Source organism: Alternaria alternata (assembly GCF_001642055.1).
Source record: "Alternaria alternata strain SRC1lrK2f unplaced genomic scaffold CC77scaffold_29, whole genome shotgun sequence".
Taxonomy (NCBI): domain Eukaryota; kingdom Fungi; phylum Ascomycota; class Dothideomycetes; order Pleosporales; family Pleosporaceae; genus Alternaria; species Alternaria alternata.
The window spans coordinates 1-250,679 of record NW_017306218.1 but is presented as its reverse complement, the minus strand read 5'-3'; the positions used below and the strand labels follow the sequence as shown (position 1 = coordinate 250,679).

The 250,679-nt window shown below is 51.2% G+C and overlaps 97 protein-coding genes across 97 annotated transcripts in view; 49 read left to right on the top strand and 48 right to left on the bottom strand.

Annotated features, from left to right (window-relative positions):
• The window catches only part of CC77DRAFT_501047 (hypothetical protein), a 934-nt gene extending 503 nt beyond the window's left edge, over positions 1–431 (bottom strand). Inside the window, exon 1 of the mRNA XM_018531933.1 lies at positions 1–431. This exon is cut by the window's left edge and continues 503 nt beyond it. Within this exon, the coding sequence (XP_018380295.1) occupies positions 1–102 (102 nt within the window). The 5' untranslated portion in view covers positions 103–431.
• Positions 432–4,303: 3,872 nt separating this feature from the next.
• Positions 4,304–8,045, bottom strand: CC77DRAFT_500907 (hypothetical protein). Its single transcript, XM_018531932.1, has 4 exons — positions 6,986–8,045; positions 6,595–6,936; positions 4,612–6,546; positions 4,304–4,555 (listed from the first exon to the last, which is right to left on the bottom strand). The coding sequence occupies exons 1-4, from the start codon at positions 7,825–7,827 to the stop codon at positions 4,345–4,347; spliced, it is 3,330 nt and encodes a 1,109-aa protein (XP_018380294.1). The 5' UTR covers positions 7,828–8,045; the 3' UTR covers positions 4,304–4,344.
• Positions 8,046–8,832, bottom strand: CC77DRAFT_500906 (hypothetical protein). The gene has a single exon (XM_018531931.1). It carries the CDS (start codon positions 8,750–8,752, stop codon positions 8,264–8,266), a length of 489 nt encoding a protein of 162 aa, XP_018380293.1. The 5' UTR covers positions 8,753–8,832; the 3' UTR covers positions 8,046–8,263.
• Positions 8,833–10,742: 1,910 nt separating this feature from the next.
• On the top strand, positions 10,743–13,146 carry CC77DRAFT_974524 (cytochrome P450 monooxygenase-like protein). Its single transcript, XM_018535898.1, has 3 exons — positions 10,743–11,305; positions 11,356–11,960; positions 12,029–13,146. The coding sequence occupies exons 1-3, from the start codon at positions 11,079–11,081 to the stop codon at positions 13,099–13,101; spliced, it is 1,905 nt and encodes a 634-aa protein (XP_018380292.1). The 5' UTR covers positions 10,743–11,078; the 3' UTR covers positions 13,102–13,146.
• A 211-nt stretch (positions 13,147–13,357) lies between these two features.
• On the top strand, positions 13,358–13,945 carry CC77DRAFT_1013684 (hypothetical protein; the record flags this gene model as incomplete). The annotated part of the gene is made up of 2 exons (XM_018523853.1): positions 13,358–13,459; positions 13,517–13,945. The coding sequence occupies 2 exons, from the start codon at positions 13,358–13,360 to the stop codon at positions 13,943–13,945; spliced, it is 531 nt and encodes a 176-aa protein (XP_018380291.1).
• Positions 13,946–15,186: 1,241 nt separating this feature from the next.
• On the top strand, positions 15,187–15,952 carry CC77DRAFT_1013683 (hypothetical protein; the record flags this gene model as incomplete). The annotated part of the gene is made up of 3 exons (XM_018523852.1): positions 15,187–15,194; positions 15,262–15,678; positions 15,757–15,952. 3 exons carry the CDS (start codon positions 15,187–15,189, stop codon positions 15,950–15,952), a joined length of 621 nt encoding a protein of 206 aa, XP_018380290.1.
• Positions 15,953–17,866: 1,914 nt separating this feature from the next.
• CC77DRAFT_1081013 (PP2C-domain-containing protein) lies at positions 17,867–24,726 on the bottom strand (the record flags this gene model as incomplete). The annotated part of the gene is made up of 4 exons (XM_018529329.1): positions 17,867–18,167; positions 18,224–23,572; positions 23,697–24,366; positions 24,578–24,726. 4 exons carry the CDS (start codon positions 24,724–24,726, stop codon positions 18,000–18,002), a joined length of 6,336 nt encoding a protein of 2,111 aa, XP_018380289.1. The 3' UTR covers positions 17,867–17,999.
• A 1,255-nt stretch (positions 24,727–25,981) lies between these two features.
• Positions 25,982–29,009, bottom strand: CC77DRAFT_500766 (NAF1-domain-containing protein). The gene has a single exon (XM_018531930.1). It carries the CDS (start codon positions 28,820–28,822, stop codon positions 26,228–26,230), a length of 2,595 nt encoding a protein of 864 aa, XP_018380288.1. The 5' UTR covers positions 28,823–29,009; the 3' UTR covers positions 25,982–26,227.
• Positions 29,010–29,043: 34 nt separating this feature from the next.
• CC77DRAFT_1025479 (mannosyl transferase) lies at positions 29,044–31,509 on the top strand. The gene is made up of 4 exons (XM_018526073.1): positions 29,044–29,167; positions 29,228–30,426; positions 30,514–30,797; positions 30,851–31,509. The coding sequence occupies exons 1-4, from the start codon at positions 29,127–29,129 to the stop codon at positions 31,103–31,105; spliced, it is 1,779 nt and encodes a 592-aa protein (XP_018380287.1). The 5' UTR covers positions 29,044–29,126; the 3' UTR covers positions 31,106–31,509.
• On the top strand, positions 31,319–33,590 carry CC77DRAFT_500632 (hypothetical protein). The gene is made up of 4 exons (XM_018531929.1): positions 31,319–31,934; positions 32,024–32,612; positions 32,682–32,912; positions 32,988–33,590. The coding sequence occupies exons 1-4, from the start codon at positions 31,643–31,645 to the stop codon at positions 33,244–33,246; spliced, it is 1,371 nt and encodes a 456-aa protein (XP_018380286.1). The 5' UTR covers positions 31,319–31,642; the 3' UTR covers positions 33,247–33,590.
• CC77DRAFT_500472 (hypothetical protein) lies at positions 33,364–33,924 on the bottom strand. The gene has a single exon (XM_018531928.1). It carries the CDS (start codon positions 33,810–33,812, stop codon positions 33,420–33,422), a length of 393 nt encoding a protein of 130 aa, XP_018380285.1. The 5' UTR covers positions 33,813–33,924; the 3' UTR covers positions 33,364–33,419.
• A 593-nt stretch (positions 33,925–34,517) lies between these two features.
• Positions 34,518–40,590, top strand: CC77DRAFT_1000554 (hypothetical protein). The gene is made up of 4 exons (XM_018523124.1): positions 34,518–35,133; positions 35,340–39,874; positions 39,923–40,288; positions 40,338–40,590. The coding sequence occupies exons 1-3, from the start codon at positions 34,847–34,849 to the stop codon at positions 40,174–40,176; spliced, it is 5,076 nt and encodes a 1,691-aa protein (XP_018380284.1). The 5' UTR covers positions 34,518–34,846; the 3' UTR covers positions 40,177–40,288; positions 40,338–40,590.
• A 340-nt stretch (positions 40,591–40,930) lies between these two features.
• On the top strand, positions 40,931–44,069 carry CC77DRAFT_1054586 (hypothetical protein). Its single transcript, XM_018527805.1, has 4 exons — positions 40,931–41,320; positions 41,507–42,580; positions 42,641–42,986; positions 43,040–44,069. Exons 1-4 carry the CDS (start codon positions 41,212–41,214, stop codon positions 43,857–43,859), a joined length of 2,349 nt encoding a protein of 782 aa, XP_018380283.1. The 5' UTR covers positions 40,931–41,211; the 3' UTR covers positions 43,860–44,069.
• Positions 44,070–45,652: 1,583 nt separating this feature from the next.
• On the top strand, positions 45,653–46,831 carry CC77DRAFT_1025475 (hypothetical protein). Its single transcript, XM_018526072.1, has 2 exons — positions 45,653–46,286; positions 46,347–46,831. The coding sequence occupies exons 1-2, from the start codon at positions 45,904–45,906 to the stop codon at positions 46,450–46,452; spliced, it is 489 nt and encodes a 162-aa protein (XP_018380282.1). The 5' UTR covers positions 45,653–45,903; the 3' UTR covers positions 46,453–46,831.
• Positions 46,832–50,677: 3,846 nt separating this feature from the next.
• On the bottom strand, positions 50,678–52,563 carry CC77DRAFT_500005 (hypothetical protein). The gene is made up of 5 exons (XM_018531926.1): positions 52,549–52,563; positions 52,171–52,487; positions 52,031–52,121; positions 51,050–51,977; positions 50,678–51,001 (listed from the first exon to the last, which is right to left on the bottom strand). Exons 2-5 carry the CDS (start codon positions 52,280–52,282, stop codon positions 50,762–50,764), a joined length of 1,371 nt encoding a protein of 456 aa, XP_018380281.1. The 5' UTR covers positions 52,283–52,487; positions 52,549–52,563; the 3' UTR covers positions 50,678–50,761.
• Positions 52,564–53,402: 839 nt separating this feature from the next.
• On the top strand, positions 53,403–54,045 carry CC77DRAFT_500230 (hypothetical protein). Its single transcript, XM_018531927.1, has 4 exons — positions 53,403–53,621; positions 53,677–53,704; positions 53,781–53,910; positions 53,954–54,045. Exons 1-4 carry the CDS (start codon positions 53,542–53,544, stop codon positions 53,959–53,961), a joined length of 246 nt encoding a protein of 81 aa, XP_018380280.1. The 5' UTR covers positions 53,403–53,541; the 3' UTR covers positions 53,962–54,045.
• A 453-nt stretch (positions 54,046–54,498) lies between these two features.
• CC77DRAFT_947905 (hypothetical protein) lies at positions 54,499–55,811 on the top strand (the record flags this gene model as incomplete). Its single annotated transcript, XM_018535169.1, has 4 exons — positions 54,499–54,557; positions 54,612–55,161; positions 55,209–55,301; positions 55,353–55,811. Coding segments are annotated over 4 exons (1,161 nt in total), but the record flags the coding sequence as incomplete, so codon positions are not given.
• Positions 55,812–56,317: 506 nt separating this feature from the next.
• On the bottom strand, positions 56,318–58,785 carry CC77DRAFT_1054581 (HET-domain-containing protein). The gene is made up of 2 exons (XM_018527804.1): positions 58,151–58,785; positions 56,318–58,100 (listed from the first exon to the last, which is right to left on the bottom strand). Exons 1-2 carry the CDS (start codon positions 58,446–58,448, stop codon positions 56,473–56,475), a joined length of 1,926 nt encoding a protein of 641 aa, XP_018380278.1. The 5' UTR covers positions 58,449–58,785; the 3' UTR covers positions 56,318–56,472.
• Positions 58,786–58,915: 130 nt separating this feature from the next.
• On the bottom strand, positions 58,916–61,600 carry CC77DRAFT_1025469 (hypothetical protein). The gene is made up of 2 exons (XM_018526071.1): positions 60,866–61,600; positions 58,916–60,637 (listed from the first exon to the last, which is right to left on the bottom strand). The coding sequence occupies exons 1-2, from the start codon at positions 61,185–61,187 to the stop codon at positions 59,202–59,204; spliced, it is 1,758 nt and encodes a 585-aa protein (XP_018380277.1). The 5' UTR covers positions 61,188–61,600; the 3' UTR covers positions 58,916–59,201.
• Positions 61,601–62,104: 504 nt separating this feature from the next.
• Positions 62,105–64,342, top strand: CC77DRAFT_1013670 (hypothetical protein; the record flags this gene model as incomplete). Its single annotated transcript, XM_018523851.1, has 4 exons — positions 62,105–62,120; positions 62,162–62,331; positions 62,410–64,017; positions 64,073–64,342. The coding sequence occupies 4 exons, from the start codon at positions 62,105–62,107 to the stop codon at positions 64,340–64,342; spliced, it is 2,064 nt and encodes a 687-aa protein (XP_018380276.1).
• Positions 64,343–66,354: 2,012 nt separating this feature from the next.
• On the top strand, positions 66,355–67,108 carry CC77DRAFT_901842 (RmlC-like cupin; the record flags this gene model as incomplete). Its single annotated transcript, XM_018533591.1, has 2 exons — positions 66,355–66,754; positions 66,894–67,108. Coding segments are annotated over 2 exons (615 nt in total), but the record flags the coding sequence as incomplete, so codon positions are not given.
• An 850-nt stretch (positions 67,109–67,958) lies between these two features.
• CC77DRAFT_1035373 (hypothetical protein) lies at positions 67,959–70,011 on the bottom strand (the record flags this gene model as incomplete). Its single annotated transcript, XM_018526930.1, has 6 exons — positions 67,959–68,888; positions 68,975–69,112; positions 69,159–69,646; positions 69,695–69,841; positions 69,900–69,905; positions 69,957–70,011. 6 exons carry the CDS (start codon positions 70,009–70,011, stop codon positions 67,959–67,961), a joined length of 1,764 nt encoding a protein of 587 aa, XP_018380274.1.
• A 1,621-nt stretch (positions 70,012–71,632) lies between these two features.
• Positions 71,633–73,022, bottom strand: CC77DRAFT_948012 (AP endonuclease; the record flags this gene model as incomplete). The annotated part of the gene is made up of 3 exons (XM_018535178.1): positions 71,633–72,623; positions 72,678–72,714; positions 72,791–73,022. The coding sequence occupies 3 exons, from the start codon at positions 73,020–73,022 to the stop codon at positions 71,633–71,635; spliced, it is 1,260 nt and encodes a 419-aa protein (XP_018380273.1).
• Positions 73,023–74,026: 1,004 nt separating this feature from the next.
• On the top strand, positions 74,027–75,505 carry CC77DRAFT_499652 (rRNA adenine dimethylase). The gene has a single exon (XM_018531923.1). It carries the CDS (start codon positions 74,193–74,195, stop codon positions 75,339–75,341), a length of 1,149 nt encoding a protein of 382 aa, XP_018380272.1. The 5' UTR covers positions 74,027–74,192; the 3' UTR covers positions 75,342–75,505.
• Positions 75,506–75,602: 97 nt separating this feature from the next.
• On the bottom strand, positions 75,603–76,982 carry CC77DRAFT_947756 (WD40 repeat-like protein; the record flags this gene model as incomplete). Its single annotated transcript, XM_018535160.1, has 2 exons — positions 75,603–75,695; positions 75,738–76,982. The coding sequence occupies 2 exons, from the start codon at positions 76,980–76,982 to the stop codon at positions 75,603–75,605; spliced, it is 1,338 nt and encodes a 445-aa protein (XP_018380271.1).
• Positions 76,983–77,115: 133 nt separating this feature from the next.
• CC77DRAFT_1025461 (DNase I-like protein) lies at positions 77,116–78,661 on the top strand. The gene is made up of 2 exons (XM_018526070.1): positions 77,116–77,571; positions 77,619–78,661. The coding sequence occupies exons 1-2, from the start codon at positions 77,140–77,142 to the stop codon at positions 78,621–78,623; spliced, it is 1,437 nt and encodes a 478-aa protein (XP_018380270.1). The 5' UTR covers positions 77,116–77,139; the 3' UTR covers positions 78,624–78,661.
• Positions 78,662–78,970: 309 nt separating this feature from the next.
• CC77DRAFT_947854 (hypothetical protein) lies at positions 78,971–80,970 on the top strand (the record flags this gene model as incomplete). Its single annotated transcript, XM_018535168.1, has 2 exons — positions 78,971–80,650; positions 80,713–80,970. The coding sequence occupies 2 exons, from the start codon at positions 78,971–78,973 to the stop codon at positions 80,968–80,970; spliced, it is 1,938 nt and encodes a 645-aa protein (XP_018380269.1).
• Positions 80,971–81,834: 864 nt separating this feature from the next.
• On the bottom strand, positions 81,835–83,598 carry CC77DRAFT_974475 (Nucleotidylyl transferase). The gene is made up of 2 exons (XM_018535897.1): positions 83,147–83,598; positions 81,835–83,091 (listed from the first exon to the last, which is right to left on the bottom strand). The coding sequence occupies exons 1-2, from the start codon at positions 83,429–83,431 to the stop codon at positions 82,027–82,029; spliced, it is 1,350 nt and encodes a 449-aa protein (XP_018380268.1). The 5' UTR covers positions 83,432–83,598; the 3' UTR covers positions 81,835–82,026.
• A 115-nt stretch (positions 83,599–83,713) lies between these two features.
• On the bottom strand, positions 83,714–86,733 carry CC77DRAFT_1044467 (nucleotide sugar dehydrogenase; the record flags this gene model as incomplete). The annotated part of the gene is made up of 4 exons (XM_018527355.1): positions 83,714–85,229; positions 85,289–85,710; positions 85,775–85,895; positions 86,722–86,733. 4 exons carry the CDS (start codon positions 86,731–86,733, stop codon positions 84,057–84,059), a joined length of 1,728 nt encoding a protein of 575 aa, XP_018380267.1. The 3' UTR covers positions 83,714–84,056.
• Positions 86,734–86,808: 75 nt separating this feature from the next.
• Positions 86,809–90,509, top strand: CC77DRAFT_974467 (TPR-like protein). The gene is made up of 2 exons (XM_018535896.1): positions 86,809–87,879; positions 87,939–90,509. The coding sequence occupies exons 1-2, from the start codon at positions 87,129–87,131 to the stop codon at positions 90,374–90,376; spliced, it is 3,189 nt and encodes a 1,062-aa protein (XP_018380266.1). The 5' UTR covers positions 86,809–87,128; the 3' UTR covers positions 90,377–90,509.
• CC77DRAFT_498304 (hypothetical protein) lies at positions 90,441–91,767 on the bottom strand. Its single transcript, XM_018531920.1, has one exon. It carries the CDS (start codon positions 91,298–91,300, stop codon positions 90,731–90,733), a length of 570 nt encoding a protein of 189 aa, XP_018380265.1. The 5' UTR covers positions 91,301–91,767; the 3' UTR covers positions 90,441–90,730.
• Positions 91,768–91,916: 149 nt separating this feature from the next.
• Positions 91,917–94,109, top strand: CC77DRAFT_1000505 (GMC oxidoreductase; the record flags this gene model as incomplete). The annotated part of the gene is made up of 4 exons (XM_018523123.1): positions 91,917–92,004; positions 92,057–93,319; positions 93,403–93,839; positions 93,901–94,109. The coding sequence occupies exons 2-4, from the start codon at positions 92,259–92,261 to the stop codon at positions 94,107–94,109; spliced, it is 1,707 nt and encodes a 568-aa protein (XP_018380264.1). The 5' UTR covers positions 91,917–92,004; positions 92,057–92,258.
• Positions 94,110–94,429: 320 nt separating this feature from the next.
• Positions 94,430–96,079, bottom strand: CC77DRAFT_947953 (hypothetical protein; the record flags this gene model as incomplete). The annotated part of the gene is made up of 7 exons (XM_018535174.1): positions 94,430–94,563; positions 94,636–94,876; positions 94,937–95,029; positions 95,097–95,321; positions 95,374–95,448; positions 95,501–95,699; positions 95,769–96,079. 7 exons carry the CDS (start codon positions 96,077–96,079, stop codon positions 94,430–94,432), a joined length of 1,278 nt encoding a protein of 425 aa, XP_018380263.1.
• A 1,358-nt stretch (positions 96,080–97,437) lies between these two features.
• CC77DRAFT_1099632 (hypothetical protein) lies at positions 97,438–99,720 on the top strand (the record flags this gene model as incomplete). The annotated part of the gene is made up of 1 exon (XM_018530017.1): positions 97,438–99,720. The coding sequence occupies one exon, from the start codon at positions 97,438–97,440 to the stop codon at positions 99,718–99,720; it is 2,283 nt and encodes a 760-aa protein (XP_018380262.1).
• A 949-nt stretch (positions 99,721–100,669) lies between these two features.
• Positions 100,670–101,585, bottom strand: CC77DRAFT_1066617 (spherulin-1B precursor; the record flags this gene model as incomplete). Its single annotated transcript, XM_018528916.1, has 3 exons — positions 100,670–100,774; positions 100,826–101,209; positions 101,262–101,585. The coding sequence occupies 3 exons, from the start codon at positions 101,583–101,585 to the stop codon at positions 100,670–100,672; spliced, it is 813 nt and encodes a 270-aa protein (XP_018380261.1).
• Positions 101,586–102,574: 989 nt separating this feature from the next.
• On the bottom strand, positions 102,575–103,778 carry CC77DRAFT_495931 (hypothetical protein). Its single transcript, XM_018531916.1, has one exon. The coding sequence runs from the start codon at positions 103,577–103,579 to the stop codon at positions 102,644–102,646; it is 936 nt and encodes a 311-aa protein (XP_018380260.1). The 5' UTR covers positions 103,580–103,778; the 3' UTR covers positions 102,575–102,643.
• A 983-nt stretch (positions 103,779–104,761) lies between these two features.
• On the top strand, positions 104,762–108,777 carry CC77DRAFT_1054563 (Coatomer, alpha subunit; the record flags this gene model as incomplete). Its single annotated transcript, XM_018527803.1, has 6 exons — positions 104,762–104,817; positions 104,941–105,072; positions 105,127–105,275; positions 105,323–105,352; positions 105,460–108,185; positions 108,235–108,777. The coding sequence occupies 6 exons, from the start codon at positions 104,762–104,764 to the stop codon at positions 108,769–108,771; spliced, it is 3,630 nt and encodes a 1,209-aa protein (XP_018380259.1). The 3' UTR covers positions 108,772–108,777.
• Positions 108,778–109,302: 525 nt separating this feature from the next.
• Positions 109,303–109,800, bottom strand: CC77DRAFT_1066614 (hypothetical protein; the record flags this gene model as incomplete). Its single annotated transcript, XM_018528915.1, has 2 exons — positions 109,303–109,600; positions 109,670–109,800. The coding sequence occupies 2 exons, from the start codon at positions 109,798–109,800 to the stop codon at positions 109,303–109,305; spliced, it is 429 nt and encodes a 142-aa protein (XP_018380258.1).
• Positions 109,801–112,311: 2,511 nt separating this feature from the next.
• Positions 112,312–113,404, bottom strand: CC77DRAFT_947791 (ADP-ribosylation factor family protein; the record flags this gene model as incomplete). Its single annotated transcript, XM_018535164.1, has 6 exons — positions 112,312–112,585; positions 112,633–112,704; positions 112,827–112,889; positions 113,015–113,034; positions 113,119–113,191; positions 113,355–113,404. The coding sequence occupies 6 exons, from the start codon at positions 113,402–113,404 to the stop codon at positions 112,312–112,314; spliced, it is 552 nt and encodes a 183-aa protein (XP_018380257.1).
• Positions 113,405–113,914: 510 nt separating this feature from the next.
• Positions 113,915–117,725, top strand: CC77DRAFT_1066612 (DNA-directed RNA polymerase I polypeptide 2; the record flags this gene model as incomplete). Its single annotated transcript, XM_018528914.1, has 4 exons — positions 113,915–113,952; positions 114,032–116,135; positions 116,206–117,202; positions 117,253–117,725. 4 exons carry the CDS (start codon positions 113,915–113,917, stop codon positions 117,723–117,725), a joined length of 3,612 nt encoding a protein of 1,203 aa, XP_018380256.1.
• An 87-nt stretch (positions 117,726–117,812) lies between these two features.
• On the bottom strand, positions 117,813–118,879 carry CC77DRAFT_1025450 (acyl-CoA N-acyltransferase). The gene is made up of 2 exons (XM_018526069.1): positions 118,465–118,879; positions 117,813–118,408 (listed from the first exon to the last, which is right to left on the bottom strand). Exons 1-2 carry the CDS (start codon positions 118,687–118,689, stop codon positions 117,992–117,994), a joined length of 642 nt encoding a protein of 213 aa, XP_018380255.1. The 5' UTR covers positions 118,690–118,879; the 3' UTR covers positions 117,813–117,991.
• Positions 118,880–118,912: 33 nt separating this feature from the next.
• Positions 118,913–120,984, top strand: CC77DRAFT_947980 (Phospholipid:diacylglycerol acyltransferase; the record flags this gene model as incomplete). The annotated part of the gene is made up of 3 exons (XM_018535176.1): positions 118,913–119,266; positions 119,358–120,762; positions 120,836–120,984. The coding sequence occupies 3 exons, from the start codon at positions 118,913–118,915 to the stop codon at positions 120,982–120,984; spliced, it is 1,908 nt and encodes a 635-aa protein (XP_018380254.1).
• Positions 120,985–121,331: 347 nt separating this feature from the next.
• On the bottom strand, positions 121,332–123,216 carry CC77DRAFT_1035354 (alpha/beta-hydrolase; the record flags this gene model as incomplete). Its single annotated transcript, XM_018526929.1, has 3 exons — positions 121,332–122,589; positions 122,639–122,850; positions 122,908–123,216. The coding sequence occupies 3 exons, from the start codon at positions 123,214–123,216 to the stop codon at positions 121,332–121,334; spliced, it is 1,779 nt and encodes a 592-aa protein (XP_018380253.1).
• A 468-nt stretch (positions 123,217–123,684) lies between these two features.
• On the top strand, positions 123,685–124,820 carry CC77DRAFT_974436 (hypothetical protein; the record flags this gene model as incomplete). Its single annotated transcript, XM_018535895.1, has 3 exons — positions 123,685–123,974; positions 124,035–124,216; positions 124,275–124,820. The coding sequence occupies 3 exons, from the start codon at positions 123,685–123,687 to the stop codon at positions 124,784–124,786; spliced, it is 984 nt and encodes a 327-aa protein (XP_018380252.1). The 3' UTR covers positions 124,787–124,820.
• Positions 124,821–124,856: 36 nt separating this feature from the next.
• CC77DRAFT_947790 (hypothetical protein) lies at positions 124,857–126,962 on the bottom strand (the record flags this gene model as incomplete). The annotated part of the gene is made up of 2 exons (XM_018535163.1): positions 124,857–125,832; positions 125,896–126,962. The coding sequence occupies 2 exons, from the start codon at positions 126,960–126,962 to the stop codon at positions 124,857–124,859; spliced, it is 2,043 nt and encodes a 680-aa protein (XP_018380251.1).
• Positions 126,963–127,156: 194 nt separating this feature from the next.
• Positions 127,157–129,098, top strand: CC77DRAFT_499167 (MFS general substrate transporter). The gene is made up of 2 exons (XM_018531921.1): positions 127,157–127,458; positions 127,503–129,098. Exons 1-2 carry the CDS (start codon positions 127,308–127,310, stop codon positions 128,924–128,926), a joined length of 1,575 nt encoding a protein of 524 aa, XP_018380250.1. The 5' UTR covers positions 127,157–127,307; the 3' UTR covers positions 128,927–129,098.
• On the bottom strand, positions 129,029–130,742 carry CC77DRAFT_1025444 (kinase-like protein). Its single transcript, XM_018526068.1, has 2 exons — positions 130,468–130,742; positions 129,029–130,403 (listed from the first exon to the last, which is right to left on the bottom strand). The coding sequence occupies exons 1-2, from the start codon at positions 130,709–130,711 to the stop codon at positions 129,271–129,273; spliced, it is 1,377 nt and encodes a 458-aa protein (XP_018380249.1). The 5' UTR covers positions 130,712–130,742; the 3' UTR covers positions 129,029–129,270.
• A 140-nt stretch (positions 130,743–130,882) lies between these two features.
• Positions 130,883–135,100, top strand: CC77DRAFT_974422 (hypothetical protein). Its single transcript, XM_018535894.1, has 4 exons — positions 130,883–131,223; positions 131,299–131,810; positions 131,860–134,612; positions 134,665–135,100. The coding sequence occupies exons 1-4, from the start codon at positions 130,985–130,987 to the stop codon at positions 134,833–134,835; spliced, it is 3,675 nt and encodes a 1,224-aa protein (XP_018380248.1). The 5' UTR covers positions 130,883–130,984; the 3' UTR covers positions 134,836–135,100.
• Positions 134,665–135,803, bottom strand: CC77DRAFT_499603 (hypothetical protein). The gene is made up of 3 exons (XM_018531922.1): positions 135,495–135,803; positions 135,149–135,357; positions 134,665–135,097 (listed from the first exon to the last, which is right to left on the bottom strand). The coding sequence occupies exons 1-3, from the start codon at positions 135,746–135,748 to the stop codon at positions 135,012–135,014; spliced, it is 549 nt and encodes a 182-aa protein (XP_018380247.1). The 5' UTR covers positions 135,749–135,803; the 3' UTR covers positions 134,665–135,011.
• Positions 135,804–136,893: 1,090 nt separating this feature from the next.
• CC77DRAFT_1054553 (nucleic acid-binding protein) lies at positions 136,894–137,803 on the bottom strand (the record flags this gene model as incomplete). Its single annotated transcript, XM_018527802.1, has 2 exons — positions 137,438–137,803; positions 136,894–137,382 (listed from the first exon to the last, which is right to left on the bottom strand). The coding sequence occupies exons 1-2, from the start codon at positions 137,591–137,593 to the stop codon at positions 136,894–136,896; spliced, it is 645 nt and encodes a 214-aa protein (XP_018380246.1). The 5' UTR covers positions 137,594–137,803.
• An 80-nt stretch (positions 137,804–137,883) lies between these two features.
• On the top strand, positions 137,884–139,691 carry CC77DRAFT_494987 (DnaJ-domain-containing protein). Its single transcript, XM_018531913.1, has 3 exons — positions 137,884–138,157; positions 138,240–138,328; positions 138,378–139,691. The coding sequence occupies exons 1-3, from the start codon at positions 138,080–138,082 to the stop codon at positions 139,468–139,470; spliced, it is 1,260 nt and encodes a 419-aa protein (XP_018380245.1). The 5' UTR covers positions 137,884–138,079; the 3' UTR covers positions 139,471–139,691.
• Positions 139,692–141,041: 1,350 nt separating this feature from the next.
• On the top strand, positions 141,042–143,599 carry CC77DRAFT_947768 (potassium transporter; the record flags this gene model as incomplete). Its single annotated transcript, XM_018535161.1, has 5 exons — positions 141,042–141,239; positions 141,289–141,549; positions 141,598–141,640; positions 141,692–142,049; positions 142,096–143,599. 5 exons carry the CDS (start codon positions 141,042–141,044, stop codon positions 143,597–143,599), a joined length of 2,364 nt encoding a protein of 787 aa, XP_018380244.1.
• A 963-nt stretch (positions 143,600–144,562) lies between these two features.
• Positions 144,563–145,775, top strand: CC77DRAFT_947964 (hypothetical protein; the record flags this gene model as incomplete). Its single annotated transcript, XM_018535175.1, has 4 exons — positions 144,563–144,596; positions 144,757–144,907; positions 144,959–145,070; positions 145,152–145,775. Coding segments are annotated over 4 exons (921 nt in total), but the record flags the coding sequence as incomplete, so codon positions are not given.
• Positions 145,776–146,091: 316 nt separating this feature from the next.
• CC77DRAFT_1066598 (cytochrome P450) lies at positions 146,092–147,855 on the top strand (the record flags this gene model as incomplete). The annotated part of the gene is made up of 6 exons (XM_018528913.1): positions 146,092–146,281; positions 146,342–146,427; positions 146,480–147,228; positions 147,287–147,423; positions 147,488–147,597; positions 147,670–147,855. 6 exons carry the CDS (start codon positions 146,092–146,094, stop codon positions 147,853–147,855), a joined length of 1,458 nt encoding a protein of 485 aa, XP_018380242.1.
• A 49-nt stretch (positions 147,856–147,904) lies between these two features.
• On the bottom strand, positions 147,905–149,126 carry CC77DRAFT_495459 (hypothetical protein). Its single transcript, XM_018531915.1, has one exon. The coding sequence runs from the start codon at positions 148,677–148,679 to the stop codon at positions 147,987–147,989; it is 693 nt and encodes a 230-aa protein (XP_018380241.1). The 5' UTR covers positions 148,680–149,126; the 3' UTR covers positions 147,905–147,986.
• A 599-nt stretch (positions 149,127–149,725) lies between these two features.
• CC77DRAFT_974405 (proteasome-domain-containing protein) lies at positions 149,726–150,923 on the top strand. Its single transcript, XM_018535893.1, has 4 exons — positions 149,726–149,911; positions 149,967–150,188; positions 150,251–150,391; positions 150,453–150,923. The coding sequence occupies exons 1-4, from the start codon at positions 149,780–149,782 to the stop codon at positions 150,807–150,809; spliced, it is 852 nt and encodes a 283-aa protein (XP_018380240.1). The 5' UTR covers positions 149,726–149,779; the 3' UTR covers positions 150,810–150,923.
• Positions 150,924–151,092: 169 nt separating this feature from the next.
• Positions 151,093–156,624, bottom strand: CC77DRAFT_1025433 (hypothetical protein). The gene is made up of 2 exons (XM_018526067.1): positions 154,610–156,624; positions 151,093–154,562 (listed from the first exon to the last, which is right to left on the bottom strand). Exons 1-2 carry the CDS (start codon positions 156,231–156,233, stop codon positions 151,483–151,485), a joined length of 4,704 nt encoding a protein of 1,567 aa, XP_018380239.1. The 5' UTR covers positions 156,234–156,624; the 3' UTR covers positions 151,093–151,482.
• A 190-nt stretch (positions 156,625–156,814) lies between these two features.
• Positions 156,815–157,946, top strand: CC77DRAFT_495001 (RNA-binding domain-containing protein). The gene is made up of 5 exons (XM_018531914.1): positions 156,815–157,101; positions 157,191–157,214; positions 157,266–157,322; positions 157,395–157,522; positions 157,570–157,946. The coding sequence occupies exons 1-5, from the start codon at positions 156,950–156,952 to the stop codon at positions 157,668–157,670; spliced, it is 462 nt and encodes a 153-aa protein (XP_018380238.1). The 5' UTR covers positions 156,815–156,949; the 3' UTR covers positions 157,671–157,946.
• A 275-nt stretch (positions 157,947–158,221) lies between these two features.
• CC77DRAFT_1066594 (GroES-like protein) lies at positions 158,222–159,346 on the bottom strand (the record flags this gene model as incomplete). Its single annotated transcript, XM_018528912.1, has 1 exon — positions 158,222–159,346. One exon carries the CDS (start codon positions 159,344–159,346, stop codon positions 158,222–158,224), a length of 1,125 nt encoding a protein of 374 aa, XP_018380237.1.
• Positions 159,347–160,011: 665 nt separating this feature from the next.
• CC77DRAFT_947783 (hypothetical protein) lies at positions 160,012–161,636 on the top strand (the record flags this gene model as incomplete). The annotated part of the gene is made up of 5 exons (XM_018535162.1): positions 160,012–160,086; positions 160,167–160,254; positions 160,306–160,566; positions 160,620–160,672; positions 160,725–161,636. 5 exons carry the CDS (start codon positions 160,012–160,014, stop codon positions 161,634–161,636), a joined length of 1,389 nt encoding a protein of 462 aa, XP_018380236.1.
• A 1,096-nt stretch (positions 161,637–162,732) lies between these two features.
• Positions 162,733–164,017, top strand: CC77DRAFT_1080895 (NAD(P)-binding protein; the record flags this gene model as incomplete). Its single annotated transcript, XM_018529328.1, has 2 exons — positions 162,733–163,162; positions 163,346–164,017. The coding sequence occupies 2 exons, from the start codon at positions 162,733–162,735 to the stop codon at positions 163,855–163,857; spliced, it is 942 nt and encodes a 313-aa protein (XP_018380235.1). The 3' UTR covers positions 163,858–164,017.
• CC77DRAFT_494855 (membrane transporter) lies at positions 163,965–166,314 on the bottom strand. The gene is made up of 6 exons (XM_018531910.1): positions 165,753–166,314; positions 165,467–165,689; positions 164,859–165,392; positions 164,428–164,805; positions 164,183–164,363; positions 163,965–164,123 (listed from the first exon to the last, which is right to left on the bottom strand). The coding sequence occupies exons 1-6, from the start codon at positions 166,008–166,010 to the stop codon at positions 164,072–164,074; spliced, it is 1,626 nt and encodes a 541-aa protein (XP_018380234.1). The 5' UTR covers positions 166,011–166,314; the 3' UTR covers positions 163,965–164,071.
• A 611-nt stretch (positions 166,315–166,925) lies between these two features.
• CC77DRAFT_494862 (hypothetical protein) lies at positions 166,926–168,637 on the bottom strand. The gene has a single exon (XM_018531911.1). The coding sequence runs from the start codon at positions 168,374–168,376 to the stop codon at positions 167,027–167,029; it is 1,350 nt and encodes a 449-aa protein (XP_018380233.1). The 5' UTR covers positions 168,377–168,637; the 3' UTR covers positions 166,926–167,026.
• Positions 168,638–170,617: 1,980 nt separating this feature from the next.
• CC77DRAFT_494865 (hypothetical protein) lies at positions 170,618–171,552 on the top strand. Its single transcript, XM_018531912.1, has 2 exons — positions 170,618–171,009; positions 171,106–171,552. The coding sequence occupies exons 1-2, from the start codon at positions 170,771–170,773 to the stop codon at positions 171,428–171,430; spliced, it is 564 nt and encodes a 187-aa protein (XP_018380232.1). The 5' UTR covers positions 170,618–170,770; the 3' UTR covers positions 171,431–171,552.
• Positions 171,553–176,588: 5,036 nt separating this feature from the next.
• On the top strand, positions 176,589–178,706 carry CC77DRAFT_1044441 (maltose permease MAL61). Its single transcript, XM_018527354.1, has 4 exons — positions 176,589–176,996; positions 177,056–177,549; positions 177,600–178,326; positions 178,383–178,706. The coding sequence occupies exons 1-4, from the start codon at positions 176,769–176,771 to the stop codon at positions 178,569–178,571; spliced, it is 1,638 nt and encodes a 545-aa protein (XP_018380231.1). The 5' UTR covers positions 176,589–176,768; the 3' UTR covers positions 178,572–178,706.
• A 951-nt stretch (positions 178,707–179,657) lies between these two features.
• CC77DRAFT_947934 (hypothetical protein) lies at positions 179,658–180,346 on the bottom strand (the record flags this gene model as incomplete). The annotated part of the gene is made up of 2 exons (XM_018535172.1): positions 179,658–179,915; positions 179,969–180,346. 2 exons carry the CDS (start codon positions 180,344–180,346, stop codon positions 179,658–179,660), a joined length of 636 nt encoding a protein of 211 aa, XP_018380230.1.
• Positions 180,347–181,629: 1,283 nt separating this feature from the next.
• CC77DRAFT_1035335 (CwfJ domain-containing protein) lies at positions 181,630–183,300 on the bottom strand (the record flags this gene model as incomplete). Its single annotated transcript, XM_018526928.1, has 2 exons — positions 181,630–183,238; positions 183,287–183,300. The coding sequence occupies 2 exons, from the start codon at positions 183,298–183,300 to the stop codon at positions 181,630–181,632; spliced, it is 1,623 nt and encodes a 540-aa protein (XP_018380229.1).
• Positions 183,287–191,790, top strand: CC77DRAFT_494802 (hypothetical protein). Its single transcript, XM_018531909.1, has 2 exons — positions 183,287–189,072; positions 189,130–191,790. Exons 1-2 carry the CDS (start codon positions 183,616–183,618, stop codon positions 191,623–191,625), a joined length of 7,953 nt encoding a protein of 2,650 aa, XP_018380228.1. The 5' UTR covers positions 183,287–183,615; the 3' UTR covers positions 191,626–191,790.
• CC77DRAFT_1025423 (hypothetical protein) lies at positions 191,745–192,616 on the bottom strand. The gene has a single exon (XM_018526066.1). It carries the CDS (start codon positions 192,565–192,567, stop codon positions 191,959–191,961), a length of 609 nt encoding a protein of 202 aa, XP_018380227.1. The 5' UTR covers positions 192,568–192,616; the 3' UTR covers positions 191,745–191,958.
• A 685-nt stretch (positions 192,617–193,301) lies between these two features.
• On the bottom strand, positions 193,302–195,953 carry CC77DRAFT_1054537 (hypothetical protein; the record flags this gene model as incomplete). Its single annotated transcript, XM_018527801.1, has 1 exon — positions 193,302–195,953. The coding sequence occupies one exon, from the start codon at positions 195,951–195,953 to the stop codon at positions 193,302–193,304; it is 2,652 nt and encodes an 883-aa protein (XP_018380226.1).
• A 1,123-nt stretch (positions 195,954–197,076) lies between these two features.
• On the bottom strand, positions 197,077–199,426 carry CC77DRAFT_493631 (cytochrome P450 monooxygenase-like protein). The gene is made up of 5 exons (XM_018531906.1): positions 199,153–199,426; positions 198,711–199,003; positions 198,453–198,658; positions 197,575–198,394; positions 197,077–197,454 (listed from the first exon to the last, which is right to left on the bottom strand). Exons 1-5 carry the CDS (start codon positions 199,240–199,242, stop codon positions 197,295–197,297), a joined length of 1,569 nt encoding a protein of 522 aa, XP_018380225.1. The 5' UTR covers positions 199,243–199,426; the 3' UTR covers positions 197,077–197,294.
• Positions 199,427–200,333: 907 nt separating this feature from the next.
• On the bottom strand, positions 200,334–200,656 carry CC77DRAFT_947948 (hypothetical protein; the record flags this gene model as incomplete). Its single annotated transcript, XM_018535173.1, has 2 exons — positions 200,334–200,525; positions 200,582–200,656. The coding sequence occupies 2 exons, from the start codon at positions 200,654–200,656 to the stop codon at positions 200,334–200,336; spliced, it is 267 nt and encodes an 88-aa protein (XP_018380224.1).
• Positions 200,657–200,931: 275 nt separating this feature from the next.
• Positions 200,932–203,892, bottom strand: CC77DRAFT_493628 (hypothetical protein). Its single transcript, XM_018531905.1, has 6 exons — positions 203,422–203,892; positions 203,138–203,328; positions 202,416–202,962; positions 202,202–202,342; positions 201,548–202,151; positions 200,932–201,494 (listed from the first exon to the last, which is right to left on the bottom strand). Exons 1-6 carry the CDS (start codon positions 203,479–203,481, stop codon positions 201,298–201,300), a joined length of 1,740 nt encoding a protein of 579 aa, XP_018380223.1. The 5' UTR covers positions 203,482–203,892; the 3' UTR covers positions 200,932–201,297.
• Positions 203,893–207,129: 3,237 nt separating this feature from the next.
• On the top strand, positions 207,130–207,804 carry CC77DRAFT_1013617 (hypothetical protein; the record flags this gene model as incomplete). Its single annotated transcript, XM_018523850.1, has 2 exons — positions 207,130–207,313; positions 207,440–207,804. The coding sequence occupies 2 exons, from the start codon at positions 207,130–207,132 to the stop codon at positions 207,802–207,804; spliced, it is 549 nt and encodes a 182-aa protein (XP_018380222.1).
• A 358-nt stretch (positions 207,805–208,162) lies between these two features.
• Positions 208,163–208,927, top strand: CC77DRAFT_947914 (hypothetical protein; the record flags this gene model as incomplete). The annotated part of the gene is made up of 1 exon (XM_018535170.1): positions 208,163–208,927. One exon carries the CDS (start codon positions 208,163–208,165, stop codon positions 208,925–208,927), a length of 765 nt encoding a protein of 254 aa, XP_018380221.1.
• Positions 208,928–209,134: 207 nt separating this feature from the next.
• CC77DRAFT_1013615 (hypothetical protein) lies at positions 209,135–209,803 on the bottom strand (the record flags this gene model as incomplete). The annotated part of the gene is made up of 1 exon (XM_018523849.1): positions 209,135–209,803. One exon carries the CDS (start codon positions 209,801–209,803, stop codon positions 209,135–209,137), a length of 669 nt encoding a protein of 222 aa, XP_018380220.1.
• An 82-nt stretch (positions 209,804–209,885) lies between these two features.
• Positions 209,886–210,740, top strand: CC77DRAFT_1025417 (hypothetical protein). The gene is made up of 2 exons (XM_018526065.1): positions 209,886–210,451; positions 210,679–210,740. Exon 1 carries the CDS (start codon positions 210,160–210,162, stop codon positions 210,391–210,393), a length of 234 nt encoding a protein of 77 aa, XP_018380219.1. The 5' UTR covers positions 209,886–210,159; the 3' UTR covers positions 210,394–210,451; positions 210,679–210,740.
• Positions 210,484–211,018, top strand: CC77DRAFT_904169 (hypothetical protein; the record flags this gene model as incomplete). Its single annotated transcript, XM_018533609.1, has 3 exons — positions 210,484–210,555; positions 210,670–210,735; positions 210,782–211,018. Coding segments are annotated over 3 exons (375 nt in total), but the record flags the coding sequence as incomplete, so codon positions are not given.
• Positions 211,019–211,848: 830 nt separating this feature from the next.
• On the top strand, positions 211,849–215,449 carry CC77DRAFT_947916 (trypsin-like serine protease; the record flags this gene model as incomplete). The annotated part of the gene is made up of 2 exons (XM_018535171.1): positions 211,849–214,602; positions 215,147–215,449. The coding sequence occupies 2 exons, from the start codon at positions 211,849–211,851 to the stop codon at positions 215,447–215,449; spliced, it is 3,057 nt and encodes a 1,018-aa protein (XP_018380217.1).
• A 227-nt stretch (positions 215,450–215,676) lies between these two features.
• CC77DRAFT_493669 (DWNN-domain-containing protein) lies at positions 215,677–217,939 on the top strand. Its single transcript, XM_018531907.1, has one exon. It carries the CDS (start codon positions 215,904–215,906, stop codon positions 217,581–217,583), a length of 1,680 nt encoding a protein of 559 aa, XP_018380216.1. The 5' UTR covers positions 215,677–215,903; the 3' UTR covers positions 217,584–217,939.
• Positions 217,940–218,719: 780 nt separating this feature from the next.
• On the top strand, positions 218,720–219,939 carry CC77DRAFT_1080876 (hypothetical protein). The gene has a single exon (XM_018529327.1). It carries the CDS (start codon positions 218,928–218,930, stop codon positions 219,612–219,614), a length of 687 nt encoding a protein of 228 aa, XP_018380215.1. The 5' UTR covers positions 218,720–218,927; the 3' UTR covers positions 219,615–219,939.
• Positions 219,940–220,034: 95 nt separating this feature from the next.
• CC77DRAFT_1025412 (ankyrin) lies at positions 220,035–221,267 on the bottom strand. Its single transcript, XM_018526064.1, has 2 exons — positions 221,100–221,267; positions 220,035–221,020 (listed from the first exon to the last, which is right to left on the bottom strand). Coding segments are annotated over exons 1-2 (915 nt in total). The 5' UTR covers positions 221,102–221,267; the 3' UTR covers positions 220,035–220,107.
• CC77DRAFT_1025411 (hypothetical protein) lies at positions 221,109–223,302 on the bottom strand. Its single transcript, XM_018526063.1, has 3 exons — positions 223,135–223,302; positions 222,662–222,969; positions 221,109–222,615 (listed from the first exon to the last, which is right to left on the bottom strand). The coding sequence occupies exons 1-3, from the start codon at positions 223,211–223,213 to the stop codon at positions 221,485–221,487; spliced, it is 1,518 nt and encodes a 505-aa protein (XP_018380213.1). The 5' UTR covers positions 223,214–223,302; the 3' UTR covers positions 221,109–221,484.
• A 139-nt stretch (positions 223,303–223,441) lies between these two features.
• Positions 223,442–224,566, top strand: CC77DRAFT_974346 (DASH complex, subunit Spc34; the record flags this gene model as incomplete). Its single annotated transcript, XM_018535892.1, has 3 exons — positions 223,442–223,506; positions 223,559–223,969; positions 224,019–224,566. 3 exons carry the CDS (start codon positions 223,442–223,444, stop codon positions 224,329–224,331), a joined length of 789 nt encoding a protein of 262 aa, XP_018380212.1. The 3' UTR covers positions 224,332–224,566.
• Positions 224,567–224,577: 11 nt separating this feature from the next.
• On the bottom strand, positions 224,578–225,908 carry CC77DRAFT_1025409 (hypothetical protein). Its single transcript, XM_018526062.1, has one exon. It carries the CDS (start codon positions 225,602–225,604, stop codon positions 224,741–224,743), a length of 864 nt encoding a protein of 287 aa, XP_018380211.1. The 5' UTR covers positions 225,605–225,908; the 3' UTR covers positions 224,578–224,740.
• A 905-nt stretch (positions 225,909–226,813) lies between these two features.
• On the top strand, positions 226,814–230,348 carry CC77DRAFT_1025407 (hypothetical protein). The gene is made up of 4 exons (XM_018526061.1): positions 226,814–227,158; positions 227,332–227,514; positions 227,578–227,935; positions 227,995–230,348. Exons 1-4 carry the CDS (start codon positions 227,117–227,119, stop codon positions 230,232–230,234), a joined length of 2,823 nt encoding a protein of 940 aa, XP_018380210.1. The 5' UTR covers positions 226,814–227,116; the 3' UTR covers positions 230,235–230,348.
• A 45-nt stretch (positions 230,349–230,393) lies between these two features.
• CC77DRAFT_493309 (hypothetical protein) lies at positions 230,394–231,266 on the top strand. Its single transcript, XM_018531904.1, has one exon. The coding sequence runs from the start codon at positions 230,580–230,582 to the stop codon at positions 231,045–231,047; it is 468 nt and encodes a 155-aa protein (XP_018380209.1). The 5' UTR covers positions 230,394–230,579; the 3' UTR covers positions 231,048–231,266.
• A 248-nt stretch (positions 231,267–231,514) lies between these two features.
• On the top strand, positions 231,515–231,945 carry CC77DRAFT_1013606 (hypothetical protein; the record flags this gene model as incomplete). Its single annotated transcript, XM_018523848.1, has 2 exons — positions 231,515–231,770; positions 231,833–231,945. 2 exons carry the CDS (start codon positions 231,515–231,517, stop codon positions 231,943–231,945), a joined length of 369 nt encoding a protein of 122 aa, XP_018380208.1.
• Positions 231,946–232,735: 790 nt separating this feature from the next.
• CC77DRAFT_1066569 (hypothetical protein) lies at positions 232,736–234,193 on the top strand (the record flags this gene model as incomplete). The annotated part of the gene is made up of 2 exons (XM_018528911.1): positions 232,736–233,677; positions 233,750–234,193. 2 exons carry the CDS (start codon positions 232,736–232,738, stop codon positions 234,191–234,193), a joined length of 1,386 nt encoding a protein of 461 aa, XP_018380207.1.
• On the bottom strand, positions 233,869–235,935 carry CC77DRAFT_1099586 (alpha/beta-hydrolase). The gene is made up of 4 exons (XM_018530016.1): positions 235,372–235,935; positions 235,219–235,303; positions 234,694–235,166; positions 233,869–234,635 (listed from the first exon to the last, which is right to left on the bottom strand). The coding sequence occupies exons 1-4, from the start codon at positions 235,583–235,585 to the stop codon at positions 234,205–234,207; spliced, it is 1,203 nt and encodes a 400-aa protein (XP_018380206.1). The 5' UTR covers positions 235,586–235,935; the 3' UTR covers positions 233,869–234,204.
• Positions 235,936–236,290: 355 nt separating this feature from the next.
• Positions 236,291–238,218, top strand: CC77DRAFT_1013603 (hypothetical protein; the record flags this gene model as incomplete). Its single annotated transcript, XM_018523847.1, has 6 exons — positions 236,291–236,333; positions 236,392–236,509; positions 236,568–236,749; positions 236,800–236,977; positions 237,029–238,139; positions 238,186–238,218. 6 exons carry the CDS (start codon positions 236,291–236,293, stop codon positions 238,216–238,218), a joined length of 1,665 nt encoding a protein of 554 aa, XP_018380205.1.
• A 206-nt stretch (positions 238,219–238,424) lies between these two features.
• Positions 238,425–239,894, bottom strand: CC77DRAFT_493084 (hypothetical protein). Its single transcript, XM_018531903.1, has 2 exons — positions 238,892–239,894; positions 238,425–238,831 (listed from the first exon to the last, which is right to left on the bottom strand). Exons 1-2 carry the CDS (start codon positions 239,599–239,601, stop codon positions 238,600–238,602), a joined length of 942 nt encoding a protein of 313 aa, XP_018380204.1. The 5' UTR covers positions 239,602–239,894; the 3' UTR covers positions 238,425–238,599.
• Positions 239,895–240,124: 230 nt separating this feature from the next.
• CC77DRAFT_492889 (hypothetical protein) lies at positions 240,125–240,992 on the bottom strand. The gene has a single exon (XM_018531901.1). It carries the CDS (start codon positions 240,721–240,723, stop codon positions 240,280–240,282), a length of 444 nt encoding a protein of 147 aa, XP_018380203.1. The 5' UTR covers positions 240,724–240,992; the 3' UTR covers positions 240,125–240,279.
• Positions 240,993–243,826, bottom strand: CC77DRAFT_492888 (TRP-domain-containing protein). The gene is made up of 3 exons (XM_018531900.1): positions 243,276–243,826; positions 241,690–243,222; positions 240,993–241,638 (listed from the first exon to the last, which is right to left on the bottom strand). Exons 1-3 carry the CDS (start codon positions 243,595–243,597, stop codon positions 241,262–241,264), a joined length of 2,232 nt encoding a protein of 743 aa, XP_018380202.1. The 5' UTR covers positions 243,598–243,826; the 3' UTR covers positions 240,993–241,261.
• Positions 243,827–244,976: 1,150 nt separating this feature from the next.
• Positions 244,977–246,155, top strand: CC77DRAFT_493047 (hypothetical protein). Its single transcript, XM_018531902.1, has one exon. It carries the CDS (start codon positions 245,420–245,422, stop codon positions 245,930–245,932), a length of 513 nt encoding a protein of 170 aa, XP_018380201.1. The 5' UTR covers positions 244,977–245,419; the 3' UTR covers positions 245,933–246,155.
• Positions 246,156–247,053, bottom strand: CC77DRAFT_492884 (alpha/beta-hydrolase). The gene has a single exon (XM_018531899.1). The coding sequence runs from the start codon at positions 246,929–246,931 to the stop codon at positions 246,380–246,382; it is 552 nt and encodes a 183-aa protein (XP_018380200.1). The 5' UTR covers positions 246,932–247,053; the 3' UTR covers positions 246,156–246,379.
• CC77DRAFT_492883 (periplasmic binding protein-like II) lies at positions 247,054–248,313 on the bottom strand. The gene is made up of 2 exons (XM_018531898.1): positions 248,020–248,313; positions 247,054–247,968 (listed from the first exon to the last, which is right to left on the bottom strand). The coding sequence occupies exons 1-2, from the start codon at positions 248,121–248,123 to the stop codon at positions 247,176–247,178; spliced, it is 897 nt and encodes a 298-aa protein (XP_018380199.1). The 5' UTR covers positions 248,124–248,313; the 3' UTR covers positions 247,054–247,175.
• Positions 248,314–250,679: the final 2,366 nt, after the last annotated feature.

Here is a 250,679-nt window from a genome sequence, read left to right as displayed (position 1 = left end):
CCCTCCCCTCCTGCCAGGGATTCTGCAATGCACCCCAGACCCTAGCTGCTTACCGGCAATCGTGACCAGAACGGTATTCCGGAGAATGTCTCCTAGTTGCATGCGATAAACAGCCACCGATAAGTACCGGAGCCAAGGGCCCTATCTTGCATGCTCATCCTCTACGCACACCGATATGCTGCATACAAGCTGAGACAACGTTAATAATAATAGATGCATAAGGCGCATCTTGCGTTTGCAGAGGCATGTACCATTGCGGGGTATACCGTTACAATCTCGGCTACAGCTGCATTGCGGCTTTTCCTGTGGGAGGTGCCTCTAGCCGATGCGACGCCTGTCTAATCGGTGAGGGAGCATACGTTCGATTGGCGAAGATGGAAGCCAACGGTAAGCCCAGCACGATTTGTGTTACTTTTGCTGTCAACGTTTCGCGTGCGTGGGATGCGATTCGACGACCGGTGTCGTTGCTGCAGGCAGCATCTGGGGTGATGGCCCGAATGTGGACTCTGCTGTGAAAGGCGGGCTGTGAATTTGCTGACTATGACCTTTGTCATACTGCTAGTCGCAGCTTTGGAGAGTTTACCGCTCTGGGCGCCTCACTTTTTCAACTTTGGTTAATGTCGACCTCCATGGTGTGTCATGCATCTTCTCTTTCGCCCAACATGGTAGTCTAGTCGTCGTCGAACGTCAGAGAAAGTCGCTATCGATTCGCAACACGAATGCGACGTTAGCAGTGAACGAAGATCATGTTCCGGGGTCTATGAGATCTGCGGGGATGTCCTCCGCCCGTCCTTCCATAATGCTTACAGCATACGTACCTGGGCAACATCATGTGAACAACCATGTGAACTTTATGGGAAATTTTATCGATTGGTGTTGGCGTGCAGGAAATCCTTTGCTGTGTTCGCTCACGAGCGCGAAGCGAGCGCGATTTTGCAGCCTTACTCGCGAACATATATCAGGGTTACGAAGAAGCAAACACGAAAGCACGTGCTGAACCATCGAATCGAGCTATACAGCTATCGAGTCCGGCCTAGCGTTGGGTCGGAATCGACAACCGACACCATCATAGCATCGTGATCTCCAACAATAGACATCGGATTCGCGTTCAAATGCGATATCACATTCGCTCGAAGCTAGACCAAGTGACGAGTATGGCCCCAGGCATGATGTGATGATGTGCACCACGAACTTGAACAGGAACTTGCATTGCCGAAGGAAAGCGAGGTGTCGTAACCTTATCCCGAATGCCCAACGCCATCTTCACGCGTTCACGCGACGGAGTCCTCTCCGCAGCGTCTCAATAACGCCTTTTTTTCGCTAATTTCCCAGCATTCAGCACAAAAGATAGGCTCGCTGCTGCCCAACGCAACGCTTCACCGTATCAAACCTTACTCCGTTCCCGTGTCGTGTTGCAGTCCACCGTAATTTCATCAGATGATTGCAAAGTCAACGGCGAGGTGGAGAAAGGTCCGACGGGCAGCCTGGAAAGCATTTGGACACTGCTCCATAGTACGAATACGCCGAAGACAGGATCGACGCTGCATTTGCGTAATGCGCGAAGGAATTAATATCGGAGACAGGCAGGTAGACGTGCAGATTTTTTGGAGAACGCAGGTCCCTGCTTCATGCAGATACGCGAGAGCAAGAAACCCAATTGCAACGAGATTATGCCGACTATTCTTACCCCAAAATGATCGACGCAGCAATGCGCGACCCATTCTAATCTTTGGAGCTCTTCGGGATAATGGGTAATCCACGTATGATTCCTGAAGCTCGGAATCATCGATCTGCGCTGTCCAAGCAAAATTGTGGGAGCATGATCGCAAAACTCGTACGAGTTGCTTCACCGTACACACCTAATTTGTAGTAGTGTGTAACCACAGGCAAGCCCCATTTCGGTGGTATCGACGCGACGTCACGTTCCGGAGGGCTTGGTGGGCAGCATGTCAAGATACCTAGCACGTGGATAGTCATTAGCAAAAAAGCCAAGAAAGCCGTCATCGCAGTTCTTCAGAAACAGAAGTCAATTTCGAGGCCAGGGTCCAGGCTATCGACAAGCGGCTTCTTCACCGGAAGCCTCCGTTACGTTTTTTTCGACGAGCCGTCGGACGACCTCGGGAGGCGGCAATTAGCGCCGGGGCAGCGCAACCACCACCAGGAACAAGTGTTGCGCTCCTGTCAGACGTGCTAGTCAACCAAAGTTTTTGATTAAACTAGAGATATGATGCAAGATGAGCATGTTCCAAGGTTGCAGGATGCAAGACGCAGGTCGTGATTCTTTTGCGGAATTCGTACCCTGATTAGGATTACTTGGACGTTGGAGGCGTTTTAACCTGATTATGCGGGCGGGTTGTTTTGTTTTGGAGGTGGGACAGATTGAAGGGTTTGGAGATCGCTTAGTCAATTTACCGTCGCCGTCGCCGTTCTGTATCAAATTCGTTTTTGCGGTGTGGAAAAGGCACTAGCATGTCTGGAGACAGCATTGCCAGCCGGTCAGATATCCGGTGAGAATATGACAGATTCTAGTTTGCGCAGATGGAAGGTAGAAACGCGTAAGGTAACGCATACGGCAGGTGGTTTGGCTTTGGTTCCAAGGTCTTGATTTTCGTTTCTTATTTTGTGATGCGCGCGAGGCGGCGCGCCTTCATGCAGAGGGTTAGCACGTGGATGCGTAGTACAGACACACAATATCCACTCACTCACACCTTTTGAATATGTGGTTGATGCAGTGAAGAGGATGCGGATTGACGCGCATTGCATTGCAGGTAGGTTGGGCATTGACTGAAGATCGTGGTTGACCACTAGTATGCAGGTGTGATGTTGCGCATATGGATGCTTTAGAGTCCGTTTGAAGTAGCAAAATTAATGATGGAGAAGGGACCAGATGATCCTGTTTAACGCGCACGTAACGGCAACTATCATAACCCTCGAACATACGTGACTTTGTTTTTTGCCTCTGAAGGTACATACCGGTCGGGCGAACCAGCGATCTCATATGTGTCTCGGGAAGATCCAGCTGCATAATCGACAGTAAGGATTCATTCAAGATAGAGTTTACGATCTGTTCGAAACCGTCCCGCGGTGATGGAAGCACTCTGATCGGTGAGGGACAATCATAATGGTGAAAATTACAAAACAATTACTGCTGTTGTTCAATGTGAAGCTGTTCGCCTCCGCGGGTGGAAAATCGGCGAACAACAGCCGCACGAGCGAAACGGCTGAGGCGCTGCACCCGTGCGGACCAATCTTTCCACTCCAGGGCTGTTACCAAGACGGATCGAGGCGTGCGACGCCACAGTATTAGACCGAGAAAGGGCCGCTAGTCATCACACGAAACAAGGTCATCTTGCATGTGTATACGCATCCTGCGAAAAAAGCAAACGTCGAGATCCGTTGGATGAGAGCCACGGAAGGCGCTGCCGCGGACCTTTACATCGAGTCGACTGTTGCGCGAACGGTGTGTTCGAGGGTCCCGCAGCGAAAAGCAATACAGATGGATAATGGGAATGCGATGTTGATCCAATACAATGTATTTTCTGCGACCCGCGGCAGGGTTGTGTATGAGTGGCTTGGACCTAGAACCTCAAGATCTCCTACCAGCGAAAGCTAGCGAAAATCGAAGGAAGTCAACTCGATTCCGACTCCACACCACCCTCCACAACGTTGCATAGTCCCCTAGTCTGATCGGTGAACGATGAAGGGGAAGGGAGGGGAACAGACGGAAAAAACCCTGGGTATACCCATAACAGTGGTCGGCGAGCATCATGGAGGAAGAAACAATATAGGTGCAGTTGAGAAAACCTGTCCCCGCGATCCAAGCCTTGGATGTAACCGGGAATATGTTAATTCAGAGATACGCGAGAAGAGATCCGAGACCAGAAGGAAAGAGAGGAGGAAATAATGATTCCGAAATGCTTAGTTTCAGCGCTAGCCGCCCAATGATGATGATAAGTTAAAACTTCCGTTTCGTTGCGTGTGCGTTTGCCGCGTGCATTTGATAATGCAACTCTGTCTTCTACAATAGCTGTCCTGATCGATGGTGTGGAAATAAGAGGCAAGAAGGAAACCAAAAAGCAAATATAAATGTCCAGAAAGAAACTGACATGCAGCAGCGCCGGGGTCTACTCATGCAAGTCATCATGCACGTTCAGATCGGTATCGGGCCGGATCTGCCAGAGACAGTGGCGCATATCGGATGGCGATGGAGATCGGATGGCGGCCGCTGTGCAGGAGATACATCGTAGATACATCGTCGGATGAGAGCGCAGCATAGGCGTCGGCATGGGTGTCGGCATGCAAATGCGCGCGGCCGATATTAAGTATGTCGTCATGTTGATTGCTTCATTCGAGACCCTGTTGCCTCTGGACGTTCTTGAGAATCTCAAGATCCATGCGCAGAATGGGCGAGTTTTGCGCCACGTCGCTGATGACGGCGATGGTACGTTTGAAAAGGGCGGCGAGGTTGGCCTTGGTGAGCCAGGTGTCGCTTGGTAGGAGTGGGTATAATTTGGATTTGTACACCGAGGCTAGGACGAGCATGTTGCCAAATTGTCTACGTTGAGTGTTAGCGGGCGGTGCCAAGCTTGAATTTAGGTAGTAAAGACTTACGCGTGGAGTGTACCGAAAATGTTAGTCACGATAAGCCTCTTCTTGCGCGTAGGCTGGAAGTACTGGTATTGGCTACCAGGCTCTTCGCCTACACGATCAAACGCGATGGTACTCCGGATAGCGGCGTTAATACATTGGCAAGCGATCTTGATGATCTTGTGCTGGTCTTCGCTCAAGTCCACCATTTGTACGTTCCTGTTTGACGCCGCATTTCCATAAGGTGATGGCGAGTTGTTCTGTGTTGCGCCGGTTGTTCCTGGAGGTGGGGGCGGGAACTCCAGCGTATGACTCGCGAGCTTGAGGTAGGGTCGCAACATCATGTACAGACCACCATAGTATTTGGCGCGTACACGAGCAATGTTGAGATCTGTCGAGGGGTATTCGTCGTCCGACCATGCCAATTCCGGCGTAAGCAGCTTCCTCCAGCCCTCAAGAATCTCTTTGTGAGTAAGCGCGTGGTGAGCAACTTCCTTGAAGCTCGTAGGGTCAAAGCTCATGCGACCACTGGGACCGTACAGAGCATTATGCGCAACGTTGAGGACAACTCGTAGGAAAGTCTGCGTGGAGTATAGTTTCATCATCAAATCTTGTCTTGGGCCTGCACGTACTTCGACATCTTGTTGCACAAAGTTGCTGTCCTGGTCCTGAGACCAGTTTTCGTTGACGCCTTCAGGGTACATGATCTCGCTTTGATGCGCAGAGATGCCGGAGGGCGGAAGCGTACTCATCTCTGCTAGGATATCGGATTCCAGCTGCAGAGCTGTCCAGTAGACACACATGACGAGATTGAGTCTGTAGCGCTCCTTGGAACTCCAGGTATGTCTCCTGTCGCTGTTCACACGGAGTAGTTTAGTGTAGTCGGCTTTGATCAGGACCAGGGCAATCCGGCAAGCGTTGTTAATCCAGCTCCAACTTTCCAGTACTCGTGCATACTGACTGAGGAATAGCGCAGCCAGCAGCATAGCCTGCGCATGCGCAACAGTGTTACCGCCCTGTTGGTTTCCAAGAATATCGGTGGCGTAGGCATAGTAAGCCATACCAGGTAGCAGGTCAATGTTCTTCGGGCGGTTCTCATCGGAAGTCTCGCTGTTGACACTGTTGAAACTACCGTTAGGATGAGGAGAATTCCGAATGTAGCCCCATTCGCTGTGGACATAAGGGTGTCGGTCATTCTGTGGCGCAGGCAAAGGGTCTTTATGCGAGCATACTTTGCCCAGAGCAAGAACGAGCAGTACAATCGCGTTGCGCAATGATCGTTCAATCTCACCCCGACCTGAAGGGAGTCCCTCCAGATTACTCTCCGACCGCTTTCGCTTCACTCCGTGAACAGGAGCAGGCGAGTGGGCGTTCATAGGCTTCGCATCAGGACTGTATTGATCACTGAAGTCATTGAACATACGTCTTAGTCTGTTCTCGTTCATGAAAGGATGGAAAATGTGCATGGTCTCCATGTACGACCGGAGTAGGTCGAACATTACATGGCGTCGAAAGTCGGGCCGACCGTCTGCGCCAAGCCCGTTCTCCTGCCGCGGCTTGGGCGGGAAGTATTCTCGAGGGGTGCTACCCGGTGTTGTCGTTCCAGCCGGGACCTCGGAAAATGGATATCCCCATAGGCCTTCTTTGCCGGGTGCTGGTGAAGGCGCTTCTGAGTCGTTACTGCTCTCTGGGCTTCCAGGGCCTTGAGCTCCGTCGTTCAAGTCTTGGCCCTCGCCGACACCCCAGACGCGCAGCAGTCCGCGGTCTTGCTCAAGCTGCATCGGGTAGTCTGAAACTTCACGGCCGTTGTCTATTAGCCTTCTCAGGTACGGGATACCTGTATAGAAGATACTCATCTGCTGCCACTCGTCCAGCAATTTGTGCGCCGGCGTGGTGTGATCGCCCTGCAAGCCCGTTTGCTCTTTGGGGCTAGTCTCAGTAGCATGGCTGCGATCGGTCCTCACACTCTCAGCAGGGGTTGCCGGCTGTTGAGGAGGGGGCGCATACTGAGACTCTTGCTTGATAGAAGCCGATGCTTGCGCACCCAAAGGCGACATCATGTTCGAGTGGGGAGCAATAGGTGACTCCATTTTCAGGTTGCTGTTGACTCGACCCATATGTCCTCTTCCCTGTATGGGAGTAGGCCATCTGGATGTGCCATGCTCTCTTGGGGGTGCGGAGAAAGAGGCTTCAGGCGAAGCGTGGTTCGACATCATCTCGTGGTTCCGTGATGGTGGAAGCCTACTCTCAACAGTCGATTTCCAGCCGTTGAATTGGTCCACAAACTGCGCCAGAACGTCGGAGATGCTGTTCACACTTTCTTGAAGTTGCATCATGCTTCTGTCTTGCCTACGGTGGGGGTCAGCGATGAACCAAAGGGAGGGATCGGGTAACGCACTTGGGTGGCGGGACATCCTTGTACTGGCAGTCGAAGTTGTTCTCCCGGCAGAACTGGCACGGTCGAGCTTCATCACATTTCTGCTTTCGCGAACGACAGTGGTTACAGGCCTGGGTGGCGCGCACCTGCTTTCGTCGTATCTGCTGTGCGGTGCCATAGTCGTTCATGTACGGGGTCTGCGCGTAAGGTGTGACAGGAGGAGCGTATTGCTGGGCTGGTGGTGGCGGCTGTGCATGATATGGCGCTCCGTTGGGGTGTGCTCCAGGACTGATGGCGTGGTTGTATCCATTGGGTATGCTGCCATTGGGGCGATGCTCGTGGTTGATTGCCCACGGCTGGTGGTGGCCGCCATGCTCCATGGGAGTCTGACTTTGAGACTTCACGTCGACACTGATACTGACACTGGTGGACCGGGAACTCTGTGGCTCTGCTGGCGCAGTGGTCGTCTGAGGTGTGAGTGGGGGACGGTAGCTGGAAATTCGGTCCTGGGGGATCGTCACAGGAGATGCTCCAGTAACGCCATTGGGATGCTGACGAGGTGAGGGTATGTTCCGTGGGTCCGCAAGGGCACGAATATCAGATGGCGGAAGGGACGGTGAAGGAAGCGGTCCGGGATAGCCTGGGACGTGAGGAGGATACTGGTTAGACGGAACCGGTAAGCCGTGAGCACCGTAGGGCGGAGACGCCTGGACTAAAGTGGGATGAGACGGAGGTCGAGTGGGTTGGGTATGAGGCGGTGGAGGAGGGTGTGGAAATCCGTGGCCGTTATACTGCGGATGATCAAGATTGCCGGAGCCCAAACGAGCTCTCTTAGACTGGCCGGGCGCGTCAGGATCAGCCATCCTTAGATATGCCAGACGGAATCCGCTCAGGCCATGCGGCTATGTATGACAGACGACTACTGGGCAAAACGGATGGTCCCAGGACCACCAAACGGCAAAAGCCAGGAAGGTCGCGGGGGGTGGGCAGCCAGGTGGTGGAGAGGCGGCCTCGGCAGTCGCAGGGTCAGGAAAAGACCAATTCGCGGGAGTCAGCGAATAGCAGGTCAAAGATGATTTGCAGATGACAGCCCAACCCGCGTCATCGCCTGGAAGAGGGGAAGAGTTTGGAAAGCGTCGCAGGGCAAGTGCTCGGAGGCCAGAGTGGGATGCAGGACGGGAGCTTTCCTATGCCGCGTGCGCGAAGAAAGGACCTAGCCTTGGGCAAGACTCTCTTACCATGGAGCCGGAGACAACTATCCGAAGCAGGTAAGGCCCAGATGAATGAGTCGCGGACGGTCTATGCTGTCGACGTTTGCTGGCTTGGTCGGCGAAAAGTGGCGCTATTAAGACCGGGCCGTGCGAACGAAGGGGCCAGGGCGCAATCACAGAGGCGCGAAACTAAATCAGTCGCAAAAAGGAACAGCTCAAAGCGAGACGCGACGGGGGGCGGGAGACGGCACAGCGCTGGGTCAGGCACGCGGGTGGTGGTGGAGGGTAGTAGGTGATTAGTAGTGGTGGTGAGGGCTATGGCTATGGTGTGCGATGGGCTATGTCGGGAGGGGAGAACCTGATACCGATGCTTGGAGAGAGATGGACGAGGATTGCAGAAGCGGCGTATTAGCGTAAAGCGAAGGATGTGCAGCACACAGGTCGCTTGTGCCATTAACCCAGTCTGCAAGACAAGGGTTTCGGCGGGGCCACCAGACGCGCTGTGTGGCCATCGACAAGGACGACATGGCACCGTTGTATCAAACAGCGCGAGCTGCCAGAGCCCGTCATGTGCCATAGGATGATGCCGTTGCAGACAGCAAACGTTGCTCCCGCCCGACGCGACCGCGCATCCATTGCTAACTACTTGGACGCCGTTTCCAACCGACGGCAACACGTCTGCGTCTATCAGGAATGATAGACCACTGCTGCAATTTGAGCGCTGGTCGTGTGTCAGTCACGGAGCTCGTTGTTTCGTGCGGCGATGCGCGGTCCTCCGCTATGCAACAGTCATCGTTGACAACCCCCGTGCATCTTGGAGCAGGCCCGCCGTCAGCAGCTATAGTCGGATAATTTCTGCCCAATTGCTGGCCCTGAAAGATTCAGGAAGCTGATCCGAGCTCTGAGGCCGACTAGTCAAGATCCCTAGTCTGCCAGCCTCCACTTTGCAGCGGCACCGAGGTATTCGAGAAGGTTGATAGAAGTGATGCGCTGCTTGTGGCGTGCAGGCAATATCTTGCAACGCCTCGTCTTACGCCTGGTACTGTCTGCTTGCCTCGAGCACTCGGTCCCATCCTTTGTGCTGTGACGATTCATGCGCCGAGTCTTCGCGAACAGGACCCGTCACTCACAACTCTGCTGCCCAAAGATCAGCATTGCGTTTCCGGGCTGCAGATCCTGGCGAGACTCCTATAGGCAGTTTGGTGGCACATGGCGAAATAGTGTGTGTACTGCTGCCACTACCCTTTTGTCCGCCTCGTTTGCTAGGGAAATCGCGGCTGCTGCTCACTGGCAGATGCCGGAGAGGCGCCGGTCTTTTGCAAGTGACATTAATTTTATCATGTCCAAAGTCTGTCCTATAAACTAGCGCGGCCGCAACACGCGACCGCCATTATGGCGTCAGGAACATTTGCAAGCCCACATGGAGTAGGACCCCTCCATCGTGCACTTGGAGTAGATTGGTACTGTGCACGCCGCAGTGCCCTGGACACCCTTGCAAACGCGGCCATGCGCACATAACTCGGTCGTGAAGGGCCTGCCGCAAAGAAACGGTCAGCTGCCCGGCGACATCAATCCAAAACAGCAGCGTCTTTGATGCTAAGCTCTTCACAGAGATAGCCATCGAGCCAGTCAGTCAGATGACGAGCCGACTCTGCCCGGCCCTGTTCCTCACCGACGCTATGGCAAGTTGCGGTCTGCTTCAAACTAGATGACTGATGCGTGAGAGGACCTGTCCGATAGACGACTCCCCACAACCGAGATTGTCTAAGCAAAGCCGGTCTGCGAGCCTCGTGGGATTACCCTGGCTTTTCACATCCTGGCGGCTGTCGCTTTACCACGTGGAACGCATGAGGCGTCCAGTGAAAAAACGGGGAGTCCCTTGGACTACCTCTCCACGGAGCGATGGCGCAGTAACGAGTCAAACTCGTGTCGAGAAGTTGCCGTTGAGTCGGTGTAGTCGCTTCATTCTGCGACACGGCATCTCAAGGCTTGCCATCGATCGGAGCAACAACATTTCTAGAAATTTCAAGCCCTAGACGGCAGGCGATGTAGCAGCCGCTTGCCACATTTGGCATAAGAGCATGCAGAAGGGGCTGGAGAATCGGCAAAGCGGCGCGACACGGTGAACCGTGAGTCGCATCCATGGAACGCATTCGCCTTGTCGTCTAGTGATAGAAAGTGTTCGTGCTGACGCAGATGCATTCAACAATGACGAAAGGTATGATGTGACGTCGCAAGTGACGATATAGATGAACCTTCGTCTGGTCGCTGTCCACCAGGTGGTGCGCGCGGGTATTGCCTTGTAATTTTGCTCCTCGGAAATACGCCCTGCCGTGTCGTACCAAACGCAGAAATTTGCAACCAAGGGACACAGCTTCTAGGTCCCCATTACCAGGTGACACGGCCAGATCAGGTTCTTGTTTGTGTTTCGTAGATGCGTGTAAAGCGCAAGTGTCACACAACTGGTACATGTAAGGAAACAAGTAGACAGGCGCGATTCCGCTAAGCCTATTTCGGATCATGACTGCTTACGCGCATCCTATCTCACACTGCAACTCCACACGAGGGAACGATTTAGTGAGTAGAGCCTATCAGCCTACAGCTTCATTTGTGTAACCCTATGCATCGTCAGGTCTTGCATACTGCACACATATACAGTACGCGAGATGCATCTGCTAGCGATCTTTCGTAACCGAGGTGCTGAGACGCCAGTGAGACAAGTTCAATCGCGCACATGTATACGTCACAATTCCATTCGCGCCTGGAGAGGCGAATGCACATCATCGACAGACACCTCCAGCATCCTCACCACAGTGCCTTCGATAGCGCAAGATCGCGTGGACCACAATCTCTTGTACCAGTAAACTCCCCCCCTAGTCTGAAGTTCCGCCAGGAAGAACATCATGATCGCCACCCTGATCTTTAGCGTCATTGCGAGCTTCGCCATCTATCAGATAACCTGGAGATATCGTAGTCTACAGCGAAATGTCGCGCTCGCAAAGAGCTCGGGATTACCTGTGATTGTAGCGCCATGGCACATGTTCAGTATCTTCTGGCTGTCAACTTTCAAGTTATGGACGCCATTGCTGCAGAGATTTGTGCCAGAACCACTAAGAGGCATGTGGATGGAGTAAGTATGTCCAACTTGATCATAGTTGAGATGTTAATTTGATCCTGCAGCATCCTGCATCCGGAATGGGGTTATATGAGCGGTCATGAGCCCTTCAAAAAGATGGGGATGGACGTGTTTATTGTGGCTTCTCCTACCAGAAATACTGTCTACGTGGCCGATGCGGAGGCCGTCAACCAGATTACCAGCCGCCGCAATGATTTTCCCAAGCCTCTTGAGATGTACGGGTCACTGGACATTTACGGAAAGAATCTTGTGTCTACTGAGGGGTCAGATTGGCGTGCACACCGTAAACTTGTCGCACCGAGCTTCGGTGACAAGAACAATCAACTCGTGTTCAATGAGACTATTCACCACGCAACGTCGATGCTCGATCTGTGGGCTGGGCCTGATGGTAAAGGAAACTTGACCGTGGCTGACCCTTCTGTCGCGGCAATGAACTTTGCTCTCTATGTTATTAGTGGTGCAGGTTTCGACGTACGCGTAGTGTGGCCGCACGAAGAGGGCAAGAAACCAAAGACTAAGAAGGGTGGAGAAGACTCGATCTTCGTAGGATCCGAAGCACCTCCAGGCCACACCATGAACTATAGGGAAGCTCTTAGCGAACTGCTCCACAACATCATGTGGACTCAGATTATGCCTATCAAGTGGCTTTGTAAGTCACCTCCCTGTCATTTTCTGACTGCATTGAATTGAGAACGTTGTTCTAACGTGATCGGACAGCGCGATCACCAGTCAAAGTCCATCGTACAGTCGGAGAGGCTGTAGGCGAATGGGGAAAGTACATGAACGAGATTTACGAAAAGAAGAAGACCCAGGTTGAATCCGGCGATGATACAAAAGAAGGCATGGATCTCTTTGATGCTCTGATCCGAGGAAGCGGCATTACCAAGAAGGAGGGCTCGACGATTACGAAGAGCGATTTGCTGGGCAACGCTTTCGTAGTAATGCTGGCTGGTCACGAAACAACAGCCAACACACTACATTTCTCGATGATATTCCTCGCAATGAACTGGGCGTCCCAGAAGCGGCTACAGGAAGACATCGACAAGATATTTGCGGGTAAGCCGATGGACGAATGGAAATTTGAGGAGCATTTCCAACCCCTTTTCGGTGGTATGGCGGCAGCTGTCATGAACGAGACATTACGCATTCTACAACCCATCGTCAACATCCCAAAGTCTACTGCGCCGGGTCAGCCCCGGCCATTAAATGTTGGAGGCCAACAATACATGATACCTGGAGATACACATATCTTCCTTAGTGCGGCTATCCATCGCAATCCTAAATACTGGCCAGCACCATCTGATGGATCGAATAAGGACGGGATCCCGGACGTAGACTGTTTCCGACCTGAACGCTGGCTCGTCGACACTAAGCCTGACAACGACTTTGTCGACATCAATTACGATGATGAAGATTTACGTGGACCATCAGGAGAAGACACTTCAGCTCAACTCTTCAAGCCCGTCAAAGGTTCATACATCCCCTTCAGCGATGGCTTTCGATCATGCATTGGCCGACGTTTCGCTCAAGTTGAGATTCTTGCCGTGCTGGCTGCGATCTTCTCGCAGTATAGCGTTGAGCTTGCAGTAGATGACTTCGCAAGTGACGAAGAAGTAGAGAAGATGCCAAAAGGAGGCAAGGAGAGGAGGGAGCTATACCGAAAGGCTGAGGATAGAGCCAAGGACTTCCTCAAGAACAAAGTGGCGAGCATTGTCACGCTACAGTTGAGGGGCGTGTCTATACCCATCAGATTGATGAAGAGAGGAGAGGAAAGGTTCGCCTTCGACTAGATGGACACTGTATATTATGCGTTGAGACTTGCATGTACATAAGGGATGAAATGTATGGTTAGATGTGCCTGTAGTAGAAGCTACCCCGCATACGTCACTGCCTCGAAGCTACCCCACCGAGAGCCGCTACATCCGACATAAGTCCGCTACGATCATCAAGAAATTCTATTTGTAAAGGTAGTCCATACGTATATCGAAGTCTTCGTCCTCAAATACGCAAAAGTAACCCGGTACCACCAATTCTGCATATATCACAATGTCACCTCCAATCTTCCCGCCCGAGGAACTACGACAAATCGTCCAGGAAGTAGCCACTCTACTCAAGGAGCGCAAAGAAACAGTCTCAGTAGCCGAAACAGTGAAGTCTCTCCATTCTTCAAGAGCTAAACATCCTTACTGACGCGTACCCACAAAGGCAGCAGGCGGTCTGATTTCTGCAGCACTGCTTTCCTTTCCTGGTGCATCGAGCTATTACCGCGGAGGCCTTACCCTCTATACACTCGAATCACGCATCGCCTACTGCGGCTGGACCCAGGACACCATCAAGTCGTACAGCGGCCCAACCCCCACCATCGTCTCCGGCCTCGCCGAGCACACTCGAAAGACACTAGGCAGCACGTACACTGTCAGCGAGAGCGGAACGGCTGGACCAACGGGAGGCACAACCAAGAACAGGACGCCTGGTTATGTGGCGCTTGCTGTGGCACGGGAGGCAGGCGAGACCGTGACGAAGGAAGTGGAAACGGGAAGTAGTGAGCGCGAAGGTAACATGGTGGCATTTGCCGTGGAAGGGTTGAAGTTGCTACGCGATGTCCTTCAAGGGGGTAGTGAAGGCAAATTGTGAATCATGCAACGAGCTCTTGCATCGATTGACCGCTAGAGGGAGTAAGTAATGCGAAATTTCAGAATACCGAGTATCTGGTTTCAAAGTGTTTCGTTGAGCTTACCTCAGTCTTAATAGGGAAGGAAGGAAGATATACTTCTTATTGGTCTCATCCCATACTCGATACCCGAACTTGCAGTCCAGATCGTGCACGCGTAGCTTTCTGGCTATGTCTTCTTCCGGGAAGATTCAGCGATTTACCACTATTCCAGCCATGGACATCGTCCACTTCGCTGTTACCCAACAATGCACATCTTGTTAGATTAATGAGCAGGTGTTGGGAATATCGATACGATATGACGATCCTTCAAAGTACCCGGCAACTCGGTATCACGTCGACCACACCGCGTGTCGCCAGCCCCGAGCAAGGGATGTCACCCGCTGCACATCAAAAATTCGCTTACCCATCACTCATACTGCCGTGAGTGCATCTCATAATATTCTATTGGCGAGATAGCCGCCCAGATCCTGCCCAGTTCCCTATGCACGGGTGGGGCGTAAGTAGGATTTGCGGCGTGGTTAACTTCCTGGCCCACTTCGTAGACGTTGCCAAGTCCGTCTTCTCCTTGCATAGCAAGCGAAGAGCTCGTTATACCCGTGCCGCTACGATCCAGGCCGTAGGAAGAAGGAGAGTCAGTTACTTGCTTCTATGCAGGGTTGTAGAAGTAGATTGTGGAAGGTTGGCGTAGGATCAGACATGCGACCGGGGATCTGGGCGCCACGTGTGTGATGGTATGCAGCCCTATCTGGATGCAGGAGCTACAGGATTCAAGATAGAAAAGACGATTATGAGCAAATTTGGAAGGCAGTCCGGTGCAGTAAACTGACTACTAGGATAGGCGAGCATGCGGCGTAAGGGTTGATGTGGCGCAGTTGTTCGGAAGGGTGACGTACCCGTGGACGTATCGAAGGGTTGAGACAGATCGGGTGGTCTTCAGATTTCAGTTTGAGGCCTTTGCTAACGCTCATTCTAAACTGTATCAAAGGACTTCCTCGACGCTGGCAGACATGTACGCGATTTTCCATTTTGGTGCAGACGTGAAGTCTGAGAACTTGTGCATTTCGAATTCACAATAACCAGCTTCTGGTTCTATCTGTGATATGAAACCACGTAGTTACATACATATTGCTTCAAAAGTGGGCCTCAGGATTGAAGCTCATTGGAATTCATCACATCATCAGCATCTAAATATATTCACATAATGCTCGTGTGCGTAGAAGAGCCGCTTACCCGGCGTTCTATAGCCCGCATTTCTTCTATGAACATCATCTTCCAGGTTTTCAGTATATCCACATATGCAAATGTACCTGCTTCAGTCTGTCATTTACTCACTTCCGCAAATGCAAGTACCTTTGCAAGCAGGTCTATTCCCCGCACCTTTACCAAATATACTACCGCTCCAGCAGCATCTTCCGCAGGAGCAATTACTGCTTCCTCCAGGACCTCTTTTGCAACCACAAGTTCCATTAGTCCAGAAAACCCTATACGTGACCACCTACTCTTCCGAAGTCCTCGAACGCCAACCAGGCGCCGAAGCACAACTATTACAACACATATCACATGTACCAGCTCTTCTGACGATATACTGTCAGACATGGCGTGCACCACCACGAAAAATGTGTGAGATGTACTCTGGAGTGAGCCAGCAAATACAGCAGTTTATAATGGGGAGTCGAACAGCCGTACGAGAAATGTGAGTACCACATGTATATTACTTTACTATTTTGAAGAAGTCAGGTAAGACATGAAGCGCTGATTTGTGATATATTAGTAACAAAGCACTGGCTTCTATTGTCAACCATTTCAACGCTGGTCATCAGGTTGCCTCGATACAGACTACGTGTCATGCGGGTACGCATCGAAGTGTCGGTACAGCGGAAATTGTTGCCAAACAGATGAGACGATCGGGTGTGAACGTTGTGATCAAGCATTTGCATCGGAGAAAGGGACCTGGTGATCCTTGGTAGGTTTGAGATAGTTAGGTGGATAGACATGTGTTCTCATAACAAAAAGCTTCGATAATGATACATAGAGCAATTCATTGCGGTGTTGACATTATCGGAAAGCTTTTGGAGAATTTCTCCATGTCCAGCTCCCACGCTCGGGTTGGATTGCAAACCAGCCGTCTCAAATTCCCATCGCTTTTCTTGGACGTGTGTTTGTGGAGGAGACACTCAAACCATGTTAAACCTGAACTTGGCTTTTAGGAATAGGTGGGAGGTACTGCTATAGTAGAACAAGAATCGTCGTGATGTTGGATTTATATACCCGACGGTCGACGTTCCCACAGAAAGCCGAGGCAGCCGGAAACCATGACAGCCAGGTCGAATGTTTTGTATTTGTGAATGCGTTGAACACCTTCGTACTCCTATCTCATGAGCAGTCCAGTGTATGTTTTGAATCCCAAGACGAACATGAGCGGTACAGACGTAATGTTTCTTCAATAATGTTTCTTCAACTTCGAAAGCGGATATAGCGCATATTTCTCCAGTTTTGGGGTAGTGCCTAGAGCAGAAAGACGTTTGCTGTTGATTATGTCGTTCAAAAAAGCGAGAGAAGTTCCATGTCTGCTTTCGCAGTTGTTTTTGGAGGCAGAGAAGCAGCACAAACGGCCCCATGATAGAGTTTTCGTTCCAGTTTGGGTATAATGGACGAAGAAAGAGTAGAAGTGCACTCCATGTTGTTGGCATTTGTCGTTTTTGAGAAGAAGAGAAGAACAGCACACTCCATGAAGCGTTTGCTTTTTTTTTTTTGGTAAAACTCAAGAAGAGTGGATGTGATGAGCAAAGAAGAGAGCGGCGGAAAGAAGGCTTTATATACCCTCCTCCCTCGCTACTCTTTTCGTGGAGCCTAGCAAGAGGCAGCCGAATACCATGGCAGCGAAGTCAAATGTTTTGAAATTGCGGATGTATCAAAGGCCTCCGCACTGCCATATTATGACCCATCTCAGTGCCGATTTTGGTATCACATTTTCTAACCCGAGAGATGGATCAGAGAGCACTTGGCTTAAGATTACCTTAACAGTAACATAGGAGGAGTGCCATAGGCAGATTGTTACTGTGGTAATTGATTCTTTACTTCAAGAAACATGCCTCTTAGCAAGAAAGCCTGTCCTCTCCGCCATCTCACACCCCTTCCCCCAGGCACACATACACTCAGCAATAGCAAAGTCTTTGCACAGGTAAAAAGCGATAATCATTCACTAACCCCTTTCTTCCTCTGCTTCCCCACCTCACACCCCTCGCTTCGTCATCATGCTCCCATTCATACACACATCACCGCCCGCCAATCAGCTAAAAGCAGAGTACCGTCCCACCACCCCACCCACCCACCAACCAACCAAACCATCTCAAGGCCGTGAGAAAGAAAAGAAGGCCAATCGTTCGACTACCCAGCCGTCCAAGTCCAAGTCCATCACCCAACCCAGCATGATAACAATAAAGCTTACAGCTACAGTTCAATCCATACGTAGCAAAAAAACCCCCAAGGTAGCCGGCAAAACAAAAAGATACGCATAGAGCACAAGGCCCGAATCTGTCCAGGAGCGAGCTCCTCCCTATAACGCCATTGAAAAGACAACCCCTAATTGCAACCCGCTCAGGAGTCCTAGTTTGTGTGTTTGTGTGGCGGGTAAGATACATCTTGGTATCGAGGCCATGTGAGGTAAGGTATAGGTGACATAGAGGTATGTAGCCTCCAGGGCAGTTATGTCGCATGTGTGCGCATATGTTGTATAATACAGATCCATGTCCCATTCGCTCCCAAGCCAATGTGAAGTAAACGCCGAATCGATAATTGGGGGGAAGAGATGCGAGCGTTGCCATGCTCCCTCACTGAGGAAGAGACTGGTAGATTAGGATAAGATAGGGTGTTGTGTAAAAGAGGTATTGGAAGCGAGATTTTGTGGTCATTGGCTGTGAACCGCTTTCGACGGGCGACGCGTGATCATGTTCGGTCGTTGTACGATTGCGTAATTGCGGAAATGTATGGTCGTTTCGTATTCGATTGACCAGTTCATGATGGCGCCATGCCTTCGATAGCTCCACGTTCGAATTCCTCTAGTCGCTTGAGCTTCGCTTCTAGCTCTGAGAAGATGTCGCCCATATGGCAGGCTTGCTCAAGTAGAGGCGCAGCGCCGAACGGCCTTACCATGTGACGCAGGGCAAGGGTGCTGGCACAAGTCTGTCATCTTCATTAGCATTCGCTCTCTTCGTACTGGAAAGTGGTGTGAATCGTACCTCGATTCTGGAGATCTGATGCTCCACGAAATTGATCAAGAATCGGTCCGTTATCTCCCCGCCCCTACTCCTCATTCTCTCCAAGAGAGCCGTCTCCGGCGGCTTCAATTCTGAGCACCCTGGGTTCTCAAGTGAACTGCACAGCATCTCTAGACGCAGACTAATGTTCCAGAGATTCCATACGTCTTCGGTGTCGATGGTGAGCTGACTACCCGCCATCTTTTGACCCACAACAGCCTCTTTCTGCTGTTCCGCAGGCTTCTGTTCTGTCTGACGTTGAACAGCAAGACGACTAGCGAGCGAGTGGGGGTACATGAGGTATATGTATTCAGGATTCTCAAGACCCTTGAGGCGGCGTTCACCAAGGTCTTTAACCTCAAAACCTTGGGAGCTGAGCGACCGTAGTTCTCCACGAATCATCTGGCTGTTTATGTCGTCGCTGTATGCTTCTTCAGATCCAGCGGAGTTCTTACGATCGCCTTCAATGTGCGTCTCGAGTAGACGTTGAATTTCAGCAATGAAGTCAGACGAGACAGTGATTTGACCTCCGTCAGCAACGGAAGAAATACGCGAGGCGCGATTGACCATGGGTCCAAAGTAGTCCATGCGCTTGGTGACTGGGTCAACTTCGCACACTGGTGTGCCCCAGTGGATACCCATACGGACAGAGAGACCTCGGAAGATGACATTACCATCAGGGTCGACGACCTCTTGCCCGTTGACGCTGTTGAGAATCTCTTGTGGCCACTGCACGTCGAGTAACTGGCTCTGGATTGTGAAACACCACAGCAAAGCTGACGTCACAGTACGGAAAGCGACCATAAAGGCGTCACCTTCCGTCTTGACTTCGTAACCACCAATGATGCGCAGCTGTCGGCGCATGAGCTCGTTGTGCATCTTGATCGCGGAACGCATGGCAATCGGGTACGTCTCCCAGAGTATCGTCGAGTTCTTGATATCCGTAAATACCAAACTAACTTCTCCTGTTGGTGCGTCCACCTCGTTGTCGAGTCGAGCAAGCTTAGAATCGCCGACCAAGTTGCCCTTCTTTCCACGTCTTCGAGTTGCCGCAAAATCGGGATCTGCACCGGGAGCAGGTATGAGAGACATGCTTTGAGTGCGGTACCGAGCGCGTTGTTTGCTCTTGAGATCGCTGACGCCAAGCAACATCACCATAATCTTGTTAGTCGCGCCGAAAGCGATGGCCAGGTCGCGGAGTTTTTGAGCAGCAACCATCAAGTCGTCGCGCTCCGATCGTGCGACATCGACAGCGAAGTCTGGAGTGAGATAGTCCCAAAGCTCTCGAGAAGCTATCAGTACCATCTCATCTCTGTCACCAAGAGTGAGGTTGAGGATGTGTGGTGAAGCAATAACTGATGGGGACATTTGAACGTAACCAAATGCTCTCGAAACCTCCAGAACGTCGTTGAGTTTACCCTGTCGTGAGACAAATCCACCGGCTTCTCGTATCCTGGACCTCTCACCAGGCTCAGCGGGGTCGTGTTTCCTAGTAAGAATCTTGTGTCCTCCTTCTGAACGGATCAGAAGGGCTTGTGCATCACCAACGTTGGAGATGTAAAGTTCCATCTCTTTGAGAAACAGTACTGTTGCCACGCTTCCAGACGTCAGGTCATCATCGCTGAGATCGGGCATGGAGCTGCGTGATTGTGTCGATGGTGCAGTGAGGCCGTTTTTGTCCAGACCCTGGCTTGCGGCAGTAGCCAGTTCCTTATTGAGACCAAGGTAAGTTCGTCGCAAGGCATCCGATGGCGTTTCAGTTGGTTGTAAACGCTCGAGCTCGTTGGCGAATCGGTTCTTGAAGTGATCGTACAAGTACTTGGCGATTTTAGCTCCGCCACCAGCGAGCGGTTGTGCGTCAAACAGACCCAACAGCTGCTCATCGTCATGACTACGGAAGCGGGGTACAACCATATCCATAGTCGAGATGTGTTCGTTGCGACCCAGCGAATCAGCCATACCGTACGCCATTGTCCCGACAGCCGAGCCAGCAGTGCGCACTCGCCGGTCTTCTGACTGCTCAGGTACCGAGGGAACCATCATCGTGACATCCATAAGCCCAAGCACTCGAAGATTAATCAAAGAGCTGAAGTCGGTAAGGTCGCGGCCTTCTCGCATGCTCATGCCACTACCGCTATACGAGCCGCTAGGTTTGATCTCTAGACGCTTATTGCCCGACAAATTCAGGTAGCGGAGTTTGTGGTTCCAATTCCAATTCCAGTCATATGGCCAATTCGACACATTGTACTTCAGCGAGTTGCTGGCGACATCGAGAACGGCCAACTGCGCAACCTTGCCAAGTTCTGCTGGCAGGACCTGGAACTTGTTGTTGTTGATGTGAAGGACCTTGAGCGAACCAACTTCCTCCAGATCCTCTGCTGGGAGAGATGTCAAGTCGTTGCCCGATAAGTACAGCTCAGTGAGGTGTTGCCATCTTCGGATCGTACGAGGCGGTACGTCGTAGATGAGATTGTATGCCAGATTGACGATTCGCAACTCGGGAAGCAGACATAGTTCGTCAAACACGTCGTCGTTTAGCCGGTTGTCAGCCAGGAACACATGTCGAAGAGAGCCCGCGAAAGTAGTCACCAAGCGGCTACTAAGGCTGGAGTCTTTGCGGGACACGGGGGTCAGTGTCCCTTCAGTGGGCGCACGAGACGCTACTGATGGCTTGCGTGTGCTCGCAGTGTTGTATGATGCCTGGGATCCCTTCCGTTGTGAAGAAGCAGACGACGCACCAACACTAAGACCTCCTGATGCCTGGCTTGGACGGCGGTTTTGGAAATCTTCCAGCTTTCCCAGCTCTTCGTAACTGGGACTTGAGGCCAAGCCTGGTGTGGCAGTTGTAGAGGCTCCATCTACCTGAGACTGATCGCCGTTGGTTACCTGTGGAGGTGATGCACCAGGCTTGGGGAATGCTTCGAGGACGTTGGAGGAAACATTCAGTGTCTCGAGTCGCCGAGCATACCAGAGTTCCTGGGGAAGTTTGTTCAGGTTGTTCTCGCGTACATCTAGATAGCGAAGCTCAACCAAACGACCAATCTCGGCAGGCAATACATCCAACGAATTTCGGGCCACACTAAGATGTTCCAGCCTGTAGAGCTTTCCGATGTTGTTCGATATGGAGGTAAAATGGTTCTTATCGAGGATAAGCTTTGTGAGACCAGTCAATTTCCCGAACAGATCTTCGGGCAATTGTGCCAGTTTGGCTGATGCAAGGTTGAGAACGGATAGTGATGGTGTTGCCTGATTGAGCCCAAAGCGTGTGACTGGATTATGGTTCATGTGCAGCACACGGATCTTGGGAAAGTAGCCTTCGAAAGCGGAAATGGAGTTGTGTCCGATCATCAGGTATTCCAGTCGCGGTAATTGCGACATGACATCCATACTGTCAAGCGCGTTAAACCGCACATCGATCTCTCGGAGGTTGACCAAATTGCTTAGTGTTGAAGGGAAGCTACCAGTCAACTTGTTGTTAGTCGCCCAGAGCCTCTCTAGGCATGTCAGTTGGCCGATCTTGGGTAAGCTCGATATCGAGTTGAAGCTGATATCGAGATCTACTAGGGTCCGGACTTCGCATAGAAAGTCAGGGAATTCGCTCAAAGAATTCGAGCTTAGATTCAAACTGCGAAGCGCACGGTATTCTCCAAAGTATCTTGGTAATCGGGTTAGCCCGTTGTTGGAAAGTCGAAGACCTTGAAGACTTTGCAGCTTGTACAATTCGGCGCGGTCAAGAGATTGGAGACGGTTATTGGAGATGTCCAACATAGTCAAACGGCTGGCAAGACTTAGACTGGGAGGTAGTCGTCGGGCGTCGTTACTGGTGTATTTGATCTCCCTTAAGTTGGTGCATGCAAGAATGAAGTCTCTTGGAACGTCAAGTGACAGGTTGCGCGACAGGTTGAGTGATATTATCTCAGTCGCTTTCTGGTAGAGTGTAATGGGTATGGTGATTAGGTTTCGACCTTGGAGGTCAATGTGGCTGAACTTCTGCATCTTGCTGAATCCGGGATCCCGTTCCAGACTGGAGTATCCGCTCATCTTAGCAGGAAGGAAGGTGAACCTGCAGAGGTAACTGTTATCCTCACGTCCAACATCTTCGAGGCGATCCTGATCGGTGTATCCAGCGAGTTCTAGCAACCGCTTTTGGATCAACAGTGGGCGCTCATTACTTTCCAGTTGCCGTGCGGTATCATGTTTCCGCATCACAATGTGGTAATTGTCCAGTTCGTCCTGTAGCACGGTCTTTTTACCCAGTATCTGTATGATCTCTTGTACAGTTGTGTTCAAGGTGGCTGATAATGTTGCAAATGTCGAATCAACCCTGAAGATACGCAGGCAGTATGTCTTGTTGTCGCTCTCTTCTTTGGAAGGTGTTGTGGCCTCCTCAGCGTCTCCCAGCTTGTCCATCTCGTCTTTCATGCGCTTCACGGCCCAAGAGTCTGGCGCGTCCCAGGCTGCAGTACCGTCGTCATCGGGCCCTGGTATAGAGATATCTTCGCCGAGATTTGGTGGCTGTTTTGGAACTTCTCCCACAGGCGGCGTCATAGGCGGTTGTTGTGAAGCAGGGTTCACGATGCCTTCCATGTCGTCAAGATTCCTGTCTAGGAAGAAGACTGCATCGTTGCCTGCCGTACTAGCGATGGTATCATTGGGATCACGCCCGGTATTCTCACTCGCGGGTGGGCGCTTGTCTTTCCGGAAGGTAGGCAGGCGGTGGTGAGGAGCCCTCATCCTCTGCTCCTTACCTTGGGCTTCGACACCGTTGTTGGCCGGCTGCCGCTTTGCCATGTTGATCTGCGGAGACGCTTCTGGTCTTGCGAGCCGTGCGGTATTGATCGAGGGATTCAGAGAGGTAGCCGAGGCGGTTCCAGCGGCAACCAAGTTTTTGAGGTTGTCTTGTGGCAGTGTGCGATCCGACTTATCCTTATCTTTGCCTCGTAAACGAGCAAAGAAGCCGTGTGACGTCTTGCTGGTACTGGGTGATCGCTGCGCTATCCTCTCATCTCTTGTCATATCCGAGTATGAGCTTGGCGTCGGGCTCGAGGGTCGTCCCAGAAGGCTAGTCTTGGAGGCGAACGCGGAGCTGAGGGCTGAAGGCTGATTCGAGCGAACGCCGTACGAGGAATCGTCGCGGCTGGTGGTGGGGCGCAACTGGTACTGGCTTATGTCTGCGCGACCATCTGGCGCCTTGTTTTCCTCCTTGCTGCCCTTGTGCCGGTGGCCAGTGCCAGGCAACCTTACGTGCAGCTTGTGATGCGATCGACCCGATTTGGCTGAATGTTGCTCGGATGAGCGACGTCCTCCATTCTCACCTGGGGTAGGTATGTCCTATGAAAGGTTAGTGATACAGGTCCGAGGTCGGGAGGGTTGGAGTAATAGGGAAGGAGCAAGAGGAGGGAGAAGACAAGGTGCCTTCCTCGGCTGAGGGCCCGGAAACCAATTGAAAAGTTACCTTTGAGTCTTGAAATTCCCATGGCGTGACTTCCGAGGATGCCTGTGGCGTACGTGGCCGTGAACTGGTAGGTGAGGTCGGGCGCGACTGCTGCTTACTACCTATGGTGTTACTGAGGGAGTTGCCACGGTTCCGCTGCTGCGTGTTCAAGCTCGTGTCCGAGTTCTGACGGTCATCGGCGGGGAAGTCTTCTCCGAATACGTTCTGCAGGCGTTTGTGGAAGCCTCTGCCCATGCTCGACTTGGAGCCAGTGCTACTCACAGTAGTGGCGCTGGCCACAGAGGGCCGTCTGTCGTCTTTCATGGGAAAGCCCATGTTATCCTCCCTGGTACTGGTTGCCGGGCGAAATCCAGGCGACGATGACGAAACGTCCTCGTTTGAGTCATTGAAGAAGCTGCTCCAGACACTGTTGGCCATATTAACCCCGTTAGGCGGACTAGCCCAGGGCGCGACTTGGGAATTGGTGCTCGAAGCGGTGGGGGGGTTTCGCGATATCGACGGCACTCGGCCTCCCGAAGTCTCCAAGACAGCCAGCTGTTTTCGGTGATGTCCAAGGGCGTTGGTCGTGGGGTTGTCCCAATTGGCAGGCTTGCGCGGTTTGTGCGAGGGGTCCTTTGGCGGAGGAGCTGGGGGGACGGTGCCAGGCGATATCTCGGACTCCCTGTCGACACTACATGAGGGTGTTAGCAGCGCTTCGTGTGGTGCAAAGAGTCGATGCACGTCTGGCAGTGAGACACTGCGAGACAAGGCTGGCCATTGTGCTCGCCATATGTCTCGCGCGTCATTTGGGGACTACGCGAGGGCTCCAGTCGAGGCGCACAGCGCGCGCAACCTCCCCACCACGGCGTCCAGCTCCTGCAGCAGCAGATGGAACAACGTACCGCGAATTGAGATTCTTGTCCGTTTTGACGGTGACGGGGGTGCCCCTCAGCGAGCCCGCACGTCCATAGGGCCGTATCGTGTCGCCGGAGCGCGAACTCCACGAGCTCTCCACCGATCCATGGCGGCCGATGGTCTCATTCCGCGTCATGGTCGCGGGCGGCGGGGGGCGTGCAGTGGACGAGTCGCGACAGTGGCCCGCGCGTCTGCGGCGGCGATAACAGCGTTTGGGCGGCGGCGGGGGGCAGGGTTGATGGGGACTGCTTGCGCAGAAAGGGCTGGGACGGCTACTTCATCGAGGCGGGACAGCAGCTGGAGGTGTGCAACATGGGCGGCGGTCGGCAGAAGGGCAGCAATGGAGGCAGGCGAAGCGAAGCGAGGCGGGCGATAGGTAGCTATCTAGCGGCGGCGGGCGTAGGGTGGGGGAGACAGCAGCACGAAGCGTCACAGGCGGGCGGGCGATGGGTCGTGGTTGTGGTTGTGGTTGTGAAGAATGGCTGACTACTCTCGACGACTCTGTGCTCTTCCTCTCTGATGGTGCATGGGCATGGGGGCTCCACTTTGGTATGGAGAGCGGCATCAAGCCTGTGCATCGAGCAACAATGCGCCACCTGCACCCACACCACAACCCACACAAGACGGCTAACCCAACCAGCTACCTACACACTACGGGGTCCTACCGAGCATCCGTCCTAGCAATCCCCTCCCCGGCCTAGAACACGAGCCCGAACCCGGAACTACCTGGGACCGCATGCAGTAATCTCAAGAACGACACTTTGGATACTTGCATCTGTTTGCAGCATACGCCCATTTCAGTGCCTCTGACAAGTGTCTAGCCGTCGCACCTCTTTCCCCCGCTTTTCAAAGCCACGGTTTGCTGCAACATCATCGTCATCGTCGGCCGTCATCCCTTCATCCATTCTATTGTACACAACCGCATTCATTCATCATCGGTGTCCCCTTGATGGCAGAACTAATTATCGATAGCTTGAGCCAAAAGCGAATCCGACTTTGTGGCGCAATTTGACACCATTTCTTATCCTTTGGCCCAAAACACCCTGTTTCATTATCCTCCGACGTCTAGGGTGTCTGTTGGCTAGGGCTAAGCACATGCCCATTTGCCGTATTGTCCGAGGCAACTCTTTCGTACTGCCGAACATCTACATGACATGCGCTTGCGTGTATTCTTACGCTGCTGCGCTCAGCGCTGACGTGATGAGAATATTGCTTCGACGGGGGCCAATAGGGCTCGCGTCAAGCCTTTGTGTTCCTACATTGCGAACATGTGTATTGTAAATGATTATCAAGGTGCCAGCCTGGGCATAGTCATATTACGTCCTTCATACCCATCCGAACTGCTTCTTTCGGCGACCGGATCGGATCATTTCACAACAGACCACTCATCGCAATGCATCTAATAAAGCAATCATTAAAGCTTATACGTCGCCCTGTCTATCTCACATTCCTCTTTCTGTAGTGACGCAGTAGATCTGCATTTCCGCATTTAGAGGGAGACCTGTATCCAGTACCAGAGGCATGCCTCGTCAAGCTGCCATGGCATGGCATCAAAACAGCTTTCACGTACCATGCCTCATACTGAAACAGAATAATCTTACAAAACACCTATCCGAATTGATCAACTGTCCTCGAGCCTACTGAGGTGCTCCACCGCCTTGAAGAGCTCGTAAAATATCTTGGAGAGACTGCGCTCCAGCTTGAGCATTGCCCTGTTGCGGAGGATTTGCAGGGGCTGCTGGCTGCCCATATTGCTGGTAAGGGTAAGAGTATTGCGCTTGTGACTGAGGTGGGGGTGGCGCAGGTGCTTGCGCTGGCATTTGCGGTTGTGGTGCCTGCTGCTGTCCGCTCATGGCTCCTACGACTTGGAACCACTGCGCCCACGCTGCCAGGTTGGCCGCCTGGTTCTGCTGTTGAGGTGGCTGGACTGGAGCCACTGATTGAGGTTGAGGGGTATACGACTGCTGGTAGTTGTATGCTGCTGGTGCCGGAGGCGCGGGAGCGGCAGCATATGGGACCGCTGGCTGTGATGGTCCGGAGAAGGGCACTGGCCAACCTGCATTACTGTTGTTTGCATAAGCGTTAGCGTTTGACGGCCCAGAAGGTGCTGGAGAAGCATGTTGTTGTTGCTGTTTCTGAGGCTGTTGCGGCTGCTGCTGCTGCTGTTGTTGTTGTTGCTGTTGTTGTGCCTGGCGCTCCCGTTCCCTCTTTTCACGCTGTCGTTGCTTGCGGTTCTTGTTCTTGCCGCCGCCTCCTCCTCCTGATGGGGACTGTTGAGGTTGGGCTTGCTGAGACTGGCTGCGGTCCTGCTGAGAGTGAGACTGGCTACGATCTTGTTGCTGGCGGGCTGGCGATGCCGAGTATTGATTCCTTTGTTGGTTGTTCTGTTGGCGATCGTTGAACTGGTCCTGTTGCCTGCCACGGTCAGATTGGTTCTTGCCACCACGCCCGCCCTTGTCACCACCGCCTCTGTTGTTCTGGTTGTTGTTGCTGTTGTTGTTGTTATTGTTATTGCCGGCTCCTCGGTTGTTTTGCTGCCCTCCGCCACCACGGCCTGCTCCAAAATCGCCTCGCCCGCCGCCGTAGCCTCCTCTGTCGCCGCGTCCGCCGCCGAAGTCGCCGCGACCACCACCACCACCACCTCGTCCACGGAAGCCGCGACCTCGATCACCCCAAGGTCCTCTGCCTCGACCCATGCCCCTTCGAACGTGGCTTCGGTCTTCTAGTGGCGCACCTTGACCAACGATTTGCTCGAAGTGGTCTGGTCGGGCAAGCGGCTTGTACATGCCTAAATCCTCGTCTTCATCGTCGCTGTATTTCAGACCACCACCCTGGTACTCCATGGGTCGGTAGATGGGTGGTGCGGGTGCGTCTACGTGTAATCTAGGCCCGGTAGGGATGTTGACAGCTACCTGTTCGTCGTTGCCGTCCGCCCTAGCGCGCTTCTTAGCCTTCTGTTCACGCTTGTATTCGGCCTCCTTCTCGTCATCTGAGAACTCGACATCGTTGGTCTCTTCGTCGTGGAGGTTCGATGCATCGGTATGCTTCTGTTGGCGGATGGGTTCCGTTTCGGTGAAGGTCGAGTGCTCATCCACATAGTAGATGGGCGTGTCTTTCTGAATACCTAGATTCTCAAGTTCAGCTGCGTCGTTAAAGCCGAAAGAGTAGCGAGGCTCCTCCACGCGGCCAATCTGCTCGGAGACCTTGCCGCAAACGGTACGATTTCCTAGACACAGTGCAGAGCCAGACTCAAGCACTTGTTCATCGCCAGACATATTGGCTTTGACGACGACGAGGTTTCCAACAATAGATTCCACCTTGCCGAGTTCTGTGATCTTGGTGTTTTCGGTGACTGTAATGTCCGGCATCTCGAATTTCTCGTCCTGTTCGTTGAGCGTCTTGACCTTGACTGGGCCTGAAGCGCCTGGCTCATCGGCAGCTTCAGCCATCAGAAGGCGGACCTGCTCTTCAGGGTCGAGAAGCTCGCCCTCGTCTGATCCCTCATCTGAGCTGTCGTCAGAGCTGGAGGAGTCCGAAGACGAGTCCGAGTCAGACGCATCCGAATCTAGCTGCCATTCGGCGTTCTGATCATTCCTGTTGGCTTCGGCGGCGCGCAAGAATTCGGCCTTGCTATCGAAAGCCGCGCCATCGGGTGCAGAAGCATCTTTGGGGGTGTCTTCAATCTCGTTCTGGAGGTCTATGGCGGCAGTAAGAGCCGCGTCGAGCTCACCATCCGTGTCAGCGGCTGGTGTGTCGGCAGCAGCAACAGCATCTTGGACAGAGGAGAGATGCGGCTCAGAGTGCTGTGGAGCCTCATCCTGCGCCTGACCCTGATTGGCTACGGGCGGCGCGACTGGGATGTCGGCCTGCGGATTCGCATCATGGTAAAAGGCCTCCTCATCTGAGAGCTCGCCGTCTTCAGGGGCGTCGTCTTGGACGACCGCGCCGCTCTGTGGTTGCGACTGCGCGACCGGGGTCTCGCTCACAGAGCCGAGTCCAGGAAGGTGAAAGGCTGGCGCGGGTGCCGCCGTAGCAAACAACGACGTCGTCCCGTCCACCGCAGTAGGCAGCGCAGAGGGCTTGACGGGTGTAGTGTCGTAAAAGTCGTCGTCCATGTCATCGACAGGCGAGCCAGGCGCGTCGAGCGCAGATGCAGATGTAGATGTGCCATAAAAGGGTGCGTCCGCCTCCAACCGCGCCCTTTTGGCCGGTGGTTCCAGAGAGTCGGACATTTTCGTGTCTCTCTCTGCAGTCTTCTCTGAATCACGCGTGATCGCTGCGATATATCAACTGCGTTGTTTGTACCAGTTTGCTTAAGTGCGTGCGATGATAGTTCTGGTTGAGAAGAGCACGTCCTGGGAGAACGTCGCCTTTTTGGATGCGCGCTAATAGGCTTGGCGGGCAGGCGCGAGCTCAGCCCTATGAAGCGCGAACCCATTACGCATTCGCGTCGTGTCAGTGAAAGTGCATTCTGTGTGCTTTCGATGGAGATTCGCCAGCGCCTTGGATTCGCCCTTTGCATGCCCAACTGCTGAAATGTCTACTACCCGCCCGAAGACGGCGCATCAGACGGCTGAGTTGGTTCACTTCTGCCCTTCTTGCAATTAGCTAGGCTAACGTATGCACCATGTATGTAGTGCACCGCCTCAGCTCTCTACCTTTGCAGTTTTCTGCGTATTCTCCTTCGCCAATCTCGTCGCTGCCGCATTCTCTCCGATCCAAGACTGCGACGAAGTCTTCAATTACTGGGAACCAAGCCACTACCTCAACCATGGCTACGGTCTCCAGACTTGGGAGTACTCTCCCGACTACGCCATCCGAAGTTGGGCCTATACTGCCATACACTCGCTTGTGATTGGGCTCGCGATGCTACCTATGCAGTCGCTAGGCTTGCAAAGATCCAAAGTCTTCGAGTTCTATTTCCTGCGAGCCGTTCTGGCGGTAGTCTGTGCAGCATGCCAGACTCGCATGTACACTGCTATTAGAAAGACGTTCGAGGTGCGGGTCGCATCGTTCTTTGCGATGATCATGGTTATAAGTCCGGGCATGTACCATGCTGCCCCTGCATACCTCCCGTCGAGTTTCGCCATGAATTGTGCAATGCTTGGATTTGCGTCTTTCATGGACTGGTCTAAAAGCACCATGAGGACTGCCCAGGGTATTACATGGTTCGCTGTAGGCAGTGCCCTGGGTTGGCCTTTTGCAGGCGCTCTCGCTCTGCCATTCATTGCAGAAGACGTCATTGCGGGCCTATTCACTGGCACAATTCTAGAAAGTTTGCGGAGAGTACTACTCAATGGCGCGAGCAGAGCACTCGTCGTTGTACTCTTACAAACCGTCATCGACTCGCTCTTCTACAGGAAGCTCGTGTGCGTGCCACTGAACATTGTACTTTACAACGTCTTCAGTGGGGGTAGCAGAGGCCCTGATATCTATGGCGTGGAGCCATGGCACTTCTACGTTCGCAACCTGGCCCTGAACTTTAACATATGGTTCTTTCTTGCGTTGGCTGCTCTACCACTACTACTTATCCAGTATCTTGTCTTTGACCGGGCTGTTTATCGCAGCACGCTCACCAGATCTATCACTTTCGTCAGCCCATTTTACTTATGGTTAACGATATTCACGGTCCAGCCTCACAAAGAAGAGAGATTTATGTACCCTGCATACCCAGCCCTAGCCTGGAACGCAGCCCTCTCCTTGCACATCTTGCTAGCCAACTTTGGCTCGATGGACCCACGACGTCTAGTAAGCAAGATACCTCCGATGGTGAAGCTTGTCATTGTCTGTATACCTGTGCTTCTGTCTTTAAACCTGGGCATTCTAAGGATCAACGGTATGTTATAAGCACCTTTCTCTCCAACTACCGCCATGCATCAGAATATATCAAACACTTTGAGATGTAGTGTTGACCTATTTCTAGGCCACATGTCCGCATACTCAGCACCACTGAAAGTTTACAAGCCATTGTTCGACCCGGCAGTCGCCCATCCAGGAGACACTGTGTGTCTAGGGAAGGAGTGGTATCGCTTTCCGTCTTCGTTCAACTTACCTCAGGGAGTTCGTGCCAAATTTATCAAGAGCGAATTCTCCGGTCTTCTGCCAGGCGAGTTCAGCGAGGCTGACGCCGCTCTCGGAATGTTCCCTGGCACATGGTTGGTCCCGTCTGGAATGAACGACGAAAACTTGGAAGATCCTAGCAAATATGTAGGTGAAGCTGGCATGCACAAACATGATGTCTACTAACTGTGATAAAATAGACCAACATCGACCAGTGCGACTTTATTGTTGACTCGCGCTCTGCTGGAGCTCCTCCAACATCCCTCGAGCCTGATTATGTCTCCAATACAGAAGAATGGGAGGCCTTGAAATGTCTTCCTTTCCTGGACGCAAGCAAGACACATACTATTAGTCGCATGCTTTGGGTCCCAGATCTACCCGTGATCCCGGCTAAGTTCCGCCGCCAATGGGGCGATTACTGCCTGTTGCAACGCAGGGGTCAAAAGAGCGCATAGCATAGATGTGGTACTGCGGGTCGTCTGATATAATGTGTAGTCAATTAGGTCCTGTTAGATAGAGGAGCAAGGGACAAGAAGGCAACTCTTCTTGCCGAATGCCGACGCGCTCCAACTTGACCAGACGCACTCGACAGCCGTTACATTCCCTGATCACCTTACCCACAGGGTACGAGGAAGCTCGGTCCTGTTATCGAGGGTGACGACCAGCTCTGTTCGGTGCTTCGCGTCGATAGACACCAAGTCTAACCGAGTGGGGTATTGCTTTCCCCGCCTAGACTGGGAGATAACCACCACTGACGACACATGCGCGACAACCCCACACTGTCATGGGTCGTTATCGCAGGAATTCATTGGCTTGTATATATGCTGAAACAATAAAAGGAAGCTATTTTACACACCTCGCATGATGAACGCGACTGCGGGATATTGCTGCTTTGGTTTATTATCGATTCGCATGATCAGGCATTTACTCATATAGCCAACGTCTCGTCTTTCCTTTCTAGATGACCATGTCTCGGTAATATTGTTGCCCTGATGTCTGCAATGTCCGACCTTGTCACCAGATTCGAAGAGCACATAACACGTCTCGCACGTGATGCACAACACCACTGCACCACCATACAAACCCATTTCAACACTTTACTCAAGGATGTCAACATACAGCCGAAAGCAGCTCTCTACGCAGCTCTTTTCTTCGTAACATTTACATGGCTCGCCATAACCCTTAGCCGCCTCCTTCTTACCCGTCGACATCCTACCTCTCGACCCAGCACGCCGAATCTCGAGAAACGTTCCCCGTTCAAAGCTCCAGATAGGCCACCTGGAGGTATGTCCATTCCAATCAAGTCTATTTCTCAGTCCTTCTTCCCACCTCCCCTCGTTCTTACCCAAACTAATACTGCACCTCGAATCTAGTATGGCACCCATCCCCATTCACCCGCCCCACGGCATCCCCTTACCCAAATTGGTCCCTATCAACAACAAAACCTCTACCTTATCGTCCCTTCCGCTACGGCCCCAAATACAACATCACAATGGGCCTACGCAACATGTCGTGGGACGAATGGATTGAACTCGATAACGAATACACATCTTACCACTCCCTCAAAGCAGCCAGGATAGCCGAGAGAGGAGAAAAATGTATCAAGACGGCTCCTGAAGCGACGAGTGCGGCAAAGGAGTTGTTGGAGGAGTTGGTTGATTACTTGCCACAGCGGTATCCGAGATTGTTCCAAGAGATGAAGGTGGGGAAGGGGAAAGGAATGAAGAATCTAGAGACAGGTGAGGTTTTTGATGTGGAGGGGTGTGCGAGAAATGGGGAGAGGGAGGATCCGATGGAGATGTGTGCTAGGATGATTCAAGATGATCTTGCTATCATGGTTGAGAAGGAGGATGGGCAGTACTATTTGCTTGCTGGTGCTATCTTGCTGGCGGGATTTTGGAGGTTGGAGGATAAGTTTGGGATGCCGCTTTCTACCATTCATACGAGTGGGGACGTTCCGGGGTGAGCCTTCCCAGTCGATTTTCACCATTGCTCTCTTGATGAAGATACGTTTGCTAACAAATCTCGCAGGTTCAAAGACAAACTCGAGAAACCAATGTCCAATTTCTTCCGCAGAATACAACCACAGTCACCTGTTCTACGGAACAACTACTTCATTCAAGTCGATGACAAACTAGCCTGGAGCGAGAGTATAGGCAGTGAAGATGCGAAAGAAGATGGAGGCATTGGGTGGTTTACAGCAGAGAAGAACAAGGCCGTTGAGCATCATTGGTTCAGGAGTGAGAGGCAGAGTTTACGGAGGTATGTTACTGCTGCCCTACTACCCCTACCTGTTCCGGTGTCCATAGAGTAAAGCTTCTAACGTTGCTTCCTCAGGTTGCCTAAATCTGGTGGTGTGGTATTTACGATTCGAACTTACTTCCATCCCATCACGGATATCGCGCAGGAACCCTATGTGCCTGGCCGACTAGCCAGCGCGATTCGTTCTTGGGGTGAGGATGTGAGTCGCTATAAGGGGAAGGAGATGTATGGGGATGTATTGCTGGAGTATCTGGAAAAGAAACACGCAGAGCAGGTGGAAGGAGGGCTGGACGTTGATGGGGAGGAAGATGTTGCAAGGGGTTATCCGTTTTGATCAGGGCGTATTTCGGGATGAAGGTGTTCAGCAAAGGGAGTTTTCTCCATTGAATATGTGAAAAATTATTCTTGCTCAATCAGGAACTGTCACCGATCTCGTTACAAGGGCCGTGTATCGCTGATCCAATATCTAGGCGATTTGCATGCTTATATCGTACCTTCTCAGATCATTTAGTGCAGGCCCGACCCTTTTCTGACGCTAGTAGTCGGGCCGGATGCGTGAGGCGAAGTCGGGGTCTGCAAGTCGTGCCGAATATAGAAGTTGTGCTGTGCATCAGGCAGTTCTTCGGTCGGCGACGTACTAGGCCATCTCTGTACTTGTCGTTTAAGCACTCTGGCTGGTTTGCTCGGGATGGGTCGGCACGAGCTAGGTGTACCGGCGCAGGTTTTTATGTAGGCAGAATTAGTGTGTGAGCATTTCTGAATTCTTACAGGTGTCAAGCAGCGGTGGCCAGATGCAGAACGATGGGGTTGTACCATGGTTGATGTCGTGCAGTAGCTCGCGGTTTGATGGGCATCCGGGGTGTTGCGCTTGTGGAATTGCTGCCTGACGCAAAGGGCCATGATAATGTACGTGGTTATGCTGGTCGAGTCAGCTTGGACCGTTGACTGCTCGAACCAGTGGGCATTAAATTGCGGCAGCCGTTTGTATAATGGTAGGCCTGTTTCATAGTAGTGCTGTCATGACGTTGCGCAGGGTCGGAAATGAGCCGAGGTGGTGTTTGCGGGATGCTAGGGGATTGCGATAGAAGGGAAACACTTGTTTAGCGAGATGATGAGGGCGGCCAATGGTTGCTTTGGATCGCCAGGGAGCAAAAGTACCGATGCAATGGCAAATCGCGGCACTGAATGTATGTGTGTTCATCTGGAAACGGCAGTACCCTTGTACAGGATGCCGGATGGACGTGTGTTTATTGACTGTTGTATGCGTTGTTGTTGTTTTGCAATCTTGCGCTGTCACGCTCCTCGGGGGATTAGATGCCCGTTGCGAATACGACCAAGATAAGTGGGAGGCACCTTGACCTCGCGGATGCGTTAGTCGTCACGGGTGAACCTTAAACCTCACGTGGGCTGGGAGACTATAGCCCGGCTCCCGACGTAATAGCGCAGTAGTGCTTGCTAGATCTTAGAGGTGCAGCTGGCGAGTGGCCGACAGAAGCGTGTGGCTGTGAGGCGAAGGCGGGCAGTTCGCATGACGGGGAGTGGAAAAAGCAGTTCGCATCTGCACAGCAAAGCGGGTTCCTGTGCGTGCCAGTGCATGTCAGCATGTGTAAACCTGTAATGGCAATGCAATTCCCTGTAGAGCAGGCGGAGCACCGGAGTGAAGCGAGGACAGATTAGCCCGGCCAGGCCTGGGTCAATGCATAGCGGCGTTCAGCCCAAGCGACACGGGCGCTGACTGGTGAATTGCGTCGTCTGGCGCGCCGCTGGGCGATGTGACAGGGCTGCACATCAATCAACTCTAGTCGATTCCCTCTTGTCCTGTCTTGTAATTAAGAAGTCTGCACAGTCGAGTCGCTGCTGGCCATGCTTCGTTCACGTACTCGCTGACGCCGGCAAACCTCGTCGAATTGCTGCGCGCTGAACTATGGGGGAGGATGGCCTTATCGGCAATGCAACAGAATGTCTTCCCTGCGCCGGGCTCCCCTGCCGAAGGGAAACGCGATATTTTGCCCGGTGCAGGTGCAGGTGCAGTTACGGCAAAACGGCGCGCTGACGACACGCGCCGTCTGCGAAGAGTGAAGGACTCGAGGGAGCAACTCAAGAGCAGGACGAGGGCACGCGGCACCAGCAACGCCACCATCGACACGACGACGAGTAACTCGACCTCGGCCGGACGGAGCTATACCGTGGCCAATGTTCACAACGGCGTCATCTACCTGAGGTACGCACCAACTTGATATCTCGAGATTGCCATGGTGTTGGTGGTGGGACGAGTCTGTCCCAGCAAACATCATGGACGTATGAGGAAGGAGCGATACGTGAGCGACACCACAAGGAAGGCGCACGTCATGTCTCGCCTCTTGCCTCCTCCCTCCCTCCATCTTTCACATACTTAAATCCCTCGTGTATAGAATCTAACTCTCTCAGACCCGTAGCCCGTCCTGGTAACCAGCGCGGCCGTCAACCAGATCCCTTCGTCTTTCCGCCCCAGACGCCGCCCGACAGCGCAACCCTCGACAAGCTCCGCCCGACCAGCAATGAATGGGAGCAGAGTCTGTACGGCTCAAGGACACCCCACTCTGAACCTACGCCACCGCTGCCAGACCTGAACGAGGGCAATGCCTTCCAGCAGCAACCCCAGGCAGATCCCACCACTGGACGACTCGCACACGTGCGCTCGCATTCATTCTCTACCGTTGACGACCACACTGCCACGACGCTGAGCCACGAGCCAGGCACCTTCAAAGTTGTCATTGAAAGGCCCTCGCATATGCGCCCCAAGACCGCAGACACATCGTCATTCCCGCTGTTGCAGGTTCCCATCCCGCATTACCGCTTGGGCACTCCGCGTTTCAGCACACGAGGGACGGCAGACCTGCGCAGTTCAGTCTACACCCGAACCTCAGGCACCGAGGACTTTGCCAATTCGCTCCTGACCCCACAGCGAGGGGTGCGGCAGTCGTTTCTGTCGTCGCGCCCACGTTCAGACGCCTATTCGCCTGTCCCCCACCGCTTCCGCGCCACTATGGACCGCCCAGCTGTACCCCTCTCCGGTCCCTCTTCAGCTCGTGTCTCGCACATGCCTATTAGCCCCCGACTCTACGATGCCCTTACAATCAACCCCGACGACCGCGCTGTGGTGCGCTTCAACGCCGAGGGTGAGATTCTCGCAGCCACCCCTTCACGACTTGTAGCGCATATAACTTCTCCAAGCTTCCTGGATTACGAACTCCTATCCGACTTCTTTCTGACTTTCCGCGCCTTTCTGTGTACCCGAGACCTTGTCGCATACCTCATATCTCGACTACGATGGGCCGTCGATCGCCAAGACGACTTCGGGCGCATCGTCCGCGTGCGGACTTTTGTAGCCCTTCGCCATTGGATTCTAAACTACTTCGTCGACGATTTCATGCCGTATTACTCTTTACGAACTAATTTCTGCGACCTTGTCAACAGCCTGTACAGGGATCTCCGAGCTCGAGAGGATGGAGGTGGGGGCGACATCAAGATTGTCGGGGAATTGAAGAAGTGCTGGAGGCGGACGTGTGCGCTATACTGGGAGACCGAAGATATTATCGGCCAAAACTATGCCGACGACGAGCTGCTTCCGGGCGGATACGATGGCTCACAAGCAGCATATGAGGAGCCCCCTCCGGTTGTTCCAGTACCAAGCACGCCTCCACGAACCAATGTCCGGGACACCAAGGAAACTATCGGCTCAAACCCAAGTGACCATTTTGCTAGTCGGCATATGGATTGGGCGCAAAGAGCACGCCATACGCCTCAGAACTCCATGAGCTCACCCTACATACCATCACAAGAATTCGAAGCCGCGCCCACGCAAATACCCCTATCGCCCGCCAGCGAGCAGAGTATGCACGTCCTTTCCTGTTCTATACCCATGCGAGGTCTGAACAAACATGACCAGGCGGTCGAGCTTCCCTTGTATCCTCATCCAGTACCGGTCGCCAACCCAGTCCCCACTGGTACTGCTCGCTTGACAGCCAGTCCACAACAGCCAGCATCCATTAAGAGCGTCCACCGCCCGTCGCATGGTCACAAGCGTAGTGGGAGCTTTTCAGACGCTCTCAGAGACAGCAGAGCTCCGCTGTCCATCCCCAAGAACGCACCCGCGGACTATGCTATGTCAGCTGTCATGAATATGCCTGGCACTCTAGTACGCGGTGGACTCTTCCAACCCAGCTCACCATATTTCGAAGTCAGAGCTATACGTCCTTCGCGCTCTCAGTACCTTCAAGACATTGAGGATGCTGAAGTAAATGAGTTTCAAAGACCAGGACATGCCACCGCCCATTCCCCAGGCATGAAGAAGATCTTCGGCAGTGTACGTCGCGCACTAAGCACACGACAGCAATTGAGCCCAAGTCCCCAATTAGGTAGCGTTAGCCAACAGCGCCAGCCGTCATACATGCGAGCCTCCAACCCAGGTGCAGCATCAGCCGTCTCAGTTTCAGGCGGTGTACACAAACGACGTCCTGCTCGACCGAGACCGCAGGTGCGTATTGATGTTCTGGCTGCTACGGTTGCAGAGAGCTTTCGAGCTGCAGTTCAGGAGCAGCTCGAAAACGAAAGCCATGAATACCATGGTATCGACCCTCCTGATCTTGGGGGATTCGAGTTTGAGTTCGATAGCCGTGGTACACCAAACCCGAATGAGCACCAGAGGGCACCTGATGCCCGCGTACACAGCGCCATTACTAGTGGCAGCAAGTCGATTCTGATTATCGACGATACTGGTCCGCCACCTTTACCTGTCATGTCGGATACCCTACCACCCGATCTTGAGAAGGAGCCTACAAAGCTAGACAGCCATCAGCAAGAGGAAACACTTGACGAGAACCTAGCTGGCGAAGCCGCTCCATCAGTACACAACTCTGATCTCTACGACTACCCAGAGCCTCGCTCAGCGCCGCCAGAGTATCGCACCTCGCGCATGTCGACTCGACGGCCTCCGACGAGACAAAGAAGGTCCATCTCTGCAGGTCCAGCAAGGATGCATTCCTTCCGGCGCCGGGGCTCTACCAAGACCTCCCTTTCTCTCCGTCGACATGCATCCTATAACAGCGTGCTTAGCAGGCGTCAAGGACCTGCCAGCATTGCGACATTCCAAACGATGTCATCAGAAAACGATCCCTTCTTCCTCGAACGTCAGGCAGCACCTGAAGCTAGTGGGCCCGCCCGCCAGCTTCGTAGAAGACCAGGTGGTGACCTCCGCGCTGCAGGCAACGTTCACGATCTTGAGACTTTGCAGCGGCCACATTCCACCGGTTCTGTTTCCAATCGCACACACTCAGTGACAAACTCTGTCATCCTACGGTCTGATCGCTTTATCGATTCAGAGACAGAAGTCAATCGTGTTTTGGAAGGGCCAGCTGAAGCTGAAGTCCCAAAGAAGCCAATTTCGTTAGTAGATACACACTCCTCACAGCCCAACCTGAGACCTTCTTTCGAAGCTGAAGTAGCAAAGCTTGCTGCTCTGCCTGACGATACGGACGATGAAGGCGGTGTCGAATCGGCCCTAATGAAACTGGAAGGGCGTTATGAGAAGAAGTCGCCTAGCATCCCCTCCCAACGAACCACTGTTGATCTGGATTACTATCGCCCCACAGGAGCTTCTGAACAAAATACCCGACCTGATACCTATGAGCAGGATGTTGAGCAACATGAGCGTCCTGGAACTGACGACGTTTTCCACCGTCCACTGGCTCCTCCAGAAACAGACGGGCAAGGCATATATCGCCTGTCTGCCGAGAACTTCAATAGCCGCGCACCTGCGGTTCAGTCAGTGGGCGAGTCAACCGACTCTTATTCCTCGATACCACTTCTCGATCGGCGCTTGAGCGAAATCGCAACCTCTCAGCGAGGGCATACGCTCGACACCATGAGGTCTTCTGCCAAGCCATCACCTCTGCAATTTGCTAGCAACTCACCCGAGCCTGCTCGCGCCCCAGGGACATCTTCCTCGATGGATTCATCTGTTGATTACATCGTCGAGACGGACAGCATGAAGCGGATACCGCCTGGTGGGACCTTACCAATGACTTCGTACCCACGTGAGTCATTCTTACTTGATGAGGATGAGGATCTCAGCGAGATGGGCTCCGGAGATGGTGCAAAATCGGGTCGTGATAGTCATGGGGTAAGAAGCTTCTTCGACGATGAGCCAACAACGCCTGAGGCAGATCCTGATAATCTGCCAACGCATCCCATGCGCCACCCTCCAACACCGCCCCTTACCGCAAACCGCTTGAACGATGCTGTGCCCAGCTCAACAATCTTCGATAGAGGTCTGCCTACGCCAGGTCTCACCCCGACTGTCTCCCGAGCGAACCCACAGTCGGCTCCGCAACCTGGGCCTCTTGCTGACTCCCCCGCTGACCTCGAAGGTCCTCAGCAGGATGCGTTCCCAACCCAAACCGCGCATCTGCCCTTCGTCCTGGCTTATGACTCCGAAATCCTTGCTCAGCAACTTACCATAGTTGAAAAGGACGCACTGGACGAGATCGACTGGAAAGAACTCATCGAGTTGCGCTGGAAGCAATCTTCTCCACAAATCCGCGATTGGGTACAATATCTCAGAACAGAAGAGGCCAGGGGTGTAGACGTTGTCATCGCGCGATTCAATCTTGTCGTCAAATGGGTCGTTTCTGAGGTCCTGCTCACTGAGGACATCCATGAACGCGCGCGATGCATTACCAAGTTTATTCACATCGCAACACATGCGCGACGATACCGCAACTACGCCACTATGTACCAGATTGCGATAGCCTTGATATCGAACGATGTATCAAGTCTCAAGAAGACATGGGCTTTGGTTCCCGCTGCTGAAATGCTGGTCATGACAGAGTTGGAGGCACTTGTTCAGCCTTTGAAGAACTTCCACAACCTGCGGCTTGAAATGGAGACAGCAACTGTCGACGATGGCTGTATTCCATTTATTGGTGAGTGTTATTATGATATATATCCATACAGAAGCTAACAACTACTAGGCGTCTACACGCGCGATCTCATCTACAATGCTCAGAAGCCCGCCTTTATTGACGCCCCACCAGTCGGCGGCGAACGACTGGTAAACTTCGACCGACACCACACGGCCGCCACCATCGTCAAGAACCTACTCCGATTGCTCGAAGCCAGCTCCAAATACACCTTCAATGTCGAACCACACATCCTCAGCAAATGTCTTTGGCTAGCTGCGCTTAGTGACGAGGACATCACACGGCGCAGTCGCCAATGTGAATGATTAGATACCCCGGTACCCCTGTTTTCTCCCTCCTTTACGGCGTTTGAGCGAGCGAGCGAAACCTTCGTTATGGGCTTTTCTTTATCTCTTTGCTAATACCCATCATGGCGCACTGGTTCTGTCAGCGCTGCATCAACCCGACACGATATCACGACCCATACCATATCATACACTTGTTGTTTTGCATATATCGAATCTCCCTGCGACTTCTACATACAAGCCTCGTAGTTACTGTCTAAACACTAGACCTAATTAGCCGGTGCCTACGCAAAGCCATGACATGGTCTGAAGCGTTTAGTACTGCAGTAAGATATAGGAATCTGTACGGCAAGGCGTTCGACTTTTACGAAGCTGTTGTATGGGTCTGGAGTATACTAAGTCGTTAAAGACAATAGCGTAATAGATCTAAATGCTGTTCATGTGGTCTTATCCTATGCTGACCTTGTGATCGAACCTTGAATTTGGGCTGTGGTAATCGCTAATCTTCGGAATGTGAACATGGCTGTCGTTCACTGGTAAAAAGCGCCGTTGCGATGTTGTAAAAGACGTACCAGCAAAGTATCCATGCTGGACGAGTCTGCGAGAACTTGGAGGATATGGGACGCCTCGTAAATATCTAGGGTCCTGTCTCCCGTATCCGTAGGGCTGATTCCGCAGCTTAGCTTACTTTAGTGCAGGCGGCGACTGTTCACGCGACGCGAACCCCAGACTCGCGGCTCAGCCTCATGATCGTATCAGCCACAACAACTCCACCCACACATTACTTTGCTCTCGGCGCATCCACCATACCGGTCAGGCCTCCACCATGATTATATACTATCATCCTCGCCCACCGTGACCCTGTCATTGCGATCGCACTTATGTGCTCATCTTCTTAATATAACGAGCTGGACTGTTTGTTGGTCGCACCCGGTTGTCGTACTCTCGAATCTCGTTGGTGGTCCTTGACGAATGGTGATCCTTGAATGCCCTCGCTCCTAGCTCACGACATAGCTCCGGCAAGCTTCAGCTCCTTGGACGAATATCTGGTATATCATGGCTAGTATAAGGATGCGCAACTCGGACTCCCCGCCACCGATTACAGTTGAAGATACGGCGACGGGCGCAGGACCGCTGCCGAGTCCTGACATGGACGGTATGAATGGTGAGTGGCCCCGGGAGGAGAAGAAAAGAAGTACGAAAGACGTTCGGAAAGAATAGCAGACTGGCGTGGATCATAAACAGTGCCTAGGATTGCTTGTTGGTCCCTGAACATTGCCAGGCTGGGTGTTGCGCTGGCACATGCCACGAATGGCTGATTGAAAGGATCCCTTGCTAACGTCTAGAACAGCCCCGCGAGCATTTACCACGTCCACACATCCGTCCCTCGAACGCGAACAATCGCAGCCTCAACCGCATGAACACCAGAAAGGTCCATTTGGCCACCGTCGCAAGCACAGTCCAAATCTCGAATGGCGAGAACCTTGGACAAAGGAAAGCTGGTCGCAAGGACGCGTGCTGCTTATTGACTATGTCGCAAAAGAACATTCAACGAAGGGCAGGCGGAAGATCATGGCACAGGAGTTTTGCGACATTGACAGCTTGCGCCGTTTCTACCGGAAAGAAGACCTCTCAGCGCAAGCTGCGTTGCGCGTGATCCACGTGCAGAACGCGAGCTGGGCAACGCGCTACCTCCTCCGGAAGTTCAACATCGACGCTACAGACGATCTTATAGGCACGAACTTCGGCCGCTGGGCTAGCCACGACAAACCTCAACAACGTGGCGGCAAACCTGTTCTCAATGGTCGTACGTTCCGCGCTCAACACGATCCCTGGCGTGGCATTTCGCGCGCAGCCTTCGGCGCCGATTACCTCAAATCCTACGAAAGAGGCACCCATATCCCACGTCCAAATAGCAACAAATCAATAATGGAGTTAAATCACTACGACGAGTCGGACCAGCCACGATACGGACACGATGTCTATGTACAACGATTGAACGTATATGTGCAGCTTAGCGACGGTACACCCGGCCAAGCCGTCGATCCCGACATACCAAATCCGTACGACGAGGAAGCATGGGAAGAGTATATGCGGTTGAAGAAGAGTTACGGCAACGTAGATGCGAATGAACACCAAGAACGCTACATCCCTAAGCTTCGCTCTCTCGACAACGGAAACACGATCATTCTGTTTGAAAACTCAGTCACTGGCTCCGTCAAAGATACCCTTATTGGTGCCAGACAAGAACTCGAATCCCGTTGGAGACGTCTCTCCTTCTACCTTCCCATGGAGGAGAACGATGAAACGTTGACAGCGGAGTGTATGGATTTCATCCTCCAGGATATTTTCAAGGCGTTGAGCTATAATTGGCAGAAGTTCTTAGCCATCTGCGAGACACATGTTGGCATCCTTGAAGACAAGAGTGAGTAGGAGCCTACCTCCGGCCGTTCAAGTAGTCTGTTTCGCTAATTCCCAACTACAGTCTACGAAAACCCTGCTGACGAATCCCGCGCCCCCGAGCTCTGGAAGAACAGTGCGCAATGGCTCAAGATCGAACGCCTCATCTACATCCACGTCGACGTCATCAAAGAAATGGTCACACATCTTCATGACCTTGCCGGCGCCGACCCAAAGGAATCGTCAGACCAGCCTTGGTTAGGCTCCGTGCCAGACGAGCTAGATAAACTGACTGGGCAGTGGGAAAGAGATGTCATCCTGCCTACAACCGCTCTGTCAGACCTCATGTACAAGAGTGTGGGTATCAGAGATGCCCGACACTCCTTGCAATTAGGCTTGAGTATGTGGCGATTGAGTTGGATCACGTTCATGTACGTAACCCCTAACCACCTATCCCATCGGCTGTCCAAACTAACAAGACTAGTTTCCTGCCCTTGACCTTTACCGTCGGTTTCTTCGGCATGAACGTTTCCACGTTTTCTGAGAACCCACCGCTGAAATGGTGGTTCATCGTTTCCATTCCCGTCCTCGCCGTCGTCCTCATTCTCTGGTACGGCGTCAAACATAATCTCGCTAGCCAACGCCAGAATCCCATGCGTAGAGGTGTGTACGAATCGTTGTATCATGAACTTGCTACTGCGCAACCATCGCTATGGAGCAGAAGCGGTCCGCGCGACGATGTCATACCAGTAGGGCGGTGGGCAGGCATCAAATGGCGACTTATTACCCGCTGGTTTGGCGAGGACAAAGTCAAGCTAGGGAAGACTGTAGATGGAGGTGAAGATTTCGGCGTCGTCGGCAGAGTCCGCAGGGCGTTGGTTAGGAGGTGGCTGGGCGAGTTGGCTGTTATGCGTCTGCCCCAGCAACCTTCACCATTGTCACCAACTGAGAAACCGGGCGGTGATGAACGGTCGAGTAGCAGGAGTTCTATCCGGAGCGAAGTGGCATCTTGCATGATTCAGCCTTTTGAGCCAAAGGAAGGCGGTGCCGTGGCTGAGCTGGCGAGGGTTGCGACGCCGGTTGCGCTGGCGGATGCGGATCCTACGGCTGCTAGTCGGCTGCAAAGGAGTGGAAGGGGAGAGAGGATGAGCAGTCTGAGTCCGCAGGGGAGGAGGGGGAGTGCGGCGAGTAGTGATGGGGCTGGGGTGATGGTTGAAGAGAAGGGAGGGAGTGGGGATGAGCGCGAGCCCAGGATGCGTGATAGACGGGTTGGGAGGGAGAGGACATTAGATGTACCGAAATGAGATGGGTGACTTAGGGTAGACACGCTATCTTGTCATCATTAGAAACTGAGGAGACTCTGTTCTATGAGTGACATGGTGAGACTGTCACATCAATTTTGCAGATCCCATGCGCGCGAACCTCGAGGATTTGGTCCCGTCAAGATACATGCTACATGTGTGCCCTGTGGCCCAAGCTCTGGGCACGCTCGACGTATAAATACTCTCGTTGCGTTCTTTACTTTCTTCTATCACTTACAACGTCTATTACGGAATCAAAAATAATGCAGTACTACTTGATGGACTTGTGTCCTCTTTGTTCCAAAATTGAAACCCCATCCTTGATGTGCTGCGTCGTGTCTTCCTCCGAAAAGATACACCAAACCAGGAATGGCCGTCTCTCTCTGCTATGTCTGAATTTAAAAGTAAACTCGACACTAGCCATGGGCCAGCCTGAGTTGCTATCTCGTTTTCAAAAACATCGATGAAATGGGACATAGTGGCTCTGGTTTTCGGATGATATTTATACTTTCATTGTGGGAGGAAGAGGTGCACCGAATGAAAAATATCTGCGTTCTATCTTTACACCACCTCTGTCGGCCAAACTCAGCGCCTGCCGAGTATATAAAACCTACTGGATGCGCCTGGTGTCTTTCTTCTACAAACCCACATTATTCTTCATGACTTCAAAAATCCGCATCATACCGAATGGGTGCGCCGCCTCCTCGTTCCTCGAGAAATGAGCATGGCTGGCAATCATGTGCTGCCTCATCTTCTCAAAACTCTATCTGCTACAATGGATGTGATGTGTCCTCTTTTCTATCCTCGAAAACGAACATATCAGGAACATGAATGTTATTTCGCCTTCTTTGGATCTAAAGTCCCATAAACCAATGTATAAGCCGAACATGAGGGCAGCCGCATATTCAAAGGATTGACTGTGATATTCATAGTTCGCGATGGCTTTCTCTTGCTGCTTACGGTGATAGGAGGGAGCAGCGCACTGGCGCTACATCAAAGAGAGAAACTAAAAATCTCTTTAGAGCATGCATAGGTAGCTCTCTTCGTAAGTTCTCTTGTTGGGAGCTAATGTAAGCTGCAAAGTAAGGCTTGCCATGTCTATACATGTTTAGTTTTTCCCTTGTATGTGGTGTTGGGACTCAGGCCAAAGAATTAAATCAGTGTGTTGTACTCTCCATACTCTTCGAAAGCAACATTAATATCGACACATATCCTGTGTTCTAGTTTCTTTCTCTGAAAGGTGCAGTGGAGTAGTGGTTGTGAGCTCCACAAAAGCGTCGAAACACCAATCATGTTACCAATCCACCAGGTGTCTTTTGACGGGACCGAAACAATAAAGTTTGGAAGCCTCCACCACAGGACATTTGAATCAGGTGAGAAATGCCTAGGAGTGATGTTACTTCCGGCTAGTGGCGACTGTGACAGCAGAGACGGCTAAGGTGATGCTTGGTCTGGAAATGACGTTTATGGTCACCAACTCAAGGGAAATACGAGTCCCTTAGCGTCTCCACTATAGGCAAGTAGGCAAGTGACTTGTTAACGGAGTGGCGGTGCAACTTTCCTACACAGCGAGTTGACCGACGTACTGCCTGTATGTAAGATAGGCTCAATGCGCTGTGAAGGTCGTAAGACTACTCACTGTCCGCATCGTGGGAGAGGCGTAGACGTTATATCCAAATATAGCGACATGTGGACCGTGGTTGTTGATTTGCAGTTAGTGCCCGGGACAGCCTTGTCCTCATGTTATGTTGCTTGCTGCAAAGGGCAGTCTCGGCTGGCGATCTCGGCCTGTTTATGACGTGCAACTCCCCGAATCAGCAAACCTTCCCGCACCTACGGCTATTTACCGTATTGACGATTTAATTGATCGGCACGACTATGCATTGTTTAAGGGTGCAACTTCGTGTTGGCACAACTATTCATTATATATAAGGTATTCGTCTTTGCTGTCTGTTTTCTGCATCTTCACACGCCCACTCTACACGCTCACCAAATACACCTCTACATATCTATTCTCAATACGAACTACTAGAACCTCAACTTCACAATGGTTTCCTTCACCGCTCTCGCTCTTCTGGCAACTTCTGCCATGGCCGGCCCTGTCGCTCGCCAGATCGCAATCCCCGAAAACTGGGATTGGCAAGTTGAGAACTGGGAGGCTGGTTGCGGTCGATCCGGCTGCTACTACAACTTCAACGTTACCGTACCGACTATCAAGGGAGAGATCGCAGGTGTAAAGGCATACTGCCACGGCTACGAACAGGGATACGACAACAGCTTCACCGTCCCTTCAACATACGAGACTTGCCAGCTGCTCGAGGGTGTCAACAACGGTGTTGCTGCTAGGTTTTCTTTGAGGGAAAACGATGGCCAAGGATTTGGACCCAAGGAGATTGAGGTCAGCTTCCTGTACGCTGGATATGAGGACCGGTAAGTTACCATCACTATTGCGAACTATGATCAAGAACGTACGCTGACTTGACATGACAGCCCTGCCTACAACTTCTCCGGCAGCCACGAGGCCAGGTACAACCAGTTTGTTGCACCACAACTCAACTTCACCATCACCCCTACAAAGGTGTTCGGTATCGCATAAACGTGGTTGTGTGAATCGGAACGGCAGAGAGCTCCCTTAGCAACCTTATGTCGAGTATAGACCACAAAGAATAATGTTAATGATTATAAAACAAATCAACATGAAAAACCTCGCGGTATACGCGCGCATAATATGATGGTCGTGACTAGAGATGCCTACCTAGGTAGTCTTTGAGCCCGATGTTGTACTATGCTTGATATTTAGCAAGCATGCTGAGATGTATGTAGCTGACAAACGATGGGCAGCAGTTGCTCAACACCGGTTACGAGCCGTCACACTTTGACTGACAACGCCTCGACACTAAAATCCGGAGATTAGGAAATAGCGATACCCGCTGATGAACCACATTCACAGACGACGACGGCGAGATGTATGCGAACGTAATGCAAGTCATGTTCAATAAATGACAACATGCTTGAGTAACACTGTATTTTGTGCACTAGAAGGACAGCCTCGCGCATGCGTCGTACGGCAATTCGCGCACGTCGAGCGGTGCCAATCTACCTAGGTATGGAAGATTCATGAATGCGCCGGTTGTTCTACTAGCTTTCGCCGCTTGATACCCCCTTGACCTCTAACGGCGAGTTGTATGAATCCATACGGGACATGAGCGGGACTTATCCGGTTGAGTACAACAAAAGAACTTATGACGAGACACGTCTTCGCTAGTGTCATAGCCGAGGTAGATTGGTAGATAAACATCGCATGCGCCAGCGTCTTCGACTTCTACATTACATCCCTATGAAGGTGTCTATTGTCCAGAAGACTGATAACAAAAAAGTGGATAGCTATTCAATTAGAGGCGCATGCATCTTGTCCAGGGGTTCGTCCGGGGGAGATAATTCAGATTGGTCCTTTTTGGCCTAGCCTAATCTCTGCATCTCACCTGTCCACATCCACTAGTGGAGCTGACAGCGCTTCGCCTCAGCCTCGCGCCTCAGTTGCCTAGTCTTCGAAAGCGACACCCCCGACTGTTTCAATGACTTTTCTCCACTCCCGCAGACCAACCGCACCAAGCCGGCATGTCGCCGAGCATGCAAAGACGCCGGTCTCCAGAGACCACCCGGGATGTCCGGCACAAGATACGCGACAGTTTTCATCGTCACATTACGCGTCCTAGGCGCAAAGAATACGCTAACTACATCGGTTTTGAGCATATCAAATCCGCTTGGGCAGACCTTGAAACGATCGAACAAGCTCTTCCTTCGATCGATAAGGAACAAGCGATTCTCATACAGCAAAATCTCCCAAGATTCCTTTCTATCCTCATATATCTCAACGCCGCAGATTGCCTCGATAACTTCCATGATCGCTTCTTTGACCAGGGCGGAAGGCCTTTGTATTCAGATGCGGCTCTACCTCTTCCCGACGAAAGCATACCAAATATCGGGGATAACGTGCTCAAAGAAAGGTTCTTCGAGGATCAGCATATCTTCACGCCAGTCAGTATTTGATTCGTCATAGACTACAAACAGTATTATCTCTGACATACCACAGGTGATAATTGATACGACTGAGGATGTCATGCAGATAGAATTCAGGCGCCGCTTACCTTTTGAGAGCGAGAGTGATCATCCGACTAAAGGCGCCTATGGCGAAGTTAGCAGAGTCACGATATCGGCATCATGCTTCAAAAACAGAGAAGGTGACATTGTTGCTGCGGTAAGGTACAATGTTTCTCGATCACTATATCTTGCTGACAACAGTAGTCAAAGATCGTTGCCTGCAAGCGCTTCCCAATCGCCGACGACGCAGAGAAAGAAGCAAAGACACTAAGCATCTTGAAGAACAGCACCATGAAACATGACCACATTCGTTATCACTATGCTGTTCTTCTGCATAGAGATGAGCATATCATTCTGTTTCCATGGGCGGACAAATACGATCTGGATTTCTTTCTCCTTGAAGGAAACGACACTTATGTCTTTGATAAAGTGTTCCCCGATCTGTCACGTGGGTATGCTCTGTCTGCCATGTGTACGCAAATGGCAGAGATTGCATCTGCTCTAGACTGGCTCCATAAAAGCATTAAGGTCGAACAAAAGCATGTTCCGCTCGCGCATTTGGACTTGAAACCAGACAACATCCTTATCGAGACTGATACCAATTCGATTGTGGGCAGATGGGTTTTGACCGATTTCGGCATCTCTATAACCCAGGAAAAGGAGGGAAACGGCCAGTCCGACTTATTCTCTCTCGGAGATTTTGTGAATGAGAGGCTGACAAGGAGAACTACGTCATCCAAAAGTCCCACAACTAGCCACTACGTACCCGAAAAATGGACGATGAGAGTTGCTCCACCCCGCAAATTCGGAACATATCAACCCCCAGAAGTCAGTCACCTGATCTCAAGGTCTGCAGGAACAAGTGGTCGTACCATGAGCCGGTATGTTGGTCGCAGTGGTGATATCTGGTCATTTGGCTGCATACTCGCCGAAGTTTTTGCTTTCTCCATGGGCCGCCGTGCCGCTGTAGAGTCTTTCGGGAACGCACGCGTGGAAAATGGCAATGATGACTTTTGGTCGCTCATAGGAGAGAGACCGGAACCTCGAAGAAAGGTGCGAGACTGGCTGTTGGAATCACCGAAGATGTTTCCGAATTCAGATGTTACACCAGATACTGCTGCTAAATCGATTGAGGCTATCGATTTCATCCTCAAAGTCGACAGCAAAGATCGGCCAAGCGCATCGGCAGTTAACGATAAGATTTCGCGTCTTGCAGCTTTTGTGAAAAAAGAAACCCAAGCAGCAATGTCACGCTCTATTGAACCAGAAGGCACTGGACAAATGCGAGAACCGTATATGCAACCAACAAGAGTCAGCCCTACTGTGCCGCTCCTTGTCAACCAGGAAAATGTAGTCAGACCCTTGCACCCTCCGTTCGACTTTGAATCTGAGGAATTCTACGCTGTTTTTGATTCAAATCTAAAAACGCCTGGTTCTACTGGAAGACCAGTCGATAGACCTGCTCGAGCACCACACAATAAAATGCCTGAGACGATCACTACGCGAGACCCGGACGTCAATCCCCCCTTCTCAGATCGTCCAGAACCAACTCAAAAACCTCCAAGTCCGAAGGAAATTGCGACTCCGCAGAGCATACTTGATTTCAATGGGAAGTTGAGATCAGTTGCCACGACAAAACTGGACGCGAAAGCATCCGGAGAGACGGTTGTGTCCGCCGTAGCTTTATGTCCTTCGGGACGCCGTCTGGCCGTAATCACAAATGGTCAAGGTGACTACACTCTGAAGAACTACGAAATATCTTTAGAGTCAAGAAAAATAGGACATGAAGTCAACTCTACAGCTCTGCAACGAAAGGTGGAATGGAAAAATGTCTCAATATGCAATAATACACTTGTTGCGTGGGGTCATTCGCCACAAGGGTACAAACAGGTATGCTATTCAAGAGATCATATGTGCAAATAGCTTATGATCATCTCAGATCTTCCTCGCGGACACACAGACAATATTGAGCTCGAAAGACTATCCGTGCCTCGGAGAGCTACGCAAAGTTCTGATTTCAACAGATGGGTGCATCATCATCGTTTGCGAAAACTGGAGCATTTGGTATCTTCATCACACGTAAGGATCAAGTGAATGTTTTGAATTACACCTACCTGATTTTGTTAACATTGTCTAGAAGAAATCATGCTGTGCCACAACCGCTCGACACAAGTGACAACGAGAGAGCAGGATTCTACGTAAATGCGGCCATGGACAACAGCCTTAACTTACTCTATATCTGGTCAAGTGGAGGCGGGTACCACTACTTGCATTGGTGGCGCATAGAAACAGTCGACCAAAAAGTGAGGCTTGTACAGCATCATGAAAAACAGTTCCCAGCAGTAAGCGGGTCACCCTTTTGCAATATCACTGAACTGACATAAGTAAAGAGGCGTGGCGTTGATCCTAAAGCCGAGCTATATCCATTCCAAGGCCGTGAAGGCTGCCTAATCCACTTGGGCGCAGGCAGATATTTTTCTAGCCTCAAAGCTCCTTCCCTCGATTTTGCCCAAGTCGGTGACGCAACGACTAAGGTCTGTGTGTTCAGAGACCATTCGATGCTGTTTACAAAGAGTGGAACGTGGAATCGTAAACGTATCAGCATCATGGAAAGGCGAATCAATCAGACTAGTCATGAGATAGAGACCGAGCTGAATGATGAGCAGCGTCGGCTTAAAGTCAACTTAAAGATTGCGGCAAAGTCTGTCGTTGAGATGAAGACAGTCTCACCTGCAGGTAGTGAGGAGGATATCATTCTCGTTCTTCATACCGATGGAACGTTGTTCTTTGTGCCGATAGTTCAGTCACATGTTTCTGCTAATACTACCTAGCTCGTATTGAGACATTGTGCTACCGGACTCGAGACGTTTGTGGCCTCTCCTTTTTGCGGTGCGCCGCGTCGACTGCATTTTTATGCAGACATAGATACCCCCAGTAATTAATGTGAGAGGGAGCCATACCGCAACAAATATCCAGAAGTCTGGTGAAATTCTCAGTCGCCCCGTTTCTTCATTGAACATAAAGACATTCATGCCTAATAGAGTCTAGAACATACATGAGCGCTTGCGACTGATGGAGTGCAATAAACTTACAGCAATGAAGCTTCCGGGCAGGTAAACAGCAGACACGAAGGTAATGATCTTGACAGTTGCGCTATCGTCAACATTGTCTTGTGTTAGCCTATTCAGACCTTCTGTTAGATCTCGGAGCTCTTTTTCGACCTTCGCGGACTCGAGCTGGTTGTGTAATGACAACGTATAACCAACAAGGTCGATCAGATTCTGTATGCGCTCTGCCAGGACATCTGTGCTTGCGACATAGCCACTTAATTTTGTTTTATGTCCGTCTAGAACAAGTCTTGAGCCTGGCGGTTGTGCGAAACAGTGCGCAAGGTGGTCGACCAGATCCAAATTACCTGCGCAACAAGCACGCGCAAAGACGACGAGATCCTTAGCATTGCGCAGCTCTTGAACACACGCGAAGGCAGCATTCGGCTCTGCTTTCTCTGGTCTCACAACCATGGCTCGGTTGTTCTCCCCGTTGAAACGTTCGCCAATATCCCGCAGGTACCAGCGCCATTCGTCAACGTAACATATAAGTAAGGTATCATGGAGCTTGATCGGGTTCTCGCAGAAGCTTTCTCTTGCGACGTGGTCTTCTTGCAGTACGGCTATTGTACGTTGAAACTTGGGGTCTTCGATGGGGTGGAGCACAATCATCAAATCTGGTTCATTGGGCGTGTGTCGGTAAAAGATTCCTGTGTGACGAAGAGACCATTTGGCCGGCCCACGTCTGTTATTTTGTTCAACATACCGGAGTTGATACGAGACTTCAACGGTTCCAGATATGTTCGTATGCATATTGGCATAGTTGCTGTTTCCTTCCGTAAGATTGGGTTCTTGTCCGAAGGATGCGATTACATCATCGAAATAGCGTGGTATATTGTATTCGTTGATTAGGTACTCGAGCAAATCAGGAGTGATATTCAAGGGAGCGATCGTTCTTTCGGAAAATATTGAACTGCAGCAGTCAACGACTGGCATCCTTGCTACACACATATCCACGTGACTCACATTATCCTTAGTCGGTTGTTTTGGGGAGCTTTCTTGCTAAGCTCAGCTCGCGCAGCGCTCGGATGCGAGATGCGTGTCGACGAAACGTTCTCTGGCGAATGTTAGACTGCCTAATTCGAGAACAATTCTCAAACACTGACCTTTAGATATGTCGGTGATGCGAATGTTGATATGAACAGCATCATTTTCCAGCACCGGTCTTCGTTCAGGAACAGTCCAGGCTCGTGGAGTGAGATTTAGTTCGACCGACATCCCGCACGATGTAATGCACGGTTGACAATATAACTGAATACATGAATGAACCCGCTTGTTGACCTTGCAAGCTCATATGTACGGAAGCCGGTGAGAGCCTGCATAATCAGGCTCATATCATTGCCGCATCGGTAATCAAGTACTCACAAAACACACAGCCACATCGCGCAGCCCTTTCACTACCGTGCCGCACCAGGACATTGCGCTTTCAAAGCTGTGATTAGCGCTTGCCAGCGCGTTAGATCGCAGACCCTCGATTATCATACCTATGTACCTAATTATGCATATGAGCCAACCCAAAGTCCTATTGGCATCGTAACTTAGCATTTTCCTTCACTACGCAAAACATCGATCCATCTGCTATCGACAGGGGTTAGTCGTGAGAATACACATATATTGGATGACTGACTCGATCTCTTTCTGTGATATGTTAATCGCGATCGCGCGTCGTGCACCAGGGTACCTACCGAGCCAATCAGGTCTGGAGCTTCGAATGACCATCTATCTCGCTTCCTCTGGTGAGCAGTCAGCCTAGACACAGCCTGGCATCTCATCGAATGAATACCTCAACTTGAAAGCTAAAACCAGGATGAGTGCTGTCGTATTTTTCTTCCAAGAATCTTTCCACATACTCGCGTAAGTCGAAGTACCTTGCTTGCTGAGGTTCTATTGCGTTGAGGACCATAGTGCAAAGGGACGTGCTAAAGAGGCTGAGATGTTCCTACACGAGGGCTTGCTCCCTTGATTTATGTACGTGTCAGCCTTGGCAGGAACAAGTCACGCGAGGCACACACACCTACGGTATTGTCTGAGCATGAACAGCGTATCAGCTACGTTTGCGATTGGCGCTTCCACAAGGGAATAATGAACGATTGGCTTCACTGCGCACTCCATCCGAACAATCAACACCGACCGTTAATCAGCTGCACATACTGGAATCACCAGATCCGGTCGGCGGCTGCTGTCGATTGGACGCCAGGGGCGCAAGCCACCGGTGAAGATGGTCCCTTATCTTTGCGGTATTTCTCATTCGTGAATATATGATTGCATGCGGTTAGTATGCGTAGCAAAAGTTGTGAGTGGCTTGTCACTCTACGTCATCAGTGAAGATGGGTTGTACAACGAAGGCAACCGCCACCATGCGACCTGATCAGCCTCAGCTCGAATACGCGTCCCTCAGCCCCCACTGAACAGCAGACTATCTCAGCCTTGCCCGAATATCTCTGAACCACTTATATATCGGTACTGCTGTTCAATGGATGTTTCTAGGCAACCAAGATTCTGGAACTAATGCCATCATGTCCAATCGTCTAGTGCTACCTCAAGTAGCAGTACTAAAGTAAGTACCTCTGCGAAGTGATGCGAAACCTCGGCGCTGACTATGGCATCACTAGGCCGAACCTCCAAGGATGGATGATCTTCGTAAGTCCTAAGTTCCTCCACATGGAAGGAAGGTTTTGGCGGAACCACACTCGTCAGTCTTTTGATTGGATGTTAGATGCTCATCAACGCTTTACCACAGTTCATTGTTATTAGCTCAGTGATAGGAGCAGGTATATTCAACAATGGTGGATCAGCAATCAAGGTTGCAGGTCCTGCAGGTGCTCTTGTTGCCTTGCTAGTCATGTGTGAGTGACATGTTGTATTGTTATACACATGCTCAACTCATAGTATCGTAGGTGTTATCGCAATCTGCGTTGCAGAATGCATAAGTGAGTTGGTGCAGCTCTTCCCTGCGCCAAATGCTATCGTTGAATATATTCGACATCTGGTTGATGAGGATTTTGGCTGGGCTATCGGCGTTGCTTACTGGTATTTATTGTTGTTTTCGAGGTATAGACTCTTGCTAAATCCCAAAAGGCTCACCTACTCATCCATATTCGCTGCTCAGAATATGACAGCTGCAAGCTTAAGCGAGTACTGGGGAAAGCAGGAAAAACAGGTCTGGCGCCCTATATTCTTTTATTTTGCAGCGCCTTGCAGCATGCTCGTCATTAATATGCTTGGTGTCAAACTCTTTGGTTGGATCGAAGCTATTGGTGGTATTCTGAAAATTGCTCTCGTCTTCTTTACCACCATTGTCATGCTTGCCATGAAGTTCAAAGGTAAGCTCTCTGATAACTTCAGGAAATAGGCATTACTGACAAACTTGTTTTAGAGAGTAAAAACGGTACGCTGGGCTCTTATATGCGAGTGAGGATCTAATATGGGCAGAACTCCAAGACGGATTCCAACACAATCGCGATTACGCCGCCAATAATGCCGCTGCTATCTGGTGAGTTAATCGTCGATGTGCTGCGAGCATTTAGTATACTAAGAAATGTGACAGTTATGTCATTCCTATCGTTGCTTTCGGTTTCATCGGTATCGAGGCAGTTGCAGTCACGGCATTTGAAGCTGCGCCTCAATCTTTACGACGACCTTCTAAGAGTATCGCATACTTTGCGTCATTCTTGTACTTGATCTGTATGCTCAGCCAGACCTTCAATGTTGACTGGGAGGACGATTCCCTGCCTCCCATCTACAACGGCATTGGTGAGACCAAGAGGGCTGCAAACAATAACGAAGAAACTGCGACACATATGCTCGCAATCATAGCTCTGCAGCAGTGGAAGAAAAGCTTTCTCGACGATTTCTTGAATGGGGCTATCATCTTCAGCGTGCTTTCTGCGAGCAATACGGCTTTGTACATTGCATCACGTACGCTTTATGGAATGACACTTCGAATCGACGATGGAAGCTGGGTCGCTAAATGGCTTCATGATTTCTCAAAGGTCGACCGCACTACGGGAGTTCCACTCCCTGCTCTTGTCATGTCATGGATCGCATTTCTCTGGGTCCCCTTCCTGAGCCTAGTGAATCAAAGCTATGTTCCATATGTCAGTATTTAAATGCCCCTATGATTCTCCACTGACTGATTGTACAGATGATCGAGATTATACAAACAGCATCAAGCGTTGGCTGTTTGATTGTATGGGTCGCGCTGACCTTCGCATACCTTCGATATTGGAACTGGTGTGTTTCCATCTAGCGGGTGCCTCGTTCCAAAGCTAACCAAGATCGTAGGCAGAAGAGGTTCAACCACTTGTTAGGTCCTAGTGAATACTATCGGAAGTTCCAAAGAAACGACACGTACAGTCCACACACGATGTTGATCTCTCTCCAGCCATGGCCTGCCATAGTGGGTTTTGTGGGCTGTTTAGTGGTGTTTGTGTTTTGCAGCACCACGTGGTGGTATTCGAAAGTCACTGGACCAAAGGTGCTCATCGCATACGCAGCACAAGTCATTGTGCTCTCTATATTCCTCGTTCTGAAAGCAATTCGGTACCAGCGATTTCGCACTTTCAAGTCCCAACGGTCCGAGCAGGGTGGCTACGATGGTTTCACTGAGAGGCTGAAACAATTGGAGATGAAAGTCACAGAGTTCTCTACGGATGCGGCGAACCCAAGCGATCGGTCTTCAACGCATCCAACAACTGGAAGCCAGGCGATACAACTTGGGTCCGTTGTGAGCCATGGTGATCACTGACGGCAATAGGATCGTACGGCGGGTTCGGAGGGGTGGGCTCCACGTGTTTCTTTGTGGTAATACTTGAATGCACCGACAGAGCTGCCAAAAGACTTTTCTCGTCAGAAGGGTAATACGAGGGAGATAATGAGGTGTTGCTAGGTTAAGCTAGAATGATACAAAACTTACGAATCTCGTCTTATATGCATACATACCTTGATGATTGTAACTAAAAATCTCTAATCTTCTTTTAACATCAGGACAACAGTTGGTCTGATACTTATCAGGCATGTAGCAGAGGTTGAAGATATGAGCTCAAATGCTGAGTCTGGCGTTTGCGGGCAACATTTCTCGTAGGATTGAGGTACCGAACACCTTTCGACCGCTTACTACTGTTTTAAGGAGAAAGAAAAAGGTTCTCTTTTAAGAGTACTTCTTCCTACTATAAAGGTGTACATTAAGAGCTACATAGACATAGATACAAAACTTAGGAAACTACAATACTATTAACCTTTATAAGTTTTCTTGTCTTAAGATGACGTAGGCTGGAAGGTAGAGCTTGTTGTCTCTGTATCTACCTGTTTCTTCTCTTGTATAAGGTGCTTACATCTTTCTTGTTCCACGCTCTTACCTCCTGCAACCAAGATGAGTGGGCAACCATAGAATGCCCGCGACGGCTGTTTCATACTATTGTGATCGTGCATTTACCGTCATCACCCATTGACTCGTACTCTAGCCATGATTCGTTCGTGACGTGTGCGAGCTGATCGCAATCCTCTTGCCCGAATGTTCCAATACCCATTACAGCGATCCCCACCCTTTGGAATTGACCACGTGTGACTCCAGTAGGTATGAGAAGAAGAGTGTTCAATAACCCATGATCTTCGAGGGGTAAACAGTGTAGTTGGGACGACGCGAGAGGACGATCAAGATAAATATGCGCACCACCCAAGCTAGTCCACCTTCCATTCATATAAACGTCCCATCCCTTGGGGCTTGGACGTATCTCAATAGTTGCCAACCAACCGGATAGTTGCAAAGCAGCGCTAATGACCGCACCTGTCCGATCCGCTGTCGCGGTTCTGATATTGCAACAGACAATGTCGACTAAGAACTGCCCCCTCCACGCCATCCAATCTACTTCCCCGTCCATACATGCCCATGACCACGAAGGTGCACGATAAACGATAGTATCTGCTTCTGTTTTGGGTATGTATGGCTCGCGAATGTACCAACTCAACTCTGGAATGAGGTCAAAAGCCCAGAGTCCTGCCCAGTAGTCAATCTCGAGGAGCTGCTTCATATGTTTTGCAATACCGGATAGAGCAACTAGCTTGTCGCTCGGAAATGTCAAGTCACACGTGTTGTAGTCGCTCACGATGTGTTTCCATAGCTCTCCGAACGTATGCGTGTTGAATCTATCATTTTCATGTGTAGATATATGCACACTCTCACTATCGTCGGTCCGGTGGAAGCCAAAGACTTCGATGGAGGCAGGACGCGACCAAGATCTTCTGTGCTCCACCCACATGTTTGGTGGTTGTCCAGTAGGCCAGGTTTCACAGGCATCCAAGCCATGACACTCCCAAAATAACTGACTACCACAGAGATGAAGCACCCTAGGAGCCAAAGCGAGTTCCTGAACAACCCATGCGCGCTTTTTCAGGGGCATAGACGCGAAGTTGTCTACCCAGTAGAATTGATAGTAAAGGTAATACGTGTTGTTGGGATGATCGGTCCATGTAGTCTGAACGAGGGAGCGCTCAGCAGTAGAAACTCTTTCACGAAAGCAACCGGCATCACTATCGACCGCTATACTGGCTGCAATGTTGAGGAAGCTGTGGCGGTAGACTTGGCTCATGAGTGCTGCCTCCTGCTGCCAGTCTTCCTTGGAGTCCTGGAAGATGCAAAACGAGTCTATCCACAGCAACTTGATGCCAAGTGACTTCGCGGCAAATACAGCGTCCTGAAATGTCTTCGCCAGTTCAGAAACATCCACACCATCTCTGAAGCGTTGGAACGAATGTGATGTTAATCTCAGAGTTTTCGAGGTTCCCCAACAATGGCTGAGTGTTGCATACTGCGGAGGAGCATCATCTAGCTCAGAACACAGCCGCAACCGCAATTTGTTAGCCTCTGGCTGGTCAATCTCGAGAAGACGCGTCGGGCAGTATGTCATGGACTTGGAGCCAGATGCTCGACAATCTGTGTGAGTTTCCGTACATTTAGCTAACCACGTTCTCGCGCACGCCATACTGGCAGCCCAGTCTGATGCAGGTGGCTTATGTGCATCATAATTCTTATGATCTTCTGTCTCAAACGTCAGCAAACAGCCTCTGTCAATAGAGAAATGCGCATACCCATCGCAAGCTCACAGATGAAAACCCATTCACGTATGTATTCGTGCGAGTTGGCTTCGACATGCAACTGTCTAGTGCCTGTGCCGTCGTGAAATTCTTTCACTATAACTTCCGTCGATATTTGAACATGCTCTGAGCTCAGTTGCGATAAGTGAGAGATGGGGTCGTTCCACAGAACACGACAAATCTCACAATCTTCGAGAGCGGATCGTTGCAAGCTCTCGATAGAGTCATGGTGCTGAGTGTATTCCACTGGGCACGAGCCTCGGAAGATATTGAGGCAGATCTCACACAGCATCGTGGGTGTCTACCAGATATGGCGAAAGTAGCTTGATACTACCTAGATGAGATGGTTGAGATCATCGTATGTCGCTACAGTTTTCGTAGGAGAATTGTGTTGTTGTAGAGAAGAAGAAGCTCCGATGGGTGCCAAAGCGGGGTTAACGTGAGACAGCGTTGCTAGGCGTTCAACCTGCACAATCGACATCTGATATAGACTCTCTTTTATCCCAGCAAGTCTTGACGGACCCAAGCGGAATAACACGGACTATTTATTTTTGCAGCCTTACTTTCTTATGCGTTTTGGTACCTTTCTCTGAGTGTCAGTTTAACTTTACATCTAGCGCATCATTCCCGTGCCTCAGGCTGAAGCGATGGATTCATCTTGGCACAAAGCCACACGTCTCCATTATCGTACGATACGACTATACGAGCTGTCAGTCAATGCAACGTCAAATTACTGGGTTTTGCTTGCTAGGTTGATACTGGTATACGTATTCTTATTCATGGGGTATATTGTACGCTATGCTCCTACGCTACAAGAAATTTGTAGAGATATATGTTACAAAAAGGGGGTGATTTGCTCGCTGAGTGTTTATAAAACTGGAAAAAAGTGATTTGATGGATCCCGCGGAATACTTCCTGCCATCGATAGAAAAGATCGTGGGACAACGTCCATGTTTTGTTCATTAAGTCTTCTCGCGTCCTATGTGCTCTAGAGTAGCAATCTACGCGACAACATCCTTCGTGGTGACATTATCTGTCGTCATCGTCATCTCCTACCGTTCGGTCCCCATGGTGGCTGTTTTGTACTGTCTCTCGGAAACAATCCGTAGTTGTTGACGTCTGTCGCGGTATTGCCCCAATTGCCAACACTGCTTGTCCGTTTACTTCGTGTGGGTTGTCGGGTAATATTCCCATTCACATCTTTCCGGTTGAAGATACTATTAAAGCCAAGAACTTCTGGCCGGTCAAGGTCGAAAGGATCCGACTGTCGGACTGTTCGACCTGTCGGTGCGGGAGTGAAGAAGTTGGTAGAAGGTCTGCTCGGTCCCGGTTCTCCGAAGAAGATATCAGAGTCACGCGAAGCGAATGTTGATGTCGCATCCACGGTCGACAGCGCATTGAAGCCTGGTAATGCCATCGAGGAACGACGGGTGTGGCTCGGCAAGACAGCTTGGGTGGGAACAGGCGGTGCGTAAGGTGGGTCTCGGAAAGGGTTGTCTGCTGTGTAGAACGACGAAACAGGGTGTGAGCTTAACGCAGATATCGAACTCATCGTACGTTGATGATGGTGAGTAGGTGGTTGAGCCCATGCTGGCGCAGCTCCAGGTGGATCCATGACAGATGCGAATGGATCTCGTGGCGCGGCGTCTGCAGTTGCTGCAGGAACCTGGGGTGTGACAGGCGCGCTTCGGGGGTCGGGGTTGAGTACCAATAGCTTGCTTTGTGGTCCGGGATCAGCAAATGGATTTGGCGAACCCGTGTCTTCGATGATGCCTGGGAACCGGTAATTGGATGATATGCTGCTTGGCTTTTTGCGGAGCAGATTCCTCTCACTCTTCTTGCTTGATCTGCTGTTGTTGGAGCCTGCGCGCTTAACTCCGAAGAAACCTTGCGGCTCACTGCTCGATCGGCCTCTTCCATTAGAGTCTCTCGAGTACACTGATCCAACACTGGCTTGCGCAGCATGACGTTGGTAGGGGTTGCTCATCGGACCAGCCTCGCTTCCTTTTATCCTCGCAACGAATGCTCCCACCCCGCTAGGTATCGTCTTCAGCCTAGCTAGGAAGCTTGGGCCTGTCTCTTGCTTCTCGTTCCATCGTACTGGTCGCGACTTCCGTTTCCGTAGACAGAAGAAGAGCAATATGCTGATAAGAGCTAATGCAGCGACGCCACCAAAGACTCCTCCGATTATGCCTCCTATATTGCCACTATTCGCAAAGGTCAGGGGGCCGTCATCGCCACCAGTGGACCCCTCTGGAGCAATTATACCAGCCGACCCTCCAGTGGGTGTAGAGTCTACTAATGAAGTAGTTGGCTGTGGCCGTGCTTGGGCGGGCGAATCTGTCACGATCGATGGCTGTGCCCTCGTATCGGTCTCGATAGGCAATTGAGGGCTCGTGTCCTGAGTAGGACCGTTGGATATAGCCGGAGCTGTGAAGCGGGCCGGTACACGCGAAGATACAACGAGTGACGTTGGAACAGCTAATTGTTCTGTGTCAGAGCTTGTTGGTACAGAGGTCAGAGGCACAGCTGAAGACGCTGCAGCAACTTGTGACGACAGAGACAGAGTGACCACGGCGACTGGAGAAGATTCTTCCAGCGGCGCCTGAGTCTCTGGTGGCTGCTGGGCGGCTGCCGTTGCACGCTCTGAAGACGAGAGGGCCAGCGGTGTTACCCGCTCGGAAGATGTAGGGGCCGTGGTACTCGTACCTATCGCGGACGTTGCTGCTACTTCTGTTGTAGATGTCGTGGGCACTGCAGTCGGCTGCTGTGCTGGCTGGTCGGCTGGCGTAGTTGTTGAGGCCGGTGCCGTCGAAGAAGGCGGTGGCGGCGGCGGCGGAGGCGGAGACGATGTCTGGGCGGTGGTGGTCTGTATTTGCGATGTCTCCTCAGCGGCCGTGGATGTAGTGACCGCGGGAGGAGTGGCGGTTGATGTCTCTGTAGTTTTGGAGGTTGTAAGGGCCGTTCGGGCTCGTGAACGGGTACATCGTCTCCCGTTTACGATCGTAATCGACTGTTGAGGAGTGGCCATGCGAGCAATGGCTCATGGAAAGAAACGCCGACAAGGGCTCAGAAAGAGAGACGAAGAGAAAGGTTACAAAGCGCCGCGGACGCTTTGTGCATATTAACTTGGGAAATTGGAGTTTACCGCTACGTGATGCTGAATGAATGATTAACGACGAGAGATGTTAGTAGGCGTTCGAAGAACAGCCGGGTAGTAGTCAACCGTTGGCACAGTATGTTGCGCTTGTATCCGTCTGAAACGCGGGCGGCTTCACATCGCGCTTCGGACAATGCACATGAAGCGCGCTGAGCCTCGCACAGTTCAGCGGCAACGGTATGGCCGTCTCAGCCGAAAGCCGTGCCGCCCGACAAAGCATTCTGGTAGCCATTCTTGCGGACGCGATGACATATGTGACGATGCACGATGGGACAGAAAAGTAGTGTGATGTTGGAGGCTTCTGGTGTTGCGACAACTGGACGACGGGACGGGACGTCTGTGAGCACGTGATTGAACACCAAAAGCAACTTGAAGATGCAAAAATACTTCTATTCGACCTCTTGCACCTGGGGGGTTTCTTGGAAGCATCTTCCTGGTCCTCTTGCGATTCATTCAGTCCGAGTGACAACAATTGACAGTCGTATGCGCTTCAACGCATGAACAAGCTCCTAGCTTCTCGGCAGCTACGCTGGGTGTGACTAGTGGAGAGCAACTATCACAATCTTTTATATTAGCTTTTCGAGAGTTAGATGTCATGCATCGACATTGTGTGCTTGCGGAAGGCTTTGGAGGTAGAGCTGCTGGTGGGTGTGGAGACGTTGTTGTGCCGGGTGCGGTGCGCACGTCCAGTGTTTGAGGATCCGCTGGCCTCGCTCGACATTGACATCCCATCGCCGATTCCAACGCATCCCTAAGAATCACGGTCCCCGTACCACCATCCTGTGACCATGTTCAGCTTCGGTGGTAAGTACCTTGCTCGTTAATTCCTTACTTGGTTCATCAAGGCCACGTTGTCGGCGCATTCAAGCGCCGCATCTGCCCGCTCTTAGTGGGACTCACGTCAACAACAGCATTAACAGGCGCCGTTCATCATGGCAATTGGAGCGGCTCTCACTTTCGTGTATTTCTTTACTTTGTTAAGCTGCTTGTTGTAGACGCTACTTGGGATGCTTCTGTCTGTCAAGTGGATATATATCCCACACATGTTTCGTCTGAGACGTGCGCCGCACGTGCAGTATTGTTGCTGATATAGGACATCTTGTTCATAGGCAACCTACTGGCGGGGCAACATGATACAGAGAAACAGAGGTCGCCACCTTCGAAACCGACACCCGTCACGTTTCCTTCCCTTGACCCGCCCGAGCCCTCGACAAACGCGCCGCCAGCTTCCTGGACCCAACCGGGAGCCAAGATCTCAGGACACTTCCTGCGACTGAAGAAGCCGTCCGATGTCAGCGAAGACACCTTGGCCTTGCTGAACGTCACGTTTCAGCCCCAATGTAGTCTAGAAACATTATTATCATCCTTGTCAAACAACGCAGGGACGTTCTTACCCCCAAGTTCTTGGGTGCATTCGCCTGGAGAACAAGAGGCTGTACCAGATCCGGGATCTACAGCCAAACTTCTGAGCAATGGTAGAAGATTACCTGATCAAAGAGAGTTTCATATCCGGGCAAGAGAACTTCTCTTCAAGAATGCCGATGCTTTCTCGACACTCACGCGGAAGAGTAGTGGAGATCAAACACCGGTTCGATTGGCTCATTTTCGAAAGTTCTGGGAAGGTCTTGACAATCTAGCTTATTACTGGGACACATCTTTAGACGAATATCTTCCACCGGCCCAAGAAGCTAGCGATAGCAGTGGGGAAACCACAGTCTCAGGTTCCCTGCAAGAGTCCACAAAAGCCGATGGTCGGGAAACCAAACGCGAAACAGATTCAGACCGGGCGTTGACAGCGAGGCTCGGGTCTCGCACGCCTGAAGACAGGGAGCCTCGCAAGAAGGCCAAGGTAGAAGACGCTGAAAGCGAAACACGATCAACCGGGGCCCATAGCACTAATGGCACCATCAAAGCATCAGTGAGTGCACCGGTGTCTTCAGCTTCTCCAAATCGTGTACTCCCAGCTCGGGCTGCACCACCCAAGACCCCGTGGGCGGCAAACATGGAGTCTCAGAGCAAGACAGTTGACCTCTCGAACGGCTCTTACCGAGGATATCGTATTGGGAATGGTATCGAGATGCCTGATCAGTACCGCATTGATTGCGTGCGCAGCTTCTTGGAACCTATTGCATGGGCATTTGGTGTGACACTCTCACCACACCGCCGCCCTCCTGTTCTCGCGATCGAGCACATTCGGTTCCCTGTTCGCATGAGCTCTGTAGCTTGGCAGGCACCCCAGGATAGGGCCAAGGCCAGGCATGGATATATGGAAGGTCCAGTGTTGGGTCTACAGTGCAGGGCAGATACTGGCTTTGGTTTGACAGGCAACCTAAAGAAGCAGTCTACTCTTGATGCCGTGCGTGAGTTAGGTGGATTATTGTTGTTGGCACAGGAGAGAGCTAGAGAAGGAAAGTCTGAGCGCAGAGGTGGCGAGGGTAGATGGTGGACAACAAAAGAGCGCTGGGGCGGAGGACCTGGGGGCGAAGTTGGCGAGACAATCGGTACCACCGAGACACTTTCGACAGCCGCAGCTCCTAAACTTGAAGAGAAGCCCGTTGAACGGAACCGTGACGGGTCCAAAGCCCGTCGCAAGCCATCACCAGCAGAGATCTGGAAAACGCTACGACCTGGGAACCCACTGTGGGATCCTAAAGTGACCTACCAGGCCATTGGTAAAGACAAAAGTGTTGAGTGGGACGATGTAGGGCCCTGTACAACAGCTCTAGGAAGCTGCATCCGCTGATCCGCCACTCTAGGTTTTCATGATCTCGTCGTTGAATCACCACATCAGCGTCTTGAAACTACGCATACATCCGGCTTATCTTGACTACATCACCGAAGGTAAGCTCCCCGACCAGGCGCCATCGGATTCCGACTGGTGCTCGCCTAAACTGCAAAGAACGAGGTGGTTCGACCTATTCGATGTCGAAGATCGCACCGAAGCCATGAGAGGTATCTGGGGCGTCATGTCCTATCTCATGCGTGCGGACACGAATGATCACGATGGTACTGCTGCAAACCAATAATCACTGGCTGTCGTCGGCATGCCTCTTCTTGCGCGGTTGGAATGGCTAATGAGGGACGGTCTGGATTCGTGAACGTGGAACCCAAAAGTAAATACCGAAGCTTCATCATTCTGAAAGACCGGAGACGTTCGGGGCGCCAAAGATGGTGTACAATCTCTCGACTTATTCGCAGTCTCGGTCGTTTCCAAAAAGCACCCTAATCCGGTTTCCGATTCTTCAAATCATCTGCATGAGACACTGAGCTAGATCTACGAAGGCCAAATTCTTCTGTGTCACGATCAATCCAGAGATGAATCTTCGTTGCGCTTGCTTCGCGATCGATACTAATCTGGAGAAGGCACCTTTGCGGATGTGATCGTGCAGAAAATATCTCATCAGGGTAAGTTGTTGCCTTAATGTACCCAAAGTTGTATGGCAAGATACACAAACATACTGCGCGACGATGCAGGCATCTTTTTCTCAAGCTTGCATCCAGCCAATCAGTTCAAGGACACTAAAGCACAGCCGGCCGAAACGGCAAAGCTAATGCAACAGGGCCACAACGTGACCGGCGCGTTGCGCTTCGTCCACAATTACACGCACACCTGTATCGTTGTTGGTCAACGCTTGTTGTTTGGACGACCAATGGCGCAATCTTCTAGTGCGATTGTGTCACTAAGAATATCGATATTCTTCCACCAACACCCTTGACTAAGCTCCGCCTCGTTTGGTAGAACTGTGGCGCTTTTAGCCAGTCTGTACCCAAGGGGCGCCTGACGCAACGACGTAAGGCGCCTGTCAGATTATCGATCCATTTTGACGCTTGATGGTAGCTCAAACACTGGTCGGCAGCACAAGGTCAACGACCATCAATCGATATGCAGTCACTACCCTGGACCCACTCATTCCTAACAGTTTCTACAGCCCCCAAGAAACGCACACAGGCCTCGAATTGTTACACCAAATCGGCGTCGTTTTCCAAGTAGAGCTCGTACCAGCGACAAGCAGGTGATGAAGCTTCCTCAATCACACGCTTACGACCACTTCTCGTTACAAGTAGGTTTGCACAAACACTGAAACTCACCAGTGACAAGTAAACATTTCAACATATCAATCTATCACATCTGCTTCCAGTCAAGTTAGGCCATGCGCTATGTTGACCCCGGTTCCTGGTCCGATGTGGCCGCACACATGGTGTGAATCTCAGGCATCGATCCGCAAACCGGGTTTGCAGGCAATGCAAAAGTACCTATGTACCTAAGTACCTTAAAGAAGCAGCAAATTCCTGGGGCCGGACCGCTTCTCACATAATCTTCACGATGTACGATATGACTAAATCATCAACTCAAGCCGTCGGAAGCAACAGTGCAATCAGCAAACACCTTGCGTTGAAGAGGCTATTGAGATAACTGGTCACGATACAAGCTGGGCGGGAATGGCGCTCCATAGTCAGGAACGCTCCGATGACCGATCAACCCTCCTAGCGACGCCTCCACTGGGCAAGAGTAACAGTGGCTTGAAAGGCTACGACAATGAGCAAGACAGAGCGGTCAGCAGTCCATCTCGCCCGAACACGCCCTTGCCCTTCTTCTTCTCCTCCACTGCATCGACACCCAGTCTTGTATGCGGCCCCAGATCTATATAAGTCCGTATGCGTGGCTTGGATAGACGGCATCGAAATCGATAGACTTCACTTGCTTACTACAATTTACCCAATATCAACTCAGCCCCAAAGTCAGCACGCCTTATTGCATCTCTCTACCCTTGCGGATAGGATCGATCTTCTTCTCGTCTATCTTGCCCCACCTACCAACATCACTTCCCGTTGTCCAGTTGATGGTATATAACAGCATATGCCCATCGTCTGAACATCTCGACATCTCAACATCCCAACCATCCATCTCTTCAACACACTACACTTCCTACCCTCTCCCCTAATCACAAACACTTACACTACCACCACCATGTTCACCACCGCCATCCTCCTCCTCACTTCCCTCCTCCCTACCCTCATCACTGCCACCGATATGCCCAAATCCCGCACCGTCAACCCCGAGCTGAACGCCGCCCTCCGCATGGCAGCCACAAACTTCGACCGACAAGCTCTCCTGCCTGCCGACACAGACTGGTACTACGACTTCGACTCGAACCCAAACTACGACTCACCCAACGGCGCCGTCATCAACGCCGACGCTGCCAGTTTCCCTGCTCTCACTGGCATGGGATCTAGCATTGCCTTGCTCAAGCTAGCTCCCTGCGGAATGCTGCCACCGCATCTGCACCTCAGGGCTACCAACTTGGTCACTGCCATCACGGGTAACACAACGAGTTACATGATTGGGGAAAATGGAGTCAAGACCAGAAAAGTTGATTTGATCCCCATGCGTGTTACCATTTTCCCTCAAGGAAGTCTCCACACGATGCAGAACAATGGTATGTTTGACTCTTTTCTTCTCTTGCTATCTACTACCCAATCGGGGATGCGGCCTTCAGCCTCAAAGTATACTCGTCTTTTTACCCGGTCCTTGGTCACACACTTTCGTATATCACACTTTACTAATCACACTCATAGATTGCGAACCCGCTCTCCTCCTCAGCGCACTCAACAGTGACGACAGTGGTACCCTCAATATCCTACCCAGCCTCTGGACCGTCCCACAAGATGTCATCAGCGCTGGTTTCGGCGATGCGTCTCTCAACACCGAGAGCCTTGGCCAGATGATTCCTGCAGTGGGTACCGGAGCTATTATTGGGAGTGCGGAGTGCAAGAAGAAGTGTGGTATCCAGACCTAAGGCAGTCAGTCAAGTTGGTTGAGGGCAGGGCTGAGCAGCTACTATCGCTACTGCAGTAGCGCGTGTGGCGCAGACGTTGACAACGGCTTTTTGCTTCTTTCCGCCCCCTTTCTTTACTTCTTATGCTGTAGTTTTGATAATCGTTTCGCACTGGCTTCGCCTTTGTGTTTGCACGCTATGGTTTTGCAGGAGCGGTATCTTAGTTTTACTGCTTTCTTGATTTGAACATCAGACACGATGTTGCGATACATGCATGCATGCATAGGTATGATGAAAAAGAATAACAATAAAAGCTGGTTGATTTTACTTTCCAGAAAGTTTCATCTATCTTCCTTGTTAGATCTTGCATTGATCGTGCATTCGATGTGCGAAACCAGGTTGCGGGCCGTCACCCCGCCCTGTAGTGGGGGCCAAGATGTCTCGGCAACATGATGAAAATGGTGTGGTAAGCAAGGAGGCTTGGATCAGGCGTGTTGGCATCCCCTGGTAGTAAGACATGAATTTTTCCGATGGAAGGTAGTAGATGAAGGTCTTGTAGGATAGCCGCCGTGGCTTGCCTGCACCGCTAGACCGGTACAAATGCGGAGCAAAAGGTCAGCTTCTGGACCACAACGTGAAAGCCATGTGGTTCCTTGCCCCCACAGAAGACGTAGGGCTGATGACGGATATCTGGTAGCCGCATGCAAGTAAGATGCAAGTGAGACACCCACCTGCTGTGTGCCGAGGTGTGCAAATTCTGACCGGCTGCGGCCGTGCGACGCATCTCGATCTCTTCGACTTGCGTCTGGATCAGTGGAAAGACATTGAAAAGCCTAGACGGATGAAGGCCTGATAAAAGTACAACTCATCGTGCATTTTCCGAGACCCTGACGTTCGAGAACGCGACATCGGGTCCCTCTCCAGCAAGCTTAGCGGACATGCTGGTAATGACTTCATCCGACCATCGGAACGCATCGACCTGATGGTAGTCCAGAAGAGAGTTCAGCCTTTTGATTATCCACGCCTGAACTTCTGGTGTGCAGTACTCGTACGCAACGACGAAGCTTAAGCCTGTATGGAATGCACCAATCGGTCTGCCAGCCCAGGCATCCTCCCATGTCTTACAAATCTCCGTCGCAACCGACCGACACTCCGCTTGCAGTTCATGGCGCGATTGGTCGAAAGGTGGTAGAAGCCGCATTAGGACTTTATTCGTCAGAATGACGACAGACCAGAAGCAGTTATAGGCAGTCATATCGCGCCAGTTGTTGAAGTGATAGGCTGTTTGCATAGGGCTGTTCTTTTCTCTAGCTGGTGTCTCGGAAATGGCGATGCCGTTGGTGAGTTTGGCATTCAGGTGCTCACCTAGGCTGCGGACAGCGTCTTTGAGGTTGTATACTTTGTACAAGAGTGTCGTCCGCGCAGATTCGTAAGGGTATGTGTAAGGACTCGCATTGATCGGGTAGGAGGTTTTGACAGGCCGCAGGTCTTCAAGGAAGTCCGTCTCTTCGAAAGAGTCGGTAGAAAAATCAAGAGATGGCGGTGTGTCAGAAAGTGATTTACACAATTCGTCGTTTGAGCTGAAATCGAAGCTCGTAGCTTGTGACGGTTGAGAAGCATAGCGCTCACCTAATTCTTTCAGAGCATGAAATATACCCGGCAATTCGGCCATGTATTGCATTAGGTCGGTGTTCAAGCAGTCGTCGAAACTGAGGCCGGTCTTGTCGAAAGCGATTTCTCGCCATCCAGGAGACGCGAGAAAGCATGGTTTGCGCTCGTATATGCATGTAATGATCTGCCGATATGTTAGTATTCAGTCAGAAGACCCAAAACCTCCGAGCCAAAAGACTCGACTATCCTGTTGTGACTCTTTTTACTTACTATTCCACCTCGATTGAAGCGTAGTATCTCTTTTGTGAAGGTGTCTCTGTACCTGGAGGGTCCTTGTAGTTCCATTAATCGCCCTGCGCCGCCTACGTGCGTTAAATATCGATTGCCTATTCTTGGACCTGCAAACGCCTAGTCATATAAGTATGGTCATAAGAAACAGCTGGATAGGACTTACTTCAACCAGACCAAGAAGTACCGATGCGCAAAGTGTGTTCGGAGACATGCCTAATTGTGGGCTCTCGAGGCATGACTGTAGCGTCTTGATGGCCCGGATATATAGTTCTGGGGATACAATCTCGTCTGCAGCCTTTTTGTAAACCAACGAAGTATGGACGTTGACCAACACGGCTACGGCCGCATCGAGAGCTGCGTTGTGCCCAATCCTAGCTGGAACTTCCTGGATGAACGGACCAAAGACAGACATCCGATGTCCTGTACTGCCGGTTGTAGTGGCTGAAATTAGGGCGCGGGCGAGTTGTTGATGCTGTGACGGCGACGGATGTCTTAGAAAGGGCGTTTTGGGTGGACTTAAACTAATCGAACTTGATCGTGAAGCTTTTCTCCGGGTCGTTGAGCTCTTGTTTGAGATCCTAAATTTGTGAGTGACCGAGCCATTTTCGGCAAACTTCTCGTTCAGTTGTGTCAAGTGTCTATTTCGTTGATCTGTGACGTGATTAGCATAACATTCATTTTCATTCCAGCTAGACCTACCTGGTGGTGTGGTTTTCTCTTCCACTGCGAAGTTCGTCGTGCCACCATTCAGCCTAGGACCGAGGTCTCTGAATGTGTGTCGCGCAGGCGGTCCAGGACATGATTTTCCATTTTTCTGGCAGTTCAAGCACGCTGGCCATGTCTCGTCTTAATCGTCACTAGTCAGAACGTTTGAGTCGCGCCGGTCTTGTGGAGCTAGCCTTACCGCACTCTATCCTTAGTCAGGAGATATCCGCAAGGAAGAGGGGTATGGTTCACTTACTAATCTTCCTCTTGCGGCAGATGAGGCACCCAGTGCTTTTCGGAACACCGACCATGCTTCCACCATATGCACTTGGTAGGGACTGCTAGCAAGCGAAGTGAATGGCGTGAAATTCCAGGCGCAGAAATTAATAAGACTAGGAAGAGCTGAAGCTGAAGCGCTCGCTGTCAATGCACGTCGGTGGCCATATGGCTGTTGAACGATGCTGTGTATGATGTATGCAGGCCGCTTGCCCTCGTTAGGCTTCTCGGAGAAGTTCCATACCGTGGCTGCAGGCGAGGCTTGGGCCCACAGGGCTGGCGTTGACACCCTGGACTGGCGGTGGAGGTTTGGCAGGAGAAGAAGCTCGTCGACTCACGTGTTCGCGGCATAGGGCCTGATCAGGCTAGGTCGGAAGCGGGGTTTACATGATTGGGTGAGCTGTATATGAGTCCAGGATATGCAGATAGGAGCCAGCTGGTGAGTTCCTTGTAAGTGGTCGCAACACTGCTCATCGGGTATGTTGCACATGTCGTCAGACCGCGTATGCAGCGTGTGTAGTGAAGTGCACCAGAGGTAGACCGTAGGAACGACAGGGACCGCCAAGCCACTAGAACACAACTACATCATTCTACGCAGGGAGCGTGGAAGCATCCGCATCCGAAAAGCATTAGTATCTCTTGTTATCTGTGCAGTAGGCTGGTGCTGTGGCTTCCAGCCCGCTTACTGTTCCTACTTTATGTTACTCCATCATATGCTATACGGACTGCAAGCAACCCTCACAATACTGCTACACCGTAAAAGGTTGTAGCTTTATCCAACCAACATGACGACTTTGTTCTGCGATGAACCAGATGAGTCTCCCAGCGGTGTTCAAAGCAGTAGCGATGCTGTTCATTGGACAGGCATTGCTTCATGCGCCACAGGCGTAAAGCTTGTAGCTTCCATGTGTTGACCGTAGCTCTTAGGGCTGATTAGATTGTAACAGACTATCGTCAGGGACGGTGAAGATTCCTCATGGATCTAACAGTGTGGCAGACTTCAGCTGGCTGAACTCGGCTATCCGTAAGGCAGAAACGCTCCTTCATGCACACCACTGACAAGACATCGGCTGCATCCACCCAACGTCAATCTCAGCCCTAGTCAAGTCGGGGCGTAGAAGCTGCTCAGACACCCATAGCTACTGCGGCCGGATGCACGCTTACTGATCCTGCTACGAGTGTCTGACCAATGATCATATGGCAGTAAACGCGAGGTAAGCTTTCCTAGGTCCAATACGACTCATACAACAGATCGGCACACATCCTCGGCATACGCCATCGGCATCTTGATGCTCTCACGAGACTCGTATGTCAAATCATCATGGACGGTGTATGATCCGAAGCTAAGTGATCCTTTCGCAGTAAAACGTGCATGATATAAGTTGTAGATTCCCACGGCACGTATCCAAACATGCGCTTAAATAGATGTCGTTGGAACAATGAAACAGGGTATCGCATAAGAAAGCCCAGGCCAGGATCCAGTCGATTGGCGCATTTTCGAACCATCTTTGTCCGCCTTATCCACACTTGCTTCCGACTCCCATCAAACAATCAATGGGATACACTGGAACCGGATCCGTCGCTTGTGGCAAAGCAGCCCGGCGTGAACCAACCGTCCTGTCGGTAGCGCCTAGCACAAGCCCAAGTTCTTGTTTTCTATTCCTCCATGTCCTCATCATCCTCACCCTCGGCCTTCTTCTTGGCAGCGCGCTTCTTCTTCGGCTTAGCATCCTTGATTGTCTTCCTCTGCACTTGATCACCAACGCGCACGCGCTCGGATGCACCCTCATCTTGGAGACGCGCACTGAGCGCTTTGAAGTCGTCTGATTTGTTTTCCATGCCAACGAGACTCTCAAGCAATTTGATCTCACGGGCATCAATGCCCTTGTCGTCAACCTTCTTGCCGTTCTCGTCAATGGTGTCGATGGGTGTCTCAAGGACCATAGGAAGACCATAGAACCGCTCATCGTTCATCAGGTTGTGGAACGCCTGAAGACCCAAGTATCCGGTTCCAATACGGGCGTGCATATCACGGTAACTTGCCAATGGAGCCTTACTATCGTTGACGTGGAAGGCTTTAAGATACTCTAGCCCAATCTCCTTATCGAACTTCTCAATAGTCTCGGCGTAAGCTTCGGGCGAGCGTAGATCATAGCCAGCAGCGAAGACATGACAGGTGTCTAAACAAACACCGACACGGCTCTTGTCATTGACGAGATTGATGATGGCAGCGAGGTCGGCGAACGTGCCGCCGATGGTATTACCGAGAGATGCCATGGTCTCAAGTACGGTGACGACCTTACCAGTTGTTGGATCCGCATGCGCCCGGTTGAGGTTCTCGGCGATGATTCGAATGCCCTCCTCGCGAGTAGTCGCATTTGCATTACCAGGGTGGAAGTTGTAGAGCCTGATACCAAGCGCATGGCAACGAGTCAAGTCATCCAAGAAGGAGTCGTAGGCCTGCTTCTTGCGGACAGGGTCGGGGTGAGCAAGATTGACCAGGTAAGAACCATGAGGCAGACAACAATCCGCAGCGTTGATGTTATGGTCTTTGCACCCCTGAATAAACAACTTGGCATGTTCTGGATCCATAGCAGCAGACTCCCATTTACGCTGGTTCTTCATGAACAGTGCGAAGGCGTTAGCCCTGTGAATGTCAGCAACAACTCGACCATGTTGTGAGTGAAGATGCAAAACATACCCAATGTATACCATATTAACGATGGAATTGTGCACACCTAAACGACGATTGTCGAGTCCACGTTAGCCAAAGTTCTTTGCAGAGTGTGGAAAAAGGATAGTATGGCGACTAACCTCCGGCAATGCTGACATGGGCGCCGATTCGATGCTTAATGTCTTTGGTACGCTCTGCGCGGGGTGGCTCGATCTTTGCGGTCTTGGTCTTGGTCTTGGCTTTAGGTTTTGGCTTGTCTTCGACGTCGTTACCTTCGTCATTGGCCTTCGCCTTCTTGCCTCTTGCAGTCTTCTTGACAGAGGTCTTGGCAGTGACCTTGCCGTCACCATCTGCACCGATCTCACCCTCCATCACATAGTCTTTTGCTACGGTCTTTTTTGTAGCGACAGCCTTCTTGTTCCCTCTCACCTCGACTTTCTTCGTTTCGCGCTCGCCGTCACCACTTTCCTGGGCCGCAGCTTCGTCTGCCATCTCTTCTGTAATCTTCGCCTTCTTGGTTACGCGCCGCTTGGGTTCAGATGACTCGCCAGTACCCTCAACGTCATCTTCGATATCAACATGCTGTGCTGTACTCCTCCTTGTGCGCGGAGTCGTCTCGGCCTTTCTCTTCTTGCCATTCACTGCTGGCTGGGTTACAGCAGCGGTCTCGGTAGCTGACGCGGTATTTTCAGGAGGAGAAGAGAGTGACGAGTCTGAGGAAGCGGTTGGTATCTTCTTTGCCATGGTTTGCGTTGGCAGACGCTTTTCGGTGTTCGTGCTCGAGATAGCTGGGGTGATAGGGACCGGAGAAGTAGGGAGTGTAGTGGAAGAGTGGCGGGAATGATAGGACGAAAAGCTTCTTATATATGCAGCAGGTGGCCCGAGGTGTGCGTATCGACGGTAAAGGTGAGAGGAGCGAGCACGTGGCAGGTGAGAGGAAAAGTTCAAGATGCTACTCCTGATGGCATTTCTTGGTGAGCGTGGATTGGACAACTGTAGATACGAAGGAGAAGATTGCAGGTTTGGGTATCTGTGAACAGGTACTACTGTGCCGAAGTGATTGCGATGCTGGCAAGGACTGCAAATATCGAAGAAGCTGGGAACGGAGCGCGTCGGCAACGATGGGTCTTTCAGGAGAGAGTGACTGATGGCAACAGGTTCCAAAGAGTGACGATGCAATGAGTGAAAACAACTAGAGGAAAGATTGAAGAAACGTGATTTCATACGAGGATAGTAGAGAATGCGAAATGGCTGTGAGGATACAGTGAAAGTCGCATCAACGTCATGAGAAGCAGACGCGCAACGCTAAGTCGCGCGCTCACATGGCTTAACCCCGCGATAACTCCGCCTGCAACACCAAAAAATATCGTCTCCAGATCCAACAGCCCACGCCCACCGATCGCAAGCTCGGTCGACACCCGCAGCCACCAAGACTACACACCTGACCGCGTCGCAGGAAGTCCTAGACATATCGCGATCTTCCGAGTCTCCCCAGAAATATAATCGCCTGCACCGAAACCTCAACCACCTCCACCGCCCAAGATGCCGAAAGCAAAGCAAAAGCGCACAAAGGCCGTCGACAACAATGCCTCTCCCTATGCCCGCCCAACTTCCGCAAAAGCCTCAGCTGCGCACTCAATCTTCAAGATGGACAAAGATCTTGGTCAACATATCCTCAAGAACCCTGGTGTCGCAACCGCCATCGTCCAGAAAGCACACTTGAAGCAAAGCGACCATGTCCTCGAGGTCGGTCCCGGAACAGGCAACCTGACAGTCCTCATCCTCAAAGCCGCCAAACAAGTAACAGCCGTGGAAATGGACCCCCGAATGGCCGCCGAGCTCACCAAGCGTGTACAAGGCAGTCCCGAGGAAAAGCGTCTCACAATCCGCTTGGGCGATGTAATAAAAGCCGAGCTACCACGTTTTGACGTCTGCATAAGCAATACGCCCTATCAAATCTCTTCGCCCTTGGTTTTCAAGCTCCTAGCTCTGCAGCATCCACCCCGCTGCTGCATACTCATGTTCCAGCGCGAATTCGCCATGCGCCTCTTCGCGCGGCCCGGCGAAAAGCTCTACTCTAGACTCTCCGTAAACGTCCAGATGTGGAGCAAAGTCAGCCACGTAATGAAAGTCGGACGCAACAACTTCAACCCCCCGCCACAGGTAGAGAGCAACGTCGTGCGCATCGAGCCCAAGAACCCACGACCACAGATTGCATACGAAGAGTGGGACGGTCTGCTACGCATCTGCTTCGTGCGCAAGAACAGGACGCTGAGGGCGAGTTTCCTGGGTACGGCTGCGGTTTTGGAGTTGCTGAGCAGTAACTATCGTCTCTGGTGTGCTCAGAACGATATCGAGATTGATGATACGCCTATGGATCCTTCCGAGGTCACCGAGGATAACGAGGAGACGATGGACGTCGACGATGAGTTCAAGGGATTCTCTGACCCAGATGACCCGGATGATGAACTCCCAGACTTCTTCAAGCAGCTCCAGGCGGAGAGCAAGAAGAGGCAAAATGGTGTGAATAGGAAGAAGAAGGGGAGGTTGAGTGAGTTGGTCAGGGAGAAGGTGAGGAAGGTGCTCGAGGATGAGACGCAATTGGCGGATAAGCGTGCGAGGTTGTGTGATGAGGGCGACTTTTTGAAGCTGTTGTATGCGTTCAATCAGGAAGGCATCCATTTTAGCTAGAAAGCTGGACGATGGGAAGTATGAAAAGGTTGGGTGGTGCATTTTATGGCGTTTCTTATTGCATGGTGGGCGTTGGGGTATACCAAAAAGCGTGGCATAAGTAGCTAAAGGCGTTCTCATATACGACAGTTTATACAAGGATAGATGGCGAAGGATACGTACTCGCAAGCAAAGGCTAGTTACTTTGGGTATCTAAAACTAAACCACATATCCAATCATCACTTGTTATCCTCGTTTATCGTCTTCTTGGCCAAAGACTTGCTAACCCTCAGCAAAAGGATTAGGCGGGAGGGTATCAGGATCAAAGCCGTTCTTCTCCTCTTCCTTGATGCCGTTCACGTCCTCCTCGTGTCCCTCACCATGCGGTTTGCCCTCATCATCATCATCTGTCTTCACTCCGTTGACTCGCTTCCCCTCATTCGGTCTCCAAAGCCTAATCGTCCGATCCAAGCCCGCGCTAACAATCAGTTCCTCACTCGGATGCGTATGCACGGAAAGCACAGCATCAGTATGCCCGTCTAGCCTCTGCAGCACATTCTTACTGCTAACATCCCACAAAACAACCTGCCCTTCCTCATCTCCCGACGCAACAAACGCATGTTGCTGCCCACCATCCTCCTTCTCGCCGTATGTCCCAAACGCTCCGGACAGCGAGTATTGTTTGTTGACATGGCCTTGATAGGTTTTGACGCATTTTCCCTTTCCTTCAATGTAGTTCCAGAGGCGGATGCATGAGTCTAGGGTCCAGGCTAGAATGTACTTCCCGTTTGGAGAAAAGATTACGGAGGAGACGGGGGCATTGTCTTCGTGGACGAGGGTGCGCAAGCATTGACCTGTTGCTGTGTCCCACACGCGGATCAGGCCGTCGTGAGAACAGGAGACGATCAGAGTGCCGTCACGGACGAAATCTACGCCGCCGACGGGGTCGGAGTGTGCAGGGAGAGAACGCATTACTCGGGCGGCGCGTACGTCCCAGAGATAGACTGCTTCGTCGTACGAGCCGGAGACGAGCATGTTACCTTTCGGACTGAAGGCTATGCTGTAGATGTAGTTGTGGTGGCCGATGAAAGGAGTTGGGTGCGCCAGTCCAGTTGCTGTGTCCCATAGCCGTATGCTCTTATCGTCTGAGCCGCTGGCTAGGATCTTGGAATCTAGAGACCAGCATATTGTGCTGATACCAGCGAGGTGGCCTTCGAGGGTGTGTTCGAGTGCTCCTGTTTTGGCGTCCCAGATCTTGATGGTGCAGTCGGCGGATGCGGAGGCGATGTAGCGGCCGTCTGGGGAGAATTTGACGCACGATATGGCTTTCTTGTGGCCGCGCAGGATGAGCGTAGGCGCATAGTGTAGAGAGGTCGGTTTAGAGGGCGGGGATGTGCGATGTCGGGGCGACGAGGACGACGAGCTTGAGCGACGTGATCGCGATGGCGAGGGAGAGTATGAAGGCCGTCTGTCTCTGAATTCCCGCTGTTCGTCTTCGCTGTCTCCTCTGCTGTAGCGGCGCGCGGGTCTTTCCGCTATCCTATAGCTCGGTGAGGCATTGGGCGGTTCGCGGGAAGCGGAGCGTTTGCGCGGCCGTCCGTCGTCGTATCCGTCTTCGTCTTCGCGTCGTCGTTTGGGCGAGGTTGATCGTGTCGAGTCCATATTTACTCCCAAAGTGGTTCGTTTGGTGGTCCGTAGGGGAATGGGAAAACGCGACTGATCGGCAATGGGAAGTTAGCGCGCAGGCATCCCTGCATCTCAGGTACATTTTCCCCAGTTGCATCATAGCCCGTCAACTCAACTCACGCCGACTTTCACAATGGCTTCACAGGCCGCCGCACCGCCTTCGAGCATACGCATCTTGTCCCTCAATTGCTGGGGGCTCAAGTTCATTTCCAAGCTCCGCAATGAGCGTCTTACCGAAATTGGTATCCAGATCGCCGCCGCCAATCCGCAACCCGACATTGTAGGACTCCAGGAGTGCTGGACGCAGCAAGATTACCATGCCATTCGGGAGAAGACACGCCATATCCTGCCTTATGGCAAGTTTTACCACAGCGGAATCTTCGGCGGTGGTTTGGTCATTCTGTCACGATGGCCCATTGTCGAGAGCAACATGGTGCGCTATCCATTGAACGGACGGCCTGCTGCCTTCTATCGCGGAGATTGGTTTGTTGGCAAGGGCGTTGCATGTGCGAGGATACGGATGGGTCCTTCCAAGAGAGATATTGCAGAGGTGTTTTGCACACATGTATGTCCCTTCTCTCGTATACAAAGGAAACGTACTGATCCCAGTAGCTCCACGCCCCCTATGAACGCGAACCCCACGATTCCTACATCTGCCATCGAACAGCTCAAGCGTGGGAAATTACAAAACTCATGCGCGCAGCCGCCGAGCGAGGCCACCTCGTCATCGGCATGGGCGACTTCAACATGATTCCCTTGTCCCTCGCACACCGCATCATCGAGACACATTCGCCTGTCCAAGACGTGTGGCGCATACTGCATCCCGATTCTTCCATCGGTGCAGCCAAAGACAAGGTGGAGCAGGTGCGCGGCGTACCAATGCCATCGGCACAGTACAACATGACTGTCAATGGCGCAACATGCGACAGTGAGTTGAACTCTTGGAGATGGAACAAAGGGCAGCAAAGGCGTCTCACAAAAGGCGAGAACGTCCAGATAGATCCTACGATCCCAGATCCAAACGCGAAACGACTTGACTACGTCTTCTTCAGTAGCGGCCGATACCACAATCCGGAGACAAAGGAAGAGACAGCTGAGTGGACGCTCAAGGAAGCAAACGTGGGCATGGCCATGCGTCATCCTACGCTACACTGCTCCCTCAGCGACCACTTCTCCGTCGAGGCGACATTGACAAGGACTTCTACTGCACCATCAGCCATACGACTATCCCCATGGGCACTGCCTGAACGCTATCTGCCCATCGAGACCTACGACGAGATCATGGCAACCATACTCAAGTACCAGGTTCGAGAGAGGATACAGCGCAAGCTGCGCATAGGCCACTTCTTCTACCAGCTCTCCTTCTCCATTGGCTGTCTAATAGGTGTCTGGTGGTCACCCAAGAATTACGTGTCCTTTATACTCATGTTGTTGAGCACACTAGGATTCAGTGTGGGTGTAATCGATGGACTGATGGGGTTGTTGTTTGTTGGTAGCGAGATGAGGGCACTCAAGGAATTCGAGTGGGAGGTCCGTAATACCAGGGAGCGGGCGCTCGCAAAGAACGAGACTGTGAAGACGGATTCTGGAAATAGTGAGATACCTTTTGCATCGTAGCGATAGTTCTAGTCATATATTGGAAATAATCGAAACATTTTACAGAAATTGTTCATGTGCTGTAAAGCTCCAAAGGTTGTGTTGTGAGGCAAGACGCGTGCACGTGCGGTCGTACAAACGCGCGACATGGGAGTGGCCGAATGCTTGGCCTTCCAAGGCTCCATTGACCATCATTCCAAACCTCATCACTCCCAGCATCTTGCTTCACACACCAAACCCCCATCTCCACCCACACGTAATTTAATCGCAGCAACTACGCGACACACCATCTACGCTTTCCCGTGCCAAATCTCGTATACGACACCACAACCGTCCAACGTGCGGCTCGGAAGTCCGCTGCCCTCGATATGAGCGACTCCCAGCCACAACAGGCCAGCGGCGGCCAGCAAGGTCAACAGCTGCTACGCCCCGATGATATACTCAAGCTGCAATGCCTTCCCGAAGACGAGAAGCAGAAGTATCGCTTGATTATGCAGAACTTCTGGACCATCTTCAACAACAACCCGCAAGGCAGCCAGGAGAATACAAACGCGCGTCAGAAGCTGACGGAATGGTCGCAAAAGTTCATCGGACGCGAACGTCAATATCGCGCCAAGATGAAGCAACAGCAGCAACAGGGAAACCAAAACCAAGGACAAGCTGGACAGTCTAGTGCAGCTGGCCAGCAGAATGCCAACGCTGTCAAGCAAGAAGGAGGTCAGGCTCAACCCCAAGGTTCTGGGGCACCAGCCAACCAGCAATCTCAAGGACAACAGCAGCCCAACCAAGGACAGAATCCAGGGCGCGGCCAAGTCGATCCTGCCATCGTCAAGCATGTTCACGACTTCCCCATGCAAGGACCAACAAACGGACCTACGCCAGGCACACCCGAGTACGAGAACAAACTGAAGGAGTATCGGACTGGTTATCTCAACATGCTTGCCAAACAAGCGACGTTAACTGAGCAGCGACGGAGGATTATCCAAGAGTTGACCGAACGGCAGAACAACGGACAGGAGCTACCTCAGGAGCGACTTTTGATGAAGAACAACATCGAGAAGGAGGCTGCTAAGATTAAGGCTCAAATTGATAAGTTCAGAGCTATGCAAAAGCAGTGGAAGGAGGAGCGCGAACAGAATTCCCAAGGCCAGGCACAAGCTCAAGGCCAGAACCCAGCGCAATCACCTCCGCAGCAACAACCACAACCGCCTCAGCGCCAGCCTTCACAGCCCAATATGCCTGCGCAACCCCAGGTGAAAGAGGAGCCCCAGATCAAGATCGAGGGCGGGCAGGCACCACAACCACAACCGCAAACTCAGTCCCAACCTCAGCCGCAATTCAACATGCAGGCCAATCAAGGAAACCTTCAGCAAGGACCGCCGCAGCAGCAACAGATGCAACACAATCAGCAGCTTCCTCAACAGCAACAAATGCAGCAGCAACAACAGCAGCAGGCTCGACCTCCGCCAGCACCTCACTCGCAGACGATGCCACCAAATCAGATGCCGCAGTTTTCGCAACAAGGACAACAGCAACAGAATTTCCACCAGCAGCAGCAACAACAACAGCGACCCCAGATTAACCCTATGCAAGCGAATGCACACCAGCAGAGCAACTCACCACACCCACAGTCCGCCGCGTCCAACGCTCCTGGTCCGCCAGTTCCTCTCTCGCACCAAGCCGCAGTCAGCGCCGCGAACCGGTCCTACACCGACCCTCAACGCACAAACACGCCCATGCAACAGGGCGGACAGGGTGGTAACTTTGGAAGTCGCGAGCGCGAGCAGCTCAACAACCCAAAGATGCCAATCCCACGCCATCTTAATGTGACTTCACCTCAAGCCGTCCACATGGGACAAGCTCGACCTACCATGAGCGGACCTACAAACGGAGCGCCAGGCCCAATGGGTCAACCTGTTATCCCACGACCACCCCCATTCCAGCTCGAAGGTGAGGGCGACCGCGTGCTTAGTAAACGCAAGCTGGACGAGCTTGTTCGGCAGGTAACAGGCGGATCCGAGGAGGCATTGACACCAGAGGTAGAAGAGGTAAGCCATCTCCAAGTCTCATTTCTTACATACAAACATTTCTAACCATTGATCTTGTATAGGCTGTTCTTCAACTCGCAGATGACTTTGTCGACAACGTCATTAGCAACGCTTGCAAACTGTCCAAGCTTCGCGATTCACCTCAGCTCGACATTCGCGACATCCAAGTCATACTTGAGCGCAATTACAACATTCGCATTCCTGGCTACGCATCTGATGAAGTCAGAACTGTGCGCAAGATTGTTCCTGCGCAAGGCTGGGCAAACAAGATGAGCGCTGTCAACGCGGCGAAGGTCATGGGTGGGAAAGCGGACTTCTAGTCTGGGTCCAAGTCCTTGGAAAGAATGATGTTGCCCTAGAAGGAGGAACTTCTATTATTTCATATATTTACGCTGGAAACCGATGGATCTTTCCAGGAAGACGAGGAGTTCAATTCGAGACTCAGAGCAGCATTGTTTCAAGAATTACAATCCACATCCACTACTGATTCGACTCCTGCCTCTCCGTCGCTAGAACAACAGTATCAGCAGCTGCAGCTGCAGCAACAGCACCCCTCAGAGCAAGAAACTTCCAACAATCCGCAAACCAACTCAGTCGCTAATATTACTACGTTCACACCTCTTCCGAATATTCAGTACTATGCCTCAAGACTTAGGTCGCCTATACAAAGAGTCCATCCGCCCAACGAACAACTCAATTTTCCTATCTCAAGCCCCAGTCCGCCTACTTCGATACCTCAATCGCCTACAGAAACACTCGGACTGCCTCCGCTAAGACATGATTCGCCTTTCTTCACACCCAATACGCCTGTTCCAACACCTCCACCAAACGATCCTACTATTACTAGCGTCTCTGCTCCGTCGGTGAGGATTTGCCTCTTGTGCATGACAACTGGCAACAACGATTGCGATGGCAAGAGCGATGACAGAAGTGCCTGTTCACCCTGTGCCATCATTAGAGACCATAGCAATTGCATCGATAGCTTCACGTGGAAGATGGGCACTTCTTCTCGGTGTGTTTCCTGTTATCAGAAGAAAAGAAAGTGTGACCTGAAGAGACCGTGTGGGCAGTGCGTCAAGTATGCTGAAAAATGGAGAAATCAGGGTGGGTGTTATATTCCTCCGAATAACTAGTGCAAAGTGGTGGTCAACTGGGAAGTCGTCAAGTTAGTAGTTTTATGGACTGTTGAATCGAATTGTACGTGTGTAGGTTTGTGCCGTGCTATAAGTGTTCAGGCTCGATCGTACTAGATCATGATGTGAATCGGTGTGTACAGCGAGTCAAGATCACATAAGACACCCAAGCATAGACAAGTGGCGGATGCAATTGATATGTTGCATCTACGCGGTATCACTAAATCCTCATATCCAACTCGTCTACTTCTTCTCTTCTAGCGTCAGACCCTCAATAGCCTTGTCTCCGCCCTCAGTTCCAACATCAACCTTGGCCTTATCCTCACCCTCGACATGTCCATCTGGCTTGGCCTCTACGTTGCGCTTGGGGTGGAAAGTACCCTTGTTCTTGACCTTCTTCTCCTTCTTAACGACAGGTGGTGGTGGGTAAGCCTTTTGCTCGATATCCTTCCATGCCTGGTTAGCCTGGAACTCCTTCTGCACTGGCTCCAAAAGCGCGTTGAGTGCTTCTGTGACGGCGGGCTTGAGGTCTTGAGGTGTAAGGATGTCGTTGGAGTAGTCTTCTTGCATCTTCTTAATGTCTGTGTAGGTGAGGGGCTCGGCGTCGCGGCGCTTGACAACGAATTTGGGCTCGCCGTAGATGAGGTGGCCGGCGGGAAGGAGGACGTATTCGACGAAGCTGAGTACACCGTTGTCTTCGACGACCTTGGGTGCGGCGTGGGCTTTCTTAAGCTTGCGCTTCACGACGTCTGCGTCGTCTAGTACGTCGATCTTGGAGTCGGGGTCCGAAGAGCTCATCTTTCCTCCTTGTAGACCGGGAACCATGGGGTTCATCAAATGTGCGCGCTCCTTGTAGCCGATCTTGGGAAGGACATCCTTTGCGAGCGCGAAGATCTTGCGCTGGTCTACACCTCCAAACTGGACGTCTACATCGAGGTACTGCTCGTCAAGGGCCTGCATGAGTGGGTAGATGAGTCCACTCAAAGGCGCGTTCTCTGTTTGCTTGACAACCTCTGCGCCTGCCTTCTTCGCCGCCGCCTCACTTGTTATACTTGCGAGTCTCAGGAGATCCATGGTGTAGTCTGAGTTCAACTCGTAGCTCGATCCTAGCACAAACTCCAACTTGTCGATTGGCACCTTGACGGCCTTGAGCAGTGCGGTGATGGTGTAGCGGTAGTACTCTGCGCGGAACTTGACGAGCTCGATTGGAGCTTTCAGGTTGTCGAGGAAGCCGTGGATGTCAGCGAGGAGGATCTTGACGTGGCAGCCTGCCGCGAGGAATTGCGCGAGCTTGAGAATAGGTACGAACTAGAACATGTGTTGTCAGCGGTGCACGCGACCATATCTCGCCATGTGTACATACGTAACCGCAATGAGGTCTTCCTGTTGTCGCAGTACCCCAGTAAACCTTCAAGTGCCCTTGCTTCTTCAGCGCCTCGTCCATGATCTCTGGGTTCAGCACCTCGGCCAAGTTGACCTTGATGAGCGCCATCTTCTCTTCCTCAGACATGTTCGCACCAGGGTTGACGAACGACGCCTCTTGAGCTTTTTGTAATCTTGACTTTGCATCCTTGAGTTGTGCTTGTGCTTCTTCGATCCTCTTCTCAATATCAGCAATCTCCTGCTGGATCGCCACGGGGTCTGCCATGGTGTCGGCCGTGGTGGGGTACGAGGGGCAGCTGTTGTGCCAATTGACTTGGAACGGAGAGGGACAATGAGGTACGGATGTCACGAGAGAATGTTCGAGCAGAAACAGCGATTTAAGGTTGTTGTGCTAAGCTCAGCTGAAGTGTACGGGTTGTTAGTGAGTCTTGCGCCCAGCTGAATGAGTCGTTGCGGGGCCGGAAACAGTCACCAAAATAACATTTCCAGGGTCCAGCCACAGCCATGTGGCGCCTGCACCTTCCTCCAAGTAAGCTCGGATGAACTCTACACAACATCTCACAACGATAGACTCGATCGCACTTCTTGCTTACGCCAAGTCTATCGAGACACTATCCTTCAGCTCTTCGTGCACTGTGCGCCTAGCGCAGATTCTGCCGTCATGTTCAATTCCCGGACAGGTACGTACGCGATTCAGCTACTTCATGATGTGACCCTGTCACATAGCAGGTTCTAGCGTTTTTGCTATGTCCTGTGGAACAGCTTGTAAGGCAAGTGATATAATTGCGTTGTTTTGTACCTCTTCAATACTACGATATCGTCACAAGTAGAATGAACAGCCTTAGCAGAGTCTTGTCAGAAGAGTAGCACTTGCTTGTCGAACACATTATCTATCCCAGGTATGTCTCGCTTCGTCCTAATGAAAACACACTACATCCTAGTTGTGCCAGTTCCTCTACCTCTACCTGTTGTCGCGCATCGAATACCCACTTTGGACTCCTCATGCAATTTACAATGCGCTCCCATTCTACGTGCTGATTGCATGGACCTTGATGTTGCTGTTCATCAACAAGAGAGCACCTTGAACACCCACCCGGGCAAGCTGGTCCTGACTTCAGGTAACCTTCCTGATTTTCCACGACCCCAGGAAGGGTTAACTTAACGTAACCATCCGGATGGGTGACCAGGATGTCGTCATAATTGACCTTTGTCTTCTTAGAACGATCTAGTGGAGCAGGTGGATAGCTGAACGCGGCCCAGGGTGTAAGTATCAGGACCGCGGAAGCCCCGTCGCAAGCTTGGTATGGGTTCGAACAAGCTTTCAACGGACATTTACTACCTCGAAATGATTGCGAAAGCTGGATGTCCAAAAGATAAGGGTCGCATCCTGGATCGTAGATGGTGATACGCCCTGGACGTTCCTCCAAGAGTCGTTGAATGACTTGAATAGACTGAGAGTCGCGTGCGTCCGATGTATTCTCCTTGAAAGCGAAACCGAAAATCGCCAATTTCTCAGACCTCAACGTCCCATGGAACGACTCAACTACCTTGCTAACGAACCGATCGACTTGCCAGACATTGACGTCGATCACAGACCTCCAGTAAGATGCAACCTCGGGAAGATGTAGGGCCTCAGCGAGATAAGAAAGGCTTAGAGTATCCTTCTTCAGACATGACCCTCCAAAACCAAGACCTGACTGGAGATAGTCACAGCCAATCCGAGAATCCAGACCGATGGCATGGGAAACATCGGCTATGTCTGTACCAGTGGCTTCACAAATTGCACTAATCGTGTTGATGCTGCTTATTCTTTGCGCCAAGAAGGCATTCGACACTAGTTTGGATAGCTCCGCTGACCACTGTGTCATTTGTAGGATCTTCTTGGGCGGTATCCAATGGTAAAGTGCAGCAAGCTTCTCGGCTGCTGCAAGTCCTGTAGATGTCTTTTGCGACCCTATAAGGATGCGTGAAGGCCTCAACAGATCCGCTATCGCGGTCCCTTCGGTAAGAAACTCAGGATTTGAAAGAACTTCAAATGGAACGCCTGGGCGGAGATATTGTAACTAAGCCAGACAGTTAATCGCTTGTATTCGCTGAAAGATTGGATAGGCGAAACACTCACCACACCTTTGATCATGTCCACTGTCTTACAAGGTACTGTACTCTTCTCTACAATGATGGCTCCTGGCTTCGCTTCTGCAGCTATGATCTCGACTGCTGACTTGAGGTCTGCAATATCAATTGCAGACCCAGCGCCCTGTCCAAAAGTTTTCGTAGGTGTACTAACCGCAAGAAAGATCATGTCCGCCTCGCTGACGTGCTGGGCGAGATGTGCTGAGAAACCAAGGTTGGCCAAGCGAGTGCTTCGACCTGTTGTCTTCTGATAAAGGCCATCCCGGGCGATTCGAACTACCACATCGAGACCAGCTTCATTGATCGGCAAGTGGTTTGAATTCCAGTGAGCGATTTTACTTTCGTCAATGTCAACAACGTTGACTTGTATTTCGGGATTGGTTAGCGCTGTTACTGCTGCGTTTGTGCCCCCTGTATCACAGTTAATATGGAATGTACAGGATATTGGATCAACTGGAGAGAAAGAGATTCATACCGACATAGCCAGCGCCAACATAGCAGATGTTTGAGATTTGCATCAGTTCATGATCAGATTCTTCGGTCGTGCTCGTTCCCGGTGTTGACAAAGAGTCTAATATCGACGAAATGGTAGGCGTCTCTATTGCTACTTCGACATTGTCCTGTGGCATACTATTATCGATACGAGCATCTGATGGCAGTGAATTCATAATCTTTGAGATCCTCCACGCTACACTGATCCTACTGTAAGATATCAAGAGAAGATAGGAACCTTTCGTTGAATTTCGAGCAGCTTTATCCCAGTCCAAATATGTCACAACGTCTGACGATGCATTGAGGCTCTGTCAACACCAGACGTGATATGATAGCCGGCAACTTTGGCCCCCCACCGGAATCCGGAACATCATGTACCGTCCTCGGGTCAAGCGCGGAATCATTGGTCCACAGCCGCTCTTCATGATACCTCAATCTTGCTAATTCTCTCTAGCGACAGTAGGATCGCAAGCGCTGGGCCACATCGCCAAGATGGATCACGCATAGAGAAAGCAGGGTGTGAGCATAAATCATCGTATTGTCTCGAAGAGTCGATCCTACCATTTGAGATCTCTCCGTCCTAGCGTTACCGTCGCTTAGACCGCTTTAGGCCACCAAAACAGGGATGCAAGAGCAGCGGGATCCATGATTCTCATAACTTAGACCGGTTTAGCTTGGAACGAGACGATCGGAGGTCCTTCTCAGAAACTGCTCGTAATACCCAGCAACCCCGAAGGGAAAAATGAAGCTCCTGCATTTCATTCGCATCTATCAGCCTGACGGCCGACAGTTCATGGTTGGCTAGACCACTATGAGCGCCCTGTCGGCGCTTATCTTCTACAGATTGCCACTGCAGGCCATGGTCACACATTCATCTCGGAGATGTAGGGGACAGACTGGCGATTGGATAGATTCGAGCCACCAACATACCTTTGCATCCATGGTTAGGTCATATTACCGGAAGCAAGAAGTCTCAAATACCATAGAAAGGCTATGGGTCAGCTGCAAGACGTTACCCTGGTATGTCACACGGTGTGTCAGGACGGAGCGCTGAAGTGTAGATGCGCCTCACTGCAGACGAGAGCCTTGGAAGACACTGCTGCATCAAACACTTCCATACATCTAGCGAAGAAAACGATAGAACCAGTGACCGATCGTCCCGTCTCCGACAGTTCTAAATTCCATCAGACTCACGTCCGTTGTCCTCCCTCAAATTGAACGGGATTCCAATCCTACGCCAAGCTATTGATAGCACACGGGGTGTGAGCAATCACATTGTTCTGAAATCCGTGCCAATCTTCCTGAGCTACTGTTCCATCCACGCAAGACTATTGGTGATGCGGCTCCTCGAAATCGCGCCTGACGGCTCTTCTTTGTCCTTCACGAACGACTTGCTTGACAAAATACCTCCTTATGTGATCCTGTCTCATACATGGGGAAATGATGAGGACGAAGTTACCTACGATGATATAATCACAGGTAACGCAGAGAACAAGGCGTACGGTTATGCAAAGATACGGTTTTGCATGAAGCAGGCTTGTCTTGATGGCATTCGGCACATGTGGGTAGATACCTGCTGCATTAACAAGTCTAGCTTTACCGAGCTCTCACAAGCCATCAACTCTATGTTTCGCTGGTACAAAGAATCTGCAAGATGCTATGTTTACCTCCCGGACGTCTCCATAAACCAAGTACCAGACGAGATATGGAAGTCGAATTTTCTCCAGAATCGATGGGCCACTAGAGGGTGGACACTCCAAGAGCTGTTGGCACCTTCATCTGTGGAGTTCTTCTCTTCCGAAGGTCAGAGAATCGGGAACAAGCAGACGCTTGAAGCTCTCTTGCACGACATGACGGCTATCTCCATTGACGCGCTTCGAGGCACACCGCTATGTGAATTCACAGACCTCGAACGTATGTCATGGATGGAGAAGCGGCAGACGAAACATCCTGAAGATAAAGCGTACGCTTTACTTGGGATGTTTGATGTACAAATGCCTCTGATCTATGGCGAGGGATCTCGCAACGCATTTGCACGACTCCGAGAAACCATTAAGCTTCATTCTGGTCGCAGGAATCATGTAGCAAGTGAGTTCGTAATCTAGAATCATACTTTTAGTGTTAAAACCACATCTAACTTTGTATAGGTATCACGAAGTGTCATAAGGTCATACCTTTCGGAAGAAGGACTGACTTCGTTGGTCGACAAGACATCTTGGAAAGCTTGATGACCAAGATTCCCCCGAACGTCAACAAAGACGCCTGCCAGATGACAGTAATTGAAGGCCTAGGAGGAATCGGCAAAACTCAAATCGCTCTTGAGGCTGCTTATCGTGTACGCGAGAAGAACCCTGATTGTTCCGTCTTCTGGATACCAGTAGTCGACAAGAATACCATCGAAAACGCATATCGAAAGATAGGCAAAGCATTGGAAATACCTGGCATCGACGATAATCGGGCGGATGTAAAGTCTTTGGTCACAAACGCTCTCTCAGATGATAGCTCTGGCCCTTGGCTTCTTGTTTATGACAACGTAGACGATATTGACCTCATGTTTGGTTCAGAAGAGGAAAGCTGTTTCTATGACCCTCTTCCTGCCAACCCCAATGGATCGATCTTGTGCACAACCAGAAATCATGAAGTCACGATCCGGTTCGACATAAGCCTCGATAACGTGTTATCGGTCCACGAGATGAACGAAAACGAAGCTTTGCAATTGCTACGCCAGAAGTTGAAAGAACCTCAATTGCGACACCTTCAAAGCACCCACGAACTGCTGGAATTCTTGGCGTATCTGCCATTAGCCATTCGACAAGCATCGGCGTATATGGCAAGAACAAACATGACAACCACAAAGTATCTGGCTTACTGCAAGTCTTCCGATCAGACTCAGATCAATCTTTTGAGCCAACACTTTGACGATAAGAGTCGATACATGTATGACAATAAGGCCAATCCTATCGCGACAACATGGCTGATATCGTTCAAACATATGAGCGACAAGTATCCGTTGGCAGCTCAGTATTTGATGTTCATCTGTTATCTCGCCGAGAAGGACATACCTACTTCAATCCTTCCGCAACAAGACGACGAATTGGAAAGGGATCAAGCTATTGGCGCACTTGAAAACTACGCATTCATCTCGCTTAGAGATGATTCGGATTCATTCGACATACATCGCCTCGTGCGATTAGCGGCACGAAATTGGACGAAACAACAAGGCAAGATGCAGATCAAAGCAGCCATAGAACATATCTCAAGCGTGTACCCAGACCCGTCAAACGACAACAAGTCCACGTGGATAAGGTACTTACCCCATGGAGATGCCGCATTGGACACTTGGACTAGAGAGAACAACGACAACGTTGGCTGGAAACTCTTGATCAAAACTGGAGAGTCTCATTTCATAATCGGCAAAGCTCAACTAGCGGAGTCGAAATACCGGCAGGCTTCAGAAATCAGTGAGAAAACATTAGGATTAGACCATCCAAAAACTATCGCAAGTATCAATGGTCTCGCCACTATGCTTCGTCAACAGGCAAAGTATAGCGAAGCTGAAAAGCGACAACACCAGATTCTCCAATCAAGTACGAAGATGTTAGGCCCAAAACATGCCAACACAATCGCCGTCATGAATGGCCTAGCCGAGCTATACCGCCAGTCTGGCAGATATCACCAGGCTGAGCCAGAGCATGAGCAGACTTTACGCCTGTGTTCTGAGTCATTGGGAGAGGGTCATCGAAACACATTGGCTAGCATGAACAACTTAGTCATTGTGCTATTTCAGAAGGGAGATTACCAGAAAGCAGAATCCTTGTGTCGAGAAGCGATTCAAAAGAAGACTGGCTTGCTTGGGCCAGACCACGCAGACACACTTGCGAGTATGAATAGCCTGGCTGTGATCTTTGATCTGCAGGGAAAGTACGAAGAATCTGAACGACAACACCGAGAAAACATGCAACGAAATTCCGAGGTATATGGAGGCGAACATCCCGAGACAATGGCATGTGTTACAAATCTGGCGAGTGTTTTGTATAGACAAGGCAAATACAACGAGGCCGAACGACAGCATAGATGGGCCATCGAAGCGATAACAAAAGAAGCGACGCGAGATCATCCCGATGTACTCGCTAACGTCAACGGCCTAGCTGAAGCAATTCGACAGCAAGGTCGATCTCACGAAGCAGAACAACTACATCGGGCAACCTTAAAATCCATAATGAACATACTTGGCCCAGACCATCCGTCAACTCTTTTCGTAACTACTAACCTGGCAGCCACTCTTTTGCAACGAGGGAACCATGATGAAGCAGAGGGTCTCTTTCGACAATCACTAGCTCTGAAAACCAAAATTCTTGGGCAAGACCATCCATCCACTGTATCGAGCGCCAGCGGTTTGGCTGATGTGCTCTTAGCACAAAAGCGCTATGAAGAAGCAGAGGGAAAGTACCGCCATGTTCTCCACTCCAGGATTCGCATTTTGGGTATTCACCATCCTCTTTCGGTCACTAGCATGAACAATTTCGCATTTGCATACTGTCTTCGGCGAAGAAACTGGGTTGGAAGAACTGCGCAGATGGCCTAGTGCAGTCAGTAAACGCTGGCTCATCTGCGTCACATTACAACTCTGCGTGCTTGCGCATCGACTTTAAAGATAGTGTTTGGGTTAAAGGCAATAGAATTCATAGCAAGCTGGAGGACAACTTATGTACATATATACATGTAAACGAACTGTATTAAAAATGAAATCCTATTCAGGCTAAGCATTGTCTCATCCAACTTTAACTCCTGGGTCAGCAGACGAGTTCTACTTGAGAGAGAAGGTCCAGCTAAGAACCCAAAATTACAAGACCGTGAAAGAATCTGCCTGACCAAATCAAAGACAACTTCACAGGCTGTGTGGCAGAACGTAGTAAGAAAGTACAATTTCCACTTTAAGTCAACCCATCAGCGCTGTCTGTTCATGCATTGTTGCATCTGAACTCTCCTTGCTTATGCTCGGCGTTTCATCCATTTGGAGCAACTGAACCGTGCCATGATGCTGTGGAGTGTTGGCGTAGATAGTCTCACCTTGAGGAGCAGATTGGACTGTTTGCAGACCGCTGCTAGGACTTGTAACCATGTTGACGAATGTCTCGACATCCCTTCGCAATACATTCAGGATGTCGGAATTTCCATCTTGATTATGGAACAAAGAAAAGGTTTGATCAGGAATTCCTTTCGATGTAGCGTGACATGCTTCGCCAACGGCATCGAATGCCTCATGCAGGTCATCTAATGAGCCTGTTGCCTCGAATAGCTTGTAATGTTTCGTTCCCGTGGCCAGCAAGACAGCCGCTTCCGAAGTGGATCGCTCTTGGGTGGTCGTCTTCTCGGTCGTACTAACAGTTTCTTTTGAATTGCCGACACTGTCCCTTCGTTGTCTCTTTGCGGGTCTCGGGACATCGGCCGATCGAAACATGCTATCTTGGTCTAGCGGTACATGATAATAGATAGTGGACCTGCTCATTATCACCGGTCAGTGAACCGTAAGACATGGGGTTTCTAGCGAGTGCTGCACTGACATCGTCCTCAGGCAGAAATTCACCGTCTGGGTCAGGAAGAGAGTCACTGGAGGGTCAGGGTTACAGAAAGCTTGCACGACAACCCTTGTTGGTAAAGCCGATGCGAGATTTAGCTGCTTGATGGTACAAATTTATGAGGTAGTCTAGCCTGAGTATGTGCTAGCAACAGCGGGGACCAGTAGACCTGGAAAATTGAGGCTCAACGGGTCTACTCATATGGAAGGCGAGTCTATGCGGAGCAAACCCCTGCGACATCTTGCAAAATGGCCCCTACAAGAATCCTTGTGGAAGCTGAAAAGAGGGGTAACCCCTCTTCTCACCTCATTTGGGATACCTGCATCTCAGGCTGTAAACACAGAGTACATCTGCGATGCGTGGCGCCGCGTTGCATGATACCTAAGTAGATACCTGCATATGCTTTTGTGTGTCTGCCTGTAAACCGGCTTGATTTGCTGGGCGATCCTTCACCGGCTGGCTCCATCCCTGGAGATACAATGCGGGCGTCATCTCAGCCATACATATTGCTTTTCATCCCCCAAAGTAGAGCTGGCATGCCACGAGTTCGTATCGCTTAATGTAAGACGGGCGCAACCGGTGAAGCTACGATAAGGTTGGGGTAAGATGATCGCTTGTCGCTAGTTTCAGTACTGTAAGCTATTTTGACCCGGTTCGACGGTACTAAACCTAGCTAAATATTACAGGTTTCCAAGTGCAGCCTCAAGTGCCTAGGTGGCGTGAACATTGCTCAGGTAGCGTGAACACTGCTCAGGTGGCGTGAACATTGCCTCAGGGCTTCACAAAACCTATTTCCTAGGAAGACTAAAGTATCCCATTCTTGAGTACGCTGATCCTTCCATCCTCCTCTTCTCGCATTTCGATCGCAACCTGCAAAAGATCTTAAGGATGTCCGCCGATTATGTCATTGTTGGTGGTGGCACTGCAGGTCTTGTTGTCGCTAACAGACTTTCTGCCAACCCCAACACACGAGTAGTGTTAATTGAGCCAGGGGAGGACGATAGAAACAACCCCAACGTTACGGATCCACTGAGACGCGATGAAAACGCCAACACCGCCATCGATTGGTCGTATAAATCGACCCCACAAGCCCAAATGAACGATCGTAGCGTAGAGTTTATCGCTGGGAAAATTGTCGGAGGAACAAGCATGATCAATGGCATGATGTACATCCGAGCTGCTACAGCAGAGATCAACGGTTGGGAAAGACTTGGAGCAAAAGGATGGAACTGGAATTCTTTGTGGCCTTTCTACAAGGGTCTTGAACGGTTTATCAACCCAACTCCTGAGCAGAGCGACTCCGGTATCAAAGTCGACCCGGAGTTTCATGGAACGAATGGCGACCTGGCTGTCAGTTATCCGACTCAGCTTCCTACTGAACATCTCTCGTCCGCCCTAGCAGATACATGGGAGACCTTGGGGGTGCCTACCCGCTCGGATGCAAATGGCGGCATGGTTGAGGGCTATACTACTCGGCCAATGATGATCGATAGTAAGTCAGGAGTTCGTGCCAGTGCCGCTGTGGCATTCTACTATCCGATATCCGATCGCAAGAATCTCAGTCTCATTCAAGGTACTGTTCTCAATCTTACGTGGGGTGATCGTACAGAAGAAGATAGTCTATCAGCTGATGGGTGTCAATATCGAGATGGGGACGGCAAGCTACATAGCGTCAGACTCAGTGAAGGTGGTCAGATCATACTTGCAGCGGGTGCATTAGCAACTCCAGCCATTCTTCAAGCGTCAGGCGTTGGAAGCTCATCTCTCCTCAACGATCTCGGGATACAAGTTCAACTCGACCTTCCTGGAGTCGGAGAAAACTTACAAGATCAACCAGATCTTACATTCTCATACAGTCCAAAGAACCCAACCCCGGATGCCATCACCCCTTACGCAGCATTCGTCACAGCAAAGGATGTGTTCGGGGAAGAGACAGAATCTATGGCAGCGTATGTGTTTCACGGTCATTGCCAGTCGTCTGAAAGCCAACTACGACTTATAGTATCAGAGAGATAGACTAACAAATTCCTAGTTCCACAGAGGCGAATTTGCGCGGATGGGCCGAGATTGTTGCGTGCGCCAACAAGCACGTTGGACCAGATGCGATTGAAACAATATTTCGGCATCAACATGGTCTAATCTTCAAAGAAAAACTTGCCATAGGCGAGATAACAATGACGTCATCTACGAAAATGTCGTCCGAATACTGGTCCCTGCTTCCATTCTCCAGAGGAAGCGTTCGGCTTAGCTCCAGAGCGGAAGACGGGACATACGAGGTAGACATCGATCCCAGATTCTTCCAGATTGATTTCGACCAAGACTGCTTCACTAAGCTCGGTCGATTGGTACAAAAGTTCTGGTCAACAGCTCCAGCTGCAGAGAAGGTGACATCGAAAATCGAACCAAAGAATGAAAAACTACCGGATGATGCATCGACTGAACAATGGAACTCTTACGTCAAGGAAAAAAGTAAGTCCTTCGCCTGAGCCATAGATTCTGGTTCTAGTGATCTGACTAATTCGCTGTTTAGCTGTCGCCAATCATCATGTCCTTGGCACAGCAGCCATGATGTCGCGTGAATTGGGAGGCGTTGTTGACGAGAATCTGAAAGTATATGGGACTCGGAATGTGAGAGTGGTTGACGCCTCCGTTATTCCAATGCAGGTTACGGGCCATTTAGCATCGACAGTCTATGCTGTTGCTGCGAGAGGAGCAGATCTGATTCTGAATGGTAACTAAGAGGTTCGAAGGCCTTAGCCTGTACGTCTCTCGGCTCCATCGTCACACCTTGAGGCTTCTGAAGTGTGTGGTGATCTTGTTTTTGAGAGCCTCTCTTGCGCATGAAGCATCTGGGTTCCTGAGCTCATGAGTCGCTCTCTGGTCATGAATCATGGCCATAATATTGGATCCACACCTCACGATAGCCACTTGTGTCCATAGACCATCTATCGTTACCTTCAATAGCATAGTGTTATTTGTGACAGAAATACAACTAGCTAGACAGGACAATATTCACTACACTACTTGCCGTGTAGAGATGATCGGATCCACAGTGCCTTCTAGTATTTAGTAGCATATACTGGTCGATTCATGCCCACCCACGGTCCCGATGGTCCAACCATTTCAGGCTTCAAGTCGGCAACAGTAGCAGCCCCTATGTTCCACATAGTATATGAGATTTCTTCGCGGAGAACTGCACAGACATCAGTCTTCTCTCACATAGAATAGACGTGCAAGAGTAGGTTTGGCAAAACATCACACTTACTCTCGATCGCTCTTCGAACGCCGTCCTCCCCATGAGTAGCATTGGCGTAGAGAAAAGTGCGGCCGAAGCCTACAGCTTTGGCCCCCAATGCAAGTAATTTCACGACATCAGCACCGTATCGAACACCTCCATCAACCAGGATATCGATCTTGTCAAACAGATCGGGTCGGTAGGTTCTGAGCTCGTAAAGAATATCGATCGGCGCCGGTGCGTAGTCTAGTTGTCGACCTCCGTGATTCGACTGATGGCATGTCAGGGTCAACATCGGCAACTAGGTGCTCATGGGCGCAATATGACTTACAATCATCACTGCATCAGCACCGTTATCCACACACAGCGCAACATCCTCGATAGTCTGTACTCCCTTGACGATGATTGGAAGCTTGGTCTGGCGCTGTTGACAGTCAACACATATCCTAGTTAAGCCTCAGAAGCGGACCAGAGAAGCACAAGATACGTACCCGAATCCACGAAATGTCGTTCCATGATAGATTCCGATCTTGACGCCCGCCCATAGCCATGAAAGCCCCAAGTGAGGCTTTCGGGAGTTCACCGCCATGACGAGTCTCCAAAGTCCTCTTCGACCACCAGCCTACGTCGACTGTGAAGATGATGGCTTTGGCACCAAGACGCTCTACCTTTTGAAGAATCTCAGTGGTCAAGTTGCGATTCACGTCGATGTAAGTCTGTGCATGATCCCATAAGATACTACATGATCGTAAAAGAGCGAAGACAAACCTGGTAAGCCATAAACTGATCCTCTTTCTTCGCTGCAAATATTTCTTCGAGAGTGCAGCTTGCATTTGCCGATACCTGACTTGGTGATTAGGCTGCCTCGAATGTTTGAATCACACCAAGTGCTCACAGATTGGAAGATTCCAGCGTCTCCGGCGGCTTTGGTCAGATTGATCTCGCCTAACGGATGGCCAAGTTTGCACATGGCGGCGGGTGCGATGTAGATCGGCAGTTCACTTTCATAACCTAGGAATGACGTCTTTATGGAGCCATTAGACATGTCTCGAAGCATCCGTGGTCGAAAGGAATAACGGCGCAAAGCATCCATACTTCCCTCGTAAGCTACACTATTGTGAGTATGTATTGTGTATCTGGCGAAATCTCAGGCGCCATCTCACTTACATCTTTCTTGGTCAGCCGCGCTTCGGTAATAGTTCCAAGCAACATCAGTGAGGATGTTCTGGGCCCAGTCTTCGAAATCTGGCAAGACTATCATTTTGTCGACCGTAGGAAGAGCTTCACGGGCTCTCCGTAACTCTTCATCGTTTCCTGGCGAGTGTTCACCGTTGGTTGGCGGCACGGTGACTGGATTGACAGCATCAATGTGTGCTTCTGATTGCAATTGATTTGGTGCGTCTCGAACAGGATTCAGACCATCATCTTTCTGGCCATCCACAGAGGGAGTCGGATTTGCTTGTTCGTCTGGCATTATCTCATATGCTCGAGTTCGCAAACTTGATGGAACAATGTGAAAGGACTTGTGGTGTAGGGTCGAACTATTATCGAGGCTGGCGTTTTCAACGTCAAGTATGCAACTCAATGATGATTTAAGCTCACGCACATTGGCCGAGTATGGTGGTGTGATGAGCGACGTGCGATAACAGACGGGAGTTCGGGTGTTTTCCGGCTGTGGAACGTTTCCAAGGGTTGGCAAAGCTAGGTTGCGTCGGTCAAACCGCAGATCGCATGCACTGGTCATGAGCTTTCTGCATAGGGCATAGCGCTTGTTCATTCAACACTTTCTGTATCGTTCAATGATGACACCACTTGCATCACGGAAGGACAATCTATGTTGTTCCTATTGGAGGCTGAGGAAAATGTGACGAGAAAGCTCTCTATTCTTGAACACGGGAATTAGCGAGCTCGAGATCCTGAAACCCCTGCCAAATCTGCCCTTCCAGCGGTCATCGGTCGATGCGTCTCAAAAACCGGTCAGCAATATGTCGTGGGTAACGTGGATCAAAAGCATGAGAGAAATGTCTCTCTACAGGTAAAGAAACAATATCAGTGTCCTCACAACTCATCGCGCTGGACCAACGCAAGCTCGTCATTCATGCTAAGGGATAGACCATCGCAATCAATAAGACAGGCACCCAAGATTTTCTAGGTCTAAGATATATTCTCTGGCTATGCGTGCTCCCGTCTACCCCGAACTTCGGATTCGTAAGTGCTAGTTGTGGTGGTCGCGCAACGCGTACTTGTTATGTGATTCAACGGGGGGTCAACACGTCCACTTGATCGAGTTCGATTTCGATATTACACGCGAAAGCCAAGCAGCGTTATGGCTTGATTTATGTGCAATCCGTATTAAGGCTACGTTCGAAAGAAACATTTCAAAGGGCTGTGAGAGTCCATGCATGTGTCTTACATTGCAGGATACAGGCATGAGACGCAATCGTTCCAAGGTTGTGATTGGACAGCGGTTGGCGTTTGGAATCCTCAGCTCACCTGCCATTGGTCCACGTGGCGTACAACCATAGAGGCTGTACTTCCTGCATTTGCCAAAAGACGGATTCGTTGTAGTCTCACGACTTTGGCGAATTAACACCACGCAATAGAACGATACGGAGCTAAAATCGTGCGTACCTATACACAGAAGTTGTCTAAGTGTGATCAGGCGATAGGGGAAACGCCTGTAAGAAAGCCTTATGTGCTATTTGTATCGCCTCTCATGTTGTGTTCCAGCCTTGCGCCCAAAAGAATAAAGAGTGATAGGTTTGTCTTCTGTTCTGAGTCTACCGAAATTGAAATACTCCAAGAAACCATAGGTATCATACGATCAAAAACATGGCTCCATCCAGAACACCACGCGTCGCCCTACTAGGTTGTGGCCCATGGGGCAGGAATCTTGCCCGCAGTTTTGCTCAGTGGGGAGCACTTGATACCATTGTCGATGCTGTGCCGGAGCAGGCAATCCAATTAGCAGAATATATAGCAAATCAGGGGTTTCATCAACCAACCATCTCCAGCTGGGAGGAAGTACTCAAAAACACCCATATTGATGCAATCGCGCTTGCAACACCAGCACCAAAGCACGCTGACATGGCGGTTACATGTTTGGCAGCTGGCAAACACGTCTTCATCGAAAAGCCTTTCGCTCTGTCAGTCGAGGATGGAAATCGCGTTATCCAAAAAGCAGCAGAAACGGGAAACAAAATTGTCATGATTGGCCACCTCTTCCAATATCACCCTGCTTTCATCAAACTCAAAGACATGGTACGAAAAGGACGACTCGGTGTCATCCAGCACATACATTCCCGTCGGCTCAACTTTGGTCGCGTTCGTGAGGAGGAAAACGCTTTTTGGAACCTTGGTGTGCACGACTTATCCATGATTCTCACACTAGCAAATCAATCCCCCGATATCGTCACGGTTCAGGGGTTCCATCATCTTCGCCAAAACATCGCAGACGTCGCCTCTGTAGCCTTATCGTGGTCATCTGGGCTTCAAGCGCATATTCACGTTTCGTGGTTGTATCCACAAAAAGAAAGAAAGATGATAGTCGTGGGAGATATCGCAACCGCGGTTTTCGACGATTGCGAACCATGGGAGACCAAGCTTCGCGTTTTTAACAACAGTTTCCAGCATATCGATGGTGTTCTACAAGCTATGAAGGGTGGTTGCGAGGCGATACTTCTCCAAGTTCAAGAGCCACTCGATGCTGAATGTCGAGAATTTCTTGACTGCGTGGAAAGCGGACGTCGCCCTATCACCAGTACGCTTGAGGCGCTACCTGTTGTTGAAGTTTTAGGTCGAATAGAAGCTGAGATCCAGAAAAACCGATTTGACAGCCACCCCGTTGTGAACGAAGCGGTAGAGATCGACTATCAGATGCCCTCGGATCAACGGCATGATAGCATCACTGAAACGACGGAGCAAGGCGAAGTTGACAATCTACCCGCCGAAGATCAGGTTGATGAGAAAGTGAACAGGATAGGTCAACACTGCGAGAGCAGTATACCACTGCTTGACCTCGCGACTCAAAGAGAGAAACTTCAGGACAAGCTAGACGACAGGATAGCGAGGGTATTTCAACATGGAAAGTTTGTCCTCGGGCCCGAAGTCCAAGAGCTGGAGTCCAAGTTATCCGATTTCACCGGCGCCGCTCATGTCGTCACCTGCGGAAGTGGGACAGGTGCTCTAACATTATCGCTGCTCGCTCTAGGTATACAACCAGGGGATGCCGTACTTGTTCCAGATCTGTCTTTTGTCGCCACCGTGGAACCGGTGGTATTGCTTGGTGGGATCCCCGTGTTCGTGGATGTTGAGCCGCAACACTTGACAATCAATGCGACGCTGATCGATGCAGGTGTCATGGCTGCTAAGAAGGCAGGACATCGAGCAGTCGGTATCATTGCAGTCGATCTTTATGGACACCCTGCCGACTATGACGCATTAAATGAAGCTGCAAGTCGTCACAACCTGTGGATCATTGGTGATGCAGCACAAAGCTTTGGTGGAAGCCTTAATGGGCGCCGTGTTGGTACGCTCACCCAAGTGACCACGACGAGTTTCTTTCCCTCGAAACCGCTTGGATGTTATGGCGACGGTGGCGCCGTATTCACAGAGGATAGAGACTTTGCGCATATTTTGAAATCCCTACGTCAGCACGGTCTTGATGAAACAAAGTCGAATGGCTTACGCATTGGATTGAACAGTCGACTCGACACGATCCAGGCAGCCATACTCCTTTGCAAGCTGGATCTGTTATCCGAAGAGAGGAAAAACAAAGAGAAAGTCGCGTCGCGATACTCATCCTTATTGCAGAGCGTGGTTGAAGTGCCTACTACACGTCCAGGCACGCATTCTGCTTGGGCTGCGTATACAATACGGTCGAAACATCGTGACACAGTCAAACAACATCTTCGAGACCATGGCATCGCCTACGCAATTTACTATTCCATACCTTTCCACAAGCAGGATGTGTATCAGCGATTTCCAGTGATCGAAGGGTCTTGTCCTGTCACTGAGCGTGCTTGCGAAGAGATCATTAGTCTCCCGGTAGGTCCTTATCTAAGCTCTACTACACAGACACGTATAGTAGAAACTATACGCAAGGCCTTAGGCTGAGGAAGTTCTGAATTGGTGTTCTGTTGCAAGGTCAGATACAGGTTTTTGGAAAGTGTGAGTGTCAGAACCGACACAGATCGCGTAAAGAATGACAGTTTCTTTGGTGAACAAACCTCTGCTGTTCACACGTATAGATAAGCGTATTACTGATAGCTATCGAAATGGTCATTACCATATGCGAGTACCTAACGACCGCTTCTCAAATCCTTCAGAATCCTCTGTATGACAGGCTAAAGTGCGATGACTGCCTCGGTGAGACTGGGCACCGGTACGTCGTTACCAGTAATTGTGGCCATATTATATGCTGTCGTTTTGAACACCTCACTGGGGATTCTTCAACGGGCCTGCCTTGGGCGATAGGCATGCTCGAAGAGATCGAGAACGCAGTCCTCATAGTCCGCAAAGGCGATGGCCATGGAAACGTGCCTCTGGGCGGAGAGACAAGCGACCCAGTTGGCAGGTACTTGATCACTGGGGAGGCGCCTGCAGAAAGATTCCTGATGACAAGCTCGTGATAACTGCTGCACCCATCCCACCTTCTCTCGGCGACTGCATGCTAGAACTACCTCCACGAGGTGTCATGCTAAGATTGGATAGCAGAGTTGACAGATGTTGGTGGGGGAAGTGTAATGCAGAAGTGGAATAGCGTGGGCACAAGCCTTCTATCAAACCTGGTTGCAAGCTTAGGTACAACAATGAATTAGACGAATAAGCATTGCAAGAGGAGTTATCTTCGGTAAACAAGTGTTTTCTGTTCGCATATTTAAAGGAGTGTATAGACAAGAAGTAGACAAGATCTAAGGTAAATCCACAAAGAAGTAAAACCAATAACCAATACCACCAATCGCTCAAAGGATCTAACCCGCGCCGTCGCTATGTATGTCGAATTAATGCTGTCGTGTTCTCATATGCTCGCCCTCAGGTTTTTCTCAACTGCATTGTGCGTCCCTTAGCCGGATTTGTATCCACACTTGGCCATGCAGACTTTGACATCCGTGACGAGGTTTACCGGAAGGGATTTGGCGAACTGATCAATGTCCTTGGCGTCGATTTGCTTTGGCTTGTGTTAGCATAGTGGCAACCTTGCAAGATAGGTAGGACTTACCTTGAGGCCGAGGGTAGCATCAACGACCTGAGAGTTGAGGGCAAAGAAGTTCTGCGCAATCTGACTGGTACCGGGGTCCTCAGAGTTGAGAGTCGCCACGAAAGTCGCATCTTCGCAGTTGTTGTTGAATTGGTAGTGGATGGAACCTTGGGGGAAGACAGTGCCGTCGAACTTGTGGAGGTAGCCTGCGACTTCTGGGTTCTTCATAGGTCCAACAATAGTGTTCTCTAGGACATAACCAAACTCAAGGTTGTCACCTTCGACGAGGGTGAGGAACTCCGTGGCCCGTGGATGTATGTGAGGAGAGTTGATTCCGCAGGGCTTGAGGAAGCCGACAGTGGTGCTGATACCAAGGCCGGTAAGGATAGGGAATTTCTCGATGTTCTGAAGCAAGAATTAGTATAGGTCATGGTAATTGAGGCAGTAATGAACTTACAGCTGCAACCGCAACACCACCGGTTGAGTTCTTGGGCGGCGTAGTAGTGTTACTGAACGTGAAGACGGTCGCCTTGCGGAGGTCCGTTCCAGTGAGGAGCTCTGCGTTGTCCGATGGTCCCGTAGTCAGGAGCTTCTGGAAACGCTTGACAGCGGTAGGGGCTGTCAGGAGGGCACCAAAGTCGACAGGCGGCGAAGAGGATGCTGCTGGGGCAGCAGAGCTAGCACTAGCGACCATATCTTGCCTCGCCCCAAGACGCTGAGGAAGGGCTTGGACTGCACCAAGAGCGAGCGAAGCGACGATAACTTTGGTGATGGTGAACATGATTACTGATTAAGAAGCGAAGGCTTGAATAAACAGAAAGGAAACAAGGAGATAGTGGAAAATAAAGAGGAAAAGATGAGACTGTAGTATGGTTTCTTGGTTGTGAGTAAGGAGATGATTCTTTCACTGGTGGCCTACGATGCCTTACTTATACCTACATGATTGTTGTCTGTCTTACAGGCACAATCAGCTTTCCTAACGGAAGCCTCAGATCCGTCGACAGCAGGATGGCTGTACAGCACGGTGTTGTTGCTTGCCGACTCACAGTGTGCTTAATCCGGAGAGGGAGCTGGTATGCTTAGACATCGCGGGGTCAAGAATATCCATTGGTTGGGATCCAAAATTGGTTCGACTACGTTTTTCGGCCTGTCAGCCTGACAGCGGGAGCGCTGACGGGGCGTGGGCCTTCTAGGGGCGGTGTATTCTGAGCGCTGCGCGTCCGAAAAGACAGTACAAGAGGGGGAAATTACTTCCTGCTCTTGTATGTGCTGATGAAACTGAAACACTTGGAAATGAAGCTGAGCGTGCGAAGCAGTGATGATGCTTGCTGAATCTGTGCGTGAATCCCAAATTAATGAGGCTGACGACCTTGCGCAGTATGAGCAACACTCTGTCACTGAAAGAGTACCTAGGCATGCGCCTGAGTATCGAGGACGGAAGTGTGGGTATCCGCGTCCTTTGATGGAGCGCGTTGCCTGGCAGTCGGCGGTGCGTAACGTTGGTCGCGTGCGAGTGGTCGTCAGCTTCCGCTTGACGCCTGGTGGGCCTTCAGTTTACTTGAGGCTGTCTAAAATTAGCCCCAGACTGACTCGCAATGCCAAACCATCTCTAAGAACAAACAAACGAGAACGAACACTAGTCAAAAGAGCAATCAAATTTCGCAATGCATGTAGATTTGTCATACGTTATGTCGGACGCTGAGCAATGTGCAAGCAAAAGTAGATGCATTCGAAAAATCATACGCTACGCTAAATTCACAATTGACACCAAGCTTGTCGCTCACAAACACCCTCAAACCAAGGAAAGAAACAACATAAGGTCGTCAAAATGGGCTCTAGTTACGTAAATCGTGATTCTGACACCTGTTCGGACTCAGACTCGACGTCCATCATGTTCTGCTCCTTCCAGAACGGGAGTTCATCCAGCGTAAAGCCATCATCACTGGGGATGGACGGCGGACCCTTCCAGTGTGGCACCGTTGTCCCTTCATCGGGTTCTTCAACTTCCGCGATATTATTGGTATTTGAAACGCCCCTATCTTCGAAGATGAGTGAGCCCCTTCTAGGCCCGCGAACGCGGCGTCGCAGGCGGCGAGCGTTCTGGTCCAAGTCGTCGAGAGGGTCGTTATCGGAGTAGTCGCTGTCTCCTTCGACGCTCTGGCTGTGGCTGCGCTTGAAGATGCCTGCACTCCATCGTTTCTTCTTTTTGAGATATATGCGCTCCCTTTCCTCGTCATCTGAGGAATCTTCTTGGAGTTGCAACTCATTCATTCTCGCGAATATTTCTGCTTTTGTGCCGCTTCGATCGCTTTTTGCGTCTTCGAAATGGTCTGGTCGCACAACCTCTACGTCACAGTCGTAGCCTGGATCGTCATCCAGTTCTTCGAGTACAAACTGGGCACTCTCTGTCCGGCGCATTGGCCTTTCATCTTCTTGTTCACATTCTTCATCCGACTCGTTGTCCTCGTCAAATTCGCTACCAGTGTCAGATCCTTCCAGAGTTGTTGCTGGGTAAGCACGGTCAGACTCTGACGATAGACGAGAAGATGGCTCGCATGACTGTGGCCGGGTGAAGCTGAAGTGATAGTCGTATCCGGTCGGTTCGATGTACTCCAATGGAGGTGTCTGCACGAAGTTGCTGGTGCGCCTGTGGACCGGAGAGGTTTTGTGTGTAGGGGGTGGGAAGCGACTATGTGTATCAGGAGTGGGCGTCATGGGCGGTGATTGCAGATGGCCGTTGAGCGCGGCGGCTGGCGGTTCGTGAGGCATTGCCATTGTCAGGAGGGCGTCGTGGTGGTTTGACGGGAATGTTGCGTCAGGCTTGCTTGCAGCCAATTGCGATCGCGTACGTATCGATGATCTCCTCTCGTGATTATGCTGATTTCTTAAGGAATCAAAGTCCGACAGACGTGTCTAATCTTTGAAATACGGAAGAGGAGTTGCGTCGACTGTATCATTCTGGAGGTGGTCCGGGAGTGTTTTACTGGGATATCTGAGCGGCGAGCTCGAGCGGAGAGGTGGAGAGTTTTGAGAAGGCGAACCCTGCAACGCCTTGGCTTATCGTGCAGGTGGAATTGGAGTACTATAGGCCGCAATGCAGGAAATGTAGCTCGCAGATCGGTAAAAGCCACAAAGTGCAGGTCAGTTCGGGTGCGACGCGTCAGTGGTAATCGAATGGGAGCACAAAAGAAGAAGAAGAGTACTGGAGGAGGTATGAATTCCCTGCAGCGTGAGAAATGTGTGCGGGCTGTCGCCAATTATCACCTGCGTTTCAGCAATGAGCTGGCCGGCCACGGAGCGGGTCTGCAGCATTGCTGCCCTTTCCATGTACAGCATCGCTTTCCATCCTTGACTCCGATGCTCGTGGTCGCGAACGATTAGTCGCAACAAAGACTCGGGCAATCTACCTTGCGTCAGGCTGGATGGATGCCCAATGAGGTCAGCGAGCAAAATTGTCCTGCACAGGGCGGGTAGGTAGTGTTGGCACTACGATGCCAGCTGGCACACGGAGTCGCATTGGTGAGTTCTGCGGGGCATCGTTGCAGGACGCCAGACCAGGGGAGCCGAGCCACGCAGCAGAGGCGAGATTGGGATGAAGCAACGTGAAAGAGTGAGGCTCTGCTTGCGGCAGCTAGTGTGGAAACTCGACGTTCGCTTGAAATTGAAACATGGACCCGACGCCTTCAGACGGAGTTGGAGCGATGTCTGGCAGATCTCACGTGACTGTGGTGGGGAAACCGCGCTAGGGACCAAGACGGCTAGGCTGTTGATCGGAATGTTGCGTGGCATATCGAACATTAGCAACAGCAGCTCAAGGAGGCAGCAGTACCAAACATAATAGTCAACACCGTGTTTCTTTCTCTTTGCCGTATACCCGTATCCCCCCGCGCTTGCTGTCTCTTGCATTGAGGTCACCATAGACGACAGTGAAGCTGCGGCTTCGTCTCCAATTCCGCCATGTCTTCCTCTCCCTCAATGTTGACCAAGGCACGCAGCTCCCGGCCCATGCGACCGTATAGCTAGCTAATTGAGCGCAGTTTGAGTCCAAGTCCTCGCGTGCGAAGGGCATTGCCTTCCATCCCAAGAGGTACCTTCACCTGCTCCGCCTCACTCCCCTCCCCGCTGACCGCTTTCAGGCCATGGATCCTCGTGTCGCTACACTCGTCGACTATCCAACTATGGGACTACCGCATGGGCACACTTATAGACCGCTTCGAAGAACACGATGGGCCGGTCCGCGGCGTCGACTTCCACAAGACGCAGCCATTGTGAGCATTCCTCGGACAAGTGAGGAGGGCCAACAACATACTAAGACTGGGCAGGTTCGTGTCTGGCGGTGACGACTACAAGATCAAGGTCTGGTCGTACCAGACTCGGCGATGTCTCTTCACATTGAACGGCCACTTGGACTATGTCCGGACCGTCTTCTTCCACCACGAGCTCCCGTGGATAGTGAGCAGCTCCGACGACCGTAAGCGCATGCAGTGGGTCGGCAGGACAATGGCTGACACAGAACAGAGACCATTCGTATATGGAATTGGCAGAACCGTAAGTGCTACCCTCAGCCACCTCATTCGGAACAAAGCTAACATTGACAGGCTCGTTGAGTAAGTCACATCGCAAACCCTCGTAGAAACACGCCTAACCCTTCGAAGTATGTACCATGACTGGCCACAACCACTACACCATGTGTGCGCAATTCCATCCTAAGGAAGACCTCATCGTTTCCGCCTCGCTCGATCAGTCGGTTCGTGTCTGGGATATCTCTGGGCTCCGGAAGAAGCACTCTGCACCACAAGCCATGTCCTTTGAGGATCAGATGGCACGCGCGAACCAAAACCAGGCGGATATGTTTGGGAACACGGACGCGGTCGTCAAGTTTGTTCTTGAAGGCCATGACCGAGGTGTGAACTGGGTCGCATTCCACCCTACACTACCATTGATCGTTTCCGCTGGTGATGATCGCCTCGTGAAGCTGTGGAGGATGTCAGAGACAAAGGCATGGGAAGTTGATACCTGCCGAGGGCACTTCCAGAACGCGTCTGCGTGTCTGTTCCACCCCCATCAAGATTTGATACTGTCTGTTGGAGAGGACAAGACGATTCGTGTATGGGATCTCAACCGACGAACCTCTGTCCAGTCTTTCAAGCGGGAAAACGACCGCTTCTGGGTCATCGCGGCGCATCCCGAGATCAACCTGTTCGCTGCCGGTCACGACAATGGTGTGATGGTATTCAAGCTGGAACGTGAGCGACCCGCATCCGCCGTCTACCAGAACAACCTCTTCTACATAACCAAGGAGAAGCATGTCCGGTCTTATGACTTCCAGAAGAACATCGAGTCCCCATCGATGCTGTCTCTTAAGAAGCTTGGAAGCGCTTGGGTACCTCCACGAACGCTGTCCTACAACCCTGCCGAACGCTCCATTCTCGTCACTTCTCCAGCCGACAGTGGAACATATGAGCTGATCAGCCTTCCACGCGACGCATCAGGAGCAGTGGAACCGACAGATACCAAGCGGGGCTCCGGTAACTCTGCTGTCTTCGTGGCTAGGAACCGATTTGCCGTCTTTAACCAGTCGAACCAACAGATTGACATCAAGGATCTCAGTAACTCGACTACCAAGACCATCAAGCCCCCGCACGGAACCACCGACATCTACTTCGGCGGCACTGGCAATCTGCTCTTGATCACCCCTACCTCGGTTGTACTCTACGACATTCAGGCCAAGAAGAACCTTGCTGAGCTTTCTGTCAATGGCGTCAAGTACGTCGTATGGTCGTCCGATGGACTGCACGTCGCATTGCTGAGCAAACACAACGTCACGATCGCGACAAAGAACCTGGAGCAAGTCAGCACTCTCCACGAGACAATCCGCATCAAGAGCGCAATTTTCGACGACACTGGTGTCCTTCTCTACTCTACACTGAATCACATCAAGTACAGTCTGATGAACGGCGACAATGGAATTGTACGCACGCTCGAGCAGACAGTATATCTGGTGAGGGTTAAGGGCCGCAACGTGTACTGTCTTGACCGTGCTGCGAAACCGAAGATCCTCCAGATCGACCCCACCGAGTACCGATTCAAGCTTGCCCTGGTCAAGCGCAACTATGATGAGATGCTCAACATCATCAAGACTTCCAGTTTGGTTGGACAGAGCATCATTTCTTATCTCCAGAAGAAGGGCTATCCCGAGATTGCTCTTCAGTTCGTGCAAGATCCTCAGACGCGGTTCGAGCTCGCTATCGAGTGCGGAAACCTGGAGGTGGCAGTCGAGATGGCCAAGCAGCTTGACCGACCGAAGCTCTGGCAACGATTGAGCAACGAAGCTCTCGCGCATGGTAACCACCAAACTGTGGAGATGACTTACCAAAAACTGCGCAATTTCGACAAGCTATCCTTCCTGTACCTCACCACTGGAGACCAGGACAAATTGAAGCGTATGGCTAAAATTGCAGAGCACCGTGGTGACATGACGGCAAGATTCCAGAATGCTCTCTACCTAGGAGACGTTCAGAACCGGATAGAAATGTTCCAGGAGCTTGACCTGTACCCCCTTGCGTATGCCACAGCCAAAGCTCAAGGTCTTGACGAGCAAGCACAGTCGATACTGGAAGCTGCCGGAGTTTCAGAAGAGCAGATCAAGCTTCCCTCAATAGGTGCACCTCTTGCGCCTCCCAAGCCTATCGTACCTACGCACAAGACGAACTGGCCAACGCGCGCAGCGTCTTCGACTGTGTTCGAGAAGGCTCTCCAAGGCGAGGTCGAAGGCGTTGGATCCGATGAGCCAACAGCGAACGGCTTCGGCGACGAAGATCTTCTGGGCGATGCTGAGCCCACTAGTGCCGCGGCTGAGCTTGCAGGTGACGAAGATGACGATGTTGGTGGGTGGGACATGGGTGATGACGGAGACGTGGAGGCAGAGGATGATTTCGTTGAAGTTGAGGGAGCTGAAGCAGGAGCCGGAAGCAGCGAAGCAGACTTCTGGGCACGCAACTCACCTTTGGCAGCCGACCACATTGCTGCAGGTTCGTTCGATACTGCTATGCAGTTACTAAACCGACAAGTCGGTGCTGTCAACTTCGAGCCTCTCCAGGAGCGCTTCCAGGAGATCTACCAAGCGACACGGACATACCTGCCAGCAACGCCAAACATGCCCTCGCTGGTCAACTACGTACGGAGAACAGTAGACGAGACAGACTCGCGCAAGATTCTGCCCATTATTCCACGCGACCTGGAGTCGATATTGTCGACCGACCTCACCGCTGGCAAGCAGGCTCTCAAAGAGAACAAATTGGAGGCAGGTATTGCTGCTTTCAGGAAGCTGCTACAGCTCATCATGGTCAACGTCGTCTCGTCGCAAGCAGAGTTGTCTGACGTAAGTTCTGCCATTGTGCATTCAGTCGACGTATACTGACATCATCTAGGCTAAGAAGGCAATCAACACGGCCACGCAATACATACTTGCCATGTCTATCGAGCTCGAAAGGCGCAAGCTTCTCAATGGTGCTACCGACGTCTCCGCCCTATCTGATGCCGACAAGAAACGCGCTCTCGAGTTGTCTGCTTACTTCACCATTCCCGAGCTTGAGGGTCCTCACAAGTCGATCCCGCTTTCTGCAGCCATGAACTTCGCCCACAAGAACAAGCAGCTTAACACAGCGCTGAACTTCGCCAACGCATTGCTTGACCGCACCGGAAACGCAAAAATGAAGGAGGCGGCTAAGCGCGTCAAGACGATTGCTGAGAGGAATCCCAGCGACATCATCGAGATTGACTTTGACCAATTCGCCGACTTTGACATTTGCGCTGCCAGCTTCACCCCCATCTACAGCGGTATGCCATCGGTTACTAGCCCGTACAGCGGCGCCAGGTACCACGCGAGGTACAAGGGTACTGTGTGCAGGATCGACGGCATCACCCAGATTGGTGCTCCTGCTAGTGGACTGAGGTTGGTAGGTTAGAGATTGGGAAAAGGAACGTTTAGGTGCCCGAGGGCAGCATTGCAGGATTGTTTGAAGGTGTATGCTTAGCGTGTTATGCTCTTTTACGACATCTGGTGTTGCCAGTTGGACGGACTACTGAAAATGGGAGATGGTCGGTACCGTGAATCAATCAGATACATGCAGCTTCAGAGTTTGAGAACAGAGAGATCAAAATGTCATGACCAAGTGTAACGTTCAGTTTCTCGTACTCTCTTTAGCCAACATATGCCTTGGGCAACAAACGTTCACAGATGCGAGTTTTGGTAAAAGACATTTATGTTCAGAAAGTTCTGGGATGGCTTGTATTTGTACATTGTCCATTGATTAAGGTATACAAGAGAAGTGCATTAAAACATAAGAGGTATCGAGCATGTGCCATTCCGTAAAACCGACCGTATTCCGAATTCCTGAACGCCCATCGAGCCCATCTCATTTCGCGTCATCGCAGGATGTCGTCACATGATCCTCATCCATCTTCCATCATCCCTTGACGCCTCGCGCATAATCTTTTCAAGCTTTGTGTGGTGGCGGGCCAGGTGGTGGCGCGTACCCTCCACCATATGTAGGCTGGGGAGTCTGAAGCTCAACACCGTTCTGCTGGCCGTAGTAACTGCTATTCGCGCCTCCGCCACCGTAGTAACCGTTGTTGTTGTTTGTGGCGGCAGAGTATGGCGGTGCAGGTTGCTGTTGGTTGCTGTAGTAGGGTGCGGCGGTTTGGTTGTTGTTGTAGGCGCCTGGGCGCGCGGCCCAACCTGTGCCGTAGAAGGGTTGGCGACCAGCTTTGCGGCGGCGACGAGCTGTCAGGCAACTGAGAGTGTATTAGACCATGTTGCGATGAAGCTGGTAATGCGTTGATGCATAGAGGTAGAGGACTTACGAGCATAGTACGAAGAGAAGTAAGAAGCCCACGACGACTACTACGAGGACTACCCAGCGTACCCAGTTATTCCATGCTGAGTTTCCACAGCGGTAGTAGCCATAGCCTTGGCGATAGCATGTTCTAGACATTGCGTATTAGAATCCGGTTGTTTGTATGTTCGTGTCGCAAGTATCGATTGATTATGATGCGCAAGTATGGAGGAGGGAAAGCGCAAGATGTGAAGTTGAAGTGATTGGAGTTGGAAACAAGAGGAAAAAAGAGGAAGGAGACGTATTGTTGTATGGGCCCCGAGTGTAAAGATGCCGTGATATGCGGCGGCAGTCTGGGCGCAGCAACGTTGTGACGTCGTCTGTCGCAAACACACCGGCCTTGACCAAGCCGATCCGTTGATCCACCAAGCTTGCTTTCCCCAGAATAATAGTGCTACTGCGCCGCTTATGATACGCGACTAAGCTGTTGGCACCGCCACTAACGACAAACGATGGAAGAGAAGATGATGATGATGGTGATGAATCGCGCAACACTTACCCGTCGTCGTAGTATTGTCTACTTTGTAGATGCATGATTGTAATTGTCAACCAGCTATCAATCTGTCAGGCGTAAAGATATGTTACGTCTGTAGGGATCCGAGATGGAAATGGCGAAAGGAAATTAGAGGTAACGATGTAGAGTAGAGCAGAGAGAAACCGAAGAGCAGGGTTTCCGAACTGCTCTTATGACGATATACGCTCGAGAGGGGAAAGATGTGACCAGGGCTCAGCCACAGCCAAGATGGCCCTAGGCCGTCGGTAATCCGCACGCCGGCGTGCCCACTTTTGACGGGTGAAGCGGAGCTTGGTGACGATTACTCTGCTTACTACGACATCATTGGTTGATGGGAAGGACTTTTCGAGCTGGTGATTGTTCTCGCTGAGGCGCAGTTACGATGGAAGAGACCTGAGTAGGGCAGCGCAGTTTCTAGCCTATTCTCGAAGACTGAAAGGGGACTATACGACAAAGAATGGTGCTGCCTGGACGGCCTTGACTAAGATGACCAGAGCGATTTTTGCTCGGTGGCTCCCGGAGACCTTTGGGTTGCTGCGCCTGTTGCTTTCGTAATGTTGTATCGAGTCCAGACAGGCTAAGAGTACGTATCTCCGCCTCTTAGTTGCGAGACATGCGTGGCCGATCATGTCAGCAGTCCGCATGAGGTTTTCTGTTGCGTGTTCACTTAGCTGCCGATGTCGTGAGATGGTCGCACCACACGTGGTCCATGATACTTTGTCGGGTGCTCTCGACGGTGTTCTTCGTGTGACCAAGGCTGGCCGATTAAAAAGATCGCAAGTCGCAAGGCCAGTGAGGATCAAGCCATTGTGCGAGTCCTTGAGAGGCAACGGAACACCAACGATCCCAAGATTCTCCTGAGGTGCTTCAGCGTGTAATCATCCGTAACACATTACTCGAACGACGGGGTCTCATTACTGCTTCATGTACATGTACAGATGAACCCGCCCACAACAACCATACCCCACACCCTCAGAGCGCCACACCCACTCAACCCTACGCCACAAACCCTCTCCCCGTCTGTACCCATCACCATCGCGAACTTCTACCCACTTCCCCGTCCACCCCTCCAGCTCATCGGTTGTCCATCCAAGCATGCCATTCCTCTCAAAGGGGAGACAGGGGTTCGCATTGCTCAAACACCCTTCAACCAATCACAAGCCCTCTACTCAGGATTCCCTGGGAGACGCTAATGCAGGATGAGTTGTTCAATTGTTGATGGCATGGATTTTGCTTGGGTCCCACCCCGATTTTCTGCCAGCGGGTGAGTTGTGCGAAATAATAGTTGTTTGCTTTCCTCTTATGCATTAATCCTCTCCTCTTTTCCCCTCCCTGCCTGGTGGAGTTGTTCGTTTTTGTTGCAATATTTGGCGCCAGTTGCTGCTTGCGCGGCGCTACAAAGTACCGGAGGCATTGAGCCATGTGCAGCAGGGGAATATGAATGGAAGAACGTGAGGAGGCCTGCTTGAGGAAAGAGCCGCGACGAGCGCCTGCGCACGCAATTGCACTGTATTCCTCGACGAACACGTATCCGGACAGCTTGTCATTACGAGGCCGATTGTCGCGCCTCCGCGCACATGGCATACCAAGGTCACGAGGGTCAGGACAGCACTAGTCCACGGTCGACACACGACAGAGACGAATATACCATTATATCGCTGCAAACTCAGATCACTCCTTATGGAGCGGAAAAAGGGACGAAGCATGCGCAGCCGTACATGTCATTCATACATGGACCAAACTCTTCCCGTCTTTTCTTAGCCGCTACATGTTCGCTGGAATATGGAACAAAGAGGATGATACATGATGAGGAAGGAGCAGTCGCCGTCATAATGATATGAAAAGAAGTAAACGTGTCGAGCTGGGGAACTGGAATGGCCATCGCTAGCCTGCAGAGCGATCTGCCCGTCTTTTCTTCCATCAAGTCGTAAGAATCATTAAAGATGTCATGTAAAGCTGACGACCGTAATTCGTGAGAACGTAGGCACGTCAACATCGTGAAGTTGCGAAAACACCAAACCCAGTCGAATGCGTCGTGAACGGCACCTGACCGACGCGGTCACGTTACGTCGGTCGAATACGAACAACACAATACCTCACTTGCTGGCTCGGGCGATCAACCACTGGAGAACAGCATCGAGGTTGGTCTCCTCCTTTGCGCTGATGCCGTAGCAGCTCACCTCTCGGTGCGACACTGACTTGAGGTCGAGCGCTTCGATCAGCTCATCCACAGAGAGCTTGTTGGGCAAGTCGGACTTGTTGCCCAAGACCAGAAGAGGAATGCCTTCTAGAGCCGGCTTCTCCAACAGGAGTTTTAGCTCTTCGCCAGCAACTGGCAGAGCCTCCTTATCAGCAGAGTCGACGATGAACCTATGGCAATGAGCGACAGGATGCTATCACATGCAGAAGAGACGTACACAATGGCATTCACACCGCGGCAGTACCGCTCCCACATGGAACGGAACCTAGGTTGGCCTCCGAGATCCCAACTGTTGCCGCTGGTCAGCAGATGCGCCTCCGGACTAGTAGACCGTCCTGCACCCCGCAAGGCTGGGCTTGGCGCTGCAAGAGCCGGACATGCGTGACCAAGGAGAACATGGGAAGCACTCACCACTTCAAGGTTACATGACCTTTCTGGACGCGCTTCATATTGAAGCCAACAGTCGGGATGGAGCTAGGACCAGTCAGCGCTTGGCCCAGCTACGATGGCGTTCATGGTTGCGCAAAGCAGTAGCTTCGGGACACGGATGAAACAACGTCGCCGCCGGCTCGCGCAACTCGGGACGGATGTAGACCTACTCGACAGTAAACTCTCCTCCCTATACACGAATGGGTCAGCTTGCATGCATCGAGACTGATGATGTCGATACAGGAGGTTGTTTCCGCATCAGGAAGAGACTCACCGCCAGAACTCTCAACAGCGAAGTCTTGCCAGCGTTTTGCAACCCGATCATGGTGATGTCCATCTCAGTCGCCCTGTACGGTGTCAGCGGTCATCAGCCAGGCCATGTTATCGTCGCCCGTGATCTTGCTTTTTCGTGGGCGCAAGCTGAGCAGTTGGCAGAGTATCAAATAGCGCATCAGGCAGGCATCAGAGCGATGGCATTTGACATGGTAAGAAAAGGACAGGTAGGCATACCAGAACAGGCGGAGCAGCCAGTCGTAGATGCGACGGAAGAGGTTCGCCATGGCGGTTGTCAGGGCGATTTCTGACTCGGTGCTGTTGTCGTGATCTGGTCGGGAGGAGTGGTGATGTACGGGCGATGGAGGGAAGTCTGGGAACCTTGATCCTTGCTGCGGGGCATGTAATAGGCGTGATCGCCGTAGTCTTAGCAGCAGCAACGGGCAAATGAAGTTAGTTTCCAAAGTAGAAAGCGGATGCAAAGAGCGCAGGCAATGCTGTGAGGAAGTAGAGAAGCAGAGCTGTGCCGCCCTAACGAAAGCCCGGAGTGGTTCACGCTGCAGCACAGTGATGGAGCCGCCGCGGCGTGTGACTTTGGCCAGCGCGCTAGGCAGGGGTGGCCTATCGGACTAGTCTAGTAAAAAAGTTCGAGATTGGCGTCGCAACTTCACAATCGCGCTGCAGCTTGCCAAACGCGACCGCCCCAATACTCTGGGATAATATATTCTGCGCATACTGCTGCGAGTTGCGTCTCTTGTTTTCCGGCCTACAGCGACAAAGAGCCACCTGCACAAACCATGGCGCCTGCCGCAAGGGCCGACAGCCCGCAGGAATGGTCGACCAAGGCAAGCGACTACTTTTTTCGACATTGACCAACCCCATATCTAATAGGTAATCCAGTTTGACACGCTCAGGCGGCACGACTTGTTCCGCAACCCCCCCAAAGACAAGACAGCATATCCCACGCTCGCTGCCGCCGTGGACCCCCACATCAACTCGTTCAACACCATCTTCACTCCCGGCGGCCAGCTAGCTCAGGGCATACGAGACATTGGCACCAAGATCTTCCTCGATGGCGACCCATACGCCGCGCCCGAAGACGTTGGCCAGAGAAACCGCCTCTCTCTGCGCATCTCCGATGTCTTCCTCGACAAGCCAGTCCTGCCGCCTTCCAACAAGGTCGCGCTCAAGAACCGAAATATCTATCCTGCCGAAGCCCGAGAACGACATGCTTCGTACCGCGGCAAGATGCGTGCGCGACTTGAGTGGCGGGTCAACAACGGAGATTGGCAGGAGGACGTCGTGGATCTCGGCGGCGTACCCGTCATGCTGAGATCGAACCGCTGCCAGCTTGAGGGCATGTCGCCAGCGGCACTAGTCAAGGCGAAAGAAGAGTCTGACGAGCTTGGCGGCTACTTCATCGTCAACGGCATCGAGAAGATTATCCGTCTCCTCCAGGTCAATCGTCGCAACTACCCCATGGCCATCAAGCGTGGCGCCTTTACCAACCGTGGCCCCGGTTACACCCAGTTCGGTATCCAGCTCAGATCGATGCGACCCGACCAGACCTCGCAAACCAACGCCCTGCACTACCTCAGCGACGGCAATGTCAACTTCCGTTTTTCCTGGCGCAAGTCCGAATACCTGGTCCCCATCGTCATGGTGATGAAGGCCTTGGTCGAAACCAACGACCGCGAGATTTTCGAGGGTCTGGTTGGCGCCGCCGGCTCAGAAGGTCTGGAAGAGAAGCAATTCGTTACCGATCGCGTGGAACTGCTACTCCGAACATACAAGGTCTACGGGCTGCACACCAAGGCGAAGACTCGCGCGTATCTTGGTGGGAAGTTCAAGGTCGTACTTGGTCTGCCAGCCGACGTCACCGACGAGGAGGCCGGTACAGAATTCCTCCGCAAGATCGTTCTACCTCATCTAGGCTGCGTAAATGTCACACCGAGTCAGGACGCGGACAAGTTCAGAATGCTGCTGTTCATGGCCAGGAAGCTTTATGCTTTGGTCGAAGGCGACTGCGCTGTCGACAACCCGGATGCCGTCCAGAACCAGGAGATTCTGCTAGGCGGCCAACTCTACGGCATGATTCTGAAGGAGAAGCTGGAGGAGTGGCTCAACAGCTTTCAGCTAGTCCTGAGGGAGTGGGGAAGGAAGACGGAGTACAAGCCCTTTACATCTCAAGATTTCACCAAGGATTGGAACTCGAGGATCCTCCGAAGAACACAAATGAACCTTGGTCAAGCTATGGAGTACTTCCTCAGTACAGGCAATTTGATCAGTCCGACTGGTCTCGATTTGCAACAAACATCCGGATATGTTGTGGTTGCTGAGAAATTGAACTTTCCACGTTTCATCTCCCATTTCCGAATGGTGCATCGAGGTGCTTTCTTCGCCCAGCTTAAGACAACCACGGTTCGTAAATTGCTGCCGGAGTCATGGGGCTTCATGTGTCCTGTCCACACCCCTGACGGTAGTCCTTGTGGACTTCTCAACCATTTTGCCCACAAATGCAAGATTGCGACTTCCAACCTCGATGTCTCAGCAATTCCCAATCTCGTTGCGCAACTGGGCGTATCGAGTAAGTCGTCTGCCTCCCTGGAAGCTAGTGTGGTTGTTCAATTAGACGGTCGTGTCCTAGGTTTCTGCTCGCCAAAGCAAGCCAAGGTCATCGCGGACACGCTTCGTTACTGGAAGGTTGAAGGCTCACACAATGTACCATTGGAGATGGAAATTGGTTACATCCCCGGATCCAACGGTGGCCAGTACCCAGGTGTCTACATGTTCTCGCAAAGCTCGCGAATGTACCGACCTGTCAAGTACTTGCCTCTCAGCAAGACAGACTACGTAGGACCATTCGAGCAACCATACATGTCGATTGCATGCACGGACGCCGAGATCGTATCCGGTGATTCAACGCACGTGGAGATCGAGCCCACGAACATCTTCAGTATCATCGCCAACCAAACACCCTTCTCGGACTTCAATCAATCTCCACGTAACATGTACCAGGTAAGTTGTAATCGTTCGAAGTGCATGTGAGACATACGCTGATATTTTACCTCCACGCTTTCAGTGTCAGATGGGTAAACAATCGATGGGTACACCAGGAACTGCTATGGCCTACCGAACCGACAACAAGACCTACCGCTTACAGACTGGTCAAACTCCCATCGCTCGGCCTCCATTGCACAACGAGTACGGCATGGACAACTTCCCGAACGGAATGAATGCAGTTGTGGCTGTCATCTCCTACACCGGATACGACATGGACGACGCTATGATCTTGAACAAGTCATCACACGAGCGCGGTTTCGGCCACGGCACTGTTTACAAGACGAAGATTTGTGACCTCGAAGAAGGCAGCCGAAGGAATCGATCAAGCAGGACAGTTACCAAGCTGTTTGGCTTTGCTCCCGAAGGCTTGGTGAAAGCCGCGGCCAAGGAGACTCTCGATGAAGACGGTCTTCCTCGTATTGGGACTATGCTGCGATCTGGCGACGTCATTGCTGCATGGCACACTGTTTCGTACGACCCAGCTACCGGCGATTACATCAACCGCGACGGCCAGACACAGTTCTTCAAATACAAGGACGATGAACTCGCTTTTGTCGAAGAAGTCCGTATCATCGGCGCTGAGGATGGAGCACAACCATGCCAGAAGCTCAGCATCAAGCTTCGCATTCCTCGTTCTCCTGTCGTAGGTGACAAGTTCTCTTCCAGACATGGACAGAAGGGTGTCGTCAGTCAGAAGTTCCCCACTCCAGACATGCCATTCTCGGAAAGCGGTATGCAGCCTGATGTTATCATCAACCCTCACGCTTTCCCCTCGCGAATGACAATTGGTATGTTCGTCGAGTCGCTAGCTGGAAAGTCTGGAGCACTCCACGGTATGGCCCAGGATTCAACGCCCTTCCGCTTTGACGAGCAAAATACTGCTGTCGACTATTTCGGTCACCAGCTATCCAAGGCTGGTTACAACTACTACGGCAACGAGCCTATGTACTCGGGTATCACTGGACAAGAATTGCACGCAGATATCTATATCGGTGTCGTCTACTACCAGCGTCTACGACACAGTAAGTCATTCTTCTAATAACAATCTAAACTTTTACTTACAATTACGCAGTGGTCAATGATAAGTTCCAAGCCAGAACCACGGGTCCTGTGGTGTCCACGACAGGGCAGCCTATCAAGGGAAGAAGCAAGGGAGGTGGTATCCGTGTCGGAGAAATGGAACGTGATTCTCTACTTGCTCACGGCACAGCCTTCCTTCTCCAGGACCGCTTGATGAACTGCTCCGATTACACCAAAGCAGCCATCTGCCGTACCTGCGGCTCTTTCCTCAGCACAACACCAACCGTCAGCGAGTACGGTCGCAAGAAGGATAGAAGTGGCAAGGACATTACCATCCGTTGCAGAAGGTGCGCCGTATTGGCCGACAACACCAGCAGCAAAGCCGATCTGTGGATGGACGCACAAGGCCTGCGATACTCTGGTGGCGAAGACGTTGCTGTGGTTGCAGTACCTGGTGTGCTCAAATTCCTTGACATTGAGCTGGCTAGTATGGGTGTCAGGCTCAAGTTCAACGTCGGGCCGTAAAGAGTTGGGAGAATCGAGGAATGTAAACGAAGATGATCGAAACGTGTTTGCGCATTTTCATGGCGTATTCTGGTTAGTGGCACTTGTCAAAAAGTCGGTTCAGCAGCATTAATGGGCGTCTGGCGCACGAACGAATCAGCATAGACTGTAGTATGAATTGAAGCATACCCTTCAAAAACCTTGGTTTGTTGGTCTCGAAAGTAGCGGCTTGTGAGCCACCAAAAGAAAAACAGAGAGGGTTTTCTTGTATGTCTTTGTCTCTTCTTTCAAGAGTAAAGCTCTGCATCGTCCATCCTCCTCATATCCGACATGCCACCCATCTCGCCATGCCCAGCATGTTCGGGTCTCTTGAGAGCAGTCCCCTCCTTCAAGTAGAGTATCAACCTAAACGCCGCGTTGCCATTCAGATAGTATCTATGCAACCGTTTGCTCCTGATAAACCCCAATCTTTCGTACAGTTTCAAGCTCGCAGTATTCGACACCTCGGTCTCTAGTACTATCTCGTCGGCGTCGCGCGCGGTCATAGCATCAATGGCCAGTCGGACAAGTTGCGTGGCTATGCCTCGGCCGCGGTATTCTTCTTGGGTTGCGAGCATGGCGATGTAGCCGCGGTAGGTGCCGCTGCGGTGCGGTTCGAGTTTGCATGTGATTACGCCGATTAAAGTGTTAGTGGGGGAGAGGGCCTGTGGGTAGGAGTCAGTTTATCTGAAAGATAGAGGGGTGAAGAAGGGACTGGTACCATATAGCACAGGTCACCCCATTGGTACAAGAAATACCGGTATACATAGATACTGTAAGGTTCGGAAAGGTCTTTGGAGATTAGTTGGCGGATGGCGGGGAGGTATTGCTCTTCTTTCGAGGGCTCGTATTGGACGTATTGGAGGTCTGACTCGCTCAGCTCTTTGGCGTCGGTTCTCTTTGCCGGCGCATTGCTTGTGACGTCGCCATCTTCATTGTCGGCCATGGCGCGTAGGACATGAGAGTGATGCGCGGCAAGTGGAGGGGCTTCAATAGCGGGAGGCTCTCCGGCTTGGCAGCATCAGGAACGTGCTTCTCCTGCATCCTTGTGCCGATCATTCCGTCACATGTCGGAGGTCTCGGTCTTTGGGAAAGATAGACAAAATCCCTCGTGGCAGGCGCCCACGTTTCCTCGAATAACCCCGCCTAGACGTTACAACTTTGTGTACATGTCTTTTCTAAGACGCCGCTTCGGCGGTGGCAGCGCTGGCGCCGGCGACGATAGCGAGATCTCGACACCCGACCTGTCCCGCGAGCCCTCGCCCGGACCGGACGGTAAACGACCTGCGAACCTACGCCTGATCACCGCCGAGCAGCTCCAGACGCTGAAGAAGAAGGGCCAGCACAAGAAGAGAAGAAATGTATGGGTGTTTGGACTTGGAGGCCTGTTTGGGCTGCTGCTGGCCGGCTTCTTTGCCAGCAGTAACGACATGATTGATCTAAGCAGTCTGGAGGGTGTCAACCTCGAGAGTATCATGGAAGCGCTACCGGACAACTTTGTGAAGAGTGCGCAGCAGTTGCAGGTGCGCGATATTTCCGCTTCTTCCAAGAATCGACTGCACTACAGCAACTACGAGTTGTCAGGAATCGAGGCTGACTGCCCCAACTCAGTAGAAAACAGAACGAGACGCCGTAAACTACGATTCCTTCGCCGTCGGCCTACATGCGCAGAAACAAGGCATAAAAGCGAAACATCCCGTTATAATGATTCCTGGCGTCATCTCGACAGGTCTTGAATCTTGGGGTACTGAAGAAGGCTCAAGACAATACTTTCGCAAGAGGCTATGGGGTTCGTGGACAATGATGCGCGCACTCGTTTTGGACAAGGTCCAGTGGAAACGGCATATTATGCTCGACAAAGACACTGGTCTTGATCCCCCAGGCGTAAAGCTACGAGCAGCCCAGGGGTTCGACGCAGCTGACTTCTTCATAACGGGCTACTGGATATGGAATAAGATCCTCGAGAACCTCGCTACAATAGGCTACGATCCCGGGAACGCCTTCACGGCGGCTTACGATTGGCGCATGTCATACATGAACTACGAGATCCGTGATCAGTACTTTACCCGTCTTAAGTCCCACATCGAAGTTGCAGTGCGCGTATCGGACAGGAAGGTCGTCCTCCTCTCGCACTCCATGGGCTCTCAAGTACTATACTACTTCCTACATTGGGTGGAAGCAAAGGGATACGGAAATGGTGGGTCGGGTTGGGTGGATGAATACATCGATAGCTGGATCAACATCAGCGGATGTATGCTCGGCGCATTGAAAGACATGCCCGCCGTCCTCTCCGGCGAGATGAAGGACACTGCCCAACTAAACGCCTTTGCGGTCTACGGTCTCGAACGTTTCCTTTCCCGCTACGAACGCGCCGAGATCTTCCGCGCAATGCCCGGCTTGTCTTCCATGCTGCCGCTTGGTGGAAACGCCGTTTGGGGCGACGAGAATGGTGCGCCCGACGACCTACCTGGCCAGAACGTCACCTTTGGCCCCTTCATTCGTTTCCGCAACGCCAATTCTACCATGACGCAAAAGAATATTACCGTCGACGAAAGTCTGCCTTTTCTCTTCCGCAACACAGAACCCTGGTTCAAGAAGATGATTCAGACATCTTACTCCCATGGTGTAGCGCATACAACCAAGCAGGTTGAGGACAACCAATTTATCCCCGCTAAATGGGTGAACCCTCTCGAGACGCGACTGCCGCTCGCTCCCAACTTCAAGATCTATTGCTTTTATGGTATCGGTAAAGATACGGAGCGTGGATACTACTACCGCAGTGATGACGATCCTTTGTCGGGTTTGAATGTAACGCTCGATACCATGTACACTCAGGATAATGTTGACCACGGCGTCGTCATGGGTGAGGGAGATGGAACAGTCAACCTCCTTAGTTCAGGTTACATGTGCACGAAAGGATGGAAGATGAAGAGATACAACCCAGCCGGCGTCAAGGTCACAACGTTTGAAATGAAACATGAACCTGATCGATTTAGCCCTAGGGGCGGTCCGAATACTGGTATGTTGTCTCCTCTTTCTCATGTTTTTTGTTGTTGTTGTAGGGTTTTTGCTGACGAGACTTGTGAAACTAGCGGATCACGTTGATATTCTTGGGAGGATGTCGTTGAACGATTTGATTTTGCAGGTTGCTGGTGGAAGAGGTGAATTGATCAACGAGACTATTCACTCTAATATTAGGGAGTATGCCGAAAAGGTCAAGATCTATGAGGAGGAAGCGTGAGGTTCTTAGGTAGTGGATGCGCTTGAGACCATAAGGTGGTATTACGGCTATTACGTCTGGACATCGGATCATGACCACGAGGATGAGGATGACTAGCGTGGTTGTGACACTTACGGGATGGTGGTGGGATTGATTGAGCTTGGAATGATACCATAGACTAACACTTGTTTTGAAGCCACTCTTTAGCCTGGCCATATACAATGAGCTCCACTGTCGTGGATTTTCCGGCATATCTTGCAGATGCCATGAGCTTTGAAGCGTTGGCGCAGCTACGTAGGTGGCAGGCAGTAACTTCATAAAACCTCGTATGCGGTAAAGTGGATGTGTCTTCATATTCGTCTTTACCTTCAAACAAAAGGCAGCACAACATGACTTGCATGCTCCCCGCCAACATGCACCAAGTGCACCCCTTTATTCCTCTCCTCCAACTCTACCTTCTTCCTCGGCCCAAACTCTTGTACAAGCGGATACTCGCCACTAACCTGCACACTGATACTCTCTCCAGCCTCAAAATCTACGCCCATGGCCCACAGTCCAATCTCCAGCTTCACCACCTCTCCTGGAGTAATCTTTTGCACTTCGTCGTGAGTGTGGAAGGGATACTGCGGATGAATAGACCTCGAAGGATCGGTCTTGCGGTGCGAGGCACGGAGGATTCCAGTGGGTCCGTAATAAATCATTAGGTTGCTGTAGTCTGATTCTGGGATGTCGGCAGCGCTGTTGTAGGGAGCAGCGGACCAAGGGATGTTGATGGCGATCATGGGCTTGCCTTGCTTATCTAGTTTGCGGATCAAGACGTAGACAATCATGTCGTTGAAGTCTGGACACGACATGTACAGCACGGCTTTGGGGAGGCCCATTAGGCGAGTTGGTTTGTCGAACTTGAGGGTGAATGCCGCGTGGGAGATGGGCGAGGTGCCGCTTTCGGAATCGTAGGAGAGCGTGCTGGTGTTTGTCGGTGCGCTGCTTTGAAGGGTATTGTTGTCACTGAGGTAGAGGGTACGGTACTCCGTTCGCGGTATGGGAAAGTCTTCTTCGACAATGGGGTAGATGGCTTCTTTGTCGCCGTAGTTAAGCGACGACATGCGCACGCGTGGTGTACTCTCCCAATCGTTCTTTTCGCCCTTGAGATAGCGGTCGAAGAAGGAAGCGAGCTCGTCAATGGATTCCTGAACTGCCCAGAGATCGTACCATTCTTGGTAAGGGTCCCAGCGTAGCCACTTATCCTTGGTGTCCACTTGCATCCAGCCGCGTATTGAGCCCATCGTGTGGACAAAACTCGAGTACGATGCGACAATGTACGTGGGTATCTTTATGCTTGCGATGTCTGCCCTCTTATCTGCCCAGTAAGGGTTCATGGTTGATGACCGCCGGTACATCTCCTTGAAATCTTCGAGACCGTTCTTCCCACGGATAACGTGTTCAGTGATGAAGTCGAATAGTCCGTTGTCCCACGCTCCTCCGCGTACAAATTGCTCTCGGTAAAGGTCACCACAAGCTTCCCAGGGCGCTATGGCTTTGAGTGATGGAGGTTGTGTCGCCGCGATGAACCATTGTACGATACCGAGATGTGAGTTACCAGCAAGTCCGATCGAACCGTTACACCTGTCAATGGTCAGTTTTGTGTCGTGCTGGAGACTAACGCGATACTCACCAGTCCATTTTTGCCAGTTCTTCGATCACATCGTGCCCATCCTCGCCTTCTTGCTTTCCCATGATAACAATGTCTCCGTCTGAGTCGCCTGCACCTCTTGCGTCCACATTAACGACTGCATAACCACGAGGACAGTATTCCGCCGGATCTGGTCCTTCAAATCGCTCAAGACCACTGAGACAACCTTTCGGCACGCCGCAACCCCATTTTACCTGGGTGGCATTAGTTACGGCTCTTGCTCAAATTCACTTTTCATGTGAAACACATACCTTTGACATCATGTCAATGCCCGTGTGTTTCTTGCCGAACGGACTCCAGGCCACGATCGCAGGCACCTTGACATCACTCTTGTCACTACTGACTGGTCGGTAGATATCGCAGTATAGAGTGCAGCCATCTCTGACTTTGACGGCCACGTCGTGTTCAGCGATCATATCTTCAGAGAGCGCGCGTGCCCCATCTCGACTTTGGTATCCTTTTGGAAGTGTCTCTTTGCGCGGGTTAAATCCTTGGTATCCATTCTCACCCACCTTGGGTGGTTTAACCGCAAGATTGGCAACTTGGAAGGAGAGAGGCATGATTGAAGAACGATGAAAACAAGAGAGTAGCTTTTTGAGAGCGATGTGCGGCGACATCATAAGGAGGATTCATCTTGGTTTTGAAAGACCGCGACTTCGGCCTGGGACCCAGTTGTCACCGCGTGAGTACCGCCCGACCGTTCTCGGCCGCGACATCTCTTGCCGATAAACCGTTTGTTTGATTCTTGTAACAGTCTTGGAGGTTTAGTGTCGGCATGTGGGGAGTTTCGAGATGCAAATGGGCGCTAAATCTCGCCCGTTCTCGACCGTGATGTATGGAGCCGCAGGGTCTACCCCACACAGAAGCTTGTCTCTCCCCACAGCAAGCGGCCGTGGACGGGCGAGCCGGGATCATGCCTCCGGGTAATTGTGTAGTGATGCGAAGTATATCAATAAGTGACCGTTAATGACCATTGAGTTCATATTCACAAATTTACTTCACACTCAGCATCACATTGCATTGCAACCATGGCACCTTTTCTTGACGAGAACGAGAGTATGAGCGCCCAGCAAAAGTATGGCGACTGGCGAGATGAATTCTACGAGAAGGGCTATGTAGTCCTCAAGGGCGTAGTGCCCAAAGAGCGAGCTCTAAAGTACCGCAACAAGATGATGGACTGGCTTGGCACCTTCCCCAACGACTTCGATATCAAGAACCCAGAGACATGGACCAAGGAAAATCTTCCCCAAAGTTTCAAGAATGGAATGTACCTAAACTACTGTGCTGCACATGAAAAATATGTCTGGGAGGCTAGACAGTGAGTACTTTCGATCACTAAAGACGCGTCAATGATGGTAGCTGATACTCTTGTGGAAAGGGAACCTGGTGTTTTGGAAGCCTTTGAGAAAATCTGGAATACGAACGAGCTTATTGTGTCATACGACACTATCAATCTGACATTGCCGAATGCGTCGAAGATGGCTGGTTCAAAGCCATGGCCGCACGTGGATCAGGCACCCGAACGGCAAGGCCTTTCTTGCGTACAGGGCATTATCAATCGTATGCCAAACCTCTTCTCGTGGATTCGCCTTAGTCAAACTGCTAATGTCATCTTTAGTCTCTGAGGCCGGACCCAAAGACGGCGGGCTTGTTGTAATGGAAGGTAGCGCCAAGCTCTTCGACCAGTTCTTCAGAGAGCACCCACCCGACCGAACCAAGGGCCCCTTGGCTGCTCTTCACTACGACTTCTACCCGTTCCAAGATTCGGATGTGAAGTGGTATGAGGACCATGGCTGCAAAATGGTCAAAGTTTGTGCTGAGCCTGGTGATCTGATCTTGTGGGACTCGCGCCAGATGCACTACGCTGTATACCCAGAGACCGACAATGTCCGCACAATCATATATGCCTGCTACACCCCAGCTGCCATGGCATCCAAGGAAGATCTGGAGAAGAAGAAGGAGATCTTTGAGAAGTGGGAAGCGACGACACATTGGCCACACATTAACATCCACTCGCAAGGAAAGGCTAAGGTGGATGGCAAACTCGACCCGTGGGAGCGGACGGAGCCGTTGGAGAAGCCAGAGTTGACTGAAAAGCTGCTCAAGTTGGCGGGTGTGAAGCCATATTGAGATCGGCGTATTGTAGTATATGAATCTCGTTGATAGAGACTGGTTCGCAAAGCCTTGTATAGCATACTCCTCACATCTGTGCGAACACTTCGTCCCAGTCTTCAAAAGCGAATGTTTCCTGAAGCGTGTTGCCAATTCCATCGAACATGTCGATGTTCTCGTAATTTCCATGGTGGGCAAAACCGTCCATTGCAGGAGCTGAGTTTGACAAGTCATTGCTGGTGCTATGGGCGGCCATGGATAGCTGCTGAAGTAGTTCATGGATGGTACGCGGTACTCCAGGAAGCTCAGTGTCGTGCCTCTCTAGTACAGGCAAAAGACCTTCGAGTACAGCCGAGCCTTTTGCAGCATGAATGGCAACCTCTGAGTGCTTCTTCAATTCCAGGAATGCCATTCTTAGAAGGTTGATGATTCGAAGTTTAGCATCGCCTCGGTAATCATGGGGATTCGCAAGCATGTCCAACGAGACATAGATAGCAGACGCGACCGTCGAAGCAGACACAACCCATACTAGTCTGTACATTCTAGGTGCGGGTGCTGCGTAATAATTCAGGATTCGGTTGGCCGACTGGAGAGCAAGGTGCCTGGAGTTTATCGGATCGTCCTCTGCATCTTTCGGGATTAACACACGCGCTATCGTCAGCGTTATGAAATCAAGAACGTAATGAATCAGATACCTCTGGAAAGGTATCCAGGGGTGCTGCGATTCCCAAATTCTATCATCTTCGTTGGCCGGAAAGCTTGGCGATAAGTGCAGAGGCAGATCTCGCCGGACAGTCTCAACCTCTTCTATGGCTTTTATGAACTTCAAGTTCGTTTGATGCGTGTTCGCTTTGATGTACAGATAAATGATGTAAGAAACACGGCACATGATCGAGTGGTAGTGCGCCGGAGAAGGGGGAGCCAAGGTATTTGATTCGTGGGAGGCGGGACTATCAGTCACGAGATCTCTAGGCAGTATATAATCATCTTGCCTGCTGATGGTCGAGACATAACAGCAAAAACTGGCGGGTGAGATCGAAGGGGGTCGTGACCAACTTGCGAGCCTATGGATTTTCAGTTACATGGGTTATACTGACAAGTACGCGAGCTGCAGGGCAGGTACATACCAGTCCCGAATGACACAAGCCCACCATAGCCGACGCCCTAGCTCTCGCTGAGAAGGGGTCGACCACTCCGGTCTCCGGCAGAGATCCCTGGAAATGTTTACTTCGTTGCCAAGCTTGTGCATATCAAGACACCGTGCCATATTGGTTGCAAACCCAGTAATCAGCCACTCTCGCTGATGTTCTCCGAAATTAGAATGACACAAGGTCAGTACTGAAAGAGCCTGAACCACGGGGAGCGACGGTGAACCTGCAAATCCATATCTTTCGAGCTCCTTTAGCGCAGCCTCATACCAGAGGCGTGACGTGTGAACTGCAATAGAGATGGGATCGGCCAAAGGCATGCCAAGTTGGGGAAGTTGGGTGACATCGGGGATTTCCTCCGGATCGGAATAGAGTATACCCACAGCCAGAACTGCAAGATAGACGACCAACCATGGTCTTCGTTCGCGTTCGATGCCGGTCCCCAGTTGCGTACCTTGCCAAAAGTCTTCGTGTTCTCCGAAAAACACGTCGGCATCAACAGCGCAGTGCAGCCAGCCAAGTCTGTGTAGAGAGAAGGTAACGAGCTGTACGCTAGCGTCTTTACTAGGAAGCAACAGATAGATCGGATCCGCAGCAGGCTCATATAGGCTATCTATAAGATCTTTCTCGCCACCTTCGCGTGGGCCATTGGTCGTGATACCGATGTCGAATTGCTCAAAGGCCGGGACCAAGTCTTCGAGTGATGCCGACGGTGCCGAATAATCAGTAGATTCGCTGGTACGGCTGTGTGCACACGGCTTCGACAATGCAAGGGCAGTCTCAAGCTCAGCAATCTGTGCCCGCAAAGCGCCTCGTTCGCGCAGCAAATCCTCGAGTTGGACGTCTTCTGCGCTTCCCGCATCCGAATCGGCGTAGACGGTAAGCTGTCCCCTGACGCGCACGATCGGCCGACGGCAGGAATTCCCGGCATTGCGGCGCACGCAGGGGTTGCAGGGGCTCTTCTTGTCGCAACGAATTTTCCGACGACTACACTCGACACACGAGCGCGACACGCGCTGCGACGTCTTGATGCCCGTTTCGCTCATGGTATGTGACGTACGTGGTGTTGTTGATTTGCCGAGGAGCATGAGGCTCAAAATCCTCGGCGCAGTAAGTACGTACCCCGCATGTCTTTTCCCCCTACCTGGACCGGGCTAATTCCCCACACTGCACACCTCTCTTCGGCTTAGCCCGCGTCCCCCACAATCCGTTCGCATTCATATTGGACTGGACGGCCCAGTGCGGGCGAGGTCCGGGTGAGCACTGATATCGTGTCGCGTTCCAAGCCACCAAGGAACTGTCATGGCCCATTTGGCTGCGTCCGCTTCGGACCTTCAGATGCTACAAATTGTTCGAGATGTCTCTCTTTTTTGCATCAGCAGCTGCACACCATGGCGCTCCACGACACCAAGAATGAAGCGAGTGCTCACATCGAGATAGTTGACGCACACAAAAAAGCTGCGAGGCCAGTGGTCGGTACCATCAGATTGTACGATGAGGACGGCATTGTGCTGATCCCGACTCCAAGCAGAGATCCTAATGGTAAGTTACAGAGCCAGCAAAATCAACTCAGCTAATTAGTGAAGATCCTCTTAACCTTCCGAAATGGCAGAAGTACATCATTTTGATTATTGTCGGCCTCTACGCGGCTACCGGAAATCTGATGGCCAGTGGCATCACCGCCATTCTTCCCATTGTACAGGCCTCGTACGGTGGAAACCCAAAAACCAGCGACCTCGCAACTTGGCCGGCATTCTACATGGGTGTCGGAAACCTCCTCGCAATTCCTGTAGCTCATGCCGTTGGGCGTCGACCTGTTTACCTTATGTCAACCATCGTACTGTCATTCGGATGCCTCTGGTGCGCCTACAGTGGAAGCTTGGAGTCGCATATTGCAGGCAGAGATGTCATGTCGATCGCTGCTGGGCAGGCTGAGGCACTATGCCCGATCATCGTACAGGAAATCTTCTACCTTCACGAAAGAGGACACGTCATTGCTTGGTTTTGCTCGCTGCAGACACTTGGTACCGCAGCGCTAATTGTAGCAAGTTCTTATCTTGCCAATGATCTAGGCTGGAGGTGGTGGTACGGCGTCTTCGGGTGCCTGAGTGGGGCCATAGCCGTGCTCAGCATCATTTTCGTCGCAGAGACCAAGTACGAGCGCACCCTAGAGGCCCTGAGCGGGCAAGGCATCGAAGAAGAAGGCACGTTGGTTCCAGTCACTACCAACACTAAGCGCCCACTCGACACCGTCAACTACGCACCCCGTAGTTTCGTCAAAGACATGCTCCCCTGGAAAGGCCATGCACACTGGTCCAAGGCAATCGACTGCTGGAAGCAGATGTTTCAGATCATTTGGTTCCCCAACATTATCTGGTTGATCCTGATCAATTCTGCCGCCTTGGGCATCTACGTGCTCATGTCAGCGTTGTTCGCCGGTGTTCTAGTCCAACCGCCTTTTCTCTGGAATTTTGACATGCTCGGATACGTTTTCGCGGGACAGGTCGCCACCGCCGTTGCGGTACCCTTCTTCTGTGGCGCCCTGAGCGACTGGGTTGTCAAGTTGATGAGTAAGAGGAACGGCGGCGTTAGTCAACCTGAGTACCGTATGCTTGCTCTCATCATTCCGCTGGTCTCCATACTGATCTCGACAATCATCTACGGCATGACTGCCCAAAACCCCGCAGATTGGAGCTGGGCCGGTATCGCTGTAACACTCAACACCGAATACTTTGGCTTCGTCGGTATCGTAGTGTCAAGCTTTGTCTACTGCATGGACGCTTATCCTCAACGCATCGATGCCGCTCTTGTTCTCATTTGCTCGCTAAGAGGTTTTATTGGTTTCGGCATCTCTTTCGGGTCTATTGCTTTCGTGGAGAAAGCTGGGTACGAGGGTGCGTTCAACATTTGTGCAGGCATCATTGCAGCATTAATGTTTTTGGGTATCTTTGTTTACCTTTTCGGTGAGAAGATTCGTAAAATTACGCAGACATGTGCTCAGGATGAGTAAGTGGTTAGAAAGTGGCAGAATCACAAATGTGACGGAAGACGACCTACCTTATGGGTGCGGTATTTTCTGCAGGTGAATACCACCAAAGACTTTTGGAATGAGATACGAGAATGAAACAGTAATGCACGTTATCATACACTAAACTCTGCTTGACGGCCGGCCACAAGTGTTCGTGAACAGAAGTATATTTTTCACATGCCGTTGACAGTGTGGAAGGGTATCGCAATAACTCATTGAGCCGCCGCTCCATAAATGGCCAAGAACTCCTGTAGTATGCCCATACCGTCGTACGCCTTCTATGCTATTACTCGTACATCGTCATCGTATGGTCGTGATTGATGACTTCAGTCCTCTGCAAAGTCTTCTTTTGTATCCTCGTCCACTTCGCTCTCCTCGTAAGCTTTCGTAATAAAGGGGTGCTTGAGCGCTTCAGCCGCCGTGATGCGCTTTGCAGGATTGCATTCCAACAATTGGTACAGGAACTGGACAGCCTCCTTTTCATCTTCGTCCAGCTCCTTCTTCGGTTGTGTTTTATCGCCGGTGCGGCCTGTACACCATAGAATGATCTTCTCCAGACTATGTCCGCCCTCGCTGTAGCTGGGTACATTCGTCTCGAAAACCTGACCATGCAGAAGGGCTGTCTCCCGCATCTTTTTTCGTCCGAAAATGGTCGTGATCTCAAGAAGCGCGTCAATGTCGTCTGCACTGTGGAAGAACGGGAAGCGCTTTGAAAGCATGGTCAACAGAATGACACCGACACTCCAGACGTCGATGGAGACGGTTTGTTGAGTACACTTGAGCAGCACTTCAGGCGCACGGAAGCCTCGGGTACCTGCGCGGTTAGCACGACGACTGTTCCGCGTATCGTTCTTTGGGTAGGCGGAAGTGGTGTGGCCTGCCGACTGGGTCTGCGCATAGACACTGTGCGTGATCTTACGCCGGCGCTCTTCCTCCTCTAAATGGCAGGGGCAGTGGTGCCAGTCTGTACCCTCGCGCTCCGCGAGACCAAAGTCGACAAGAACTCCACGGGACTGCGACGTGTTGTAGAGAAAGTTGGTAGGTTTGACATCGCGATGAATGATTCCCTTCTGGTGTACCGCCGCTAGTGCTGTGAACAGACTCTTGAAGTAGCAGCGCATATGAGAGATGTCCATGTCGCGGTAATAATCGCGGAAGTCGCGGTGCTGGAAGTAGGGCAATACAGCAACAACCTGGTCCTGGTGGCGGAAGGCGGTAATGAGGGGACATACTGAGTCCGAATCCCTCAGATCATACAGCAGTTCGAGTTCGTTGAAGATGCGTATCGGACTGCTCGTGACGTAGATCTTCTTGATGGCGACGTAGTGGGGCTTTCGGGCGGATTGCCTCTTGTGTGCCAGGGGCATGGACTTGGTTCTCTCTCGCTCGTCGATGTCCCAGTTGTTGTTGTACTTTGTATACTCGAGGTCTTCAGCCTTGTACACGGTTGAGAAGGTTCCTGTGCGAAAGTATTAGTCGAGCCCGCTACCCTGCATGCCGCAAGCCAATAATATGAGACATACCCTCTCCAATGCGATTAATAAGTCGGAACCGCTTGTTGATACCGGCGAATGATTCTTCAAAGCGCGCCATGTCTTCTTGAACCGAGTCTTCGACTTCCTCGTCGCTGCTGTCGATGGTGCGCCCACTTTCTTCGAGCGGGTTCATGCTTTCGTCCTGGGTCACTTCGGCCTCGTCCTCCCTCATGTCGTCCTCATGAACGTCGATGGTCTCTGCATGGCGCAGTGATGTGCGTGCCTTTGCCATTGTAGTGGTGGCTTGTGAAGCTGTGTCGGACGATGCGCGAATCTTGTTCGCGGTGTGGACGGCAGACGCGTTGGACCCTGTCTTGCTAAGCCGAAAGGGGCATACTGATGACAGAACGCACGGGCCGATAAACACCCACGCGCTTTCGGGGCAGGTGCGACGGTTGCGGCCGCATCTTCGCTTTCACCGCGCAAACAACCCCACCCAACCCCGGCGCTCATTTCGTCGCTCCTTGTTTCTGATTCTTGATTTCCCCAAGCGACTCTGAACATCATGGACGACCGGGTGGATTTTGACATCAATGAGGCGGTCAAGCTGTTCGACAGCGACCCTGCTGAGATTCCCACCCCCGAAGCCCCGCAAGCGCTGCAAGACTGCGAAGATGAGCCAGAATCGCTGTCGTCGCCCGGATTGATCAACAGCGAACTGAACCCTGTGGTCGATGCTGTGGCAGAGAGCCCAGATGCGATCACTCGCAGCTCTGTATTTGATACGCTGCAATTCCTCTTGAAGTGCGTCCCCGCGTATCCAAAAGATACAAGAACATATGAGAGGGAGCCCAATAGTAACCTGTTCCGGCTATCTAGGCACTCGTCGCAAATACCACCCGCCATCCTGAGCAAGATCCTCGACCTCATAACCTCCGCCTTGTCCACGCAAGCCGACATCATCCACGCAGACCTCGAAGCCGAAGACCAAGATGCGATACCGCACCACAAGAACCTACTGGAAATGTACGGCTTCCTTCTCAGATGGACCATCTCCGCCGTCGAGACCAGGGCGCTCGAGAAATCAGCCTCTGCACCAGCAGCGAGGGGGCGGGGTAAGGCTGCAAAGCCCAAGTCTGGTGCTGGCAAGGACGTCGTTTGGGACGCCTCAGCACAGCTTGAGACGGCTCTCGATCGCATGAGCAAAGTACTAAGACTCAAGCTGGGTCGCATATTCGTCACCACGTCAGAGCGGGACACCTTCATTGGCCTCTTCACCAAGCCAGTATACCACATCCTCGAAAACGAGGCAAGAGTCAAGAACAATGCGATACGGAATCACTGCTTCAGGGTTTTGTGCTTTGCTGTCAAATCTCATGGACATGCTTACAGTACGTACGAGAAGCCTCTTGGGGGTGCTCATGCTGACACTTGTGGTAGCTGCCCAGACGTCCATCAACCAGAGCTTGACGTACTTCGAGCACCTGTCAGAACCCATGGCTGAATTTCTTTTCACGCTTGCCGATGCTTTCGACTACCCACAACTCACCGAGGATGTCTTGAAGGACATCAGTAGCAAAGAGTTCAGCTCTACCGACCTGAAGGGACCAAAATCCATCTCGACATTTCTTACTAAGATCTCCGAGCTCACTCCCCACCTCGTCATTCGCCAGATGACGTTGCTCGCGAATTTGCTCGATAGCGAATCATATACCCTTCGCTGTGCCCTTATCGAAGTCTGTGGAAATCTGATCATTATGCTTAGCAAGCTGAGCCAGGACGACCGCAGCGAGAATCACAAAGCGCAGATCCGTATCTTCTTCGACGTACTCGAGGACAGGTTCCTTGATATCAATCCCTATTGCCGGGCTCGAGTTATGCAGGTTTATATCAGGCTTTGCGATCTAGATCAGAAGTATACCAAGCGCAGACAGAAGGTCGCGGAACTTGCCGCGCGTAGTCTGGAAGACAAAAGCAGCAACGTACGTCGCAACGCAGTCAAGCTGCTCGCGAAGCTTATTTCAACTCACCCGTTTACTACCTTTGACGGTGGATTACTATCGAGCAAAGATTGGACACGGAGGTTGGACGATGTCGACGCTCAGATCAACGCCCTACAACCTCCGGAAGAGCTTCGAGAGCGTGCGCCTGGTGACCAGACTGTAGACGAGACTCTGCTACAAGACGCAACCCAAGCTGATAACGGAGATGACGAAGGACCAAAACATCCTTCCGAGATGTCCGAAGAAGAGAGAGCCGCTGCGATTGAGAAGGCGCAGAAGGATGCTGCAACTGCGCAAGAGCTTGAGAAATTCCAGGCAGTTCGCAAGTACTTACTTGAAGCGCTTAAGTTCATTGAAGTTATCGACGATGCCGCTGAGATTGTCACTCAGCTGTTGTCGTCCAAGAACAAGAGCGAAGTCATCGAGGCCATGGACTTCTTCGTGACTATCGACGCCTACAAGATCGCGAATGCTAAGCTCGGTATACGGAGGATGCTGCGCCTTATCTGGACCAAGGGCAATAGTGACGAAGGAAAGGGTGTTCAAACACACTTGCTGGAGTGCTACAAAGGCCTTTTCTTCGATGCGCCACCTGGATTCGATGCCAATGCAGTTGCCAACTATATCTCGAAAAACATGATCAGTCTTACATTTGGCACAACTCCCGCTGAACTCACGTCTCTCGAGCAACTTCTCAGTACCATGAAGAAACAGGGACTGGTCAACGAACTGGTCATTCAGAAGCTTTGGCAGATATATGGATACCAGAAGAAGGACATCTCCAAGAACCAGCGTCGTGGAGCGATCATTGTTCTTGGCATGTTGGCACTCTCATCTCCGGACATCATCCAACAAGAGATGGAAGCATGCCTACGGATCGGCCTTGGGGAGCTAGGTCGACGAGACTTAGGCCTAGCACGCTACACCTGCATAGCGCTGCGTCGCATGAGTCCTCCACCTGGAAGGCAGGCCGCGCACGACACACCGATACAGACCGTTAAGCTTCCAAACGATCACGCAGTTCTAGTCAGGTTAGCCGCTATAACCGAGATGACGTCGGATAGTAAGGAATGGTATGGCGTAGCGGAACAAGCCATTAGTGCCATCTATGTCCTTTCGAAACATCCGGACGTGCTGTGCTCCGAGATCATCCGCAAGGTCACAAAGCGAGTATTTGGGGGGCATGTCAAAGCTCAGTCGCGACCAACGTCGAGTTCCAGTGCCGCGGAACCAATGGAAATCGATGAGGAGATGCCCGATGCGCCTGCTATCGACGAACCACAGGCAAAGAAACAGAACTCTGCCCTTGCACTGTCCCAACTGCTCTTCGTCGTGGGACATATTGCTATCAAACAAATTGTTCACTTGGAGCTTTGTGAGCTTGAGTTTAAGCGCCGCAAGGCTGAAAAGGACAAGAAGACAGCAGCGACACCTCGGCAATCCATGGCTTCGTCAGGACCCACACCACTCAAGAAGGGTAGGAAGAGGGGATCTACGAAAGAGCCAACACCAGCGCCCGAGGAAGCTGATGATCTGGAACTTATGGCGGGAACGAATGAGGATGACTTCACCGAGGCCATCGCGCATGTGCGCGAACGCGAACTCCTATATGGCCCACACTCACTACTCGCGAATTTCGGTCCGCTCGTAGCAGACATTTGCGCCAACAACACATCGTACAATCACCCCACGCTGCAAGCGCAAGCTGCACTGTGCTTAGCCAAGCTCATGTGTGTCAGCTCAGAGTATTGTGAGACTAACCTTGCTTTGCTTCTTACCATCCTCGAACGAAGTCAAGATGCAGTTGTACGTAGCAATCTTGTCGTGGCACTTGGTGATATGGCCGTTTGTTTCAATCATCTCATTGATGAGAACACCGACTTCCTCTACCGCCGTCTGAACGACGGCGACCCCAGTGTCAAGCGGACATGTCTCATGACTCTCACTTTCCTGATTCTAGCTGGACAGGTCAAGGTCAAGGGTCAGCTAGGCGAGATGGCCAAGTGCCTTGAAGACAGCGACAAGAAGATCGCAGACATGGCACGCATGTTCTTCACTGAATTGTCAACCAAGGACAATGCTGTGTACAACCAGTTCATCGACATGTTCAGTGTACTTAGTGCCGATTCAGCGCTGAGCGAGGATTCACTGAAGAGGATTGTTAAGTTCTTGGCAGGATTTATCGAGAAGGTATGCTCACTTTTCCACCCTAAGCTTTTGTTCAGATACTGACTACTATCAGGACAAACACGCCAAACAGCTATCCGCAAAACTTGCGTCCAGGCTCCCACGAGCAGAGAATGAAAGGCAGTGGAACGACGTCGCGTACGCATTGGGTCAACTTCAGCACAAGGATGAAGAGATACAGAAAATGGTTTCGGAAGGTTTCAAGGTGGTTCAAGCAAACGCTTAAGCTGCGTTTTTATGTTTCATGTTCGATTCTTTACGACTGTATGAACACAATGATACCCTGGGTTCGGTTGGATCGGGGTGGATAACCATTGGCGTTTGGGGTTGCATAGGGTACATCGATGTATATGACATATGATATGGTGTCTTCATTTTTCTAGCACAAGCAAAGGGTACTGCTTAAGCCATGAAGCCTGCACCTACAGCAAGGAAAGCCACCATCCATCCTACAATCGTCAAAGATGGTCGGTTCATATTCGCTGCACCTTTCAAAGAGTTAGTATGTGATAGCACCGACAAGGTATGCATTTGCTCACCTTCGTCGTCATCAGGGCTCGCAGATTCGCTCTGCTCCGCCGCACTTTCTGTCGGCGTCGCAGTCTCGCCGCTGGTACTCTGATTACGATAATCATTCTCTTCACCAAAGTAACAAGGAAAGCCGTGGCCTTCGACGTCAGACTCGGGAAAGACGTCAATGACACACTCTTTCCAAGCTTCCTGGTCTTCTTCTGCTACTTCGCAGTACCTGTCGAGTGATGGTGTCAGTATTGTGTCAATCAGATATTATCGGTTCATCGAAGCTGTAAGAAGAACAAGAGCGCAGACGATAATGGAAACAGGAGCAGTGTAGGGCAAGAGATGAAGAGAATGGAAAAGACATACTGTACACAACCCCCATAAACATGGATCTCAGCACCTTCCTTGCAGCATGACGATAGATTGGGAATGGTTTCGTTGTGGTTATAGGCGCAGTAGGGTGGTGCAACGTCCGCAGGACGCAAGCTCCATGAACCAAAGGGGGAGCAGTTTGATATGACGAAGTCACTGGGGCCGGGACTGTTGGGGAGGGTAGGAGTAGGTAGTTCGGAGATGGGAATGTTGGTACTGAATAGTTCTATGCTTGTAGCTGCAGACATGACTGGTAACACAACACGGATGAGAAAAGTGATTGGTATGGGAGATGTAGCGATCAGTCAAGACGAACAACAATGAATGCTGATTCTCATCGTCCCTACTTGTACCCCATCGACAATACAAGGCGACCCATGTGCGTCACTCGATATCTTACCTGCTTGCTTGTTCATCTGGTCCTAACATTCAATTTGATTTGACGTCACGAAATTGCACCTGATCAAATGCACCCGCCTTGCATCCTTCGCGTCTGGTATTGTATCATAGCCGGTCGGATCTCCGGCAAACGCCTGTTGAGCAGCCAAGGTCGTCTGTGCTGGTGCTATACATAAGTGGCATTTTAACCGTTTAGGAGGAGTAGCACCAAGTGGTATGCCAATGGGACCAATGGGGATCACGGCCCAAGAGCGAATGCTGAAAGGAGTAATGGAAGCGCTGACCGCAATGTCATCAAATCGATATGTCTGCTTCGCGCATGATGATCCTCCGCTTGTGTTCTTCGTGTTTACCGTTATATTGGAACAGAACAGGCCGGGTATCCGGCAAACGCCTCTTGACCAGCCACTATATATATAAGCGACCCTGTAGATATCCAGCTAGTATTCCTAGTGCCAGAACGGTACACCTATTACGATGGAAATCCACCACACTCCCCAAAAGCAAAAGCCTGGAGAAACCATGGGAATTTCGGATGCCGGCACGCCAAGATTTTTGACAGCGGATCGTAAAAGGGAAATCTGGGGCAGCATGGGCGGTAGCACGCCCAACCACTATCACTTCTCTATGTACTAAAATGTCATGTCGGTCTAACTTATTGTCTTGATGGTTTGGTTACTTGCTATTTTATGCTTACACCGGTAGGACGTTTCAATGTCATGCATGGCATGGTCTCTTTCGGATCTGTACAACGGTTCTAAGCGCCAAGGACTTCGTTCGACATACTGATGGTGACGTAGTAAGACAGATGAGAGCCAATGTGAAAGCCGAGCATTGATCATAACCGAACGCTGCGGGTCTCTGTGGGCGATAATTACCATCAAGGAGAACGTAGGGATTGAACGATGCGCTGCCATTACTCACCGTGTAGGCAGTTTTGGCTATGTCTGATGTGTACACAATATGTTCTACAAAGTTTCCCTCAACATCTGCCTCATGCGGACTGCTTCCTTGCAGCTTTAACTTTGCTCTCCGCCCCAACTTCTGCTTTCGTCTTCTTGCCCTGCTCCACTCTTCTCGTCTTTGCCGTCTTCTGTTGACCAGCCTGTCCATCGTGCGCTTCAGCTCGTGCCTTTTCTGCTTCAGTGTGTCTCCTCATTGCCTCCATGGCTTCCTCAAGAGTTGGTATTTTTAAGCCCTGCTTCCTTGCCTGCGCCAATCTCTGGATGCTTGTCTGTCTTCCCCGCTCCGCTGCCCTTACGTCCTTCAATAATCGCTCTTTGACGCGTTGTTCGTCTAATTGTGCTTGGGAGAGGACTGGTGGTCGGTTTTCTACGGGTTCGCCAAAGGGCGCGACGATGGATGTTACGACGTGGTGGATGACTTTGGAGGTGCGGTGTCCGGATGTTATGCGCACGATGTCTCCTTCAACGACGGAATTGTTAGGGTCGCGGGCTATGTATGTTTTGGGGGCTGGGAAGTGCTGTTTTATCGTCAGCACTGGCATGGTCTTGTGTGCGATCTTCGAGCCAACGCACTTTTCTGAACTTCTTATTCCATTCTTGCTCTGCGACGCGCACCCGTACCGCTTTCGACATCTTGCCCGCTGAGACTACGACGCCAACTTTGTGACTCGTGAGGCATTGTGGAACGATTGGTTTGCCGGCTACCGCTTTGGTCGCTATCGACGCCATGGTGGATGGGTGGATGTGCAGTTGGGTGAGGGTGGTGTGGTGATTGCGGAGGTCCTGCGGAGGTTTCCTAGCGCGGGATGCGCACGCAAAAGTTTATTCCAAGGGCCGTATAGTAAGACGGCAACTCAATACGTCCTCGTATCGTGTCTGCTCCCGGGTCGGAGGCGTGAGCGGTGGTGCAGCCTCAATTGACTGCTGTCGCGCTTGAATTGCTACGCATGAAAAGTGAAGTCGGTAATGCCAAGGCTTAACTCCGATTGGTCGCATAATCAACGTTACTGCTATCGTGTCCCATTCGCAACTTCCCCATTTCAAGTCACTTTCCATTCACAACACTCCGTTTCCTTCTTTTTGGCGTCGCTTGCTCTCGCCTCATATCTGCGAACTCATGTAGACGTTTGCCCTTGCAATTACATCGGATACTTATATTCCGTCCACTCACTTTCGCAACTTCGACATCGCCGTTGGCGCGATTCATAGTACAAGATGCTCCTACGGATAGCGCTGTTCTTTGTGGTCGCCTGTTTAGCACTTCTAGTTGTTGGCGCAGAAGATTACTACAAGGTATGCAGAGAGCACATTTGTATTTGCTTTGGTCTTCACCTCACTTCCAAGTTAAGCGTGTTGGCTAACATGGATGATGTAGCTACTGGGCCTCAAGAAAGATGCCTCAGATCGCGAGATCAAGAAGGCCTATCGAACGCTGAGCAAGAAGTACCACCCAGACAAGAACCCGTACGGCTACAAGTCCTAGAATCCTGCCTAGATCTCTAACCTTTTACAGTGGTGACGACGAGGCGGGCAAGAAGTTCGTCGAGGTAGCTGAAGCCTACGAGGTTCTTAGTGAGAAGGAAACACGGAAGATCTACGACCAATACGGCCACGATGGTATCCAACAGCACAAGCAAGGCGGCGGTCCACGTCAACACGATCCCTTTGACCTCTTCTCGCGCTTCTTCGGCGGCTCAGGACACTTCGGACATCAAGGAGGAGAGCGCCGAGGGCCAAACATGGAAGTGCGAGTATCACTGCCACTCCGCGACTTCTACAACGGCCGAAAGACGGAGTTCACAATCGAGAAACAGGCGATATGCTCGGCCTGCGAGGGCTCAGGCTCGGAAGATGGGCATGTAGAGACATGTGGCACATGCGGTGGACGCGGTGTCAGGATCCAACGACAACAACTCGCACCCGGCCTATTCCAGCAAGTACAGATGCATTGCGACCAATGTCACGGCAAAGGAAAGACGATCAAGCATCCATGCCCTGTCTGCAGTGGTAGCCGAGTTATCCGTGAAGCCGAAACTCACACTCTCGAAATCGAGAAGGGCATGCCCAAGGGTGTACGCGTCACCTACGAGAACGAAGCGGATGAAAGCCCCGATTACGTTGCCGGCGACCTCATCGTACACCTCACTGAGGCGGAGCCTGCAATGGGAGAACAAGAGCACGAGCGCACAGACGGAACCTTCTTCAGAAGACGAGGTAAAGATCTCTTCTGGCGCGAAGTTCTTTCTCTTCGGGAGGCATGGATGGGTGGTTGGACACGTAATGTCACACATCTGGACGGCCACATTGTTCAACTTTCCCGTAAACGTGGTGAGGTCGTCCAACCCAACCTCGTTGAGATCGTCAAAGAAGAAGGTATGCCAATATGGCACCAACACCTCGAGAACAACGAGGGTCTGCAGTTTGGTGACTTGCACGTCGAATACGTGGTCGTACTACCCGATCAAATGGAAAAGAGTATGGAGAAGGAATTCTGGAGTGTCTGGGAGAAGTATCGTGCGAAGAAGGGCGTCAGCATCGATGCCGAGTTGAACAGGCCACAAGAACCTATCAAGATGCCTGAACCAGATGCGCACGACGAGTTATAGGATATACTCCAGAAGTGGATGCCTTCGGCTTACTCACAGCGCATAGGAGACACATGGAAGAGGATGCTGAGATGAGCGATGTGTTCAGTGCTTGTATGAATTAAGCGTGGTATACCCGGTGATGACGCGGAGTTGGGGAGTCGCTTGCGGCATCGATTTGGTACATAGACCGCTTTCTGATATATTAGAACAATACATATATATATATTCTTGAGTTCGTACGGAATGGATCTTTCAGAATATTTAATAGTTGTGGCCATCACTAGTTGAAGAGCGTGTGCTCTATAATCGCTTGTCGCTTCAACCCGTCTCCAAAAGCCGTGGGGTGCGCACGTGGATCTTTGGAAACTTCGAAAGCTTCTCAACACCGCGAGAGTGGTAAGTCGATACACTCATGCGTGTGTGGCTAGTGAAGTAGCTATATCACCAACGAAGAGCAAAACACTTGAATTAACAATTGAGCTGGTTATCGAAGCTCGCTGCGGACCCATCTAGCATTCTAGTTATGATTCAAACTCGAAGTGGTGTGTGGGCTTACACCACGAACGACCTGCTTGCCAACTGTAGAAGGAGAGACAAATCCAATCACGATCTATTCTTTGTTTTTTCGAGGAGGATAGTTCCACATGAGTGGATTGAAGTCAAACGTCGAGTAATAAAACTAGAGGGAGCGAGTATGGAAGGAGCGACTCAGGAGGCGTTTGTAGGTTGACCAGCTTTTAGATGCAAACACGCCTCTGCTAAGATCGTCCCCGTAGCCTTGTGCACATTACAAGCAGATAGTATAAACGCGAGCGGAACTAGCCACTTACTGAGCTGTGTTGCAGATGTCGAGTGAAGCTTGGATTAGGTTGTTCATGAAGGCGGATGCAGTGCGGCAGATCGTTCGACGCGTAGTCGAGACGACCCCACGGGCAGCGAAGAAGGTCAGACCAAGCATTAGCAGTTTGACCCACTTTTGTCTTAGTGCGTTTGGTGATTGGCTTAATGAAGATCTTAGCTGCACCCTGAGCGAACATGCAGCTTCCCGTTACACAAACATCCCACACTGGCGCCAAACTTCAGCTGATCGTCCCGCATAGAAGCCTGCATTGTAAAGTCTCTTGACCTCTGAAGATGGTGGTGAATGATCGCTTCACACCATGATGGCATGATTGTATCCTCGTCAGGTTTCTGAGTATGGTATCCTTCAGGATTCGAGGACTAAAGCCTGCTTTTAGCCATCGCCGCTGGCAACAACCCATAGGGTGCGGGATTTAAGGAAATGCGACATTTTCCTTTGCGGCGCCGAAAAGCAAGCTCTACGAGTTACATACCCCGCGCGCCGACGCTCAAAGAAAAATGCCGCAGTGCTGCGCCTTCCTGCCTAAACATGATCCAGCTAACTACACGTGGGCAATTTGCTCTCACGATAAGCACAAGGCTAAGAGCCAACCAAAGCTTTGCGCCGGTAGCAGGAGCTTGTTACTCGATGAGATTGTCAGACAGCCACAGCCCTAGCAAGATAACGGGATGGTATAAGTCTTGCGAGAGTGCTTTACTGTCTTCGCGTACAACTCCCACAGCCTAATATGGATACCTCAATTCATTTCGCAGATGCAGAGGTGCATCCAGTTCGGACGCAGTCCGTGGGTGGAGTGTACCCTATGCGCTCACGCACGAAGTCGCATGTGAACAGGACTTCCGTAGATGCGAAGATTAGCGAACTGGAAGACGCGGAAGACGAGGATGCTGGTCTGCGCGATGAGCGCGATTTTAAACGCAGCCAGGTAAGGGCGTACACGACTGGTGCGAAACCAGCCTACTGACAGGACGCAGGTATTCAGTCTCACACAGATCCTCGTCCTCGCGTACCAATCTACCGGTGTCATCTATGGCGACATTGGGACATCCCCCCTCTATGTTTACTCCTCGACGTTTACAGAGGCTCCTACTCGAATCAACCTGCTTGGTGCTTTGTCGCTGATACTATGGTCTGTCACCTTGATGGTCACTGTCAAATACGTCTTGATTATTCTGCACGCCGACAACGATGGAGAGGGTGGTACATTCAGCACATACTCTCTCCTCTCAAAATATGTATGCTGCTCAAACTCACACATGATCTTCGGCCACTAATGCATGCAGGCGAACATTGCCAACAGAGATCCTCGTGAAGCTACCCTGATACGTGAGTGTGCTTCCTGCACTAGTTCCTCATCTATACTGACTCTTTTGGCAGGCATGCAGCGACACAATACCAATGATCTGGGCCGGTCCACGAGAAATATTCGCTCAACGATCGAAAAGTCCAAGTTCTTTCGCGGCTTGCTGCAGGTCATTGGCGTACTCGCCGTATCGATGGTCATGGCTGATGGCGTGCTGACTCCTGCTCAATCCGTCTTGGGCGCCGTACAAGGTCTCAACGTCGTGAAGCCCGACATCGAGAAGTCTACTATTATCGGTGTTACATGCGCTATTCTTGTTCTTTTGTTCGTCGTACAGCCGCTTGGTATTTCGAAACTAACGTTCGTCTTCTCACCCATTGTCATTTTATGGCTGGCCTTGAACGCTGGATTCGGTATATACAACTTGGCCAAGTAAGTATTCTTGTTGCATCATAGTACCCCTGACTAATAATCCTAGGCACGATCATACGATCTTGAAGGCTTTCAACCCTTTCTATGCGTTCGACTACCTGATAAGAAACAAGTATGAAGGATGGAGGAGCCTTGGGGGTATACTCCTCGCCTTCACTGGTGTTGAAGCTCTGTTTGCCGATATTGGAGCTTTCAGTCGTCGTGCGGTTCAGATCAGTTGGCTTGGATACGCTTATCCTTGTCTTCTCCTTGCCTACAGCGGTCAGGCTGCGTACATCAGTGTACACCCAGAGGCCTACTCCAACCCTTTCTATAACTGTGCTCCGCCGGGATGGCTCATTTTCTCGCTCATCGTAGCTATCGCGGCTGCCATTGTCGCGTCACAGGCTATGATCACTGCGACATTCCAGCTCCTTACCCAGATCATGAAGCTCTCTTACTTCCCCCAGATCAAGGTTGTTCACACTTCGACAACCTACCATGGACAGTTGTACATTCCAAGCATCAACTGGCTTCTTATGATCGGCACTGTCCTTGTTGCTGCCATCTACAACAACACAACATCCTTGGGTAATGCCTACGGTGTATGCGTAATGTTCGTCACGTTCTTCGACACGTGCATGGTCACGCTTGTTGCAATCTTGGTGTGGCGCATCAAACCATATTTCGTGCTTCTTCCGTGGCTTACTATCGCTGCTCTGGACGGCGCATACCTATCCTCGGCACTTACCAAAGTACCAGATGGAGCCTGGTTCACTATTCTTCTGGCCTGTCTTCTCGGATCCATATTTATTCTCTGGCGTTTCGGCAAAGAGCAACAGTGGGGTGCGGAAGCTAGCGATCGCTTCCCAACAACACACTTCGTCAAGACATTACAAGACGGCCGCCTTGAATTGACCGAGATGTTTGGCAGCAAATCAGTCGGAACCATGGAGGGTTTCGGAATCTTCTTCGACAAAGCTGGCGAAACGACCCCTATTGTCTTTAGTCAGTTCATTCGAAAGCTGGTGACGATCCCCGAAGTTATCGTTTTCTTTCATCTTCGGCCGCTAGAGGTACCTTTCGTTGCCCCGGATAATCGGTACAGCGTATCACGACTAGCAATTCCCAACTGCTACCGCCTAGTAGTACGCCATGGGTATATGGACGAAGTCATCACACCAGATTTGGCCTCCCTCATCTATGAGAAGGTTCGCAACCACATCGTCGCACGAGCTCTTGAACGCGAAGGTGAGATACCTACGAAGGCTACAGGCGTTCAGACTGAAAAGAACGGTACCGTTGAGACTGTTGCTGGAAGCGGCATATCCACTCCAACACGCAGCTCAACGACTTCTGCGCGCTTAGAAGCCCTCGAACGCGCATACAACCACGAGGTATTGTACATCATCGGCAAAGAAACGATGAAGATCAAGGTTGGCACAAACATCATCAGACGGTTCTTCCTAAATGCTTTCTTGTTCATTCGGGAGAACTCGAGGGCGAAGATTGCTAGTTTGAGTGTTCCGATGGACAAGGTTATTGAGGTTGGTTTTGTTAAGGATGTCTGATTTAGGCATTCGTTACCTGGCAATATGAGGCCAGCAGATTTCATCATATACGGGTGCGTTTGCATACGAATCCATATAAAAAATATTGAACTCACAATACTATGAGATATTGGTTTCTGTCTTCTCGATTGCAAGTGCTAACGTATTACATTGGTGTGCCTTCCAAAACGTCATTCGGTCTCTTTACGCTCCGCCTCATTCTGACCAATTTCACGTGGCTCTTTTCGACCCCCAAAGGCTTGTCTTCATGCGCAGTTTGGCGAAAGTGGTATCGCTTGTGCGCACCAACATTGCCAAGGCGGAGGCGCCGTTACCTTGCCGCGTGTCACGTCGTCACGGTCATAGCTGTCCACTCCGCTCCGCTCACTCCGTCATCTTCAGCAGTTCCTCGCGTTCCGAGAACGCGTATCGCCCGAGATGGTGGGTTCTAATTACTCGTGATCAGCGTCTACATTTCCAAAGATGGCGACAAAGACATGTGGCTTTACAAGGTCCACGTTGGATCGTGCCGCATGCCGTGCCGTGGCGTGTATCCCCGTTGCGCCAGACAAATCAGCGTGCCGGATGAGGCGTGATAATGTTCTTTTATTTCTTTTTTGCATGAGTGCGTTCTTGGGCATCGTGTAGAGGTTTGGCCCACGTGCAGGCGTACCTGAAATGAGTCCCTTCGCCTCCGCCTTGCCTAGTGGACTGTTTACTCCCTTCTCCGGCGCTGACTCCCAAATCTGCTATCTCAGCATGGCGATAGATCTCTATGAATGGGCGTATGTTGTTGCTTACATTACCTTCTCTATCGGATTGCTGTCATCTATCGCGCGTTTCTACTCTCGCGCACTGATTTTAAAGTCATGGGGTTGGGATGATACAGCTTCGTGTGCTGTACTGGTACACTATGGCCAACCTACGAAGTCTCTACCACTGCTTACTGTGCCAGATCGTTAGTATTGTCCACCAAGTTGTTTTGCAAATGTTCCTAAATCTGGGATGTGGCAAGTGAGTTGAAGTGTGAAAGTTTGAGGCATGACGAAGACTTCCCGTCTGACTGCAACAGGCCAGGCAATCTAAATTGCAGCTTTCAGTCCCTTGATCTTCTTCGGGTAAGTCTTCAGCATAGCACCATCTCAAGAGATACAAGAGCTAAATCAGCACACAGACAGCGTTTATTGAAGAGATTGTTATCTACGGCGCGCATTCAGTCATCAAGATTACCTTCCTTTTGTTCTACCTACGGCTCTCTGTCGACCTGGTGTTTCGCAGCCTAGTTTATCTTGGCTTTGCACTCGCATTTTCCGTCTTTCTATCTAGTCTGTGAGTCATATGATCCTACCTTTCACAGCGTCGCAGACTGATAGTATCTAGGCTTGTGACAGTCTTGCAATGCGTACCTTTTGAGAAAATCCTCAATCCAATGTTGCATCCCGAGGTTACTTGCATCGACATGCGTACTATCATGCTCACTCCACCTATTCTTGTACGTATTGACTCTCAGCACCGTTGCATTATAGTCCGTCGTCTCTACATACTGCGTAAATACTAACGCATAGCTCTTTAGAACATCTTTATGGACTTCTATATCATCTGCCTCCCGATACCCTCCGTTCTGTCGCTCCGGATGAACTTACGTCGCAAAGTCACTGTCATCTCCGTTCTCGCCTTTGGCATAATCTCCGTCACTGTCGCGATCCTCCGCCTACCAGTCCTTATATCGGTGTCCTCGATGAAGACAGATGCCTCGATAGATGTAGGGAAGATGATCATTGTTGCATCGTTCGAGGTCCAATGTGCCATTGTTGCGGCTAACCTGCCTGCGATGAAAGCACTTTGGACTAAGGTCAGAGGTAAATACAGCTCAGCCGGCAGTAATGAGCCATCCTTGGAAAAACCATACTCCCTCTCTTTTATACGTAGAGGCAAGCGGGGCGAGCGAAACAAGCACTCTTCTATGGGATCCATTACGAGGCTGGAGAATGGTCTTACCACTAACGAGTCGCAAGAAGAGCTCGTCGAAGGCAAAGTCAAACAACAAGGATTAGCAACAGGTGAGATTGAGGAGCTGCATTTCACCAACTCAGGAGGTTTGCGACAGCAGCCGACCGTCACTATGACTGATGTATATGCGCAAGGCTCACCTAACATGGCACTACAACAAGCAAGTTGCTCCGGAAATTTACAATAGACTTGGGTTATGACTCGAAATGCTGAAGTACTATATACTTTGATCTTGAAATCGCAGCCCTTAATGCTTCACCTAGTGTTGTGGCCATGACTCCTTGGAGAAGTTTGTAGGATTCCGTCCTTGTCCGCGCTAACAGGGCATAGAGTATCGATTGGGTTAGAATTGCATCCCACTATTCCTAATTGATTCGAGATCCGAGACCAAGACTCCCATCCCACTTCGCTGTGCCGCAGCATATCTTCCGGCTCGCGTAGAATCTACGGCTCAAGGTTTTGTACAAACCAAAGTAGCTCTCGGGTATTCTTACAACGTTGATATGGACTGGCTATTAATCATTTCTCTTGCAAGCGTCAGTCTCTTGACCCTGCTCACATGGCGTCGGTACTTCTCAGCGATCAGCGATATTCCTGGGCCGTTTGCTGCATCGTTTACCCGCCTTTGGCATATGCACCGTATCCTCAAGGGTGATCAAAATCTCGAGCTGATACGACTACACCAACAACATGGTAAGCTTATACGATGTGTAAGGCTATCTGTCGTTGGACATCCGCTCACAGACCTTATAGGTCACTTCGTTCGCATATCATACGACGAAGTAAGCGTCAGTCACCCAGATGCCATTGCGAAGATCTTATTAGCGCCCCTTCACAAGGTATTATGCAGACAAGACCTCTGATCGAATGGATGTTTGACATGATCACAAGGCCAATTGGTACAAAATTCATGCTCTGCCAGACTACCGCTTTCAATCGCCCATGAGTACCACAGACCCCAAGAAGAAGATCGAAAAGTCAAAGCACATCGCTGCGGCATACACCGTGTCTAATTTACTCCGTTCAGAAGAGCACATCGACCGCACCTTTGAGTCTTTCCTCGAATGGATGAACAAATATGCAACAGACAAGAAACCAATGGACCTCAATACCTTCATCTCATACGCAACCTTTGACGTCATTGGTGAAGTCGTCTTCTCGAAGTCTTTCGGCTTCCTTGACCAAGGCAAAGACATCGGCAACTCAATCGAGAATTCCCTTGCTCTGAATGCATACGTTGCAGTAGCGGGCTACTTCCGCTGGATCAACATTGCGCTGCTGGCCAACCCAATCATGACCTGGCTCTCCATACTACCAATGGGTCATTTATTCGACACCGTTAAAACCGTATTGGCGGAAAGGGAAAAGAATGAAAACGCCCGTTATGATGCTGTTCAATACTGGTTCAAGCAACATGAGCGACATCCGGATAAATTCACCATACGGGAGATCAATACCCAGGCACTTGCTGCCGTAGGAGCAGGATCTGATACCGTTGCTGCAGGAATACAGTCATTTATCTATCACATGATTCGTCACGGTGACGCATGGGAGCGTGCTCATGACGAGGTTGCTGAAGCAGTCAAGAAGGGGTTGTGCAGAGATCGGGTGGTGTCTTATGCTGACGCACAGCAACTTGGGTGAGACGGCAGTCCTCAAACTCTACTCGTGAAGCTGTTTCAGACTGACGATGAACAGTTTTGTGCAAGCCTGTGTGAAAGAGGCTCTTCGGGTCTTTGGTCCCGTACCTATGGGTCTTCCTCGTATTGCGCCCAAGGGAGGGTTGACTATTGGCCATCGTACTATACCTGAAGGGACCATTATTTCAATCAACTGTGAGTATAGAGACCTCGAGCACCCCATCTGCTAGCTGAGCTGATTCTTTATCCTAAATCTCAGCATGGGTTATACATTATTCAAAGGAGATATGGGGTGCCGATGCGCATGTCTTCAGACCAGAGCGGTGGTTGGAAGAAGACAGTGGTACAAGGGAAAAGTCTTGGATGCCTGTGAGTAGAGCTGCTTGTTTCGTATCGACCTGTTCTTTGAGGCTGGACATACATGCTGACTGGTCTGCATAGTTTGGAGCAGGTTACGGTGGTTGTCCAGGACAAAACATTGCCAAGATTGAGCTCGCCAAGATTGCGGCGACGCTGGTAAGGGATTACAATATCAAACAGGTGGATTCGACGCAAGACTGGCAGTGGAAAGCTTACTTTACGGTTGTTCCGCATTCATGGCCGGTGTATGTTGAGAAGAGAAAGTGATATGGGGGTACAGGTATGAAAATGTTCATTAGTGTTCGTGATGGGGGTATATAACCACAACAAAAGCCAAACTCCAAACTCCCAAACCCAGCGGATAAACTCCAAATCGCCCTCAACAAGGGAATTACACACTACATCCACCGATCCATAGTCCCAAACGGCGGATACTTCAATCCACTTGGTCTTCTCCTCCTCATCCACCTCCCACCGCCACTTGCACTACTCCCCACGGTACTACTTATGCAATCCCAGTCCCACGGGGTTTGTTTACCCAAGACTTCGTAACCGGCAACTCTGCGTAAGGCACCTCGCGTTCGCTCTTGTTGGACGCTGCGGAGAGCCGCGCGGGTGCTTTCTCGGACTGTTGTTGTACTTGTTCTCGGCTCAACGATTTGGGTATGGTAGGTGGGTTGACGAGGGCGAGGGCGAGAAGTTGGCGGGCAGCGAGATGGTTCGCGGGTTGGTGGCGGAGGACAAGGGGCTGAAATAGTGCGTTGTCTGCCTGGGCCTCGAAGGCGAACTTCTGTAATGTCGGACATACTAAGGTCGTGGTGGTGGTGATGGCCGTGAATCGGATGCATGTGCAGTGGGTGCAAATGCGGATGTCTGTGGTGATGATTCAGGTGTGCGTCAAAGTGCGCGTGATGGTGTCCGCCCTTTTCATCCACCTCGAGGGTTATGTTAGGCACTTTGACGCGAACGTCGCTGAAACGCGGCGATGCTGGACTACGATGGACGCGAACGAGTTCCTCCGCACATGAAGAGTCTGTAGAAGGGCGATGTTGCTTTCCCCCTTTGGCTGGTGTTAGGGTAAACCAGCACATGTCTGCTGCGTGTCGAGGATATATCGACACCAGAATCGATGCGCGTGGGCAAGGGGTGAAGTGCTGTCGGCGGGGCAAGACGATGGTAACCAGTATAAGAAAAGGCTGGTGTGTAGCTTGAAGGCGGTCTCGAGGGCTGATAATACGAATAAGGTGTTGTATCGTATCGGGGCATTCAGAAGACTTGAAAGAAGACAAGACAATGGAAACAGGCGGTACTTTAACCTACGACTGACACACAATAGACATATGATCAAATCCTTTCTTACTTTTTCTAACGAGGCGTCCTTGTATGTATATAACACTGCCCTCAAAGATCATTCGTTACCATCATGCACGCAGCGCCGGACTTGCACGCGGGCCGCACATCTGCAAGTAGTGAAGGGAACAAATGAGACAGTGGGTAAGAACGGTGCCTGCATGATTGTTGATGGTGCCTGCATATAGGCAATGCAAACATGTGTTCAAGTCCGCTGGGCGAGTGACGGAGGCTGATGAGGGTGGAAGATGAGCGCGTGGGCGGGCGCGATGTCTTGCCTGACCTCAAGTCTCAACGGGCGGCATGTGACGCTTGAGCCCCAACGCCCGTTCGTGCCTTGGTTGATGAGAGGACTTGCACTACTGGATGACGTATGTAAGAATGCAACATGGTCGCGCAGAAACTCTTCCTACTGTGTCTCCCTTCTCTTTGTCTTGGAAAAAAAGTCGGTGCTATTGCGATAGTCAACGACGTTGCGCGACGAACGCGCAGTGCTCATCGTGGCTGCTACTGTGCAAGTGGCGGTGTCTGCGAAGTCAATAGCGAAGAGAGAACGGTGTGATAGAGGCCAGAGCAACTAATGTGGCTCTTTTGCTCTACTAAAGCCTACGCGCAAAGGTGGTTGAAAAAGCAGCAATGTGTGGTGTAGTAGACAGTGGCCTGGATGCGACTGCCCCAGTGGTGAAGGCAACAGCTAGGACGCGGCTACGTCTTGGCATTACCGACAACGCCGGAGCTTCGAGCTCACATCACCACTCCAAACAACCAAACCACCCCACCGCAACCACTCGATCACGTCTCCGATACCCTCTGATCTCCGCCAGTACACATCGCCGCAACTATGGATTCATTAGTGTCGCAGTATAGCCGACCGGCGTACACAGAGGAAGGCCCGTCAGAGGAAGAGCAGTTGCAGCTCTACAGCGGCACCCCAGAGCTGTCCCTCAAGTTTGCCCTACCACCAGTCGCTCAGGTGCGCTCTATCATGCCCGTACAATAGAGAGCGCGACGTGCTAACAACAACACAGTCAGCATCATGGCTCCGCGCAATGACGGACGACTACTCCAACCCCAACTGCCCCATCAAGATTGCCCACGGTACCACAACCCTCGCCTTCCGTTTCAAGGGCGGCATCATCGTAGCCACCGATTCGCGTGCAACAGCTGGAAACTGGATAGCCAGTCAGACAGTCAAGAAGGTCATTGAGATCAACAACTGCTTGCTAGGAACCATGGCTGGTGGCGCTGCTGTACGTACAATCACCACTACGGCAAGAAGACAGAAAGGAACCTGAATACTGATGCAAGATAGGACTGCCAATACTGGCTCGCATACCTAGGCATGCAATGTCGCCTCCACGAACTCCGACACAAGCGCCGTATCTCCGTCGCTGCGGCCTCAAAGATCCTAGCCAATCTTGTCTACTCATACAAGGGCATGGGTCTAAGTATGGTACGTCTCCCCCATTCCTCGTCAACCCATCTACTTTGCTGAACTAACACTCTACGCTCAGGGAACCATGTGCGCCGGCGTAACCCCACAAGAAGGCCCCGCCCTCTACTACATCGACAGCGACGGAACCCGTCTAGCCGGCAACCTCTTCTGTGTCGGCTCCGGTCAGACATTCGCATACGGTGTGCTTGACGCACAGTACAAGTACGACCTTGAGGACGACGAGGCGCTCGAGCTTGGCCGAAGGAGTATTCTCGCTGCTACCCACAGGGATGCGTACTCTGGTGGTTTCATCAACCTGTACCACGTCAAGGAGGATGGCTGGGTCAAGCACGGCTTCAACGACACGAATCCCATCTTCTGGGAGACGAAGCTCAAGAAGGGCGAGTTCTCCAATGTTACTAGTGCGTTGGAGTAGGCGACTGCAAAGTCACTGGAGGGCCTGAAAGTCACCCAATAGTAGCGCTGGGCGGATCAAGGCAGATGGCAGCTCATGATTGCTGCAGTGTAGCATTGAAACAATATTACGACTAGATATGTCCAATGAAATGACGGAACACAAGGAGAATATACCCAGAATGCATACACTGTGACTTTTCCTAGTAGAGTGGTAGCGCAGATTACTACATATCACCTTGAGAATACATGTTGGTATATGGGTATGTCATTCACTAAAATCGAGCTTCTTTGGGTCAAATTTCGTTCGAACATGTTTCCATTTCCATGATAGGTCGATTAGTTCCAATCATCTATGATACCATACATGCATCCCGCCTGCCGCTAACAATAAGAAAGCACAGTCCACGCTGGCTGACAAACGCCTCCTTCCCCTCCTTGTGACTGGAAAAGAAAAAGAAAAGAAAGGTTGCAATATACACTATCCCAGTGTCAAGTAGTTGGGGTATAAGCAAAGACGCCGCGCAAATCCATTCATCCCGTTACAGAGATATGTTGTAAACGCCGGTGTCCCAAATCAATGCAGAACAAGGAAAGTCGAAATTGTGAAAACTCAAAGAACGAGAGGAAAGGAAAAACGAAAGGAGAGAAAGACCTTTGGTGATAGTGGCGTGCAAGACAAAGAGACGGAAGGGTCAACGACTTCGTCTTCTCAACCCCAAATCCTCTTGCTGCAGTTGCTTGATGAGATCGAAGCTCGCTTGATCAAGATTTGGGTCAATCATGTTGAGCATGTTGCCCATGTCCATACCTCCATTCATGCCCACACTGATGCCCATGCCCGTGCCCATGCTTATACCATGTTCGAGCTTGATCCCGCCAGTCCCGTTGTCTCGCCGCTTGCTAGGCGTTGATTTAGGCGTCTTACTGTTGCGACCAGCGCGCGAGGGCGTGTGGCTAGGTTTGCGGCCTGACGACTGTTGTGTACGAGCTTTGTAAGAGCTGTTGAGCGTGGGTGTGATGGGTGGGGGAGGGAAATCAGAGTTTGTGGTAAAGTTGTTGTAGTTGTTTGTAGCGGGGGAGGTTATGTAGGGACTGTAGGTATGGTGGTTGCTGTTGTTGGTATTTATTGGAGGAGATGCTGCGGAGACGTGTCTGGGCGAGACCGGTGATGATGGGTGGCGGACGGCGTGATTTTCTGGTCCAGGCTTCGAGACGTAACCGTTTGTATGCGTCTGTGAGGTGTCGTTGTGAGGCGGCGGACCCGGTGTGAGCGGCTCTACGCTGGGACCGTGTACTTCTCCGTTATGTCCTGTGAGCTCCATTCCGTCCATAAGCATCGGGTCGATCGGTTGATACTCGACTGATGACATGACGGTATCGCCATTCGTGTGATACGAGTTGGTCATATCCACATGATTGTAGTCGCCATTGGTATACGCTTGGAGGGCAGGGTCAACAGGCGCGAGATCATCATTTTCGGGGCTTTGGTCCAACGCTTGCTGGGCGGAGTAGGCCATCTCCTGGAGAAACGACGAACCACTGCTAAATTGATTTGGCAGTGAATGTCGTGTGTGTATGTCTCCATGCAGATATTCGTCATCGTATGAAGACTCGTGTCTCATCCGTTTCGCTCTTGATTCTGTGTCTTCGTCGCTGACCCTTCGTTTCTTTGACGCAGAACCACGTGGAATGGGAATCTCGTTGGCCTTGACAGGATCAACGTTGCCGTATTCGTCATGTATGCAGCGACGCTTGCTCTTCCTACAATCAGCACACGCCTTGACTCTGCCAGATTTGAGGGCATAAGGGTCGCCGTTCACGTCAGCCATGATTGGGCCGCCGTTCACTGGCCCATTGGCGGCATTCGATAAACTATCTGCCACGGAGTGATCACTAAGCCTACGTTTGACAGATATGCCATATGACCCAGAAAGGTCGATGGTGTGCATGCCCGGCTTCGATGTGTCGATCAGCTCATCTTTATGTTTGCATCTGATTCGGCGTTTCCTACACGCATCGCATGCAACACGTTTCGGGCCAAGCTGAGATGTTTTCGGTGTCGTAATGTGCGGGTTGCTTGCCGATGGTCGCAGAAAACCAGTCAGTGGACCGGAAGTGACAGAGACCATATCGAAGTGGTTGTAATTCTCCACCTCTACTGGGGGTGAAGGCTCGGGGATGACGTCAGAGGCCTTTATACGGGCCGAAGACCTCTCTGCCGTTGCTCGTAAGGCTTCATGGAGCGTCTCGCGCTCCAGCCTTTTCACTTGAGCAGCACTCAGCTTCTTTTCAGTGGTCTCCATTACTTCGGGCAGGACAGCATCGGAGAAAGCCCAAGATGGTATAGTCTCGTTCCCACGCTTCCATGCAATCCACATCGCAAAGCGTCGCGCTAGCACGAGCGGCTCGCCATGGCCCTTAGGGATCGATTTATTGACAGCACTTCGGGTTTTTTGTGGCACATCAATCTTTCCCTCGGTGATTAGGACTGTTCTCCAAATGTAGTTCAACAGATCGCTCAGCCCTTCCAGTTCGTGCTTGGAGTAGTATCGTTTGTTGTAGTTTTGTGCGCCAAGGTGTGAGTTGTGACCAAACTTTTCCGGCTCGCAGTAGATAGGTGTCGACCGCTTAAACTGCTCGCCGCTTTGTAGGAGCTCTTGGACTGGACCGGGAATAGGGTCCTCTTCCAGATATTTGATGGCGGTCAACCACATTATCTTCTGGAAAAAGGGATATCGGAACTGAGTAGCCACCTTGGTGTTCTTCTCGATCTCCAAGATCTTTATCTGCATACCGTAATGTATGCGTGTAAGGAAGTTGCCTCCAATGACGAGGCTGTCCTCGGGAGTCCAGACCGCGTGGATCCAACCGGAAGGAATCAACATGGTATCTCCAGGATACAGATCCACTCGGTAACATTCTTTGACTTGTTTGCCAAGCCAGTCGTGCCCTTGATTCGGTGAGAGACACCATTCTTCGTACTTTTTGAGGTTTTGCTTTGTTGGTGGGATAAAGAAGAAGACCTTCTTTCCTTTCACGATGTGGTAGTACACGGATGAACCACCAAAGTCGATGTGGAAATCGGTGAAGCAGTCCGCGACAGACATCAGACAGTAAAACTGCACTGGTGGCGGCGCAGACTTGTCATCTTCTCGCCACACGGCGTCCTGTAGATCCATGTCTCGAACAGCCTTGGGTCGTCTGATCAGCTTTCCCAGCTTACTTCGAGATACCTCCAGACTGATGACGTTCCGCACGGGCTTTTCTCCTTGTTGCTCGTAGTAGTCTGCCCACTTTCCCATAGTCCACTTCTTGCCTTCGCCTTCTTGTGCTTTGACATCAATTACAGGGACAGGTTCATTTGGACCGTACAGTTCCGCTACACGGCGAACGGTCAAACCCTTAGGTATGACCATGTCAAGGCTGTCCTGACCGTCATCGGCGACTGTCTCGTACTCGTATTGCAGTTTTGGCCCATCTGCCTGCCCATCGATGTCTTCCATAGCAACATCCTCCTCTGTTGTCGCCGGCGAAGTGTTCATGTCGCCAGGGATAACAATGGGCTCCTTGAATCCATTCATCTTCTCGAGAAAGTCACCAGTGATGAGTTGCGCCGGCATGCGCGCAAACGTCTCCGGCGTGAACTCGATGTCGCCATTCTTGAAAGCTGCGATGTAGTGATGTTCCGGATTGTCGTCAGATGTTTTGAGAACACCCTCGTTTAGACCGGCGTAGTCAACAGTTGTGTGGGCTCTGACGGATTTACGAACCTCTGGACCATGTTAGAACTATAAGCCCAATGTGCGTCGGTAGACCTACTCGTTGTTTCACCAAACTTGGGTCTACACGGTTCGCAGTAGAATTTGTTTACCTCCCGTACCTCCCGTTCGCTGTTGAAACCAGCGCAAGGGTAGTGATACCATTCTTTGCAGCCATCGCAGCCGATCCATTGCTCGCCGTCGCCGATTTTGATGGGTGATTCGGACGATTTGCAGTGGGCGCATATGAGTTCTGGTTCGACCGGAGCGGGTGCGAGCTGAGCGACTGCATCAACAGGAGTTGGGACGGCTGTCTGCGTACCGAGAGGTAGCGATTTCGCACGCGAGTAGTTCGATAGAGGCGGGCCGTCTGGCAGTGCTGGCGCCGACGTCGAGAAGGAATGGCGACGGGCTTGTGAGGGCGAGGTTTGTGCTGGTTCAGCCTGAGATACGGTAGGCACAGAGCCGTCCGCTGCGACGGTAGCAGACTGATCGGCAGGCAGACTCAGTGGCGACTGGAGTTGGTCTGGGGCTCCAGAAGTACTTGTAGACGTCGCGTTCTTCGGTTTGGGCGTCGACTTCTTCCGTTTGCTACTTGCTGAGGGTGTGCTACGAGATGCGCGCCCTTTCCCTTTGGGCAAGCTCTGGGCCTTTTTTGCCTTTGGCTCTTCTGCGGGAACGACATCTTGCATCTCGACCTCAGGCTGTGTAACCACGATGAGAGCTTCGTCAGGCGGTGTATGTGTTTGCGCAGCCGAGGTGGTCTGGGCCACATCGGAGGGTGCCTCTAAAGGGTGTTTCATGTCAACGGGTGCCTGCGTAGGCTGGCTGTAGTGGTTCGGCGGCGGCGGCGGTGGTGGCGCGACGTAAGGATTTGCAGGCTCTTGCTTGTGATTTATCTGGTGTGGAGGTTGTTCAGCCGGCGCTGTTTGTGGAATGGTCAACCGCTTTGCTGTCGAGGGCGGGGAATGCGCAGTTTGTGTGGAAACTTTGAAGAAGTCCAGCAACAGCTGAGCTTCAACAAGGCGGTCGTCTGGTACGCTACTGTTTTGGTGCATGCGACTGCCGCCATCTGCCATCTGCTCGACGTTGTAGGACCAGCCCGGGTTATGACTCGTAGCGGGTCTCGACTGAGACTGTCCATACTGGGGAGACCCATAGACTTCGGAGCGCGCTCTCTTCGCAGGCCGCTCGTCGAAAGGATATGAAGCGTCTCTGGACAGAGCGTGTGCTGGGGCGCGTTCGCCGGTCAGGTAAGGGACGGTCGTGGGCGAGGCGGCCGAGAATGAAGCATGGCGCGAATACCCAACATATTGCGGAATGGCATGCTGGCGTGTCACAGCGACATCCGCGAGGGCCTCAATGGGCGATGCCTGCGCCAGAGAATACTGCGGCGGAGGAGGTGCGGAGCGCGCCGAGTGCCCACACGTCACCACCGGCGATGGGTGCTCCGCAGACGCGCGCGCGCCTTCTCCGAGAGCAGATGCATTTTTCAGAGCGTCATTGATATGCCTTGTGCTTGATAGCGACGCGGTTGGGATATTCGCATTGCCGGCGGGGTGCGCTGTCGAGGGCTCTGTCGGCGGCAGGATGGGCGACAGCGGCTCGTAGACGGGCGGCGGAGGGGTAGGGGCGCGCGCCGAAGCTCGCCTGTACTGCTCCTTGAAGGATGAGATTCGTCTCATGGTGGTTGTGTGTGCGGAGGTGGGTGGGCTAGGGCCTCGGAGGTGCGAGGTACTCGTCGGTTTGGCGTCTCAGACAGATGCGCGGCTATGGAGCAGCGGCACTAAAAGCTGAGAGACGGGCGAAGGAGCAGTCGGGCATGGGCATGTCCTGCTTCGAGGCGACGGTTGGCGCGGTCGAGGGTGAACGAGTGTAGGGGGTGGTTTGGTAGGAGAACGATGGTGGTGGAGAAGTCGGCGGGGATTGTATTGGGAATGTTGCGACCGGACACCCAGACAATCGCTGAACCAGAGACTCGGCCACGCCAGCGCCGGCAACACACGCAGAGCGCCGTATGTAGAGAGGGCAAGTTGCGGCGGCTCGACACGCAGCTCTAAGCGCATGTGTCTGTAGTGTGCGAATGGTTGGATGGCTATGGGAGCTCTCCGAGTCGACAAGCCGCTTCATTCATTCGCTGCAAGTCCGCGTCTCCGATTCGAGCGCTCAATTATTTGGCACCAGCTGCTACAGCTGCGCAGCTGCGTTGCCTTAGGCCTTGTGCGACAGCTACTACGTCTCCTCCATCATCATCTATACAACCTCTTCATGAGCAGACAGCGTCGCCCTTGCAGTGCATTCACAGCACCATCTCGGCGTTGCATGAGTCGCTCCTTCTTCCCGATCATATGCGTTCGCCACGTGATGCGGCCTTGCCAACGCTCGGACGTGCACGCCATCCATGATTGATCCCGCATGTTCACCAACTCAACTTCCCACTACAACCTCCCCACCACCCGCCCAAGCCTACACACCCAGCAGCCCGTCCTTTACCGTCCATCTCAGTCGCCAAAGTATGAGTCGAGGAGGAAAATTGGCACCGGAAGTCAACCGGTATGTCCGCCTTCTCCGCATCGCGTGCCAATCGCAAGGCTGGTGCGACCAACTCACACGACATCTGCGCTAACATGTCATTTCTCCAGAGCTCTCTTCGTAAAGAATCTGAGGTCAGTCAGAGCTGGAGCTATCTGATTTGCCATGCGCTGACCCTTCTGCAGCTTCAACGTCACCCCAGAGGAACTCTTCGACCTCTTTGGCAAGTTCGGCCCCGTGCGGTACGTCGTCTTCCTTGTGCGCTGGCGCATCTTGCCCGCTACCGTCGCTCCAGGTCACTAACTCCAGCACAGCCAGATCCGCCAAGGAATCGCCAACAACACCAAGGGCACAGCCTTCGTCGTCTATGAAGATGTAATGGACGCAAAGTCGGCTTGCGACAAGCTGAACGGCTTCAACTTCCAGAACAGATACCTCGTCGGTAAGTAGCAGGCGCGTCTTCGAGACAGCAACCACTGACAGTCGCAGTATTATATCACCAGCCAGATAAGATGCTCAAGGCCGCAAATGATCTCGCCGAGCGCCAAGAGAACTTAGAAAAGCTCAAAAAACAACACGGTATTGATTAGGGGTGCGAGAGGCCTCAGGAACAGGTGACATCGCGCGAGCGAAGTAAAGACAAGACTCCTGTGGGCCTCAAGACCGATAGCGTAATCTCTAGACGCTCTTCGAGCCGCGGCGGCGATACGCGCACCTCGACGACCAATTCGATTTTAGCGGAAAAGACCGGCGCTCCTTCTCCGACGACTACAACTACTGCATGTCGCAGCTGCGACTGGCGTACTGTCAAGCAATCGTTGAAGGGCTTATTCAAGTCGGCACACGGCGTTAAGAGGTCATGACACGTTCACGAACCATGACGGATTGCTGCATTTTCTTGGAGTGGGATCTTTACTTAGGATAGCCGGTAAAGCATAGGGCTATATCAGATTGCAACAGGCCAGGCTCCTTCTACACCGGACAGTCGGTACGAGTCCGACTGGGAATCAAGGAATTCTTGTTCCAGCATTTGCATTAGATACAGTGATTCTACTAACATATTGAATATGCAAAGGTGACAATTCGAGGGCCGTCGCACCTTCCGCTTTCGGCTGCCATCTACGAATCAACACAGCCACTGCTACGGAACTAATACGGCCATTTGGCCGAGCTCATGGTTTGCGCCAACCCAGTCGAATCCCTTTTCGAAATCGCCAAGTCCGAACTCAGTCACGGCATCGTGACCCCTCTGTTTTCCAAGCTTCAACACTCCCGCTTCAGCCATCTTGATAATTTCTTTCACATCCTGTCCCCAGTACATGGCATGACCATGAACTGTAATACTCTTGTACACCAACTCCATCATCGATATCTCGACATGCTTCATGGCGCCACCACCAAAGCCCATGATGCATACTCTTCCATACTGCTTGACTGCACCGAAAGCTGCACGAACATGCGTACTTCCCTCAGCTCCCGTGGGCGTCATTTCGAGGACAGCATCCACGGAGCCATACTGCTGCAGATTTTTGATATCCGTGTCGACGTCGTTCGTCCGTGGAATCCTTGAGACGAATTGAGGATGCGCAGATACTAAACGCTCAAGCGCACCCTCGTTTCGTCCTGTCGCTAAGACAGTAGCACCCATCGCAACTGCCACGCCCACAGCCGCACCCGAGAAGATACCCGTAGCAGGCGTGACAATGATCCTCTCCCCGGCAGTCAGCCCAATGCCTTTGAGTCCACTGTATGCAACGACATCCACGCTTAACTGCACCAGTTCGGGAATCGTATATCCCAACTCTTTACAAAGCCGATTCTCATTCAGCGCCCAAGTCACTTCCAAAGGCGCTTTCGCATATTCGGAAAACGTGGCATACCGCCAGTTCTCGGCAAAAAGCTTCTTTGATCCTTCACTGGAGCCTTCCATTGCGCCCCAGAAGATCCACGTATCTGGATCGTCGCGAGCGCGAATAAATGGCTCCAGTAGAACGAGCTGGCCGATGGGTAGTGATGTTGTGTCTGGTCCTATAGCAGCGACTCTGCCCACGGCTCGGCCACCGGGAGTCATAGGCACGGGGTAAGTGAAACCGGCTTCTCCAGCCAGGATACCTGGAGTCTGATGTTGAAGGAGGTTGGCGAGAATCTTGACGACGACGGAACCGGGTCCAGGTTGGGGGGTTGAGACCTCTTTGAGGACGAGGGGACCGTTCTTGGTCTCTTGAAAGAGGGCCTTCATGGTCGGGGGAATGGGAGCAGAAGACATGCTGGGATATAGGTAAGAGTGGAACTTCTGATGGTCTGAAAGATTTGAATGAAGAAGGGGTTTGAGGTTGGTATCTTTTCTACAGTTTCTCCATTCTTTCTGGTTGCGCGCAATCGTACTTATACTTTTCCAACACTACGTACAATCCTTCTACTATGGCCATCTAACCCGTCCCGTTCCAGCCTACCGAGCTCTTTCCTGCATAGCGACACGCCGCCCCCTCTCGGAGTTTACGAATATCAGCTGCTTGCCGGACTTTGGTACAGTCCGACATGGAATTTGCGACGCAAAATGCGAATACATACTTAGGCATGTCATTGTCGCTCACCTCGCTGTACAGCCAATCAGAATGACGATGACTGCTTTTATACGAACGCCGGTTAGACCAGACTCTTAGCGCGGAATCCTTTAGGCCCTCATTGTATGCGCCACGACCTCATCGCTTACGCCCTGCTGCCACCGGTGATGAACAAGGCTAAACTCCGATGCCCGCTGTATATAACATGCGGAGAGACACGGACGCCATGACATGTCTCTGCGCAACACGAACGCGGGTTAGATTCGTTCGCCTCGCCCCTGTCTTGCCAGTCTTGCCAGTCTTGCCAGTCTTGCCAATCCACTCTTAGCCGTTGATCATGCCAGCCATCGTATCCAAACGTGGGACTATGATAGAACGGAAGAGACGGGTCCATGCGAAGTCAAGAAAAGGGTGTGAGAATTGCAAACTGAGACGAGTCAAGGTTAGTCTTCGTCTATGACGATCCTTCGAGAATGCTTGAACTGGGTCGGACTGGGCTGACGGAATGTACCATGGGAATAGTGCGATGAAACGAGACCACGGTGCGAAAAATGCAAGAGCTACGGTGTAGTTTGTGACTTCAGTGGCGAAAAGGGCGATTTAGATGTACGTATGATGGGTGTAGGAAGAGTTGATTTCGACGCGGCGATTGTGAAGCCAGGGGCGATCAATAACGTGCCGTCAAATGCGCTGTCGAATGACTGGACAAGCAGCAATCTTGGCACGCCGTGGTGTTCTGTATCGATGAACAGCACCTTGGCTTCTATGATTGAGAGTTCTCTCCAATCCGGGTATTCAGGTTCAGACGTATGCTCGGGCCCTGGTGCTGCGCTAGGAACTGCCAATTCGTCTTGGGAATTCTCAGAGACTCATCTGGAGATTCTTACGAGGTTCCAAAGTCGGACGTCTCTGACTGTTGGAGGTATGGATCACAGTTTGGTACGAAGTAGCCTTCGGCTGACTGACCCTATCTAGATGAGAGAATGGCCCCAGCATACAGGGAAATAGTATGTGAACTCGCGTTCAAAGTACCTCCAGCCTCCCTGTACGCAGCCATGAAGCAATGCTAACTATACCCAGCACCCCTTCCTGATGCACATGATCCTCGGCTTGACTTTAATGCACGACTCATCGCTTTCTCTTCCTTACTCCACTTCCCAATCCGCAACGCTCCAGCGCAAGTCTCTCTATCACTGGGACCAAGCGACCACTCTCTACCACCGTATACTGAATGGCCCCATATCACCTTCTCACCGCGACGCTATCTGGGCCACTGGAGTGCACCTCGGTGCTGCATCCTTCTGGTACCTTGAATCCGACGACCCCTATACTGTCTGGCCTTTGAAGCCCTCAGAGCCTGGCGATCTCTCCTGGATGAAGATTGGAGAAGGGAAACGACATCTCTGGCGGATTGCTGATCCTACAAGGGAGGATAGCGTGTTTAGGCGTGTTTTAGCAAGAAATCATGGACCTTGCACTACACCGCCGGACTGGATGCAGAACAACGACATCAGTCTTGTTCCAGAGAGCGTAAAGATTATCTTCGGGATCACACCGTTGTCTAGTAAAGAGGACAATGTTTATCATCTCCCTGTTCTGATCTTGTCGCGGATTCGGCATTTACAACTGTCACATGGTAATGTGTTAGAATTCTTGTATTTTACAGCGTTCATCACGCCAGAGTTTCTAGAGTTGCTAGAGCAGAAGGATCCAAAGGCAGTGTTCCTGTTAGGTTGGTGGTTCCAAATGTGTCGGAATGGCACGCTTTGGTGGATGACTAGACGGGCTAGAGTGGAGGGTGAGGCTGTGAGGATATGGTTAAGTGTTGTTGATAGCAGACTTAATGATTTGTTGGAAGAGCTGGGTAGAAGAAGGGAGATGGAGCTGAAAGAGGAGAGTTGGATACAAACGAAGGCGCAGAAGATCGATGAGTCTGGCTTGGAGGTCAATTGGGCGTTGGACTCGAGGGGGAAGATATTAACGGTAGCGTGAAGACTACAAATCGGTTGACTGATTAGCTACATCCACCTCTGCATTCCGCACACACTTTCGTTGAGCGAATGCGCAACAAGAGAAGTCTCGACGTGACAGATTGGTGACTCTGAGGTTCCTCAGAGATTCCGATTGCACTACGTTCTTGGTACTTGAATATCTTGGCCACGGAGTGGGATAGTCACTCCGCACTCCGCACTGCAACGACTGTAGAAGATCTCCGAGCCTTTCTCCGACGTCCATCTCCGAGAGAGCAATGTCTTGGCTAACAACGATCTAGACCTAACAAGACAAGATTGTGTTACCTGAGTCAAGGAACCGTGTTAGGAGTCATATTTACCAAACACCCCTGCTTCCGGCCAAGCAGGCAAGGACTTCCGCGTACGAATCCAATGCAAGATATACACTGAATTCGTCAATCGGCATTCTAGGTTGGCAAGAATGATATATTAGATGGTTTGTTCAAGGCAGAAAACTTCCAATATACAGGCTCTTTCAAATCAAGAGGTGCCATGTCTAAGCTTTCTGTTCAAACCGGTAATCGAAAACTTATCACAGCATCATCTGGCAACCACGCGATTGACACAGCACACGCAGCGAAGATAATTTCCAAGGAGACCATGATTGTTATTCCAAAGAGTGTTGTGTAGGTAAAGCTGGCCAAGATTCGGGGATACGATTACCTTCCGCCATACAACGATATTCGTACCATACTTGCATTTGACGGGGACCTGATCGTCGAGGGCTCCTCCGCTCTTGCTCTTGCCGAATACTTTAAGATGTCGAAAACAATTGCTGGTCAGACTAGCGTTCTATTTTATGCGGTGGTACTCTCGATCGAGATACTATCAAGAGTGAGGTCCGAGGTCTTTCGGAGATGGCATAAATGTGAGTCATCTAGGGAGATCTTCGCAGCGTCTCGCAGTAGTCCCTTAATACATCACCAGCTAAGCCTGTCAATTTGTCAGCGTAGAAGTTGTTTACTGAACGTAAGTCCGTCTATAATATAGCAATTCTTCTTAGGAAAGTGAGAGAGAAGAGCACACTTCCCCCCTGACTTGTATCAACTTAGAGCCGCCTATCATCCCGAGCGGCTATGTCTTCAGAACTTGTGCTAATCACTGGCGGCACAGGTTTCATTGGCGGTCATGTTGTTCAGCAGACGCTCGAAGCTGGCTACCGCGCTCGCCTTGCAGTGCGGAGGGAGGAATCCATCGAGACGTTCAAGAAAGTCTTCTCGCAGCATCTCGAACAACTCGAGTTTGTCGTCATCGAAGACATTACGAAAGAGCGTCCCTTCTCAGACGCGCTGGTTGGCGTCGACAACGTCTTCCATCTGGCATCGCCCGTCCCAGGAAAAGGCACTGACTTCAAGGAGGACTATTTGAACCCCACCATCAAGGGAACCATGTCGCTGCTCGAAGCCGCCCAGTCTGTTCCGTCGATCAAGCGTGTCATCATCGACTCGTCCATGACCTCGTTAATGCCACTGGAGATAGATGATGCCGACAGTTTTGAAGTTAAGGGTACGTCGTCAAACATTCTCAACGATCGAACGTACCTTCCCCTTTCGAACCTCTCCCTCCTCCACCTGAGACTACTACATCACTAACTTCATCTGCAGAGGGCACAAACCGCACGATTCGAATCGATCCAGACTCACCCCTTGTCACAAGGCCCCTCCGCTCCCACCATCGTCAAGTACAAAGCCTCCAAATTGCTCGCCCACCGCGCCTGCCTCGACTGGGTTGAGCAGCAGAGCACCGCCGGTAAGCTTTCATTCGCCGTCGTCAGCCTGCATCCTTCTATTGTTATCGGCCGTCACCTTCTACAGCCATCGCCTACAGTCCAAGGCAGCAGCAACGCGCACGTCTGGGACTCACTGTTCGCGCCCGAGGGACTCTTGCATGGGATTGGCGTTGATGTACGCGACGTAGCAAGCGCGCACCTATGCGCGCTAAAGCCTACGGATGACGAGCTCGGTATCAAGGGCCAAGTCGCAGAGTTCCTGATTAGCGCGCCTGATTGGACGTGGCGAGGCATTGCAGATTTTGTGAAGAAGAGTTATCCGTGGCTTGCTGTCGCATTAGAAGATGGGCCATTGTTGAAATTGAGGACAGAGAGAGCAGAAACGGTGTTAGGAATCAAGTGGAGGCCGTTGGAGGATGCAGTTGGCGAACTGGTTGATCAGCAGATTGAGTGTGGGAATGTGAAGTCTTGAGCGAGTCCTGGCGGACAAACACGAAGTTTCACAAGATGCAATGGGTATGTGCTTGGCAGCTTACTACTATGATTGTTCTATGGGCACACTCTTCTGGTTTACTACGTCTATTGTAGTATGTAGCATTCATTCTTGCTTGCATTAAGATTACCAAGTGTATGGTTTTAGCAGATTCTTCATTTCGAACATGCTCCCTTCCCGCTTGACTATCTTGCTACAACGTGTAAATGAATTCTGGATTCTCCCGATCTGTAAGATCAAGCCACCTAGACATATAATTAGCTCTCACTGATCTCATCCATGATATTTCGCGTTTCAAACTTACTCTTGGTTGTCTAGCTTCACGTATTCAGGTGCCGCGCGAATCTGCGCCTTCTTCTTATTCTGCCACACGCAGTAGAAATGAATAAACGCTAAGATGCCTAAGCAAACGCCCCAACAGACGATGATGGTGATCTCGGCGGAAACGAAGCGAGGCGCATCTTGGGGACGGAATGTTTGTGGGCCTACAAATGATAGTTATGTCAGTCTATACTGCCCGATCTCGGAAAGTATATTGGTCGTACGTACCAATGATGTTTCCGACGCAGTAACCAATCAGATACATAGCCGCCACAGTCGTCTTCTTTGTGTATCCTGCTACGTTACTCGAGATGAGACTGAGCAAAGCAACGAAAGGCGTAGGGCTAGCTTGCGTTAGGTAGTAGCCAGCGAGACGACCAGAGTTGTTAGATAGCGGAAGTGCAACAATGAGAACCATCCCAAGTATTGCAACACACAGACCGATCATGGATATAAGGATACGGTACCCGTATTTATCGCCGGCCCAGCCGCAGGCAATAAGAAAGACGACTTCGACTGCGCCACCCGGTGTACCGTAAAGAAGAGACTCCTCGGGTGTGTATCCGAAACCAACAATAAGTTGGGAGAAGAAGTTTGATATGCCACCTCGAAGATTCGTTAGCATCTAAACTGGCAGGGACATGAGCGCCGTATCTTACCGTTGGGTATATCAGCAATTAACGCATAGAAGAAGAATGCCCAGCTCAACGGATCAAGCAGCGCCTCTTTTAACTGATACCACTTGAAGTGTTTGTTACCCACACCTTGCGCATTGATCCTAATCCGCTCGATCGCCAAGATCCGGTCTTCCTTGCTCAACCACCTACAATTCAACTGGTTATCGGGTACAAGCCAAAGGAATGTGATACCCAGGCACATAGTGAGTAGTCCAGTAACGAGGAAGATGATCTTCCACGGCTCCAGAGTAGTGCCCGACTTCCGACAGCCCACAGCAATGCCATAAGCAACACATCCTCCGAATATTTGCGCAAAGCCGTTGAAACTGAACCAGATACCGGTACGTGAACCCTGTTCCTTCTTGGTATACCATTGCGATGTGAAGAGTGCGAAACCAGGTGTAACTGCTGATTCGAAGACACCGAGAAAGAATCTAATGGCGATCGCGCCGGCGTAATTTTCAACTGCGGCGAAGCAGGATAGTACAAGGCCCCACATGATGATGTTGAATGCAGCTTTGATATCATGTTAGCCAAGTCCAACTTTCGACCTCTCAAATTCTAGGGCAGAAGAGACGAAAGCGACATACAGTATTTACCCAGCGGCAGAACTTGGAGTAATCGTGTAGTGGGATATTCGAAAGCAATGTATCCAAAGTAGAACATGCTACCTAGCCACGAGTACTGGTCTCCGACTAGACCGATGCCAGAAGCTAGCTTGTTGTCTGAAGGAGGCAGTCGCAGGCCCATGATACTTGCGTAGCTCAACGTCGTCTTGTCAAGGTAGTTCAAGCCATACACAATGCACATAATCTACAGAGTTTGTTAGTCAACAATCATGATTTACAAAGATATCGCAGAAGAATATATGCTTACAGGCATCATGTGCATATCGATCTTCCTTAAAAGTGCCTTGCTCTTCTCCTCTGTCAACTCCACAACCTGGCCTTCCATTCCCTCGTACGCCTTCATCGCCGCATCTGCATCGTGCGAGTGTTTTAGCAGTTTCTCATCGAGAACCTTTTTGATTCCTTTGCTGTTGTCTTCAACGATTGCTTCTTTCTCGACATCTGTCGGCGCGGTATTTAGTGGCGATATCGCTTGTGTGGGTGGGTGATCTGTGGCAGACGCCATGGCGTATTGTCTCCGCGTCGTTGTTCGAATAGCAGAACAGGCTAGAAGTCGCTTTAACCAAGGGTGAAGAGGCGCAAAGTTAAAACCATCAAACGTCTTCTGTCATAAGCTCATATACCGACCGTCGCATGGAAGATAGCAGTAGCAAGATGTCAATCGTGGCAAGCAGGCCGACAGAACGATAACTGATGGCTCAACGCGCCGTTGACGTCCATCCTTGTTGATAAGCTACCCCTGCCTAAACGCGATACGCTTGCATCTGCCAGTGCTGTAGCCGTACCACTGCGGGGTATCAAGAGCGTTGATCCGCGGGCTATTCAAGATAGGCCAACCGTCAGCGAAAGCGCTACATGATAGACAAGTGACCTTCCATAACAGGAAGCTGCCTTAGGTGGTTGCTCCGAAAGATCGGAGATATTGGGTAATTGCCGTGATGAAGCTCTGCGGAGGCGCAGACAAGGCATTGCAAGAGTTGGGCTTGGTACGATAGTAGGCTTGGCTGTGTGCTGGTCGGGTGAAGGGGCTGGTGAGTGATGGTGATGATGTCAGTGCTGAAAGCTTATCGCTAGCCGCGATCAGACATGTTAAGCATAAAGCAACGTTAAAACTCTAAAGCAGACGTCTGAGCACGAGAAAAGCACTAGTTTGCAACGAACATATGGTAATGGCTCGAAGTTTGAATTTGCAGAGCAAGCACCTCGTAGCTAGCGTTAAACCATGAACTTCGTAACGAACAAAGCTGTGACAGTGACACAAAAAACCGTGGAACTCCAGGCCCGAATATCGGCCGATGCTAAGAATCGCGCATCCCATTTCCCCCCAACCTCAGGCTTATCATGATTGTGCATGTAGCCGTGATACCCGAACGCCGCCCATATGCAGTTCGTAAATGCTTCAGACAACCTCCCGCACTCGGAGAGAATAAAGAGTACAGAATTGAAGTGTCAGAAAGAAGAAAGAAAAGATGCCACATCGCAGCAGGAGATGAAGAGTAAGACATAGACCAAAGCGCATCACTATGATCGCACGAACACGCTGTTGAGCTTGTTCAGCGCGCTGCTATCTGCAGCAGTGCTGTTCTTAGCAAGTCGTTCCGGCGCCAAGTCTCGGGGAAACCTCGTTGCAGTATTAGGGCTGCGACTGCCTGAACGGCTGTTGTTTTGGTTGTCCTTATCCTGATTTTCGCCGTTAAGGAGCGATCCCAATGTAGGAAGTGGTCTTGATGCTGCTGGGGCTGCGCTATTTGACTCAGGTGCTCGTGATTCTGACTTGTCTGAGGGCTCTGGAGTCGGTGGCTTGTTCGCACCTGCGGCGGCAGCAGCAGCACCGTTAATGGCAGGAAGCTGGGGGCCTTGCTCAGGAATCGCTGGTGCGGGCGCTGGAGGAGGTGCGGGCGCACTGGATCGCTGAAGGTGTGGGTGTTGAGCCTGCTCAGCTGTGGAAGGATGGCGGACCGGTGGTGTCGCCATGTATTGCTGAGCAGCGTGCGCGGCATGCGCGGCATAGGCGGGGTGCTGCATTAGCATAGGATGGTGGCCTTGAGGAGCGTGAGGGTGTGCGATTGGTGGGGGTGGGCGATCGAAGACGTGTTGCGGATGATATTGGGGCTGCGCGTAGATAACGCCCGGGTAGAAGTAAGGATGCTGGGAATAGTATAGCGGAGGTGTGCCATTTGGCGGCGTGGGAGGGTAGACTGGGACCGCATACATGGGTGCGACAGGACCACCGCGAGTGTACGGCGATGAAGGCGCCATGCTATGTCCAGGTGCGCTGTATGGTGAGCCAGGCATGGGACCACGAGTGACAGCAGGTACAGTCTGGGTTTCATTCACTGCCGATTCCGGGTACATGTTCTTTGGTGGGCGGATGTGTCGCAGTTGCGCGTCGTTGGTGGGCTGTGGGAGGTTGTTGGAGTTTGATCGCGAATAGTAGCTGATGAGGTGGAGGTGCTGTCCGCTCTGGGTGGTTATGCTGAACGACTGCTTCATGAGACCATCAGGCTTGTACCGGTAGCCGTCGGGTCCCTCGCCCTCTGAGTCGCCGGAGCCGGAACCGTCTGGCGACTTTCCACTTGCTCTTTTAGCTACGGGGGCTGTGGGTACTGCGCTGCCTCCCCGTTTGCCCTCCATCTCCCGGTATGTGAGGAAGCTGCCAGACACGCGACTCGCACTCCATGACTTTCCGTCGGTCCACCGCCTCATGCCAGCCTCGCGCTCGTCCCACACAAATACTGAGCCAGATTTGATCTGCTGGCGTTCCTTTTCGGATAGGCGGCGCTGCACTCGCGGTAGTATGCCGATGCGGCAGGCCTCAAACAAGATGATGGCATCGTTAGGCGTGCGGACATGTCCGTGGTAGGTCTCCATTGCGAAATATTTGTGGAGGGGATGTAATGGTGATAGTGTCGAGGCGTCAAGACCTCATCGATGCTAATCGGCTTGCGTTAGTCCAAATTGTGGGATAAGTTTCTTGGATGCAAGGCAATATGACAGTTGTAATGGCCTTGGAATGCAGGGTTTCCGGCAGAGTCGGAAAAAGTGACGGTGCGCATGCATGAAAGTCGGAATATTGCAAACCAAGGAACAGCGAAGCGAAAACGGCGCAGCAGAGGCCGCAAGCAGACACGAAACATAAATAGAGACTTACAGTAGGGCGTGTGTGACTGTGACGAGCAGTGTCTACAAAGCCGCGGCAACCTCTATATGGGGCAGTGCGATGAGATCAAGTGTGTCGAGGTCCGGTGACGTGAAACGGGCCGGCAATGAAACAGAGTCAGCGTATTAACAGGCGTGCGCGGCAATGGTCCACTTGGTAGGGACGCGGCGTTGAGTGACGGAAGCTGGGGAAGATGGATCGGAGAGCGAAACTTTTGAAAAGGCAGCAGCAGTCATCCGCCCTCATGTACTCGCAGCAGCGCGGTCTTGGGACCCAGCAATGTTTCTTTGGCGTCTTTGGCCCTTTCTGGGCGCTGGGGTCGTCGTCTTGATCGCCCGCCGAGACGTGGAGTGGCGTCTGATAGCGAAATAAGGCGCGCGACAAGCTTTATTTGGACCCTCGTTAGCTGCTCACTGGCCGTCCGTTCCAGCGGAGCCACCCAGGAGCGTCCACAGAAGAACCCACACACACAGCCCCCAATATCCATCAAGCCGCCCTGTGCCACCAAACAACTCGCTCGAAAGACATGCAGCGTCGTTTGCAGCGAGCTGCTATGTTAGCGGCTTGCACACGCCGAAGCCACTGCGCGCCCAGTCCGACCCAGCGCCCAGCGGCGTTGGCCTCGATCAGCCAAGCTTTACCAGCCGGATAACTCTAAACGAATCTTTATTTTCGACAAGCCTTCGATCCCTTGGCGGACCCACAGCGACCCCAGTGCTGACACCTCCCAAGACTTCGCGGTGTGGTCCATCAGTCCGTCAATCCGACTTGTCCTCCTTGGCCCCGCTAGTAGCAATACACCAAGCACAGCCAAGGCGTTCCAAAAAGTCCGTGTCGACCCAAAACCAACTCACTTTCCAGTCTGCTTCAGATTGTGGCAGGCCATGGCATGCTTGGCCTCGGTCCTCTAAGAAATCTCCACCTGTCGTGCGCTCGGCGCCCTTGGTAGCGGACAAACATCTGACCTGCAGGAGAAAGGAGCTTCCTTAGTGTAGCGAAGGATTACTTACACGGCCCGGCTAACGTATACTCATCTTGTGCCGCTTGCCCTCCAAGGTACACTGTATTCGTCTTTGGTACACGCAAGCTAACAATGGCCTGCAAAACTTGCTGCGTGGCGTGGAGACTGCGCCCGCCAACCAGGCCTCCGCTTTACAGGCTTCACTCCGCTCTTAGAACAGACATCCGCTCTGATCCACAGTAACGTAATCCAGCGCCTACTGCTTCTCAGCTCATTCGCTTAAATGCTCGGCCAGCACTTTGATTAAGCTTGGTGCCTGCGGTTTAAGCTTACTACCGTCCCACGAGCATCCGACTTACCCACGCTGGCGGTATCACAGGGCCATCGCATATACGCTTCCATAGGGAAAAGCTGGATAACCAAGCTGTCGAGACTCCTCACTTCAGTACAGTCATCGTGGCAGTGCTTTGCCAATGACGATATCTCACTTCCCGCGAGATTCCGCAACATGGTATACCAAGCTGGCAGCGGACCTTCTCCTCATCGTCAAGACTTGCCCAAGACGATAGAGTATGAACGGGTACTCGTACAAGACGCCATGGAACCTAGCGTCTCAGCTGCCCGAGAGAGACAAAGGCCCGAGTCCAACCCATTGGCGCAGTCACACTCAAGCCTGCCAAGTAACACACAGGATTGTTGTTTCCATGAGTGGCCAAGGCCGCCCTTCTCCACGTTCACGACAGCGCCCGCTGCTTGTCTTATCAGCGCACTCATTCAAAAGCCGCGTCATCCGACTTGTCAAGACTGCCCAGCGTTGGCTTCTCCACATGCCGGATGAATTCATCATAGGATCGGAGTTGCTCCTACATCCTTCCATTTAAACTAACCACGAGTTTGAAGAAAAACATTCTGTTTTCTCGCGAGCAAGCTTTTCTACTCCGAAATTGCCATGTGCGTGAATAAACGGTGATCCGCGCGCTCAGTAATCGAATGTTTCGCTTACATCTGCAAGGTTGCAGATAAGGTTGGCGCAGACTTAAGCATAATTTCCTTTCCGCTGCTATCCCCGGGGTTTGGCTCTCGCCAAAGACACCCCTCCCGAGTATGAGTCGCACTGCCCCGTCAGCCATGATTTGCTCGTATTATGAACCCGCTCAGATCAGCTTCACATGCGCAACGTGTCCACTCGCAATTTTCGCCCTTGATTGCGACTGCCTGGTCGCTTTCAGCTCGCCACCTGCCAAATGCGAAGCCCTGGAGCGATAACAAGCCCACGTGCTCTGAGCCGCAAGTCCAGAACTGCGCCATCGGAGCGTCGTACCGTAAACTGGCAGCTCCTAGCACGCGGTTTGAGGGGTCAACCGGAACCGGTGGAAAATTAAGGTAGGCCAAGCGTCCGATAGCGCCCGATCTTTCCCCAAAGTTCCCAAACCTTTCCTCGACGACTGACGCTCTGACGGCTTGAGTTTATCCGTCTAGGGCCGGCAAGCCTGTGAACGCTTCATCAGCACGCGTCCAGTTCCCCTTGATGGGTAGGAATCAGCGCAAGACCGGGAACCTGGTTTCGCGGCGAATACGAGGATCGCTCAATCTATTGTTGGCTGTTGATTCGCTGCATCTGTACTACTGTGCCATACCAAGCTCCCAACGCGCCAAGGTGTGTATAGTGTATCGATATTCGCACGAGGCGCAGGCTGGTGGTACTGCTTTTCTAGAAGCAATCTCTGGCTATTTCCGTATCCAAGGGGCGCACGAGCAATTTGAGCATCACTCTAGCCTTGTCGATGTCGTGGAAGGGCCATGAGCGCAGCGTTGCTTCTGCACAGTTCATTTTCGTACTAGGACATCCTCCATACCTCATCTCACGCACAAAAGCTTTGTGGTTCGATCAATAATAACCTTGCATACGGCAAGCCGTTACTTCGGTATGTGATATCATACGACGCCGGTCATAACAGTACCACAGCATCTTACCTTGATGTCTACGCGCTGTATCGACCCAGGCAGCTGTAACTGATGCCCAGGCATAATCATCCTCAAACGCAATTCACAGGTCTTCGGTGCATACATGTTCCGGATAATGTCTCTCCACCATCGAATCCCCACTCCAACAAGCCCACTGAAACCAAACGTGTTTGACTGGACGCTGAGTATTGAAAGAGATCATCCACGAACCACGTTTGATAGTCCCGACTCTTCCGCAGTGGCATGAAGGATCGCAGCCTAAGGATTCGTGGCGTTGCATCCTGCGGGCTTGGCCAAGGGCTTGGTGGCGTGGAATGAGATCAGGAAGCTGATCAACATACGGTTACCCACCTGCGTCCACTGTTGGAATTTCAGTTGACGCTTGCCCGTCTTGGCCGACCTCCATATAACAATTGTTATCCCCTATTCATCATTTTTTGGGGATATCAATGCTTCTCAATCTCCAGTAGCTTCAGTTTGTTCTTAGCTTGCAATCACACAGCAATGATTATCTGGTGATACTCATTTGCAACTCCGTAGTCAAACTTCCCCTCTGGCTATGATTTACGACTATCAACTCCTACCTTTTCGACTTGCGTGTCCCTGTGTTACGACTTCCCTCATAGATTCTACTATCACGACCTGGGTCAAATGAAACAACATTCCTGGATGTTGGGGCCAAAACTTACATGTCTATATATACGCGAACAAAAAAAGAACTATTTCTCGGTCTGATCGAATAATTCCGCTTCCATGTTGCTAATTCCGAACATTCCAAGAAAATTTCTAGCATATAGTGAATCGCTAAGGGTCCAAGCCATGGCTTCGTTGACAATCGACGGAGGTGCGTATACCATGTATTATCTTCATCCGAGTCCAGTGGCTGCAACTATGTTCGCGCAAGTTGAATCAGAATAAGATCGAATGCTGCAAATCCTGAGTCTGGCAATTACAATAGGGAGCACAATCAACACCAAGATCTAACTTTGATATAGTCAGAAGAGTGGTGGCATAAACACCTCTTCATAGGGAGCAGTAGAGGTCTGGTATCGAAAAGACCGTTGGTTTCAACAGTAGTAATGGAAGCGCGAACACAGTACACCACAGCGAGAGAAAAAGTCTTTCAAAGTCGGAGAGACCGCTGAAAGCATGACTTCAGTCGAAACATAGGCTGATCGAGCTTTATTGTGTCTACTTTCCGATGCATGATAAGTCGAACATGGCATACTACTTTTCCAATCCTCTCGCACAGGTGTCAATGTTCCGACAAGGCGAGCACGAAAAGCTCATTTCATTCAAAGAAATATCTCGTGGCTACGCTGTCATATCGCAATCTACTCTGCGATATTGGGTAGAGCGTCTGAAACTGTAAAATGAATCACCACCCATGCATTGACCGCTAGCGTACTCGAGGCACTAGTGACGCAAGAGAGAAAAGCATTCATGTTGATCTAGTCGCGGTGGAGTAACGAAGGTAATATTTGTACATATGAATACGATGGTTTTACAGTCGCAAAAACACGATCTCGATACTTGCGATGACCTATAGTGACCCAGCTTCCCTTGGGTATCGTCGTAGCAAAATCCGTGATAGGAAATATTGTCTGGTACACTGTCTCCTCTGCCCCCAAGATGACGCAAGTGCGTGCTAATACTTCAGGTGAAAATTCTTCTACTTTGACTGTGTTCATTCAGTGTGCTGAGTGCTTGTTCGGAAGTGACGAACTTTACTTTTTACTAAAATATATTCCTATCTTAAAGTAAACATTTGACTGCCATCAAGCGCGGCTCATTATCATCTTCAGCTGCCGAGAAGAGGTAATGCCGGTATATGACGGTAAATTGGACACTCAGCCATCTCTCGTGTGTACACGTGTAACCATAGCAAAGAAATCCTCACTGCGGGGGATAGCTGCTCTACAGAAACCATGTCACGAACGCGCCACTACCTACCCTACTTCTTTCGTCTCCAACATGAACACCCAAATGTTCTTGAAACTCTTCATCCTTCTCAAAAACAAGGCCCAATATGCAGCAAACTATGTTCGGGGGAATTATCCCCTTCTACAGGAGACTGAGCAATCAGCGTCCTTTCTTGGTCGGAGAACAACGTAATGGGGCTTTGTGTAGCGACTTCATTCATTTCTGATGAAGTCAAGATAGCTTGTCTACCATCCCAGATCCAGACGTCGTTCGAGTGGACTGGAGAGCCTGAATTCGTTGTGGACATGCGTCCATAATTGAGCGAGTATCTTGACGAATTGATTGGAGATGGAAGTGCGAGACCTTGAGGGTTATTCGAAATAACAAAGAATTGTCGCATGACAAATTAGATGGTTGCTGATTTGCTGTACTTGTTCGATGTCATTGAAGGTTCTTGTTGTAGCGTTCAGATGTATGACCTATGAAAGCATCGTCAATATCCCCGAGACTGGTCTCCACGGCGCTAGGACCAAAGGTTGATAGTGCAGTGTAAAAGCTACTAGCACTCATGATAAGCGCCTCCAATAGTGACAGTGAGAGCTGTGACACTGAAAGAGGCTGCTCTGCTGGCTGCTGTGCCGATAAAGTGTAGCATGTAATCGAATCCCCGAATTGTGAGTCTCTCTCCGGCGACTGAAATGTTGAACTAGATGTGCTTGATACGGCAACTGCAGTGGTAAAGGTGGGTGTTCCTGCAGAAAGTACAGTTCTCGCTCACAGGTCCTAGGCGACGATGGGCTCAAGCATTCAAGGGTTGGCTGTATATAATTGATCTGAGCATCGATGATTACTTTCAGTGTAATCCAGATAACTGCTGGGACAATTTTGAAACTCTTTGGCATGAGTGACCAGAGCAAGTTGGATGTTGAATGTTGGTATCAGCATTTCAACCCCCAAATCTGGCTAGCTGCTGAGGTGTGTGAGACGTGTACTCAGGCCTACCTTATCTGCGCCGCATCCGCACGCGCGAAAGCTTACTTCGTCCTCATTGCACTAACTCGATCCCTCCTGTGGTAAACTTCGCGCGCTTTTCACTTCGGTCTGGCTCTTGTCGTGTTGCGAGGGTCGCTAAGAATGGAAACCTAAACGCATACGGGCTCGTCCAATTATTTCAAACCGGATATTAGGCGCCACCAACAACCCGTTGCGCTCGTACTCTGAGATACTTCAGGCGCCCCGCATGATGTCGGATGTAAGAGCGCAACCCTTGGTTGGTTTGTGTGTTTGCACGATGTGTTGAGACTATGACGGCCAGCTGACATAGTAACGTGCCGTGTGTGACGGAATCCCCGCAGCTGACTAGTGAATCTCCTAAACACCAGCAGAGAAACAAATGTCAAATTGCTTTGTCGAGTTACCATGTGTGGTGGATATCGCAAGTGGCGTTGAGTGTGATTTTGTTTTCCGAAAGAAATTGATTCATGTTTTGCGCTCGTACCATTGGCGCTGAATCAGTGCAAACCAGGTCACGCGTCACAAGTCGCGTGAGAGAGCAGTCACGATGTGCACTCGACTCTGTCTGGGCAAGTACGACCCAGGCTTTCGGGTGTCGCCTGGGAACTCATTGATGTAACGCACTGGTGTCTTTCAAGGCTCCTCTTCGTACAATCCCCGTGTTTTCGTATTCAGTGGTCCCAGGCGCTAGGCTCATAATGAGCCGCACGTGCAATCGATGACAAGGCGAATATAAAGGGATTGCCGGTAAACAGTACACGACGAAGACGAGAAGCCCATTATAGAATGTAGTCTTTCCAAACACTCCAGTGCGGACAATCTCGATTACCAAGTCGGAATGTGGGGACAACGCAGAATACCTGAAGAACAGTACCGCTGCATCGGAGCCATCCACCGCGCCAGTCAAATCCCAAATTCCTGGCTTCAGGTCTCGCAGCATGCCATCACAAATCAAATAGCAGCCCCATACAAAGTCCCCGCATTTAGAACCACCTGCGCACACTACGCAGTATGTATTATCAGTAGTGCATTTTGAATACGCAAGGCTCCCAGGACCAACCATCTGATAAGCCATGGCATATCACGCCTAGTTTCACTGGTAAGCACGTGTCAAATATCAACGGCACCTGCGCATTGTAGTGCGAGGCGGCGGCTCCGCGTCAGCGGACGTTTCCAAGACTTATAGTACCAAGCCACGGCTAGCTTGTAAAGGAAGAAACCAAGCTCGACTTCGCACTCCGTCCGCCTGCACCGGTACAATTCCGTTTTTGGGGTAAGATGAAGGCGTTGCTGCTCGGGGTATCACTAACGCGAGCATTTCAATACCGGGGACCATACCCAAGTAGCTGGTTCATGGGGCGGAAGGAAGTCAGGATTGGGATAGTGACGTTAAGATGCAAGAATGAGCTGACAGCATGGAGATATCTAAATTAACTTTCTTGGTAGATGTGTTTTAACGGTGGCAGGACGGCAGCAAATTCGCAATGATAAAACGTGGAGAAGAGCCGTGTTGTCAGACCCGCCTCCAGCGTGGAGAAAATGAGTGGAGTGAGAAATCTGGAGTAGCACACTCTGGGGCGCGTTAGTTAAGCCTCGGATAAATTACGGGTCTACTCCAGTTAAAATGCCTGAAGCGGTGCGGGGATATAGCGCGCGTATTTTAGCACCGGAACAAAGCTTTGCTACCAGCTATTTGATAGGCTTCAGCTGCTGCGATACGAAGTCTAGAGCAGACAAGAAACAGCCACCTGCAAACCAACGCCCAGCGCCCCTTCGCGCTATGTTTACTTCTGGTGAGCGGTCCGCTGCTAGGACGAGCCCTCGCCGCATAGCAGCGCTCCGAAGACGAGGTTGTGACAGCCGAATTGACGGCTTGGGCCCTTGCAAGTCCGCGCAAGGAACCATCATGATAGCTATTTGATGTGATTGATGGAATTTGTGTCTCGGATTCCTTCCATGTGCACATAGCGCTGACAGGGGCCCACTACCTAGGTGCGTACCTGTTGTATCTTGGGGAAACAGATGGCGGATGGGGTGGTTCAAGCGCGACTACACAGATCCCAACCTGCCTAAATGCCGTTCTGCCAGGTCACATTCACGCCCCGCGTTTATTTCATTCTGCTGTTTATAAGGTGGGGACTTTTCCCCGGGTTATAACTTTTGCTCTTCTTTTCTTTGCCCTGCCATCGTTCTCTCACCTATACCCCACACTTTTGTTACCCCGGTCCACATCCGCAAATATGGGTGACGCTGTCGCCCCCAACAAGGACTATGGCGGCGACGTCCATGTCGAGAAGGCCATCTCGCACGTCGATGACTCCGCTGCCCTCGACGAGAAGGCGCAAGCCGCTCTCTACAAGACGCAAGCTATGGATGCAGAGACTGCAGAGCATGACATGGGTGTGGTGCAAGCTGTCAAGGCGTATCCCATGGCTGCTCTCTGGGCATTTATCATGTCTTGTACTATCGTAAGTCTTCGCGCGTTGGAAGCCCACATCCAAGGCATTCTTGCTAATAGCATCTACAGATCATGGAGGCCTACTGTGTGTTCCTGATGGGTAACTTTGTCGCCCTACCCGCTTTCGAAATTCAGTATGGTATCCCACTCAACCACCCAGACCCGGAACGTCCATGGAACAAGGTCATCGCGGCTAGCTGGCAGTCAGCGCTTCAGATGGGAGGTCCCCTTGGTGCTATCATCGGTGTTTGCCTGGCTGGTCCCCTTACCAGCCGCATCGGATACCGTTGGGCGACCATCACCGGTCTCATGCTTCTCAACGCTTTCATCTTCGTCTTCTACTTCGCCAACTCGCTCCCGATCATGTTCGTCTCCCAATTGCTCGAGGGAATTCCATGGGGTATCTTCATTGCCAACGCACCGGCGTACTGCAGTGAGATTACGCCAATTCAGCTGCGAGCCCCTGCTACCCAGATGTTGCAAATGTTCTGGGCCATTGGTGCTATCATCGTCAACGGTGTCGCTTACTACTACAACCCCAAGAAGGACCCGAGTGCGTACAGGTACGTAGTCTTCTCCTGTGTTCACCGCGAATTTGCTAACAGAAAATCAGGGTTCCTATTGCGCTTCAATGGATGTTCCCAACCCCTCTCGCGATCCTCATCTTTTTGGCTCCAGAGTCTCCCTGGTGGCTCGTGCGAAAGGGACGTCTCGCAGAGGCTGAAAAGGCTGTCGGACGTCTCGGACGCAAGGGTCAGCTGAACCTTACCGAGGCTGTTGCCATGATGCGCCGTACTATCGACCTCGAGAAGTCTATCAAGGAGCCCAATCTCCTGGAACTTTGGAAGGGCACCGACCGATACCGAACCCTGATTGTTTGCGGTGTGTACGCGGCCCAGAACTTGACTGGTAACCTCATTGCCAACCAAGCCGTCTATTTCTTCCGTCAGGCCGGTATCTCAGTAAACACTGCATTTGCCCTGGGTCTCATCACATCTGCTCTTCAGATGATTTTCGTCATGCTGTCCTGGATTCTGACCACATACCTCGGCCGACGAACCATCTATGTTTGGGGATCGCTCATCAACGTTGGATTCCTCGTCGCTCTCGGTATCGCAGCGTCCGTAGGTGTTTCTAAGGCAGCATCACTAGCTCAGGCTTCTCTGGGTCTGATTGTGTCTGTTCTGTTCACCTTGGGACCGGCGCCCGCTTCTTGGGTCATCATTGGAGAAACATCTTCGATTCGTCTCAGGCCTCTGACCACCGGTATCGGACGTGGTGCCTACTATGTGGTCAACATTCCCTGCATTTTCCTCTCCAGTTACATGCTCAACCCTGATGTAAGAATTCTTCCCGCTCCGAACATTGCCATCAACATGTTACTAACAAAACGCAGGAGGCAAACCTCGGTGGCAAGTGCGGTTACGTCTGGGCTGGAACCGGTTTCTTCTGTTTCGTTGTTGCATACTTCTTCCTTCCTGAGATGAAGGGCCGATCATACCGTGAGATTGACATTCTGTTCAAGCGCAAGGTCCCGGCCCGCCAATGGAAAAAGACTGTTGTCAACATCGAGGAGGACTCGTAGATGGGGGTGCGCCTATTATGGTGAGATTGGAAAGCCTGTGGGAACAATGCTTCAGCAAGTGCTCGATGTTTGTTCAAGATCGAAATTGTCGGTCGAGTAATATATGCCTTGCGTGCCTATTGGTGACAAGAGCAGATGAATGAATCATCTCAACAAGATCGGTCAGACTTCTGTGAATGATGTGCAAGAACATATGTGAGCGCTCTGCAAAGACGAGAAGCTCTACATGTATGACGTTGAATACAGCATTGGTGATGGAATGTGAATGGATATCTGACGTTGCAACCACGTCTTTTAGTCTGTTATCACGTCTTAGATAACTAAGCTTCTATCGCAAAATTGCCTGTTTGGTGAACACGTATTTAGCTAATTTACGAGGTACGTAGAATGTTTTTGTGACTTTGCAATACAGAAACCAAGTGTTACCAATACGACAATTCAATCACACATCAAATTAGATTTCTAATATTGTAGTTGAAACGTGTTCAAGTAAGGACGGTTTACGATGTTCAGCTGGCACGTGATCAGGCTTGGTCATGGCAACCACTTTTAAGAGGCGCTGAATTGACTGGCTTTGATACACATTCGCTTTCCCTTAGGCAATTCGAGCTATATGTTTGACCTTGCAGCTCCGAAAGACTAGAAGTTACAACAAACTGTCGATTGCGAGTTGTCTCTGCCTTGCCTTGGTCTCTTAGTTCATTTCCGAACCAGAAAAGGTGCGAACAGATGCAACGTTGTTGCAACTTTGTTATGACGAATCTTGCTTTAGGGGCTAACATCACGTAGTACATAGCCTCAAGCTCTAGTATTTGCAACAGATTAGTCCCAGAACGCAATACTGAAATAGATGCTCGAGAACATAGTTATCGCCAGCGAGCAAACAGTGTAGCTATCATATAAGCAGCATCTTGACAGTGCAGGGTACCAAAGTGATGCAGGTTGGTTCGTTCATCTGTAATTCGATGCAGGGCAAGTTGATCAACCTCAAGCAGAAGCTCACGCGACAGCATATTGTAAAACGCAAGCAAGACGTGAATATATACATTGAAATATGGGTAAATCATTCGAAACCCCTCAATTCCCTTAGGATGAGCAAGTAGCCAACATGCTCGTCAGCGCAGTCTTCTCCGCACTCGTAATAGTCAGCGCATATACGCTCTTGACCTTGATCCACATCTTGCTGTAAGTGCAGTAGTAGCTGGTTAGCGGTGGCTTCCACTCCTCAGGTCCCTTGTCACCCTTTGCTTGGTTGACGTTGTCAGTCACTGCAAGAAGCTGGGGGTTGGTGAGGTCGTTGGCGAAGGCTTGGCGGCGGGCAGTAGTCCATGAAGCAGCGCCAGACTGTAGAGTGATTAGTATAGAGACCTTACAAAGTAGGAGTAGAGAAAACGGACCTTCCAGGCATTGCTCAAGGGCACCATGTGGTCAATGTCGACATCGCTGGCTGCTGTCCAGGTAGCGCCATCGTAAGGGCTGAACCAGGATCCAGAGGTTGATGCACAAGCAGAGTCGGTAACGACATTGGTGCCGTCACGCTTGAGGACTGTCTCGCGTGTGTTGCAGGCTCCGGACTGAGTGATCCAGTGAGGGAACAGATCACGAGAATAACCAGTCTGGGGACCTTGAGCGGCAACGGTAAGACCAGCGAGCTGTGTAGTTGCGGCCGACTTGCTGGGAACGTTGGGAGGAGCGCGAGCGTTAAGAACAGCTGGGGCTGGGGCTGCTGATACAAGAGCGGCTGAAGCTACAGCGACGAAGATGGAAGCCTTCATGGTGATGTGTTGGAAGAGAAGCGACTGAGGTCGTACGAGGGAGGAAATTGCGGTATGAAGTAGAACGGCTTTGTGCTGTCTATAGCTTGTCTTCTCGTTATGACACGACGTGGCAGGCGCTTATATACTTCTTTTTTTCCAAAGCCGTGTTCGGCGGTTTCCACTTCACACATCGTAGAATCCAATGATAAGCACCACGCCCATCGTATACTCCTTTGCCCTTGCTTCTGTACCGCAGACCCGGTCTTCGCACCACCAAGGCTACTGGACACATGCGCTACCACTCTCACGACCCAAAAGAGGCAGGTGGAGTTGATAGCCAAGTCACCGACACCATGCCCATCATCTACCCATTGGGGATGTGTACCTGATCGGCCGTGTTTACATGCCCGCTACACACCACGAGTGGTTTGCCTTCCTTTCGCGGGGCCCGGGGCCGACCTACTTGCATGACTTGCATAGTAGCGTAGACATGAGTGGCAGGAGGCAGATTACCATTGTAACAAACAAAGTTGCGGATGATCGCAGGTGCTCTTATCGCGACGTGTGATAGGGCGCGGGGTGCATGGGCTTGGGTGTAGATCGTCATCTTGATTGGCGCTCTAAATGAAAACTCCGAGACCGTACCGGCGCTTCCTGCGGTTCGGGACGTTATCCATTTGCGTGATCGAGTAGAGCGAATGAAAGATAAGGAATAGTAAACGTGAGATGGAGGGGACCGAAGCACTTAAAATGATCTAGGAAGTAAGAAAGTAGTTGAGATGGATTGATTGGTAGTTGCCCCGCTTCATGTTACACGTGAGGCCAAGCATCGGTCTTGGCTGGAAGAAGAAAGCTGTTAGCCTCAACAGGAAATGCCAAGCCATAATTGGTGAAGCGTTGTCAGGATGGCGCAGACCCCAATATACACAAGTTTTAGATATTGAGCTGATGCTGCAAAGCGAAGACTTCTCGATGCTCTGAAAACTGTGCGACGAGCGCCGATGAAGATGAGACATCTCGGCGGCTCGGGAACAAGCCGGGCGAGACCGGAGCTTGGTATGCCAACCCTTTAGTGCTGTGTTGGACACTTTCTTGTGAGAACTGCCGTTTCGAGTATGTTGGCAGCGACCTCGGGGCCTGAAGACTTGGCTGATGGGTCGATCTCGAGTTGGAGGTAAGATTAGGCCCATACTGCTACTACACAGGCACTCGTGACACGCACAATGTAGAATACCCCTGTGTCCATGTCGACCACCATCTTATTACTTAGACTTGTGCGTGCAAACCGGTGACGACGGGTATCATGCAGCGAAGTCAAAGTTCTTGAATGCTTCTTTGAACTTTTCAACATCTTGCTCTTCCTGGGCTTGGGTTTGTCCGCAGTTCTTCCAATCGACGCGGTTGTCGAGCCTCAATAGCTTCGCCAATACTTCACGTCCGAACTGGTTATGGAAACGAATCTTCTCGTCAAAGCGCATAACGTAGCTCGTCTGCTTGTCAGGGTCATCTTTTGGATTCCACACCAAGACCCTGAAGAAGTCGCTTGTTTCTTCGAATCCATCTCCAACATCTTCTTTCTCGAACTTCGGCCAGTGTAGATTCTCAGCCAGCGCTTTGAACGCCGCTTCGACGAGTCCCTTACTGATGAGGTCCGCACTTACTGGAAGATACTGCCAATGCGTGTGTGGTAAGCTGGATTTGCTGGCTTCCCAAGTGACGGAGCCATATTCGGTGTCTGCAACGGACTTGAGCATGCTGTTCATCGCGCGTCTGTAACGCTGCATCTCTGCGTACGTCGCGTGACGTTCCTCCTCTTCCATGGAGCCGAGAGTGGCTTGGTGCGAGAAGGGAATAATGAGCATATGGCTTGGAAAGCCAAGTTTGGGATATGTCTGTGATGCCGGTAAGGGACCTTTTGCTGTGGTCAGGTAGGAGTTTTCGCCGATTGAAGCCACCAAATGTGTCGCAATGTTTTCGTTTGCTAGACAGAAAAAACACTCTGATGCTGTAATCGGTCCGCGGGACTCGCCCTTGCGTCTTTTGTTGCCTCTCCGGCCACGACTTCCGTCATCGTAAACAAGTTGCTGTTCGCGGTGCTCCGGTGCTCCCCGCTTCTTCTCCGAGAGGGTCACAGGGCAAGCAGTTGAGCCAGTTGGTGGTAAGACAGGATGGCTTGCTGAAGGCTCAAGAGAAAAGGCGTATATCCATTTCTGCTTATTAGGGTTGCCAAAGGAAGCGAGACTAATGAATCGAGTGACTGGGTAGAGGTTATCAGTGTCATCACTGGGTTGATGGAAGAATGGCTCCCGTTCGTAAAAGGTGTTTCCTGACGTTGAGAAGTGGTACCTGGGCTTCAGTATCACGTCTAGATCGGCGATGCACTGTCGCATGGACAGCTGTGCCTCCGGATTGAACTCGACCTTGGAACGCTTTTGGATGCCCTCTGGCCACTCGTTGGTGATCAGAATGTCGGCTGTGGTTGCTCCTCGTAGGATTTTTGCATCCGTCTCGGTGTAGAATGGCAGGTACTTGTCTTTGGATTGACCGGCAATGATGTTCTGGTCAAGTTGCCCACCTAGCGCGACGATGCGAATTCCTTCAGACGTCTTCATAGTCGTCCGCTTCCCTAGAAAGAAGAGGTTGTGGCATACTTCGTCTTCTGATTCTAATTTTTGACCTACTGCTGGCGGGAGTGAATGGTTGCCAAGAGCGAAATATGTTGGCAATGGTACGTCGATGCTACCGTCCACGAGTGCCTGCACATCGGCTGCATCCGGGCCTTCAGCCTCGAGTGAAGCTGCAAACAAATCGCCTGCAACGATGGCAAAAGCGAAGTTGTTCTTCGCGTGTAACGCGCCCAGCTTCCGGAAGACGGTCTTGAATTGGCCGTTGACGCCGCCAACGACGACACTGCACGCGTCAGAAGAATATAACACGCTGACATTGTACTGCACTTACATCTTTGAGGCCATTCCGAATGACGTAGCCGGTGAATCAGCTGATGCTTGATGTGGTAGCACACGCGATCAGAACGTAGTTTCGCGACTTTTGAAGCTTGGTACGGCCGTGTTGTCTTGGATTGCCTCTTGTTTTCTGCTGATATTATCCCAATACGTCGGGTGTCGGACTGCAGACGCGTGGTGTTGAGAATGGGTGATTGGCGCGTCGGAGACCTCGGTGGTGCCAGGGTCCAGCTTTTTTGTTAGCGCAAGGAAATTCTAGTGGAGCATCATCGAGTGCAGAGACAGCCACGGCGCGGCCTTCAACACCACACCACCCACCACACTATGGCCGCCATGTCACGGGGCCCTACCACCAAGCCGGCTGCAAAGCCCAAATCCAAGGTAGCAAAGCCGACGCGCCCCCAGAAAAGAGTCAAGGGCGGCACCGAATCGACGCGCAACCATGTCTTCAAAGGCTTCACCCAGCGCATTGCCCAGCTCAAAATCGAGCCCATTCGCCGCGGTCGCAGCACCATCCTCGACGATGCCGAACTCGAATCCACATTCTCCTACTTCCGCGACTCGTTCATGGAGTGGAGGGAGCTCAACATGTCCGAAGGCTTCACAACTTTCGCCCGCAAAGTCGCGCCACTATGCGACAGCCTCCCGCAGGTCCTCCACCACAGCGATCGCATATTCGAGCTGCTCGTAGAATATATCGAAAAGGGCGAGAAATTCAGCCAAGAGCCGCTGCTTAGTCTCATGGCGCATCTGGCCCACGACCTGGGTGAAAGATTTGAGAAGCATTTTGAAAAGGCAGTCAAGACGGTGTCGCACCTGGCAGCTACACACGCTGACGTCGAGGTGATAGAGTGGGCTTTTGGCTGTCTCGCATGGCTGTTCAAATACCTCTCGCGACTCTTAGTGCCGAACCTACGCCCGGTCTTCGATCTGATGTCGCCTCTGCTCGGTAAGGAGCGCCAGAAGGCCTTCGTGTCTCGTTTCGCCGCCGAATCGCTCAGCTTCCTTGTCCGCAAAGCCGGTGCTGGCTACCACAGAGACAAGATGCCGCTCAGAACCATCATAAAGCACATATCGGACCAGCTCAAGGACCAGCAAGAGTCGGGCAAGGACTACGCTTTCCAACAGGGTCTCATGTACCTCTTGACTGATTCGCTAAAGGGCGTGCAGCGAGGATTCCACTCGAGCGCCACGGCCATATTGCAAGAGCTCTTAGCAGAGACATACAACGAAGAGCACGTCCAACTCCGAATACCGCCCCTCGAGCCTGTGCTGACCGGTGTCGTGACCGCTGCGATCCACCACACGGATGCTGAAAACTTTGGGCCTCTGCTTGAAGTCATTCTTGCACAGATCGATAAGACATCTGCCGACACACAATACATGGGCCTTTCGTCTCGCCTACTACTTGTCGCCTGTGGTGTACGACAGGGTGACCGCATCGACAATTGGCAGCCTGTCTTGGTTCTAGTCAGTCGTTTGCTCGGCTCAACAAAGGCATCCACGGTCCTGGATCCTGTTGATGCATGGGAGCTCTTATCTGTTGTCTCCGTCGTATTTCAATACTGTACTTTGGATGCAGCGATTCCCCATGAAAAACTACTTGAAGAGCTCAGTCGTGGCTTATGGGAGCCATACTTCCTAACCTTCTGCAATCTGTTTGCGGACCTAGGAGTGGAAAGATTCCGGACATTATTGCTTCCATACTTCAAGAGGTTTATTGCACAGAAGGCACACGAGCACGGATCACAATTTTGCGCTATCCTTCCTCGACTGTACGACAATGGTGCGCTAGCAAATGGCACTCTCCAGCCATCTGAGCAATGGCAAGCGAGCTTACATGAGCCGTTCGACAAGCTTGTTACGTCTGCACGTGGTGGTGCTGATCCGGACCACGAGACTTACTACTGTAATGTTTTGTTAGGCGCCGTAGAGACGCTTCGCATAAGCAATGACAAGACGAGCGGAATATGGAACGATCTTGCAGAACTGCTTAGGAATGCCGTAAACATCGACAGCATAAAAACCCGACGAACTACGGATATCTTCGCTACCGGCAATGGTTTCCAGTTTCTCATCGGAAAAGGCGACAGTGACGACCTGACAGCAAGTTTGTGGCCCGCGTTATGCCAGGCATCCACTACATATGGTCATTCTGTAGCCTTTTGGCGCGCGCTCCTAGGCTTGTTACAACGAGAGAAGACCAAGCTTGACATCACCGGTCCGCATATGGAGCCTCTCAAGCGAACTCTTATGCAATGCTTGGGTTCTCCATCGCATGATCTGAGACTCATAGCCATATACATTCTACAGATTGTCGCGGAACAGAGCGAGGAGCACCAGAACATCCTGCACATCGCAATGCTGATCGAGCAATCACCACTAAATCTTGAGACTCAGAGGTCTATCTCGATGCGAATAGGGCAAATCGCAAAGTTGTACCCTGGTGTATGCTCCAGCCATTGGGTAGGGGAGGCCATACCCGCATTTTGTCTAGGACTGCTACACGTTCGACTAGCTTCGGTCTGGGACGATAGTTGCACTGCTCTAAAGAAGATATGCGAGACGAAAGAGGGGGAGGGCTTTGTCACTCAAATGGTTTTTGACTGGCTAACTGCTGCCGATGCCAGCGAGAGTGCTACTGAAGAACCCCAAACGGCCTCTTCACAACGACCCTACGCCACCGAATTCGAGTGTACCAACCTCATGCAACTACAGGACCATATCTCTAATATACAGTCTCAGGCTGACAGCACTGAAGAGCAGCTAGAGATTCTATTCAAGGACAACCATGCCGAAGTGCCTTTCCACAACCCATTCAGTAGGACGCAGGCTCTGAGAGTCTTGAGCTCTTTGCCGCATATTGCGGAGAAGCGGTCGCGCCTTCTCGTACCTGTACTCTTGAACTGGGCGCTAAACCAAGCGACGCCGGAACCCGAAGATGTCCCCGCTACCGAAGAGGATGTTGGTGCTGCCGCTCAGCATCGTTGGGCAAGAAAAGACCAAAAGGCAATGCTTTCGATCTTCGCAAAATTCAACAACCCTAAGGTTCTATACCGGACTGATGAAGTCCGTGAAGCCCTGCTTGCTCTGCTAGGTAACGGAGACATTGAGATCCAAAAAGCTGCACTGAAGGCGCTTCTCACCTGGAAAGACCCCGCTATCGTGGCATACCAAGAACAACTGCTCAACTTGCTCGACGATGAGCGTTTCCGTGACGAACTGCCAATCTTCCTCAGTGAAGGAAAGCTTCAAGACACCGACGTGGATCAAGTACTTCCAATAGTATTACGACTACTGTATGGCAAGGTTATAGCTGGCAAACGGGGACTTGAGTCAAAGAGGAAAGCAGTTTTCGTCGGCCTCAAGAACAGATTTGGAGATGATGCCATACATCAATTCTTACAAATCGCTTTTGGGCCTCTTGGTCATATCTCAATCTTGAAAGACTCCGCAGTTGATGAAGAGCTGTTGCAAAAAGATTTGGTCGATGCACGAAAGCAGGTCGGTATGCTGAACCTACTGGACGATTTGCTGAGTACTTTCGCAACCACATTCGCGCCATTCGCTGGAACCGTTGTGGATCCCATCTTGTACTCCGCCATCAAAGCATCACGAGAACTATCAAAGCCCAACGATAATGAAGACGATGAAGGTCGTGCAACGAACACGTCCTTGCTGAAGACTATAAGGCAGCGCGCGTTGCAGATTCTAGGAAGGCTGTTCGAGAACTGCCCAGACTTTGAATGGAAGCCGTACACGGGTGCTCTCGTCAAAGAGATGGTCGAACCTAGGCTCGAGCATTTGCCCATTGAGACGGCTCAATCCGTCTCTGGACTTCTACGATTATTCGCGGCATGGTCGAAATCGAGCGCTACGGCCCCATTTCTAGTAGAGTTCAACCCTGCCATACTACACAAGGTCATCGACTGCCTTGAGGTACCCTCAGCCAAGGATGATGTCAAGTGCTTTGTACTGAACGACATCATCCGGAACATCGTTTCTCTTGTCACAGTTGAAGACGAAGTGCCGACGACGGACTCAAAGCTTCTACGGAATCGTATCCACACGGACATCATCCAGCCGTACTCAACTGCGATACTTCACCGAGTTGGTCAACTACTTCGCCAAAGTCCTAGCAAGGAAGTGCTTGAAGCTGGCGTACAAACAGTCGCGGATCTAGCCCCTCATGTGGTCGGTGCCACGGAGTCGCGTAGCATGATCGAGATCGCAACTTTCCTGCTTCGCCAGCCTTCAAAGCGCGTAAACCCGCGAACCAAGCTGGGTCTACTCAAGATTCTTCATGAATTCATTCAGCGTTGTGACAGTCAAGGTCTGACTGAGCTTTTCGACACAATCTACGATGCGATTTGTCCCATGTTCAGTTTCGTTCAAGATCGAACAGCACGGGCCTTGCTTTGCGATGTTCTCCAGGACCTTTCGGACACCAGCAGCGATCTCGTGGTAATTTCGAAATTGTGCCACGATCTTAATTCTTTCGCCACTGGACGCATCGACGAGCCGGATTTCGAACGCCGTTCCCAAGCTTTCAGTGCCATCAATGAACAAGCCTATCGGTCCTACACGCTCGCACAGTGGAAACCTCTAGTCTACAACATGCTGTATCTAATCAAAGACAACGACGAACTCAGCATTCGGGTGAATGCTTCTTTGTCTCTGCGTCGCTTCAGCGAGGTATCGTCAAGCGAACCGTTCAGAGCTTTCATCTCAGCAGCCGTTCTACCTGGCATCCATGCCGGCATGCGGGAAAACTCAGAGCTTGTGCGGATTGAATACCTTGCTGTCCTTGAGCATCTGGTCAAGACACACCCTGACTGGGCTCCTGTAGCGGATCTGCACGTGCTCCTTTCGGAAGATGATGAGGCATCGTTCTTTGGCAACATTCTTCACATTCAGGGCCATCGCAGACTGAGAGCCCTGCGCCGCTTGGCCACAAGTGCGTCTCATTTGCGCGGTACAAACATCTACCACGTTCTCATCCCGCTTCTCGAGCATTTCGTCTTCAACAAAGGAGATGATGAGGCTGCGGATAGTCTTTTAGGAGAGACAATCAAAACACTCACATCATTGACCGAAGGTCTAGAGTGGCCGCAATTTCGCTCTTTGCTCAAACGTTATATCGGCTACTTGACGAGCAAGGAAGATCTGCAGAAGCCGATCATTCGACTAATCGCTGGTTTGATGGACGGATTGAATCACGCAGCACGCGCCAAGGGATACATTGCGAAGGCCTCGTCTGGACAAGATGATCAGGTTGCTTCCGAGAATGAGGAGGCTCCGGACGCGATGGATGTCGACGAGCCTCTGTCGACCTTAACCAAAACCCTCCCACAACAGGACAAGCTAAGCGTTGATCTCATCAACAACTTCTTACCCGATCTGACCAACTTCCTGCACAAGAAGGACGAAGCCACTGTCAGTCTACGAGTGCCAATCGCAGTCGCAATTGCGAAGATCCTTTTAGTGCTCCCACCACTCGAAATCGAGACACGCTTGCCAGGAGTTCTTCTAGACATCTGCTACATCTTGAAGAGTCGTGCGCAAGAAGCACGTGATATGTCGAGAAACACACTCAGCGACATCGCTACGTTAATGGGTCCGGGCTACCTTGGGTTCATCTTGAAGGCTTTGCGAACTGCGCTTCAGCGAGGATACCAGCTCCACGTTCTCTCGTTTACTCTACACTCGATTCTTGTCAAGCTTGCCGACCAAACGAACCCAGGTGATCTCGATTACTGTTTAGCGGATCTAGTTGACGTGGTAAGTACCTCAATGGAATAATTCACACCGGAGAAAACAAACTGACATTGGATATAGGTCATGGATGACACCTTTGGTGCCGCAGGTCAAGAGAAGGACGCAGAAGAGTACATCTCGAAAATGAAGGAGGTCAAGAGCAGCAAGTCTTTCGATTCCATGGACATCATAGCACGATCAGCTACACCCGCGCACATCATCAAGCTCGTGCTCCCAATCAGGTCCCTCCTGATCGAGAAGCTTAACGCCAGAATGGTCCAAAAGATTGACGAGCTTCTACGACGCATCGGACTTGGTGTTCTACAGAACCCAACAGTCAACAACAGAGATATATTGGTGTTTTGCTATGAGCTCATTCAGGAAGTCTATGCCGCGAACACTTCCACCGAGAAGAAGGCTAAGATCGACCCCAAGAACAAGCGGTATCTGATCAACAACCGTGGCGCAGCGAAGTCCGGTGCGAGACTCAGCACAAACTCGTACTTGTACAAGATGATACGCTTCGGTATGGACATTCTCCGGACTGTGCTCCGCAAGCACGAAGACCTCCAGACACCCCAGAATCTCGCAGGCTTCCTTCCGATTATCGGCGACGCAATGGTACAAGGACAAGAAGAAGTGCAAGTTTCGGCTGTTCGTCTTCTCACAACCATAATTAAAGTACCTATGACGGAGCTGGATACGAATTGCCCCGTGTACATCGACGAAGCGATGCGCGCCATTAAGGGCGCACTGTCGTCCAACACGGAACTTGCGCAAGCTTCATTGAAGCTGGTATCAGCTGTTCTACGTGAGCGACCGAATGTACAAATCAAGGAACGAGATATCGGACACCTACTCAAGCGCATGATGCCCGATTTGGACGAGCCAGATCGCTCGGGTGTCAGCTTTGGTTTCCTCAAGGCTGTCATGAATCGGCATATCGATGTTCCTGAGATGTATGAAGCCATGGACAGGGTGGCCGAGATGATGATCACCAACCAGACGAAGTCCGCACGCGACATTGCCCGCTCACACTTCTTCCAATTCCTGACTTCGTACACGCAGAGCGAGAAGCGCTTCAAGAAGCAGATCGAATTCCTCCTCAAGAACCTCCGCTACGAGCATGTAGAAGGCAGGCAGTCAGTCATGGAAGCACTCGACCTCATAATCGGAAAGGCGCTGCCCCGCTTCCCGGAGAAGGCACAGGACGAGTATCATGGTATCATGTTCCTGCCGCTGATCAACACTGTGGCCAACGATGACTCAAGCAAATGCCGTGAAATGGCCAGCTTACTTGTCAAGAGGCTATTCCAACACGCCAGCGACAAGCGACTACAGAGTTTTGCGGGTGATCTCAAGAGCTGGTTGGAACAGGACGAAAACGTTGGCCTGAAACGTCTTGGTATTCAATGTTTCGGTTTCTACTTCGAGGCGATGGAGGAGGATGAAGAGCCGAAAGAACTTACATACGTTCTCGACCGACTGGACTCAACGATCGACGAATGCTTAACACGCCGTGACGAAGACGACTGGGAGTTGCTATACTACTCTCTCACTCTGCTCTCCAAAATCTGTAAGAAGTACACGGACACCATGTTCGCATCGAACAAAGACAGCCTCTGGACGGCAGTGCAGGCCAGCGTAACCTACCCGCACTTGTGGGTTAAGCTGAAAGCTGCAGAGCTCCTGGGTACATACTTCGCGCATCTGGGAGTGTCAAACAAGGATACTGGTCTTGAGGCCTTGCCCCTCGAAGGATCAGGCGGTTTGCAGCTAGCGGAACAGAGCATGACGCAGCTCTGCAATGCCTTCCTAAGAAACCTGCTCAACCCGGAAGTCTCAGAACAGCTCTGCATGCAGAGTGTGAAGAACATCGCTTTCCTGGCCCGATGCCTCGCTGTCAACGGCGCTAAGTGGCATTGGCAAAAGACAGATGATGATAAAGAAGAAGGAGGAGAGACTGTGGCTCCAACGAACGGTGATACAGCGGCCACAGACGATGAGGAAGATTTCGGCGGCTTCTCACCCCCACCCGAGACCGCAAAACCCAAGAAGACGGAAGAAGCTCCACCAGCAGCCATCCACCGCCTGATGATCCGGCTCTCGGGTATTGTCCGCAAAGATAAGAGCACCATGAACGCGAAGACGGCCATCATGAACCTTTTCGACACTATCGCTGCCAAGTTCCCTCTCGAACCTCTATCTACATCCCTCCCACATCTTCTTACTACTCTATCGACACTCACCGACGCCACTGCTACTTTCCCCAAGTCCTCCGCTGCCCTCGTCTCCAATAACGCGCCCAACGACCCGTATAAATCTCTCGCTGACAAGGCACGCGAGGTTATGAACACATTGCAGAAACGTCTCGGTACGCAAGAGTATCTGAATGTCATGGCTGAAGTGCAGAGAGGCGTCCGCGAGAGGCGCGAAGAGAGGAGGAGAAAGAGGAAGGTCGACGCTGTGTTGGATCCAGAGAAGGTTGGCAAGGAGAAGAGGCGGAGACATGATGTTAAGAGAGTGAAGCGGAAGGAGAGGAGTGCTGAAGAGAGAGGAAAGCGTAGGGGTTGGTAGGCTGAATTCGTATCTGGAGACGATGGGCTGTAGTGGGTGTTGTGTATGCATTTTCATGGCGTTTTGGACAAGGATAAGCAAAAGTTCAGCATTTCAGTGGGGGATAGGGGCATAATTAGTGAGGATGTTAGATTGCAAATGACATGTGATACCCTTCATTACTGCTCCTGTTGCCGCAGATTGACGTTGTAGCCAATAATGATGCTTGCTCATCGCTACGAGCTGTGCTATTGAGTAGAATATAGCCCCCAATAGTGTCCTCTGTCGCAAATTTTCTGAGCAGTCCGTTAACGATGAGTCCAGGACCGAAAGGGATTGGACACTCGAAGTCCATTAACGAGTGCCAGATTGATCGTTTGGGGTCGGCGCATGAGGTTTTTTGATCGAATGATCTCCCAGGCTAGATTCTTCCGCATCATCCATGCTTCGAACCGGCTGATCAGGGCACGTCCGTGACACCAAGCCATACTCGACGCCAGTAATAACTTTCTTTGTACTTGACGTATGGCTAGGGTTTTCAGTATTTGACGATGGTTGTGGGGGTGAGTGTCGTTGCGAGTGACCTGAACGAATCGGTTGATCAAGCGCCTCCAGGCCGTTTGGTGTTTGCCTCTTGTGTACGTTCATTTCGTCTTGTATCATTTTTCTCGTCTCTTCATCGCTAAGTTCTTCGAGAGTCAACTCCATTTCTGCCTCTATCTGTTCAGCCTCCTTGAACAGGTTGTACCTTCTTAGCATTGCGACGACCAACTGCTGTGTTGAAACAACATCGCCAATATCCCACTCAATGCAGCCTTCAGCAAGTGCTATAGCTTCTTGTGCTAACCAAAACCCATTTACGTGGTTTCCGATCCCGATGTCAGCTTCAGCCTTCTGTAGGGTTTTTTCTACGTCTTTTGCCGCAGGACTCTCAGCCTCTGACCTTGGGTACGCAGCGGACATTCCTGAGACAACTGAAGTGGACAGAATACAAACAAGCAACTAAAGGCCGTCGGCACTCCAGTTGTATCCCGCCAAACATAATAGAACCTGGTTAGATGCCTCGGTTATTGTAGATGCCCGACCACACCATCTCTTGTCTATGATCGGGCGGTATCGCTGTTTCTGGCTAAGGGTTGGCGCACTAGAGCTGCATGTAGCCAGCCATGCTGATCCATTTGGCAGCCTGCACGGCTGTATCTCAGCCTTGGGTCACCCACTTTCGTCTTACCCCACTGTGATATGTGTGGGAGATGAATGTATGTATAAGCCTACTTTCTATGGGGTGGTAGCAGAGGATTTCGTTGGTCACAAATATCGTGAGAGTCACTACATCTCGGAAAGTGCGCTGTGTTTGTGTGCTTGGTTGGTTGTCGCCTGTCAATAAAGCGTTGAGATCGGTAATGTGACCCCTGGCGTGAGGGCGTTCGCCCACGATCTTCGGTAGGCATGCTCGATGCCCATGTGCTTCCTCTAAATATTTTACCTATCTCGCAAATTTCGTTACGTCGGAAGCTACAGTTAGCCTCCTAATGACTATCGGCAACTTATATGCACTGCGTTGTTCTAGGTGCCTGATGAACTGCAAGCGCAACAAAGTTTCCAAGGTTCTCTTCACCCTTTTAGGTCACATAGGAGCAATAAGTTTCTGGAACAACTCTAGACATCCGTAGCACTGGCTGTCATGTGTGTTTGGTTCATTTCAACACGAAAGTGTTCTGAAGCTTCTTGACGCGCCCCAGATCTTGCACAGCTTCCCCATTCATCTTCTGGTGAATGTAAGTTTCACCAATCAGTGTGAATACGCCAGCGGCTTCAAACGAGCCACACACTTCCAGGTCCTCAATCTTCCTGAGAACCACAGGTACCGAACAACCACCGATGATGCATACGACGTCGCCTTTCTTGCACCTTTCGGGGGCTAGCCCGTACACCAGATCATCCCCAAACGCTGCTCCCAATTTCAACTGTATGAAGCGGCGCCTCCAGATGACGCTCTTGGCCCTCTCCAGATATTTCGAGGTCATGGTGTCCAGCGGAGTATCCGAAAGTGATCTGTTGGTGTTCAAATCGCCTTGGCTATTGACGAAACGCGAGTCTTCAAGGCAATGGAGACATGCTCGTTTATACCATTCCGGGAGGTTGTTTCCATTCTCAGTCCGATCAGCAACCAGTGTTCTCCATAAACTATCGGGAATGACATTCTTCTTGTCTCCTCTCAGCATCGCTATCCAGTCGCCCGGTATGACCCCCTCTCGCATTGTGTCAGATTTTTTCTCAATAGTACCCAAAATGAATCCTGGAACACTTAGGTAATCAGCGTGCTCCATATGATGCACTTGCTCCTTGCCCTCTTGTATGTAAAGCCCTTGCAAAGATCTCGAGTTTTGATGATTAAGTGGGCGTGCGGGATCGGCCAGTTCTTTGATAGTATTGAGTCCATTAGGCTTGGTAAAGGCTGAGAGAATTGAGTTCCAGTCGTTGGTCTTGTTTATCTCCTTCTTTGCTGAGATCGCAGGCGCAGTAATAGAGCGCTTGTGACCCTTCGTCGGAGAGGCCGGGACTGATGTGACTTCCCCGTTTGTAGACGTGAAGTTAAGACTGTCGGTCGATCTGGGGCTAGGCTCTTGAACAGCATCACGTAATGAGAGCTCATCAAGAGCGTCGACGTTTGGTGGATTCTGGAATCTCGCTGTCGGTAAGGACGGGGAGCTGGTATCTCCGTGCGCGTGTGCGCCGTTGACCTTAGATGAGATACTAGGCATAGGAACATTACCCGTTGACCACCGTGTTTGCGCGCTTGGAACTCGTACTTGTGAATCCTTTTGGCTGAGATATTCGTCTAGATTAGGGTTCCAAGTTCCTGAGGCATTATACTGCTTCCATCTTCGATGTGGGGAAATAGCAACGAAATTTTCACCATTCTGTCTCTCGTGAGACGTGCCTGGCAAACCAAAAGGAGCATTAGTAAGGTCTGATATCCAGGAAGGTAGTTGAACTCTTTCGCGTGAAGTGTCAGTCACTGGTGGAGCCCAATGCCGACAGATGATATCTCGAGATCTTGATCTCTCAATGCAACGATGCACGAATGCAATGAACAGCCCTGGTGTGCCTTTGTCGTTGTTTGCGCTGAATTCAAAGTCTTCTAACCCAGGTGAATCGTGCGCGAGTGCCCGTACTGAATGGATAACGTCCTCGGGAAACCTAGCTTGAGATTGTTGGAATGTGCAAACAAGTGTCTCAAGATCAAGGAGCTTTTCAGCGATTTCTCCTGTAGAAAATTTCCGGTAGACGTGTGTAAGCGACTTGACCAGTTGAGTTGCACTCAAATTTGATATCTGCGCAAATATGGGCTTTGGGCTGAAGGCGCGCTCGATCATTGCTTGATTTTCCTCCAGAATCGATATAGCGACCGCGAGATCATCCCAGTGCACTACGTTGTGTCCGCAGTGAACCGAAGCGCTTCGTGCTGATGCAATTTCTTGGATTATCCAACGACGACTGAACCACTGCGTTTTCTTTAGGGTTTCAACGAGGTTCATCCACTGTCCTGTTGTGGCTTCATCAACAATACGAAGGCATGCTTCGAGCTCTTCGAAGTTGCTGATTTTGTGGACGAAGCTGAGAGCTTTGCTTGATTGCTCATCGGGATCCCCAAGCCATATGCATACGTTCTTAGCGCAGTTATAGATCTCACTCATCATGGACAATTGCCTGTTCTTCTCCGCAGCTGCATATGGCCTATCCCTTTGATCTATGCATATAGCATCCACCCAGAGACTGACAAATTGTGTGGTGTGGCGCAGGTGCTTCAAAGCTTGATGCAGATTGGACCGGACGGGAAATTCCTGAGCCGGTCCACAATGAAGTTGGCCCATCTCGTCAACCGTAGCGCGATGAATGGAGATAATCTGATCAGCTTGACTGTCGCCCCAACAATACGACAGAGCTTCGAATTTGTTTTTCACTCGAGCCAAATCCACGACATATAGGTCGCATACCACGGTTTCATCGAAATTCTCCACGCGCTGTGGATGGATACGTAGGAGCCTAATTTGCTGGTGGTTTTCTTTGAGATTTAGGCCCTCGTAGCTGAAAGATTTCGTAGCCCGCTGAACCCGTTTGGCTTGCTTGACGCTGGGATGGTTGAAGTACCTCTTCCAGAGATCCTGGCCTCGGTATTGGGCGCGATGGCTGGGTGCTCCTTGCCTGGCAATCCTGTCTTGTGGCTCGTCGTTGTTTCCTAGCAGGAAATCTTTTAGCTTGCGGTCGTATACAGACATTCCGCTGGCCTCGCCTGCCACTAGACGTTCCATGACTGGAGGTGGTTGCTTGTAACTGTCAGACATGAGGATGCGCTGAAGATTTGGGCTCCGCGCTCTGATTCCGAATATGGGGCGAACAAGTTATATAGCGAATGCGTCGGGCTGAGATTGCACTCGCTCAAAGCAAGAAGTGGCTGTATTAGTGTAGGCGCACAAGCACTTTCGGTTCTTGTTATTCTAAGCTTCTCAGCCTGATATCACTACTTCACTCATCTTCAGGATGACTCGTTGGATGTGTTCGTGCTTGTAGAAGACCCGGGCAGCAGTGAGATTATCCTCGTACCCTACCTACGTAATTCCAAACATGATTCTAGTCCAAAAACAACGAGATCGCAAGCAATGAGTACGAGCTTCTACAGTAAAGTTCTAATACGTTGTCAGAACAGTGTCCCGCCTGGAACGCCACTCCGTATTCGGTAAAACATGGCTACAACCCGAAAGCTGCTGATGCAGCTTTGATGGGAATGATTGGACTCCAGTGCAGGATGCTTCTTTCTCGACCAGGATGAGCAAGATGTGGGTGGTCAGCTTTTTGCGGCATGGCTGGCATCAAGGCTAGCCGGCCTACATGCCGAAGTGCTTTACAACGATACCGAACCTGTTGTCTATCCGTCAATAGAGAGGGCTGATGCAGTGAGTAGTCTTGGACAATGAGAATGCTTAGATACGTGATCAGATACTTCGCACCCGCTTTCTTTTCTATGCCCATGGGTGGATCATATCGTACAGACCCAATGACAGTTTCTTCGGTCAGCACAGGAAGCTGCGAAACCTCAAGGCTGGGGGATCGCCGCATGATAAGAGCTCTATCCCGTGTGTGTCGGGTTGACCAACCAGGGTTCGTGAGGAAGCGGACGTGCTTGAGCAATATCATCAGCCTTGCGCCACGGCGCTTACAAACAACGCGTGAAACTTACGAAGGAGCTCATTTCGACCAGTTTACCAAATGCTCAAATTATCTCCTCGAAACATACAGCGTGCTATATTTTCTACTTTCTCAGTGTAGACACAGCGTGTATCTTTAGGGTGCGGTGTGACTAGGTACAACTCATAAAACACGAACTTCCTTGTACATACCCCAAACTCTTAGCCCATCAACTAGTGCAGATTGGCTTCGGGCCGGTACCTTCTTCTGGATCGTACAATTGAAAACGACGTGGCCGATCATCATCCTACCCGCGGTGAGTTCGCGACTTACGAGTCTGTCGATGGCGGACCAATGTGGACATAATCATCAGCCATCCCTACTCTGCTCTAACCTGGATGAAAAATTCTTTCTATATAATGCTACCTTCGCGCCGTTGCACAACCCAAGATACCTGCTTTTGTATAAGCTAATCACCCTCAATACAACACCATACTTCACTAACGCTGTACGGGCTTTATTTTGACCATCAACGCGCTTTTATCCCAGAGCGTGAAAACCTTCTGCTCACCCATCCAATCCCTCTCTTTCTCTACGAGTTCGAGGTCGAAAGCGAAGACGATCTTAGCGAGGATGAGACGCATTTCCGCGTATGCCAGACTAAAAAACGATAATGTCAGTCTATGATTGTCTTTGTCTTCCCTGACTGAGCAAGCAGGTGAAGATGTGATTGTTGCTAGACAAGAAGGAAGGCGAGAAGAAAAGAAAAAGTATACGTACTTCTTGCCCAAACAGTTCCTTGGTCCAAAGCTAAACGGATTCAGCGTCGACCTCTTATCATCCTTGTACCGTTCCTCGCCCAACCAGCGTTCCGGAACGAAGAGCTCTGGGTCCTTGAAATTGCGCTCAGAATGATACATCGCGTGTTGGGAACAGTATACCGAAGTGCCGCCAGGGATATAGTGGCCTGAGATATTGTCGCCCCCCGCTGGTACAACACGAGGAAAGCCTGTGGCAACGGGTGGATAAAGTCGTAGAGTTTCCTGGAAGACGGCGATGAGGTATTCGAGCTTGTTGACTTCTTCCATAGTGATCTCGTCAGGAGAAGAAAAACGAGAGCGGATTTCGGCAGCGAGTTTAGTATACGCAGAGGGGTTACGGAGGAGGAAATGGGTAGCGCCCGACAATGTTGTAGCAGTGGTTTCGCTACCTGCAACGAGAAAGGTGACTGCATTGCTGTCCATTTCGTCTCTGGTCATTCTTGTTGCTTCCTTCTCTTGGTTGTTCACTATGTGGGTGAAGAAGTCTGGTTTTTCCACGCCTTTCTCGCTGTCAAGCTTCGCTAGTCGCTTGCTGACCTGATCGCGGGCGCGCTCAAAAAACTCGAGTCGTGCGCGCGCAGCAACTGAGTTGTCTTGGAAAATGCTGCGCAGGGAGTTGGACCACCTGAAGATGAAATGTTTATTGCGAGCAGCGTTCAAACCGGTGGCCGTTATGGACTTGAAGGTGATGGAAACCCAGCTGTGTTTGACGGAATCGCGCAGGCAGTAGAGTGGTTCGCCGAAGGTGAGATCGGATATAATATCGAAAGTTGCATAGTCTTTTGCACATATGATCAGTCGAAATGCGAAGCACACCATAAGCCATAGGTTACTCACTGTACCAGGTCATGATATCCATGTCTTTGCCTTGAGCGGCGTGTTCGCCCATGCGCTGAACGAGAAGATCGACATAAGACTGAATGAGACTCTCTTGTCCTCGTAGGGCTTTGTCACTGAAAGCGTGTGCGAGGTTACGTCGCATTCTCGAGTGTCCTGCTTCATCTGCTATGATGATTGACTCAACGCCGTTGGTAGGTGCTAAGCTGTTTTCTAATCAGCATCTTTTGCTCGCGTCTTCGAAAAGACTTAACTCACTACCAATTCCTGTCCTTGAGGTAATATCCGGTGTTCTTGCTCTTGCCTACACGGAAGCCGTATATGCTTTGCCAAGCAGTTTCTCCTGAGATGAAGCTGACTTCACTTGGGGTCACACGAACCGCATCGCCGTACTTATCGTGGCACTCTTTTACCCATTGGACCGAACTGCCGTCAAACATATGTAGAGCACAGGGAATACCGCACGCGCGTGCGAAGAATGGACCGGGGATGTGCTTGAGAGGGTGGAAGAAAACATTGTATATAACTGAATAAACAGCATAGACGGTGGCCTATTCGATGTCAGTCGATGCCCATAGTTCGGCACAATTAATGTTTTGCTTTGAGCTCCGGTTGATCTAACAATGTGGGAACATTGAGGAGACTGTAAAGGATAGACCGGAAGTGACAGCAAGATAAGAAACGTGGAGCTTGTACTCACCAATGCTGAAAACACTGCAAACCAAAAGACAGCGCCTTTGAAGCTGAAAAGCTCAGAGTCTGCGGGCAATATACTCGCTAAGAACGTCATGGCTAGGGGGAAGAATGGCCACAACTTGAAGTAGAATGTGTCAATCTGGTGAATTCGTCAAGAGTAGGTATGGCATGGAGGTATAATATAGCAACAGAACCACCTGACTCGCCAACCTAGAGATCGCCATAACATCACGCATGCGTTAAAGATATTCATGATTGATGCAACGCAAACGTTAAAGCAGTATGCGGCTCGACGGAGCGTCGGATGGTCCGCGGCACTAAGCTCCAGACATTGCTTGTCCCAGGGACAAGCTAGCACGAATCGACAATAGATCAGCACATTTAGACTCCAGTTGCCCCTCATACAATGCGCAATCATCTCGGCCGAGGAGTAGTTGACTACCCACGTACCCCGTCTCTTCGATGCGTAGCCTTGTTTTCTCTGCGTTGCCTCCCAAGCTCTTCCCTGTGTTTGATGTCGTCTCTCTGCTCCATTTCTTCTATTGCCTTGGAACTTGGCTTCCAGATCCGTCGCGAGTTCAGGTATTGGATGAGCGTCTTTCACATAATACGGATGGTAACACCCGTAGAGTACATGGAGTGGGGTTCAACAGACCCGTCGTGATGGTTTGCCGCCCTGCGAAGTTACATCATTCTGTTACTTGTAGGGTGTAAACCTTGTCTCTTTTGATTGCGTGTGACATCGTGTGCAGAAGTGGACCAACAGGTGCATTGACGTCTGGCCATAGCAAAGGCTGTCATGCGATCAGTTGGCAATAGAATAGATGCATACCGCATTGATGGAATCCAATAAAGAATCGTCTCTTCATTCTCCTGCCTAGAAAGGCCGCAGATGAGAAGTGGGTACACTGCGTGCTACCACACGCGTCAACGCTCGTACATGTTATTGTGATATAAGCCGTCCCAACGCCTTTCAATACAAACTGCTAACCATCCTCACGCCTACCGACACTTGGTGCGAAACAAGCTGCGATATGGGATGGCGCATGACAAAGGAAAAAGGTATCATCGAAAAGAAATGTCGGTCTGGACTCGGGTCGCACATGAAGTTGTGATTATCTCGTAGGTTTGCGTGCAACCGGGGATCCCCTTCGACATAGTCAGTAGTGCACTTGCGCGTTGTATTCAATCATCAACCACCCACCCGTCATGCGCGGCGTTCCACGTCTTGACAAAAGCGCGTTGTGTCTTATCCGCATACGTCTCGTTGCTAACCTCCTTAACTCCGACCTTTGCGCCGTCTTTCGTGAAGACGACGTTCTTCTTTTCCATCTTCTTGACGCCGCGTTCAGCGAGCTCATTGGAGTAGAGGAAGATCTGAGAGACACACATGTTAGCGATACAATGCGCAAACTACAGAGGAGTTGTGTTACCTGATAGCCCACCCATCCCAAGCCTCCAACGACCGCAAAGAGGATCACAAGCGGAATGAGGTTTGTTGCGCCCATGGTTGTGGTGGTGGTGACGTAGTGAGTGAGGCTGGTGTTGTGCTGACGTGCGTGGTGGCGGGGTAAACCTTGCGGAGGCTGAGTGCGTGTGTGAATGAGGCAGAGGATGGTGCGATACAAGTAGACGTAGAAAAAGAAATCTTTCACAAGCTTCGCAAATTGTTGAAGGGCTGAGGACCCACAGTTGGCCGTCGTTCTGGATGCCGTGGCTGAGCAGATGAAACCCCGAACAGGAATTGGAGGGTCAGGCTTGGCACGGAAACGGGCCGCAGCTGATCGCCGCGGGCGATTCTTCGATCAATGATTGCGACATGTGAGCGGCGCCGCTGGAGCTTGCCATGTGAAAGGTGCTGATGATGCCTTGTTAACGAGGGTCCTGCTCGGGATGCCTGACGCGTGACAAGACGGGGTTCTCCACATTGATCATCCGCGTCGAACCGGTGGGTCGCAAGAGCACTTGCTCCATGTGGATGATTATCCCCCGAGCGGTACATTTGCTTCGTATTGGATTCTGACCGAAATGCCATGTCCCGTGACCACCAAAGCTATATATAATACACGTGCGATGTTGCCTACCGCGAACTCGAAACAACTTCTTCCCTCAATATTATTACATGTCTAGTAACACGCGTCGGTTCGCGTCAAGGAAACATAGGCCCACATGTCAGAACATGTCTCCGTGCTAATACCAGCACCTGAGCACTACTCAGCCCAAACTTGGTGCCAATGACTGATAGTCGACCTAGCAACCAGTCACGCTGTTGTTGCGGTACCGTCTCAGCGTTTGCTGCAACGTACAGCGGCCACACTAATGAGTACCCTCCATAGGCCTCCGCAGCTATATAGCGGTTAGCACACTCCCAGTCTTCTGTCAAAACTACCATCACTTACCATTCTGCTCCTGGCCCATCTCCTTGGCCATTGGTTGTAGTTCGTAGCTCATATGGAACGGTATACACGCACTGATCTCGTCCACCATCATCTGGATGACAAACACACTCTTATTCCATGCCTCGTCGCCATCTGCATAGTTACCACTGAAACTCAGCCATGTCACACATGCCATGATTACTCTCCGACAGAATATCCGGCATACACGGTAGTCGTTCATTATACTCGCCAATGGCACGTCATGATATACATGCTGTTCTCCTGGCCATTTTTCCGCCAGCGCAATATCCTCAGGGGCAAGTCTTTCGCTAACGACACCAATGATACGATGTTTCCATTCGGGGGGTAGTGTACGGTACCACTCTTCGAGGTTGTCGTCGACCATTTGTGCGAACTCGAGAATTTGCTTCGCTTCTGATTCGTAGGTCAGATCATATGGTGTGGTGGTGAGGGTGTTTGCGCGAGCACGGAGGTTTGGAAGGTCGATACAGATGAGTGTCAGGCGGTTAGCAGCATTTTCCTCTGATATGTCGCCTTTACCAACCCAGCCTCCCGCGCCAGGGAACGAGTCGATAGGCTTCGAGCGTTGAACGCAGCTTGTGATCTGATCTTCATTAGCTTTCGATATGCAGTTTGTGGCATGGTCATCATTACCATCATCGTCCGTACAGCGCGGAACATGGCATGAGAGATTGGGTCATTGAATTGATCCATGCCTCTTAACTTTGTCAACGCGACAGCACCGTCGACATGGTTTCCCCACGCTGTGATAGTATCGTCTGTGCTCATTATTGTCTGGCATTTGTTAGCTTCAGAAACATGTCGCACAACTGGTTGAAGGCCTGCGAGAAGTGACTGATTTACTTACCTCGTACAGTGAAAACATAAGAATGGCAAGCACACTTTCATCGCTCTTCGCCATCACTGGATCTTTCAGATCGTCATTCAGTTTCTTGATAGCTTTGCCATAGGTAGATACTGCTTCCCGGAGTAGCTCTTGTCGGCCAGGATACTGGCCGCATGTTGCCATTGCAACAGCAGTAGTGGCTAGGTGAAGAACGGAGGATGGGCGAGCACGATTGTAGAGAGGCACGAGATACTCTAGATAGCCTCTGGTGCTTTCGGCTTGTTGTGGTAGGGTAATGAAGTTCTTGAAGAAGAAGGGTACGGCTTCAGCTTCTGGCGCAAGTGAGATAGTTGGGGGCACTGCATTTTCGAGATTCCACACAAACGCTTCGAAATCAAACGCCTGATTAAGAGGTAATGGTGGTGTTGTGTAATTGGGTAAGGCCAGTATCTGTTGTGATTGGCTTAAGTCTGATGGAGAATGTGATCGTGATGTTATTGTCTGGAAGGCCTTCTCTCCTGGTACTCCGTTTTCTCCTGGCGATACATCAAACGTCGAAGAAGGTGACCTGGGACGTTAGTAGAGGTTTACAAGGGCAATGTGGATCTGCGGCTTGGGTCTATCACATGCAAATACCCACAGACCATATACCACGACTAGTGTACCCATAGCTCGGCAAAGCTTGTCGGTATCCGTCAAAGGTATGCAGCGGGACGGGATAGACAAAATAGCGTAGTACATACAGATGCGGAGAAGGGTTGGAACTTGACGCGCCGGTGCTGTTGCTTGATGCTGTCGTTCCAGAGGATTTCCTTGCCTTCTTGGCCATAGCTTTGTTTTCATCTCGAAAGACCAAATCGAAGTCGTCGGGATAACCGGGACATGTTCGAGCCGACTTCTTGCAATTGCCACATGTTGGTCGCTTCTCGTCGCACTATGCATAGTCAGTAAGCGCATCCGGATATGCATGGAGGCGACATCGCTAATCAAGAGGAAGGAGTAATTGTCGCGAGGTACCAAGACATACCTTGATTCTTCGGCTCTTACACATGCCACATCCCCTGCTCGGCTTTCCGGTGTAAACCATTGTGATATAAATGTAATCCAAGGAGTGAATGAAGACAATGAGGCGGCGTTTTGAACTCCAGGCCCGAAGACAACACCTGTCTGGCAATTCTAGCCCTTAGCTGATGACTATAAAGACTCTGCCAGTAAACAACAATATTCCTAATCGGATATCAGGCAACTCCGCCTCTGAAGCCTACGACTACCATCAAGCCTACGTTACCGCTTAATCCTAGCGAAAAGCTTCAGCTCGCCAATGTCTGACAAGCCCTGTATATCAACGGAAACGTGAGCTCCCTTAAACCGAGGCACGCGATGGTAAGCACAAGAAAATTGACGTTGACGTAGGGCGGACAATCCGTGGGGACGATTGTGCAAACAACACTCGCTAAGGAAGGAATTCGCGATCGGACCACCGAGCGTGTATCTAGCGTATAGGAACTGACCTATAGGAAGGACAGGGAGACAACGACAAGATTGTAAACTGCATTCTGAAACCGGACGAGGGATGACATGGCAGTCCGAGTCGGTTATTCTAGCTCACCGAGATGCGCATCGCAGGAAGGGGTCATTGTAGTGGCTAGTTTTTCTCGCAAGCAATACCAGATTGGGCTTAGGGCTGCGCCCACAGAAGTGGCGCAGCAGGTTTCAACCGTTTCTGATATCACCGGCTAGTCGACAAAACGCGAGAAACACGTTCGAGGCGTTCTCAAATGTTGTTGCCTGGCGTCTACTATGCAGGTACCTGAGGCTCTGACGCAACTGCTTACGCATGTCGCATTTCGATCTCTTTCGGGATTGTGGAAGTTTGATTGGAATCGCCGACTTCTCCGGGCTTGCGGTATTAGCCGCATGACAGCGATTGCGCCCTCTTCACAACGTGTCTTCTTCTCCAAATTACGATGAGAGATGGACTTCGATGACGACATAATGTAAAGAGACAAGTCGGTGATGGAGGGTAAGGATGGTCAAGCGCACTTGGAGATGCACCCTGAGAAGAGCAGGACCCGCCATGATAGCCGGCTATATCACAGAACGAACACTGAGGGTTGGCGCCTTTTTTTCTATATAAAGACGAGCAGTGAAATCGCACAATAAACTTGGAAGCCTCCAACGGGAACACACGCGTCACATCGAACTGAACGTTGGATAATCGAGAGGTAACGCCAAGCGCTTTCACACAGCCACCCGAATCATGTACAGGTGGTCTAACCATGACACTTATACCAGATGCATATCCAAATGCATCGAAAGCTATATTTGCGGCGCAAGGAGGGTTTCCCCTTTCCAGAGAAAGATACAAGAAGTGCCGTTATTTTTGACCTGTCGAACAGCACATGACTTTCTCCATCGGATACCATTGTTGCATACACCCAACCAATAATCAAGTTGGTGCATCGACTCCTGTTGTGGCGCAGAAACTGCAGGTCTCTAAATCTGGATAATACTTAGAACGCGTTTCGATAAGGGTTCGATTCGTTGTTCGAAGCCGCTGAACAAAACCCGGATGGTGAGCCCATCGATTGCAACTGGAGCCAAGAGTGTAGGAAGTGGTTCAAGATAGGCCCTTAGAAGTAACCGCGTCAAACCATTGCTTCTCTTGAAAAATGTGAGTCCTTTGTGCTGGCTCAAAATTGCCAGTAGACGCCTTCTAGGCATACAACAACAGCCCGGAGTGAAGGTATATTGGGGGATGTTTCTACGATGAGCACCAATTCCGGCGCGGCTATGCGGCGAAATTGCCTACACCTTCTTAGTCGGTACCAATGCGAAAACATACAGAGAAGATGCAGAATGTGTTTCGACTTGAATTCTACGTTGTCTATCTGCCCTAGCAGGCTCGCGATCGCATCGTCACAAACGCGAATCGTGACGATGTTCCTCTATCCACAGGTCTTATCTTCCATACTCAGGCACATGTGTTTCCTAGAATGGGATGAGCAAGTTCATGACAGATTTGGAGCGTAAGGTTACGAAGAAAGGCTAAGAGATTTAGAACTTGAAGTGTTCTGCGAGGAGCTTGACGGCTAAACAATGTGAGCCCGGGGCGCTGGCTGTACATGCATCCGCGCCAGATAGAAGCAATACCAACAGTGTCCTACCTTCTTGAAGCTCGAAGATGTACACACACAGTGTTGATGAACTGCGAAGGACAGAACAGCATATCGACATACTGGAAGCTCTTGTTCGACAGTCGCCTCTTGGTCGTAATAATTGAAGGGTTCTAGCGGATCGGCGCGTATGTGTCTCGCTGGCGGTAGATCGCTTGACCTCAAAGTAGACAAAAGATGGGGTATAGCGGCCTTCGAAAACTGATATGGATGCATCGCCGGTAAACTGTCGAGAATGATTTTTCGTTCGACTTTGTCAACCGTACCCTGTCCGCTCAAACAGAACCCTATTTTGTTCTTGGCTCCCTGAGGTATGCTGGGCATATGACCAGGACTCTTCTCCCATTCGGAGCGCCTCACAAATGTCGAATCTAATATATACTTCAGAATAGTTCTTGGTAGTCAGCTTATCTCACTCATCGCCGTTGAGAATCTAGCAGAGGGTGGTTTGGCCGAAGAGAGTCTGTCGTCTGCGCGATTTCATATGCTTTTCAGACAAAATCAAGAGTCCGATCGGTCTTGTATCGTAATAACATCATTTTCGGTCTTGCCGCGATCCTCGCATGCGCCAGACATCTCTGACGCAATGTCGCAAGCATCACAGCGTCGCGTCGCTGTACGCGAAGAAAAAGAAGAAATGTAAGTTTCAACACACGATGCAAAGGAACTCGTCGACCCAGGAATACAGAAAGTGGCCTTGAAGTTCTAGATGTCGTTCACGACGTGGTTCGGCTACTGCACGTACACCCTACCGTATGCAGGTTGCACCTCCGGTCGCATCGCATAACAGCGGATCCAACACTATCGGTCCTACCTCGTATCGAATTTCATTGGAAAATTCCTCTGGGGTTGTGTCGGCGCGCGCCTATCCGCAGCCTCCACAGTGGAAATCTTGATGCCCAGATCTACGCAGTTGGTTGCACTGCGACTCCAGACACATGAAGAACAACCATGCTTGTGGCGGCGTGCCTTATGCAACCACAACGTTGCGTATGCAGGCCTTGTTCCTGCGTCGATCACCAGAAAACTCTATTATTAGCTAGCCTTGCTTACAACTTGGCGTTATAGTGGGGTAAAACCGTAGGAAGGAACAACGCACGCGAGATTGTGTCTAGTCAGAAGCGGCCCGGGAATGAATCGATGATAGAGGTGTTCCTTTTTGCTTAGTCCGGGATAGTATCGCACTGCACTCATGATAGCAATCGTGGTTGGTGCGACTGGCGACTCACACAAGTCTCGGTCAGAAACCCAATCCAGTGCCGAATAACCGCGGATTATTACACTATTATTGCGCGAATTGCTAATTGGCAATCTTTTTCCTCGTGTGTGCATAAATTTCATTGACTTTCGATGCCAACAATGGTGCACGATCTAGACGGTGAAGAAAAAATGGCTATTCTTATCGTGCTCTTTGTTAGCCGAATAACCATCTTGGGATGACGATACAAAGGCTTGGTGGTTTACCTGGGCAAGATAAAATAAGGTAAGGCTCGAGCGAATGCCCAGCTGTCCGCGAAGTCTTGTCACCCAGGCTATCGCTGCTCAGGGGAATGATCATCATGGTACAACACCCATCGCGTGTTAGCGCTGCAGAGAAATTTGGGACGGCAGCGTGCGCGTGGCCGCAAGTTCTGTGGGTGTGCCTGTCAGGGACCAACCAGGGCCATGCTTTTAGTGTTTGTCGAGGTGGATTCGGCGCGGCCGGTATGACGTTGAGCCCGCATTTTCTTTATTTGTTGATGGGTAGGCGTGGTAGACTTGGCCAAACCTGGAGAGACGGAAGCGTGTCGGCAATGGAAAATTCTCGTGATGTCGAATTAGAGGCCGTGTCGTGGCTTGCCTGAGGGATGAAGAAGTGTCCGTTCGCAGCGCTTCGGTTGGAGTCTGCCGATTTATCTCCCGTCGAATCACGCGACTTTGACCTCGTTTACTGGCTAGCGGTGAACATAGGCCCAAGGGATTTGACTGGTCGCATGAGCAGAGATTCTGGCATCGCGGCCGACCTTCCTAGAACTGCTAAACGCGATGGTGTTGTTGTTGGCGGGGGCCACATGTACGGGTCGCGTGTGTTTGACAGCCAATCCTTCGCGACTCTCCATACGAGGGCCGCCCCTGGGCAAGGTGTTGGGGATGAACACATGATCGCCCAACGGATAACGGATCCCAGTCAGTTGGTAAAGGTCCTATCGTATTGTGGCGCGCCGTCAGTAAAGCGCATGGTGCCGGTTGGCTAGTTCGGCATGGTAGAGACGAACCTGATTAAACCCTGTTAGCACCAGCGATATGGGCTACTTGTACAGTCAGTATATAGACTCGAGGCTGCTCGTTTGCCCCTTGGCAAGCAATCCGTCGTACCCTCCCGTCACTCGCTTTCACATTCGCTCGCTTGCGTTTGCCATTCGTTACCAGTCTTGATAATCGTCGGTCGTTCAGTACTACACCGTGTAATACCTATAATCACCGTTCGGTATCCGTAATCTACTACCGTCAACGCCACCCACAATATACCACACAGTACCCTACTCCAAAATGTCTTTGAAGTTCCTATCACTCGCTCTTGCGGCTGTCGCAACTGCGTCTCCTTTTGACTCTATGTCGAAGGCCACTAGCGACGACCCTTACGAGGCATGCCAACCGCAAGGAGCGACCGGCACAACCCCACCAGCAGTTGGCACGGAGCTCAGCTCTCTCTATACCGATATCCTCTCCTCTATCCAGGGTATCACTTTCGACAAGCGATCTGTTCATGGCCGTGCGGACGGCTTCGGTTGCCGCCAAAGCTTGGACTGTGTCAATGTTCAGAACATCAACATCCCCATGTGCTATGACAAGTTCACCACAAACTTCCAATTCCCAGACGGCTCTTTCGGAAACGTTGCTGCTGGAACATACACCTCCGGAGGTACTGAAGTCAACCTCGTCAGCGGAGACTACACCAAGGATGGCCAGAGTGCCAACATCTACTCCAACAACGAGGCTGAGAAGCCAAACACGTCGACCCTTTCAATTCCCGCTCAATACACCGGCACTGGTGTTGGAGGAGCGATCCCAGTCACAGAACTCGGATCCATCATCGTCTATACCACCACTATTCCAGCCGTAACATACTCTGCACCCACCACCGTTGCGGAAACCGTTGAGGTAGCCACTGTCAGCGGAGTGAAGGTCTCTACCACCGTTCCCGCTACCACCATCACCCAGGCCACAACGATCGCCGCAAAGACCAACGTCGTCACTCAAACAAACACTGCCTCAGCTGCACCTCAAAGCACCGGAGCAGCTGGACAGATGTCTGTTGACACAACAAGGTCCTTCGGAATGTCGGTTGTCGGTGCCTTGCTATATGCGCTCTTGTAAGCAGCTGATTTATTGGAAGCTATGCTCATCGCAGTGTACTAGGTGGACGGATTGATCTTAGGAGTTATATTCAAGGCATTCCTGAATGGATGATACCCGCTGGAGCTTTAGCATACGCATGTTTACACGTACTGTGGCAATCCAGTACTGATGTGCCACGATTAATGAATAATATCCTACCCTTCACATCGGACTCTTTGCTTTGTGTCATGCCACTTTTGATAACTCTCTCTGCATCTTGCTGACTTCCTGGCAATTCACGTCTTCTCCAGGTGCTGTGATGGCTGCTGAGTGGAGCCATGTTAGGTGGGTCCTCCTCTTGAGCTCCTCGATATTTGTACTTCTGACCCCTCCACCGGCTATTAGCGACAGATCTGCTCCAAACCTTGAATGTAATTGATAGAGCTTATCAGCACCTTGGAAGGCGCTCTTCGCCCCACCACTAGTTAACAGGCTCTTGAACCCGCAGCTGACCACTGTTTCAACAGCTTCTTCCAAATCCTCGGCCTCATCGACTGCACGATGAAACGTGCATGGAAGCGGGGCTGCGGCTTCAACCAATTCGCGGTTGCGAGTTTGGTCTATACGACGATTGGCGTCTAGAATGCCAAAGACGAATCCGCTAGCGAGAGGCTTAAGCACCTCCATGTCTTTCTTCATAAGAGTAAACTCTTCGTCTGAGTAGTTGAAGTTGCCAGCTCTTGGTCTAATCATGACATTGATTGGAATCGTGACTTCCTTGCGTACGTGTTGTAGTGTGGAGTGGGAAGGTGTGACCCCGCCAGCGGAGTAGTTGGCACATAGTTCAATCCGATCAGCGCCTGCTTGAGCTGCTACGGTGGCAGAAGAAGCGTTGAAGCAGGCTATTTCGAGCATGGTGTTTTTACTTCGTGTGAGGTGAAAGCTGTAATGTAAGATGAAGAGACGAGCAGTAGGTTGGTTGTGGGGCGAAGCTTGAGCTAGGCTAGTGCTACAAGTGGATTGGCTGACGACATGACTACGCTACAGGCCGACACCATCTTCCTATTTTCCTAAAACCAAGAACCCGTTAAAGGCAGTAGATCAAGGAAGTTCGTATGAATATCTAGGCGGTTCAGTTGTAACAGGAAAGATGACAGTGAAATTGCCGTCAGCTATCCTCCATCTAAGCCCAACGAAGACTGAAAGACGCGGGGTCTTCAGAGTAATGACGACAGATGTTTCTATGGTTATTCAGAGAGCGTAAACTCAGTATGAAGATGATGGAAAGAGAACAATATACCCAACAATGTGGTCTCGTGGCTTGTGTAATGCACATTTTCAAGGGTTGGTGGCTCCCGGATAGTGCACACAAGGTGAGGCTCACTGTGGTGAATAACATGCTCAGAAGCAAATGCCGTTGTTTCATCGCTCACCTTCCTCATCAAGCAGGGCAAGCGCATGGACGAAAGCCCGATGTGAAGGTGAATTCTAACTCACCAGTCTGACCAACAGCTCCGCTTCCCTTCTTCTCTCGGCTTTCTCTGTTGCCACGCAACCTTGAGACTGTACTCCCAATATCAGCATACACAGTCAAAATGTCAGACGAAGAACAGAAGACACCCAGTAAGGCGGCATCAAGCGGCGGCGCCTGGTCCGAACAAGAAAAGGTATGAGATATGAAAGTGAGCTCACTGCCGGGCTCCTACTTGGCACCGATTGGATCGACTGTGCTGCATACAAGCCCTATGTCTCTACCAAGCCCGCCACTGACTGTGATACAGATCGCGTACCTCATGGTTCTTTGCGAGCATGCAGCTGACACCGAAAAATTCGAGTCCAAGACCAACGTAAGTGTTACCTGATGATGGTTTACCACGCTTATACATATCCCAGACCTGCCCTGTTCCCGCCGGCCGCACCACGCTCTCTTGCCGCAAGCTTATTCTCCGTATGAAGGAGAAGCATGGAGAAGATATGGAGAAGATCAAGAATGGCCTCCCTTTGGGCTCTGCTGCCGGTGACGGAGTTGGCGCCACTCTGGACAAACCCAAGACGACGCCCAAGAAGCGCAAGAACAAGACGGTTGAGGGCGAGGACGATCCTGCTGAGGGTTCACCGAAGAAGAAGGCCACCCCGCGTCCACGCAAGAAAAAGAATGAGGCTGTCGAGGTAAAGGATGAAGAGATGATCTAAGAATCTGTCTCTTTGCCCTGCATCGGCTGGTTGTGCTGTCGCATTGTGGCACATTGGGCGGATACTGAAACGGCTCGGCGTTCTCATGTAGCTATCAGGCGCTCAACTCCGTCTCTTCCAAGGTTTCTTTGCTTTGTTCATGTGGCTGGACTTAGATACTGCCGTTGAGCGGCCTGAGAACCACAACTCGATAGGCGTCGCAATGAACCTGTGCCATCTTGCTCATCTCCCGTGTTTGACGCGACATGAAAGTTTAGCCCATGAGCTTTGGGAAAGGGCGCGCAGTGTGGCATGCTTGAGATATGACCGGAGCATGTATTCACTGCTGCCATGGAGTGGATGCGAGTGGAGACGAATGACGATGGTTCGCGAGATGCGGCGAAGCTTGACCGGGGGACCGTGGCGCATGCAGCTGCAGGGCTCTTCAGGCACTTTCCTTCTTGGCCTCAAAGCCATCGCATACTCATCGACTGCGTCTTTTGCCTTTCTTCTTTGCGCCTACTACTTTTAATCTACAGCAGTTGCGTTTGCGCTGCCTCCTTCCTTTAGACGCCTCACCCAGGGTTGGCATGCTGCTTGGCCGAGTGTCTCTCGCCGCCTGCAAACGAAGTTTCCTTGCAACACCTTCACGCACCCTGCCGTTGCCCGTCTCCCGACCGCTCTCCCTCCTTCACACGCGATATTCTACGAGACTTCACAGTCCTAGCGCACTTGCTCTCGGCAAGCGCCCCCTACACACGTCCTCGTCTATAAATAATCCGCCGCCAATGGAACAAAATGGCACAACCAAGCGCAAGCAACCACCAACGTCACCAGCAACAGACCGTCCGGTGAAGCAGATCAAGCCCGAAATAGACGCACACACCTCCAACGGAGTCATGTCGCACTCGCCCGACCAGGAAGAGGCCATGGACGATGCGCATAGCGAGTACAGCTCCCACGAGGAGATTCCATCATCGGCGCATATCACAGCCGTCACAGGACAGGACACGGCAGAGTGGCAACGAACTATAGAGAATGTGGTCAAGAGCGTCGTATCGATACACTTCTGTCAGACGTGCTCGTTTGACACAGACCCGGCCATTAGCTCAGAGGCGACTGGCTTTGTCGTGGATGCTGAGAAGGGCTACATCCTCACCAATAGGCATGTTGTCGGCGCCGGACCTTTCATCGGCTACTGCATCTTCGATAACCACGAGGAATGCGACGTCCACCCTGTCTACCGCGATCCCGTCCACGACTTCGGTATCCTCCGCTTCGACCCCAAGAAGATCAAGTACATGCCCGTCACCGCCCTCAAGCTCCGCCCAGACAACGCCAAAGTCGGCGTCGAGATTCGCGTCGTGGGTAACGATGCCGGAGAGAAGCTCAGTATCTTGTCGGGAGTTATCAGTCGATTGGATCGCAATGCGCCCGAATACGGCGAGGGCTACTCTGACTTCAACACCAACTACATTCAGGCTGCAGCTGCAGCGAGTGGAGGATCCTCGGGCAGTCCCGTAGTAGACCGCGACGGATTTGCAGTTGCGCTGCAAGCCGGTGGACGTGCTGATGGTGCCGCGACCGACTACTTCCTGCCCCTGGACCGACCGCTACGCGCTCTCGAGCTTGTCCGCCAAGGCCAACATGTCTCTAGAGGCACCATCCAGACCCAGTGGATACTGAAGCCCTTCGACGAGTGCCGGAGACTAGGTCTCTCTCCTGCCCTGGAGAAAGAGATCCGCACTCAGTTCCCCAAGGAGACAGGCATGCTGGTCGCTGAGGTGGTTCTACCCCAAGGGCCTGCGTCTGCCAAGGTTGAAGAAGGTGATCTTCTGTTGCGTGTCAACGGAGAGTTGCTCACACAGTTCGTCCGACTTGATGCCATTCTTGACGACAACGTTGGCAAGACTATCTCTGTGACCATACAGCGTGCTGGGGAGAACATGGATGTTGAGCTAGACGTTGGCGATCTCCATGCCATCACCCCTGACAAGTTTGTTTCTGTCGCAGGCGCATCTTTCCACGACCTCTCATACCAACAAGCTCGCCTCTACGCCATCTCGCTGAAAGGCGCGGGTGTGTACGTCTGCGAGGCAGCTGGTTCCTTCAGGTTCGCCGACGGCTACACATCAGGGTGGTTGATTCAGGAAGTCGACAACCAGCCGACACCAGACCTTGACACCTTTATTGAAGTCATGAAGAAGATCCCAGACCGTAAGCGAGTGGTTATGATGTACAAGCATCTGCGCGATCTGCATACTGCGAACACTAGTATTACTGCTGTGGACAGGCATTGGCATGCAAAGATTCGGGTAGCAACACGCAATGACACCACAGGCTTGTGGGACTTCAAACCACTCGCCGATGCCATTCCATCTGTGCCTCCTGTTCCTCGCCGTGCGAACTTCGTCAAGATGAGCTCAAGCTATCCTGAGGCTGTAGACATTGTTCGTAGCTTCGTACGAGTGCATGTCTCTATGCCTATTAAGCTAGATGGCTTCCCCAAGATGAACAAACAGGGCTATGGACTCGTTGTCGATGCTGAACAGGGTCTTGTCCTTGTCTCGAGAGCGATTCTGCCATATGACCTTTGCGACATCTCGCTCATCATTGCTGACAGCATCTTTGTCGATGCCAAGGTTGTCTTCATGCACCCATTGCAGAACTATGCCATTGTCAAGTACGATGCCTCTCTTGTCAACGCTCCTGTAAAGACACCCAAGTTCGCCACCGACTTCATCAAGAAAGGAGCAGAGACCATCTTCTTTGGCATCAACCAAAACTTCCGACCTGTCGTAGCAAAGACTGTCGTCACTGATATCACTACAGTCGCGATTCCAGCTAGCGCAATCACACCTAGATACCGTGCGACCAACTTCGACGCCATCACCGTAGACACGAACCAAGCCTCACATAGTGGTTCTGGCGTGCTGATCGCTGAGGATGGCACCGTTCAGGCTCTCTGGCTCTCGTACCTAGGTGAGCGGACATCACACAGTGGCAAAGACGTTGAATACCATCTTGGTCTTGCAACGCCCAACCTTCTGCCAGTTCTCAACGAGATCCGAGGCGGAACCACACCCAAGCTACGTATCTTGAACGTCGAGTTCCAGACCGTCCAGATGAGTCAAGCCCGCGTCATGGGTGTCTCAGAGGAATGGATCGAGAAGACTGAGACGGCTGATCCAGAGCGCCACCAGCTCTTCATGGTCCGCAAGGTCGATTCAGGTCACGGCGATGGTCTCAACGAAGGCGATGTCCTCCTTACGCTCAATGGCAAGCTGGTCACACGTTCACCCGACCTCGACATCATGTACAACAACGAGTTCCTGGACGCTGTTGTTGTGCGCAAGCGTGAGGAGAAGACTATCAAGGTATCGACTGTCGCAACAGAGGACCTTGAGACTGATCGCCTAATCAGTTTCTGTGGTGCCACTTTCCATCGCCCTCATCAGGCTGTGCGCCAGCAGATCAGCAAAATTCACTCGGATGTTTACATCTCGTCGCGGGCTCGTGGCTCACCGGCATACATGTACGGGGTAAGTGCTAATCTCTTTTTCTTTCTGTTCTTTCTATCACACGTTCTTTCCACACTGGAGCCTGGATACGCCGTTGGATACCGGAGATTTACATCCACATTCTGAACACTTTCCATGGGCTGGGCGACTCCGAAAGCTGGACGCCAGAAACAATTGCTCACCCCCTCTGCGAACATTACCGGGCCTCCCATGGATACACTAGGAGTTTTTTCTTTTGCTTATTAAGCCCACTTTTGTATGGCTTGGACACTGCTCTGGGATTCTGGAAGTTCATCCAGCAAATATGCCCCGGCTCCACTTGGTTTACCATGGATTTACTGTCTGCTTACTCATCATGCTCGGTGTGGGCTCCGAGGACTTCAGAAGGCGGATACCCCTAGGCCTGACTTGGATAGCTCTAGACCCTCGGCACTCATCCTGTGGCTCGGATGGTATTCTGTCGTCGGACCGTGGATTTGCAACCGGTGGATACCTTTAGGCCTTGCTTGTGGCGACCTGCCACCTATCAGTTATCTTAAGAATACCTTACTGACCATGTCATCAGCTCGCGCCTACAAACTTTGTCACACACGTGAACAACGTCCCTACTCCCAATTTGTCGGCCTTCCTCACCGAAATCAAGAAGATCAAGGACAATGAATACTTCCGCATGAAGGTCATGACCTTTGACAACGTACCATGGGTCGCGACCATGAAGAAGAATGAACACTACTTCCCAACCATCGAGCACATCAAGGACGCGTCCGCGCCACTGGGTTGGAAGAAGATCATACACGAGTGTGATGCTGGTGGTGCGAGGGAAGAGATGGGGCCGGACGAGCTGGAGGCGGATGCTGCAGATGAGTAGATACCAAATACCATAGAAGTTGCCAATGCATGGCAAACAATTGGAATCAAACACGCCAGTAAAGTTCTTTCTCTCTTGGAAATCATATCTGGAGTTACCCATGAGAATGGTAGTTACCAGAATGCCTTGGAAACTGCTCGTCGCATGACAAATACCATGGGTCAAACATGCTGATGAAATCTTGAGAATAATGCGTGGAGTTACCCAGAGAGTTTTCAGGTAGAGATAAATTCACAGAATTTCGTGAGGTCCTTTAGCCTCCAGTTTGGTAGAGGACCATCTAGTCTAGTAGGATCCATGGATTGATGGTTTGCGGGCACTAATCGACTTCCGACGTGACATGGCCCGTGCGCACCGCGGGCCATAACTCAGCTTCCGATACCCTTCCTCCTCCGTCAGCTCTACACTCTCTCACCACACCACCACGTTTGAAGCCAAACCACGAATCGCAACCATGACTTCATCGATCTTCTATAAATTCAAGAATTCAAAAGATAGCGAGCGTATAGTATTCAACGGCACCGATCTGAGTGTTTTCGAGCTCAAGAAGGAGATTATCAGCGCGAGCGGCCTCGGCGATGGAACCGATTTCAACCTACACATCTACCCTCAAGATGACCCTGCTTCCGAGTACAAAGACGACACTACGTTAATACCGCGATCCTCTACCGTCATAGCGATTCGCCGCCCAGCGCCTCGCGGGCAGGGCCGAGCTGCCAGATATGTCAACGGCAAGCCCCCTGTTCGTGCCTTTACTACACAAAGCAAGCCCGTCGCGCCTGCACCTCCCACAAGCAATGCGACACCAGAAGATGCTGAGGCCGCGTTTTTGGCTGAGTCGGCGATGGCCTGGGACGCGCAGAAGGAGGCACTTTCACATGCAAAGCCCGTCTACCGCAAGAACAACACCAAGAACGTTGTAGTTCCTTCACATCCTCCTCCTCCAGGCTACGTATGTCGCCGCTGTAATATCAAAGGCCACTGGATTCAGGCCTGCCCTACGAACGACGATCCCGACTTCAAACCCGTGTTCCAAGCGAAGCGCACCACCGGCATACCGCAGTCCTTCTTAAAGAAGGTCGAGAAGCCTGTCGACGAAGAGGCTGCAAAGGGCGTCATGCTCAACGCCGACGGCGAATACGTACAAGTCATGACTGACCAGAAGACATGGGACAAGTTTCAAGAGAAGACAAATGCATCACGAGCGCGCGCAGCAAGCGCTGACGCAGCAAGCAAAGAGCTCCGCGAGCGCGGATTCGAATGCCCCATCGACAATCAAAGATTTGTCGACCCAGTCAAGACACCCTGTTGTGGTAAGACATACTGCCGTGAGTGCATCGACAATGCGCTGGCAGACGGTGATCTGATTTGTCCAAACTGCGCAAAGGAGGATGTTCTAATGGATGATCTCGTTACTGATGACGATATGGTCAAGTCTCTCAAGGCATACGACGCAGAGAAGGCAGCAGAGAAGGAAAAGGCAGCAAAGGCAGCAGTTGCTTCAGAAAATGAATCAGTTAATCAATCACTTGCTACTGACAACGCATCTTCTTCTGTCGCAAATGACGATACAAATGCCACCACTACTGCTACTCCAGCAGCGGCGGCGACTGCTGCGGCTGACGAAGTATCCGATACTGACTCAACCTCTTCAAAGAAGCGCAAGCAGCCTCCTACAGACATCAAGCCTCCCACCGCACCGAAAGCCATGCGTCAAGCGGCCGATCCCGCCTCGAAGATGGAGCAGGACTTTATACAACAGATGGAGATGCTCAAGAACGCACCGATGGGGCCTATGGGAATGCCAATGGGTATGCCTATGCCAATGCAGATGCCTCAGCAAATGGGATTCCAGAACGGCTATCAGATGGGCTTCCAGCCGCAACAACAGCAACAGATGCCACAACAACAATGGTTTCCTCAGCAAAATTTTGGTTACAATCAACAACAGTTCGGTCAGCAGTACAACCAGCAGCAACAGTACGGATGGGGTGGACAGGGACAAGGGCAATGGGGCAACGGGCAAGGGCAGGCACAGGGACAACAAGACCCTAACGATGCGTACGACAGGCAACCGGTCAATCCTCGAGGTCGCAACCGCAGATCTCGTGCACCAGATTTCCGCTACCTTTGAATACCAAGACATACACACGCTTCTCTCACCACGTTACCATGTCACCGCATCTAAAATCACACAACACATCTCAATCACGACTGCGTCAGCCTTCTATAATGAATATCGGGACTGGGCGCGTGATTATGCGGCGTTTCTTTCACATTCGTCACGCAGGATCTAGGGGCATGCATCATGGGCGGTTTGGAAACCACCAGCTTATCACGGAAGCGAGGGAGTGAGGGGGCAATTGCCTTTCACTTTTTTTTTCGGCGTTTTGGTACGATCTCCAATTTACCTTCTCGTTTCGCGGACTCCAGACGAGCTTATTTTAACATGAAATGCAAATCAAACTTCAAAACACTTGACTTGACTTGACTTGACTTGCGCTTTGCTATAATCTGACGTGCATGTTTACTTGGCAAGGAAGTGTAATGAGTTTTGTGACTGAGGGCGTCGATTTCCGTCCTCTCTTCGGGGACAAGAAAAGTGATGTCATTTCAACATCCATAGGATATGTTAGTTTAGAGATGTGGAACGCTAAATTGATAGGCAGTGGTAACGAATCAGTGAATTTAAAACCATATGAACATAATGTGATCTGCCCCATGCCCCCTTGCTTCAGCCCTCATGGAAACCGAATTTGCGAGATCCAACAAAATTGATTAAACGATGTAATGGCCACAATCCCCCCGCGATGTTCGTGACTGCAAAGAGGCAGTGGTCACTGCCAGTGATGTGACGTCTAGCAGTGACCATGGGGCCCACCTTTGCGTACTGTTTAGGTTCACTCCACTCTCCCTATCGCTGTTCTCATTCGAGCAATCTTTCCTTGTCCACGCGATTCACCAAGGAAAATCTCTCTCGCTAACAATCATATCCACTGTAATGTACCATGAGGAAGCCGTTCCCAACTAGATCGCGATCAGATGCGGCAATAAATCTTGCAGTCTCCTTGTGTAACATTGCTACCGTGGATCTGGCGACTTGAACAGACCGTACTCGCAAAATGACGCTTCGTGACTAACATTTACTATCGCAGTCATTGGCTACCCCCGAAAGAGGTTGGTAGGATTACCATATCATAGCCATTCATCATTGGTCCACCACATTATCTTCGCCTCGAGCATAACTCGTGGTCGGTTCAGCTAAGAATTGATGAGAAGGAGCCATCTCATGTGTTGTTATTGGTACCTTCCATAGCTGCCAGCGTACTGCCTATAAAGCCAAATCCTCCATAGCATTCAACCCATCACTCTTATACTCCAACAAGAATCATAATTCTCCCCTCGAGTCTCATCCAACACATCTTTTTCCAACAGACATTCAAATACCAACTTCGTACAACACACTACATTCTAGAAAATGCCTTCCTGCAGCCTTAGACGCCCCGACAGCCCAGTCAAGAACAAGCGCCCCCTTGATACTGGAGCCATTTCTATTAGCATCCATGACGTCTTATCTTGCGCGCCCAGAAATAACATGTTTACTACAAAAGCCAACACAACTGTCAAACGGTCCTCATACACACGAAATCCTCAGACGTACAATTCCAGCAATGTACCTGGAAACAGCTTCAACACCTCGTCTTCCACCACCACAGGCAGGTGTATTCCTCCTGCAGACCGACTGTCTTCTACCCATCACCAAAGTCATGTCCATCCGAACTACAACACCCTAACTCATCCCAACCAACTTTTCTCAGCCCCCTATCGCCCGTCACCTTCAAGTCTCTCCACTCAAAGAGGAGTCAAACCACCCCCTAGTCTCGTCATACCACAAGCTCAGAACCCACCACCGAGGCTTTCCCCTCATCGAGGTCCCAATTCACCTCAAATCTTCTACACCCAACAAGGTCGATACCAGCCTCCAGGCCTCAATGTCCAACGCGGTCAATTTCCAGTAGAACTCCACGAGGCTTGGTATCACCGAGACAGCCAGCACGGGTGCCCTGGATGTGTGCATGAGAGGCTCGTGCCTCACGCTTTCAGCAGGTTCCATTGGCCGGCGTGTCCTGTGTCTGCGACGAGGGAAATGGCTGCTTGGATGTGAGGAGGTAAGGCTTCTAGCACCACATACAAGGAAAAAGCTAACAGGTATAGAAATAACAAGTCCTACCTTGCAGCTTACATTAGCTCCTAACAAGAAAACTTGTAAAAATTGATAGCATTGTAGACTCCTAGATCTTCTATCTATGTCTATATACATCTTAATACGCTTTATTGTAGTAGGAAGAAGTACTTCCTAGGTATGCTTAGAGAGATGTTTAGTTTCTCTCTTTGAGGTAGTATAGGGTAGATTTCTTTGGTTCAGTGTAGAATTTGGCAGAATAGCATCGCCGCGAATCGGGTTGAGAAGCCTCATGCATAGTGTATGATAGAATGGAGATCGGCTCAAAAAGTTTCGTTTGAAAGCGAAAAAGAATACGAAAGAATATGAGTAATGGTACATATATCAGTATACAGTCCGTGACCCCACAACGCCAAAGTTCCGGTCTTCAATGCTCCTTGCTCGATGCCAACCCCTTCTAACACCCAATGTATGCTTATATAGACTCGCCGGTCTCAGCCCTCGGCCTCATTCCATCAGGCGTAAATGTCCACCCCCTACCCTCAGTGGGCGTCATAGCCCTCCTCCTCTCTATAGGACTCCATTCCATCATACCGGGCGCCGGAAGCCCTGCGATAGCCGCATCATCCCTCGCCCGCTGTCTATTGCTTTCAACAGAAGCCCTCCCCTCTGGCACGCCTGCATTCGCGCCTCCCAAACCCTCGGCATCAGTAACCAGCCTGACGCCTGCGGTACGCTGCCGCTCCCTCTCTTTGACCGCGCGTTTCCCTTCTGCTTTCTTCTTCTCAAACTCAATGATGAGAGTCTTGAAATATGCTTCTGCCGCTGTGGTGGCCGAGTAATGAACAGGTGTCCAGCTGTAGCTATTACTCGCGAGCGGATTCGCTCCATACTGCAGTAACATCCTTAGCGCTTTCAATTCTCCAGCCGCAGAAGCATGATGCAGCGCCGTGTTGCCCTGCGCGTCGCTCGCAGAAAGTATACTGGGTCCATGGAGGATCAGCGCGGGGATGAGATGCAGCGTCCCCGAACCAGATTTACACGCCAGCATCAACGCGTCGAGACCGGCTTTGTTCTTCCAGTCTACGGATTCCGGGAAGCGCTTGGCGAGGTAGACGCCGCATTCTTCCTTTCCAGCGCTTGCGGCCAGCATGAGAGGCGTTTCCCAGTCGTTGTTACGGCTGATCATTCCGTCTTCGTGGCCCGCGTCGACGAGAAACTCGGCGATGGATGTGAAGCCATGTTTCGCAGCGAGGTGCAGCGACGTGTTGGAGCGGTCTTCGAAGTCGGGATTGCGTAGGTACGTGTGGTTGTTGCGGATAATGCGTTGGACGAGGGCGAGGTCGTTGAGTAGGATGGCGCGCCGGAGTCGCCGGGGTACGTCAATCCTGTTGTTGGACATTAGGGATGGGTTCGGATGGGCTGTGTGCGGCGGCGGGTCGAGTTACTCTGTGGGATACGACTTACATGGCTGCGGCAGTGAATCATGATTGAGTGGTCAGACGGCACGGAGATGATGGCAATCGCGAAGTGACGTTCGCGAGGGAGAGCTGGTGTGGGGCGGGAGCGTTGGGCCTTGGACAAGCTGCGGGGACGTTCACGGAATCTTGCTGCAACTGGCTAGTTCTCGCGCGGATGCGCAGCATGGATCCATCTGTCAGATTAGCGACTCTTGTAGCATCCATCACATGTCACTGGCGTGTTCAAACTTATGTGGTGACGTCTCGGATTTGTTCTATTCATGCATCATTACGATGTCTGTCCCACAATGTCTGGAACGTCTATCAATGCCAGCCCTTATGCGGCTATCTTACACGCTCACGGAATGAATCGTCCAAGCTGTATGACCCCTCTACAAGCCTTCAAAGTCTCCACCCGCGTCGTCCTCGTCAATGTCACCATCTTGGATCTCCTTGGCCAACTCGCGCTCCCTCTCCCGCGCCTCCTGGGCGTTCTTGAGCTCCAGACGATGTTGGTTCATGGGGTATCGCATTGCCTTGACACACTCGTCGTGCAGGGTCAAGCATGCCCGGATACGCTCGTGGAATGCCTCACCAGGCTCACGAGTTGCGTAGATATCACCGGCAACCTTGGTCTGCATGAATCCTTTCTCGTGATCAATAGAAGCCTCTATGACACCATCGCGGATAGCCTTGGCAACAATGTACTCGGCCGACTCCTCGCTCTCAAGACCAAGACGGATGCAGATGTCGCGGAGCGAGATGCGCGAGTATGAAAGCGACAGCATACGGATACCAGTCTTGATGACGTTTTGTCGCAGGCGGAGGATGAGGGTGTAGGTGCCATCGCGCTGGAAGACGGACGAGGACGTCTGCACCACCTTCAGGAAGCCTTGTAGATCACCAACGCGCACTGCCTGGACGAGGCGGAAGTAAGGCTCCATAGCACGCTCCAGACGGGGCTGGCTGAAGACCTCGCGCTCGGGAATGTCACCCATCAGCAGCTCAACGACTACCAGGAGCTTCATCGAAGCCTGGTAGAAGCCTGTTGCGCAGTGAGCAGAGGGCGACTTGCGGGTGGCACTGATTAGGTGCTCGTGTGCCTCGGTGTAGGACAGCTGAATAGCCCGTATGCGGCCAAGGTAGTACAGGTATCTCGCAACCTGGTTGTTTGGGGCTTGTGGTGGGAATTGCGTCTGCGCAACAAGGAGATCGGCTTGTGTGATGTCGGCGGTCGAGAGGTAGTTTCGGAGCAACAGTGTGGTGACGGATGCCTGCGTATCTGGGTCTTTCCTGAGCACTGCGCTTCGGAGCGCAGCAAGCAGCTTTCCGCGGATTTGGATGACGGGCGACTGCTTCGACGGGGGCTTGGGATCCATTTCTTCGTGGAATAGGGAGAAGTAGAAGTAGGCCTTGGCTGCTAACGAGTCCAATGTCCGCCTGTTCAGCTCTCGGATCTTGTCTACCAGCGTCTCGGCGAACTCAGCTCCCTCTTCAAACTCCTTCTGATCGTAGAGATAGACCTGCGCCTGTTAGCGAATCCAGCAGTCGTACCTTCTGCGAACATACCTGTATCAGAATGGCTATGTAAATGTCCACCTCGGGCAGGGGCTCCTTGGTGTTGTTTTTGTTGAGTTGAACCTCCTCCTTGTACTGGGATACAACGCTCTGTATCGCCTCGCCATCCATGCCAATGTACTCGATGAAGTTGCGCGCCGTGGCGTTGTTTGGAGAGTATGTCAGGATGATGACAGAGCATAGTACACGGTCGGTGAGCCTCTTGCGGAGCGATGATATGGAACGGAGGGCGCGTAGGGTAAAGCGGGTATCGAACTGGGCGACGGCTCGCTCGAGGAGGACAAAGTTGCCCCGGATGTCTGTAGTCGTTGGGTCAGCACGGTGGTAGAGATACTTGCAAGCCGCAATCTCGGTGGCGATGATATGGTTCGGACACATCTTGCGGACCGGCCACGAGGTGGTGCAGTTGGTACAGGGACACTTTGAAGTAAAAGGCATGCTGCGCGGCGAAGTCGTCTACTTACCAGCAATGGCCTTCTGCTCTACGTTCTCGGCCTTGGGCTGCTCGCCCTCGACGACGACGCCTTCCATGCTGTCCGCCATGATGGTCGCTCTTGATGTGTATATGCGGAGAAGACGGAAGGTGCGGGTGATGTGGAGGGAGTGGTGGTGGGTGTGGGTTGGTGTTGATGCTTTGCTGAGGTTGAGCTCCCAGCTTCACTGACGCCAGCGCGGCGGAACATCGGGGAATAGTTATCGAGCACCGGCCGGCCATTGTTTACACCCCGCGTCACCCCGGTACACACTTTCTATATACAGCTGACGCCCATCATGACACTGTTAGATGCACATCTAGAGCAAATCTCGCTATGCGCCGCGTCAATCGCAGAGTTGCCGTTGGTCCACCGTCCATTCACCTGCTATAGCACTCGACTGAACACACCCCAGGTTCGCCCCGCCCAAGATCTTTACCAACGCCTTGCTCCAAAACCACGATATCACGAGCTTGATCAGAGACACTGAAATCCACGAACGCGCTCTATTCTCCGTCCCTCCGCCACCCGCAGCCCCTAAGCACGCCGAACCAGCTCCATCTACCAATAGGCGCAACACCATCTTCAATCCCAATGGAGGTGGCGGCACAAGCACATCTGGAGGCGGTGCAAATGCTGTAAGAGCACCCAGGCGGAACACGGCTGTGGCTGCGGTGCTTGGCAATGAGCTGGTGGAGAGGATTCGACGAGGCGGCGGAGGAGGAGCAGGCTCAGGCCTAGGCTACAGAATGTACAATGGCAGCAACAAGAACGAAGTTGACGTTGAGTCCCTGCTGGAAGGTGCCGAGAAATTGCTCCGGGTCTAGTACGTCTTGGAATACTACAAAACATTACTCGTGGCTAACCAAGCATAGCCCTATACCAGGAATCCACGACAGAATCGCAGCCATGCGCCAACGGCATGCACAAGTCGCAGCTTCGGTAGAGTACTACGAAGCACGCCTCGCCGAACAACAAGCTCAGCTTGGCAAGCTGAGCCGGTCACGAGGAGATTATATGGATGAGGATGTTGACGAGGTCGAAGAGGAGCTGGAGCCTGTTGCGGCGCCAATGACGGAAGAAGATCTAAGACGGGAAGAAGAGGAGACGCGTCAACTTGAGAGAAAGAAGAAGGAACTTGAAGATCGTGTTACCTCCATGTCGAGAGACATATCTGGTCTGCGATGATAGCCCACAAGGGTTGTGACTGTGGTTTGAACTTAAGGCTAGGAGTTACAATAAGATACCCCATGTTTTTGCCTCAAAGATTGGTACTTTCCGCCGTGTGGCCTTGAAGCTATAGCTTCAGAAGGATATTTAATTCGAAGTATTGACACATAGTTGTTTGATCAAAGCCTTCTCAGAGGCGTAGGGTAATAAAAAGATGTCGTAATGTAAGTTCACATAGCAGCAGACACCGAAGGGCACATCTTATGGCGTAATCATGTTTAATTCGTAAGTCATTACTAAGGATATCTTAAGTATTGAAAAGGACATTGAAGAGGTCTCCATATCTATGCCCCAAGCTCGTCATCATAATGATGGACATGTGCTCAGCCAGTGACACCTGTTGTCAGGTATCGTTACCATCAGTCCTTTAGAACAGCGCACCACCAAGCATGGCGCCACCAAGGAAACCAGCTGCGATGGGTAACCCAGCTCCTCCTCCATAGCCGTATCCATACGGCCTACCGTACGGCCCAGCTGGACGCATATACCGTACGCCTGGATTCCCGAACTGTCGGCCACCGTATGGGTTGTATCCGTAAGCTCCCCTTGGAGCGTAAGGACCATGAGGTGGCTCGATGTACACGTCTCTGCCCTGACGGTCCTTGCCTAACAACTGCGGCTGGCCTGTTTCCATGGCGCGTATAAGTGCTTGCCGTGTACGGAGATGTTGAAGGTATGCTTGACGTTCTTGCTCTGCGCGACGGGCACGAGCTTGTTCGCGTTCTGTGTGGGTTTGGCCAGTGATCTTGTCCTTTAGCTTGCGAGAGAACTTATGTATGCCTGTAGGTTCACCAGGCGCCGCAGCACCCTTGCCCTTGGAAGTAGGTCGCGGAGGGAGTTGGTCTTCGGCATCGGAGTCCTCAGCTGTGAGGTCCTCCAGTGTCATGGTCCTATGCATGCGAGTGTGCTTCTTACGCTCTTCGGGGCTCAGCGTATTAAGGAACTGTTCATCGTCGTACGGATGTGTCCAAATGCTACGCGGAGGATCTGCCTTCGTGTCGACGAAGAACTGGTGTGAAGTCTCTGGGTCAAAGCTACGTACCCAGCCGGGAGGTAGCTCGCGCATCTCGTCCTCCATGGAGCGCCGTCGGTCGGGTGGGATGCCATTACGCTCGGTACGTGCTGCAGGACCATCGGTGGAGACACGATGTAAGCCAGGTGAAGGGTCGGCATCGAAGATGGCAGCTTCGTAGCTGGGCGGCGGCTCGTTGGGTGGATGTGATGTCGCCATTGTAGAATTGGTAGGTAGTAGAAAGTGATGAGGTGTGTTGGAGGACGTTCGTATTAGTACAATTGAGGCTGTATGTTCCGATGGGAAGGAGTGAGTATTATAGGACAGCAGATTACAGGTTATTGCAATGTATGTGAATGCATTAGCATCGTTTGGTAGGGGAAGTGGCGTCGATCATGATGACGTCAAGGTGTCTGTGGCTGTGCGACTCGACGGAGCTACGAATGGAGCATCTCCGATGGGATTCTGGCATGTGATGCTCGCCACATTCCTTTCCCCCCTACCATCCATACCACGAAGCATCATGGCTCTAGCATAAATCATGGTAAAAGCTGAGAAATTTTGCGCAGCCACGAGAGCTATCTGGGACCGTTCTGAGTGCATACCAGCCTCGTCTCTCCACCATGTGCGCCTGTCACACTGCAGATCTCTCCACACGGACAGAAGGCGCGTGTCTCACCGCAGTCTCGAGACCGACAACCGAGACCCCAGCCCTGGTTTCGGTAGTCTGAGATCTTGTGTTCAACGCTTCTTGCGCATAGGTGTTTTCTGGATCCATTGCCGACATCATTGTTTCTTGGGTCCGTCAAGCCTGACCGAGGGTACTATCACGAGGGCATTGCGAACATGCTGAACATTATCTTCTAGTCCCTGAATCACAATACTTACACGGCGGGTAGCTTTATCTCGAGTTAAGAAGAACACAACAGCAATATCTTTACCACATTAAGCAGCGTAAGTTTCGCACCACGGGCTATGATCCACAAACTTCAAGACGGCATTTCCATGCTCTTCAAAGACCACAAGAACGCCGAGAAAACCAAATCGGCCTGGGACTACGTCAAAAAGGATGGTCACCTGTCAACTTCCCATCATCCTCTGCTCTACCAGAGACATTTGGTTTCACGTATCCCTGAGAACCGAGCCGCCCTGAGCACAATCCAGATCACTAGCAACTACTCACGAATGCTTTAGGAACGCTGTACCGGACTTTCACTGTTTTCGGTCTCCCTTTGGATACGCGTGTGAAAGATTGGCACCCGTTCCTCGATCATGCGAGCCAGCCATGATTCCACATGTATGGAGACCATACTCCATGCATCTACTGACCAACGCGCAAGCCCTGTATGAGACTACGGCCACCATTTCTTCGCTACAAATTTTACTGCATGAGCTTTCAATCCATTTCCAGAACTCTACAACACCACTGTCTGAGGCAAGGACTTATATCAACGAGTTCTAATCGTTACTAGCCAAGACTTTACGGGACGATCAGAGTGCCACAGTAATCCTGGGCTGGCTCTGGGAGCCTGTGTATGATGAGGCTTCAGGTACCCGAGACTCTTGTGTAATGCGGGGCGAGGTATTGGGAGCTTACTGTAGTAATCTAGCCGCGCCTAGAGTTTCCACTCTTCACACCTGAGCTTGATGTCTTAGGTGTATGTACCGACCTTCCTATAGTGATCATGAACGACGATAACCCGGTAAAACATCCCACGAGCCTAGGATCTCATGGCTTACCTACCTAGGTTATATATCTTGTCTCCCCTGCAGGTAGGCATTCTCCACCAAATTATCATCCATCATTCAACACACTCCTTCGTCGAACTCCCACTTGAAACATACACGCGTACTGTACTCCAGTTTCACAACAGCACCCCTTTCTCTATCTGTCGTTCGTTTGAACATATTCGGTTGTCAGCATGGTGAAGCTGACATGCTTCTTGTTGGCACTCACCCATGTGTCCTCCGTTCGCAGTCTGCCTGCCCACGGAGGAGCGAAAAGAGACCCAAACATAGTCATAGCCCGTGAGATAACCTTGACAGACGTCTCAGTCACTACAAGTTATAGCACAGCTATTACATCGTTGCAGTCGGTCTCTCCCACTGGCGAACCATCCAATTCGGGGGTATGCTACCACCTGAAAAGACCCTTGCAGGACATTGAAGATGCAGAAACTAACTACCAGTAGAGCTTTCTGACAGGCCTTCCCTCAGGCGGTTTCACAAAAGACCCAGCCGACGGTCCAGGCACTACAACCGCCACCAAGCCACTGTGCCCCAACGAAACGCCTCTTAGCCCCGGTCCCACAGCACCGTTCAACCCAGTTTCGTCGAACATCTTCCAACCCATTGCGACCGGGGCACCTCCGCCAGCCCTACCTTCAAGAGCGGATCATCCAGTCCAGAAGCAGCACATCGACGATAAGGACGTCCCGATTCAGACCAACAAATTTTACGCAAACTTCTTCCTAGGCAGCCGGTCTTTCTCGACCTGGACACACCCCTACTCTTTGTCGTGGGATAATAACCCCAATGATGGCTCTTATGGTACGTATTCCAAGCGCCGAGATTGAGCCTTTGCTGATTTAGGCCCCTTGCTGTTACAGGTATTGCCATCAGTCACACCACACGAGACAGATTTGCTTTCGTCCCCGATGCAAACAACACGCGGTTCTTCATCTCGCCAATTGGTATCCATCATATCATACTAACCGCTGCGGAGCTGAAGTCCGATACCTCTCTTTCGCTTGAGCGCCTGGGAGCCTTCTCGACGTGGGTGAACTTGCGACCAAACAGTATGCAAGGCACTCGCATCTTGATGTCTCTTCCCGTTGCTCAGGGTATGGGCATGGTGACCGCTGTCTACGATAGGGCAAAGCCGGTGATCAAAACCACTGTCTTCTTCCTTTCTCTGGACTGGGTTGAGCGAGTCAACGGAGTCACGGACAAATACCGGATCGTACTCAATGATGGCTCACACTGGCTCTTATACGTTACATCAGACGGTTCCATCGGTACGCTGCCCTTCGTATTGGAGAACAGCACTACAATCACTGGTCCTGCCGATTTTATAGGCAAAATCCAAGTCACCAAGAATCCATCCGGCGAGGCAGTAGAAAGCATATTTGATTACAGTGCCGGCGTATATGCTGTCAACGCGACTATTTCTGCGACAGTCAACGGAGCTTTCGGAAGCTACACGATAGATTGGGCCAAAGGTGGCCTCGTGGAACGACCGCTGCTTATGTATGCACTACCTCACCACGTCGAGTCGTTCGATCAACAGACGGCTGCTAGTTTGAAGGACATCACTCTTGTTACAACCACGAAAGGCTTCGCACGAGCCATCGTCGCTGACCGGATGACCATGGTGGAGAACGACCTTCCTGACACTATTGGGTTTGCTCCATGGGCTAAAAATCCCAACGCGGCTGGGGGCTCGGAGAACATCAACGTGAACTCACAGGCTCTTGCGCTCATAAATCAAGCTGGCATAGCTGAGCTCAGCCAGGACATGATCCGGCAGACATCGCTGAATAGCATGTACTATTCCGGCAAAGGCCTGGCCAAGTTTGCTACCATCATCTATACGCTGAACAGCATGACAGGCAACAGCCAGTATGCTGCGGCTGGTTTGGACCGTCTCAAGGATGCATTCAACGTCTTTGTTAACAATACCCAGCCTGAGCCGCTGGTCTACGATCAGGTCTGGAAGGGCATCGTCTCGGGCGCCAGCTACTCAGGAGACCTGGGGTTGGACTTCGGAAACACGTTATACAATGATCACCACTTCCATTACGGGTACTTTATGTATACTGCCGCTGTCATCGGACATCTTGATCCTACCTGGCTTGGTCAAGGCAGCAACAAAGCCTGGGTTAACTCCCTTGTGCGCGACTTTGCTAACCCAGTAGCCGACGAGTATTTCCCGTTCCAGCGCTCATTTGACTGGTTTCATGGTCACTCATGGGCAAAGGGTCTTTTCGAGTCTGGTGACGGAAAGGACCAGGAATCAACATCCGAGGATACCTTTGCGACTTACGCGATCAAGATGTGGGGTAGGGTCATTCAGGATCCAAACATGGAGGCTCGCGGAAATCTGCAGCTCGCCGTGCAAGCGCGCAGTATCAAAAACTACTTCCTTATGGAGGCCAACAACACGAACCAACCTGCAGGCTTTGTCAAAAACAAAGCCACCGGTATCCTCTTTGAGAACAAGATCGATCATACTACGTACTTTGGAGGAAACATTGAATACATCGAGGGCATACACATGATTCCTCTGAACCCGTCGTCCGCCTATACACGTCGTAGGCAATTCGTCCAAGAAGAGTGGGCCACGTACTTTGACAACGGACGCGCCGAGCAAGTCCAAGGCGGCTGGAAAAGCATCCTGAAAGCCAACCAAGCATTATTCGACCAAAAAGCCTCGTACGAGTTCTTCTCCAACCCAAACTTCAACGAACAACTCGATGGAGGTGCAAGTCGCACATGGTATCTGGCTTACTCGGCGGCCCTGTTGGCTGCGGATGAACTTGCCACGCAGCGGGATCTGCAGATGGATTATGCTGGTCCAGAGCTGCCGTTGGGCTCTGCACAGAAGATTGAGGCACGTGGATCGCCGGCGGTTGGAGAATATAGTACTTGGTCTTCAGGGTTCAACTGGCCTACTCCGTCTAGTACCAAACCCGCTTGGTCTTCGGGATTCAATTGGCCTACAAAACCTGGCATTGAACCAACAGCTACTTCGACGCCTACGGAACCTGCTATGGTCACCATGGTGGCTGATACTGACACGCTAAACAAGAGAGATGATAGGAAAACCCTGTGGGAACTGGCTCTCTAGTTGGGTGGTTGCGAGTGTGAGATAGCTCCAGCGTGAACCTAGGCGTTTGATCTTGTGTCTGAAAGTTGATATATACCTACGCTTATAGACACTACACCTAGAAATGCAAATAAATAATATATCTTACAATCGGCTGAATTTCACGTCAGCAGCGTCTTTCGGTGCAGTGTATGGTCAGTAGTGTGTGGATGTATAGGCAAGACCAATGAGTTCTTCTTAGCGCCCTGGCGCCTGTCTTCTTACTCCCAAATTCACATTTTCGCCGCGTCCAAAATCTCCGAAACATCCACTCTGTCCGTGTTCCAGCAATGAAGTTTGTTAGGGCTTGGACAGGAAGAGCAGAGGATGCTTTCACCGCTATACTTCACCGCCTCTCGTACTCTAGTCAGGAAGATTGGTGGGGAACGGCTAGAGCGGAACAACGTCTTCGGTCATCTACTACTTCCGAAGGTACAAAGCGCATGGTTTAAGCAGCTCTGTGCAGTGAAGCCGCGCGTGCCACTCCTTTGTGGCGCGTGGAGAGTGCCTTGTCGTTGTGGGCTGAATTGCAATAGCTCTAAGTGGCCGGAGAAAAGCGGCCTATTTGTCTTGCTTCTAATTCGGCTTCAGTTAAGGGTCGCGGACATTCCATCTTTAGAACAGAACCGCATCCGCCATGTACAAGACGTATACCTTGCTACAGGTCAGCTCGCTCGCCTTCTATCGGACCGACTTTTACGATCGTATTCACGGGAGTACCTTTCCGGCTTCCCCGCATGTACACGAGGGAACCGAAGCTCCCGGCACGTCTTTACGGGCCCCTTTTCTCCGTGAATGCTTAGCACACAGGGACTGGTAACAACATAACATCTCTGATGCCTGATTCCGTACCTCCTGCGACACAGTCCATCAGAAACTATGTTGGTGATAGCCGGAAAAGGATGCATGTCATCCACCCTGAGATATATGCGACGGCTTTCAGGACATCCTTCACGATGCCCGTGCAGCTGGATCGACCGAATGAGTCCAGAATGACAGGTAAGAACACACATTCTCACCGTCTCTTGACTGGTATCCATGCAAGTACCTTCCGGTTCATTCGTATCAACTGTGCGTTGGTCAATGCAACGCACTAACCTCCGAGCTTGATGTTGAGGTTACGAAGTAACGTGGATACTTCTGACGTCGGAATACGAGAAGTTGAAATATATAACCACCCCGTCTTGGCCTCTACCCAGCTACTCATCTCACCAAGTTCAATCAAACAGTAATCACAAAACCAACTTACTATAACCGCCGCCATGCACTTCACGCTTCCTCTTCTCGCCCTCGCTGCTTCCGTCAGCGCCAGCAACCCCATCGAGGCCGCCTGGAACGTCACCCGCTCCTACAGGGACATCAGCCAGCAGGTCGTAGCGTATGACCTTACCGCAGTCTTCGTTTCTGAGGAATACCCCAAGGGTCTTGAGTCCAAGTGCAACTGGTCGCAGAAGGGCATGCAGTTCAACGTTGTATGCGACCCAGATACCTTCTCGGTTGAGCCCCAGACAGACGGCAGTAAGTACTCTTTGAACCGCCGCGCGCATGCACGCGAGAGATAGAACTAACGTTGTCCGTAGCTCTGAAGATCCAACAAACCATCGAGAAGCCCACCGAGCAGGTCGTGTACGGACAGGGCGATGTTCCCGCTAAGGGTCACGTCGTCATCCCTGTCACTGCGCGTGTCGCCTAAACGCCAGGTACGCATTGGCAGGCAAGCAGGATGGAAGATAGGACGAAATGTACCAGGCTGAAGTGAGTTGCAGAAAGCTAGAGTAGCAACATCTCACGAGCAGGGAGCAAAATGAATTGTTTTCCAACGAAAAACTTGACAGGGATTCAGTGATGCCGTATGATGACGCGCAAGAGCGGGCCGGTGTCTAGCGCCCCAGCCCCAGCCCCAGCCCCTTCGTTGGTCCTGCACGACTACCCCACATCTGAACAACTCACCTAGTTTACAATGTTGCACGGTGAGGATGCATCATTGTCATTTCGGAAACCCTGACGTGGACACTAGAAGGCTGACCAACGCGACGTTCTCTGCCCCAATTCTCGCAATTCTAGACTAGTCAAGATGCACCCATCGTTACTTAGCTCTTAACACATGTGTTGTTCTCTCGTCACAGGCAGTCGATAGCTCGAAGGACTCGCAGGCTATCGCTATTGATTCATACCTAATGCGGATGTACAGCCACCTCTCGGCGACCACTATACCGTGTTCAGTCTGAGTGAGGCTGATTGGAAAGGTAAACCGAGTATATGCGAAGTAGGAGGATTCAGACCCCAGTGCTTTGAGCTTCAGCCTTGCGTGCCTGCATAGACTTGGATACCCTGAGGCATCTGGATTCAGCTGATGTTCACACGAGGCTCCCTAGAAGGCAGAACTTGCCCAGTTCTAACGAGCCGCCGTGTACGACTTATGAGCTGGCGTAGTCTCCCTAAACTGTCAGCATACTTACGCAACCTTTCACGTAGCCTATCAAATGGCTTCCGCACATCATTACCTCAATCGAACTCAAGTTGTTTGGCAAAAGTTCAGTTCCTCTGGAGCCGACCATCTTTCCGTTACAGAAACCTGGAGAAGCAATCAGAAAAACCCGGGTGCTACGGTGTCGGTGCACCGGAAAGTCAGAAAGTCAGAGCTTCGGAGCTGGTTACAGCAGACCAACGGAATCAATTCTTGTGCAGAAACAGCACTCAAAAAGCATTGTGTACTTCGAGTTATTTGGATCCTTCTGGACACAAAACGGCAAATCGTCGACATCGACGCTGTTCTTTTCGAAGAGATATGCGCTGCGTTTCGTCACCAACCGGCACAGGCCTATTGCACGACTCAATATGCAGGCATAGGCCGTATGATGGATCAGAAAACGGGAAAGGACGTGAACTTCCTCTGCAATCATCCAAAACTCGCCGTCACATGGTCGCACGATGCAGAGCTTGGCGTCACAAGCGTGATCTGCGTAGCGGATCGTTGCAAACTCGATATTATGCAGGAGATGATGGAACAAGAATTCGTGCAGAACCTGGCCCACCATGAAATGACGCCGGCATTGATGAGCGCCTTGATGAGCTCGAAGGAGATTGACGCTGAAGTTGGTGAGGTCAAGAAGTTAGTCCGGGAGGTAGAGGTACGGACGGGTTACCACGAGTGGACGGGCCGTGCTGAAGACTCCGCGAGGGGTGATTTGGTGGGCTTGTCAGCAAGAATGAGCGGGTGTGGAACGAGAGTTGAGTCGAATGCGCGAAAATTAGGAGTAGTTGCGGAGTTTGGTCAGTTTATTCATAACCACCTGGAAGATGAACGAGACTTTAGAAGTAAGGAAGAACTGTTAGCGCTAAATTGCCTCATCGAGCAACGTACCGCCATGCAAGTCCTTGACCTGAAGTACACCTTGTCGCGAATTCGGACTCAAAAAGAAGCGGTAAGTGACCCCGACTGCCTTTGTACCATCGTCACCGTATACGAAAAATCTGTATATTAATTCCAGCTGCAGCTCTTCAACCTCATATCCGCGAACGACTCTGCATCTGCCCGACACATCGCTGAAGAATCCCGCCGAATAGCATGGGTTACTAAAAATGATGCGCAAAGCATGAAGCTACTTGCTCTAATGACTACGATATTCTTGCCAGGCACATTTGTATCAGGTCTTTTCAGCACACCAATGTTTCAGCGCGAACCCAGAAACCAGGTCGACGATACCGTTGTCAAGGTCTGGAAACCAGGACTGTTCCTATATATTGCAGTTTCCCTGCCACTCCTGATGATGACGCTTCTGATATGGGCCCTGTGGACGTTCGGATATAAACTGAAGAACGAGAGATATATCAGGGTTGCACGGAAGCGTCTGTTTCACAATATCGGGTGTACGGAGAAGGAGAATCTAATCACGAGACAGAATACCATTTCGGAGGAACTCTTAGTGAGTCAGCGATAGATAATGCCTCTCTACTGTGGGTCCTCGAAGGGGTCTTGGGGTAGTGCTAACTGCCCCAATATCTTTTGTATCCGATCTTTGTAGATGCTCATGCTGTGCATAACGATATCTCCGAACAAAAGTCCTTCCAGCGCTGCACATTCGACTCGCAGCGTTACAACTCTTTCAACATCACCAGATTGATGTGATTCGCATCTTAGAACGACTTGATTTCCGCTTGGAAGGTAGAAAGGCCGAGGGACTTCCCATTCAGTTTTGGTGACAGGTTGCGTATATGCTTGGACAAGGCTGTGCATATACTCTTCTTGTGCAAGAGGAACAGGGTCTCCCTCGTTGATGAACGACATGAACAATGACGCCTTTTTTGAGGGGAATGTAATCGGATAACTGGAAACGGGCGGTCCTCCAAAGGTGATGCAATCTACGCATGTAATAGAATCCACTTTCCGGAAAGCAGGACTAATCAGCTGGGGGTTTGCAAATACATTAAGGTCACTTACGTGATTTGAAACGCGCTATCGGCGAACTTTCCGAATGCATGAATGCGAAGAGGAGCTGCGCAATTGCAGCACCGCTAGAGTGACCGGTGAACAACAAGCCTACTCCATCTGTCAAGCCAGTGGCTAGCAACTCATCCAACTTTGCTGCGACCGAAGTTTCCATACTCTTCGCGAGGCTGAGAAAACCGCGATGAACTTTCATGCCTACTCCTAGCTCTTCGCAAGCTATGGGCTCTGCGTTCGTATTTACTGCCATTTGCATCGGAGAGTACATTGGATACCTAGTGGCGCGAAACGCTATCACAACTGTAACACGTCCGTCGATCGTTGCCTTGTGCAGGCAGAATTGCCTCGTGTGCCCAGTAGGGTCTTTTATCCCATGAAAAATTGTATCTTCCGATGATTTGTCGATTTTGTGCACTTGTACGGCCCACTCTGCTGCAAGATGGACTTGCTGCCATTGTATCTCGTTCCTGCGGTCGGATTTAGGAACAAGTCAACGTATTGGTATTCCCAGTGACTCACAATTCAAGAGTATCGCCTTCACTCCGAAGGCGATGATTTTCATAACATTCGATTCTACCAATATAGTCGATGAGCGGGTTCTCCACTTAGTTTTGTTAGCGAAGTGTTGTAACCTACAGATGTTGTTGATCAACGTCGCCAGTGATCACTTACGCTGTTCGGCAATGTTGTACGAGAAGTCGATATCGTTTAGCTTTTTGAACGCCTTGGAGAGCGCGACCGCATTTGAAGTACTGCCAGTTGACTGCGACGCGCTGTTTGAGGCAAAAGATATGGCTCCGCCGCTTTCTGCAAGGACAGTCTTTGTTGTGGACTTACGGAACTTTTTCCACAGCCCTTTGTTCACCTCTTCCCTGGTCTTCGGCATTCTGAAACTATTGCGAGGTCTTAGCTAGCTCGATCGTGCCAGAATGTGAGTCGTCATTGCCGCTGGGACACTTGGCAGTGTTACACAGGCGAGGGGCGTTTTAGCGAAACGCATCCCCAAATATATCACTTTCCGCACGATACGATGGATCTTGAATCTTCTTCCGACACCTCAAGTGAGCATATTCGCGATGGAAACTCCGACGAAATTCTCCGTGTACTCAGCACCGTCTATTGGGAAGGAGTGGAGCGCGAGATATGCGAGCTGGTTCTAGCTTACCAAGACATCGAGAAATACCATGCTCAACCTACTACCGATGAAGAAAATGAGGTAGATGTCAGCGGTTATAACTTTCGGCGTTTCTGTACGTTGTTGAGTATGTGAACGATTGATGAGTGCAGTCGCTGTAACACGCATACACTAACTAGACACTAGCACCTTACGTGAAAGGCGACGAAACCTTCGACTCGGCAAGACTTCATAGTCGAGCAGTGGAGCTAGCCCAGTGTGAGTAGATTCCTGATAGTGCAATCTGATATGACAATGTCTAAAGGCCTTCAATAGCTCATCTCGGTATAAGTCACGAAGCACGCCGTGGCAGATGGCTTCTCCAAGCGCTAGGTAACACAGTATCCAATCTATTTCTATGAGACTTCTCATTGACTGGAACCAGGGCTATTGGATATCGACGTAGTGCACGACGGCATGGATGACGTCACCATCGGCAGACATTGTCATGATCCACATGGTACGTGACAGGAAATGATGAAATGCCCGGAACCTGCATATTGATGCGGTCTCTATAGGTGAGGTGCTCAACTTGGACGATGAGTCAAGCGATTTATTCCGGGAAATGCGCTGCGAGGCGTGCAGGCAGCCCTTGCGAGAATACTTCTACTATGAATGCAGCAGTGGATGTGTGAGGTTTGTTTACATCGCTTCGTACTGCTTTCGAGCTTTGCTAACGTTGTACGGCTCTCAGCACAATTGCAGATCTCCATATTGAAGATCAGAAAGACAATGTGGTTGACTCCTCAGAAACACCACCTGGATCTCAGCCCCCCGTACGGCTATGCGTCGCATGCACCCGCAAAGTTGATCAACTGACGCAATGCGAACGAAAACACTGCCAGAAGATCTTCTACACTAAGAGCGACAACAAAGGTATGCCTATTCCTGGGTTATAATGACTCTAGCCACTCACACTTCCCTAGGATTGGCCTCCTTTAGAGCGAAGTTGCGAAAGCGCGAGTTCGGAACAGATGCTTCATCTCATCCATCGCTGACAAAAGCAGCGCACAAGATCATATCTCCAGCTCAGTTTGCAAATGCCGGACCAATTCACGTTGCTCTCACTTTCGGGCCTCTAATGATAGAGAATGGCCTGAGGCCGTAAGAAGTACCGTACCACCTTATTGGTGTATTGCTAATCCAACTCACCAGTGTCTACAAAGCAGACATCTCGTGTCGTCCAATTCCATCGCTACGTTATGAGCCACCTCGGATGAAGATGATCTACTCCGAAAGAGACGCAACGAAAGAAACAGTTCTCATAGGACACGTGTATGACGACAAAACCCATAAACGCGTGATCAAAGAGCTGCACGAGAAGCCGAGAACAGACCGCCGCATCCTTGGGTGTGTCAAAAAGGTGTGTGGTGGCGCGTTCTCTGGACACAATGTGCATTTTGCAGACGGTGAGCGGCAAGTGGTAAGACGTGTGATTGAGGCCAAGTCTAGCTTTAAGCTAAGCGGGGAGTCTGTAGGTTGGGTCGCTCGAGCGCGATCGAACTTACACGCGGTCTCGCTGCCCATTGTCGAAGCCATCAAAGAAACCTTTGGTCATGAAGTCAACCTGTACCTCGAGCATTTCGCCAAGGTTTTGGCAAATCAAGAAGTCCGCCTGGATTGGGATTTACGAGAAAACAACTGCCAGGCTTTTGCAACAAATCTTCTCAAAGACTTGCCAATGTATGGCACATTCCATCCCATGCCTAAAGCCTTTCTTAACGACGAAGACGTCCGAGACGCGAAAGACTGGCCTTGTCCTCGTTACGCAATGTCCTTCGGGTCACGTATCGACACCCCGATTGCATTATTGCGCCCGCAACCTCGGTCTCTCATTTGGAACTTCTATCACAAGAAAAGGGACAACTGTGATATCATCGAATTCGGAGAGGTATATCGAAGAAAGCCTTGTGCTTTCCCGACCGAGGCATGGCAACTGCTCGACAGTATCGGAGACACCGGAGCAGCAAAGATCTCGTTAGTCGACGCTCTATGGAGCATTCCGAGAGACTCCATATCCATCTTGCACACGCACTTCCTGCGCCAATCTTCAACGTACTCTAATGCCGAACAACAAGTGTTGAGTAGGGAGGAGTGGGTCAAGAATCGTCTTCGCGTGATGCATCAGCTCGATGTTTTCGCTAGTTTGTGTGGTTCAATGACCGCAGCGCTAATGGAGCAACGTGTCGAGAAGGTGCATCTCCTCGAAAAATACTTTCCTCCGCCTGCAGAGGAATTTGGTGTCTTCCACACCGAGGAGAAGATTGTGAGAGTCACCGACGTTGGTGCAACGTCCATTTATTTCGTTTCAGGGCGCGAAAGAAATTGGCACAAACAAGAAATGAAACATCTCATAAGAAAGCTAAGAACACACTAAGGTACAGAGTCTTAGAATCTGTCCTAATCGAAACCGGACACGAGGGAAAGCTGTTAAGCTGAGCGTAGATTCATAGGAAATGTAAAACACAACGTGATGAAGATTCGGGAATGGTCGCCTACCTATCAGTCTCTACCTGCTGCTTGTGACAAGGTGATAGTAAGGAACCATGGAATTCTATTGCTCATGGCTCAGTGCGAGGCTACTCACTCAGTGACATGAGCACGTCTTTTGTGACTCTCTAGCTCAAGTGAGCCTTGGTCTATTAGCAACATCTAATCGATACCGATCCTTCAACGCCTTTGCGATACCATAGCCTGAGGAATGGACAACCTGGATTCTAGAAACACTAAGCCAAGTAGAACCACACCATAGCCACGAAGCTTAAGGCAAAAGCACCTGGTGCAGCTCCCGTCATCGAAGCACCAGAAGCCTTTGGCACATTGTTCGTCTCAGCACCGCCCATATACCAGGATCCAATATCCGTCAATTTGCCGTCCTGGGTAAGCATAGCGGCGTTGGCACCCACGTTGCTGACATCAGAGCGGAAGGCGCCGAAGTAAGAGTAGTGCGTAACGTTCCTGGTTATAGTGTTAATCCGCGTTCTCTTCTAGTAGAAGAATGCTAGAAGCAGTACTTACGGCCAGCTATCAAAGCTCTGAGCACTCTGGTTGTAAAAAGTCTGCGTCGCCTCGAGCGGCTGATTCGGGTAACCATACTCGGTAACCCAGACAGTCAAATTGGGCCATTTGTTCGTAACCTGTCCAACATGGCTCATCATGCCCTCGAAGTTTCCGTACCAATGTACAGGGATGAAATCAGGATTACAACCGCCATCACACTCGTTGAAGAAGTTTTCCAACCACTGCCAACCAGACTCTGCGCCAGTAACAGCAGGCGCACCCAGTTTGATGCCGAGTTCCTTCAGAGGCTCAATCTCGGCTTTCCAGCGAGCGGCTGCTGTGGTGACGGCGAGGTTGGAACCACCAGTGCTGTGGCCACCATCGGGCTCGTTGAAGCCAAGGACATAGCTTATGTTGTGTCCGTCGGCGATTTGCTTCTTGACTGAGTCGAGGAAGGGGGTTCCAGTGTCGCTATCACTGGCTCCCCAGAGCATGGGGACGAATTGCATGTCTGGGTCGTTGGCGTAGGCTGGGGAGGGATCCTTTTGGTAGTTGTAATACCATGTTGGTGGTGATGGGCCGGTTGTCCATATCTTGTCGTCGTCGGGATGGTCTTCGGAGGGCACGTAGCAGAGACCACGTTTTGACGACGTTGATGCTGTGGCTTGTGCGGTTGTGGTACTAGTGAGTAGTGCCGTCGCGGCGGAATAGAGTGCGGTTCGTCGCATATTTGTGGTGAGGTCGATGTATAGGAATACTTTGAAGCGTAACGATGTAGGAACTCGATTTTTTTGAGAATTTGTACCGGAGTAATCGCTACCAACGATATTAGAATGGGTCGCGAACAAATTTGGTTTCGAATATTCTGTCGTCGCGCTATTGGTCGTCACCACACAGGGTCACTCTTCTCTCGTTGCTGATGCGCGTGGGCAACGTAAAGAACAGGACGCGATCGGGAAGACAGCGCAATAATAGTACTTTGTACAAAATCTCCTTCTCTTCTAGACAGCTTGGCCCACCAAAAAAAACCCCAAAGCTTTTAGGAGAGAAACGAAAGCGAGTCGTAACGCAAGCCACAAAAACGCCTTTGCGACTTGAAGACGGACGGGGAATTAGCAAGCGGTCTATCGTGCACCCGACCCAAAAACTCGGAACGGAGATATGAAGAAAGAGGAAAGCGAATACCTAGGTACCTGAAATCGTATCCCTTCTCCCCAAATAGTATCTGCGCAAGCTAGCTTCGAGCGCCGTCAAACGTCAAAACCGCAAGCCTCGTCAGAGGAAACTCCCAGTCCCGAGATAACGATATAATCTATAGTCCACATCATCCCGCGCTACACCTGCACCATGCACGTTAGCATATCGAAAAGAGCAGTCCTAGAGATAAACCGGCTCTTGGTAGCCGGCTAGATTGCTACCGTGCCGCCCAGAATAGTGTAGTCGTGACGCAGGTACAAGCGGCCCAAGCCCTGGCGGGCACGCCACAAGGGGACGAGCCAAAGCAAATCCTCGGGAGATCGACTTAACCGGAGGCGTTCGGCGGAAAAAGCGCATCTCTCGTGTGGGACATGGCTCTGGAAATGAAACAGCATCGGACGATCTGCAGGTATAAGACTGCCTAGACTCGTAGACGGCTTCGTTGTGGGAAACCTCGGTCTTTGTTCGAGCATTCTGGTCATGCAATATGTCGCTAGAATGTATTGGTTCAGGGGTGGCGCATGCGCAGTCGTCCCAACATTTCGGGACGGCGGTGCGGCGGAAGTGTTCAGCTTGCAGCTTTCTGCAGCGAGGAGCTTATCGGCGAAAGCTAAAACCGCACGTACCGTGCTCCCTGCTCTGGGCAATGGCATTACCACTGCCGAGCCCAGCGAGACCTCGACTCAAGATATGGCATTCTCTGGGCAGATGTCACAAAAAGGTAGATAGAGCTGTACATGTAACAGTTAAGTATTGGTATTCACATCTTCTCTACATCTTATTTCACATCCCATTTCCAACTCCACACTCCGTTCCTTGCAGTTCCTTTCCCGTCCTTCTCCTTCACCCCACTTGACGATAGCAGAAAAGATAGTTGTGTATGTGTGTGCGCGAGCCCCAGGCTTACCGCTTGCATGAGATTACAAGAGCTTGTATCAGATCTTTCTTTACACCAAATACTAAAGATAAACACAAAGAAAGATTCGTAAAAATCACGGGCATTGTGAGCAGATATGGCCCAGCCCGTATGCAAGAGAGATGACTTTAGATGTGGCTTGACCGCTCTAGGGTATGTCAATACAACCACCGCGATACAAATAGGGAATATAACAAAAGGAGATAGTGCCCGATGGTGAGTCATTTCACCACTCCGAGTCTTCGCTTGTAGAAGACTTCAAGAGTTTGTTGGCTCTAGTACGCGTAGCCGCCATTGTTGCCTCGTGGTTGTTGAGGTTGCCACGGGGCGTTGGAGACGTAGCCAGGTGGTTGGTGGTAGCCGGCTCCTGGGTCGGGTCCTGGACTGCTGTCACGGCTTATGCTTCGCTCATGCGTTGCTGTGCGGCCGAAAGTGGAAGCATCGGCAAGGAGGTGTCCTTGGTCATCTCCAAAAGAGCGACCACCAGGACCATTGTAGGCAGTGTTTTGGTCGGCGAGAGGAACGCGGTCGTAGCCGGCGGTGCGGGGACCGAATGGTGAAGGAAGCGAGGTGCGCTTGTACTCTTGGGGGTCCATGAGAAGCGAGTTGCGTGCATCGAGAGGGGTAAGGTTGTCGAGATCGCGGGCTTTCTCTGGAGGGTTTGTTAGATAATGTTGGGGTCTAAGGGGAAGGTTAAACTTACCAGCTGCCTTTCTCTTCTTGCGGTGAGGGTTCTCCTTGCAGCAGATAATGATGGCGTTGACGGCGATGAGAATAGCAAGAACACCAGTGAGCGAAGCTTGCACGACAACAAGCACAAGACCGGTGACGGTCTTGGTTGTTTGGCTCATACCCAATTCTTCGACGAAAACCAAGATGCAGACAACAGACAAGACACGAACGACCGAGATGGTAATGTTGATCCAGGTACTGGACTTGAGGGTGTATGGGCGGGCCCAGAGAAGCATGATAAGGAGAAGGGATTCGACGATGAGTTGACCGGCAGCCTGTGCGAGACCGTGGCCGTCTGCTCCAGCGATAACACAACCACGAGCAAACAGGAAGACAATAGCGGGGACAAAGATCCACCAGTAGCTCTTCTTGTAGTTCTCGTAGAACATGCTGTACTTGCGCCAGATCTCCTTGTCCTCGTAAAGAGCGTCAGGCTTGCCCTCCATCTTCTTGAACTTGTCGGCGGTGCTCCAGATCTTCCAGGTGAAGAAAGCCAGGACTCCAGTGAATGCCGCGAGGGTTACACCAGCAAGTGTCTTTACAGCCCATGAGTCTCCGTTCTTGAACTGGTAGACACAGTAGAGAACCCAAATACCGTATAGTAGAAGGATCAAGTTGGTGATAGTCTTAGCCAGAGTCCACCAGTATCGCTTACGGAAGCTGGTCAGGCGCTTCGGGAAGCTGCCGAACAGGGCCCAGGTTTCCAGGATGACCTTCAGGAGAAGGATACCAACGGTAATGGCGGCGACGATGATGGCGAAGATGAGCAAAACAGTCATGAAGGCGTTACGGTCAGGAATTGTGTACTCTTGGATAAAGCCCTGCATGTCCTTTGCGTAGACGATGACCTTGTTGTCGCCACCCTCCTCGTCAGTACCGTTGCCGTTGATGTCCGTGTTCAGTTCGTCGCGAGCAAACAGAACATCGCGAGAAAACAGAAGGTCGAAGCTGCGCTTGGTCAAGGTCGAGTTCTGGTCCACGTGTACGAGGGTAGCATTCTTGAGGAATTCGACGCTGCTCTGCGTAAGATTGCCGCCAGTGCTCGCACGGAAGTTGTCGATGGAGTGCTGCATGCCCTCCCAGTAGATAAGACCGGTACTGAAGGCAAAGTTTTGGGACCAGCTGCGGTATACACCGGGAACGTCGGCGCTCATCATGCCGTTCAAAGCCATGGCCTGGAACCATCCGATAACGTCGCCAAAGGTAGGACTGGACTGTGCCGCACCAGCGTGTCCAGCACCGGCGAGCGAAGCCAGTCCAGTAACAGCCAAGGCCGCTCCAGCAATTCCAGCGGCAATGTATTGCACTCCGGCAGTTGACAGCGACTGTCCGTTGCTGACTTGTGAGGTGATACAAGCTAGGTCCTTGCCTCCGTCTATGGCCTTGAGTTGCAACCTGGCTTGACTGTCGATGTCGGGTATGTTGAAGGCGATGCTGGGGATCTGCGACATGATGCTATCGGGAATGCTCTGCTCGCCCTGTGCACCAAAGGTACCCTTGGGAACTGTTGTACGTTAGCATACAAAAGAAGCAGGCGCAAGGCAGGCATGTACGTACCTGGACATAGCTGGTCGACCTTGTACTCGCCGGAGCAAGGGTCGAACTCTTTGTTGTACAACTCTCTACCGTATGCGTTCACGGTGAGTGTTGCCATGACCTTCTGCTCGACCTCGTTGGTGCCAGATACATCGAACGTGACCTTCTTGGTAGAGCGGTCGAATTCGATGTTGAGCTTGTTGACCTTGATGTCTCCCTGCCCATCCAGACACGAGCTGAAGCCATTAGTCTTGAGAATGTCGGCGGCCAGTACGCCCAGTGGCGCCGATGCCAGTAATATGAAGGGTGCGAGCATTGCGGAGTACGTCGCGTGAGGTCGCATGGTTGATGTTTGCGCCCGCGGGCGTTCCTTGGGGGAGGCGACTTTCGATAGCGAGTGGTGGTCGCGGTAGCGATGTGTTGGGGATGGTTCGTATACGTAGGTGGTTGCTGGCAGAAGAATGGTGCCGCAGACGAAGAAGCAAGCAGTGATTAAACGGGAGTCGGCCGCAGGGTCAACCTTTCTCGTGCCTGATGAAGACGGTAAACAAAGGGCAAGCGTCGCAGTGAGTGGTCTAATGGAGGAAGCGGCGAGCCTGGGAAGAGGTTTGGGGTCGAGTCGGCAGTTACGAGGGACGCAAAGGTGAAACGACTGACGAACGAGCGAGCGATTGTTGTTGAAATGAGGACGAGGCGCTGAAGCCGGTATTCTGCCTCTCTTCTGAAACCGTGCGGCGACAGCCAAGGGGGCTCACTCCAATCAGGCAGGGACGCGCGGCGCTAGCCTCGATTAATCCCGCGATGGCGCAGTCGTTGGATCCGACGCTATCGAGGACAGAGGGTTGTTGGGCCGCGTTCGAGAACACGACGGGATGGGGGGTTAGACGTTGGGGAGTTGTCAGGGACTTTTGCGCCAGCTGGGGACTGCAGTTGCTTCTTATCGCTTGGCTGTCTTGCTGCACTGCTTTCAGTGAGGCATGCTGCCCTCACATGCTAACACACCACTACTGTCGTATTAATGGCAGCTGAGGAATGCTACTGCGCAAGGCGAGCCTATCAAACTACCCCGGTCCCGCTCGAGACCGTCGCCAAGTCAACCATCGTGTCATCGCTGTAGAGTTGGAGAACTGCGCACGGCGTCGCCCCATGCACAAAGACTTTTTTCACTACTGCTGGCCGCTCTTGTGCACAGAGAATCACAGTAATCCATCACCAAGCGACTTTGGTACCCTACTCCGATGACCCTATGAACGGTACTGGTACCTGCGTGGCTGTGCATTCCCCCATGGTCGTAAAAATAGATGCTCGGCCACTAGATGAGAATTTGACAACTGCAGCTGCCCAAAGAGATCAAGTGCAGCATTGAAGGATGACGTGCCTTCGTATATTGTAGGCCCGAAATACATTTGTTGCTGCTCAACAATCCGACAATGCTTTTGTTGTGATTATGAGATCATCCCTTACCGAGTTGAACATTTGCGACAGCCTGTGAAGAGACGCCATCCACTGTGATTGCAGATTGTGTTCAAGTTGTGCGATCGGCACGTAGCTGGTCGTTGCGCGGTCTAGAAACTCTGCTCGACTTCGAGACCTGCGTGATTAACCTTGGGAGTAGATCATTAGCCCCAGCACCCGACCGCCATCACATCCGCCGTGGCCACGCGCCATCGCCGCCTGAACAGGAGGCCTGCCCACCAGCCACCACAGTCTCACATCGCCACTCTGCAGCCAAGTCAGACCTCCCGAGGTCAGCAAGAAACATTCACTGCTTCTGTTGTTGACTCACTCCAGGACTGTCTTCGCTCTTGCAGACTCAGAGTTCTCGCAATCCGCATCGGTAGATATGCTGATGCAATCTCACGTCTAATTTCACATACCCGCCACTATCGCTCCTTCAATAAAACGCTGCGAACGGTATCACTCATCTCCGCTTCGTCGGTCGTAGCAATCTCGATACCGCGAGTATTCTGCGCGCAGCAGCAACGCGGTGCTTTCACGCGTCCAACAAATGCAGACGTCGATTTTCAACTGACGAAGACATAATTTCACTCTTCACACCTGCTGCCTCAGTTGCACAATACACATCTGTTGAATACTAAATCACAGTTTACGTTAGCAGGAAGCCTAAGTTGAGGGCATCGCGCCATAATCTAGTGTCTACCATAATGACACTCGATCTGTCTTTGCCATCTCGAGCGCCCGAGCTTGACCGATTCGGCGACGGTAATTGGGACGACGCAGCATTCGCAGTCTACACACTTCTTGGTGACAAGGTGCCACTCGAAAGTGTTGTTCAAGTGCTCGAAAAGCAGTGGCTAGAACAAGGAAACGAAAGCCATCTCGTACGGCCCGCGCCATCCATCACATCATTCAAGACGCTACAAGAGGTCGTTCAGGCGCACATCGCTTTAGACAAGGGCAAGCGCCCTCGCAGTGACGGGGGTGCAGCGGCCGATATAGAGTGGTGGCCAACAGCCTTCATCGTAGTAGTCCATGAGCAATGGATGAGCAAGCCTGGTGGGCTATTGTTGGTCTACGTGGACGATGAAAAGAATTGCGAGATGGATAAATTCTTTTTTCAAGCCAAGGACGCCTACATGATGCTTTCCAGTCTGAGCTTTGGAGATGAAGATCTAGCTAGGAGTAAAGCGATCTACCAAGAGGAACTCCAAACTTGACCATGGTTACTAGAAACCGCCAGACCACCCTTCCAGCCAAGCTGCACATACGACATGCGCCTACAGTGGCACGAATCCGGCTGGGAGGTCTCTTTCTTCGACCCACGCCATAACGGTTGTAGCCCAGAGGGAAGGATCTTGTCGATTCCAAGGATGCCTCATGAATGGATGCTTGCAAGCAAGGGTTCGGGTATTATTCTCGTTACCAACTCTGGCGAGTTGGCGAGCGGCCTCTATGCTATCATTGGAAGGGATCAATCCACCTTTCCCCGCTACAATGATCAGAGTTCGTGCAGACCACGGCTGCAGCTGCGCCTTAGCATTGCCGGTATGCGCGATCTGTCTACAAAGCGACAACGAAGCGCTAGACGTATGGCGGAGATCAGTTCCATCCATGAGCCAGCGAACAAAAGGTCGTGGGATGGCGTTTTCCATGTGATTCGAGGCCTAGAGCAGGTATGGCAATAATGGAGCACTGGAAACGGGGGTCGCGCTGTATCCAGAGACGAATAAGGAGCGAACAACATGAGGGTAGTTCGCGGCAAGGCAAACAGCGATAGAGGCACCAAGACTATGACCAACAACATGGGCTTGACCACTAATGGCTTTTGCCTCTATCAGATGGGCGATGTGCTTTGCCGATGCCTCGATAGAGAAGGGTATATGTGAAGATCGACCATGTCCAGGGCAGTCTAGAAGTAGAAGATGGTAATCGAGGACGTAGGGCACGACAAGATCCCAGTCGTTACTGTCGACAAATGCACCATGTATAAACAGTATAGTAGAATTGCTGTCTTGGTTGAAAGATTGATACGAGAGAAGAGTGCCTGAAGATTCTCGTGCCGCTTCTTGAGTCTGTGAAACAGCCATTTGCGGCCTTTGTTCGAACGACAGCCGACGCAAAGATGGGGTTGACGTCTTGTAAGTGGATAACTTAGTTAACCAATCGGACAAGTAGAAGGGTGGTGAGGAGGCGCAGCGTCGCGTAGGACGACTCATCCCACGGTCGCAGTGCCCTAGCCACGGAGGGAGATGCTGTGAGGCTTGTATCAGGCCAATAAGGCAACCCGCATTGAGTACGAAGTAGGCTGGTGGAAACTAGCGCTTACATTGCGTACTATTCCCGATATTCTGAGACCAGGCGTTCTAGCTCTTTACCCGCTTCTATGGAACTTGAATCGGCTCGCGGCTTGTCTGAACCCCATTAATTCATTACGACATCTGCCGTCTCTTACAAATGTGTCTATACTGAGGGCCATTTATAGGACATCCATTTCTCCAGGGTACTGTTCCAGCCACCACTTCCTAGCTGAATGTGTACAAACAGATCCATGTATTGCTTCCATACAATATCTTGCCCTACCATATAACCCAATTCCTCGAACGTAAAAGTCGCATTCGGGTTAACGATGCAAAGCACCTCCGGATGCAACCGCACCTGCAATTCCACTTCAATGATATCACTGATCATGGCATCTGCGTCGCCATCCATGACAGCTTTGTAGACGGCGTTATTGTCTGGCACCAACACGATAGTAGCCGCCTTCAAGTTAGCCCGGTCAAACGCCTCGTTTGTACCGCCCGGATTGACCGCGACTTTGACACCGGCGGTATCAATAGCCGCCAGAGATGAGAACTTGTCAAGGTCCGCACATCGCACGCACGCGGCCTTGCCCACTCGCTGAACCGCAGTGGAAAAGAAGGCCTTTTGTGCACGAGCTAGGGTGATGCTAACGCCACTCATAGCGACGTCAAACTTTTGTGCTGCAAGATCTGTCGTGAGGTTCGCCCAGATAGTAGGAACGAACTCGACTGGACGTGAGAGACCGAGAGAATTTGAAAGCGACTGGGCTGCATCGATATCGGCGCCAATGTAAGTAGTGTTGATGGCCGGTGTAGCAGGTAGAGCTGTTCGGTTCGTCACTTTGTACGAGAACGGCTTGTAGTCACCAGTTGTGCCGACTCTCAGGTAGCCGCGCGCCTGGATCTTGTCGAGAATAGAGGTTGTGTTGCTATATGAGGTAGACACCGAACAGCTGTGACAAATTAGTTTATAGCCTCTCCAAATAGTTTGGATAAGGCATTACTCGGAAGAGTACTCCGTATTGTGCTCATTCTTCCCTTCCGAGGCGGCGACAAGCGGGCTGACAAGCAAGCCAGCTGCAAAGAGCACCGAGCTAAGGTTCACCATTGCGATGGATGTTTCGATTGCTGAAATCAAGCTTGTAGTGGACGACGTTCGAAGTTCAGAAAGCTCTCACTCAGACTAATCACCGATGTTCGCAATGCCAATTTCGAGAAGCTCCGGCGAAAGCCCGCCCGAGCGCTCTTGGTTTGGTGTCTTCACCCTCGACTGTGTAGAGCTGCCGCGATGACACTAGAATGTACCTCGATTTTTTACCGGATTGCTGTATAGCTCACATTTGCTACAATTTTGTGGAATTAGATATCGATCAGGTATGGAGATGCGGGGAGGCCGATGAGGGGATTGCCTCGTAGTTCGGTCCCGAAGTCGTATCACGGCAAGCGATAAGTAGGTGGATAGGCATTGACATCGCCCAGGTGCTGAACATCACCCGTTCACCCCGGTATCGCATGTGAAGCTTTGCGTCACCAAGCGTGCCATGAACGATCTTGAGAGGACGATGGTAAAACTGTTCGAACTAAGACTTGGGTGTTGCCTAGTCAGCATTCTTGCTAATGGCACCGCACAACCTCTCTCTTGCAGATGTACGACCGGATCCTGGAGAAGTTCTTCCTTGATCGTGGTAGAAGACCCAATGCGTGAAGTTGTGGAGAGAGTATAGTTATCAGACTGCCGTGCCATGTAATCTGTAGCGGAGGCGCGAAATTGCTTCCCCAACGCAGCGGTCGAGGCGGCGTCTACCGTAGGCCGGCCCGATCTTCAAGCCAGATCTACACGACTAGCGATAAAAATGCTGGATCACGACCAAGGTCATGATCCAACTTCCCAATGGGCATTGCCCGCCCATTGGAGATATCGTGGACCGCGTTGGAGGTGTACCTCCAGCAATTCGTTGAAATTTTTGTTCGTGGCTCGCTTCGGCTCCCAGCCAATCGTTTCAAGCCATTCGTGGTAGCAGGGTAGCGAGACCCCGCTTTTTTCGTTGCTTACTAGTGGACGGCAGCGCAGCTGCCTCATCGTGTTGTAATTCATAAACGACTAACATGGTTGGCAAGCGAGTGAGCCAGGCAAGCGAGTGAGCCACCCCACCAACTTTGCGCACCTCTACACGTGTATATCTCAACCACCTTACAAGATAATATATAGATAATAACAGAGTATACTAAGCAGTATCTAAGGTATCTTTCTTGCACGTACGTAAGTTGTGGCCAGTCTCCCTGCACCTTGTGCAGCGCGCCAGAGCCTGGCGGCTAAGGCCTGATCGCGCTCCTCCTTGACGCTCTTCACGAGAAATCTGCTGCTCAACCTCGCGTTGAGCAAGTATATCCTCTCCCTCTCCCTTTGTTAAGGTCCCCTGCTTCTGTATACGCTTTTTCTTCTGTTGCTTACGTGCTGACGCTGCCTTATTAGCCTTCTCAAGGCTGGCAATCCGATCGCGCATTAGCTCAGCTGAGAGCATCATCACCTCAGCCCCCTTCTTGAGCTGGTTAATCGCCTCAATGATCGAAGCTGGTGATGAGCTCTTGTGCCGTCGCACGCGATCACGTATCAACGTTGATTGAGCCTCAAGCTCACGTACGTTGCTCGGCGTACAAGCCTCCCAGGGAGCCTCTGGTAGAGCAGCTGGAGTAGGCGTACGGAGCTGCACGTCTAGCTTCGAGAGGACAGCGTCTGGCTGGAGAGGAACAAGGCCTGCGCCGCGAAAAGCTGAGCAGATATTGGCTGGCGTGAACGCTCGATCAAACGCTGTCTTGAACGCTGGCAGAAACTTGAGCTTGGTGATGTGGTTGATGTGGTGGCGGATTAGGCTCTCCACCTCACGACTGTACGCGCGCTTCAACGGCGAGAAGCAGCTAACGTCAAGAGGTTGAAGCAGGTGAGATGAGTGGGGTGGCATGCAGAGCGTGTAGATGTTGTTCTCCTTGCAGAGCTCTTGAAACTCAAGGGATTGGTGGCTCTCATGGCCGTTAAGGACGAGCAGGCGACGCGCACTAACCATGCGAGTCTTCGTGTAAGCGTTGAAGTGCTTTAGCCACTCTACTCCTAGCTTGTTGGTTGTCCAGCCATTGTCGCTGACTGCGATCGCCCAGTCGCGTGGGATCTCTGCTTCCTCGTACCAGGCAGACAGGTGATACTGGCCAGCAAAGATGAGGAATGGTGGGACTGACCAGCCAGCAGCGTTGATCGCAGCGATCAACGTTACCCACTCGCGATTACCAGGCTGGATAGCCTTTGGCCTACCTCTCCTCTCTGACGCTGTCACGACAAGCTGAGTCGTGATCTTGCCTATCATAAAGCCAGCTTCGTTAAAGTTGTAGACGTCATTATCGCAGATGCCGTACTTGGCCTTTGTCTGCTCTACGAGCTCAAACCAGGCGCTGATTAGGACTGGATCTTCGCACAGAGCTCTCTGCCTATCGTACGCTCGGTTGAAACACGTCGTGAGACTGTCTGTACGCTTGACGAAGTTGGCTGGCCACTTCTGTCCAACCTGGCCTGCGCCGCGCGCAGCGAGCAGCTTATCAGCCATATCACGTACAGCTGTGTACGTAGGTGAAAATCCACGTAGATCTAGATCAAGTATATAGCTAACAATTACCT

Bases quoted from the DNA above. Each gene is read 5' to 3' on its own strand.
- CC77DRAFT_500907 (XM_018531932.1), bottom strand. From the start codon at position 7,827: ATGGCTGATCCTGACGCGCCCGGCCAGTCTAAGAGAGCTCGTTTGGGC. The intron at 6,547-6,594 runs GTATGCGCCCCC...TGAGAGTGTGAG, and splicing joins TCTATCAAGCAAGAGTCTCA to GACCGATCGCAGCCATGCTA. The intron at 4,556-4,611 runs GTAAGTCTTTAC...CACTCAACGTAG, and splicing joins ATTTTCGGTACACTCCACGC to ACAATTTGGCAACATGCTCG.
- CC77DRAFT_500906 (XM_018531931.1), bottom strand. From the start codon at position 8,752: ATGGCACATGACGGGCTCTGGCAGCTCGCGCTGTTTGATACAACGGTG.
- CC77DRAFT_974524 (XM_018535898.1), top strand. From the start codon at position 11,079: ATGATCGCCACCCTGATCTTTAGCGTCATTGCGAGCTTCGCCATCTAT. The intron at 11,306-11,355 runs GTAAGTATGTCC...TTGATCCTGCAG, and splicing joins CTAAGAGGCATGTGGATGGA to CATCCTGCATCCGGAATGGG. The intron at 11,961-12,028 runs GTAAGTCACCTC...GTGATCGGACAG, and splicing joins TATGCCTATCAAGTGGCTTT to CGCGATCACCAGTCAAAGTC.
- CC77DRAFT_500766 (XM_018531930.1), bottom strand. From the start codon at position 28,822: ATGTCCGACTCTCTGGAACCACCGGCCAAAAGGGCGCGGTTGGAGGCG.
- CC77DRAFT_1025479 (XM_018526073.1), top strand. From the start codon at position 29,127: ATGTCTACTACCCGCCCGAAGACGGCGCATCAGACGGCTGA. The intron at 29,168-29,227 runs GTTGGTTCACTT...CCATGTATGTAG, and splicing joins ACGGCGCATCAGACGGCTGA to TGCACCGCCTCAGCTCTCTA. The intron at 30,427-30,513 runs GTATGTTATAAG...ACCTATTTCTAG, and splicing joins GGGCATTCTAAGGATCAACG to GCCACATGTCCGCATACTCA.
- CC77DRAFT_500632 (XM_018531929.1), top strand. From the start codon at position 31,643: ATGTCTGCAATGTCCGACCTTGTCACCAGATTCGAAGAGCACATAACA. The intron at 32,613-32,681 runs GTGAGCCTTCCC...CAAATCTCGCAG, and splicing joins ACGAGTGGGGACGTTCCGGG to GTTCAAAGACAAACTCGAGA. The intron at 32,913-32,987 runs GTATGTTACTGC...TTGCTTCCTCAG, and splicing joins GAGAGGCAGAGTTTACGGAG to GTTGCCTAAATCTGGTGGTG.
- CC77DRAFT_500472 (XM_018531928.1), bottom strand. From the start codon at position 33,812: ATGGCCCTTTGCGTCAGGCAGCAATTCCACAAGCGCAACACCCCGGAT.
- CC77DRAFT_1000554 (XM_018523124.1), top strand. From the start codon at position 34,847: ATGGCCTTATCGGCAATGCAACAGAATGTCTTCCCTGCGCCGGGCTCC. The intron at 35,134-35,339 runs GTACGCACCAAC...TAACTCTCTCAG, and splicing joins AACGGCGTCATCTACCTGAG to ACCCGTAGCCCGTCCTGGTA. The intron at 39,875-39,922 runs GTGAGTGTTATT...AACAACTACTAG, and splicing joins TGGCTGTATTCCATTTATTG to GCGTCTACACGCGCGATCTC.
- CC77DRAFT_1054586 (XM_018527805.1), top strand. From the start codon at position 41,212: ATGGCTAGTATAAGGATGCGCAACTCGGACTCCCCGCCACCGATTACA. The intron at 41,321-41,506 runs GTGAGTGGCCCC...CGTCTAGAACAG, and splicing joins TGACATGGACGGTATGAATG to CCCCGCGAGCATTTACCACG. The intron at 42,581-42,640 runs GTGAGTAGGAGC...TCCCAACTACAG, and splicing joins TGGCATCCTTGAAGACAAGA to TCTACGAAAACCCTGCTGAC.
- CC77DRAFT_1025475 (XM_018526072.1), top strand. From the start codon at position 45,904: ATGGTTTCCTTCACCGCTCTCGCTCTTCTGGCAACTTCTGCCATGGCC. The intron at 46,287-46,346 runs GTAAGTTACCAT...TTGACATGACAG, and splicing joins TACGCTGGATATGAGGACCG to CCCTGCCTACAACTTCTCCG.
- CC77DRAFT_500005 (XM_018531926.1), bottom strand. From the start codon at position 52,282: ATGTCGGTCGAACTAAATCTCACTCCACGAGCCTGGACTGTTCCTGAA. The intron at 51,978-52,030 runs GTGAGTCACGTG...TGACTGCTGCAG, and splicing joins AACAACCGACTAAGGATAAT to TTCAATATTTTCCGAAAGAA. The intron at 51,002-51,049 runs GTAAGTTTATTG...TGTATGTTCTAG, and splicing joins TGCCCGGAAGCTTCATTGCT to ACTCTATTAGGCATGAATGT.
- CC77DRAFT_500230 (XM_018531927.1), top strand. From the start codon at position 53,542: ATGTTTCTAGGCAACCAAGATTCTGGAACTAATGCCATCATGTCCAAT. The intron at 53,622-53,676 runs GTAAGTACCTCT...TGGCATCACTAG, and splicing joins CCTCAAGTAGCAGTACTAAA to GCCGAACCTCCAAGGATGGA. The intron at 53,705-53,780 runs GTAAGTCCTAAG...ATTGGATGTTAG, and splicing joins TCCAAGGATGGATGATCTTC to ATGCTCATCAACGCTTTACC.
- CC77DRAFT_1054581 (XM_018527804.1), bottom strand. From the start codon at position 58,448: ATGCTGTGTGAGATCTGCCTCAATATCTTCCGAGGCTCGTGCCCAGTG. The intron at 58,101-58,150 runs GTATGCGCATTT...CGTTTGAGACAG, and splicing joins CATCTGTGAGCTTGCGATGG to AAGATCATAAGAATTATGAT.
- CC77DRAFT_1025469 (XM_018526071.1), bottom strand. From the start codon at position 61,187: ATGGCCACTCCTCAACAGTCGATTACGATCGTAAACGGGAGACGATGT. The intron at 60,638-60,865 runs GTACGAGTACCA...CAGAACAATTAG, and splicing joins AGCAGCAACGTCCGCGATAG to CTGTTCCAACGTCACTCGTT.
- CC77DRAFT_499652 (XM_018531923.1), top strand. From the start codon at position 74,193: ATGCCGAAAGCAAAGCAAAAGCGCACAAAGGCCGTCGACAACAATGCC.
- CC77DRAFT_1025461 (XM_018526070.1), top strand. From the start codon at position 77,140: ATGGCTTCACAGGCCGCCGCACCGCCTTCGAGCATACGCATCTTGTCC. The intron at 77,572-77,618 runs GTATGTCCCTTC...TGATCCCAGTAG, and splicing joins CAGAGGTGTTTTGCACACAT to CTCCACGCCCCCTATGAACG.
- CC77DRAFT_974475 (XM_018535897.1), bottom strand. From the start codon at position 83,431: ATGGCAGACCCCGTGGCGATCCAGCAGGAGATTGCTGATATTGAGAAG. The intron at 83,092-83,146 runs GTATGTACACAT...CACATGTTCTAG, and splicing joins GAAGACCTCATTGCGGTTAC to TTCGTACCTATTCTCAAGCT.
- CC77DRAFT_974467 (XM_018535896.1), top strand. From the start codon at position 87,129: ATGCGGCTCCTCGAAATCGCGCCTGACGGCTCTTCTTTGTCCTTCACG. The intron at 87,880-87,938 runs GTGAGTTCGTAA...AACTTTGTATAG, and splicing joins TCGCAGGAATCATGTAGCAA to GTATCACGAAGTGTCATAAG.
- CC77DRAFT_498304 (XM_018531920.1), bottom strand. From the start codon at position 91,300: ATGAGCAGGTCCACTATCTATTATCATGTACCGCTAGACCAAGATAGC.
- CC77DRAFT_495931 (XM_018531916.1), bottom strand. From the start codon at position 103,579: ATGGCAATGCCTCACGAACCGCCAGCCGCCGCGCTCAACGGCCATCTG.
- CC77DRAFT_1025450 (XM_018526069.1), bottom strand. From the start codon at position 118,689: ATGGCCGACAATGAAGATGGCGACGTCACAAGCAATGCGCCGGCAAAG. The intron at 118,409-118,464 runs GTACCAGTCCCT...TCCTACCCACAG, and splicing joins GGGGTGACCTGTGCTATATG to GCCCTCTCCCCCACTAACAC.
- CC77DRAFT_499167 (XM_018531921.1), top strand. From the start codon at position 127,308: ATGGCGCTCCACGACACCAAGAATGAAGCGAGTGCTCACATCGAGATA. The intron at 127,459-127,502 runs GTAAGTTACAGA...TAATTAGTGAAG, and splicing joins TCCAAGCAGAGATCCTAATG to ATCCTCTTAACCTTCCGAAA.
- CC77DRAFT_1025444 (XM_018526068.1), bottom strand. From the start codon at position 130,711: ATGGCAAAGGCACGCACATCACTGCGCCATGCAGAGACCATCGACGTT. The intron at 130,404-130,467 runs GTATGTCTCATA...ACTTTCGCACAG, and splicing joins TATTAATCGCATTGGAGAGG to GAACCTTCTCAACCGTGTAC.
- CC77DRAFT_974422 (XM_018535894.1), top strand. From the start codon at position 130,985: ATGGACGACCGGGTGGATTTTGACATCAATGAGGCGGTCAAGCTGTTC. The intron at 131,224-131,298 runs GTGCGTCCCCGC...CCGGCTATCTAG, and splicing joins ACGCTGCAATTCCTCTTGAA to GCACTCGTCGCAAATACCAC. The intron at 134,613-134,664 runs GTATGCTCACTT...GACTACTATCAG, and splicing joins TGGCAGGATTTATCGAGAAG to GACAAACACGCCAAACAGCT.
- CC77DRAFT_499603 (XM_018531922.1), bottom strand. From the start codon at position 135,748: ATGTCTGCAGCTACAAGCATAGAACTATTCAGTACCAACATTCCCATC. The intron at 135,358-135,494 runs GTATGTCTTTTC...ATCACTCGACAG, and splicing joins GTTTATGGGGGTTGTGTACA to GTACTGCGAAGTAGCAGAAG. The intron at 135,098-135,148 runs GTGAGCAAATGC...ACTCTTTGAAAG, and splicing joins GAGCCCTGATGACGACGAAG to GTGCAGCGAATATGAACCGA.
- CC77DRAFT_494987 (XM_018531913.1), top strand. From the start codon at position 138,080: ATGCTCCTACGGATAGCGCTGTTCTTTGTGGTCGCCTGTTTAGCACTT. The intron at 138,158-138,239 runs GTATGCAGAGAG...TGGATGATGTAG, and splicing joins GCGCAGAAGATTACTACAAG to CTACTGGGCCTCAAGAAAGA. The intron at 138,329-138,377 runs GTACGGCTACAA...AACCTTTTACAG, and splicing joins TACCACCCAGACAAGAACCC to TGGTGACGACGAGGCGGGCA.
- CC77DRAFT_495459 (XM_018531915.1), bottom strand. From the start codon at position 148,679: ATGTGCTGGTTTACCCTAACACCAGCCAAAGGGGGAAAGCAACATCGC.
- CC77DRAFT_974405 (XM_018535893.1), top strand. From the start codon at position 149,780: ATGGATTCATTAGTGTCGCAGTATAGCCGACCGGCGTACACAGAGGAA. The intron at 149,912-149,966 runs GTGCGCTCTATC...ACAACAACACAG, and splicing joins CCCTACCACCAGTCGCTCAG to TCAGCATCATGGCTCCGCGC. The intron at 150,189-150,250 runs GTACGTACAATC...GATGCAAGATAG, and splicing joins CCATGGCTGGTGGCGCTGCT to GACTGCCAATACTGGCTCGC.
- CC77DRAFT_1025433 (XM_018526067.1), bottom strand. From the start codon at position 156,233: ATGAGACGAATCTCATCCTTCAAGGAGCAGTACAGGCGAGCTTCGGCG. The intron at 154,563-154,609 runs GTAGGTCTACCG...AACATGGTCCAG, and splicing joins CAAGTTTGGTGAAACAACGA to AGGTTCGTAAATCCGTCAGA.
- CC77DRAFT_495001 (XM_018531914.1), top strand. From the start codon at position 156,950: ATGATTGATCCCGCATGTTCACCAACTCAACTTCCCACTACAACCTCC. The intron at 157,102-157,190 runs GTATGTCCGCCT...TCATTTCTCCAG, and splicing joins TTGGCACCGGAAGTCAACCG to AGCTCTCTTCGTAAAGAATC. The intron at 157,523-157,569 runs GTAAGTAGCAGG...TGACAGTCGCAG, and splicing joins CCAGAACAGATACCTCGTCG to TATTATATCACCAGCCAGAT.
- CC77DRAFT_494855 (XM_018531910.1), bottom strand. From the start codon at position 166,010: ATGGCGTCTGCCACAGATCACCCACCCACACAAGCGATATCGCCACTA. The intron at 165,690-165,752 runs GTAAGCATATAT...CAAACTCTGTAG, and splicing joins TCGATATGCACATGATGCCT to ATTATGTGCATTGTGTATGG. The intron at 164,364-164,427 runs GTACGTACGACC...TATCATTTGTAG, and splicing joins CTGCGTCGGAAACATCATTG to GCCCACAAACATTCCGTCCC.
- CC77DRAFT_494862 (XM_018531911.1), bottom strand. From the start codon at position 168,376: ATGGAGACCTACCACGGACATGTCCGCACGCCTAACGATGCCATCATC.
- CC77DRAFT_494865 (XM_018531912.1), top strand. From the start codon at position 170,771: ATGAACCCGCTCAGATCAGCTTCACATGCGCAACGTGTCCACTCGCAA. The intron at 171,010-171,105 runs GTAGGCCAAGCG...TTATCCGTCTAG, and splicing joins GGAACCGGTGGAAAATTAAG to GGCCGGCAAGCCTGTGAACG.
- CC77DRAFT_1044441 (XM_018527354.1), top strand. From the start codon at position 176,769: ATGGGTGACGCTGTCGCCCCCAACAAGGACTATGGCGGCGACGTCCAT. The intron at 177,550-177,599 runs GTACGTAGTCTT...ACAGAAAATCAG, and splicing joins AAGGACCCGAGTGCGTACAG to GGTTCCTATTGCGCTTCAAT. The intron at 178,327-178,382 runs GTAAGAATTCTT...AACAAAACGCAG, and splicing joins GTTACATGCTCAACCCTGAT to GAGGCAAACCTCGGTGGCAA.
- CC77DRAFT_494802 (XM_018531909.1), top strand. From the start codon at position 183,616: ATGGCCGCCATGTCACGGGGCCCTACCACCAAGCCGGCTGCAAAGCCC. The intron at 189,073-189,129 runs GTAAGTACCTCA...CATTGGATATAG, and splicing joins TAGCGGATCTAGTTGACGTG to GTCATGGATGACACCTTTGG.
- CC77DRAFT_1025423 (XM_018526066.1), bottom strand. From the start codon at position 192,567: ATGTCCGCTGCGTACCCAAGGTCAGAGGCTGAGAGTCCTGCGGCAAAA.
- CC77DRAFT_493631 (XM_018531906.1), bottom strand. From the start codon at position 199,242: ATGACGTTCTTAGCGAGTATATTGCCCGCAGACTCTGAGCTTTTCAGC. The intron at 199,004-199,152 runs GTGAGTACAAGC...GACATCGAATAG, and splicing joins TTGCAGTGTTTTCAGCATTG to GCCACCGTCTATGCTGTTTA. The intron at 198,659-198,710 runs GTGAGTTAAGTC...ATTAGAAAACAG, and splicing joins CTCAAGGACAGGAATTGGTA to CTTAGCACCTACCAACGGCG.
- CC77DRAFT_493628 (XM_018531905.1), bottom strand. From the start codon at position 203,481: ATGGTTTACACCGGAAAGCCGAGCAGGGGATGTGGCATGTGTAAGAGC. The intron at 202,152-202,201 runs GTAATGATGACC...AATGAAGATCAG, and splicing joins GCGCTGTACGGACGATGATG to ATCACAAGCTGCGTTCAACG. The intron at 201,495-201,547 runs GTAAGTGATGGT...ACCGCTATATAG, and splicing joins GATGGGCCAGGAGCAGAATG to CTGCGGAGGCCTATGGAGGG.
- CC77DRAFT_1025417 (XM_018526065.1), top strand. From the start codon at position 210,160: ATGAAGATGATGGAAAGAGAACAATATACCCAACAATGTGGTCTCGTG.
- CC77DRAFT_493669 (XM_018531907.1), top strand. From the start codon at position 215,904: ATGACTTCATCGATCTTCTATAAATTCAAGAATTCAAAAGATAGCGAG.
- CC77DRAFT_1080876 (XM_018529327.1), top strand. From the start codon at position 218,928: ATGCCTTCCTGCAGCCTTAGACGCCCCGACAGCCCAGTCAAGAACAAG.
- CC77DRAFT_1025411 (XM_018526063.1), bottom strand. From the start codon at position 223,213: ATGGCGGACAGCATGGAAGGCGTCGTCGTCGAGGGCGAGCAGCCCAAG. The intron at 222,970-223,134 runs GTAAGTAGACGA...CAACGACTACAG, and splicing joins AGAGCAGAAGGCCATTGCTG to ACATCCGGGGCAACTTTGTC. The intron at 222,616-222,661 runs GTATGTTCGCAG...TAACAGGCGCAG, and splicing joins ACATAGCCATTCTGATACAG to GTCTATCTCTACGATCAGAA.
- CC77DRAFT_1025409 (XM_018526062.1), bottom strand. From the start codon at position 225,604: ATGGCGACATCACATCCACCCAACGAGCCGCCGCCCAGCTACGAAGCT.
- CC77DRAFT_1025407 (XM_018526061.1), top strand. From the start codon at position 227,117: ATGGCTTACCTACCTAGGTTATATATCTTGTCTCCCCTGCAG. The intron at 227,515-227,577 runs GTATGCTACCAC...AACTACCAGTAG, and splicing joins GCGAACCATCCAATTCGGGG to AGCTTTCTGACAGGCCTTCC. The intron at 227,936-227,994 runs GTACGTATTCCA...TTGCTGTTACAG, and splicing joins CCCCAATGATGGCTCTTATG to GTATTGCCATCAGTCACACC.
- CC77DRAFT_493309 (XM_018531904.1), top strand. From the start codon at position 230,580: ATGCTTTCACCGCTATACTTCACCGCCTCTCGTACTCTAGTCAGGAAG.
- CC77DRAFT_1099586 (XM_018530016.1), bottom strand. From the start codon at position 235,585: ATGCCGAAGACCAGGGAAGAGGTGAACAAAGGGCTGTGGAAAAAGTTC. The intron at 235,304-235,371 runs GTAAGTGATCAC...AACAAAACTAAG, and splicing joins GTACAACATTGCCGAACAGC to TGGAGAACCCGCTCATCGAC. The intron at 234,636-234,693 runs GTAAGTGACCTT...CTTTCCGGAAAG, and splicing joins GATAGCGCGTTTCAAATCAC to TGGATTCTATTACATGCGTA.
- CC77DRAFT_493084 (XM_018531903.1), bottom strand. From the start codon at position 239,601: ATGCGACGAACCGCACTCTATTCCGCCGCGACGGCACTACTCACTAGT. The intron at 238,832-238,891 runs GTAAGTACTGCT...CACTATAACCAG, and splicing joins CAGAGCTTTGATAGCTGGCC to GAACGTTACGCACTACTCTT.
- CC77DRAFT_492889 (XM_018531901.1), bottom strand. From the start codon at position 240,723: ATGCCATTGCCCAGAGCAGGGAGCACGGTACGTGCGGTTTTAGCTTTC.
- CC77DRAFT_492888 (XM_018531900.1), bottom strand. From the start codon at position 243,597: ATGCGACCTCACGCGACGTACTCCGCAATGCTCGCACCCTTCATATTA. The intron at 243,223-243,275 runs GTACGTACATGC...AACGTACAACAG, and splicing joins GGTCGACCAGCTATGTCCAG to TTCCCAAGGGTACCTTTGGT. The intron at 241,639-241,689 runs GTAAGTTTAACC...CAAACCCTCCAG, and splicing joins CAAGAAGAGAAAGGCAGCTG to AGAAAGCCCGCGATCTCGAC.
- CC77DRAFT_493047 (XM_018531902.1), top strand. From the start codon at position 245,420: ATGACACTCGATCTGTCTTTGCCATCTCGAGCGCCCGAGCTTGACCGA.
- CC77DRAFT_492884 (XM_018531899.1), bottom strand. From the start codon at position 246,931: ATGAGTCGTCCTACGCGACGCTGCGCCTCCTCACCACCCTTCTACTTG.
- CC77DRAFT_492883 (XM_018531898.1), bottom strand. From the start codon at position 248,123: ATGGTGAACCTTAGCTCGGTGCTCTTTGCAGCTGGCTTGCTTGTCAGC. The intron at 247,969-248,019 runs GTAATGCCTTAT...AATTTGTCACAG, and splicing joins AATACGGAGTACTCTTCCGA to CTGTTCGGTGTCTACCTCAT.